The sequence below is a fragment of the Triturus cristatus genome, chromosome 9, assembly GCF_964204655.1.
Source record: "Triturus cristatus chromosome 9, aTriCri1.1, whole genome shotgun sequence".
Classification (NCBI taxonomy): Eukaryota; Metazoa; Chordata; class Amphibia; order Caudata; family Salamandridae; genus Triturus; species Triturus cristatus.
In genome coordinates this window covers 723,117,372-723,405,729 of record NC_140592.1, presented here as the reverse complement: position 1 = coordinate 723,405,729, position 288,358 = coordinate 723,117,372, and the positions used below count along the sequence as shown (strand labels likewise).

At 43.9% G+C, this 288,358-nt stretch overlaps 1 protein-coding gene across 2 annotated transcripts; it reads left to right on the top strand.

Annotated features, from left to right (window-relative positions):
* Positions 1 to 51,220: 51,220 nt before the first annotated feature.
* ATL3 (atlastin GTPase 3) lies at positions 51,221 to 281,624 on the top strand. Of its 2 annotated transcripts, none has more exons than XM_085625910.1 (13): positions 51,221 to 51,421; positions 97,999 to 98,216; positions 98,483 to 98,626; positions 133,753 to 133,857; positions 179,872 to 179,922; positions 189,536 to 189,592; positions 204,859 to 204,951; positions 213,243 to 213,381; positions 225,678 to 225,805; positions 232,875 to 232,931; positions 233,612 to 233,683; positions 267,114 to 267,545; positions 278,487 to 281,624. In XM_085625910.1, the coding sequence occupies exons 2-13, from the start codon at positions 98,010 to 98,012 to the stop codon at positions 278,577 to 278,579; spliced, it is 1,578 nt and encodes a 525-aa protein (XP_085482036.1). In that variant the 5' UTR covers positions 51,221 to 51,421; positions 97,999 to 98,009; the 3' UTR covers positions 278,580 to 281,624. The 2 variants fall into 2 exon arrangements, with proteins under 2 accessions (XP_085482036.1, XP_085482037.1); XM_085625911.1 differs by having other exon boundaries at positions 51,283 to 51,421; positions 98,002 to 98,216.
* Positions 281,625 to 288,358: the final 6,734 nt, after the last annotated feature.

Here is a 288,358-nt window from a genome sequence, read left to right as displayed (position 1 = left end):
CCTTAGGGTTCCAGCATGCTTCTTCCTGGCATTTTTGATACACTAGGGCATGTGGGTGCCATCGGTGAATAGGGTTAGTGCTCCTTTCTGTTGCCTCTATTCCACTCGAGGGGTGCTTTCATATTTAGCATTGGTGCTTTGGTGTTTGGATTCCCGTCTTTTCTTCCACTTGGTTTTTATATTAGATATTGTTCACCGGCTCTTTAGTGCTTTGATTGCACTGTGTAACAAGATGTATTTTTGGGCAGTCACCACCCCCTACCACCTTACTCTTGCGCTATGGATGGTCGGAGTAATGCCATTTTATCATCTTTTTTAGTATGTCAGCAGTTATGTGTTAACCCTGTCCTGAGGAGGCCGAAGAAGGAGTAAGGCCGAAACGCGATTGCGTAGACACTTCAAAAGGAGGAGTCGCGGAAATATAATATTGTGTTGATTTTGTTTAATGGTACACTAGGATGGTCTATACTAGTTAAGAGACCTCAGTGTATTATCTAGACTACCTCCTAGTGGCCCTCTCAGAAATTGTAAGGAGGACACTAGTAGAAAACAGTTGGTTTTAGGGTTAGTATTGATGTCTTACTGTATGTTTTGATTTATGTCATGTCATTGTGTATGTACATTTTTTTGTGTATACATGTTCTTCTTCATGAGCAGATGTCATTTTCTATGTAGTTTGAAAAATATTTTGATAGAATCTTTTTAGAGTAATTACCTAAGAGAGAGTAATTAAACGTGCTCTACTCAAAAATTTTCTCTGAGTATTAATTCCTTTAGACCATTTTGCTTTGTATGATATTACGTAACTTACCCAGGTTTATAAAGGGTCAATTGGGTATACCCCTGTTGTTTGCACTTATATAATGATTCATCAGCAACAGTTTAAGGCTTGGGGCATTGAATTACAAAGGATTGAGTCCCCACGTTACCCTGGTCCGCTTCTGCCAAAAAAGGAAAGAGAGGGATCCCTACTGAGAGGTGCTATCAGTGCTGCAATAAATCAGAACGCTTTTGAGAACCTAATAATCACAAGGCCTCTGACAATCGCCCCACTTGGAGAGAGCATAGAGGAATTTAACAGGACTAAATTGGTGTCTAAAGAAAATAGGACGGGGATTCACAACAACACGCCAACTCGCACTCCTGACGAGCCAAAGGCTCACAAGAAATTTAAAATTTTTCTAACATTTGCTCTTGGAACACTCACGGACTAGAAAATCTCATAGGAAACCCTGGTGTCTTGGAATTCTTGCAAGCTTATGACATCATCTTAGCCCAAGAAACTTGGAGCACAATGCCCAACCATATTATAGGCTTTACTGGTCATCACGAACCAGCAATAAAATCAGCAAAATTTGGTCACCCAAAGGGCGGTTTGTCCTCGGATTTTTCAACCAAACTAGATTGGTCAATAGAAAAACTCCCAATTGGGACGAATTGGGTTCTTGCATCCAAGTTGGAACAGCATAAGAATGATGGGACTTAAACAATACTAATACTACTCAATGTCTACATTCACCCAAGTGAGGAGACAAAAGACGAGCATATGAACATGTTGTTTGGAATAATAAAATCATTGCAAAGGCTTTATTGTCAGGCACAATTCATCATCTCAGGTGACTTCAACATTAATTTATGTACTATCCCTGGGAACCTGCACAAAAAGGGAAATAACTTCAGACGACAATTTGAAACACTAGGACTGATACATCTCAACTGAAACACAAAAGAGGATTCACCAGCAGCAATGACCTTTTTAAGCAGGACCAAAAGTTCAATCATCGACCATACCTTATTGAGTGAAACTGTAGCGCGTCAGATGCAAAAATTCCAAATCATGTCACGCATAGAGAGCGATCACATGCCTCAATCATTGCAATTGGAGCAAAATACAGCCAGGCGGCAGCAACTAAAGATCTAATCTCCGCGCCACGTGCTTATAATTTAAAAAGATTGAAATGGCGAGGAACAGGGATTGAGAAGGTAATGGCTAAAGTATATCTCCTAGCGGGACCGAGCGAAGGACGTTCAGATGAAACCGGAAGTTTAGAGTCACCTCAAGCCAGGAAGGGCGAGAGATTAAGAGCTTGGGAAAATCTAACAGAAGCCCTAATGGAAAGCTTCGCAGACAACAAGAGGCAATATCCTTCAATGTATTATAGGAAGCCGAACATGACAAGCAGTAACCATCCCTGGTTCAGTAATGACCTGCGCAAGCAGGAAAGCCTAATAGTGCTCAAAATAAGATCAGTCTCAAACCTATTACAAATGGGGGGAAAACCTGACAGAAGTGAGCTTAAAAAACTAAGAACTCAATATAAGAAAAACTGTCAAGCAGCCAAAACTAGACACCGTGTTACAATATGGAATAAACTTCTCCTGGCAAGTAAACAACGGAATGGAAAACATTTCTGGTATCACATAAATTCACTGACACTCGGGAATAAAAGACATCAAAACACAGGGATAAATGAGGATACATGGGTAGCTCACATAATGAGTATGTATAGTGGACCAAAGCTCAAATCAACATTAGTTAGTAAAATAGCAAAAAAGGACAGCAGGAGGAGCGCAGCACAAAAAATGCAGACTCCCTACGGGGTCATCAATTCGAATAACAAATATATCATCTCACAATGTAAAAACTCCGACAAATTAACGGAAGTAAATAAATTAACAAAGATTATAAAGAAACTAAACCCAGAGGTTGCACCAGGCCCAAACGGTATCCCCAATGCACTTTTCAAGGGAGAAGTTTCATATTGGGCCCATTATTTTACTCCACTTTTTAACGAGCTGTTCATGACAAACGGAATTCCAGAATCATGGAGGGAAAGCATCATCCAGCCAATTTTTAAAGGGGGAAATTCAATAAAGCCGAAAAACTAAAGATGAATCACCTTAATTGATGTTGAAGCTAAGCTATATGCGAGCTGTTTGCTAACCCAATTAAAAAATGGTCAGATGACTACAACTGCATCCCAAGGTCGCAAACAGGGTTCCGGGTCGAAGCAGGCACCTTAACAAACCTAACGGCATTAACATTGTTAGCCGAAAATGCCAAATTTCAGAACACCCGCTTGTTCGCCTGTTTTGTGGACCTCAAGCAAGCTTTTGATAGGGTGCCCCGTAAACGACTATGGGAAAAATTGGACAGCTGGGGCATCCCTACAAAGTTTTTAAATGCCATCAGGGAATTATACTTGTGCACATGGAGTCGAGTAAAATTAGGAGATGGACGGTGGATAACAAAGAAAATATACACCCAAAATGGTCTGAAACAGGGGTGCGTGCTACCTCCAACTCTTTTTAATCTGTATATATCTAACCTTGATGAGGCTCTCCTGGAAATCAACAGTCACCCCCCATCGATAGTTAATGAGGAAATCAGGTGCCTTCAGTACGCTGACGATCTAGTGCTACTAAGTCAAACTCCAATCGGCTTACAACGAGGAATGAGTGAATTAGCTAAATATTTGACAGGCCAAGGGCTAGAATTGAATTTATAAAAAACAAATGTTGTGCGGCTAGTGGATGCCAAATACAAGAAATACACATGGCATATTGAGGGAACAAAAGTCGAGGCAGTTGCATCATATAAATATCTTGGATTCAAGGTAGAACAAAAACTGAGCTATAAATCGCATCTCACCACAATGAGGCTAAAAGCCCAAAACCTTCTATACAGTTTTAACGTATTAAAAAATAAATTAAGCTGTCCATCATACGGTAACCTATTAACAGTCATGCAAGTTCAGTTAATGCCAACAGTAACCTATGGCACAGAAATAATGAAAGGTCGTGAAATCCCTGCCTTAAACAAAATACAAACAAAAGTCTATAAAAAAGTTTTCCACATCCAACAAAGCGCATCGCCAGCTCAGGTGCGGCTAGAGTTTGGCCTGCTAAATCAGGTGTTTCGGAGCAAAGGCACCTTCATTAAACTATGCTGGAGATTGCGTGCTTCTGAAAGCGGGACCATAGACCAACTATGCTGGAAAGAAATAGATAGACAAAAAGAAAAGAAAATGCAAGGATCCTGGGGTAGTTATTTAAACCAGGTGATAGAGGACCTGTCTGCCCAAGATATTTGGAACCTCAACATAGGGAAGAAGGCATTTAATAAACTAATCAACTCTACAATAAAACTTCTCTCTCACTCAACGGATGAGAACACCTTACTTCAAAGACAGCATGCCTGGACGGTGATCAGCTCATATGAGATAAGGAAGCCTCAGGAATATTTATCAGCTTATTTCTCACTTACCCTAAAACATTAATTTATGAGACTGCGTCTTGGCATGTGGGAAAGAAAAGACCTAATCCCCCCATGGAAGGATCAAAGGGAAAACCGAGACTGTAGATTATGTGGATACAAATATGAATCTATTCAACATATTTTTTGTGTGTGTCCAAAGTTATCAAAAGAACGGAATTCACTACTAAAAGCATTACTGAACAGTATGAACATAAGAATGTGTAGAGAAGCAGTAATCACCTGGCTCGGCGGGTCCTCAATCCCCCTAGTATGCAGGGGGTACAACTTTTAAATTTGTATTTAAAGGAAATTGGTTGAAACCAAAAATTATTGGACAACCAAACAAATCTCAGAAAAAGCTAAATGCTGTTCTATATATGGGCTGTTACAAAGACGTAGACTTCCCAAATCTCTATTTTAAATGAATTTTAAATAAATTGTTGTACAGAAGTAGTTTGTAGATAACAGGGCAAAAATTTCACTAATAATTGTATCTGTTTATACAAGTATGTAGTAGTACCATTTTAAAAATGTAATTTGATGTAATGGTTTTTGTTTTTAAAGACCGATCACTAAAATAAAATTGATTGATTGATTGATTGATTGATACACACGCCATGACATGAATTGGTTACACAGGCAAGTACACTTCGGGTTTAGAAAAGCAAAGGACTCCAACGATGGTACCTTAAGATTTTACTAAAGAGCCTCAACTCGAGCACTGTTCATAGGGTGGGAAAATGTTGGAAGCCTATACAAGATCACATATATACAGTACACATGGATATGGCACTAGATGAATCTGGCTGTGGGCGGCTTGGAGAAGCCTTTAAATACACAAAGTGCAAGCACTGGGACTAGCCTCACAATGACCCCGGCGCCTTATCTTATTTTCCGGCTCCTGAAACTACTGAGCTTAACCACAGATTTGCTTAAAACCGTGTCCCAATACTGCCCCACGCATTGGCTTGCAATGCCAAAGGAGTGTGTAGTAATTACAAGGAGACTGACCCAGAATCACCTAGCTTGTCATTGAGGTGCCTTACACAGTGTTTGGTTAAAGTTAGAACACCCTTTCATGCAATAATACAGTAAATTACCTTTGACACAATTCTGTCCCGAGTCACTATCAGGAAAGTGTATTTGTTGTGCTTTATCCCATTAAAATGGAAAAGGTTGAAAGATTGGCGGATTTCAGAAAGGAAAGAGTCTATTGTGATTTAATGTCGTTCTCTGCTCATATTTGTCTGTTTTGCTTAATTTTGATTCTTCTTGAATCTATACATTTGTGAGCGATAAAAGGTTAACACCTTTCAATTGCTGCCTAGTACCAGTGATCACTCATGTTCAAGTGTTAGTAGTCAAACAGTGGTTATTGAAGGTAGATGTGAAGACGTCTTTTTCAAAGAAAATCCTGCAACACCTTGTATTGCAAAGGAATCGGTCACTATTCCGTATGCTTGAAGTGTTATGTAGATGCCTTTTTTATTTTAGAACAATTTTATATGTAAAAAGGAAACATCATGAAATGCAATACAAGCATACAATAAAGTATACAAAGGCAACATACACTAAAATCAGATGTGAAATCACAAGTTCCTACAGTTTAAGGTGCAGTGCTAATCGGGATTAAAGACTATGTTAAGTAATTCACTGTTATATTGGTTATGGATCAAAATGTTGGTGGGAAGCAAAATATTGAGATGCATCAGACATAAGAATAGAAATGTCACACAAACACGAGGAAAATATAAAAATGTCACATAAGGAAAATGAAACTTGCCAGCTATCTTTTGATAGAAAGAAAGCGTCACTCATAGTTGTTGAAATGTCACTAATAATTACACTGAAATCATGAAAAGGTCACACAGAGCAATGTGAAACCTTGACAGCTATGCATGTAATTTCTATATACGTTTCCCTCCTCTTTATGGCTTGATTTTGCTGGCGAGAAAGTGTTACTCACAGCCCTGCCAAGGACCACACATCAGGTGTTAGACTAACGCATTTCAGTGTGGTGGTCTGCACTGAAATGCAAACTCTCGTACAATAGGCATAGCACCTGCCTTGGCTGTCAAGCCATAACTCTGCTATGCTGAAACTGGAGTGGCAGCAGGCCTGTGCGAGAGCGCTGCTCCTGGTAGGCTTTGCGGGCTGCTGGCTACAATGTATTAGTTAAAATAGGAAGTAATCCTCATGGCTGCGTGCAGCATTACGTGAATTTTAGTGTGTTGATTTTGCTTGTGAGAAAATGTCACTCATATTAAACTGAAACATATGAAAATGCCACACATGGCAATCTGAAACCCTGGCAGCTATGTACTCATGATCCTTAAAATGTCACTCATTTTACACTGAAACATATGAAAATGTCACACATGGCAATCTGAAACACTGGCAGCTATGTACTCATGATCCTTAAAATGTCACTCATTTTACACTGAAACATATGAAAATGTCCCACATGGCAATCTGAAACACTGGCAACTATGTACTCATAATCCTTAAAATGTCACTCATATTACACTGAAACATATGAAAATGTCCCACATGGCAATCTGAAACCTTGGCAGCTATGAAGCACACACGTCCTGCTTTACATTTGCTACATTTCTTTTGCTAATAGTGGGCAGCTGCAGGGCTGAATGTGGGCCTTTCAGATAGTATTCTTGTTAATTGCAGCGCCGGTGTGCACTGCAATTACCAAGAATACTATTTCAAAGGCCCACATTCAGCCACTCACTTTTAACAAAAGCAATACAGGGTCAAACACGACATGTGATTCTGATAGCACAAGTTGTGTTTGATTGACCCTGCATTCGTTTTGCTAATAGTGCGTGGCTGAATGTGGGCCTTTGAGATAGTATTCTTGTTAATTGCAGTGTACACCAGCGCTGCAATTAACAAGAATACTATCACAAAGACCCACATTCAGCCCCGCAGCTGCCCACTATTAGCTAAAGAACTGTAGGGTCAAATACAATGTTTGCTTTCAGATGATTCTGAAAGCACACGTTGTTTATGACTCTGCATTCCTTTTGCTGATAGTGCGGGGCTGAATGTGGGCCATTGAGATAGTATTCTTGTTAATTGCAGCGCCCATGTGCACTGCAATTAGCATGAAAACTATTTCAAAGGCCCACATTCAGCCCCGCAGATGCCCACTATAAGCAAAGGAATGTGGTAATCTAAAGCGAGAGATGTTCTTTCAGAATCATCTGAAAGAACACTTCGTGCTTTAGATTACCACATTCCTTTTCCTAATAGCGCACGGCTGCGAGGCAGTTTGTGGGACTTTGTAAAAGTATTCATGTTAATTGCAGCACATGACGGCGCTGCAATTAACATGAATACTTTCACAAAGGCCCACAAACTGCCCCGCTGGCGTGCACTATTAAGAAACAAAATACAGCAAGGTCAGGGCACACTTGTTCGTAAACCCGAAACCTCCCTAACCATACAGGACATAAGGGAGACGCTCGGCTGTGTCCTCTCCACCGTCGTCTCCAGGTCTGTCTCCTGCAAACAGGAAATTACCGTTTTAAAAGCGGCAGCGCGAATAGACTTACAGGCTGTGTTATGTGTGTGCGCGCTACAATTGGGACACTGGGCACTCGTGGAGACTTCAGTGCGCGCACCCGCGCACGTTCTAGGGACCAGTGCACCCGTCTCACTGGGGGCGAATTTGGCGAGGGCTACCTGCTAGGTGAATGCATGTCAAGCACTCCTACATACAGTTAAGGCCTGAGGTGAGAGGACAGTGAGTCACTGTATGTCTTTCATCCCACAGATGACAGTGCATATGCAGTGCGTGAATTCACCCTGACACCGTCCCTCAATCCAGCTAATCCAAGAGAGCAAAGGTACAATCACGCACATAAGTCCACGTGCTGTGTAATTGAGTGGACATTTAGGATCTTGAAGAGCAGGTTCCGCTGCCTGCATAAAAGTGGAGGAGCACTACAATATAGCCACGAAACCTGCTGCAAGATTGTGGCTACATGTACCATACTGCACAACATTGCTATGAAAAAAGGCATACCTGTGGAACTCAGCGATACAGATTCAGAAGAGGATGAGGTACCAGGTTCACGTCGCAGACCAGCAGGTGGTGTCGGGGCAGCTGCGGGCCGACTGAGACGTGATGAGATAACACAAAACTATTTCTAGGTGAGTAATGATGACACAATGCATAATATGAATTGTGAATGACTGTGTTTTATTTTTCCTTTAGCTTCAGGTAAATATCAGGCACACAGTCTACATACACATTTTATGTGTGGCACAAACGGTTGGACATGTCATGTCCACAGCGCATGGATGAAGGGTAAAAAAAGTCCATATGCTATGGGTTACTTCACCCATTGGCTTTGTGATGTGGTGACAGTTTATTTTTGCATTGACGTCCTGCTGTTGCACGCTCAGGGTGCTGACTGCTCTCCCTTGAGTCATCTGATGGTGTTCCCTGCCTCACACTACGCCGTCTGGGTTCGGCAATTGGTGGGGTAATGCTGCTTCGGCTTGAGAGCTCCTCACTGTCCCCTGAGCCCAGGAGACCTGTGCCACCTATGGTAGCTGTCTGCAGCTGGTCTACTGCATTCGTCACCTGCATCAACCTTTTGGCCACATCCTGGCTGCAGTGTGCCATTTCGACCTGCATGGTTACTGTGCTGCGTGATAGCACGGAAGTGGCATTGGACAAGCGGTTGACTGCCTTGCTATAAGTGTCCAGACGGGTGTAGAGACGTTGTTTCCCCCTGCATCTGGATGCCTGATCTCTTTTCATGGTGGCACAGAGTTCTTTTATTGCCCCCGTCATTTCCCTGATGCTGTCCGCACAGGCCTTATGTCCCTCATCTAATTTAACATTTAGCTCCCTGATGCCCTCCTTCATGTCAGTCAGGTTATGGTTCACAGACACCAGCTGTCTGTATATTGACTTCATGCTTCTTGTTTGCAGGCGCTGTACCTTCAACATGGTGCCTTCCAGGCTGGAAAACACCGTAGGATCCTCTACAGCGTCTGCGCTGGTGTGTGCCCTTGGCCTGCGTCTCCTGCAAGTTTCTTCCCTACGGTGCACAGGGGGCTGAACATGGACCTGTTGTGCACGCTGTTCCTGCTCTGGCTGGGCCTCTTTCCCTATGGACTCTGGTTCTCCCTCCAACAGTGGTAGTGGAGGCACAATCTGACGGTGTCTCCGTGGGACAGGTGTTGGCAGTGTCGTCTGCTCTGTATTCTCTTGCCCTGCCTGGTCCTCTGTGTGTGCTGCCTCCTCGACTTCAGTATTGTCAGCCTGTGCTTCAGGTTCAACTGTAAATGTAAAAGCACCTTTTGGTTCGTGTTCAGCTTCACATTGTTCACTGAATAAAGTTTTTTGAATTTGGGTTAGCTAAGTTCTGTTTAGCATTTTGTCCTGTACTGATTTGCTTTAACTGCTTATACATTGCTGTGTCTCATTGGTCCACTGTGTTATGTGTGTGACTACATCTGCACTCTGCACTTTAATTTGCTCGTGTTCTGTTTGCACTGCTGCTCCGGGGGGGAATTGGGCACCGCCATTTTGCCCGTTAACATTCTAGTTGTTTCCATTATCCAGCTTTCTCGCCCCATAAATCATCGCGCTTACGCGTCCGCGCAGCGCTACCGCCTGAGACAAAGCTGTGTTTAATGCTCGCCAGGCTGGTAACTTTTTTAACTTTTCTATCCTTTTTAATATTGTGATTTTATATGGTAAATTGGACTCTGACTCCTACCTGCTTACTGCACTGCACTCTGCACTTTAATTTGCTCGTGTTCTGTTTGCACTGCTGCTCCGGGGGGTAATTGGGCACCGCCATTTTGGCCGTTGACATTCTAGTTGTTTCCATTATCCAGCTTTCTCGCCCCATAAATTATCATGCTACCGCGACCGCGCAGCGCTACCGTCTGAGACGAAGCTGTGTGTAATGCTCGCCAGGCTGGTAACTTTTTAAACTTTTCTATCCTTTTTAATATTGTGATTTTATATTGTAAATTGGACTCTGACTCCTACCTGCTTACTGCACTGCACTCTGCACTTTAATTTGCTCGTGTTCTGTTTGCACTGCTGCTCCAGGGGGGAATTGGGCACCGCCATTTTGGCCGTTGACATTCTAGTTGTTTCCATTATCCAGCTTTCTCGCCCCATAAATTATCATGCTACCGCGACCGTGCAGCGGGCGCGTGCAGCGGGCGCGCCAAAGGCAAGCCCGTGTGCGCCCGTCCGCGCTCAGACCGTGCTTGGGGCAATACCCCCTGTTCCGTTTCCAAAACACCTGCGCTCCTACTCTAGGGAGCAGCTCTTGGGCTGGGATATTGGTCAACGGTCAACGGCCTGCTGCCCAAGGATTAGTTATAACCTTACTAATGACGCACAGGTTGTCCAATGTCCCAATTGCTCATTTTCACTGTTTAGCACCATGGGGCTTTGTAGTACTCATGATAGTCTTTCCCCTGATAAGCCCACTCAAGCCCCTCAGGCTCCCATTAAATGCCTCCTATTAAATGCCAGATCACTTATTAAACATAGTGTGGAATGTGCTCTTCTTATGGAAGACCATAACATTAAACTTGGTTTCATAACGGAATCTTGGTCTGATGAAGCCTCTGGGCCTGACCTGTTGAAGGCGACCCACCCCCTGGCTTCGTCTGCTATACTCAAGACAGACCTCTGAAGAGAGGTGGCGGGCTGGCAGTCATTTACCATGACTCCCTTAAGCCCTCCTTTACCAAAGCGTCTAATTCAACATGTGAAGCACTGTTAATCAGTACTCAAATATCAAATTATGATACTTTTAACAATGTTCTTCTGTATCGACCTCCTGGTCCCAGGGGCGCATTCTTAGACGCGCTGGGACCACTTTTAGAAGATGGAATGTGCAATAAGTATTTTACAATCATGGGTGATTTTAACTTTCATCTCGAAGACACCTGTGATGCGGATAATATAAAATTACAGGAATTGCTTGATGGGGGAGACATGAAGCAATTAATATTAGATCCAACCCATTCGCTGGTCACACACTGGACGGAATTTTTTTTAATAATCCTAATCTGGTTTACCTTCAAACCATCCCCCTTACTTGGACCGACCACAATGCAGTTTTATTCGAACTTAAACTAATCCCACGTAATCATCCCAAACCGACGGCAAGAGCAACTATAATCACTAGGTGCTGGAAAAAATTAGACAATGCAGCACTACGCAATCTTTTACAAAACTCAATGCTGGCCACGGTGATTGAGGTAAATGAAGCCACGGATAAATACACTGATTGGGTTGATCAAGCTTGTAAAATATTAGTGCCGGGTAAACGGTCCATTACCAAGCGGACACTACCAACTGCCCCTTGGTACTCCGAGACTTTAAAAAATCAAAAACTAGCGTGCAAAAAACTGGAAAGACTATGGAGGAGCAAATATAGTCACACCGATAGGGAGGCTTTTAAGAGAGGCCTGGCTAGCTATAAAAAACTGCTCACTGAAACAAAAAAGACTTTTTTTGGTGAACAAATCAGGAAAGCTGGCTCTTCTTCCAAAGAGCTATTCAAAACCATTAACCTGTTAACCTCCGCCACTAAGCCCCAGACTGAAAGTAATGCAGAACTCTGCGAATCACTGGCTGCTTTATTTCTGCAAAAGGTCGAAAATATTTTTTCTTCTTTTACTTTTTCGCCTAAGGCAACTAATGAGTCAGTGTTAACAGAGGGCCCAGTGTCCACTGGCCCCTCTTCCGTATTTGATCATTTTACATCTTTAGATCAGCCTAGCGTTATCAAGCTTCTCTCTGATATTCGTTCAGGCTCCCCGTTAGACCCATGTCAAGCTTCAGTATTAAAAACGGTTTGAGACATCATTGGGGAAGCCCTCACCCCTTTGTTCCATACCATCTTTAAGTCTGGTCAGTTTCCAGCTTCTTGGAAAATCGCCTCTATACTTCCATTGCTTAAAAAACCCAATTTAGATCCTAAACTTCCGAGCAATTATAGGCCTATTTCTCGTCTCCCTTTTCCGGGTAAGATGTTAGAAAGAGCCATGAACGGTCAACTTAGTCTCTTTCTGCAGTCTAACTCCTCCTTAGACACCACGCAGTTTGGATTTCGTGCTGAACACAGCACCGAATTGGCACTTATAAAATCTACTGATGAGATTAGGGAAGCTCTAGACCAAGGTGGCTCTGCTATATTGATCATGTTGGATCTCTCGGCCGCATTTGATACGGTTCATCACAAAGTATTGATGGACCGTTTATCAGCGATCGGGGTCAGAGGCAAGCCCTGGGCTCTCCTCAAATCGTTCTTAACCAACAGAACTCAAACAGTGGCCCTCGGTAGAGATAGCTCTAAACCCTTCTCTCTTCCGTGTGGAGTTCCTCAGGGGTCCTCGCTTAGCCCAACACTGTTTAACACATATGTCACCCCGTTGTCAACTCTGATCAAATCCTTTGGATTTGATTTTTCTTCTTACACTGACGACACACAAATTGTGTTGTCTGTTAAAAAGGGGTCAGAAGCCGAAACCGCCTCGATGTGTCACAATTGCATGCAAGCAATTGCCGCCTGGATGGCCTCAAATTGTCTTAAGCTCAATGCAGACAAAACTGAGGTTATCCTTTTTGGGAACACCGCCAATCTTTGGACACCAACTCCTCAAGGGGCGTGGCTTCGGTCTCAGTGAATGTCCCCCGTCAGTCTTCTTCGCCTCCGCAAGCCTGGTTGCCACCTTGTCCTTGGACCTGGAATGCATGTCATACCAACGCTTGCGTAGGTCACCAATGGAGCGCTGGGTCACACCGATGGCATTCATCTTTGCCTGTATGTCCAGCCATATTTTTCTTTTCTGAGATTCTGGGACGTGAAGGGATTTTTTCCCAAACAGCAACTCATGGCTTTGGACCATCTCTTCAATCAGTACCTCCTGCTCCCTCTCACTGAATTTGTACTTCCTTTTCCTCCCAGCCTCTTCCTTGTCTTTCTCCTGTGGCTCCATTTGGTTTTGGTGGGGTTGCAGTCCAAAGTGGTTTGCTCCTCCTCCTAGCCTCTCACACAGCCTCAGGCAAACAGGAACAGCATGGGCAGTCACACTTCCTGGGTGGGATGTCACCAAGCTGCACCTGAATTGCAGATTCGCAAAATCGCGATTTCTTATTTGTGAATTCGCAAATAAGGATTCGCTAATATGGAGTTCGCAATAGTATTCTGCGAATATTAAGGAATCGCTAATTTATTGCGAATATTTATTTACATCGCGGTTTGCGATTCTCAAATTTTTATTCGCTAAAAATTGCAATTTGGGAATCGCAAATAGCTTTTTTGATACATACGCCCCGTAGCTCCCAAATTCCCAGGACCATCATTTTTGGCTCTTCCAATTGCCCAGTTCTAAAGCTGTGTTCAGGCACTCCAGCATCCCATTTCAGATTCTCTCCAACCTGGGGTATTTACAAAACATATGATAGAAACTCCCCCTGACCACAACCTCTCAGACATTGATATGTGTCTACCTTTCCCAATTTGTACATCTAATCTTAGGTAGCAGTTTCTTTGTAATAGTGTAAGTTGTATAAACCTGAAGCCTACTCAGAATGCCATCTCTCATGGGTATTGTAAGGCTCCTCTCATTCCGAGTCTTCCAGTTCTCCCATATTAACCTCCTATCAGTAGTTCAATTTATTTTAAGAGCCCAGAGTATTATTGATCAGGGTTTGGTATATTAGAGACACTGTCTTTTTGGGGTAAGCATTCCACCAGCACTCTGTGCCCCAAAGGTGCCCAGTCTGGTACAGGGGTATCTTTAGAAATATGAACACACAGGGCATGTCTGAACTGCAGATATCTATAAGCCGCAGCGTGGGCTAGCTTATAATTATTATTATTATTATTATTATGTGTTCTTATATAGCGCTCAACTTACCCTTGGGCATCTTGGCACTTGCATTGGGAACCCGTCCTGTTTTTTTCCCTGTGAGATAACCCGTACTGGGCATCCCCAAGGTGAAAGCCAGGCATCCCGCCGCGGGGGGGCCGTTGTGGAGATTAAGCAAGCTTGTTGCCCAGAGCTGCATAGTGTGAACTCGTGCTTAGAGTGGGCACCGAAGCGAGAATTATCGAGTCCGTGGACAATTGGGCTCCGGACCCTGCCGCGTCGGGAATTGAACCCTGGTCCCGGGTCTGACCTCTGCTTCAGGGTATGCCTCCTCTAACCAGTGAGCTACACTAATCATCCTGTAATTTGACAAAGTTGTCAATCCTTGTTGTCTCCACAAAATCACTCGGCTGGAGATCTCTATTCTATTTCGTCTGCTGTAGCCTGGGAGCCTCAACTTCCGCAAGTTACAACTATTCCACAGGAGAGGTGAAATGAGTAAATCAGTTACTGCAGAAGTTAAGAAGGTATTTTTAGAGCATCCTCAAGAATTTAGAGTGCAAGACTCACAGCGTAAACGCTGTTGCATACATCATACAATGGTCAAAAGTAGTGAAAGAATGGAACTTTATCTAACACTGGACATGCCGGTGAACCATAGAAGACTTTTAACATCCTTTAGACTGAATATGTTTCTGCAGCTTGTGGTAGGATGGTGTAGGCAACAAGATCTTCCTGTATGTTCTTGTGATGAGTCTTCTGCACTAGACACTTTACACATTGTACTAATTTGCCCTAAATGGGCCAATTCGCGTCAAAAGTATATACTCCTTTTATTTGCACATTTTAATTTTAAACAAGCGAGACCTGCCCTTTTATATTTACAATTTTTAGAAAATTCTACTGCCTGCTGGTATGTGGCGAGATTTTTAATAGCAGTGTATTATGCTCATGCTTGACATTAAAATGGAGTGTATTTACTTAATGACATTATTTGCTGCTTTTACTATTTTTGTATGATTGTTTTATTGTACTTTTATAATTGTCAAATACAATCGAACAAAGTAATTATTGAATTGAGTCAAAGTATAATTCCCAACCTGAACTCTTGGTGGCAATGTTCCAGGCCTTAATCACTGTGTCTGTTTGGTAACCACCCTATGCATACACCATCCTATAATGCTGCTAGTAACTGACATCTACCAGTACATGCCTGTCCACGCTGATGGAAGGGTCCAGATGGGACGCAAATGCCCATTAATTTTAAACACTGCATGAGTCACCCAATAATATTTCCGCAGGTCAGGAAGTGCAATGGGCTAGCCATTTACTTCCTGGGTCGAAGTACCTAATACTCTCCGCAGGGGACCCCTATTCTACAGCAAGGTGTCCACCAAATGATTCACTCATAGAAATAAGAACTCTGACAAAAAATAAGCTGTGTTCTGAAAGAAATATAGAACCAATGAGAGAAAGATCATCTTATATAGTGCTGTTCTACTGAGCAGCAGGAGGAGCAGCCTTCTCCAGTGTTTTTTGTCATTCTGAAATTTATTCAGAATCCTGAACAAGTTAAAACTTTATTTACCATGTAAAGTATATGCTCAAGTATCTGAATCCCTGAGAGCTCACTTGAAAAGATGACTTGATAAACACATGGCTTGTGTCAGTCAATGGTGAACCAAGAGTATTTGCCTAAAGATGGAATATTTTCAAGACCCTTTGCATTGATGCCTCAGGATTTGTGACATTCAGTAAAATATCATCTGTGTAGAGTGATATCCATTTTTCCAGCTTAGGTTCCCAGTCCAGTCCCTTCAAAAAGGCATCATTCCAAATCCAGCAGTCCAGTGGCTCCAGAGCCAGGGTAAAAAGCATAATTGAGAGGGGGACAGCCCTGTTCCATGTATCTTCCCAACAGAAACATTCCCAACAGTACACGATTAACCCTCTTCCTGAGCACTGATTCCATATTTTGCAATTCTACTAAGTCAAGAACCTTGGCCACCTACAGATACAAGAGCATCGTCGACTCTGAAATCCTCAATGAGTACTCCAAGCAGATTTAAGGTTGTTTAAGATTGTGTCTATTATGCCTGCTCTGCATAAATTCATTCTGGTTTGGATGCAGCAACGTATCTATAATAGTACGTTCAGTACTGGCCATGAACTTGACAATATTAACTTCGGCATTTAATAGTGATATGGCTCTTTAAGAATCTTACTGGTGTTGGTATCCCTGCCAGACACAATAAAATGCAGTTTTCTCAGACACGGGTGGACTCAATGGGGAGGTGGGTGATCACTAAGTGTAACTTGGCAGGAACAAACATCTTTACTCTATGTTCGGTTTACGGGTCAATAGTGGATGAGCCTGGGGTTTTTAATTGGCTAACGAATGAGCTGGCACACTGGCCCCTACCTATAATCCTCTGTGGAGATTTTATTGTCAATCTACCGAATAACTATGAGTCCACTTTCAAGTACGCAGGGAGAAAACCCAGAGTGTTTCAAGGACTCTCCCTTTTATGTAGTACACATGGCTTGAGGGATGTCTGGGCAACTGGGAGGCCATTAGAAGATGGGTTTAGTTTTTTTTCTGCTCCCCATCACAAACATGCACGATCGGACTATTTTTTTGTATCTTCTGTGATTCAGTCAAAATGCAAGTTAGATAGATACCCCAGACCCTTATCTGATCATAATCCGCTCGCACTGGAACTGACAAGGATGGGGACAGGTTCAAGCCCCCCAACTTAGACCTTTGAGAGGGCATTGCTTCTTGATGAAAATTACAAGAAACACATGAGGGATTGGATTCCGGGATTCCTGAGGGTAAATTCAGGTACAGCCTCCCTAGTCAACGTCTAGGATTCTCTTAAAGCTGGCATTCGTGGGGAGACCGTCCAATTTTCTTTAAACAAAGGGAAAGACAATAAACGAAAGCTACAGGAAACTCCACCTAAGACTTGTTCAAACAGAATTAAAACTCGTAGCTGCTGTACAGATAGGGGATGGGGTATGGGAGGCCCAAATGGAGGTCGCGATAGCTAAAGCAGCGATTAGTGATGTCATCATGAAAAAATCAATTGATAGGGCCACACTTCATCAAGAAAGGGTTTATGAAAATAGTGAGAAGATAGGTCATCAATTGGCGGTACGAACCCGACAGGAGTATGTATGTAGGGAGATTACTAACATCAGGGATCCTGACGTCGGTATTGTCACTGACCCTAAAAAGATTCAAGCAGCCTTTCAGAAATATTACCAATATCTCTATACCGAGGAACCCAAGAGGCTGGACCCTCAGCAACTTGACTCAATTAATAACTATTTAAGTCTAATGCCCACAACTGTATTGACTGAGGAAGATAAAGATGACTTAGAAGAGCCTCTGGGTATGGGCGAGATACTTCTGGCACTCTCAAGCTTATCTGATGGGAAAGCAGCAGGGCCAGACCTAATACCCTCTGAGTTCTATAAGGTTTTTGCAGACCAGTTAAAAGATGTACTGATGGAACTCTTTACTCAAACTTTTGACAGGGCTATTCCACCACAGTCATGGGCAGAAGCTAAAATAGTTGTTTTTCCCAAGAAGAATAAACCTGTACAAGAGTTAGGCTCCTACCGCCCTATAACTTTGATTAACTGCGATGTAAAAGCTTATTCGAAAATACTGGCATCCCGTTTGTGCAGAGTAATCGACAAAATAGTGGTTAATTACCAACACAGATTTATTCCCGGAATGGGGACTATAGACCACATCAGAAGGATAATATCCTTATTTGACGTGGGACAGGTGACAGGAGACCCTATGGCAGCAATCTTGCTTTACGCAGAGAAAGCTTTCGATAGGGTCTCCTGGCACTTTTAATGGCTCACTATGCAGAGGAAGGGCATCGGCCCAAATTTCATCAGGGCAGTCAGGTCTTTGTATACAAATTCTGTAGCCAGAGTCAGTATAAACGGGGAATCATCTGGACTCCTGAGCATTACAAGAGGGATGCGGCATGGCTGCCCCTGCTCTCCACTGCTTTTAGCACTGTATATAGACCCCTTCCTACAAAAACTGGAAGATAACCCAAATATACCCCCCGTTGTAACACAGGGTCACAATACTTCTGTTCTGGCATATGCCGATGACGTGTCGGTAGTCATCCCGGCTCCTGATCTAGCCATAAAAACCATAGAGGAAGAAGCAGCAATCATTGGGGAACTGTTAGGGTACACACTGAACAGGGGGAAATCGCAGATAGTTATTAACGAACATATCTTAACAATGGACAGTAGGGTGGTCGAGAGGGCTAACTATCTGGGGTTAATAATTAAGACGGACTTTGACACTATCGTTGTTGAGAACTTAACACCTGTCGTGGCAAAAACTAAGCTTAATCTGAGGAAGCTGGATAACCTGCATTCAACGTTGGTAGGCAGGTGCAACTTAATTAAAATGGTTTATTTCCCCAAATTGCTGTATTTGATGAGAGCCATCCCCCTTCTACTTCCTAACCACTGGTTTAAATTTAAAAAAAATATATTCTCTCAATTTATATGGGCCTACTCGAGACTCAGAAGATCGGCCAAATGGTTGACACTCCCCATAGAACGCAGAGGGTTGGCTTTACCTAATCTAAAGCTATATTATTGGGCCACGGCGCTAGCACATTTTTTGATCTTGCTGAAAGATTCCCCCAGTGATGATTCACCACTGTATCCCTCACCGTATTAATTGTTGATCGGCGTTGAGGCTTGGGGATGCCTATGGCGTCAGCTAAGAATGGGATACTATAAAAGGGTTAGATTTAAGACCCTCATCACAGCCTACAAAATACGGGTACCAATTCGTCAACTTCTGGGACTAGGTAGACTCAATTTTTATACTCCCCTTCAGAATAACCCACACCTGCCAGTGATATTTTCAGATACATACATGGTTAGATGGTGGAGGTCTGGGATCACAAAAATAGGGTGCTTTTATTCAGTCTTAGGCTTTGTCGGGTACGATGAACTTAAGACAAAATTTAATCTCACACATGCAGAACTTTTTAAATTCCTCCAGATAAGGGATTTTTTACAGAAGAAAGGAGGTGGGACAGGGACAATGGTTAAAAAATAAATTGGTGGAGAAGTTAAGAAATAGAGCACCCCCTCGTATCGGGACCTTATACTGTCTATTAAATGAGATGATGAAGGACGACATAGAGAAATACTCAGAAAGGTGGCAAGCTAAACTAGGAATTACAGGTATTCTGTTCCATCAAGCTTTTTCCACCTCACAGATAGCATTGATGTCATCAAAATTACAGGTCCAATTTTATAAAAAAGCGATTCGTTCTTATACTATACTCCATACCGCATATCAAAGCTGGGTAGGGGGAAAGGAACTCATTGTCCACGTTGTGCCCTTCACAAAGCAGACATAGTTCATATGTTTGCAACCTGGGAGACTCTTTCAACGATTATTAATCAGATGGGGGAATTCTTTAGCGATAAACTAGGACTGAATGTAGTAATGACACCAAACTTAATCTTATTGGGCATCCAAGAGGAATGGAGTATTAATTAAGCCTGGGCAAAGCACTACGCTACGCTCGCGTAGTTCGCGCTACTTCGCGCTACGCGAATTGCACGTAGCACAGTGCGAACACGCGTAGCGTAGTGTTGCGTAGTGCTGCGGTCATTTTTTGCTTGCTCGCGGTCCTCAACGTCAAGTTGGCGACCGCGAGCAAGCAAAATGACATCCCGGCGAGACTTTTTCCTTGTTCGCGATCAGCAACATCAAGTTGGCGATCGCGAGCATGGAAAATAAACCTCCCGGCGAGATTCCCAACGCGAGGAGGTCAGGTTTCTCATTGCGACCGCTCGCGATGAGAAACTACCAGTTCGCGTTGAGAAAGCTGCCGCTCGAGTAAAAATCTACTCGAGCAGCAGAAAACTACAGCTCGCACTATGCAAGATGCCATTTTCAATGATTGCACAGTGCCGGCTGCTTGTCCACACTGTGCAATCATTGAAAACGACATCTGGCACAGTGCGAACATGGTACTACGCAGTTCGCGAAGTGCAACGCGTAGCTCGCGTAGTGCGAAGTGCACTTTGCGTAGCTTTGCGAAGTGCTACTTCGCAAACTACGCCCAGGGTTAGTATTAATGAGGGAAGAGAATTGTTATGTATTTCGATGGCTTATTTTTAGGCTTTGCGTTTCTACTGCTTACCTGGATCCAGATCCTCCTGTGTTTCAACAGTGGCTGGCCAGATTGCTGTCCATCTATAATCCGGAAAAATCCATCAATGCTCGGAAAGGTGTCGGGGCACGGAAAAAGGGCCTTAAAATATGGGAGCATTTGTCCAAATGGGTTGATTAAATAAGGGATAATTTCACAAGCACTTTATAGGATCGATCGCACATAATAAGCAATAACTTGGGATTTATTATCTTCCTCTTTTACGTCCTGTGGCTCACTCGACCATGCAGACGATTTCTGATGTTTTTTTTTTTCTTTTCAACTTGCACATGCACTTTATAGAATGCACTGAATCTGATATATTGTATGATATAAACAGGTATTTATTTCTTTTTGCGCTCTGTATATAACTGTGTCATAGACTGTGTCATTAGTGGAACCCGGGCTTTTCTTCTTTTTTTCATATGCATGTAACTGCACTGTGGGAGGATGGGAGGGGGGGGGGTTGGGGGGGGGGGGTTTAAAGGGACCAAAAATGTTTTTTAAAAAGGAATGTTCATCGAGAGATTTTTTGTATCTACAAGTTTATACGTGCAAATAAAGAAATATATATAAATAAAAGAATCTTACTCCACCCTAGGATTTTTTTCCTTGAGTAGCAAAGCTATAGTAGCCAGCAGTAAATTGTAGGGTAATCTCCACTCTCTCCTCACCCCTTCAACCATGAAGAGAAGGCAATGCACTATTCTTTCCAAGAGATGCTTAGTTAGGTCCATTGGGAAACCATTGAGTATTGGATCTCCCTGCTCTCTGTGTTATGGCCCCCATGCTCTCCTCCACTTTCAGATATGTGTTCAATACCTCCTTGTCTGACACAATGTTGGAGTTGGCAGGTTTCAAATGAACTCCATAATTTCAGTTCTTCCCAAATTCAGCTTGGAAGTATAGAAGCCTGTAAGATGAGCCACAAAGGCCCACGCTATCTCTGTATTGCACCTTTGGGCCAACCCCTTCTCATCGAAAACAATCCCCACCACTCTGTGAGACTCCGCTCTCTTGCAAAGCAATGCCAGCAGTTTTCTGACTTTGTTCCCAACTTCATATATTCTTTTGTGGGAACTTCATATAGTTTCTGGGCGAAATGTGTAGCTAATGATTGATAGCCCTGCTTTAGTTGTTTGATATGTATCTTTACAAAGAGGCTTTTTAGATCTACCAGGTCCTCTTCTATCGATTCTAAGATGATGTGCCCTCACACATTTTCTCTGTCACACTAGTAATTGCCTGGCCTCACAGCAATATCTTATTTGCTTCCCATAATAATATGTCAGTCCGCACTGATTCCACATTTTCTTAGAAATAATGGTCTATGGCGTCTCTAAGCTTTTCCAATAATTTCTTGTCCCTCAGTTTCCAAGCATATAGCATATTACTGTTACGGTGGGAGTTAACCCCTATACGTCCAATAACCCCACAACATTTGCAAAATGATTTAGTTGTGTGCCGCCTGAACTCAGTTATTTGCTCTTTGCTGTCCTGTCGGGGCCAGCACTACTCACATCACCATTAACGTCTCCAGCAATAACCACTGTTACTTTGGACATATGTAGCACACTTGAACTAAGTCAATCCAAAGTGATGTTCTGTAGCCAGGAGGGGAGATACATTGAAAATAGAGCCACTTGCTCTTTATCCAACTTCCTGCACACCACGGCTATGCATCCCTGTGTTTACCAGGGTGATTGCCATCAAAAACAAAATTACCTTTTTCAAAAACATGGTAACTCCTCTGGACCCAGTTGTATACCATGCATGCACAAGTTATGTGTACTAGCCCCTACTCAGAGAACACAGTTTGTGCCTCTCTGGTGTGTGTCTGAAGTACGCCACATCACAGCCGTGCCAATGAAACATCATGTGTTCTTCCTAGGATCAAGTTCATCAAGCTCTTGTGTGCTGTAGTCTTGAAAAGAACTCCATCCCATCACCCACCACTTTCACACATGCCCCATGGGCCTGGAACTACAGATTTACCCCAGTTTGTGGTGCAACTGTGGCCTAACATCATCTAACTTTTCAAGAAACAACACTCCTCACTGAAAGGAGAAGCAATGCCTAATGAGTTAGGCAGTAGATAAGCCTGGTCCCATTCTTGCTACAACCCTTTGCTTGTCTATCTCTAATCCTGATGGGTATTTCTCCCCCTCTGAAATTGAATCCGCCATAGCCACCCAGAAACTAGGGAAGGCCCTCGGGTTGGATCGAATCTCCGCAGACCTCTTTTTTCTGAACCAGACATCTGGGTACTGTATCTTACTCGCAATGCTAATGCCATCAGGGCAGGTGTGGATATACCTAAGTTATGGAAGGGGGCGGAGATTAACCCTATCTATTGGAAAGGATCTAAATTTGACTAGGCGAATTACCGGCCTATTAGCCTTATTGATTCCAGTCACAAAAACTTTTGTGAAGTAATATTAGACCGGTTGCTCTCCCGGATCGAAAAAAAGACAATCTTGACTCAATTTCTGGCCAGATTTCGCCCCAAGACCAATACGGTTGACCAGGTCCTTAGGTTTCAACTAGTAAGGTGGAAAGAGGTGGATTTGGGTAGGAGCAGTCTCTACGTTGCTTTTTTAGACCTCAAAACGACATTTGATCTGGTACCTAGAGATAGATTGTGTTGCATCCTTTGGGACATCGGGCTGTCTGACCCCCTTCTTACCAATATTACAGAGCTCCATGATGCTAATTTTGCCCAAGTCCGGTGGGGAATCAATGGGGAATCTACTGACCCCTTTGGGGTTGACGAGGGAGTACGGCAAGGTTGCGTACTTGCCCCTATGCTGTTCTTGTTGTTTATCAATGGGTGTATTGATTACCTGTAAACATGCGACAATAATTCCTCGGTTCTTGGGGAAACCAAAATACCAGCACTGCTGTTCGGAGATCATACGCTGCTAATAGCTAAGACGTCTAAAGGCCTTGAGAACCTCTTGAAAAAGTTATATCTTTTTTGTTTGGACCATGGTCTTAAAATATATGGAAGCAAAACCAAACTCATGGCTATCCATCCCCATAGAGGTTTTAGATGGCCCAAATCCTTTGAAGGAGAGCAACTAGAGAGAGTGCACAAATTCGATTATCTTGGTATTTGTTTGTCCAGTACCAATTCCTGGGCAAACCAAGTCACCAAAAGTACTCTCATTTTAAAACATAGAGAGGCAGCCCTACTAAAATTCGCAAACAAATCCTCCATTCACCAAGTTTCCCCTATTTTTGAAGTCTGGAGGGCCCAGGCTGTAGACGCTGTTACTTATGGTGCTGAATTGTGGGACCGCACCAAATTAGATGCTTTGGAAGTGACAGAAAACCACTTTTTAAGAATGGTGCTTAACATTCCCAAAGCTTCCCTCTAGTTTTTAAATATTACCTAGGAATTTGACCCATACTCCAATTAATTCGCCTGAGACCGATTTTATATTGGTTTCTAGTTTGGTCGGCTCCTGAGTTGGTCTATTATAGAGAGGGACTAAAGAACATTTTGGATAGGATGCAGGGTGCGGGGAGGTTTCTGTGGTTGGACTTTGTAAAATAGTCCTGCTATTCCCTAGGATTGCAAGAGTACTAGTTAGATCCAAAGACTCTTTCCTCATCTGCAATAAAAAGTCTAGATTGACTCATTAGGCAGTTTTAGGGAAGTTGACCAAATTATTTATTGTGTTTAAGCCAGTTCCTTTTTTTTTGGGAACTACATGGATGAAATAGATCCCCTGTTTACAAAAGCACTAAACATTAGGTTTAGGCTGGGTATTCTGCCTCAAGCTACAGTTATTTCTCAATGGAAAAACAATCATGGGGATAGCAAATCTAGTCCTGCATGCGGAAGGGCTGAGGAAATGATATATCATCTATTATGTTTTTTGCCTGAAATACCATAAATAACCAAGGCGTTCAATAGTCCCCATATGCCGTCCCCTAGGTGTACGATATTACAGGGTAGCATTATGAATTTGCACAGTCGATACGCCTCCCCTTATTGTCTTTTCAATTACGAAGTACTGAGAGAACATTTGGCCCATCAAGTGCAAAAGTTTATCTCTCTCAGCATCAAATTTGGCGTCAGCCAGCTCAGTGATTGTGGATACCTAACTTTGGGGTCGATTACGATGCCGGGCGGACAAAGTCCGCCTGCCATCGCATTGGCAAAAGGGACTGCCCACAATAGGTGCGGCGGTCCCGCAATACCAATTACGACGCGCCCACCACACTGGCGGGCGCATCCCATATTTTTACATTGCGGCGGGCGGTGCTGCAAGCAGCACCCGCCGCAATGTAAAAATACATGTTGTGCATTTGAATGTACAACGTGACAGGCACCCTGCGGTGCCTGCCACGTTGTACATGCAAATGCAGGGGGGTACCCCCACGTGCAGCCCCCCACCCTCACGGGGTCCGCAACGGGCCCCCGAAGGCATTCTCCGCTTGTCTTTTTGCAGCAGGATCTCCGCTGAAAAAGACAGGCATCGTAATGCCCGCGGCGGTGCCTGCACGGCACCGCTGTCATTGCCCCATTGTACCGTGTCCCGCAAGGCGGGCGGAAAAGGGCCGCCTTGCGGGACCACGGCGGACGGTCTTTCCGTCCGCCGCTGTACCATTCCCATTCCCACCGCCATCCTAATTTGGCGTTGGGAATATTCAGGTTGATGGCGGGCGGATCGCCACCGTCGGGCTGGCGGTCCTCACCGCCGGGCCGGCGGTGGCGATCCGCCCGCCATCGTAATCGGCCCCTTTGTTTTTTAGAACTTTAAATTGTATGATTTTATAGTTTTTAAATTAGTGCAAGTATTGTTTTGTTGTTAATTCTTTTACATTTTGATATGAAGTAATATATTTGTACTGAACTTTGATTCATCACTTTTATGGCCCTTGACTGAAATAAAGTGTACAAATTAATGAACGAAATGTGTTATGACTCGCAGCAAGTAGGTTCCAGGATTTGGCTTGTCTCACTTATTGGACTCCCCCTCTCATCTTGGCTTGGGGTCCCTGTTAATTTACTCTGCACTCCTTTGCAGTGTCACAACATATGCTGGACATATTACCTCTGTTCTACCCCCTCCCATTCAGAAGTATTTGGAAGCATAATGAAAAAATCAAACTAGCATAACTGCAGCTATCAACAGACATTCATCCGTGCGTGCGGCCACCAGCAATGTTCATCCTGGCAATGACCTGCTCTCCATCGCCAGGTCTCATCTGTCTTTATCTGATGTTTCCTTTGCTCCCGAAATCTCTGAAGCAGCAGTAGCACTGGCAGCTGAATGGGACCCAGCCCGTTATTTTTTCAGGTATCTTCAGCAGCTCTTCTATAACCAACTGAGCGTCACCCCTAAACCACTAACAGACTTCATCTTGGTGTTGAAGTTTTACATTATTCCTTCCGCCAGGATCTACAACTTGGCTGAGACCATTCATAATATATTTCAGTTTTTTTCTCAAATCCTTCTTTATGACAGAGGATGTCTTGCACGAAAGCTGCAACGCCTACCTGAAGTCTAGAAAAACAACACACGCATGTTCTCATCTTGTCGAGGGCCTTTGGGCCTTGTAGCTTGTACAATGGCATCCCTTTCTCTGTAGTTTAAGATGCAGGCTATAACTGCCCTAATTCTACCTCCTGATCTTCAGGCATATAGGCATAGAGTGCACTATATACTCACCCAACGGAGAATATCTTAAACAGTCCTATGAGTTGAGAAGTATTAAAAAAAGTGATTTGACAAATAGCTCAACTGATGATCCCTCATCTTAATCTAGTACTCTCCCCCAAAAATATTCTTTAAATGCAGCCCTCCAAATCCTTGCTCTCACCAAAAGCCACTGGACATCTCAGTTGCTTGACTTCTTCTTTTAAAACATTTATATCTGTAGAGTGTTCTGTTGTCTTCTCAACTGTGTCCACCCTCTTTGAGAAGTCTCTGAGGTCTGCCTCTGTCAGAGTGATATCTAAGGTCACGGTGTCTACCTTGTCTTCTAATATGGTCCTGCTCCTTGCAGACTGCTGTCAACACCTTTGCGAGCAATGGTTCAGTTTCATCCATCTGTTTGCTTTATCGCTTGTCCCTCTATGGAGGATTTATCTGTAGTTTCCTGGGTGGACTCTCTCAGGTAGGCTAGCTTTGAAAGTCTCTTCTGGGAACAGACCTCGTGGATCTGTCATGCACCATGTCCTGTCTAAATCTTCAGAGGAGCAGCAGCTTGTGTGGTCTAGTGCAGCATAGCACTGGGATAACAGATGATCACATCCGGTGCCCAGTGTCATGTTGGTGAACCTCTGCACCAATATTCAGGAACCTTCCGATTGGTTCCACCCTAGAATCCTTACCGGGGGTAATTGCCCATGCCGACTTTCTCTACTGAGCATCTTATTGTTCTGTTGTTTGTGTTGGTTGTACAAGCATACTGCCATCTGCTAAGGCACCGCTTTTGTCACTTAAGATACGACTTTGGCGTAGCTCTACAAAGTGTGCTTTCCCACCTAAGGGTGACACAGATAGACTAGGTTCAAAGCTCCACTGATGAATGTGAAAGACAGTTTATTGTTGCCCCATAGAACACTAATCAATGTGTTATTGAAACAGAGTTTTTGGCCTTTGGGTTGCTAATAATCCCTATGAAGGGATTACGGACACTGTGGTAACAGAAACAGACCAATTTCGTTACTCACAATTTCACGCACACTGCACTAAGAAGAATGAAAACTTTTAAGTACAAATATTTATACTACAGGAACAATCTGTTTCACAGTACATCTGAAAGAAATTTATAAAAATAGCATGAAGGTATGTTATAAATTTACGAGAATAAAATGAACATTTCTAGCGTGTTTCAAAGGTGTCCTAAAACCTAACACCGTAGTGCCTACTTCTATGCACTACACTAAGAGGGCATTGAAGGCAGAGCTCCTTGCAGTCTAGAGTTTCTTAGGGAGAAGAGGCTCACTACATACCTTGGGGACAGGAAAGGCTGTCTTTATCAGCGGAGGCGCAAAATACAGTGTTCCCCACAAAGGGCATAAAACACACTGATGTAGCAGTTGGTCTACCTCCAGGATTCAGCTTCTACAGCTTCAGGCGAGATGTAGCATCTACTAAGTGTGAAGTGTGCTGGAAGGAGGTGAGAGTCTCTAGCAGAATCTTGTGCAATAATCTGGGCGAAGGAACTCTCCTCACAAGCGGTCAAGTGGTAGTCCTTATATACTAAATCTTATCAGAAATTGGACTATCTGACATAAGTTTCGGAATGTCTGCCATAGATAATGTGTCATTATGGTGTGCGTCCCAGACGTTTCCTTACATACCTACAAGTTAAATGGATGTCAATTCAGACTACACTATTTTGGCTAAATGTCTGTATATTTTCTTATTGAACCTTGACCTGATGAAGAGTAGATAAATGGTTTGACACTTTCACAGAAAGATACAGTCTGGCGACATATGCGTCTAAGGGCAGACATGACAATGATTTTGCATAAATCAGGGAATATGGTAACTTCCATTGTCTAAGATAGGAAAGATGGTGATCTTCATTAACTAAGATGGAGCCTCGGCTTTCTTAAAATGGGGGCTTTACTTCACTTTGACCTCCCTTGTCCATTGTCCCATGGCGTGCCCTGTGGCCTGTGAACCACCCACATAGGCAAGCTCAATATCCCACCCTTGTATCAAATTAAAGTGAAGGAACCCCCTTCAGTGAGACTTCTCGAAATCAATCATATACTGTCCCTAGAGACCTGGAAGGTTTCACTGTTCAATGCTTCTTCAAATTGGCTGAAATTCTCAGGGTTTTGGGATTACGTCGTGCATGTGGGAGAAGAAGAGCCCCTGAACCCCACTGACCCCGTCACAATATACACAGCCAGAGTTAGCCTTCCAGATAGTGTGATAACCATGGGGTGCTACCGCCCTCACTATCCAGCAATCAAAGGCTGATCCAACCCTTCACTGACTTTTTTTGTCTAGCCTAGCCCTGCAATGAGTCACAGTTCTAGTGGAAGTCAGTCACCCAACACCACTCATCAGGCCACGCCCGGAGGGGGGGGGAGTGCTCCTATAATCTGGATTCCCTATCGGCTGACTGCTTCAATGCAACAACCAGGTGCCTTGCCTGGGATGATTGCTGGACTGTCTTCCACTTTCTAATTCCACCATTTACTGTAGGTAGTTGCATTTACAAGCAATTTTCCCAGGATTGAACCCAGACTGCCTGGAGCTCTGAATTAGTGGCCATTTTGTCCTAATAGCAAACCATGCTCCAGGTGTACTAAATGCAGTGGTTCAAATGGACGCTCTGAGCATGGTCATAGAGATGAAAAGTTGCACAACGATCTTGACAAAGGATCTTCCCCATTTGGCCAATCACTAAAGGGGGTACTACCTTTTTGGATTTCCATCCACTGGAGATGAGGAGATACAACCAACTGCCTACCCTCTAAGAATTGCAGTAAAAAGGAACCTTGCATGATGCAGGGTGTAGTCCTTTTGTCAAATAAAACCCTGAAAATTCTTCATATACCACCGATATGCATCATTAATGGACTCCCTCCTTAGTTGATGCAACAACTAGCCAAATTCCTGACAGGAGGTTGTTTGTCTATGTAATGCCTCTCAGTGCCCAACTTCTGTGGATACACAGGGAAGGATGAGAGGGAACTTCCAGAGCAGGTTCAAATCCCAACTTTCATCGAATGAGAAATCACTTGGATTCATCGTGGACAGCAACCTCACCCTCAAGGTTCACGTTGCAAAAAAACCCATAAAACAAACAAAGATGGGCTTGTACAAACTCTCTTTAAAAGAAAGTAAAACCGTTTCTTTCAGAAAGAAACTTCAGAACTGATGTTCAAGTGCTCGTACCGTAGCATATGGATGGTGGTAACGGCCTAGGCTATGGCCTCCTAGACTCCACACTGGCACCCCTTTAGGGCGTTCGACATGCTGCGACGTATTTCATCCAGGATCTGCTAAGATGCGATCACATCACCCCCAGCCTGTTATAACTCTATTGGCCCCTCTTGGTTTCCTGTACCATCTTTAAAACCAATTGTATTATTTTCAAAGTCATCACGACTAGCACCCCTGCATATCTTGCAGACTAGCTCACCATCTGTGGTGGTTCGCAACACACTCGCAGTTCGAGCACCATCATGCTTCAGACTAAAAAGTGTAAAAAAACAAGAGAGCAGGCCTTTTCGATCTATGCACCCATGGTCTGGAACAACATCCCCGTATGCACGAGGTCAGCTCCAACACTGCTTAAATTCAGGAATGAGTTGAAGTCTCACTTCTTTAAAGAACAATACTTCAGAATGAATTAACCATCCACAACCCAGCTTCCGCTCCTATTACTCGTTGACTTTATGTTCCTATTTTACCTCGTAAAAAGCTTTGTTTCCTTTTAGCTAGGCTCGTGTTATAGAAATATCAGGTACCTACATGAATACGTACAGGACTGGCGCAATAAGATGACCTCTGAATTCTCCTTTCTTTTCTTTAAAAGGACCAGGAACTTTTAAAGGCACCTAATCTTAAACTGGTCAGATGTCAGACCATTCACTCGAACTCTGGCCCTAGGGATAGTTGAAATCGGTTGTATTAAGTGAATGAAACACATTGAAAAGCACATGTGGCTTAGTACAGCAAAGAGATATCCCCACTCAAACTCTCAGGTGGCGTCTGATATTACCACCACAGCTACCTGCATTCGATCAATTTGGTAGAGTTGTGCAAATAGCATTCGTAGATTATGGAAAGTGGATTTTCCAGGTATAAATCCAGCCTGGTCCAGGAGGACCACTCCAGGCTGGTAGTAGGAGTAGGATTCTGTTAGCAAGGATTTGGGCAAAAATCTTAAAATCAGTAATAATAAGCGACAATGTATACTAGGAATTTGGGTATTGCTGGATGCTTTCCCGGTATTACCAACTTAATTAGGATAGCCTCCTGAAAGGAGGGGGAAATAACTACTTTTCCATGCATTTACAAATAGACGTTGGAGTCATGGTGCTAGAATATGCATGTAAAGTTTATAAAATTAAGCCGTAGACCTGTCACCTCTCAGCGACTTACCGGTGTGCAGGCCAGATGTGACTTCAGTAATTTTGTCTAGTGTAATTGACTCCTCTAAGAAAAGGTGGCGGGACCGCTTGCCAGGCCAATGCAACTCTATCAAAGTAGGCTATACAGTCTGCTGATATGGTAAAGTGATGTGACGCATATAAGTTGGAGTAGTGCTCTACAAATTTATGTAAAATTGCCTCTAATTCTTGCCTTATCCTTCAAGCATCGCCTTGTGATTGTGACACCATAGGGGATCCCCTGTTCTGCTGCACTAGTCTGTCATGGGTTCTGCCCGAACGGTCGGCCTCCCCATATGCTCAGGCAGTGGCAAATCGGAAAATATGTTTAACTTCCTGTTAGACTTGGCATCTTTTGGCGTGTTTCCCCTGAATTTTTGCTTTCTGACCTCCGGGTTTTGACTCTGTTTGTGCTGGCTTAGTGTTTCTGCGCACTTTTCTCACAGCTGAGAAGTGGTAAAGTGCAAGTGCTCCGTTGGTAAAATGTGTTATGGATTGGGGTTTCCATGATTGGCCTGTTTGATTTATGTGTCAGTCCCTAGTAAAGTGCACTGTGTGTGCCAGGGCCTGAAAATTCATATGCTGTTGGTGGGCTGCAGCACTGGATTGTGCCACCCACCCAAACAGGCCGTAAATGTAACTCCGGCTTGCCATTGCAGAGTCTGTGTGCAGTCTGGTACTGCCATGTCAACTTGGCAAGTGCACCCACTTGCCAGGCCCTAACCTTCCCTTTTCTTATATGTCAGTCACCCCTAAGGTAGGCCCAAGGTACCCCTGTGGGCAGGGTGCAGTGTATGTGAAAGGTAGGACATGCCCTATTGTGTGTGGCATGTCCTGATAGTGAATTAATGCCAATTTCGTTTTTCACTATTGCAAAGCTACCTGTTCCCCATAGAACAGAATGGGGAGTTTGTTTATAACATCTTATTAACATAACTTGCCCTGGGAACTAGGTAGGAAAATGAAGTTTAGTATGCCTGAACTCAGAATCTAAAGATGCATCTTTTAGTGATGCTGATTTTTAGGTCTCGCCTAGCAGCGCGCATGCGCTGCTCTGTGAGACTTATTGTAAGGGGGCTTCAAAAAGCTCACCACACGCTTGTGCGTGTGTTGTCTATTGCTTGCGGTTACCCACACAGACACCATCTGTTTTGAATCATCATGCCCAGACATGTGCGTGATAATTCAAAACAGATGACTCGCTGTGGCGCGCGCGCACCACTTGCATGCTTATTTTTTTGTATAGCGCTGCTGAGAAGGAGCTTCGGATGCTTCTGGGCAGGGGGTTGTATGACAAGCATTGTTAAGAACGTCCTACAAAGTGCTTCTCTGGACTTCTTGGCGCTGGACTCGGCGCCTGACTGAAACCTGCCGATCTGTCACCAGAGGAGTTACCTCAACATGGTTACCCCTGGGGTCCTGTTCGTCTACAGGTGTTTTCTTGTGGCGGCTTGTTGCATCCCTCAGACCCGCAGAGACCAGGTACCGTCCTCTCTGTTGTTTCTCTTTGGTGCTGTGTGGGGTCCAGTCCTTCATGACCCCTCGACCCTTCTGTCATAAACCCCAATCTTGGCTTACGGGCTCCTGGCCAAGGCCTCCTGTCATGTTTCGCTCTTGCTTTTTCTGCTGATTCGAGTTATGTTTGATTCCTTCTGACAGTTTTGCTTTCCTTTGTTCTGGCTCTTGGGGTGGTGTTATAGGTTCTGAGGCCCCGAGCTGCGTGACTGAGCCTGTCATGTGCCCCAGGGACTGTGGTCCGGGGCGAGCAGCCCCTCTTACCTGCACCCTCAAGGCCACGACCTCCCACATGTGCCGTGTACTAACAGGCCTCAAAGGCACTCATCCACCCCGCATAGCGCTTAGGCGCCCCCCCAGCAGCTTCCAGGCACTAGGAGGATACGTCCCTTCACCCAGCAGCTCTTGCAGTGTGTCTAACGATCACCCGTCTCTGCACTCGCTTGGAAATTGGGAAACAGGTCATATCTATGTGTAATCCTGGCACCTTCATTTAGCCTAAGTTCTGTGATCCTGGGCAAGTTACTTTCCAAGGCAGATTCTTCGTTCCTCAAGATGGTTTATAACATGCGGGGTTTTAAGTCCAGTATATCCGAGCCGTCTCTGCAGCCCATGAGTGAATCATGGACTGATCGCCCGTGGTGCTGCGCTCGCTCCACCTCCCTCACACACACTGAGTGACCATTTAAACGGCCCTGTGAGACGATCCCTTCCGGGGTGTGTGGGTACATACCACATCCATACAGATACATGTACCCCTCACCCCCCCTCTGCTCTCCCCTCGGTGGGGCAGAGGGTTTTTCATTGCTCTTTTCGAGTGGTCAGGAGACGGGCTTGGGGATTAGTGGGGGCTAAAGGCTTCGTTTCATTCCGGTCTATAACATCTGTGTCCCTGTGTGCTCACCAACCTCTCTAAACCCCTGCTGCAGACCACCAACAAACCTCTCTAAACCCCTGCTGAAGACCACCAACCAACCCCTGCCTTGGACCAAACAACAACCACTCTAAAACCATGCTGCAGACCACCCACCCACCCCTCAGCGCCTGCCACACACCAGCTATCAAGCCCTTTAAACCCCTGTCACAGACCGCCAGGCCTTCCCTGGCGCAGACCAAACATTAACCCCTCTAAACTCCTGCTGCAGACCACCAACCAACCCCTCGGCTCCTGCCACAGACCAAGCATCAACCTCAGTGAAGGGAGCGGAACGAGCTTCCTTGGCATCGCCTGGCAGCAGAGCCACAGTTAAAGGATAACTTAGAGGCCTGCAGGGGCAGAGTAGGCCACCCTACCTCGCCCCACACAGGGAGGCTACGGGCCAACCAGAGACAGATCTCCCGTGATCACCCCAAGCTCTCCAGGCACTCAAGAGGGGCGGGGTCAGGTCAGTGCAGCACAAAAACATAAATCGCTTTAATCTAGCAGTTTACAAACCGCGCCAAAAAAAAAAACGCAAACAGCTGATGCTGTGGGTTGAAACTGCACAGTATTGAATTGCCGTTTGTATAGCACCTTCTGCCCCAGGCAAAGCATAGAGGGGCTTACTGCTGAGTTGCACTCTACTCTGGCACCTGGCTTTGTTGGTTCATTCACTGGATATTGGTTTTAGACATGAGTTCTCCATGTGTGCAGGCCAAGCTCTTTGTACGGTGCATTGCATTTAAACATGGCTAATTAAAAAGGGATTTCTGAATTCATGCCATAGTTTTGATGGGGTATGGACAGTACACAGCCACGCATTATCCGGTTTTAGAGAGAAAATAGATGACAGATTATAGGTGAGCAAAGAAGGGGAGGATGCATTTAAGCTAGGGGTCACGCCTTTGAATAAGAGGAAAGCTCATTTGTGAGAAGATAAAAAACAAGCATTGACATAGCCAATAGGTCTCGCCTTTGGGAACTTATAAGTGTTTAGCCATGCAACAGTTGATGTTGTTGCACCAAGGATATTGTGCTGCATAACTAAATACTTATAAGGTCCCAAAAGCGAGACCTATTGGCTATGCCAATGTTTGTTACATTCTGTGTTTGAAAATACCCCTTTTAGAAAGTAGGTATTTTCTTGCCTAACTATCCAGTGTGCCTCTGCTGGATTTGTGGATTGACTGTCTGGGTTTTGGATGACAGGGGCTGGGGAGCAGGAGTGGCTCCGGATAGTCTAGGTGGGTCAGGAAAGGGCTGAATAGACCTGCGCTGTATTCATAGAAGGGGGAGGAGATTTCCTTGCACCTGAATGGGCCTGGTCTGCCTCTGACAATGCCGTCTCCACCTCCTGCCAGGAAGCCAAACCAGAGAAGGCAGAACTGGTTTTGACTGGGCACAGACAGTCTCTGCCTAAGAGATCAAAGGATTTTGCTGTGTGCTTTGCTGTGTTGGCCTGCAGTGGCTGCTTCTGTCTTGGGCAGTGAAAGGACTGGACTGAACTTTCTGCAATCTACTTTTGTGAGTTTCTCCAAGGGCTTGAGGTAGAGCTTGCCCCCCGTTCAAGAAGTCTCAGGAACAACAAAGACTTCAAGCTCTTCTGGCCTCAGCCCTGGAAACTGTGTGTTTTGTGCTGCAACAGAAGAAAAAGCAACCCGACGAGGTCTACGATGCCGCTGCTGACTTAGTGTCCTGAAGGCACTGCAGAGGACACTGCCACAACGCCGCACCGCGACCCTGGTCTCACCGACGCCACTTGCTGATGCCGCCACTGAGACGCTGCTTGCACCGCGACCTGTGAGCACCGCACTCCGCACCGCCTCGCTTCACCACGACACCTTGGTATTCCCGACGCTGCTCCACGACAAAATTTATGCTGCTGCTTGCACCGTGGTTCGAGGGCACCGCTCGTAAAGTTACGTGACGTACCGCCCTCATCCCGCACCGCAGCCTTGGCCTGCCGGCGCCATTGAATCCAGTTCGTCAACCGACGACAGTGCTTCAGCAACGACGCCGCCGCTACTTGCACCGCAACCTACCACCACTGCGACGAGCACCGCATTCACTTCGGGACCGCGACCCTGGTCTCACCGACGACACCGTCTGACGCCGCCACCAAGCCACTGCTCGCACCGTGACCTGAGGGCACTGCACGCCGCACGACTGCACTTCACACCGCAGCACCCGACGCCTCCCGAGACCAGCGCTCCTGACTTCAACAGAGAGGAGATCGATCTGCAACGCGTGTGACTTTGAGGGCCCAGACGGCTCCTGCACCGACCTCCGGAACTGATGTCTGTGGACGCCGTGCTTTCGGAAGCTCAACGAGAGGTCACCGACGCCCTGCATTTCTAAAAGGTACTGTTTGTGGGGCTTCCCGACACCGTAGCTGGCCGATGCCGCGGTGAGACAGAACTGTTTGGATTTGTTTGCTCACGACGCCATGATAGCCCCGGACGGAGCTATCACCATCAAGGAACTGTTTTTCAAGCCTATTTTGATAACTGAAGATTTTTAAGTACTGTATTGTGGATTTTTATCGCTTTTGGTTTTGTCTTAAGTATATAAAAATATTGGATATTTTTCTAAACTGGTGTGGTGTCCTTTTGTAGTGCTTACACTGTATTACTGTTGGTTATGTGCAAATGCTTTACACACTGACTCTAAGATAAGTCTGACTTCCCGTGCCAAGCTACCAAGGGGGTGAGCAGGGGTTATTTTAGGAATGTAACTCCCTTATCCTGACTAGGAAGAAGGGTCCCTATTTGGACAAAGGTACCTACCTCTGCCAACTAGAGACCCCCATTTCTAACACTTCCCTATCGCTTCTTCTCTGAATTCATCAACCTTGGCGCAGACGTCTACTAATTTATCTGTAGAGGAATTGTGACTATATTGATGCTCTAGGGTGCTTGATTCCTTTCCTAGAGCATTTAACCAGTTGTGGATAGCTATCCACTCTCCGTGTTGTTTTGAAACACAAATTCTCTTTATGTAGGCTTTAAATATTTCCCACAAAGGCCCAGCTGATGACCAGAGCCATTGTTAAGTGAGAAATACGCTAAGATCCCCTCTCTTATTTTCTCCACAAACGCTGTATCAGTTAATGCCAGTGGAGGAAGGCGCAGCATGAAGGAGCATTATCTGTAGTCCGGTATTGTTATGGTAAGTTTAACTGGTGAATGGTCGGAATATGTCCGTGGGAGATGTTTGATATGTGTGACTCACCCTCTAATATCATGGGTGCCCAGCCAATAGTCGATCCGAGTCCAGGAGCTATGCTCCGTCGAGACGTGTGTGCCCTCCCGCAGACCCAGGTGCATCATATGCCAGAGGTCTAGTATTGCTTTAGCTGCAGTATGATACATGCAGGTAAAAGTGTAGGAGCTATCTAGGTGTTTGTCCAGTGCTAGATTAAAATTCCCCCCCAGCACCGTCCCAGGTAACAGCATTTGGCAACGCTCCCATACCTGTAAAAAAAAAAACAGGGTCATCCGTATATGCCCCATACATGTTTACTATTGTTATATGTTGTGTAGCAATGCGGGCCTAGACAATATTATATCTGCCCTGCGGACCATTCTCTTCCGCAGTGATGGTGAAGGGCAGTCCTCTGTAGACCAAAATGGCTATTCCCCTTGCGTATGAGTGGCCATTCCCGTTGCATATGATTAGTATCAAACCAAATCAAATCAAAATAAGCTTTATTCGGAAAGTTCATTTCAATCCATAAAAGCATATACAATATTACAATTCATTTTATACAATTAAAAGTAAAGTTTTAAAATGTGTATAGAAAATGTGTAACAAGAGAATCTCATTTAGATAGTTCCAATTGATATATGTGCAAAAGTAGCAGAATGTGGGCGTGGAAAGACAGCATTTCATTTTAACAAATTCATAGATTTGGCGTACAACTTAAAAATTAAACGGTTAAAAATAATGTGTAGACGGTGCCAGTGCTACGGTTAGCAAGTATACTAGACGTTGATTCCAGGTTAGACTATCAAATTGTTAATGTGTCGAGAGTAATAAAATTAGATAACGTCTTTAGTGCAAGAAAGAAGGAATAATAGCCCCCTACTGCGTTATTAGGATGCATTGGAGGATAAATCCAAAACATCGTTTGGTATCTATTAATTACATTTCTTCATTTCAGTAGCTCTATATATATATTTTTTTTGTTTGTTTTTTTGCTCTATTCACAATGAACCTGGATCAATACTATTGCGGCATTTGATCAAATTTTTTAGAAAAGCAGCAACGTTATATTTTATACAGTCATTGTCAAGACATTGGAGAGCCAAGAATGCTGGGCGACATTGGCGAATGCCCCAAATTTTAAGAATTGGTAAGATCCATTTCCTTCTCAATTCTTTGTAAAATTTACAAAAAACTATAACGTGAATAGTTGATTGTTCGGAAACAGAATCACATGGGCAGTTTGGTAATTTGTTTGACCAATTGTTAACGGTTGGAAATGTCACCAGCCTATGGAAAATATTCAATCGAAAACGGGTGAGAACAAATCTGTCATATCTTTTGTCCGTTTTTTGTAGGTATGATTGCATGCCCAATGAAGTTAATATCATAAGGTTGTGACTCACGGACAGTTTGGTAGCTTCACTCGTAAATCTCAGTCTCTCCATACAGCGTTTCTTAAAGTCTTTTCTTGTGATGGCTGACATAGAAAAAGGGTTGTTAAAATATTCAGGATTACCAATGTCTATCATAAAGTCTCTCACATATTTGATCCATTTTATGTCAAGGCAATAGTCCAATTTGAGAGCGTCCTGAAGCACTAGCTGGTTAAAACGGTTTGTGTCTGACTTCCAAATACGATGCCATAATATTACGGGTTGAATTTTTATAAGATCCGTTATGTAGGGGACTCCCAACTCCGCATGGCAAACATATGTAGATGTAGAAGCCGGAACCGCCAATAGATATCTAAAAAAAGCATTTTCCACTTTCTGCAGTTCGGAAACATTACAATGTCCCCAAATCCCTGCCCCATAAGTTGCTACACTCATACATTTTGCATTATATATTTTGATCAGTTCCAAAGGGGGACTTTTTCCTAATTTTTGGGAGAAATTAACAAGAGCAGTGGTGCTCTTATAAAAAGGAGTTTTCTTGACGTGATTGCTTGGCCCCAAGAGCCCTTATCGTCTATAAGAATCCCCAAATATGAATAGGTAGGGGTGGTAGCCAATTTACTCCCATTTAAATAAATGTCCTTTCCCTTTTTGTTACCTTTACCACAATTCATCACAAAGGTTTTTGAGGTATTTATCCTCAAATCAATGCCTTGCATGTAGTTATTGTATATGATTAGTAGCAGGAGAAAGACCTACTGCAGCACCATCGCGGTGCAAATGTGTGGGGTTTCTGTGTCCCAAAATGAGTCTCCTGGAGGAGCACTTTGTTGACCCTGGGGTGGTTCAAATAATCCAGTATTGGTCTGACTTTGCGGGGCTTACCAATACCCCATATATTCCATGATATTTGGTTCATAGAGGTAATAGGCTTACGCATTGAAGCCATCCTCCTGGTGGTGGTCTATCTCTTTTGAGCATCTACCCTAACTGACCATTATCCTGAATAAAAAAGAGATGAAAACCATTATGCTGTAATTAGTATTTGCATTTGTCCACCCCCCACTTACACCAGCTACCCCAAACTGCCAGTAAAATATTTCCACCACAAACTTTCCTCATAACAACTTGTCCATAAAGCGCTGTACAGCCATGGATATCCATGGGATAAAGGTATCAGGTGGGTTCCCTGTGGAGGCAACCAGAGTAACGGCCATTAGCGCCTAATGGGAACAGGGGGCACTCGCCTGGCATACAGAGGGGCATCTAAGCCAGTTAAAGCCAGAAATTTCACCGGATGGCATTCACAAACTATATAAAGAAACAAAACCAACAGGGGATGTCGCATTTTAGCTTTGTTAAGTGTAATGCATGACACTGGTGGGGGAGCCTTGGCCAGAAGCAACGGGGGCCGCCTCGGCCATAGGGGTATATAGTATCATGGAGGTGTAGATGCCATATAAAGGTCATGTATTCAGGATGGTAGGGATTTGCAGCTCATGAGCACCTCCAGCTGCTACCTTCATTCCACATCTCTCAGTTCTGCAACCGAGGGGTCCATCAGACGGCTGGAAGGAGTGGGCCTCCCTTTTAATTTTACCCAAGAAACGCGAAGCAGGTTGTGGATGGGAGAAGATGTATGATTTGTTACCATAGGTGATCTTGAACCATGTCAGGTATAGCATTACATAAGGGATGCCTTTCTGACATAATTTATAATTGATCAGCAAGTAGACTAGTCTGGCTTCTTGTACTCTCTGGGGAAATCTGTATTGATGGATATTGTGATGCCCTAATGGATAGGGGGCTGTCTCACCCGGGCCAGGCGCAGGACCATATCGCAATTAAGGTAGTTGAACAGGCGGGCATAATATGTCTAGGGGGAGCACAAGAAGGTTGTCGAGGCCCCGGCGAGTGGTGAGCCCGATCCACAGCAAAGAGAGAGGAGAAAGCATCAGCACTGAATAGACATTTGAGGAGGTCTTCAATGAAGTCAGCCATGTTCCTGGTGTTCATATAATAAGGGAGTCCCACCAACTGCAGGTTATTACACCTGGATCGGCCCTTGAGATCTTCATTCTTTGCCTGGATAACATCAAGGATCTTTTGTATGTTCAGTAGTTCATCTGTGGCGCCATTTGTGTTATTCTCTATGGCAGAAATGCGTGTTTCGGGGACAGTGATGCATGTCTTGTTTCGCCAGTGCAGAGACCATTGTGTGGACTCTTTGTGTCAAGGTATCAATTTTGCTGTCTATGGAGGTCATGGTCTGCTGTATTTGGAGCAGGAGAGATTGGATGTCAGGCTTGACAATCTTGGGAGGTGCATCTGCCTGATCAGCACACATCGTCGTGTCCACTTTCTTAGCTTCATAGCTCAACTTTGCCTGCTTATGTTCAGTTCTCCTCATTGCAGGTGTCACGTTAGCGCAATTAAACTTTGCCATCAGAGAAAGAGCAGACCGTCCTGCCACTCGTCAATCATCAGTCTCCAGCAGGTGTCCCAAGGGCCAATTGGGGACTCACACTGAGCAGGCCAAGTGTTTCAGTGCTCACATGCTACAGGTTACCTTCCCTAGACCAGTCCATGCTAGAATTTACAGAGGAAGGAGTTTCATCACAGTCTCAATTGCATCCCCCAGTCACTCATAACCCCTGCCTCGCTCGGCCACTGATGGCACCGTCACCTAAGCCCACCAGGCAGGCCAATATGGCAATGTCACAGCCAAATTCAGGGACAGTCCTGCATCAATCCCAGACTCAAAGGCAGGGGCATCATTCCAAGCAAGGGGGGATAGCAGGAGTTAGCCCCTGGGTGTGCGCCTCCACCGGCCAGTGATCGTACCGAGCATTACGAGCAGGCCACAGCAAGCAATCCTACTGGGCCCTCCACAGCTCAGCATGGCCCGCAAATACCTGTCGGGCCACTGTGCCTTCTTCAGCTTTCTTCACCAGCCCAGCACGGTGCCGCCTCGGTATAGGCCAGCACCTACCTAATGCTTCACCATCTGGCTGGCCCAGTCCGGGCCCATCAGGCAATATTGAAACTTGACCAGAGGCAGCACAGCCACTCATGAAGCCCACAGAAAGGTCCAGCCCTTGTCAGATACTGTTTACCACTAGCACAGCTTATGGGTGTGGTTTTTTCGCCAAGATGCCATCTGCAGTTGGTAGATTTAGCAGGATTGTTGTGCCCAGTGCAAGGAGCCTCACATCAGTGCAGCCATTTTGTAGACAGGCACTTCAGTGCCCCCTGGCAAGCTCATACTTGCCTCATGGCTGACAAAGGGAAAGACATTTCATAGTGTGTTCCTGCAGGATAAAGTCCTATGCTCTGAAAAAGATACTTCTAAGACCTCCTTGAAGATGCACAGGCATCTACCAACCAGTATTCAGTACTAAGCTTTGCATAGTCAGGACCGCTGGTTCATGGTATGATGCACAAGAGATTGTCTCATTGATTCAAAAGGATGTGTAGTCTAAATGGTGTGTGATTTAAATTGTTGAAACCTAGAGTTTGAAGAACTTTCTCATAAAGGCTGGATTCCTAGCTAAGATTGTGCTTTGCATTGACCTTCAATGCCCACATACATGCTATCTTGGAAGAAGAAAGTAATGCCTTTAGACTTTTCTGAATTAGTCATATTATAGCTCCTTAAACATCTTGTGAACCATGATCTCCAAGTGGCTCGTAAATGGAACATATTCCAAGTGGCATACCAAAACAGCTTCAACTTTTTGAAGGGGATCTTCGCAGCTGCTGCCTTTTGAGTCACATTTTAATCCCAATATCTGCAGCCACCTACATCGTGGCTACAAAATACACTCCTGGGGTTTGACCTCTACGAGACAGGATGAGGGCCTTGGTGGCAACTCAAAAAGAATCCACCTGTACCATCTCAGGAAAAAATTATTCCACTGCAGAAATCGATATAACCTTGAAATAAACCTGAGAAAATAGACTATGTCCAGCTCCCTAAATTCCCTGTAAGTGCCTAAATTCTGTGCATACTAGCCATTCTAGAACATCATCTCAGAAGCAGTTTCCTGCAATGCTGCTCTAGTCTATGTGACAGTACAAAAGGGGGTGGTGATGGACGGAGCATCAGAACCAATCAAACACTCACACCCAGTCAACAGATCTGGGTTTGATCCATCACCGTTCTTTAGCCCACTCTGCCACCCCAGTTCAGACATGGCCATATGCAAATCAGTCTGACCCTGTGCCTCATGGGAACAGTCCAGCCCGAACTGCCAAGCCATGCCTTCCCTGGACCGGAAACAAGCTTCCTAGGACCGGTTTCTGGCATTTCAGCCGTCTTCAGCCAGGCTTGCTTGAATCCAGTGGCAAAGTGAGCAAGGGACTCACGTCTGAGCATACCCTGCCAACTTATGGCGAACAAAGCGGTACAAAAGGGGGTGGTGATGGACGCAGCTTCAGAACGAATCAAACACTCACACCCAGTCAACAGATCTGGGTTTGATCCATCACCGTTCTTTAGCCCACTCTGCCACCCCAGTTCAGACATGGCCATATGCAAATCAGTCTGACCCTGTGCCTCATGGGAACAGTCCAGCCCAAACTGCCAAGCCATGTGACATCACTGGCCCCCTGGTGTGCAGCCACCATGCTCTCAATCCCTGCACTCTGTTCATAAGTTCAGTTCAATCTCCTTCTGTCATCGTCCACCCCTGTTTCTTCTCTAGGCTTGGCCACAGACCACAACCATTTTTGTGCCTTGGCTTCAATGTGTTCTGTCACCAACCAATGAGATTGCCACCTTGCTCGTATTACCAGGCCCCCCTGTTTTCATACCTGGGGGTTTTAGTTGTGCGACCATGGAGGACCAAATTATGCAGAAGGTTTGACTAAATAATTAAGCAAGAAAAGGTCAATTATGAAGCACTTTATGGTGCGTTCTGTGGTGGTATTAGCTTGTTATTCAAAGAAACACACATGAGTACAAATGGGATCCCAGTGCCACTCACTGAGGAGCCCCCAGGGACCCCTGCCCGCCGCACATCTACCACAGATCCGCCACCACCATAGCACCCAAACTATGTCGCACCATCAACGCCTCCTTTGAATCCAGCATCTTTCCTGACAACTGGAAACGGGTTGTGGTCAAGCTAGAGCTCTCCGCAGCCTTCAACACTGTCTCCCACCGCCCTCTTGCAACCAGACTACACGACCCCGGCATCTATGGCACCACCCTCGACTGGATCCGCTCCTTTCTCGCCAGCAGATCCCAAAGGATCAGACTCCCACCCTTCCTCTCTGTACCTACAGAGATCAACTGTGGAGTACCCCAAGAATCATCCCTCAGTCCCACGCTCTTCAACATTTACATGGCCCCCCTTGCCGCCATCGTCAGACTACATGGGCTCAGTATAGTATCCTACACCGACGACACCCAGCTCACCCTCTCCCTCGCTAAGAACCCTGAAGATACCAGACTCAGCTTCCGGGAAGGAATGAAGGACGTCCGAGCATGGATGACCAGCAGCTGCGTAAAACTCAACTCAGAGAAGACAGAGGTCCTAGTCCTCTGACCCACCCATCCGCTTGGGACAACAATACCTGGTGGCCCTCTGCCCTTGGAAACCCACCCCGACTGACCACGCCTTGATCCTCGGCATCATCCTAGACTTCTCCCTCACCATGACCCACCAGATCAACGCCGTTGCCTCCACTTGCTTCAACTCCCTCCGCAAGACATTCAAGTGGATCCCCCTGAAGCCAGAAAAATCATCACCTATGCACTCATAACAACTTGTCCATAAAGCGCTGTACGGCGCCTTGGGACCCTCACGGGTGAGTAGCGCGCTTCATCAAACCTTGATTGATTGATGCAAAATAAAAAGGTTTCTAAGAAATAAAAAAAGCGTACATATTCCCTAGATCCTATTCGAAATATTATTAATCAACATATTTTTGTGCACAAAAACACCATCTTATTTACGTCTTCTATATAATGCCTAGAGTAAAATAGTTTGTGTAAAATATACAATGTTGCACACATCAGAGAATTAGACACCGTTGGTAGATCTCTTATTATAAAAAGTGTGCCGCTTTTATCCTCAGAATCCCAGTTACAGTGTATAGCTGATTTTCAGTTTTGCTTGACTGTGTCACAATATAGACCATTAGAAGCATTGATTTCCTTTCCAAAACTGCCCTGCAGAATAGTATTTCATATATGAGCAAATTACATTGGCCAGACTGAATTATAAGCCTGAGCGGAAAAAAGCAAGATCTAAGTGGGAGGAGAAATGTGAGGTGATTTGCTATCTGAGGTAAGAATAGGTGATAACAAATCCTTCTGAAGCATACTTGCCCTTGGAAGTCGATTTCCCGTTAGGTGGATTTCCATCTTCAGCCTCAGACACGGGTAAGCATTTTGAAGGGTTATACTCCGATTCATGAAATAACCTGAAGAGAGACTAAAGAGCTAGGTTTAGGTAGTCCTACCAAACTCCTACCCACCACTTTGGAAATGTCACTGAGAGATTCTACTAATGCCTTATCTGCTATTGATTCTGGGAAGGCTCTGGGACCGATAGAATTCAGTGCAACTAGTTTGCTGCTGAATCTGCGGTATGTGGCCCCTACCTGAATTTGCTCACTAATTCAATTCTGAGGAGTGGTGCTCTCCCTAATTCCTGGCACTTCGCAGGGATTTTCTCCATCTATAGGAAGGGTTGTCGAGATGATCCATGTAACTACAGCTCCATTAGTCTGGTTGACAGGCTACTAAAGCTGTTTTCCTGTGACTTTTGGGGAGACTCACAGATTGGTTTACAGGGAATAATATTTTATCTGACCTCCAAGCAGGCTTCCACAAGGAGATTAGTACAATAGATCACATCTTCCGCTTCTGTAGTATATACTGTAAAAACAGTGATTTTAGAGAATAGCCATTTATATGTGGTATTTGTAGATTTAAAATCTGCTTTTGATTTAATTCCTCAACAGAAACTTTGGGAAGTTTTAGAAAAAAATGGGTGTCCCGTACAATATACTATCAATTCTGATTAGACTATGTGAGTTTAACTATGCTTGTGTCAGGTGTGGGAAAAGATTTGAGTTGTCCAATTGTTCTAAGATTGAGAGGGGTGTTCGCCAGGTTTGTGTGTTGGTCCTTACTCTCTTTACAGTATAATATGGTAATGATGCACCAAAAGTAGGGGCTTTTAAAATGTCAACACTTGTTTGTGGGTGACACGTTTCTTATTTCTAAATCTCCTGCTAGTTTACAAGCCTTAGTGGATCATTTTTTACATTTTTGTACTGAGAGGGAGTTGGAATTGAATATTAAGAAGACAACATTTATGGGTTTTAATGTTTATAGATCTGTGAAGAGCTGCATCAGGGCACATGATGAAGTGCTCGAGCAAATCCAAGATTTTGATTACTTAGGTTAGAGTTGACTAACAAGTTAGTATGGTCCTTACAGAATAGCAAGAGTGCACTAAAGCTCCAGAAGGAATCTAGGGCCATTCTAAAGCTAGTAAAGAGTACTAAGTCAAGATCTCTCGCCCCTGCAATGGAAATTTATAATGTTAAAGGGTCTGCTCTCTATGGTTCAGAGCTTTGAGGCTACGCAAAGGACATGAGACTTGTAGTGGAAGAAAAAAATTTGTTAGGTCTACTAGATCTCCCACAGAGTGCCCCTCGCTTACCCCAATTAATTGATGCAGGTGTGTACCCGATTTCCTCAGTGTATAAACTCAGACCATTACTGTATTGGCACAGATTGTGGTCCAATGAGGAATTAGTCCCTTATAGGTTGTCCCTTAAGGAAATGATGCACTTTAATTGCTACTAGAAAATTCCCTGGTTAGTGTATGCCAAGGGATTGCTATTTAAGCTGGACCTTGCAGCTCTTTGGGAATCTCCTGCTGATGCTACCCTTGTATCAAGGTCAGTGATCAGAAAAAGAGCAAAGACTGCCTTATAGGATTAATTACGTAACTGCAAGCTGGGCAGGTTGATGACTAGTTTTTTAGATCATTAAGCTATTCCATCAATTGAACCCTTTCTTGATATTATTCTATGTCCCTGGGCTAAACAGCAGTATATAAAGTTCAGACATGGAATTTTAACGATTAACAGTTTCTGTATTTGCTGGGGTGATAAGTTCTGCACAAGCACTTTATGTCTGTCATGTCACCAGGAGTCTGAACCTTTGCACCCTTTTCTCTTCTTTTGTAAGGCTTACACAACACCTCGTCAGAGGTGGATTAAACCGTTTTGTCTTTCCTTGGGAATTAGACAGTATGAAATTGCATTCAGGATCCTGAGGACTGATACGAATGAAATTATTTTTATTTGTGTTGCTAAATATTTATGTGCTGCTTGGACCATATGTAACAAAAGTTTAGGATATAATGCTAGTCAGCTACCTGACACCTAGTTGTGTCTCTTAACTGCACCTTGCACTTTACTGTGAGTATTTTACAGCATTTTATTATTCATGTGCAATATTGTTGTTCCATGATGCTCTCCAAAGGACTGACATGTATCTGTTTCACTCAATTTTTATGTGAGGCTAAGATCGGTATTTACAAATATTTAGCAATATTACTGACTGGTTTGCTGATGTGTACTTCTGCGATTTACTGTGGTTTTTATGATCCACCAAGCTGTTTTTACTGATCGGATTATGTCGCTGAATTGTATATTTTATTCTCTTCTCTAATATTATGTACAGTGTTGATCATGATGATTTTCAACTATGCAAGTTTGTTTTATGGATCTGTGGTTCCAAAATAAACTAATTTGATGAAGAGTATTTTTATATTATTTTTGTATGATGTAAATTGCTCTTGAGAAGTACTGTAACATTCATGACAAACGTTAAAAAAAGTAAAAAATGTTTTTTTCTGTACTGAGTGACTTTTTAAAATAATTGTACTTTGAAGGCTGGGCCAACAGTGCTACATTCATATACATGAATAGTGAAATAAAACAATTTCTTGACAAAGGAGTCATAATTTCTACTCTGTTTTTAGATCAGGATTTCTTGTCATGCAGTTGACAAAGACCATCTTCCTGTCCATAAGTTTGGGGCAATATAACTTTCCGGTAAAAGTTTCACCTCATTGGTACTAATTTAACAGCTAAATATAGAAATCTACAACTGAAAGGTGATAAATCGAACTTTTTCAGTCACCTGCCACTATGCCGCAAACATGTGGCGAATATGTTTTAGTAACCTTTGATCTATTTGTGTAGAAACTTTTTTTGTGGGTGATACCTGAAAATTATGCACTAGATGATGGAATATGTTACAACTGTGGTAAATTAATCTTTATGCAGAAAGTGATGTGGCTTATAATGGCATCATTCCATGGGCTCTGGTCATAAATCATTGTTCTAAGTGGCATATGTCCAGTTGTTTTGCTGGAATTAAAGCAACACTACAGTACACAAAAGGCATAAGGTTGTCAAATTAAAGCTTGTAACTGGAAACATGGTGACAGCATGGAGTGCGATGGCAATCCTACCATTAGAAGACAGTCATTATATTGAAGTACGATTTTAACCCCCATATCCCTACCCCTGTACTCACTCTATTACTCTTTAATGCACCCTCAGTTGCAGGAGTTACAGAATACGTACCATAGCTGGCAGGTTTTACATATCCTATGGCAAAGATATTTCTGGTTTGATCACATTACAAATATCCCAGTGTTCAATGTATTTACTACTACATGCGTTTTTGAAAGACTTGTATTGGTAAATATTTTATAAGTGTTAATAAATCATCAGTTTCTCAAACTACCACATCTAAATATTTGTGGCTTGAGTAATGGATTTATTTGTTTTTGTGGCTTATACTGGTGTTAACAGGAGCTTGTATATTCTTTTTCTACCTGACTACTGGTCGCGTCTCACAGCATGGGGCGCACAACCTGTTCTGCACTGGGAAGGTGACGTTCACTCAGGTCAGGCGGACCCTGGACAGAAAGAGCAAGAACTGCTCGGAAGCAGGATGCAGCACTCCTGTGCTCCCCATTTGCTCTTACCAAACCAACATTGAGATATACTCAAATTACTCTATGTGGTACAACTTGTATTTGCAATGTAAGGTGAGTTGGAAAAAATGAGAATGAAAGGTGTCTGAAGATCATTGTCTCATGACTTGCCTGGTCAGTGAGCTGATGGGTGTTCACACTGTGGAGAGCAAGTCGACAACTCTACAGTCTGCAATGTACTTGCTTAGACTGTTGCTGCCAAAGACTTTATTGTAGCTGGAGGGCAGAGTCACCATACAAGAGTCTGGAGCCATTCAAATAGGAGGTAGGCTATTTATTTCATTGTATGTCCTTAGGTAGAGTTGCCACGTTTTCCAGAGAAAAATACTGGCCATGTGTTCACATTTTTAGTTTTTGCAAAGACATGGACAACATATTTGAATAGAACTTTAAATAAAATGGTCTTGCTTTTATTTTTAACATGGCCATCTGTCTGTGTGTCCTCTAATTATCTATCAGGGGGCATTAAAGCAGCTGTAGGACACGTTTTAAAGTTCTATCTCTTTTTTTGCAGTTTTTATATGGCTTGCACTTTACCCAAAGGTATTGGAGAGCTTTATGTGAGCACCAGTTACATTACACAAGATTACTACATTACATTACTTATAATCAGGGCCACTGCAATTAAGTGGCAGGGTTTACTAAATTACGCAGGAAGAAAAGGCAAATTATGCTGCATATTTTTTTTATAGTATTACTTCTTTATTTTGTAATTTTTTTCCGTTGGCAATAATGTTTGCTCAATTATTTCCTCTCATTAGTACTGATTAACAACCAAATACAGAAATAAGCAACTGAAAGATGACCAGTTAACCTTTAAGAAGGGCTTTCCACTGCACATGAACACATTGCCAAGTTTTTAGTAACTTTTGATCCGCTTAAGATACAAAAAAAAAAATTATGTTAAAATTTGCAGATTATGCAACGGATGATGAGCTATGGCAAAATCCATAATTATGAGTAAAAAGTTGCAGAATCGCATAAGTTCAGGAGGCCTGCTTTCAATTACTGTTTTAAATATATATTCATAAAGCTAAAACATATCGGCTTTAGGTGACTTTCACAATTTTTATAACAACTGGGACATGAAATTACTAGCACTGCTGGTAAAAATCCAGCCAGGTAGCACCCTATCCTTATGAGACAATTACAGCAGGTAGGTAGCTCCTTTATATTTCTCTCTCCTGGCTACCACTCCACACCACACATCAACAACTATTACAGAATTAACTCAGTCAGAACTGAATTCCAAACACCAGCTCAGACACACATCGACCACACAAGATATTAGAGAGTTGGATTATGTTTGTTTTGAAATAATAGTTTTAAAAAATCATCTCAAAAGCTGCAATCACAGTAAGAAGAAGTGGTAGCATGCTCAGCAGGTAATTGATCATTGGGGTGATCATCATCTTGATCGTTTCTATTCTGCCCCACTAGGTTATAAATTTGGGAGACCAGGACTCCAAGAGTTTCTTTGTTTTTTCTATCAATAGCTTCTCATTTTGGTCTAGTGTGGTCCTGAGGTCTTTACCGAAGTGGATCCCTAGGTATTTGATGAATCCTGTTTGCCAGGCCAGACCCGATCCCCCCAGAGTGTCCCTAGTGGTGTGGATGTTGAGGGGTTTGCATTCTGATTTGTCCCTATTGAGTTTATATCCTGAGTGTCCTGAGTTTGTCTCTATGGTTTCTATCAGGGCCTCAATAGAGGTCTTAGGTTGCTCAGTCACAATGAGAATGTCGTCTGCGTAGGCAGCTAGTTTTATTTCCACGTCGTTGATATTGATCCCCTTTACTTCCGCGTTAGTCTTGATGTCCCTGATCAGGGGTTCCAAGGCCAGCAGGAAGAGTGAGAGGGACAGAGGGCAGCCTTGTCTAGTTCCGCGTTATAATGTGAAAGGTTCGGAGAGTGATCCATTAATGACAATGCGTGCTCTTGGGTCCCCGTACAGTGCCAACACCTTCCGTATGTAAGCTTCCCCAAGGTTGAATGAGTGCATGCATTGCTCCAGGAAGGCCCATGAGACTCTGTCGAAGGCCTTCTCGGCATCTAGGGTGATAGCCACCGCTGGGTCTACCAATTTAGCGGTGTGTTCTAGAATGTGGCCTAGGGATCTGGTATTGTCGTTTGACACACGGGTCTTTAGGAAGCCTACCTGTGAATTGCTTATTAGACTGGGTAGGACGGGGTTTAGCCTTGCAGCCAGGATTTTTGCGTATATTTTGAAGACCACATTAATTAAGGATATGGGCCTGCAGTTCTTGGGTAGCAGTACATCCTTGCCTTCCTTTGGGATTACAATTATGTTGGCCTCAGACATGGATTGTGATAATAGCCCATTCTCCACACAGTGGTTCAACACCCTTTTCATGGTGGGTTTGAGGTGGTCAAGAAAGGATTTGTAAAAAGTGGCTGTGTACCCGTCTGGGCCTGGTGCTTTGTTGTCCTTCATAGACTTGAACGCCATTTCAATCTCGACCATACTGATTTCTTGCCCTAGTCTCTGTGCTTCTACATTCGATAGTTTGGGTAGGCCGAGTCTATCAAGGTATTTTGTACAGGCCTCCAGGTTTAAGGACTGTTCGTTTTTATGAAGTCTCATCTTCTACTGCCCAAAAATCAAAGCGTTCTGGGAAAAAATCTTTGATTTCCTTAAAAAGGCGCTGGGATGCACACTAAACCCAGAATTTTCTTCCCTCACCACCGCATTTATGACCATAGGACTTGCTTCACAGCATGACAGGGATCTGCTAGACCTTCTGCTGACTGCGGCAGTGAAACTGGTCCTGTCCAACTTGAAGGATACAGCTAAGACGTCATACAAAAGCTGGATCAACTGGTTAACGTACCTCAGAGGCGCAGATAGCACTGCACTGCAAAACTCACCCTGGAGGCCAGCGACTGGGGGATGTGAAAATCGCTCGACGCGTATCTGGATTCCTATGAACCCCCGTGAGACCACTTGGGGGAGTCGGCTTTTCACAAAACACTACAAACCCAGACTAGGCCCATTGCTATAGAACACTTCTTGTAACCTATCTCCACCCTTTCTTTCCTATTCTCTCTCTTTCTATCACCCTGACCTTAATCTCCTAGCAAGTCAATGTAAAGGGGTGCAGCTAAACACGTATACCAACTACCTGTAGCTACAGCAACACCAACCATGCTTGGCTGGTACCTCGTAACGGAAATGCTAATGTACTTGTCTGTAAAAATGAATAAAATACTTTGAAATAAAAGAATAAAAAAGCTGCAATCACACTAGCGTTAATCGGAAATATGTGTAAATTCGTGTAAAACGAGTCGCAACTCCAATGGATTCAATCTGTTATTTTTTCAAACTAGAAAAATATTCTATTGGTCTTTGCTAACCTAAGAGAGCAAAATATTAAGATTTGGATTTACCCTGCTTAGGTAGTTAGCAGCAAAAGAAACACCATTTATTCTCTAAATTCGGTCTGGGAAAAAACACATATAAGATTTACAGCTAGTTTCCTCGAGCCGTAGGTACCACGCTGAAGATGGAGCAAAGGCAACATTCTAGTGCTTTAATGAACTCTATGGTACTACCTGAAGTTCGTAACTACATTGGCGGTCGCTCGCTACAATTCTTCCGGGGTTGCGCAGACTGACACTTCCGTGGTGGCTGCGGAGCGTGTATTCTGACTGGGTACGTCACTCACTTTCATAACCAATTGAAAGCTCTATGGCGGCTCACACTCAACAGCTTCTCCAAGTACCGCCTCTTAGCCTGTCAGTTTGTGCAAAGTAGCTTTCCCATAGGATCGGCGTGCCTTCTCCTTTTGAAGTAGTTTTAAAGTCGAAGGCAAGGAAGAGGCAACCGTAACCGAAGTTTTCAGACCTTTCTTTTCAAGACAGGAGGTAAGTTCCGCGGTCGGTAACTCCACCTCGGACTGTAGAGGATTGGAGAGCACGCATGGTGTCGGAAGAAGACTTAATTTGGATCGGAACTGGAGTTTGCAATACTGGCAGAGAACCAAAATGGGCCCTGATTTTGGTCTCGGCTCGTCCGGTTTTGTTTCTTTGAAGATCACGGATAAAGATAAAATAGGTTTTTAGTGTTTTACGTTGTTATTAGCCCTGTTTACGCCTTTCCTTGCCTTCTGAGACTTGAAATTATGTAATGGTGCACGCAGACGACTGCAAGCCCCTGGAACCAAGGAAATACAATAAACAAAATAGTCCCTCTTTGACCTGGGAAGGATGGGAGCTCCGAGTTTGGGCAGTGAAACGGTGCATCATCAGTAAATGAAAAAACAGCCGCAGCTTCTCTTATCTATATATTCGAAGTACTATGTGAGCGGTGGCTTTTTTCAGTTTGACTAAAGGGCATTTTTAGTTTATGTATTTGGCAGTTAAAATGTCCTTACTGGGAGGATAGCTCACTGTTGTCAGCAGAGCTCTCAAATGTCACAGGTCCTTTCAAGAGTAGGTAATTCTGTCCTGTTTTTTGCATCCTTGCATCTGTATTCATAATTTATAAATGAATGTGCATCCCAGAACTACAAAACCTAGCATACAATGAAAACTGTACTGAGTTAGTAGTCACACATTCAACTGGTAAACTTAAGAGCTGTGTTGGTGTCTCCACTCCAGCAGGATTTTCGGATAGTGCACCTTACGAAATGCTCTAGCTTTGCGCTTTGAGAAAAGTAAAAACCAATCTCCTTTTTATAAAAAAAATAAGTAGCAATTTGTCAGAAGACATAGCCTGACATTTGAATTCTGTCTTTGAACACACTTAAACTGTGCCAGGACAAAAAACAAAATTACAGGAATCTTTATTGCTAATTCATCTTCTGAACTCAAGCATGGTTGTTATGGGTGCTACAGCACCCCCTACTTCCAGCGCGTCTGGTGAGCAAATCATCCCATATCATTCCGATATCGTTTCCAGCCCTGAACTTTTGTGTGATCACGTAATGCATTCTTAGTGCCATAGATCTACTGTGCTTTCATTGACAAATTAAATATCTGCCAAGTTTCAAGTTGCTTATGTGTGACATTACCATAGTTTAAATGCACTTATGTGTGACATTCCATGCTTTGTGTGGGCCACTATGTGTAAAACATATTTCTGATGAAAACCATGAAGGAAAATCCTGGTGAAGATAAATATTCATATTTTTTGTTTGATAAATAATAGTGTATATTTAATATAGAATGGTCCAGGTTTAGAATAGTCTCTTGAGAAACGTGGAAAATGAGCTGAAACTGAAATTATGCGAACACTCAAGTTATTTGAATAGTCTTAAATGGTTTGAGGTTCGTGCTTGAAAATCAACAGTTTTGTAAATTGTTCAGACTTGATACATTTTGTTAGAGTGTGTCTACAATCTTGTAGGTTAGTGGTGCACATTTTGCAAATCTATGTGAGGTAACTTTAATGTTGATTACAATTATATAGTTTTAGAGCCGTCCTAGCTAAACAATACGTCAGATGTCAAACCTCGGACTAAAGAGTATATTGAAGGACTTTATAAAACATGGTAAATGAATACAATGATAATTCCGAGTTACTTTTGAACGTAGGAGATCTGATTTTTTTTGGGGGGACTGATAAGAATTTAGTCACGGAATTGTTTACCCGTGTCAAGTTTTCGACAGCATATCGACTTTTCACAAAACAGCAGGACACATGAGATAATACTACTGGCCTGTCGTGCACAATAGGCAACTCAGTAGATGAGAAAGAGGTCCATATTGGAGGGCAATGTTTGCAACCCACCGGCTTTTTCACGGATGAATTCTCTCAACAATTCAAAGCAGTGTGTCCTTTCCCTCTGAAAAACGTGTCTCGGACAGACTCGGGAAGAGGGCAAGGACAGTATGAATGCCAATACAGAGGTTCTGATTTTTTTTAAATGCGGGTGAATCAAGATCTAATGTATTCACTGTAGGGGCCTGTGTTTGACCTCATGGTCACAGGTTCAAATCCTGGCGGGTTCTCTCACCAATCATCCTCCTAAGGTCAATAAAATTAGTAAAATTGAGTTGGGTAACAAGCATGTTATTCAGCGCCAAGATGCCTTTCGTGGTGAACATGCGCTTTTACAAATACACATGTTATGTTTTATATTATAATGACTCGAAGACAGCAACGGTATTCAGCATAAGCTACTGATGTTCTTGGGGGAGGAAGTGGCTGCACCAACACGTAGCATGGGATTAGACAGCACCAATCGCAGTGCTTTCAAGGAAGATAAAACACAGTAGAGATCAAATCAGGGCCTCGGGCACACTCGAAGGCTGTCCCATCACTACACTTCACCAGATGGAAAACAACAAGTGGAAGAGGCTGCAATCAAACAGTTAGAAAGTAAACACTTAGTCAGCTCGATCAGCTGATTTGCATTAGCATTCTGGAATCTTGCGGTAATGTGCTGAAATTCCCAGAATGCTTTAGTCTAACCCTTGATGAGTGGCACTTTGCATGGGTGTAGTTAGACTAACACATCTGAACAGTTCAGGTCTGGAGACAGTGCCTACAATGATCTGGAGTGAGGTGGTCGTCCTATACAGTTGTCATATTATTTTATTGTTGAGTCACCTTGCCATGCTGGACTGCCTGGAAAATAAATTCGCCTTTTTGGTACCAATTTAACAGCTGCATATAGCGATCATTAATTGAAAGGTGAACACAGATGTTCTGCCACTGCTCTGCACCCCATGTTGCACTTTCTGCAATTTATACATTAGATAGTGGAGAAAATGCCTTTGCAGCACAATTACATAATTCAAGTGGCCCTGCAGTTCCATCGCTGATACAGCATGCAGATAAGCATTTACAACTTCCTTCACCACATAAAAAGAACAGGTGCAGAAGCAGTTCAAATTTACCTTCGAGAAACAGGACCGTTATAGTACAGGCAGCAGCAGTGTGAACTTTACTTACTGTAGAAATATTTGACAACACAAATGGGCTATCTGGAGAGAAAAATTGTCTCAGCGGGTCTTGGAAAAAATCTGAAATTGTTTACCAGACCTGCATGTCTAGTAGCTTGAATAATTTATTCAGCCTAACTGTAATGCTCTCGTCCCATAAACTGGCTTCAAATTGTGTGATCCTGGGCAAATATATATTTCACCTACCTATCTTTTTCTTCATTATCCCATACAAAAAACTCTTGTTTAATTTAATAAACCAAACTTTTCTTCCATGTATAATAATCCATGCATAGAGTTTACATGACCCCTGACTTGCCTTTTAGTTCACTAACAGCATTGTTATTAGGGCAAGGTCAGAAAGGTTTCTTAGTTCATGTTTAAAAACTCTCACATATAATAAGTATATTATTAAGCCACAATGTGGTAGCGCACTGTCATTTACAGTATGCATAATTTCCATTGAAATCGCCACAAAATGTACCACTGACATGCAGTTTTACTGACAAAACAATGTAGCATACAAATAATGTTTACAAATTGGGTTTCTGCAAATATTTATCATCTGCACATCACCAAGTCAAGTGTTCTGATTTGTTTTGATCCTCTTAAAATCTCATTTGCATCACACTTCTGAGCTACAAAAAATGTGCTTTGCTGATATATTTTGAAACATTTGTACTGTTCATTCATAATCTGTATAATTTGTGTTAGAAAAAAAACAGACATCCTAAAATGGTTGGGTTCACACCTTCTGTACCTCAGCACAATTGCACTTTACAAAATCTTCTAACTTTGCAGTTATAGAAAGAAATCTCCAATCTTTAGGATAAAATAAACAGCATTTTGTAAGAAGGCATAAGCTGACATTTGACGTCTGTCTATGAACACACAGCAAATGTGACAAGATAAAAACAAGATTTAAAGGCATCTTTATTGCTCATTCACTTTCTGAATGAACAGAACACCTGTACTTTGCCAGCTCAAGCTCTCTTGCCAGAACGGGCCAGTTGGCCCTAAAAATAGCTTGCCCTAATGAAATTTGACTCCTTATAGCGATTGGTTGTGTATAGTTTTTGATGCCTGTCAGAGCAGAGGGAGAGATACATTGTGCTACCTGTGTACCGTATGGATATTTCCAGTCACTCCTTTTGAAACTCGTCTGAAATATTATGAATAGTTGTCAGTGCATCATTTTAGTAATGGGTGCTGTCAGCGTACACATTTTAAGCACTGTGTCCAGTTGTGGAGGCCACATTTGGAATGTTGTGTCAAGTTTTGGAAGGTTCTTTTTGGGAACTGTCACAAGTTATAAGCATCAACGTAAGTTAGATGTCCAATTTTCCATGCATGTTCTGGAAAATATCTACAGTTTTAAAGGCTACCTCCAACATTTTGTGTTCCAGTCTGGAGGTCCTCTTCTGGTGTGTTGTTTTCAGTATTGGAGCCCACATTTAGAATAATTTGTCAAGTTTTGGAGACCGCCTCTGAGGCAATATGTCCAGCTCTGTAGGTCCCATATGGAGTGCTCTCCTTTACTGGAGTCCCGCTACAGGATTTTTTTATCCAAGGTTGTAATCATATCTGGAGCGTTGTGAAGGCTACTTATAGAATGGTGTGGTTACACCTCTGCCGTACCGTGACCAGTTTCAGAACGCTCACATTTAGTGTTTTGTGCAATTCTGGAGAGACATGCTGCAGCCCAGGTATTCCTAAGTAAAAAGTGGGTCGGGCAAGGAGATGCTGACATGGAAAGGCAGGGATTGCAAACAATTGTTGTAGGTCTACAGCAACCGCAGTATAGCCATTTATTGAAAGCATTGATCTGCTGCTTTATTTTTTTTTTTCATTTCTTTCAACCTTCTCAGTGCAGCATCATACTCTCCAAATTACCAACAGTTTATTCTGCCTTTACAAGGTAAAATAACATTCTCTAACTGCAAATGTTGATCCTGATGCTGCAAGAAATCACAGCCTGTGAAGATGATGTTATGAAATGTTGCGATTAGCTCCTGGAGCTGCATAGAATATATTTAACATTAGAAAAGTGGAAGAGGCAGCAATGACCTTCTGACACACATGACCCTGAATCCATAAAGTTGAATAGTTTTGGACGCAGGTTGGTGAGAGAGAGTGTGAGTTTGCAGGTATAAGGAAAGGTGCGGATGAATATGATGAGCTTGCCATCGAAAAAGTGCAGCAATGGATGTGCTTTCTGAAGTAGTTAGCTGCTCCAGCAGTGGCGTCGCCCCACTGCTTTCAAGCAGTGTGAGATGCAAAAACATAAAATGATAATAACTTTCAGTTATTATCATTTTATAACTTTAGTGCAGCTTTGCTCGGGGCTGCTCTGTGAGCAGGGCAGTGGAGGAGCAGTTTGCCCACTCCTAAGAGCGCAATGACTGTTTGGTCGGCCCTCTCGGGCAGCCCAAATAAGTCATGCACACTTTCCCCTTCTCCATGCATTTTGCATTAAAGCCTGCATGGAGAACATGCCCACCCCTCCAGCCCCTGGCTGAGCACCGTGTCATGGCGCCCAGACCAATCACAAGCTGCAGCGTTGTGATTTGCTTACGGGAGGGAGCCTGGCTGCCTGTTTCCTGTGTCTGAAGCAGGAGACCAGGAGCAGAGATTAGATGCAGCAAGGTAAATTATTTTTTTTCTCCCTTCCCTCCACGATGGAGATTTCTCCCCCCCCCACCTCCCATCCCTTTGAGCCCCACCCGTTAACCATGCCGGCCGCGACTGTGCTCCAGTGGTATGCAGCCTAACCACTGACAATGTAAATCATGTTGTCCAGATAAAGGTCCAAGAGGAAATAGCTATTCAGATTTAATCTTTTATGTTACTGGTTAGCCATGAAAATAGTACTAGACCTGGACATATTTGAACTCCACTGATAGAAACTATTTCCATTTAGATTCATTGTTCATTGATGTTTCTTCTGTGGACACCATAAAAATCTGGCTTGCAACCCGTCCTTTTGGATATGTATTGAATACCCCAAGAATCCTGCTTCCTTGCATGATTTATCTCTGGTTATCAGAAGTACAGTTTACACTAGCACAGCATCCTCTACACCGTAGACATGAAGCTCAAAGCGGCGCCTCTGATTCTACACTGAGACACTCCCAGGCATGGAAGGGGACTGCAATGGGAATGCCTGCTTCACCTCTGGTTATCAGGGGGGGGGGGGGACTTTTATATAGCACTTCATATAGTACTTCTCACATCTAAAGCACTTTATAAAAAACATGTTGTTACTAATTTAATAGTTCCCCTAAAGATGGAGGGCTGAGTCAGCATTCCTGTGATTGAAAATCATCATATGCTTCATATCTCAGTGCCAGTGTTTTATTCATTGAGCTGTCGCACTGGAAATAGTGTGGTTCATGTTGCAAGAAAGGGAATCACTGATTTGCGGAAAACAACAATCACTGCGCCATTGCTGCACTAATGAATTTCAACAACCTGAAAAAACAGCGGATCCTGTCCTTAGCAGAGCAACAATCTTTTGCACTAGATCTGTTTCTATCTTGATTTCTTGTAGTACTGCTGCAACATAATAACATACATGCTCTGGCCCATTTCTCGAGTCAACTCGGAGATGGGCAGAGGTATTGAACCAGTATATTTTCTCAAGCTGTTTTAAAAATGCAACCTGTTTCTAAAAGAAAACGTAACAAAATGAAACAATTAGAAAGTTCTCCAAGATATGCTGTGTCTTGCCTTTAAGCCAGGCAAGAAAAATTGGATGAACGTGAGAATGGACATTATGTGTAAGATTGTGTTTAATTCTAGAGTTACGTTTAGATTAACAATTACCACTCTGTTCCGAACAGAACACTGTCTAAATTGTTTCTTGTGGTTTATTGATACATCTGTCTCAGAGCTCTGTGTAGCCCGCAGGTCCTAGCTTTCAAACCAAGAGATCTTTGTGGGTATGGGTTTTTGTTGGAGAGATCCTTGAATAGCCTGCAGTCCATATGTTCTAATCCTGATATACTAATTTAAGAGGTTATTTGCCCTTTACATGCACCTGCTTGTACCCTGCAAGGCATGGCTGAATCCCTGCAGGACTCCAAAAAGTTTCTATTTTGCTCAAGTCGTTAAAGGGAATATCTTTGATTTGGCTACTGGTTAATCATTTGTTTTCTTAAACACGCAAAATAATGCCCGAAATAATTGGAGCTCATTATTATTATTATTATTATTATTGCAATTAACAGAAATTAATACACTTTCCCATTTATATATACAAGACTTCTGGATTTCTCTGTCGGCAAGATGACTACAAAACAGCGTACGCCAAGCACAGTACAATAATATGTAAGCTACGATACCATCAAGGCTTCTATTTTGTTAATTAGTTTAATCTTTCTGTAAAGGAAAGATAAGAATACAAGCACAAAATGATGGTCCTCTTTGAAAGGTCCGTGTCCCTAGTTCTATTATTGGCATGCTCATACTGCACAACCTGCCATTAGTATGACACTGCAGTGCTTTCAGTAGCCCGAAGAAAAATGTCCATACTAGGCCACATATGTAAGTAAAGTTCCATGTTGTGCTTTGTGGGGAATCTCCATCAAAAGCCCCTCCACCTCCCCAATTACATTTTCTGCCCTACTTAAAGTACCGCGCAGAGGTAAAATGTACAATAAGTTTTGTTTTTCTTCTTCAAAATAAAAGGTAAACAGAAATACACATACAAAAATAATGTTTCTCCACCAGAAGTGAGCAATGTGATACATAATTTGACACAGGAATATTATTACATCTATTGAGTACGGGTGATGAACCCAGGGTGAACCACGCAAAAGAAATGGATAAAAATGATTCCGTACAAGCATATTCTCAACATGAGTGATCAGTCCAGCAACACCTTCCTCTCCCCCCCCCCACCTCGCTCACTCCCTGCAGGATCTCAGAGATTTGGTGGAACACCTGCTTCCACAAATTGGTTACCACAGGGCATTCCTACCACATATGGATATATGTGCCTCGAGCCCCACATCCCGCCAACAACTGTCACTCATCCCTCATCATGTGGGACAGGCGAGCCGAGGTAAGATACCAGCCCAAGAGCAATTTATAAGCGCTTTCTTTGTATGGTTACATATACGCTTATATTTTCAAGGATAATCGTTACAGCAGTTTGAAGAGATTAAACCTGGTGGACAGCAGTAAGATTTCCTAAAAAGCTAAATGAGATTGGAAAAACTAAAAATAATTTTTTGAGAAGGAAGTAGTGGAATTTTAAGAGACCCATTGAAGGTGTTCCTAAAACTTTACCAAATTGCCTGAAAATATGACACAAAGATTCTTGCAGAAAATAACATGCTGACATTTGGAGAGATGCACACAATGTGTACTTTTACTACAGAATGAATTTTGTGGGACAAATGTACATGTCTGTGTTTTGGGGATTCACATTTTGGCACACGGAATGAATTCCGGCTTTCAAAATAAATTTCTTTCGAAAATTGACATTTTAAAATAAGCCTATCTGAAATGTCACCGGTCTGTGATGACAAGTAAAAACATTGTACTGCTGAAAACCACGTGGTGCCATTCTGTTGACTGACCATGGGTTATGCAAAGGCATATTATCAACGGTTATCAGTGTCACTATATCGCAAACAAACCATTAAAATTGCTCAGTAAGTGGCCAATGTCTTTGCAGAACGTCGATTTGTGTTACCTTTACTGTGCAGCAACTTGTGGACATTTTGCTGGGTGCTGCTAAAAACTAAAATGTCAAACATGATGCAAAAAGAAGCAACTGTGTGGCGATTATGAGAAAGCGGTAGCCACTTTTTATAGTAGGAACTTCGAGATTTGAGTATGATTAATTTGATACAATTACATTAACTGTTTTCAATATCTATTTTCAACACTGCAAAACTAGCCATCGTTCAGTGGGAGAAAACCATCACAGGGTTTTGCTTGCCCATTCAACACAAACGTGGGCAAACAGTAAGGAAATAGTTCAAAAATTGAGTCGGGTGAAGCCAGCAGTGGCAAATAGTTATGTAAGAATATAAAAATAAAGTCTGGAGGGAAAACTAACTACCTGCACCCTCGGTTATAAATAAGGGAGGTGGGAAATAATATTCCAAAGTCTTCATATTGGGATAACCTGTGCAATGCATAAGGGGCTCCGTATCATTGTGAATTCTGAATTCAACCAAGGAATTGGTATAGGGTTTTTATTACTTTGTATATACTTATTTCCGCTTTCTTTTGCACTGAGCCTTCTGCACTATCATTGTATTTTTACACCTAGACCATGTAATTTGAAATACATAACTACAAATCGGAAACGGAGGGCTTGAGGAAAGTTCTTTCCTTGCATTGATCTTTAGACGAATCCTTAACACATTTGTGATTATTTGGATTACTACACGTATGTTTGTCCTACAAATCTGTGTAGACATGTAGAGCCTTGATACTCAAAGTACGACCCCGGGACAACATGCAGCCCTGATCTTTACCTGCGCGCCCCCCTCCCCTGGTCTCAATGACATAAAAAATATGCTAAATGAACAGAAAAGGGTATATTTAACGGCTAATTGAAGTTAAGGAAAGGAAAAAATTAGGGAGTCCTTCACCACTTAGCTTTAGAAACCCCTTCATTTTTAAAGACAACTTGCAGCAAAAGTGTAAAACCATAGTAAAGTCTGTTCAAAATTCAGAGTGTATTTTATTAACACTCAGAATCATTTCACCTTAGTACATTATATTATTGCAAAGCATAGAGAAGCATATTTTTAATAGTGATAGTTTTCAAACATGAATTCAGAAACCGTCATTCTTCCCTCCACCCTGACAACAATGCCAATGGTGAACTAAGAGGCAAGTCAGTTGTTATGTGCACTCTTTGGATGGCTAATGTTCCTATTGTATATGAACAGCGTTATCATTTATTAAATCAAACACAAGAGAAGGTTTTGTACAGCACACATCCTGAAGTCATGTATTTCAAGGTCCTCATATGCAACAGGAGGGAAAGTGAAATAAAATAATTGCCTAGGCTCGCAGTTTGGTTAAGTGGAGAAGCCAGGATTAAACCCAAGTTTTTGGTTTAACATTGTGCAATTCAGACAATAGGGGCCCTATTTTGAGGTCAGTCGGATGCTTTCCGACCGACATGTTTGATTTCACTTTCGACCGCTGCATTACAATGCCGGCGTCGAGGTTGGATTACTTAAACCTGCCGGCCAGTCGGAGGCCCCACCGTAATTCCTAAAGATGGTGTTTCCGCAATTGGGATTACGATGTCGTTTTCCGACAGGCTTTACATGTTGGGCTTTCCGACATGGAAAGCAGGGCCGTACTGAGAATGCAAACCGGCCCTAGCATTGAGTCGGACCGGATGTGGAAGGGGGAGGGGCTGCTGGGGGGGTAGTGGCGCTGCACGTGGAAAACACTGCTTTTGGTACAGGGGGCCATTATTACAGCACTGCTGCAAAACTGCCTCCCTGTATCTAAAACGGCCCCCATCCTTCAGGACCACTGGTAAAATGCCTGGTGCCCACTGTGGCCAGTCCGGCCCTGATGGAAAGCCTGTCGGAAAGCGTCTTTGAGGGCCTCTAGCAGGTCCACCGTTCCTCCAAGGCCTCCACCATAGGTTAATCCCTGCACCGTGTGGCACATGAGGTGACTGCCACACAGTACAGGGATTAAGAGAATCTACCATTCCTCCTTGGGAGCTTGTGCTATGACCGCTGGCATCAATGCAGGTCTCGGTCACATCCAGACCAAACTTTGTGGCCCCTGGGAAAATTACATTATTTACTTGTGGAATTTTAACAGCATTGTTTTCTCACACACATAGTGTTACTAGATTATCAGTCCAAATATTTCAAAGCTGCTTTGAGTTATTTTCCATTTAGACTTGTTTGCGTAGTTGTCTGTAGACTCACATTTTAATGGCCCTGTGCCCAATTTATGCAAATATTCCTATTAAAAAAAAAAATAGAAGTTTATTGCCTTATTTAGTGCACGATACAGGCCCACTGTTCTGCTGTTAATTGCCTCTCTTTTTCAGAGTTTTCATATAATGAGCACTAATGGAGAAACGACTCATGTAGCAGCTTTGTAAAGTTGGCATATGGATAATTACTGTTTTGGCATAGTGAACAATGGTTAGTGGATTCGTAATTCTCAGCAAGAGTTAAAGGCCGCTTGCCTTGCTGTATTTTCGATCCTAAGCAGTTTTCACATCGTTTCCCTCTGACCTGGATGGGCACCTTTTTTAAAGCAAAGTGGAAAGTGTTAACATGCTTCACAACATTTGAAATGTATGGAATTAAATGAAATATTTCTTATAGCAGCACAGGTGACATTCGTGTACCTATTAAAAGTAGGTACTATTACTCAAATCGGAAGAAATGGCTCCCTTCGACCATAATATGCTTCCTTAGTGACTGTCCGGGGCCAACCACTCATAAATTGTCCTATAGCTTCTACTATTTAGGTATCTAGCAGACGTACATTTTGATTGACAGTTCCTTAAGTTCGGCCAGTTTTTATTCTCATTTAAAAATATCTGCTATTTTGCGATTATTCACAGTTTTGCTCATCCAGTCTGTCTCTTAAAAGCCCTCCAGCACAATAGCCCCAAACCTTTATGTACCTTTTGTGCAGGGAGTTGTCCTCTTGCCATTAATTCATTCTTTGTTGACCTCCATCTTAGATTTCTCTTAGCTGTTGCAATATATCCCATAGTGCCTACGCATTCCCTCATTTGAACTTGTGTTGGTGGATGGGAGAAGCTCCTCATTTTCTTCCTTTACTCATACCACATATCTCTTTGCTAATTATTGTGTGCATGCAGTGTTCCTATGCAAGGTGGCTTACCAAGGGTTTCTTTGGCGAGTTTAGAGTTGCCACAAAGCCAAGTGACACCGAGTTCTAATGATTAACTAGCTTTACTATATTTTTCAAACTTATAATTTCTTAAAAATGTAACTTTTAATTGAATTTTTGATTTCATCATACTCCATTAAAAAAAACCTGACAAATTACACTTATGTAAATGTTTTCGTACTGTTTATTTTTTTTTAGTAATTTGGCCATTTATTTCATTGGACACTACGGTGCTGGTTGGCTGCTTTAGAGGCTGTAGCTTCGTTAGCACTAGTTGGCTGCTTTAGAAACGGTAAGCGTTTTTAATGTGACAAGACAGTTAACCTAAAGAACACTATCGTGCACATTTTTCTGATTCTTGCTATCATTCTTACATATTCTTATGGGCTCCGGTTCATAGTCTGGTCTATTCTCTTGAAATGATTGTTATCTTCAATCGGGTGGGTTTGGGAATGTCTCAACTTTGTGAGAAGGGTACCTTTTTCCTATCCAGGCAGCGACAATGGAAGCAATCGTTCTTGGGGAAATGTCCAATTATGTTGCTACTTAAATGGACCTGTTACTGAGGCAGTGCTAGTGGATGCTTTGGAGTTCTGTGTATCATTTTCTCTTTTTGTAATTGTGTTTAAAACGTGTCTTTTATGGTAAATAATACAGGCCAATATGCTACTTATCCAGTTGGCTGCTCGGATTTTCTGAAATGTGTGTTTATGTACTTTTGCATAGAGCTCTGATTTTTTTTTTAGCAATTTCATGTCTCCGTCACACTAAGATGCCTTATTGAATTGTGTTTGGCCATAATGAGTTTTTATCATTGTATAGAATATATTTTTCTGTAACATTAGCCTATTCTGGTTTCCTGTGGAATTTCAGGCCACAACCATGTGATTAAAACAGTTGATTCCATGACAACAGAGCTCAGGATCATACAAACCATAATATAGACCTAGTAATCGTCAAGTCAATCAATAAATGTGGGCATGACCACCATCTCATACATCACTTGTTCGTCTTTGCTTCGCTACAGTCATAAATACAACTACCACATGGTAGCCCCGGCACAACATGAGAATTTTTTTCATACAAGCATGACACTAAACTCTTTCTACATAGTCAATCTTAAACCTGCGGCGAAGATGTGAGGCGAAAGGCAGCTAGTGGCAGTATCTGCTGAGACCCGTTTGTGGCGGTAACGCGAATGCTTTGTAAGCGCTTAAAAAAAAAAAAATAATAATAACAATCTCTCTTTCACTGACTTTGCACTGATTTTTGATTTTAAGTGGTATTAAAGGTACAGCTTTTAAAAGTGTTCTAACTCACTGTTTTAGATCTCTGCTAATTGCCTGGTGCAGAGTATTCTTCCTGCCCCGGTCTGTCGCGGCTATTAGTGTCGATTGAACAGAGGGCATGGAAGGGGGGTGAAGCATTTCCGATTCCCGGTCCGAGCTGCAGTTAGCGGTCTAGCATGGAGACGGGAGACCCCTACTTAATGCGCATGCCTGAGCAGACGTGCGGCGGGCGCGCAGCTGGCGCGCCGAAGACAAGCCCATCTGCCCCCTTCCGGGGCCTGGGGCCAGAACCCCTGCCCATTTAGTAGCAACTCACAAATACACCTCGGAGCAGCTACATACGCTATGTCCCCCCTCATCCCAGAACAATGTAAGCACAGTATACCGATGGGATCCACACTTCAGAATTGCAGTCACTGCCCTTATACATTGGAGGCAAACTTGAAGCAGACCGGGATAGAGCAGAAGTTTAAGCTAATACTGGTCAATTGCAGATCCCTCAACAAGCACAAGTATGAAATCCACGACTATCTTGTTGACAGTCAGCCAGATGTCATGTTTCTCACCAAAACCTGACTGAACGAGGATTCTGCACCCGAGATCCTTGAGGCTCTCCCTCTGAACTATGGGATTGCCAGACTGGATCGTCAAAAAAACAGGGGGGGGTGGGATAGCCATTATTCATAAGCTATCGGTACATTGCACCTTCGAACTGGCGAACATCGATGCCAGCGAAGCAGGCTTTTTTATAATCACAGCTGCCGCAAATTATGTCATAAAAGGCCTTTTAATTTACAGACCACCAGGTCCCATCTCCCAGTTTGCATCTAGCCTAAGGGAACAGGTGATACAACCGGCACTTCGGTACACTAAAGTGCTTGTGTTGGGAGACATGAACCTACATTTTGATGATCAGGCTAATTCTGGAGCGCAAGAGCTCTGTCAGGAACTGGCCGCTTTACAGCTGGTATTGCAATCTTCTTTCCTGACTCACCATCTGGGCCACCTACTAGATCAAATTTTTGCCAATTGGGGGGGATCTAATAATTAAACACCCTAACGCAGTGATCACTATTTGGTCCCCTTTAGCGCCCTGATACCCCAATGCCTAAAATGCCAGGCGCAGGGAGACTGCATAGGAAATGGGCTAGGTTCTCAGCAGGCAACTTTATTCGCGCCCTTCAACAGGGCGGGCCACCGTGAGGCAATGATGTTGAGACATCCTGTAGCGCACTAGAGGAACAGATTACTGAGGCTCTAGACAGAGTAGCCCCATGGTCCTCTAGTGCGCCGAGGATACAGTTGCAATCTGTCCCATGGTTCAATGAAGAACTCAGGAGAGCTAAGACTTCCTGCAAACGTTTGGAACGAATATGGAGAAAAGATTTTTCAGAGCACAGGAAGGCAGATTACAAAACTAGTCTAAAACACTATCACTCACTCATAAGAAAAACTCGTGCCGCCTACTACAATGCAAGGATAGAGCAAGCTGAAAACTCTTCCAGAGAACTTTTTACAATTTTTAAGGGCATATCGTCACTAGCCAGAACTACGGCTTCCAACAGCAGCTCTGTGGATTCTTGCAATTTCATAGCAGACTTCTTCGCAGAGAAGGTAGCAAGGATTTATACTACCTTACCGGATGAGGCACGTAATGGGAGTTCGGAGAGGGAGGGGCGGATCAACGTGGAGGAGGCACACTGCCTCTCCAGATTTGACCTCCCCTCCTGTAACGACCTCAAAGCCATTGCCTTAAGCATTAAATCCGGCTCACCTAGGGACCCTACTATTCCTTAAGTTTTGAGGGAAGGCATGGAGATCCTAGTCCCCTATATTAGGCATCTCCTTAAATTCTCTTTTGAATCAGGTGTGGTCTCAAAAAGGTGGAAAGAAGCGGTTGTTGTTCCCATTAAGAAAAAGCCGTGTGTGTGTGCGAGTCAGTTGGAGAACCTTCGACCGGTCTCACTCCTGACATATTTTGCTAAAATAGCTGAAAAAGTGGTCAATTCTCAACTGACGGCCCACATTAACCATCACAGTTTATTGCACCCTACACAATCGGGTTTCCGAGCAACTTACTCTACTGAGTCAGCACTGCTTCTGTCAACAGAAACCATACGAAGACAAGTAGATGAAGGCCAGATGGTGGCTCTGGTCCTTCTGGACCTCCGTGCCGCATTCAACACCGTAGCCCACCCACTACTCCTACAGCGCCTCAGGAAAGGCGGGCTGGATAGACTGTCCCTGGAGTGGCTGGGATCCTTTTTACATGATCGAAGCTTTCAAGTGTCCCAACAACCTTCTAATTCTAAAAGTATTGCACCGGCTCAAGTGGTCCCCCAAGGCTCTATACTAAGCCCTACTCTTTTTAACCTATATATCGTCCCTCTGGCGGAGATTGTTGTAAAATATGGCATTAGTGTCATGTCATATACGGACGACACGCAATTGGTGTTTCCACTGTCACAATCTCATGAAGAGGCAGCCACCAATTTTTCCACTTGTCTACAGGAGTTGGCATCCTGGATGTCAAGTAACTGCTTAAAGCTAAATGGCAGCAAAACGGAGGTTCCAATCTTGGGTAAAGCTCCCTCGATGTGGTCCTCTTCTTGGTGGCCGCAGACCCTGGGCCCTACCCCCTCCCCCAGTAATCAGGTTAAGAACTTGGGGATGTGGCTGGACTCCAAGCTCTCCTTTGATAACCACACTAGAATTGTGGCCGGTAAGTGCTTTGGAATAATGAAAGGGCTTCGGAAGACCTTAGATATGCTTCCCGTGGTAGCCAGGAAAACCCTAGTCCATGCGCTGGTAACTTCCCGCCTGGACTACAGGAATGTTTTATATCTAGGAGCTAGTGGCAAGTGTCTGCAGAGACTTCAATGCATTCAGAACGCGGCGGCTCACCTTGTTATGATGCTTCCCAGGAGAGCTTCCTCTAGGAATGCCCTCGCTGCCCTACATTGGCTCCCGGTAAAGGAGAGAATACTTTTTAAAGCCTTGTGTGTCAGTCACCGCATTCTGCAGGGAAACGGGCCTAGCTATCTACACAGTCTGCTGTCCCCCTACACTCCAACCCAGGACTTGAGGTCTTTGGGGACTGGACATGTCAAGATTCCGATTATCAAAAGAGCGACAATGGGTGGTCGATCTTTCCGCTACTTGGCCGCTAAGCATTGGAATATCCTCTTTCTCACTCTCCGGAAAGAACCATCGGAAAGGCTCTTTCGGAAAAAATTAAAAACTTGCTCTTTCACATATAGGTTCATCTCTAAGCTATATCACGTTACTGCGCCAGACGAGTTTGTGGGCTGCAGCGCGGGGACACACAAGTGAGTGTAGCCAATGCGCTTTATAAGCTTGCTTATTATTATTATTATTATTAGTATTATTATTATTACCTCACCATCCATGCGCTACAGCCTTTCAGGTATGTGACTCATCTCCAACTCTTTGTGCCTTAATACTCACAAAAGGCATAGTGACCAATCGCGACAAGGGCACAGTTGTGGTCAACGCACAGTATCGTAACATTTGTGACATGGGTAGGATATCTGGATCTCTGTTTCAACTGAGAAAGACAGTTAGGTACCCACAGTTTAAACATTTTCCGATTCCGTTTAAATCTAAATGAACAGTTTTTTCCACATTCTAATGCCTGCTGTTACTGTGTTTTGCCACATGATGGAGTCAATGTGCAGGCAGCCACTTAAAAGTTGCACTTGTGACTCCTGTGACAATGTGTTTGTAAATAAAAGCTTTTTATATTTTTATGCAATTTTACATTTTAAGTAGGCCTTTGCTTTCCTTTTTTAGAGCTGCCTGGATAGAAAATGTCAGTGCTCCCTTGTTTAGAATGTAATATGTCCGCTCAGTCCCATTTAGAGATGAGGTTTCGAAAGCGCAATAAATATGCCTCAAGAACAGATACTTTTAAGGACCGCATAACTCCAGAGTACCCTGCCTGAGGGCAGTCACCTTGCTATGCTGTCAACAGCGTGCGTGGTGTATAACTGGGGAGGATTATGACCAGTGGGAGCTATGGTTAAGTGAGTGTCCAGTAAACAAAACGTGTGAATGTATGACTCAGTCTCCGACCATGCCTAAAAGGAAATTGAGAGGGCCAAGAAGGGTACCTCGTAGCCAAAGGGTAATTCTTTGCAGCCTCTCTGGCTCCAGTAACCGATTTTAGTGTGCGAGGGACAAGAACACTGTATCGGGTATGGGGCTGTTTATTGGTGTGAGGGGATGCTGTATCTCTTCTAGCTCAGGTGTCAAGACAGGAAGAATCCTTTCTGACTCCATTCTAAATCTCGGAGAGCTACGCTGAGTAGAAAGTACATTTATGGTGGGCAGTCCATTGTGTCTGGTTTTGTTTTCTGAAATTAACGTTGGTGTATTTTTTAAACTGGTCCAATTTGTTCTAGGAAAGGAAATGCATGATACAATTATGTACTTTTTTTGGCCTCCGAGCAAACCATTTTTGAGTCGAGGAGCGTCTAGAAACCTCCCTACTGTGTGTGTGTGTGTGTGTGTGTGTGTGTGTGTATGTATGTATTGTTTTTTTGTTGGATTTTTTTTGTTTCTTTCTGTCGACTGGTTAGCCAAAGGATCACCGGCAGAGCTCCCATCTATTACACACAAAAGACACCACAGAACTAGGGACTGGCAAATTGCTCAGATTTTCTCCATGTGGAGCTGCTCTCCAAAGGGACGTCGGATGGCCCTTATTATCCTTCACAGGCAGGACACCATTAAATGGCTTCCTTCATTGCCGCTGACAGAGAGGCGCAGCTGACACTAGAGGGAGGGCGGCGAACCACCCACCCCCCCTCTCCTTGGGCAGCAGACAAAGGGCACAGCAGCAACAGGGCACAAGAGTGCGCCTAGGAAAAGGCCAGTGCGTGAGCCAGGATGTTTGGGTTCAAATGGCCCAATCAAGATAGAGGGGCGTGGTCGCAAGCACGGCCTAAAAGGCGACCGAGATAAGCAGTCCCCAGCTTTGTCGCCGGAGGAAATTGATCAAACCCACCCACGCCAGAGAAGGCAGGCGTCGCAGCCGTAGTGTGACAAGGGGCGGGGATTCGCCAGGTTTAACAAGAAATAATCTTCACTTAAGGACGTAATAGGGCAATTGCCTGAACAAGGTCCTTGGGATGCCTTATGGCTGGGGCTCCTGAGACCAGTGCAATTGCCCGAACATGGTGCTTGGGATGCCTTGCAGCAGGGATACCGGAGTGCAGACAAAGGGGTGAGAAATGGTCAGTACTGGGCGGACACGGCACTTGCAGCCCAGGCATGGCCACGGGGCTATTAACGCCAGATATTCTGTAGCAAGTTGAAGCCATGACCCGCTGTACCCAGTAAGTGACAAAAGTTGAGTTGTCACGACAGCTTGAGAGCGATTTATGACAACCTTGAAGAGAACTTATGACTCGTATGAGGATGCATGGTAGGTTTAGGCAAGTTATGGTTATTAATATGCAATAAATTATAGGATGCACACCATATAACCCTTTATGAAAATACCTTATGTTGTAGTCTAAGATAAGCCAGAAATTAGCATATTGATGACCAATGCCATCATGACCAGTACACCAACCTATGATGTGAATAAACTGCTGCCTTTCTAACACCACAAAAAGGTCTTGGTGTACATAATTAATCGGGAAAGTAGGAATGGCTGGAGGGCCCATGAGTTTCATGCACAGCTGGGGGGTAGATGATCAGTATTCAGGTTATCCGCGGACAGGTATTTGAGGTTAAACAAAGCACACCGTCCAGCCATGCTACATTTGCACAACTGATAAGTGGAATAAAATCACATCTCAGTGGATGTATAATTGTAAGATGTATCATCTAAAAGTAAGCCTAAGTGTAGGTACTGCTGCATTTTCACATCATTAATGCCCCACGTCGCCTTTACTGGTCACAGTGCTACAAAAAAAGCCCTAATGATCCCTGGTGCCATGCGAGGGGCATATGGCCAGCAAAGCACCAGTGATTAATTATCTTTCTCTCGCTGAGGTGAGCATTTTTCAGATGCAGATTTGTATAATATATGTACAGCCAGAGTTAAGGCAATAAAATAGCAATATGCAGTCTAGAATATCTCTTCTGACTAAGTTTAAAATCACATGTTGCATGTTAGTTTCAAATCTGAATATCTTTCAGAGGCCGAGAAACATGACTGCTGGCCTGTTGAACTACAGTAGTAGAGTCAAGTAAAAATGTGACCCAATAGAGCATGTGTCTCCAAGTTTCAGAGTAAGCGCTTCACTAAACGAATACCAGGAGATACACCATTCTTAGCACAGGTGTATGTGAGAGCAGTCCTACTGTGCTGGTAAAACCGACAAACTATAAAAGAAAGGCATAGATCCACATATTCAGATTTCAAACTTTATGAAAATCAACAACATTTGCAGGAATATGCATGGAGAACTGTGCCAGACACAAGTTCCATGTATGCTGCTACGAAGATCGTCTCACGTTCCCATCTTGATGGTATTCCTACTGTGCAGAATTCGCCCTAGCAGAGAACTTCCCACAGGGTGAATAGGATCCCCTTTGCAAATGCACATCTTTTTTTCTACACAGTGAAAATAGTTTTCACTGTGAAGAAAGTACTCCCCCCCCCCCCCCCCCCCCCATGTCCCAGCAACTATTGGGTGAGCTGTTTGCCTTCCCACCATGGAAGAGCAGTTATGTCACCTGTGCCTAGAATCCATCCCAAGCGCTTTCCAGGGTGCAAAGGGGAAAGAGAGGAGTTTTCGAAGGTAGACAAAATCTTTTTTGAGAGCATTCATAAACTTCCAAGGCTAACTGCTTCTTGTATTACACCCTTGTCACCGCCTGAGTGAGCTTAACAGGCACTGAGAACACTTAAACGAGTGTACACCTTCCACAAATGCCTTTGTGAATTAATGGCAAGTGTAAGTAAGGTAAATTTGGTTTTAAACCCAGTTTACCACCAAATCTCCGCTTGTGAATCGGGCCCAATTTTTCAAATGGTTTTGCTGGAAATGCTGTTCTATAATAACAAGGCAACATATTCAAATCTAGTCCGAATAATGGTTGTGGATCGCTGGAGACTTCCTAACTGTAGAAACCTCCTTTGCCTTTCCTCTTTGCCCCCTTTTCTGAAACCGTTGCTTTGGCCATCACCCCTGTTCCCGAGAGAACTGTGTGTAACATCTGGGCTAAATCACTGAAAGAAGAGCTTCAGTAAAGAGGGTCTGTAGAAAAGGGACCTCATAGAGGGACTTATTCACAAAGGTAAACTTATACTGTTGGTGTGAGTTTACTATATTTTTGCTTTTCAGAAACTACAAGTGTAGTTTTACGTGTAGCATTTTTTACGAGCAGTGACTGTCCTGTCTGTTTTTTAATGTGCGGTGTTCTCCACAATCTTAAAGATTATACAGATAAAATCTACACTCGTAATTTGTGAATATCAGCACAAAAAAGTAACTTTGCACAAAACGTTTAAGTTTACCTTTGTGAATAAGGCCCAGGGAGACGGAAAGGAGCTCCGGTTGGGTGGATCTACAAGCCAAAAACTGTTTTGAAATGCAACATTTGTTTATAAACGCAGCAAAAACAGTGTCAAATTGTTGTGGTGCTGAAGTGTATAAACCCTGTTACCCACTGGTGTATTTATGTGTTTAGGATTTTGCAAAAACACTGATAAATGCCCACTGTAATTCTACAGATCTGAACCCTGAAAATGGTAAACCCAAGACCTAGGCCACAGCAGAAACCCACTTCAATGAAAGCACACTCATGAAATACAGTGTTACCTGTTTGCAAATGTACTTCAGAGTATTTGCAGTGGCATGAAGTGCTATATAACTACATTACAGTACAATACAATGAGAACAGTAGAAAGAGTCTGGGCGATTGAATAAACCAATCACTGGCCAGGAAATTAGAGTTGCGTAGCAAGGAGTAGAATTCTAACTTGACCTCAAGTCTCCTCTCCACTAAGGTGGTTAAAGCTTGGTGTAGCTGGTGGTGTTCCTTTCCTTGCTCCCACAAGAGAGTACTTATGACTGGGGCCTTCACACATTATGTAGGTAGATTGTCTTTCATAAGTTGTTTAGATGTCTTGGAAGTATCATTAGGGCAATCCTGCCCTTCACCTACTTGGGTAATTTTAGCTGGTACTTGATTGAGTTCCAGAAGGCTATCAATGTTTTAAGTTATTGTAACTTGGTCTCTGAAGTAATCCTCTATCTTTAAGTATTTAAACTTGTCTTTAACCTATATCAAAGGGGGGGGGGGGGGGACTTCTTCACATTTGCACTATTTATCATTGGGCAAGCAAGCAAGCATTATCACACGTAATCTTTAAATTGAAGATCACCTCAAGTCTTTCCTTCTATCTTGGGGTTCTCTCACGTACGGACGTATGCCATCTGCATGCTGCATGCAGTCTTTTTCAGTGGACTTGCCACTATTTGGACATGCTTTTGTTTTTTGTTGCTTTACTGATCAAGGATATTAACAAAAGGACGTGTCTTCTTTTGAAATCTGTTTGATGGAGCTTTACATCATTTGTGGTAGGGATTGGAGCTCATATTTTCAGAGGAAACACTTGTATGTTCCATACATCCCTTCTACACCATGAGAAAATGTGTTGAAGATGCACTGTGTAGAATTAATATAAAATTAAAGTCCATATAACAAATTCATATTTTGTTTTTAAATTGACTTTTCAAGGTTACAGGATCATCACAAATAGACCACATCAATTCAAGGTTTTAACTTATCGTAATGATACATTACATCATTGGCTCTATGGGTTAAGGTTTTGGAAAACAGGATGAAACGTATATTTTTCAGGTAAAAATGTGTTTTCTTTCTAATTGGTAGAAAACTTTCTCCCACGGTCTTTCAAGTTCACAGTCTGAGTACTTCCCAATTATTTTTTTTGCCGCAGGGCACGTGACACTATCATAGTTTGTTGTAGATTTCAACTGGTGAGGTAAGGTTTGCTAAGTTATTTTGATGTGAATCTATGACTGCTCAACCTTTTTTTCCATAACAAAAACTTGTCAACCTTATTTGCGTATAAACACCTAGTCATGTGGTACGCCTTATTGCCTTCCTCTCACATTTTGGTTGGCAGTTTTGGGCTTATTTGTTGTTTAATTAATTAAAACGCACTGAAAAAAAAATATGAAGTCAGTGTAAAGAAAAAAACACCACCTCTCCTGTGAAGTGCTTAATCGAAAGATCAACAACCAAGACCAGCAGTTCTTCAACTTTGTGCCAACATTGAGTCCAGCGCTCAGATCATTTTATATAAAAACCTTAGAATTTGGTGGCTGATACTGATTTCATGGTACAAGGACGGGCCTCCGCTTTTTCATCATCTGCAAATAAGTGGTCCTCGGCAGGTTTGTTTGACTACCAACAATACCTTACTAACAGACTATAGCTTTCTAGAGTGGAGGTGTGTCACCAGCCAGTTCCCCATTTCTCCAAAAGTGCCCTTATTCTTTTGGGGCTTAAGGAATCTACCAGATGTGACCCCCAATTGTACTGAGTTGAACACGTTACCGATCTTTCCTTGAACTGGTCCATCTGGTCTTACAGTTTATCTTGCTTGCTGTCAATATTGGGCTGGCTCTTTAGCATGTCCAGCTTTTACATCTGCCTAGTTGTCAGCTTTACCAGATCTTAATTTCAGCAAGTTAGTCTGCGTCCCCATCTGTTGACCTAGTCACTTTCCTTCACTTAAAAGATATCTTGGATTGCCGCTGATTTATTTCTCTTGATGCACAGTTCCTTATGTCGGAAATCTCCAAGCCGGATATTGTCGATCCATCCAACTCATTCATGCTTGTGATCTTCTCCGATTCCTTTGATAGCAAGGATATATGCACAATACGTGACATAACAAGCAGATGTTCACGTGTTGCACTTGCTGTTTTTTGGGACAGGAATGTCCTCTGCATAATGTACAGTCTTATCGCCTGCCCTCGTGCTCAAACTGCTTATACTTGTGATCCTGATTTTCGGTTATGCCACACACTAATCGTGTGTGTGTGTGTGTGTACATTGATCTAGGTTGGCCGTTGAGGATGTAGGTTCTGGATCTTGTCCTGAAGCAGGAGGGGCTCGTCAAGTGCACCCTTATAGAGACAGAGGACTACCATCCATGTTGCTGGTTTCATGAGTGGAATGCAGTGGAGGCAGCATACCACAGTAGGTGAATTATAGTGAGAGGACTTTTTTACCTATGAGATGTGTATGCTCACTTACAGACCCATTCATATAAAGTTCTGCTGCTCTTGATCAACCTGGAGTGGTGAACGCTGACATCCCATGCACTGTACATGTGCGTGCTAAGATTCATACTGCCAAGCACAGATGCTACAGGCCTGGGGGGTTCCATTTCTATACACCACAGAAAAAAATGTTTATTGCTGGAAACTTCTAGTGTGCAGGGATGGAACACTAGATGCTATAGTGAGGAAAGCAGCAGGCTTTTTTTTATATAGAAGTGCCAGGGCCCTTCCCGATACTCTGACTGCAGCTACTGTTGGGTAGATTGGAGGGGGTTCAAGGTGAGGCCTGCAGTACCTGTTAGGAAAAAGGAGTCCTTTGAAGGGTCACAGATACTAATCTCTCATCTTGATCTCTGTGAGGAGGGGCATACAAAGCTGGTTGGAGGCTGCTCAAATCTCTTTGTATTCCATGGTAGGCACTACACCAGGAGACTGTCCTGCTGGGCAGCGCATCATCACAGACAAAGGCCAGGTCTGAAAGGTGGCTTGGCCAGAATACATGAAAGGGAAGATACTGTGTGTTCTCCAAGGGGGGTGTAGGGTGGGGGGAATGGGAGCACATGGGATTAATTAATAACAAAAACACCTCATTCGTCATACTCGTTATATTTGTAATACCTATTATAGGTTTTGTTGACTAGAAAGTTTTAGCTACGCTAGGATTGTCTGATGAGAGGGCACCTATAAACCTTATTTCGAACTCTGAAACTGAGTATAGGGTAACCAAGAGAAGTGGGAGGACCCACAAAGGGACAGGTGGAAGGATATTTAGATTAGATGTCAGAGAAGGAGGACAATGAAAGTACAGAGACTCTCATCCGTGAATCGGGTATTCATGCATTACTGAATGTGTTGCGGAATTCTATGTTTCTGTGTAATAAAGTACTTATGTTTTCCCTGAAGAGAACTACTGGGCTAGACATTGATCTTACTGCACTGGTGGAGGGGTGGGGGATATTGATTCCTCAACCTTAGTACTCTTACAGTAACCTCCTTAAGAGGTCTTAGACTGCCTACCTCTACTACCACTCCGCCATCACAGAGAGTCAAGTGTGGAAGGCGTTGTGCTTCTCCTCATTTACAGAGAGAAACACCTAGCAAGATGGCCGACTGCTAAAGAGCTCCTGTTGGGAGCACCGGGCTCAGGATCGTCGTTTCGTCGTAAATCCCAGCAAAGCCCCTCCATCTAGCCACTGCAAATCGGGAATCGAGAGAAAAGATTGCTCGATCTCCCATAGTGGTCAATTGAGACCAGGGTGACACAACGAAGACCGCGCAACAACTAAGAAGGGAAACGCGGGAGACCACAATCTTGGGGGTGAAGCCCACTCCAGCAGGAGGGTGGTATGCTTTGTGACCATGCCCTGGTACGCCCGACGAGTGGTCCCTGGTCCGCTGATGTGCTCCGCCATGCCCAGTGACTGTTTTCGGGAGACTGCCGTGCACCATCTGTGTTGGGCTGTCCAGGTGGATGGCTGGGGTGTCAGGGGTTACGGGTTGATGCCGGAGAACACCATTTTGCCGACATGGCGTGCTCTCGGGTAAGGGGATTTGCACTCTGCGGCCTGACCCAGTCTCATCCGACATGTTGGTCCTGGGTCCGTTGTGGGTACTGCTCAGCTTTGCATAGCTGCCTAGTGTTTGGGAGACTGCCACTGATCTTCTGCCGTGTGGGCTCGGGTTAATTGCCGGTGCCCCACTGTGCCTAGCTGACTGGTAGCAGGGGGACTACTGCAACCGACAAGGAAGCACCAACTCTGTGCCAAGGGTGAGCCCACGTCCCCCCTCTGACTTGGACATCCTCGCGGATCGTCTCACTCAGCCCCCCTCCCCCCATCTCGATCCCCAGTCTGTGCACTGGGTTGAGCAACACAAAAGAGAACTCCTGTCCCCCCCATTGGCACCGTACAGCTCCTGGGGATCTCTGCTGCTGCCTTGGAGATGTTGAGGCAACCGGGACAACCAGTGTGGAAGACATCTAGCCATCACCAGCTTTTGGGATCCCTCCAGGCCCAAGATCATCGCCCGTCAGTGGTACAACACCTTGAAGGCCTAGCTAAACGAGCACCACAAGAACCACAGCAATGGCGAGAATATTATGCTTTGTAAATATGTAATCGCTTCAACTTTTCTTAAAATGTCATCTTGAGTGAATTTATTGTATAGCGCTCTGATACCTTCAGGCAAAGTTCACGCTATATAAAAACACATAAATAGTCTCCAGGTCTGAAGTGGCTAAAGTCCTCAACCTCCTTGATTGTGATCTGGTAGCCCCTGTCTGCTCATGGCCTCATGAACGGGGCCTCACACTAATACGTTCCCGGACCCGCAGGAGATTCGTACTGCCCCACTTCCTTCCCAGTGTACTGCTCAATTGTTTCAGCTGTCTCCTGCCCGGTTCCATAGAGTGGGTGTCTCATCACTGACTAAGCCCGTACGGGTATGTCTGGTCCCCCGCTCCCCTCCCCCCCCCTAATATTTAGTCTGTACATACAAGCTGCTCCATTTGCCAAATCGAGTCTGCAATCTATGGTACTCCAGAGGGCCCTTCTCTTATTAGCCCTTCAAAAGCCCCCTCCCTGTCTCTATATTACACCATGCTTTTGCTGGTCTCATCTGTCTGTCTTCAAGGGCTTCTGTGCCTCTGGATTGTCTGGTGGCTTCGCCTCCTCATCAAATTGTTCCCAACCACTTTTGTTTCGAGGTTCTTGGTCCATTATCTGTGCAGGACCTTCAGTCGCTGGTCTCCAGGAGTCCGGCTGCCAGGCATCCTCTATATTCCCTAGGCACTGCTTCTCATGGCAACATGCAACATTCTGCACCCTAGAATTATCAGGATGGACCGGTTTCAGTTCATTGCCCTCTGGTCCCACCTTCTCCTCATAGTATCAGCTCCAGACACAGCCCCTCGATGTGGGGGTAGCGACCCAAGTAGGTTCACCAGGGCCTTCCTTCCCCGACTCATTCAGTGACACCCCACTGGAGTCAAGATCCGGGACGGCGTATGGTGGGGTAGGTGCTAAAAAGCATCTGTTAACCGACAAAACCACCGTGAATCTATGGTGATACCTATGCCGCCACCCATGGAGAAATTCTCCAATCTACCTTGGGTCTTATTGGGGAGCAGATCAACTATCTGGTCAAAGCGGCACTGTAATTTGCACAGCACCGCGTGCTCCTCTAGCATTGGGGGTGAGTATACCCCCCTACACTTACACTCACTGCACTTTTACTTGTTTTCACTGGTCCTGATGAAGCGCGTTGGATCATTATGACCGCCCAAGCGCGAAACATGTTGACCTGACCACTCTTTCTGTTACCTAGGGTACATTACTACCCACGTTGTAACACACAACCTCTGTTTATTTTAGTATGACCAGGGTACCTATATACCACTATTAAATTATTTTTTCCTTGGTATCCCTTAGCCATTTTTAACTCACTTCCCACCTACGCACTCAGTATACAAAGAGGACCCTCTCCACATACCCGCACTCATCCGACGGCTGTTCTGTTAAAAGATCTCCGCCAAAGTGACCCTTCGGGGGACCCGTAGGGCATTGTAGAGCCGGACCAGCGAGGAGCAACCGCCCAATGATGAAGCATGACATCCCTTGGGGTGTGTGAGGGCAACAAGAGACAATAAGTGTCCTTCCCCTTCCCACACGTAGAGGATCCCAGACCTAGTCTAGTTATTCTTCCCCTATAGGATTTCGTATTCTACTCTCTCGCTCTCAACTGTGAGCGTGACTATTTAGCACACACACGGATGGAACAGTGACACCCCCTTTTGGTTATAACCCCACTGGAGTCGCCAACTGCCTCAGGAAATGTTTTATCCTCATTCAGCCACTAAGCCTATGTCGTGCCCTGCAGGTCGAAGACCAAGCCTTCCAGCACACAGCAGGCCAGGCCATGTTCTCACAAGCTCCACAGTTCTTCTGATCCAGTCTCCACCAGCATGTTGGTGCAAGTGATCAGGAGAGCTGTGATTAGAACCCTATTTGATTCATCTGGTGCTGCCCCCAAAAGTATCAGGGAAATCCACTTTAAAGTGGATTATTTATAATGGATTTTTGCTGGGCCGTCAGAAACCTTTCAAACTCACCCATCTTGCTTTCATTCTCTCTAGTGCCATCAGGTAACTGTTTTCTAAGAGCGAGAGCAGACTTTTAACTACAGTGCATATTTAGATTAAATTTAGATATTATGCTAGCAGAGCAAGTTTATCAAACAAGATATAGTATAGATGATGAGTGGCCTCATTTGATTTTAGAAAAGCTTCATTGTTCCCATCAACAACAAAAAAATGATTTTTTGGGGGGTTGTGAATTATATAAACTATTTCATCATTTGTGTATTTGTTTGATTAATGCTTTGTCTGTATTTTTTACAGATCAAATGATCTAAAATGCTTATGGTTCGGCTTTAGGTAATGACTTAGTGAAGGGTCCCCAGATTTAAAAAATGATTCAGTGGGGGTCCCTGGGTTCCAGTAATGGTTAAATGGGAGGTCCACAGAAGTCAAAAGTTTAAGCTCTAGTAGAACTCTTTGGAATTTGTACATTGTACTCTGGCAGTCTGGGCCTCTGTAAAGGTGCAGAACAGGATGCTGAACTTTATAGTCCGAGTAACTACAGACAGGGCCATCTATAGTCTTCCTTCTAATACAGCAGAGGAATTCCACCAGCTGATTACGAAGTTACACGATTGATTGCCTAATTGATGCAAAACATTGAATTTGTTTTTAGTAAATCACTTCCTACAAACTTCACAAAGATTCGTTCATGAAATTTATAACAAACGCAGACGCATTCCCCTCCCATTCCTTATTAAGACCGTGGCAGGACTGCGTTGTGGGTGATGTATTTATTACCCATTATACAGGCTTTTTCAAAACGGAGGTGGGTAGATTACTTGTATAATGTATCTGGAATTTCGGGGGGGGGGGGGGGGAGGATAGCATGAAAAACAAGCAAACCTTCTGACCTTCTGGAATCTGATTCAAATCCGTTGGCGACAAGGGGCTTTTTGTCAAGTCTGGTAATTCTGGCTCTCCGAGTTAAATTTTTTTTTTTTTAAGGCTGCTCTATAGCTCAGAAATGCATCGTGTATTGGGTGTGCCCGTTTCCAAGGAGCCGTACTCGGGCTCGGTAAACACACCCTGTGAACTTCTTGCTTCTTGGCGGGTCTCCTGGTGTTTTTGAGCTCTAGGATCTGCAGAGCGTTAAACGCAGATTCACGTTCACTGAAGACACAAAAAAATGTATCGAAGGTGGGCGGGAGGTTGCTGGAAAAGAGACGAAGAAACCAGTGCAGGCATACTTTAATTTAGCCCAGTGTCTCCTTGCGTAACACTGAAGTTTTATTGCTTCTATAGTGTCGGGATATTACACTAGCTACCGGCAAGTACTGTGGAATGTCAGTATCAAATAGTTTACAAATTCAGGTCTTCCAAAACAGGAATTCCTAATATGTCCCTGACCTGCATCGCACCACTCTGCTGGCGACCCATAGTCTCAAGTGTCGATGTGTAATGCGTGTTTCATTGTCAACCTGCCATCCATTGTATTCTATGTCCAGTGTCGGTGAATTTTATGCACTTATCAGTTCATTTTCTACCCAAGTTTGCACGTCTCCTTGGCCAATGTCGGTGTGTTTGCTGTCCCAGCAAAGGTGTTTCTTTTGTGCCAGCGTAAAGAGTCAGGTTATTGCTCAGCAGGCCAGATTGTTGAATTGTTTTTTTAAAATATATTTTCATAAAATATTTTAAAGAAATGTTGACATATGTGTTACATTCAAAACGTATAACTATTATTTCAATCACGGATGTATACACCATTTAACTACCCCCCCCCCCCCCATTTCACCGCCATCCCAGGCTCAGTAAACTAACGCTATGCAGATAACTCCAGAATACTTGTTATGAAGGGGAATACTCCAGTATCCACATTTGCCAGTCATGTGCCCACCTATGCGAATTCTGAACACGTGCTTTCTGTCCGCCCAGGTACTCTCGGTATGATGTAACCCTGCGGTTTGGCCCAGAGTTGTACCTGCCCCCCCCACACTGTATGGGGGCAACTCATCTGGTGGCGTTAGTAGCTCCGCAAGCATTGCTGCCCACGCTCTCAAGTCGTCACTCACTTTTTCGTCCCTACGGGTTGCCTTCATATGGCATTCTTCAGCACTTATCCATTCAGCCATGTCCTTCAGCAGATTGTTGAATTGTTGTTACGGTTATTGGCATTGGGTGCCATTTAGGACATTTATTGGTGTAATTGGAAAGGGAAACAATAACAATGTTTTCTGATATTTCAGCCAAATTAAAGGTTTCTTTTTTGTGGTTTGTCGGGAGCTTGAAAGTGGGATGGTGTCAGGTTTCGGTGGACAGATGATGGACTACATAGGGGTGCAGCAGTGCCCTAGGACCACTGGCGGCCCTCAACATTTCGAGCAGGTTCCGCACTGAGGCAGAGATTGCATAGAGTCTGATCTGTGCGCTTTGGAAATATTTCAAAGAGGTTGACACCTGTGTACCGGTCTGGAGCATAGTTACCTTGGCTGAGGTGAGATTTCTCCAAATAACAACGACCTACTGGGCTACTGCAATTTTTCAATACAGGAACACCAAAGAATCAACACAAACCGTAGATCTTTGAGTGACCGTAGCAAGATTTTCAGGGTCCTAACGTGGAATATCCTCTCAGTGAGTTAAGCACCGGGTTCAGAGACCTGTCTGTAACCTACATGCCCTTAACTGTTCATGTTCTGTGAACTATGAAATCTTTTACAACTGCCCTACTGGATCTATTCTGTAGGGAATGGAAGATCACACTTATTGCCTCCTGTGAGAGAGGAAAGCTTGATTTGCGGCTGACATGCGAGGAAATAAACCTTTCACTGCTGTTGTCAAATTATTAGTACCTGTCCTGTGATGGGAAAAGCTTGGACTGATGCTACCCTATTCTTGCATGTCCTCTGATGGAGTTAAACTTGTACTATTTCTGCAGAAGATGTAGCTGTTCTGTGAAGAGGGTGTTTTTGTTGCTGTTGCCCTATCTTATAAAAAACAAACGATATGTTGAATACACTTGCTTAACATGCCCAGGCCAATTAGAAGCTTTTGCTAGAATTAGGGCACGACTAATTGTGGGACTCTGACCCACAGATGACAGCTTTGAGCTTGACCACATTGTCTCCCTGCCTATTTTGCAGTGATAATCACATTTGGGACCACCGTGAAATAATTCAGTACTAGAAGTACACTGTACAAAACCATCTTTCATATGTGGTTTGATAGACCATAATGTTGATCCATCTATAACAGCAAAATAGTTGATGTGTAGTAGTCACAATACAACGGATTTGCCTCTTGGGTAACTAATAAATTTGTCATCCGGACAAAAGGGGAAGAGTGTGATACCTATCGCAGATCTAAATTGCACAATGTCTAATCTGGAAACCTGGTTTAACATTGTGACCCTAGACAACTAATGTTCTTTACTGTGCCTCCTTTTCCATGATTATCAAATTAGTGAGCACTTTGAAATAGCTCAGGTTACACACCGTAAAACAACCTTCCTTCCATATAGTTCAATAGATCTTAATCTTGCTCCAGCTATAAAAATAACTGCTTATATTAGTGAAGCAAGGCAACTGACTTGCCTCTTCTGTCATTCATGTAATTTTCACGATAGGGTGTGGTTCACAAAATGTAATAAAGTCCACTCACTGCAACAATATAATCTAAGATGCTAAAGTGAAACAATCCAAATAACACTTTTTCCATGCTATTATTATCGATTTCTCGATGTTCGCCATGGGTGGTCTACAGCACTGACCTTACGTTGGCTCTCAATCGGACCTCCGGTGTTCAATTGTAAGATTTTTGGGCACCTTCAGCAGCAGACCTTACATTGGCTCTCAATCGGACCTCCGGTGTATATTTGTAGGAGCTTGCGATTGTCGGTAGCTACAGTACTTGTGGTGTCGGCGCGTCTCTTCCAGGAGTTACCCAGGTGTGCCACCTCTGATGCGCTCCTCCTATCCACTCTCTTTAAACGTTCAGCAAGATCGTTAGACCCCGAGTTGTTTACCCGATATTCAAAACTAAGATGACGGCCCCCATCGATGGTTTCGTTTTAGTTATAGATGAGCGCGTATCCTCCTCACTAGAGTTTCATTGCAATTATCCTCGATGTCTCGATGTTCGCCATGAGTGGTCTACTGCACTGACCTTACGTTGGCTCTCAATCGGACCTCCGGTGGTCAGTTGTAGGTTTTTTGGGCACCTTCAGCAGCAGCAGATCACGCAACGGCGGAGGGTCTCCCTAGCGGGCACCATCTTGGTTTTCTGCCGCTAGCTCCGGGAGATCCTCTTCTCCGTAACTTTCTCGTTTTCGCAGTTGTGGCTGAAACTTGCAATTCGAGTCGTTTTCTCCTTTGGTAGTTCCGCTATCTTTTGGTGTGCTCCTTTCTTAACTCTAATTAGCTCTTGCATGTTCTTTTTGTTGCTCGCCTCCAGGTTCAGCGGAACGCCGGATTCAGGTGTCTAAACCCATTGCCGTCCAAGCCACGCCCCCCCCCAAATAACACTTTTTTTTATTGTAAAAGTCCGAACCTCCGCTATCATTAAAGTGACAGTTGACGATGGCTGAAGCAGTACAGGAGTCCAGGCTGAGCTAAGAGCTGTTCTCAGCCTCTGTGGTGCTGCTTTTCCAGACCGTATGCAGGAGGGGCCACAGATAATCATGGGACCCGGCCATCACCACCTCACTACCACTGCGGCTGGTAGAAAGGCAGGAGATGTTTCAATGTTGGGCGCATAGTTTTGTCTCAAGGAATATTCACTCCTGCTGCCAACACCCAGTCAGCTGAGAGTGGCTTGCCCTGTTGCATAGCACCTGCTACAATTACACTGGCTCACTCTGTGAATCATGCTGCATGTGCGAACAGCCTCGCCAATAGTAAGTTGTGAGATCTCTTCAAAGAGTGCTGCCTGAGGAAATTTTCCCATTCCCTCCCTCATTCCAAGGCCGATTAAAATGCTCTAGGAATCAGAGAGGGACTTTTTCACAACATTTGATTTGAGATACCTATAGTCTGTCGGAAGAGGTCTGATGCCATGGAGGTAATTGTCAAGCACCAAACACATTGATCGAAAAGCGAAGCAGGGTCCATTGCTTGACCCTGATATTTTTAATTTTGTGGGAGGAAGATACTTGTAAAAAGATTTTTAGCTTACCCACATGCAATTTTAATATAGGTCTGGCAGTTTAACATGCAAAGAATATAAATGTCGACATAAGCGATATAACATCACACAAAGTAGGGCGCTCGTAACTGGAGGACAGTACTACCAGGGAAGAATAGTGCTCTCGGATACTTTCCGTACTTGACGTAAAACCCACTGATTAAGTATTTCACGCTAGCTAGATGAGGGTTCATCTTCCTTTTGGGTACATGAATGCATGATGATTTCAAAAGCTTTGGCTGTTTCTTTCAGGAGTTTTGTACTTATTGTATGTTTGTCTGTTTATGAAGAGTGTAAAACAGTCCTTTAACGCTGCTCGCTCCCTCTTTAGTCTTTTTATCCATCTGTATGGTACCTGTTCTGTATGTGAGAGAGAATCATGTGGTATCCCTCCTGCTCCAGACATCTGTACTTTACGTATTCTTTGTATTAGGGGAAGTTGTGTTGCACCTGTTCATGTTGTACCTTTATTGTGTTGTGGAGCTCAATATAAAACATTTCACTGCGCATGTATGATTTGCATTGTCAATGCTTGTTTAAATGCATTATGTGAATGAAAGAGTAAACTCTCACAAGATATGTGAGCAGAGTTTACTTTTGGTCGTTCATCTGAAACAAGCAGTTTTTTAAATGTAGTTGGGAAATTTGTAAAATTTGAAAACCTAGCTTACAAGTGGTTTCATGTCACCTATAACAGATGGAGACAATTTAGAAATTTGAGCCATTAGCACTTTACATGTTTGAATTTTGTTTACAATATGAAAGTATTAAAAGCAAAACTACAAACCCCACAATGTAACAGATGGTTAGTTGGAAAAATAAAAATAGATGCTGTTATCCTATGTCATAGTGCCAAAGTGCAGACTTGTGAATTGGAAAATAAAACGTAGTTCCTGGCTTTCTGCCTTTTTTCTCGTTGGCAAAAACAGGTTAAACAGCCCAGTGGGTGAGAGGGCAAAGAATGCCTGCATCTCTCTCTGCAAAATGGGCAAATATTTACACTTTTTAAAAAACAGCAAAAGACTTCACCAGAACAATGCGAGCAGCAGCAGTTGAATGTGTCTAAGCTCAGAGAAAGAAACAATAATTGCCTGTGTCCTCCTCTTCTAGAGTCAATCCTCGGGGATTTGTGAGATTTAGGGTGCGCGCTGAAACCACCCCTGTGATTCGCCATATGTTGAACAAGTTCAGCATATGTGGCCCCGCGAGGGCCGCCAGTGCCTAGGAGTAGCCTGCATCAAACACTGTTTTAGTCCCCATTAGCCATCTTAATGTCATCCTTTCACATTTGCCACCATATCCTTGTTTGTTGTAGAATATGGATATTGTTGACATTGCAGTGTCCACAACTTCCTGTCCCATTGTTGGTCTTGCCAGTTCCAGTGTGTGACAGTGTATCCACTGTCAGCCGGCTCCATGTGATTGGTATGTGTTTTCCACGTCATGGTGTATGTGTAATCCCTTGTGTGACTTTCTGTCTTTAGGTCCCTTTTCCCTAACCACATGTAGTTGTCTCCTCCGACTGGCAATGTATTTCCCAACCCTGTGTATATGTACCTGTGTTGGTCACCCTCGACCAAGTGCAGTGGTTTACGTATCGTAGGGTAGTACATGTCCTAGTTTGTCTATGTTTCTGCTGTTGTAATGTAAATTAATTCCTGTTGGAGTGCAACTGAATCTTCTAGGCCCGTATCTCCTGTCTTAATCTAAGTTTCTATGTGCGGCTAATGTCAATTTATTTCCTCATCCTGTGTGCATGTCTTCCAGTCGCAGTGTATTTTCCTCTTGTCTCCTGTTCTTATGATGGCGATACCCTATACTAGTCTATCTTTGTGTCCATGTATTCTCTGCCCCTGTGTTAGTGTCTCAATGTTCATTCATTACCTGCCCCGGTGTATTTCCTCTTTCTATATTTCTCCTTTTATTCCCTGTGCCACCATATTTCCTGGCCCAGCGTTTACGGTTCCATGTCCAATGTATTGTGAGTGAGTCCAAGGAATAGTGATGTGTAGTAGGTGCTGCTCAGTGGTGACCAGTGGTGTGTCATGAGTGTTGTTGAAGTTAATTATTTAGTTCTTCTATTGTATTTATACTAATTGAGGTTAAGCAAACCCCAGTGTGGTTTGACTTTAAGGGCATTTATGTTCAAGTTGCGCAGTGTTTCATGGTAATCGAACACGCGGCTGGATAACTGGACAATAGTGCAAGTGTTCCCTCGTGTTCAGAGTCCGGTGACTGCTCAGCAGGCCAACTTGTTAAATTGTTGTTACAGTTGTTGGAATGGGCTGTCATTGAGTATATGTGTTGGCATCACTGTAAAGGGAAACAGTAGCAGTGTTTTTTGATATTTGAGACACAGTAATGCTTCCCTTTTCTGGTTTGTGGGAGCTTCAGCTTGGAACAGTGTGCAGGTTTCAGGGGCAGGTGATAGACTAGATGGGGTGCTGCAGGGCCCTAATTGAATCAAACACTGTCGCAGTCACTGTTAGGTTGGTTGGCTCTTTGCTTGAACGCACTGCAAAAAGGGTTGAATGGAGGGCGAGGGAGGTGGAATAAGGTTTCATGGGAAACCCCAGGGCTTTTTGAAGCAAGGAGGAAAAGGCAGAGTTAAGGGCAGTGCTCCATCAAGATGGGCTTGGGCCCATTTTGTTAGGAATCTCTCAGTATGCAGATGTTTGTATTTAGTTGGAGGTGATTTTTATAAGGTTGTGTGAGGAACATTGGTAGATCAGAATAGGTTAGCACAGTTGCTGAATGACCGCATTGGGTTAGCAGTGATTCTGCGACTGTGTAGAGTTGGACAGATTTTGTTATAAACAAAAATTTGTAAACATTGGACGCATCTGATAACCTTGTTTTCCCAAATGCAATTTGCTGACATCCTAATGCATGCGTGTTTAATATGCAATGGGTATATAGTGTTTGGTATTATGATCTTGTCTAGCTCACACATGTGTGATTATGAATAAGCAGGTAGGGCTCGGAGGGTTCAAGGCAGGCTCCTGGCAGCAAAGCAGTCCTTCCAGGTGCACCAAAGCAGTCTTGTGGAGTACACAGCAGCAAGCAGTCATTCAGTTCACTTTCAGGGATAGCGGAAGAGTAGCTCTGAGGGCCCTGTTTTTATACCTGGTGTGCCATCTTTGAAGTAGGAGAAGATTCCAGAGGTTTCTCTTTGAAGTGCTTGGAATTTTCTGACTCTCCTACCTTGGCTCAAAACTGGCTGCAGGAACAATATAGTGGTGAAACCCCCCCCCCCCCCCCCCCCCACACACAAACAACTTGCCAGCAGATTGCCCCTTCAGACACAGTTAATCCCTCTATTGTGAGACTGTCTGGGAGGAATTAACATAGCCTAACTGCCAGCTACACCTAGTAACGTGAGCTAGGACAGACTGCAGGTATAAATTGGCAGAGGGCATAAAAATGCCAACCTTCTAAAAGTGGCATTTTCAAAATTGTAATTTGAAATCCGACTTCAATTAAAGAGGATTTTTAATTACAATTTCATAGATACCAAACATGAAATAATTATCTTTCCTAATTAAAAGCTAGCACTTATTAAATTTAATAAGGCATCCTGATGGGACAGGTAGGACTCACAACAGTGAAAAACAAATTTGAGTTTTTCACTATCAGGACATGTGAACTTAAAAAAGTACATGTCCAAACTTTTAATTACCATGCACCCTGCCCTATGGGCTACCTAGAGCCTACATTAGGGGTTATTTATGTGCAATAAAAGGAGACCTAGCAAGGTGGTTATATTGCCAAGTCGAATTAGCAGTTTAAAACTGCATTCAAGCTGCAATGGAAGGCCTGGGACAAGTTTTTAGGGGCTACTTAAATGAGTGGCACAATAGATGCTGCTGACCCACTAGTAGCATTTAATTTACATGCCTTTGGTATATGGTATACCAGTCTACAAGGGACTGAAAAGTACATTTATATGCCAGTTAGGTGTAAATCAATCTTACCATGTTTAGGGTAGTTAGCACAACCAGTGTAGCACTAGTTAGCAGTGGTAACGTCCTCGGAGTCCTAAGGCCAACAAAAACGAATTTCAGCAAACAAATAAAGGGAAAAAGGCAACAAGTTTGCTGATGACCCTGCAGAGAGGGCCATGTCCAACTGCATGCTGTCTTCAATCAGCCAAGGTAATCTCCTGTCTCCTATTTTAGAGTTTATCTACATTTGCTCCTCAATGAGATGTTTTTCAAGATACTGTACATCGTTCTTACTCATGCTAAGAACTACTCTTTAAACTGATAATTCATCTCTTTAACTAAGGAATATCAGCGAGGTCGATCTTTCTCAGTATTGGATGCATAGCTGTTCAACGGTCTCTCCAACTCACTCACACGTTTCCTAAACGGCTTGAACTTCAGAAAATCTATGGCGACAACTCTTTTCTTAACTGCAGTTGCATCTACAGGACATGAGATATTTATCCATTAACGCAAGGACGCTCTTTGGTGTAACAGTTGTGCATCAGTAATTCATTATTGTAACATAACCTTTAGGATTTTCTACCCCACATTTCATCCATGAGAACCACTACACCTAGAGTCAAGCCCGAAAGGGTATACTTGGTCCTCAAGTCCCCGGTTTGCAGAACCAGAGTAGGTTAGACTCATCGACAACAGTATTAAATTGCTCCAACCAGCAGTGGTGACTCAGAAACCCTTGCAAATCCTGGGTCCCCTCCACCGCAAAAATGGTTGTGGCATAGCTGATCAGTTGGATCCAGAGTGAATCAGTTTACAGATGAAGATCTCAAGGGCATGGATATTGCCTCTAGGCCTGACGAACCCTAAGGGTCCCAAACAGGAAAAGGTGACACTGGAAGACAATCTTAAACTCTCAGCCGTTTACTAGAATGCCCTATAAGCAGGATTTAAGAAGGGTCAGTTCACCAGTAAAGTCTAGTGACTGACCCAAGATGGCACCCGCGAAGGGAAGAGACAAAGGGAATCTTTTGTTGTTGTTGCAGATTTATATAGTGCAAACTCGACCCGTAGGTATTGGAGCGCTTTACATGAGCACCAGTTACGTTACACAAGGACACATTCATTTTTAGTAGGCACGTCGAGATGAAGTGATTTGCCCAGAATCACAGGATGTTGAGCCGACGCGGAGGCTCGAAACCTGGTTCTCCAGCTCCAAAGTCGGTAGTTCTCGCCGTAAGGCCACATCCTCTCACCAGATCGAAGGGGCATGGGCAGGAAGGAAGGCTTACAGTGACAGATAGCACATGTACAGATAGCACATTTGTCATGTGAGCAATGGCTCACATGACAAAGGCCAGACCGGCACCTATCAGGTGTTGGGCTGATGTAGGCCTGATGTCCATCTAAAGCCCCTCAGCTGAGGATATTAAGTTTGAGATAGAGTGGATGGGTGTGTTAACTCTCATTCAATCACTGCCCTCTTTGGAACAATTACCTGGCAATTGACTGCACTCTATGCCCATTCCATAGTCGGAACTGTTCAGTATTTTATTGTATTTATGAATGTATGCTGTACATAGAAGCACAGTTGTACATTTGGTCACTTGTGGAAGAATTGTTAACAAGAATTGACAAAGCCAATAGGGCTCGCCTTTGGTATTTATCGGCGTTGTCAATAGATTTGAGAGATATTGTACTTCACCCCCAGTGCTGTGTAATGAGGCTTAAGGGGAATTTTTAAGAACAAGCCTATGATGTTCTATAAGCCCACTGTAAGAAAACAATTGGTATTTTTGCAAACCAGGCTGCTTGAGATGTCTGCTAGGTGGGACATAAAAAGACCATGAAAGAGGAGAACGGAAAAAGACCAGGAAAGATGCCGTGGTCAATCAGGAGGCACTAAAGAAGAACGACAATGGAGCCAACGCGTGGGAAGCAAAGAAGGGCTCCAAGCCCTTTATTGTAAACAATATCCCTCACAAGCCTAGTGCATGCGCTGTATAAACAAGACCTAAAAAGCTTGGGTGGAATCAAACCTAGACAGCTGTTGCATACGGCAACCCGGGCATTCCACAGTACTGGCAGTGGGCTCCTATGACCAACTTTGGGCCCCTGCACTATTCTTTAAACAAATAAAGCCCTGAGTAAACATAAAGTTGAGCTCTTTTCAGTAGAGCATCCTAGGACTACATGAAGTTCTGAAATCTGCAGAAACAAATGAGTCCTATATTCTAATGGAATGAAATGACGCTCTGTTACAATATAACTCTCGCAAACCCAGACACAACAATCACCTACCTGATAATTCAATATAAACGTTCAATAAAGTGTTTATTTCGTGACGATTTGGGTGCAGAGGAGAGTTCACAACGTCACCTTTGTCTCCGGCTCTTTAACTCTCTGAAATGTCGTTTAAATGTACATGCCGGGTATGTAACTCCCATCAGCCACCCCGGCCCTCAGTATGACCGTTGCATTATTGATAACCCCATAATTATTTACTGGTCTATTTATTTATTTATTTTTAAGGATTTATATAGCACTGGCTGGACCCGGAGGTATCAGAGCGCTTTACAAATTGAGTGAAGTACATGTAAAACACAGTAGTACAAAAATGTGGATTTGAAGCAGGTTGAGTTACAAGTTACAGTTAATATGATACAATTAACAAGAGTGTAGTCGGTGAGAAATAGTAACAAAAAATACAATGAATGCAAGTAGTCAGGATTATATACAGTAACATGTAGATGGAGGGGGGATAAGTGGTAAGGGGTGGCAGGCGGAGTAAGTGGTAAAGGGTGGCAGGCGGGGAGGTGTGGGTAGGGTGAGTGAAAGTAGGCAAAGGGAGGGAGTTAAAGACTGAGAGGAGGGAATATGCATAGGGGTAAGAAAGGCGGAGGAGGTGAGCAAGGCGAAGTTAGGGAGAGGAAAACATTAAGGACCCCAGTATATGTTAAGCGGGTGCAGTTTGAGGGCTTTTTTGAAGCTGATGTATGAGGGGTTGCAGCGCAGGTCTTTAAGGAGGGCGTTCCAGATGGTGGGGGCATTTCCGGAGAAGGAGCAGGATTGCGTAGTTTTCTTTTTGGTCAGGGGTGGGATATGGAGGAGAGAGTTTGTGCTTCTCAATGATCGAGAGCAGCCCGCTTTGTTGAGTTTACAAGTGAGGTACAGCAGAGTCTCTTGATGAAGGGCTTTGTGCGTAATGCGTGCAATCTTGTAGGTAGATCGGCCTTCTATGTGTAGCCATTTAAGGATCTTAAGGGCAGGGGAGATGTGATCGAAGCGTTTGCAGTCTGTGATTAGTCTGGCTGCTAGGTTGAGCACCGAGGGTTCCGGAGAGGATAGCGCTACCATGTCCAATCCCTAGTCCTTTCAAGAATTGACTAACCTATTTGAAGTCTTCGGCTGGAATGAAGGGTTTAATTTTCTTGAGGTGACAGAGCGTGAAGAGCGCTCCTTTCGCCACATTTTTTATGTGGGTCTGAAGGGTTAGGTTGTTGTCAATTGAGATACCGAGGGATTTTACTGAGTTAGTTAAGGAGAGCGGACAGTTGAGTGCATTTAGGTCGGAGATCCAAGTTTGGATAGGCAGAGGGTTGTTTTTAGGAGAGAATAGAATGATTTACGTTTTTTGGGGTTAAGTTTGAGATGATTGGTGTGGAACCAGGATTGGATTTTCGGCAGGGTGTTGTTGAGGTGCAGAATATCAGAGTGGGATTTAATCTTATAGTAGAGTTGGGTGTCATCGACATAGAGGTGGTAGTTGATTCCAGCTTGGTTTAGGATGAGGATAAGGGGTTCCATAAAGAGGTTAAAGAGAGCGAGGGAGAGAATAGATCCCTGAGGGACACCCAAGGAGACAGGTGTAGGGTTTGTAAGGCAGTTAAGGATTTTGATTAGTTGTGTTCTGTGTTGGAGGTAGGCGGAGAACCATTTGAGAACAGGACCATTAGTGCCAAAATGAACTTTGAGCACGTTGAGTAAGGCAGGGTGGTTAACTGTATCAAACGCGGAAGAGAGGTCAAGGAGAATAAGTAGGCAAGTCTCACCATTGTCAAGGGAGTGATGGATGTCATCCACAATTTTAAGCATGGCCGTTTCAGTACTGCAGCCTTTTCGGAAGCCAGATTGTAAGGGATCCAGTAGGTTAAAAGTGTCTATGTGTTTATCTAGTTGGAGCAGGGCACACTTTTCCAGGGCTTTAGAGAGTTGGGGGAGGTTGGAGAGTGGGCGGAGATTGTTAGGGTCGTTAGGGTCGGCATTGGGGTTTTTGAGAATAGGATTGATTTGTCCAAGTTGGAGGGAGGCAGGGATACAACCCGTGGAAAGGGAAGAGTTGATGATAGTAGCCCAAAAAGGCGTGATGATGTGCTTAAGTTCGAGGACAAGGTTAGAAGGAAGAGGGTCATTAGTGTGTGAGGACGGTTTGAGATTAGAAATGATGTTCTAGACCTCAAGCTCCGTTACGGGGTGTAAGTTATGTCAGGAGGCATTGTTTTTAAGTTGTAGATAGGGCAGGCAGTTATCAGGGGGTAAAGTGGGATGAAGGTGGGAGGGGAATGGGGGGGGGGGGGGAGTTGACGAGGAGGGAGAGTTGGTAGTGGAGTCAGCGTTAAGCAAGGGGTTGGGAGGGATTTGAAATGCTGGGAAGGATTGATCTAATTTGGCGTTTTTTCTTTTTTCTTATTTTTTTCAGAGAAAAAGTTTGCACTTTCTTCACATCTGACGGTAGTGGCTGTTTACATGGGTGGGGCAGAGGATGTTTGGGTTCGAACAATGTTGAATAGCTCTCTGGGTCTATTTTTGGCCCGATCAAGTTGAGTACGGAAGAAGGAGGCCTTTTCAGTGAAAATGTGTTTTTTGTATGTTGATCTAGCAGATCTGAGGAGGGCAAGATGGGCAGGTGTTGTGAGTTGTCTCCATGTTCTTTCCGCAAATCTAAGTGCACGTCTTTCGTTATTGAGATTGGAATTGTACCAATATTTGGATGGCATGTTTCTTATGGTTTTTAGTTTGGATGGATCAATTTTGTCTAAGATATCAGTGACTGATGTATTATAATATTCGGTAAGTTCATTGGTATTTTGTGGGAGAGGGGAGTGAAGAAGTTTTGCTTGGAGTTTAGACTCCAGTTCACCAGGAAGGATACAGTTGAGATTTCTAGTCCATTTCTTACTTTTGGTGATTTTGGTGAGGGAGAGAGGAGCTGAGATGGTGATTGAGAACAGAATGGGGTGGTGGTTGGACTAGTCAATGGGGATGATGTTAGAAAGGAATGCCAAGTCATTGTTAGCAATGATGACATCGAGTGGGCCCCCTTAGTGTGGGGTTGGAGAGTGGCAAAGTTGTTGGAGGTCACTGATCTCAAGGAGATTGGTGAGTAGGTTGATTGTGGGGTCATTGGGCTCATTCCAGTGAAGGTTAAAATCACAGAAGAAGAGATTTTTTGAGTTGGAAAGTGAGGAGGTGGTAAGAAGTTCAGATAGTTCCTCAGTGAAGGAAAGGGGATCGCCAGGAAAATGGTAGATATTATGAAGTCGAATTACTGGGGACCCCTGAAGCTTAAGTTCAGCTTCAAGGTATTCAAAGGTAGCACGGTCAGAGTACTTGACAAGGGAGAGTTGGGGTTCATTTTTAAAGATTATAGCTCGTCCACCCTCTATTCTCTTAGATCTGTCTTTTCTGATGATCGAGTAACCGGGGGAGCGAGTAAGTCTAGGCTGGCGGTTGAGTGGTCATTGAGCCAGGTTTCTGTGAGGAAGGCTATGTCAATGGCTTCACTAAGGATAGTCTCCGAAATTTTGATCACATGTCGGACAACCGAGCGGCAGTTCACTAGCATGCAGGAGAGCGGTTTTGAGTTGTTTTTTGGGGCCGAGCACAAACGGATGGTGGTAAGGTGGCGTGGGGGTCTAGGTGATGTGGGACAGGTGGGGATTCTGCAAGTCAACACGATAACTGGAATGTTGTGATAGGAGGAGGGAGGATCGTTAATCAATGAGTTAGGAAGGTAGGTGTTGCAAAGGTCGAGGAGGTCGGAGGATGAGAGATTGTTCGAAGCGTGGAGGGGTCTGTGGGTACGACAGTCGAGGGGCGTAGTGCTCCCCAGTTGAGGATTAGAGATGTGTTGCGTGCCATGGGCGCGGTGGTTGGCACGGTTAATGAGGAGTCGGGAGTTAAAGTCTTCTCAGTGGTGTGAGTTCAGTCGTCCGTGTTGAGAGATTGCTCTCAATGTTGGACAGAGTCTGGATACAGAGAGTGAGGGGTGATGCGGTGGAGAGAGGGGTGGGAGATAGGATATGTTCAGTGTTGGATGGGGGAGGAGAGCTGATGTGGGGAGGGGGGGGGGGGGAGTGGCCGGGGGGAATATAGGGGGTGTATGGGCTGTGGGATGGAGGGTGGACCGGGGACAGGAACTTCCTAGAGTTAGAACATGAGGCTTGGGATGGTAGGAGGGCGTGAGTGGAGTGGGGAAAGACGACAGCGGCTTGCGGGAGGTGAGTGCCCTTCAGGGGGGTGGGGGAGATATTTAGGCCAGGAGGGGAGTATTAACAGGTTCCAGGGGGCGAGGCCAGGCATTAGGAGTGTGGCAAGGGGTGCAAGGGGGAGGCGGTCATTGGAGGGTTTGGGTTTGATGGACGGAATGTGTCATTGAGATGTCAGGAGGAGGGAGGAGCGTGGGAGAGAGGGGTTGGTTGGAGGTCAGGATATGGGAGATAGCATTAGCAGTTGGGACGTCTCCGGGGTGGAGGAAAGGAGGGGAGGGAGAGAGCAGTTGGGTGTCGAGAGGTTGGGAAGATGGGGAATGATTTGATAGTAGGAAGGACAGGGATATATATGCGCAAACCATACAGCTACTTAACTTAACCTAAGAGCATTCATTACAGACACCACTAAATCTAGTGATGCCTGTATATAATGTTAAAATGTTCTCTTAGATGTGTACTTCTGACTACGTCACAGTACGGTCCTGCTATCAAATAGTGTATATACAGCCAGGAATGCATGTATGTCAATGCCAACTATATGGTCGATATTAATTTACACTATATATATGCTAAAATGGACAAAGGTCTCCTTAGAGAATTTTCACAATTACAATTTGGTGATATTCTGTAATACAGCATTATGTTGTAGGTACATTTTGGGTTTATGTGATAAATATATTTTATCAGCACCTCTGCTTAACTTACCAACTGGCTATATTTACAATCTGGATAAAATAGCCCGATGTACAGCATTTGCGTTAATAGTTTACAATATGTTGGAAAGTATACCTGTCTCATCAAAGTGTCTTGTGTAAAAACACGTCACGCCTGCTTTTGAGACCTGGGACTATTCAGAAAGACACCCGGAGGCTTGTTTACTGAAGTGCTGTGCCTGCCTCATCACGTTAAAGGGAACTTGAGGGTTATGTAAATGTTTGTGTATTACTGCTGTTGTTTTACATAGTGGTTTATGCCACCAGTGCCACTTCAAGGTACTTTCTTGTATTGTGTCAACACTCACTTGTGTAGATACCATAAATCACATTGGCTTTGTCTTTGTATCAACCACCAAACAATTGTGTTGTCAGTAGATGGCGCCAGAGACTGTTTCATATATATTCACTTTTCAATGAGAGCCAGATTTTATATTTCCATTCCGAAGATTAACAAAAGAGCTCACCTGTAGGCAGGAACACTGGAATTATACTATTTTGTGGCCACCGTGTTTTCCACTTAATTATGGATTTGCAGAATTTGCCAACCAATTCATCTGCTTCATGATCTGAAGATAATGCCGTGTGTGTTTCTAACTAAAAATGCCAACACCTGTGCGCAAATGCTGTGTGTGTTTGGAAACTGAAAGTACTTTCATCTGATCGCGTTTTTTATGAAAGACAATCAAAAGAACATTCTGAAAACATGAGCCGTGGTAATCAAATGCCGTTTGTGCTTTTGAACTAAAAATGGCAACATCTGTGTGCGAATGCCATGTGTGTTTCGAAACTGAAAGTACCTTCATTTAAGCGCATTTTTTGAGAATAGCCAAAAAAAACAATTTTCCAAACACAAGCTGTGGAAATGGACATAAATAGTGCGCCGCAAATAACATAAATGCAGAGAATGGGACGAAGACATGTAATGGGGCCAGGCTCCATGGGAGGGAGCAAACCACCACAAGGAGGGACAAATACAACCGATTCACCTATGAACAGAATGATTTTACGAGCAGCACAAAAAAGGAACAAATAAAAAGCATTGGGCTTGCTCGAGATCCACAGAGTAGATACAGCATGTCTGGAAGAGACAGCTCATGTGCTGCCTAGGCAAGACCTAAAAAGAGAAGGGATGTTCAACTCCGGAGAGTTATCCAATTGTGCACCTAGATTCAGTGGGAACTTTGTTGCTAGATGCCTCTTTTCACGGCTACGGGGACTGGGTTGATCAGCACAACTTTATTACCATGCAACAAAAGGGATTTTTATTTAAGTAGTCTACAGCCTGCTCCTTCTTCAGCATCTGATTAAAATGCATACTGTCCTAAGAAAATACAATTCTGTACTAGGCTCGTTGATCATGCATTTGACATACTGCACTGTGGTTAAAATGAACATGAGGTCATTTAACTTTCTACATTCTAATATTTGGATGCAGGACCAAGTCGATTTGGGGTTCGTTTCGACCAAAACTGTATTGAAACAAGGCTGTATTTTAGCATCTTTAGTATTTTCTATCTAATTTGATCACTTTCCAGGGTGTTGTGGAACGTAAATTCGTTTCTGCCACGGCTTGGATCTTTATGACGAATTAGTACTTTTGAATTTTGCCCAGCAATCTTACAAAGTGTATTAGATGTATTGCATTGCATTGTTGCAGTAACCATATAAAATGAATTTTGAATACAAGTGATAGATTACTGCAGAATATTCCTCTAATTATTGTTTTGTTGTGGGAGGCTAAACCAGAGATGGGAGTTGTAAGTGGCCCTTTGCTCTGCTTAACAATGTCAACAACACTAAAGTCCTTATTCTCTTTTCCCTGTGACTCTGCTTTGCCATTGCAATCTTAATCCCTATAAGGAAGTACATTACAATGTTGCTCCATTGGCCACAACAAAATCCTGTGCCGGCCTCTGTGCTGAGGGGTCCAAGAGCAAAGTAGTACAGATCCCTAATTAGACTAAAGTAAATTGGTTTTCTGGGCTGCCTGACCTGTGGTGCAGCAGATGGGGTTGGTTTGCATTGACATCGTACATCCAGATTATTCAGACCTTGCAAGCTCTCCTGACTGCTGGTAAGGAAGGGCAACTTGTAAGTGACTTGCATACACTTCATGGCTTGAGAGAGTACTCTTTTTCTCTACTATTACTTCTGTCTCTCCTTCTTTTAATTTGCTTCCCTTTTCTCTCTTTAATTTATTTCTCTCCTTCGTACCCTCTGAAGACATACCCCTTCAAAGTATACTATGTTCTGCCCGAAGTAATAGTCCAGTCCTGCGCTCATAATTCAGCTTTTCCTCCATTCACTCCTTGACCGTACCTTCGCCCCTGTACAGTGATGCCTTTTGTCAAGGTTCATGGTATACATAAACCACATGCATATATCTGTTTATCTTTTCTTGGGTCTAAGAATGACTGCAACATGACATCTCATAACTAGAATGCTTCATTAAACTACCCAGGGACCTCCAAGGAGCCTGAAGATGGTCTCTGATCACAGTATTAAGATGCTGTTTTTACCTTGGAGCACCCTGAACCCTAGGTACTGTTAAAATGATGCCACCCTCACAAGCAGGTCCCAGTGGTGAGGCTTTTATGGCTGCATTCCCAGTATGAGAATGTCTTTACCCTAAATTTAGTAACATGGCAATCTCTAACCCACTGTGCCTGTGTTTTTGTGTCTTGCATACAGCAGGTGCTGACATGGAGAGCACAAAGCCAGGGCCTGTGCAGATTGTTCAGGTCCACAAGGAGGAACATTCATTCGAGCTGGATGAGAAGGCGCTGGAGAGTGTGCTGCTGCAGGACCATGTACGGGATTTGGACGTTGTGGTAGTATCTGTTGCCGGAGCATTCAGGAAGGGCAAATCCTTCCTCTTGGACTTCATGCTGCGTTACGTCTACAGCCAGGTAACACAGGTTAATTTTTAAAGTGGTGAGGAAGAGGGGGCAGTGTGTCTGCACATTCCAAGGATTTTTTCCTCTACCCTCAGCAGTAAACTAGACATTTCCTGAAAGGTACTGCTTGAGGCAAAGAGGTCATAAGAACTTAACACATATGATTGTTCTGCATTATGAGAAGACTGAAAAGAGGGGTGCCTTTTTTATGAAACCTCTTGACCGACAAGTTTTTGTTTGTGTTCCATGATCCGTCTCTTCTGTTTTCTGCCCTGCAGAAGGATGGCGGACAGTCCAACTGGATGGGTGAAAAGGATGAACCGTTGACTGGTTTCTCTTGGCGAGGAGGTTCTGACCCAGAAACCACTGGCATCCAGATCTGGAGTGAAGTGTTCACTGTCGAAAAGCCAAATGGAAAGAAGGTAAATTGGGCCGATGACATATGTTTCCCATTTCTGGTATTTTGGCCAACAGGATTTGCATGCTGGGATTGAATCATAGGCTGATACATAAAATGTTTAAATAGAAAACTATCATTCTCTGAAAACACTGCCGTTTTCAGTCACAGCGAGGGGGCCCTTTCTAAAATGGCATTAGGAGGCAGAAGATGGAGTTGAAGGTGTATTACTAAAGGGTGTGAACCCTAAGGGAAACAGGAGCATGACATGGCTGAGGAGTTAGGCAAAAGAAAAATGGAAATTGAAGAAAAAGATTTAGGTAAGTTACTTCTTCCTCCCCTAAGATGTTGAGTAAGGTCCTAACTGTGTTAGTAGGTGGAAATAAAGAGATTGTGTGGAGACACTTAGCCTATGAGGAGGGAAGATGTGGATTTTCAGGTATAAAAGGCATAGACTGTCTTGGGCTGGTTGCCTGAAGTGAGACACAAAAGAGTGGGAGGTAAAGTGGCACAATTTTCTTTTATGCTAAATGCTGAGCACTGTGCTGTTTATAGGTGTCTCAAAGGGAGCAGATGGAGCTTCATGAGAAGTGGAAAACAGCAGTAGGTCTGGTGTTAAGGTGGTAGAATTAGTTAGAGACACAGGCAAAATAAAATGGTATGGTGTAGATGAAGAGTTACAAAATGATTCGAGTTGGTTGTGTTAAGTGTAGGGATCCAGAACTTGAGAGGAAGGGAGGCAGCCGGACGGGTGAGGTAGGGTTTGTGGAAAGATGAGACACTGGGGGCTAAGATGCAGGACAGATGCAGGATAGAGGGATTCAGGAGAAGATAAACACCATTACAGGATAATAGAAGGGGAGGTAGAGCGGATGTTAAAGGCTGAGAGGTCCAAGATAATGCTAGGGGAAAGGGGAGGGATTTTTTTTTTTTGTTGAAACATTTTATTATCAGTAACAAAAATAAAATAATACAAAAGAAATAGCTTGGTACATTAGGCATTGCCTACGTCATGAGTCCAGTGCGGGTCAGTTACACAGGTATAATAATATCACAAAGTGTTGTAAGTTACATACTAAGATGTAGCAAAAGAAAACTTTCAGAGCGCCGATCCCGGCCATTGCTTCGCCTCCTTGTTGGACTCCTTGGGTTAAAAGCTCAGTTCAAGGTCCGAGTCTGGTGTTGGAGGGGCACAAATGTTACCACGGAATGAGTTCCATCTACCCCATACCCGTGCCACTTTTGGGGACACCCTCTGAGGGGAGGGATTTTTGAGCACGAGACGTGGGCAGGGGTCCGGTGACGAGGGACAGGGAGAGGAGGGACAGGGAGAGGAGGGAGTGTGTTAGAAGATGAACATTTAGAAGGAGGCAAACAAAGAGGGGTAGCGAGGAGACTTGGATTGTTAGAGGCTGAGAGGTGGAGGAAGGATTGGACAGTTAGGTGGAAAGGGGGTGCAGAGCTGCCGAGAAGTTGCGGAGAGGTGAGGGTGAGGAGTAGAGGAAGGGCGTTAGTGGACGAACGTCCAGTAGGGTAGAGATGAAAGCAGAGTTAGAGGTTGGGAGAAAGGCAGAGAGAAGATCTTGCTTCAGCTTTTGTGCTGAGTTGGTCTTGGACAGCAAATCATCTAGATTTGTGTAAAGACATATTTTTGACAGAGTGCACCTGTTACCATCAAATGTGCTTGGAAAGAATTCAGGAAGCAGGCTTCAGTCTAAATGGGAGAATTTTGTATTGCTAATGAAAGCTCCCTTTTTAGAGTCTCCAGAATTTTCTATACATATAAGGATGTTAAAGCATGCCCTATGTGGCTTTATGCCTCCACCCAATGTCTCGGCTAAGGATGTAAGAATATCTGAAGAAAGGTTACCATGCTGAACTTTTCTGATCGCTCAATTTCTAGCTGACGCAACACATTCAACGGTGAGTTCCTTTTCAACTAAGAAATAGTAGGAATAGTCGTGTATGGCTCTTCATGTTTTAGAGGCAATTATACCACGTTATTTTGTAAAAGATTAATCCTCTTGCTCAGCTGGTTCTAGAAAATAGGTCTTGATATGTTTGGTAGAATGATTGGAAGGGAAGCAGCTTTAAAATCTGTTGCTTACACTATCAAGCTCTCGGTCATCTTTACTCATCTTCTGTCAGGAGGGACAATGGTTGGAAATGTTCTCCTACCTTTTTCCCTACTGTTTTGCATTTCCCTCCTCCACCTGAGAAATCGTTCTAAATGGGAGAGCTAGGGATTTATTTCCTTGAAATTAGAGCTTTCCGTGGATGCAGACTGCTACTAGAAATCAAAACTAAAAGGTTTTGCCTTTCATCAAAGGGTCTCTTGTGTGGCTGTAACAGAGAAGCATGCGTCTCATCTGAAAATTTGCTTTTATGCGTCGTCCGGGGTATGAAGGGCTACATAAATGCAATTACAAATACAGTCAACCCTCACAGTACTGCATATGTGGCTCCATAACAACTTCTCTAATTATCTCTTCAGCCTCTTGAACTAACCCAATACTCCTGGGCAACACTGAGTGCAGGAATTGCAAAAAAGATTTTTTGAGAGGAGAGACTGACGTCTATGTCTTGAATCTTCATTTTATCCCATACCAAGATGGACATGCGATCACCTTCGAAATTGCCTTGAAGATCATTGTTCATAAAAGATGAGGGGAAAAAAGGTCTCGTGACTATCAACTACCTTCATTTCAGGGCATTATAGTGCAAGAAGTAGAACCTGCTTCAGGGAGTTCCTTTTGGAAAGCCTCCTTTAACACAAACCATTATGATGAATGCATTACTGGAAACACAAAACCCATATGGGCAACCTTTCTGATGAGAGGAAATGTCACTTTTCAAATAGTAATTCCACAGCACGGTGCAGTAGCTAATGGCTTCCCACCTATTCCTCAAATCATTTGTCCATCAGTCTCTAACATCTATCCATCTTCTGATAGCTACAGAACCACAAAGCATGACTTAAACTAGCAAGAAGGAACCAGATCCAGACTCCTTACAATGAAAGCACAATCGATTTGCCTTTGGTCTCTGGCAAGGGACATCCCCTTCATAGTGGTGCTTATGGTATCCCATCAAAACTGGGGGACAAATGAACGCAGTATGCATCTCACGTTAGAACGTAAATGGATGGTGAATGAAAATGTTCTGTCAGATGCCTTCAAAACCTGGGAAACAAAAAATCATAATACACTATTAACAATCAAACATGTCATTACATAGTAAGCCTAAGGCAAAGCTGCTTTTAATGTTCTCATGAGTAATGCCCATATTCTAGACATTTGTAGGGCATTTATTTGGATGTCTGTTCATAGCTTTCCTAAACTCTATTGCATTCATTCTCACTTGAAGGCGGTATCCTAGAAGGTCAAGCCTAAATTCTTAACCATTTTAAATTAGCTTGTCCCCTTTTTCATTCTGTGTTTTTTGGGTCGCCCATCAGAAAAACTGTTCATTTTCAACTTGCTGCTCCATTCTACGGCTTATAGATATCTGAAAGAGACCATGAAGGAGAAAGAAAGTTTCTTAACCTGTAATTCTAGTTCTCACTCATTTGTATTTTTTATGAAACCATGAGCATTCCACCTGCTTTCCTGTGAACCACCTACTGCTTTATCTTAAAAAATGAAGTGCCTGACTGGCACTGCGAACAAGATGGGAGGTGCATCTCCTGGATTTCTTCAAGGCAGCATCAATTTATATTCAGTTTAAAGCTTTTATTACGGATCGCACATTGGCATTTGTTTTATTCAGTTTTAGAAAAGTATATATCAACATCATAGTGTCATGTGAATTGGCTGGTTCGGCTACTGGGCAAAAAGGTAATGCTATTTTCCCTTTTAGATGCCTATTTTGTTTTTTAATGCATTTTCGAAACCTAAAAATAAATGTAGATTGCATACAAAAAGTAGCTTATACTACTACTACTACTACTACAAAAAAAAAAGTGTTCCGGTGATCCTGCACGTGTCCTGAAGTATTAAACTGTAAACGATTTATGGATTTGGTGAGAGTACTCATTGTAGAGAACACACATTACAGGGAATTAACTTTTCCTTATTTAGTTAATGAACTAGAAGATTTGGCGAGAGTACTCATTGTAGAGAACACACATTACAGGGAATTAACTTTTCCTTATTTAGTTAATGAACTAGAATATTTTCTTTATCCTTCTTAGCCCAACTTGCATGCCCACTGCAGCATCATGCGTAAACAGCTCCCAGAACAATACATGAGAGGCAGCAATGCAAATTGTACTGTAATTAAAGGTTGAAATTGAGTAATTGCTTCAGGAAACCTAAGACGTCTCCTCCAGCTTGGATGAATGTCAATTTATGCCACAGCAAATGGGCATTGTGATGCATGGGGTAGAATTAGGAAGGCAAGGAACTGAGATGGGCACTGAAGTGCCAGGGTACGCATAGAATACATGCGGGGGAACTACAGATTAGGTTTCTCACATATCAAGAAGCTTTAGCTAGCTCCTTGACAGCGACTTCAAGTTATAAGAGCCTCAGCTGGACACTGCTCTCAGAATGACCTGCCCTCCATCAGAGAGAGAAGCAGCAGTGAAACAAATGATTGCCTGCTTTGAACTGAGACATCCAAAAAGGGTATTGGAGTTTCATAGACTCGCCTGTTGCACCTGTATATTTCTATTGCCAGTGTGAAATTGAAAGCCTAACAATGCCATTTGTATCCTCATTGGCACCGACTGTAATTGCTACAGTCAAAGAAAATACTGATTTCAGAGGAAATTCTGGAATATTTATTTCATCCTTCATTAATCCAACCTCAAGGGTCAATCCTTTCAGCTACCAGTTTTCACGATGATCATTGCCTCTTAGTACAGCTAGTGAGACACAATGCCAAGATTTTCACACTCTAAAATTATGGTCAGCAGAAGAAAGGATGCTTCTCACAAAGAATATTAGGTTAAAAGTAGTTTTCTTGGGATTGGCGTCTTGAGTGAACATGATGCATATCCTTCAGACAAATTAACGGATATGCTTTGTGTGAAGGAATACAGAGTGGTTTGATCTTACTCTTTGTAGCAGTTAGCTGTACAGTGTGTTTCAAAACGTGCCCCTGTGCTTTCCAGCTGGAGGGTGAGTAGAATGTTGGTTAATTTGATCTGAGACGGTTGTACCGTAAGTGGCACAAATGGCAGATGAACCTCACTGTGTTGCTTTCATTCATAGGACTGTCAAAGTAAAAAATTACAACAACCCGGGAAACTGCCGATATCCCCATTTAAATAGAGACTGCTTTATTTTATTTTACTTGGTTTTGCTCTCTGGCAACCTCTTCATGGATCTTCTGTAGGTTTCCGGTCTCCTGATTCAGTTGTAAAGATCGAATCTTCTTTACTCTTTGTTGAGCTGGACAACATGGTTCCTGGAAACTAGCACACCTGGTTTTCTCAGACTCGTACAATTTCTTCATGTGTGTTGTCTGGAAAGACTCCATTAGGCATAATAATGTGAATAAATGGCTTTTCGTATTTCCTCTGGTCTTTTGAAAATCACTTTAAATCTTTATATGCCTTTTTAGATGATTTCTGAACTTTCCTAAACAACCTAAAGGGCAACCCATCATATTCTAGTGGTGAGGTAATCTGGGTAAATTATAAAGAAGAAGAATATTCCTTCTGAAATTAATCGGCAATCAACTGGAATTGTTTTAAATGGGAAACGCCCCATTAAGCATGTTTTTAGAAGCATGCTTCTAAATGGTCACAGTGCCTTGTACATAAAGCTTCCCACCTCTACTAATTCCAATTTGATAATCTGCTGCAATTTACCGGGCTTGTTTCTTGCTTACTCTTTAGGGACTGCTTGCCGTAGTTGTTTTGACTTACCCAGTCCTTTGCAGCCTGATCTTGGTGCTCAACCTAATTTTCCTGGACAGCCAGCTTTTCATCAGGAATCTATTTTCTTCCTTAACGAAACGACGGCCTCCTCTCAGTCTCTAGAGGTGTTCTTATTGTGAACCTTTTCACACCTGATGTCCCATTGTGAGACTTTATCTAGTATTACGTGACTCCTCTTGTGCCCATGCACGTACCACTTCACTAATTTCAAATGCTGTTTACAGCATCTCACGGATCCCCATCATATTTCTAGACTCAAACTCTGCAACCCACATGTCCTGCAACCTCTGGTCCTATAGTCTTTCCCAAACCGATATTGCAGACAGCACAGTATTGCTGGAGTAGGGGATGCTGGTTTGATAACTGCTCTGTTGCATGCAGTCAGTCTCATTGTAGGTTTTTGTTTTTGAGAATATATTTTGACTTTTACTGACTGTATTGAAGTGCCTGGAAACCTTTCACTATCAAACACTTGGGTAGGAGAACTTTTAATGCCCTTCTCTATTTACATTTCTGATACCTGCCTCTTTAAAAGGGCTGTACCCTGAATTTGTTGCAATATGTCTCAAAGCCCAAGCTGGCATTATCAAACAAAATGAAGTGAATACACACAAGGATTCCAATGGGAGAGAGAAAAGCCAGCCCAAAATGTACTACTACCTAGCCTTACAAAAACACACACAAAGTACGCCTGGTCTCTTCATAAACGCAAAGAAAGGAAGCAGGAGCTTTGTGTCTGAAGGAGAATGCCTCTTTAAGGACAAGAACCCTCACTCACCCAAGGGTGACCTGCTTCATCATAGGGATCTCTCCTCACACCAGGGCTGCAAGGTACCAGGTGTGGGCTACAACTCCCCAATGGAGAGGAGCAGAGATGTTTTTCAAAAAGATGAGCAAAAGATGGTTCTGAGTGAGGGACAGAGTAAAACTATCTCCTGATGGGCTGAATTGACTTTATTCTGGTGCCCTCACAGGATAGGATTAAAAACAAGAGACGCCAGGGGGTTTGGAAAAGATACCCCCTCTATATAGTCAATTTGTTTCTGCCTACAACTGACCCGGTAAAGGGTTCAAAGGCATTCGTCAGGACCCAGAAGAGGAAGTCTCTCTGCAAATACAATAAAAACACTAGCCTCACAAAGGTAATCCAAATGGATACGGTATGGCTCAACACATCACAGGGTCCACCGACATTCCATAGCATAGAGGTACACTGCACTCTCAAAGCTCAAAAGGCTGCCTTTGCCGCAGAGCCTCAAAGTCCCTGTGGATAACTTCCAATGACGCACCCGGCAACAGTCCAGGTTGCTTATTGTTGGTGAATATTAGTGATGCAGGACTAGTTAAAAAGAACAGTTCTTTTCTCTTCATTGGATGGCCACTTTAATGCTTGAACATTTGTGATTCTCTGACATTGTCAGACAGAAACCTCTTAATTGCTCTTTCCTCAGCAAGAAAGTGTCTGGATTCATAGGTCTGAAGACGATCTGCCCCACCCCCCTGAATGTAGCTCCACCCGTGCGTGAGCAAGCTCAAACAGCAGAACTAAACCCTGGAGTGAAAGAGGAATGTCAGTGAGCGAGAGAGAGGAGACAGCTGGAATGGTGCAGTCTCCTCAACCACACATCCTTTTTAATGTGGGGAATTCACTGTAGCATTTTGAAAGGTGAATGCCAAACGTATACTGAAGGTGAATAAAACAAAAGGTTGCTCTATGTTGCATAAACATTGAAATTCTCTGAGGAAGAGAGCTATTGGCGAACATGCTCACAAGCTTTATAATAGTGTACAGGGGGAACCAAAGCCATAAACGAAGAAAGCTGAAAACCGCAATGGTGGAATTCCCAGGTAAATAGTAAAATTGGTATTCGAGGAGCTAGAGGGAGAGCTAGCACAGCAACCAATGAGTAATCCAGAGGCAAGACTGAGTTCAGGCAACTGGTTAGCAAACACATCCAAATCGTTATAAAGAGAGCTGGTTAGTATTCAGACCAGAAGGTGGGGGAAACTGGGGTAATGGAGGTGAGAAAAAAACATAAATGGGGGGATACAACCGCAGTGAACGAACTGAACTAAAGTGAAGGAGCCAAACAACAAAAATAAGTTGCCAGGCGCCTTCCCAAGGGTAGTGAGCTGGTCATAATGTTCTGCTACCACTCAACCTGTAAGTCCGTCGACTTGACTTGCAACAGTAAGGATCCTTATACCTCCGCTGCCATTGACCAATCATCCGCAACCTTCCTGGCTTTCTCCATCATATTTTATTGCAATGGCAGCAAACCAGTCCCAGAAGCAAATCCCTGAGTGAACTTCACTCCCTTATTCGTGACCTGAAAGATCAGTGAGCTTCATACATGTTTTGCCACGATCCAGATTCAGTTTTCATAATGACTGTATTTTGACACAATGTCATTTTAAATGGAAAATAATTATACTGGTTGTTAAACAAACCGTTACAAATTTTAGAGACTCTGACAATGTTATCAATCTTTAGTTTTAAAAGGCTCTTAGGTTCTACTTTGAAAGATTGCACTCCTTTGATTCGATCATCCTTTTTCGGCGTACAGTAGGCTCACACCAGGTAATAGGGGGCTGCTCTTGGCAAGTGGACATTCTTGTGCATATCCAACGCCTGTGGCATGAACTCCTGCATACATGGTACTCCTCTCGGGCAAATATGGTATTGATGCCTTTTAAAAAGCATTTTGCATGTTGCTAATAATTTTATCCTACTCTCAAGCCTTTTCATAAGCACCCTCCTTCAAAGCTGGAGCCTTTGACAGGAAATTGTGTATAATCTAATCTAGTTTCTTTAGTCCTGGTCTGACGCATGAGATTGGCCAAGCCATAGTATTTTTGGAGCAGTGGAATCATGGCCCTAAGTAGTTGGGGAAAACGCCCTTAAAATTACCATCCTGAAGATTCTGGTGGTACCGTCCTGAAGATTCTGGTGTAGTAATTATTACTCGCCTTCGTTCGTAACTTCCCACCATGTCATTCCCTCATCAAGCATATGCAATGCTCCTTCTTTGTATCACAAAAAGAAGCCACAGGGAACTTGGCGGTGACTGTAGGTAACTTGTGAGTGGGGTTGGTTTGCCACATGAGATGGCAATGCTTGTTTTGGGTCGCCACGTAAAAGGAGTGAAGTGAATTGGATTTTTATGGCACTCAAGATTAGTGTTAATGAGCAGTACCACAAGCCACAGAAGTATCATCTCATTGGTGCTACAAATATTTCTTACCTAAAAAGGCATTGACATCAAAATAGTTGCAGACAAATTGTGGGTGTGGAAAACGTTTGTGTTTTTGATAGGATATCTGTCCTTTTGTTTACAGCCTCCCCACAATTCTGAATTCTCTTCTCACTTCCTTTCCCCATTTTGTTGTACTGCACCAACCACCACCCCTCCTGCAGGTCTTCTCTTCAAATGACAATACCACAGATTCGCCTTTGCTCACCCCCAATTTTTTGTACTAAATGTCCCTCCCTCCCTACCCTCCTCCTCCTTCGCTGGTAAGACTTGACTTCATATATCTCGGTAACCTTTCCTTATTGCTTATTCTTAATTCATCTCTCAGTGCCTTGGTGTAAGAGATCTGCAGATGCTTCCGCTTAGGATATGATTGGATCTACTGTAAATTTCTCATGATCTCCTGGTTTCTTCACTTGTTGGTGTTTCATACAGTCATTACTGAGAACTGATAGGCATATAGGCTGGATCCATTCTTGAAGTGCAGTGTTTTCAAAGCTGGGCCAAGCATTTTTATGTGTGCTGTCTGTGATTGTTGGGGAGGAACCTTTTTCTCGTTGTTTTGTAGTCCTTTGAATGTAAATTTGGAAAGAAGCTTAATGATTACTTTACACATCCATTTGAGTTATCACTTGGGAAATAGCTGCTGATGTTAAGTTTGAGAATTATTCGTTTGCAAGGATAACTGATAGTGTGGTTGTGGAATTATTTGTTTGCAAGGGAGAACTGATAGTATGGTTGTGGGACATTAGGATGTGTGTTGAGGAATGCAGATGTAGTTGGTTTGTGTGCTCCTGTTTTTTCATGGAATGTGTTGTGAGTGGATGTTTGAATGTTAGGAATGACAGTCGCTGGATGGCTGAGCGAACAACACGCCCTTAGCACTCCTTTACTCCATCTGATAAGTTATGGAATAAATCTTTTCTGTTTACCACCTGCCGGCTAATTGTGGTCCTATTTGTCGCAATGCACTGGCGATGAGTTGTGGAGGCCTCAGAGGCATCATTCGAACTTGGAATGTAGCAGTATTGTTGAGACTCCCAAACTGACCGGAAGGGCATTGGATTTGCAGCCTGTGTAATAGTGTGTCTCTACATATCCGCCAACAAACCTAGTAGAATATCAAAATCTTTGTCTCAATCAATCCCTTAATTGTATTGGGGACCTGGTACAACATCATCGGCATTCATCCGGTAGTTCCCATTGCCTGTAGACATACGTGTGCAACCTCACCACACAACAGTAGGACATTGGTGGCCATTTTGGAAAGCCATGCCCCACCTGACTGCTTGTATCCAGCACTATACTGCTTCAATAACAGGCACACTAGGTTTAACCGTGAACCCATCTTTTTAACCTATACAAGCCTTTCAGGGTATTGGTGATGGGTACAACAGTTGCAGTGTAAGATTTGCAGCTTATTCCTTTAATTCTACTGTCTGTTGCACTATTGGTGACACACACACCATTGACATTATGTGGTAGGTTCTGCCAGTGTTTTACTACCTGCGATAGTGTGCATGTCATCGCATGACTCCTCTTTCAGATCTGAAGTACATTTTTACTGTGTCTTCTTGCTTGAACATGTGCTTTACTTTCAGGACAGTTGCACTTTAGAATTATGTTTAGGAACAATATTTTCTTTGTAATTGTATTTGTGATATGAGTGGCAAGTGCATTGGTTTAACTCTATTTTAATAAAGGCTCTGTACTCCTCCTCCTCTAACTCTGTGTAGTATAGTCCCACTACTGTCTTTTTCCAAGTACCAAGCCAGCCACCCATTGTTTGGGACATGTGATTACATGTGTTTGCTAGCAAATGTTGAAGTGTTGGAAGGAGAACAAAATATTCCTGGGTGGACATTGCCCTTATTGAAACGCTGTCTGTGGGACATGGTGTGAAATTATTGAAGACTACCCTTATTAGTTAATCCAGGGAATATGGTTGTTTTCACTTATGCTGGTAAACAAATTGAAATTGTGTATGGGAAGTAAGTGAATACGGAGATGAAGAGGTTTGAATTTTAGTCCAGAAATCAGGGTGAGCGTGAAAGTAACAAAGATTTTATTGCTTCACTCAGATTCCTAGCAGCGATCATATTCTCATGCATTGCAATATTAACAAAGCTCAGGAGCGGTTGTGGGTATGTCATAACATTAAACGTTGCTATTGAGATAGACATAGGATTTGAACAGTCTTTAGTGTTTTGCTCAGTCGCTTAGAGGTTATGGAAATTTTTGTGCGAATTATGTCAATAAGCAACTTGAGAGTGACAAAAAATAAAAATGGCCTGATGGTATGGATGTCAAGGAAATAATCAAAAAGAAATCAGCTGTGTTGTGTTTTCTGATAGACATCTAGCTGTAGTATCCTCACCTTTTGAATTTCATTACAAGACCGGAGACTACATTATGCATTTTCCTTTAATGCAGTCCAAGCAGCCGCATACATCATAATAGTAAAATTCCAAAGAAGAATAAAGGCAACACATAAATGCCATGAGACACTAACAATCAGCCTCTTTTAAATGCGGCTCCAAGCAGATAAGTCGACCTTACTTCTTACTTATTCTATTGTATTTAACTTGTCTTAAGCTTTATTTTCAGGGTGTGCCTCTGGCGTGGCTTTCCCCCACCCTTCCCACACCCTCCTCCCTACCAATCTCCAATTTATGGAGATTTCTGAAATTTCTTTCCCTTTCCCGAGCACAAGTTTTTTTTTTTTTGTATACTCATCATACTTTAAGAGATTTGTGGTATTTTGGTTCTTTGTCTTATATTATTAATTAATCCTTCCTTTACAGTGTTTTAACCTTGAAATAACTAAAAAAATATTTCCACTGACCTCTTTTCCCCACACCGTTCCTTCGAACTTATCCTCACTCCCACCGCACCTTCGAGCGTATATCCCCGCATCTGCTCGCCGTCTCAATCTACGGCCTGATTCCTTCGTCTTCATTACGGAGAACAGGGGAAGCGAGGAAGGTACCTTGGCAACGGGAGCGCTTCGTCCTCCAGTTGCCTAGAGTAATTCCTCTTCCCCTCCGGCCTCCAGCTAATCGCAAAGCTGATCGAGCTCGAGGCCGGGGGGTTCCCATGGCAACACAGCGCTCAAGTGCATTTTTATCGTTTTCAAGAGCCGTTTTCTCCGCAAGATAACCGCAAGTCTCATTTAACCTCATTAAAAAAAAAAAAAAAAAAGGGGGGGGGGCCTAACTCGGTGACATTGCTTATATTAAGACTTGGCATTTGTTTATTACTCTTCAACCCTGTTGAGTGTTTACCACCCTTATTTATTAAAAAAAAAAACATTTTTATTGATTTTATTAAGAAACATTGCTGATTTCATCAGACATTTACAAATCTTGTTTTGTACATTCATCAGGCAGCGCACTAAGCAATACATAGTACAAATTTGGTACATTGTCTCACCACCCACATCTCTGATAGCTCAGTTTCTTCCCCCTGGGCGTCTCCACGGTCTCGTGTGGGCTGTTGTGGATTAGTCACTCAGATCTGTGTCGGAGTCTTTCGGTGGGGGGGGGGGAGCAAATACTGCCTCAAAGCTTTCCATCTGCCCCACACCTGTGTCCACTTTCAAGGGCAACCTCTGTGGATAAATACTTCCCTCTCCGCCACCATGGCCTTATCTAATTCGTGGCACCAGTGCTGGTGCAGGGGGGCCGCAAGCGCTCCCCAGCGCTGTGCAATGTTGCGTTTAGCAAGTGTAATCACCAGTGTCTGCCAAGCCCGTGCCGCATGATTAAGGTCTGTAGGCTCCCATATGTTAAGAAGGCAGCACCGGGGCTCCCTGGGGACCTCTACTCTACTGATTCGGGTGATAGTAGCCATGACTGCCTCCCAGAATTGTGCTATAATGGGAACGTCCCATATTGTGTGTAGAAACGTGCCTGGTTGTCCACATCCCCGTAAGCCGAGAGGCGTCTCTGCCCTCCCAATCCTGTGAAGCATTGTTCTTGTATAGTACGTTCAATGCAGTATTTTTTATTGCACAAGCTGGAGACGGGACGGGATTGCCACGTTTACCTCCCTTATTAAGGATATTATCCTTATTATTATATTGAACAAGTATTTACCTTGATATATTTTTATAATCCAATTTAATATACTTATAAATCTTTACTTTGTTCACTTTCTAATTTAACTCTTCATCTGAGTTTTTTCATACCTGACATATCATTATTATGTCTGATTCAGAATCAGATGGGGCTTCCGCCCCCTTCCCCTCCCCCCCCAATCTGGACAATGAAGCATTTAAGACAATGCTCCACATGGAAGTAAAATCCTGCATGATGGAAAGCTTGTCCCAAATAATGGCATCTAAATGTTCATTTCCACTAGAAGACGTCACTGAGTCTACAGTAACCCATTTTCAGATTGACCCAGAATCAAGGGCCAAGAGACTAAGAAAGAACAAAAACCTTGAAAGGAGCAATCTGGGAGGTCTTGACACCTCAACGAACAATGGAGGTCTTGGCACCTCAACGAACAATGGAGGTCTTGGCACCTCAACGAACAATGGAGGTCTTGGCACCTCAACGAACAATGGAGGTCTTGGCACCTCAACGAACAATGGAGGTCTTGGCACCTCAACGAACAATGGAGGTCTTGGCACCTCAACGAACAATGGAGGTCTTGGCACCTCAACGAACAATGGAGGTCTTGGCACCTCAACGAACAATGGAGGTCTTGGCACCTCAACGAACAATGGAGGTCTTGGCACCTCAACGAACAATGGAGGTCTTGGCACCTCAACGAACAATGGAGGTCTTCGCACCTTAAATCCCCAAGGTGTCCCTGGTGGCACAAAAATTCAGGTGCCCATGGCGGCACAAAGTTTCAAAGAGCTCCTTACAACATGGGAGATCGACGATTCAAATAATTCCTCTGAATTCATGGGCGAATACGTCCTCGATCTTAACGATGATGAAGAGGGATTCGATGAACTGACAGAAGATCTCCCTTCTTCCTCTAAGAGTACCATCCTTAACCCACTAGGAGAAGAAATGTTCTCTCCATTGAATTTAAAACACCCTAGAAGCTCTGAATGGCTCCCGCAAGAGCATGTTACCAAGTTTATTAATAAGTGGATTAGATACCTCTTAGAGAGAGAAACTCAGAACGTGCTTAGAGCGGAGTGCTCAAGATCTTCCTGTGAAGATAAAACATGTTATACCCCCAACCTGGACCCAGAACTTATCAAATTTCTCTTTAAACTTGGGCGCGAACCAAGAAAGGGAATGGAAAAGTCACTCAAAGGTTGTCAGGATCGTCTCCTGGATGTTCTGGGCCCGCTAGCCAGAATTCTAGATTCGGCAAAAGAGTGCCAAATTAACGATACTCAGCTGGATAATGAGATGATTAGAGGCTGGAGCCAGAGAGCTATTATCCTCCTGGGTAATGCTAATGCCAGCATAAATTCTGAAAGACGTAGGATAGTCCTTATGAGGGTATGATGCAGATTGGGGTGTACAAAATCTCCCTACTTCCACGGATAGAGTAATTTCACAGTTATACGCACATACACTCACCATACACTAGGGCTCATTTCACTTACATACACTCAAATACTCTACCAGCATTGAACCTGTGGAAAGAAACCTTCTAAAACTCCTAAACCCCACATCTACACCGAGGTCGATAAGACCTAGCTATTGCAATTGTCATAATCTAAACAATCTATACATCAATAATCAAATAGAGTACTCAATAATTGACAAGAAATAATCACCAACACCGTATTTAAAATTATGATTCTTTATCTAAAATTAGTCAAAAGAAATTAATCTGAATAAATCATTTTCTCATAATTACCTATTCTAGCTAAATGTCAGAATGGGTCATCAGGCCAAGTCTCTCAGTAGAAATCTCCCAAGTCACCGTCCTCACAGCATCGATCCTCACCAACGCAGGTTTGGGAAGAAAATGGCAAAGTGGCAAAAACCCTCTCTAGGCTAACAATTTTTATAATATTTTAGACAAAAGAAAGCAACAAAAAAAGTATGACACAATGCTCAGAGTTCTTTCTTAACAGTTCCTTTGTCCTCCAAGGCTGTCCAATACAGCTGGAAACCTGCCCAGAACTGCTGCTGTCCTCACGGAAAGTTTTAACCAGGCAAGGACTGTGATCAAATGTGTTCAGCAAGGCCTTCTCATCACAAATTCTCACTCGAGGCCAGGCTGCAAACGGCGGACATTTTTGGTTAGGCCAAAATGGACCATCTTAATTAAAAGAGACAAAAACAACGTTACCACAGCATAGTGATTGAACAGTGTTAACCCCACTAATACCCTTATGTGTATGTAATTATCTAGCTTTAGCAACACAGAAAAGCATTAATTCAAAAGCGTTTCGTGCTAAAATAAACAGCACTCAGCAACGTTTATTTAATAAAACATGCACATTGTTAAATAGCAATACAAAAGCGTTCCCACGTGTCGGTTTTCTTCTCATTAGTATGTTGGTAAGTTTAAACACCCACTTACACAAAACAAATAATTATTAATTAATGATTATTAATTTTAATCATGACAAATAGACAAACCAGAGCTTCAAAACCCTATAGATTTTCATTAGAAAATCCTGCTCCAGCAATCCCCCCTTTGGTGATTTTATCACCAAATAACCCAAAAAAAAAAAATTAGTGAAATTTAGTCCCATTTTAGGAGAAATTTGAAATGTCTTTTTCCTCCTTACACAACACTACACACCAGACACTCTTTCATCATCCCTCTTTGTTTCCAAGTAGACACTCTCCCTTAATTCTTCTAATTCAATTTCTTGTGATTCTCTTTTCAACCTTTTATTTCTCTTTTCATTATTTCTTTTAATTAATTTCTTTTTCCCTCCCCTGTTTTTACAACACAAACACACCAATCTCAATATCAATAAAGCAACAATTATACAAGTTAAAGGAAACAATATCTTACCTATAATAGTACTACCTATTTTTGCAATAAAACTCTTAACAGCTATCACCTTATTAGCTATTTTAGTCCAGATACTTTCAGCTTCAAGTGGTACTAATTCTTCATGCAAATCAGTAATATTTTTGATATAGACCTTCAGGTCTTTGCTTTCATCTGGAATGTAAGTGCAACAATGTTGAACTTTCAGCATTCCACAAACTCCACCCTCCTTAGCCAATAGAATATCAAGAGCAAGTCTATTTTGCATAGACATAGCACGTACGGCAATTAGTTCCGTATTCACCAAAAGAAACCCTCCAGCGGTATTTGTCGATAAGCGATCCACCACTGTTGACAGTTTCCGAATCCCATTAGCATTTAAAGAAATTCCCACTGCTGGAATTAAAGCTCCAAAAATGTCACCCACAATTTCAGACCAAGTTTCCCTCTTGAAGCGCATTAGTAAATTAATATGTTCTACATCTTCTATTCTATCTATATGAAAAATCTTTGGAAAAACCAGGCCCACATAACACGTGCCATACCAATGGTCAGGCAACTTGTAATAAGCCTTGTTCCCACAAACATAATACACTCCTGGAAAAATTGTATCTTCTCCACCTCTGAAACCCCATCCTGTTGCAATGAAGTATGTATCATGACATTCACTAGTCCCAACAAAATATGTATCATATTGGGATTTCCCTCTTGTAATGCACAGCTTACCCTTCTGTGGTGCATCTAAAGCTAAAGTTGGACTAGCTCCATTTCTCAATTCTTTTCCCATCTCAATGTCCCAAATTGTCTCACTCACTTTATATTTCCCTGCCTTTTCATGCAAACTCAATCTCCTTTCCTCCACCATGTTCAGGAAAGCTTTCTCCTCTTCTTCCAAACTACAAGTTAAATTATTCTTAAAAATGTAATCTAATGTTAATTCTTCTTTCTCAATAAAAAGTTCACCAAAAATGTTAGCTTCTTTAGCTGGATTCAGCTCTTTGTTCATTGGCAAGTGCCCAAAAATACTATCTTTGTTAGACATCTTATAATCTATTTTCCCTAACAAATAAACACTACTTAATACACTACAAGAAATTCCATACGTAGCTGGTAGATGGTGATAAGTAACACCCTCTGAAACGGATGCAGGTAATTGCATACAAACGTAGCAATCCCTTACTTCCATTGTTTTCACATATTCGTATAACAACTTTGAAAAAACATTACTAGAAAAATCATTAATTGACCTATCTTTATGCATGTAAGTATTACTAATTCTAGTTGGAACTACGTTTTGCAAATTCTTCTCTACATTAGTCTCATTCTCAGTATGTATTTCAAATGTACCTATTGAAACTCTAAATGTAACTAATAAAGCTAAAATACCCCATAGTAGCATTAATAATCCAGTACAGCAGCAGCACATTCTACACCATCTTCTTAAGAAGGCACATCTACTTTGATTATTCTCTATGTTAGCCATTTTACTACTTTGACCTTGTCTTTTGACTTAGCCTCTACTACTCCACTACTGTAATTTCTCAAACTTTGGATTACTTCAGACAGCTGAGTTTCAGACTTTCTCCTTTTCACTTTTTCCAAGTGATTTCTTCAGTTCACTCAATTTGGATATTCATCACTTTTCACTCCTTCTTCTTCAGCAACATCAAATTGTATCAGATCATCAACAACATCCTGTGCATCTGACTCTTCTCCAATGTCAGTCAGAATAACTTTTAAGATTCCAACAGATTCTTCCTTTTCCTCAACCACTTTTCTCAAGATCCCCTCCGGATTATCTCGAATCACTGTTTCTTCTTCTCCTTCTTCAGACAGTGCCACATAAGACCATTCCGGTGATCTGTACTTTTGGTTGGGTCTTCTAATTCTCTTTATTTCCTCAGGTTCTCTTGACTCCTTTTGCTCCTTCCTTTTTACTTCGTTTTGACTCGATACTTCATTCACTTGTTCAGCTTTCGATGTATTTCCTCTTATCAGTCTGTATTTCAGCCTCTTTACTCTGTTGTTAGGCCAAAAATCTCCTCTTACGAACTTTTTCGGTCTTATTTCTGTATTATTCCTTTCTCCAATCCAAGTTCTCTTTCTCAGAACTCGACCCTCTGATTTTCCACTTTCACTTTCACTTTCATCCGATTCTGTTTCAAATGCCTCTTGTTCTTCAGCAGTTTTCTTTCGCTCTTGTTCTTCAGCAGTTTTCTTTCGCTCCACAGTCTTTTTCACCACTATTTGAGACTTCCCTACTTCTCTCCCTCCTCGGGTCTCCGACACGCAATCTTCTTGCTGTCTTCTTGTCCCTTCACCTAGCTTATTAGAAGTGTTCCCTACACCTCCTCGGGGGTCTTCCGCAATCTGTCCCTCTCTATCTTCTTCTGACCCTACTTCTTCAGATATAATCTCAAGTGGTTCTTCAATCTCCTCCTCTTCTGATTCAGGAGTAATTTCTGTGGAACTGTTTTTTTCTTTTCTTTTTCCTCCACTGCTTTTTGGAACTTCAGGCTCTCTCTCTCAGAATCAGATCTCCTTTCTGAAATTCTCAATGGTTCTCTTGAACTTGAAGCCTTTTCTGCTTCTTTTCCTGAATTTTGATTCTTTCTCACTGGTTCTGGGTCTTCATCATCACTGGAATCTGACTCTTCAAAATACTCTCTACCAGTCCTAACCTTTGGGTTTGGAACTCTCAGAGTATGACTCGCATGCACCCAGTTTTTCACACCAGCACACTTCACTGCAGTCGTCGTAGTTAGAATTACTTGTCTTGGTCTTCCCCACCTTGGAACCAAGCAATTTCTTCTTCTGTGAACTTTAATCCTCACCCAGTCTCCTGGACTCAGATCATGAGCTTGCTTCTTCTCAAGTGTAGTAGCTTCTTCTCCAATCTGGTGAAACACAGAATGAACTGCGTCAGCCAGGCCTTTACAGTAATCCAAAATCATGTCATCAGTTATTGTCATCAACTTATTGACAGGTACATATGCATGTCGCATTGCACGTCCCATTATGATTTCGTGCGGACTTAAACCAGTAGTTCTATCTGGAGTAGATCTAATAGTCATTAGCACTAGAGGCAAGACATCTGGCCATTTCATGCCAGTGGCTAAGCACATCTTACCAATCCTGTTCTTGATTGTGCCATTTATCTGCTCAACCACACCAGAAGCCTCTGGTCTGTATGCACAATGTAGCTTCTGCTGTATGCTTAATGCTTCACAAATCAAACTCATGAGTTCATTATAGAAGTGTCCACCTCTATCAGACTCAATCGTTACCGGAAATCCGTACCTAGGAATCAACTCTCTTAACAGTAACTTTGCCACTGTTACTCCATCATTTCTCCTAGTCGGATAGGCCTCAACCCATCTTGAAAACAAACAGACTACCACTAGTACATATCTCAGTCTGTTCACTTGGGGCATTTCAATGAAATCAATCTGCATTCTTGTAAAAGGACCTCCTTCTCTGCCTATTGTTCCCAGACTCACCACTGTCTTCTTCCCAGTGTTAACCCCTTCAGTGCCCATGACGAGCTGGACTCGTCATGGGCCGCGGTGGCGCTGTGCCCATGACGAGTCCAGCTCGTCATAGACCCCGCCCGCTAATGCAACGGCCGGCACTGGGCGGGGAAAGGGGCGGGCACTGAAGGGGTTAAATTGCTGGCAAATCAAACATCTTTGACAGATACTTTCTGCAATTGTCCTGAACTTTGCATTGTACCAGGTCTGCTTAAAAGACCTAATCATTGAATCCCTTCCCAAATGTCCCTGGCCATGATACATCCTTGCCATTGCTGACAGCATGGAGTTCGGCATTACTGGTCTGCCATCTCTATAGACCCAAACATGGTCTGTCTCTCTCGGGGCACAACCTGCCTTAATCCAATCTTTCTTTTCTTCCTCCTCTGCCTCATCCTGCAACTGTTTCACTTCATCCCATGTCTCTAAGACATTAGTAAACATCACGGAACAAAAAGACATTTCACCCTCTCGTTCCCGATTAATAGACTGGTTATTCTTTGCACAATATTGAGCAATGTCGTTAGCATATCTATTGCCAACTGTCACAAAATCATCTCCTTGTCCATGAGCAGCACATTTCACAACTGCTAATTCTTTAGGCAGCTGTATCGCCTCAAGCAATTTCCCAATCACTTCAGCATTCTTTATTGGAGTCCCACTCGACGTCAAGAAACCTCTTTGTAGCCAAAGTTGGCCAAAATCATGCACAACTCCAAATCCATACTGACTATCAGTCATCACAGTCGTTCTCAAATCTTTCCCAATTTCACAAGCTTTTGTCAATGCAATTAATTCAGCAACTTGCGCAGATTTCACTCCTTTCAATGATGATGCTTCCATTACTTCTGAAACCTTACACACTGCATATGCTGCACATAGCACACCCTCATCATTCCTCAGGCATGATCCACCCACAAACAACACATGATCACTCTCATGCAAGGGAAGATCCCTTATGTCTGGTCTCGGTTTTGTACAGTAATCAAGCACATCCAAACAATTGTGATCATCTTCTGTTTTCACACCTACATTTTCAATATCCGGCAACAATGTCGCTGGATTCACATTCACACATCTCTCAAGAGTCACATTTGATGCTCCCAGAATGACTTTTTCATATTTAGTCAACCGACTATGTGACATGTACTGAGTTCTGCTTCTCGTCAAAAGAATTGCCACATTATGAGGTACGAATACCCTTACAGGATATCCCATTATGATTCCCTCACTCTGTTCTAGGCTTCTGCATGTTGCAGCCACAGATTTCAGACAACCTGGTAAACCTACAGCTACAGGGTCAAGTGTCGATGAGAAGTACGCAATAGGCCTTCTCAGTAATCCATGCTTCTGAATTAACACTGAAAGTGCACATCCATTTTTCTCACTGCAGTACAATTCAAATTCTTTTTCATAATCTGGCATACCCAAAGCAGGGGCTTCACACATTCTGCTTTTCAGCTCTTCAAATGCTGCCATTTGTTCCCCATCTAGTTCCAATGGGTCTGTCATCTCACTTTTAGTCAGCTTAATCAGTGGCTTTGCTATCAGCGAAAAATTAATTATCCACTGACGACAACAACCCACCATTCCCAGGAACATTCTCACTTCCCTCTGGGTCTTTGGGGCTTTCATTTCCCTGATAATTTTGATCCTGTCATCAGTCACTTTTCTCAGACCTTTCTCAATATTGTGTCCAAGATAATGCACCTCTTTCTTGCAGAATTGCAATTTAGCTGGAGATACTTTTAACCCTCCATCTGCCAGATGATTCAGTAAAGCTATAGTATCTACTTCACAAGCTTCACGTGTCTTTGATGCCACAAGTAGGTCATCAATATACTGCACTAATACTGAGTTTTCAGGCATGATCAAACTCTCCAATGACTTTTTCAATAACTGATTGAATATTGAAGGACTCTCTGTATACCCCTGTGGGATACGACACCATGCTAAAATACGCTGGCCAAATCTAAATGCAAAAATCGGCTGGCTGTCATGATGCAATGGAATTGAAAAGAAAGCATGACACAAATCAATCACTGTATACCACTCAGCATCATGTGGAATCTGATACAAAATCACTGATGGATTTGGCACAATAGGACAACATGCCACCACAATTTGATTAACTTTTCTCAAATCCTGTACGATCCTGAATTTCCCATTAGGCTTCTTTAGCCCCATTATCGGTGAATTACACGGACTACTCAGTAGTTCTCTCAGAACTCCCTGCTGAATCATTTTCTCAATTATAGGAGTTATTCCCTCAATTATTTCTGGTGTCATTTTGTACTGAGGAATGTTAGGATAAGTAATTCCCTCTTTCACTGAAATTTTCACAGGATCTACATTATTCATCAATCCCACATCCTCTCCAGTAAAATCCCAAACTGTCCTTTTCACTGTGTCTCTCAGCTCTTGAGGCAAATCCTCCGGATCAAACACAGCATATGCACCAATTAACTCACTTTCTCTATTTTCTAGAGTCACTCGGTACAAAACATCCTCATCTGGTGTTTCAAAAGCTATTCCATCTGGTGTACAAAAAATTGTACAATTCATTTTACATAACAAATCCCTACCTAACAGGTTCACTGGACTTGTGTCACAGGCGATAAATCTGTGCATGTCTGAAAATTTCCCTATTTGTACTCTTACTGGTTCAGTAAGACGTGTTCTGATTTGTGTATTGGCTACACCAACTACTTGGATTGCTTCATCCGAGAGAGGAAGATTTCTAATATCTGTTGACCTGACAGTTGATCTTGTCGCACCTGTGTCTACCAAAAAAGTAACACCTTCTTCATTTATTTTTCCATCCACAAATGGTCCTGCCTGGTCTATTTCTAGAGTTGCACCAAGTATGCACTCTTCCTCCTCTCTTCGGCACCGTCAATAATCACCCTCAGACTCACTCCCTTCATTCTTTAACAAGTACTGTTGTACCTGGTTAGAACGCCTTGGTTTGTTTACCTGCTCATCATTGTAGAATCCCGAATCCGGATTATACTTTTGTGCTCCTCTATTCTGCGGCAAGGGCGGTTTTGGCTCTTGACTCTGCTGTCTCACAACTTTCTGCTGTTGCTGCTGTTGATCATTCCCCTCGTTCTGCACCTGTTGATTTAAGGATTTTCCCTCATTATTCACTAATGGTGGATTGGTACATTCTGATCTCCAATGTCCCAATTGGCCACAGTTGTGACATGGGAACTTTTTCTTAGCTTCCTCAAGATTCCCCTTTCCTTTCCCTGCATACCTAGGTCTATTCCCTGCATTATTTCCTGCATTATTCGCCTGTTCCACCAACTGTGCTTCCTGTCTTTCCGCAACTTTCACTTGTGCCCACATTGCTTTCTCTTTCAGCTTTCTCTGTTTTGCTTCAATCTCATCACTGAAGTATTTTGCATGTCTCAGAATCTCATCTATTTTCTTACTCTGCCAATCCACAGTATGCTCACGAATTCTTTCACTAATCTCAGGTCTCAGGCCATATACAAATCTGTATACAAAATGACTCAAATCCTTGTCACCCAGGTGTTCATCTCCACTGAATTGTTTAAATGCCAGTATCAGCCTCTCGTAAAAAGCATGAACTGATTATTTTGCTTCCTGATGTGTTCGATCTATTTTAACCCAGTCTGTTTCTTTTGGAGGTACTTTATTTTTCAGGTATACAATCACCTGCTCATATTTTCTCATTACTTCTGGATCTGGTGCTCCTGTTCTCTGATCTCTTGGATATTCCTCAGTAGGCCAACTCACAACTATTTTACACTCAGCCCACAAGTCTGCTGGAACAATTATATCAAACAGACTATTCAGGTCAATCCACAGCACTTTTGACAATTTCACAAACCTGTCTACCTGCCTATACCACTCGACGGGCTTTTCTCTCAATCGAGGGAAATCATTCGTAAATGATAAAATATCCTGTCTGGTCCATGGAACATGTACATATCCTCCTCCAGGTATTTCTCTCATAGGATAAGTATCCACTGGTTTTTCTTTTTCTCTCACAGGAAATGCTGAATAAGTCCTATCCCCTGATTCTTCTCTCTTTTTGTACCATCTATCCTTCCACTTTTCAACATCACCCCATTTTCGCAATAAAGCGATCATCTCTTTAATCTGTCCTGTTCTACCAGTACCATTCAAATTCTCTATGTCTTTGTCTGTGAAATCCATCCTGTAAGACTTTTGCAAAACTTTCACTTTATCAATGTCAACTCCATAGTCATTTGCTATTGCTCTTAATCTGTCATGTGTATTTCTCGCTCTCCAGGTGATATTCTTACACATAAACAATAATTCACCATCATGATGATTTTTTAGACTTTCTGTTGGAACTGTCCCTGCAACAAGCTCTTCTAATTCTACACGTAACCTAGCAACATCAATTGCTTGTGAATCTTTATCCCTCTTTTGAAGAACTTTCATCCATTCATTCAAATCTTCAGCTGTTATTTCAGTAGATTTTCTCACTGGAACCACTTTCTTCTGCGGTTCTAAAATCGGCATCCCTGAACAACTAGCTTCACCAGCATCCAGTCCTGAATTAGACTCCTCTAATCCTTCACTACATGTGTCATGTCTAAATTTTCCTGCCCTTTTTCCTGAATCTCCTAAAGGACCAGCCAAACTTGTCAATCTATTCCCAACATATGGAATCACCAAACCATTCTCACCCTTCCTCTGCTTATCAAAAACAGGCATAACCGGACCTATGGTTACGGGTACCGTAACAGCATCTAGATTTTTTGTCAGCTCCTTGATCCGTTCAGTCAGCTCCGATGTAGTTCTGGCTAATTCTCTCGTATTTTCGCCACTGCTTCTATTCTCTCTCTCCCTGAAAGGATTACCATTTCTTAACTCTGGTGTCACATTTTCTGTCTCAATGATACGCACTGTATCTCGTATCGGAGAAACAACTGGTGTACTCTCTTCTGGTTCCGGTCTATATGGAGGTGGTCTTTTGTAAATCATGTCATTTAAAACCTCATCCTCATATTCATTAACTCCATATCTTCTCACTTCTGCCTCAGGAACCCTTTCTGCTCCCTCTTCAACTGTTCTCACAGGATATAATCCCTCTGACATACTAGCATCTCGCCATCTCGTCATTCGATCATGATGAGTTTCACGACCATGTCTCCTCCCGAACATATACCTATAGTTGCCTCCAGACCTCTGTTTCTCTCGCTCATGTACTTCCTCTTCCCATTCCACTAAAGCCTCGAACTGCGTCGGCCTTGGTCTTGGGTCAAGACATAACCTCTTTTCCCGTAAATTTTTCAACACGGCCAGATTAAATGAACCATGTTCTGGAAATGCTAAAACTCCATCTTCTTTGGTATACCTAACCCAATTCTCCAACCATATACAGGTATGATACCCATATCTCGCAGCCATGAAGGATGCAGTCGTTTTCGATGGAGGTAACAATTCACCCTCTCTCGTTTTAACATCTTTATCCTTGTCGAACCAATTTTTAATCTTTCTGAGCAAAGATTTTTTCTTTTTCTCCTCTTGGTAATACATTTTAACGCTTACCAAAACTTTCGAATCCCTTCCGTAATACAACTACACAATATGATTTTTCAACCAATAACAGCGCGACTCACACTAACGCACCAATCCTGGAACGTTACGTCACTAGAATAGCTCCACCAATCCTTGCGCGGCTCACACCAACGCACCAATCTCAGCGCGAGCACTATTCTGATCTAATATCCAATCAGAGCGCGGTCTGTTTGACGTCAGCAGTCGCTGCAGTCACTTCTGTCTCCTGTCTCTTGTCACTCGTCTACCCCTCCTTTACAAAATTTCTCAGTAGACTCTGTGTCAAATTTCTACAAAATCTATTAGTTACAACATATAAACATCTCCATTGTCTGCTTCGCTAACCAAAGAATAGTAAAGAAAATCTATTTCACAAGAAACCTCTCATTGACACAGTAGCACATCCCTCTACTCTGCCCTTCTAACATACATTCATTAACTGTTTCCTCTAGGACTTGTCCAAAGAGTCTTACAATCAACTAAATATACGAACATTCACGCACATTCATACAAGAAAATATAATACATACACACAGAATCCTGCTTTTCCCGAGAACAGCGAACAATCTGCTCCACTACAGAATTATAACACACATCAACCAAGCAGCTTACTTCTACTCAGTTTCTCAAACAAGCTCAGAGAATACCTATTACTTCTCCCGCGATAAGCTTTAACGGCGAACCTTACGGATCCCTGGGACTTAAAACCAGAGTTTCACAGATAACCTTCACTACCATACGCACTCCTTATATACCAGAAATATCTCTAATCGTAACATATAACAATGTCACTGATTCCGAATCCAGACAATGTGAATTTTCCTGCATATGTACAGGACCAACAATCCCGTCTTTCCCGAGAGCAGCATATACTTCCCTCTGCCCTACTACGGAACTGCTACTAGCTCCCAAGTTCCAGAAGCACTACATATAACTCAACATGACGACTCCAACATATAGTATTAGTACATATACCAACATCACCAATAATCAATAATCAATAAGCTAATGTACAAGCAATCTAATCAGATCAAGACAATCATCAATAACCATCATCACTCTGCTACCAGGAACTTGATGCAGATTGGGGTGTACAAAATCTCCCTACTTCCACGGATAGAGTAATTTCACAGTTATACGCACATACACTCACCATACACTAGGGCCCATTTCACTTACATACACTCAAATACTCTACCAGCATTGAACCTGTGGAAAGAAACCTTCTAAAACTCCTAAACCCCACATCTACACCGAGGTCGATAAGACCTAGCTATTGCAATTGTCATAATCTAAACAATCTATACATCAATAATCAAATAGAGTACTCAATAATTGACAAGAAATAATCACCAACACCGTATTTAAAATTATGATTCTTTATCTAAAATTAGTCAAAAGAAATTAATCAGAATAAATCATTTTCTCATAATTACCTATTCTAGCTAAATGTCAGAATGGGTCATCAGGACAAGTCTCTCAGTAGAAATCTCCCAAGTCACCGTCCTCACAGCATCGATCCTCACCAACGCAGGTTTGGGAAGAAAATGGCAAAGTGGCAAAAACCCTCTCTAGGCTAACAATTTTTATAATATTTTAGACAAAAGAAAGCAACAAAAAAAGTATGACACAATGCTCAGAGTTCTTTCTTAACAGTTCCTTTGTCCTCCAAGGCTGTCCAATACAGCTGGAAACCTGCCCAGAACTGCTGCTGTCCTCACGGAAAGTTTTAACCAGGCAAGGACTGTGATCAAATGTGTTCAGCAAGGCCTTCTCATCACAAATTCTCACTCGAGGCCAGGCTGCAAACGGCGGACATTTTTGGTTAGGCCAAAATGGACCATCTTAATTAAAAGAGACAAAAACAACGTTACCACAGCATAGTGATTGAACAGTGTTAACCCCACTAATACCCTTATGTGTATGTAATTATCTAGCTTTAGCAACACAGAAAAGCATTAATTCAAAAGCGTTTCGTGCTAAAATAAACCGCACTCAGCAACGTTTATTTAATAAAACATGCACATTGTTAAATAACAATACAAAAGCGTTCCCACTTGTCGGTTTTCTTCTCATTAGTATGTTGGTAAGTTTAAACACACACTTACACAAAACAAATAATTATTAATTAATGATTATTAATTTTAATCATGACAAATAGACAAACCAGAGCTTCAAAACCCTATAGATTTTCATTAGAAAATCCTGCTCCAGCAGGTAAACCCCAAATTAAGTGATCTAGCCGACTAAGAACCCTCACAGAGCCCTAAAGGGCTGCACTTTTGAGAGGACCTCATCAAGTCACTGGGGAAATATGTTTCCACCTTCACTGCCCTTGATAAAGTGCAACAGAATATGCTAAAAGTGTTTAATAACAACCTTTTTGGACGGGCCGGAAGACAGGGCCTCTCTTCCGGCCGCTTCAATCAAAGGCCCTATTCAAGAGGCCGTGGCTACGGCAGAGGATACCAACAACAATTCAATACTCCTCAGTTCTACCCTCAAAGGGGTAGAGGCCGACGAGGCAGAGGATTCAGATCTCGTGGAACAAATAATTGCAATACATCCTCAGGTGAGTGTTCTACCTTCTCCTTCTTCCCCCTTAAAGGTGGGCGGCAGACTCGGACATTTTTTAAACAATTGGAAGTTGATTACTCAAGATTCTTGGGTCCTAAATACTGTAAAAGGTTTTATGATAGATTTCTCACATACACCTATTCAGACATCTTTCCCGAAGGAAACTCCCTTGACTCCGGACCAACAAAACATTATAGAGGAGGTGATTTCCTCCATGATTCAAAAGGGTGCAATATTAGAAGTCCCAATCGAACAACTAGGCTTCATAAGCAACCTTTTTTTGGTAGAAAAAAAGGACAAAGGTTGGAGACCCACCATAAACCTGAGAGATCTGAACAAGTTTCTGACGTACAGACATTTCAAGATGGAGGGCATTCATCTTCTCAGAGATTTACTTCTAGAGAAACACTGGCTAGTCAAACTAGATCTGAAAGATGCCTACTTCACTATTCCTATGGCAAAGATTTATCAACCCCTTCTCCAATTTTTACGGAAAAATCGCCTATACCAATTTCAAGCACTCCTCTTCGGACTCTCTTCCGCCCCTTGGTGCTTCACCAAAGTTATGAGAGCCGTCGTATCTTATCTAAGATCAAGAGGCGTTCGTCTAATCATTTATCTGGATGACATCCTTATTATGTCCCAAGATGCCTCTCAACTAGTCCAGGATCTGAACTTCGCGATTAATCTCCTAGATAGTCTAGGATTCATCATAAACAAAGAAAAATCATGTCTGACTCCCTCCAGGTCCATGGAATTTCTGGGATTCACGGTAGATACAATATGTTGCCATCTTCTACTTCCCCAAAGAAATCTCAGAAAAGAAATAAGGTATGTTTTGAAACGTCAAGACCTATCCCTGAGAGAACTTGCCAGACTCCTAGGCCTTCTCTTGTCTTCCATCCAAGCCATTTTTCCAGGACCCCTCAATAATTGGGCCCTTCAGAGGATCAAAGCAAGAGTCCTAAGATCTGGACTATGGTACGGAGATCGGATTTGCTTAGACCAAGAAGCACATTCAGAATTAACTTTGTGGCTGAACAACCTAGATGCGTGGAATGGGAAGGCAATCTTTGCTTCAAAACCAGAATTCATTTTGGAATCAGATGCGAGCCTTCATGGCTGGGGAGCCTGCCTACTCAATTGAAACGCTGGTGGCCTGTGTTCTCGAGAGGAATCTCTTCACCACATAAACTACCTGGAATTGACTGCTGGTCTCTACGCCCATATGAGTTTCAAACATTCTCTTCAGGGGAGGTCCGTCATTCTAAAGATGGACAACATGTCAGCTGTAGCTTATATCAATCACTTGGGCGGCACGAAATCTGCGGACCTGTCCAATCTAGCCAAGAAACTTTGGATGTTTTGTTTGGAACACAAAATCTCTGTCAAAGCGGAATACCTTCCGGGAAAAGCGAACTTGTCTGCAGATTGGAACTCAAGGTTCCTCATAGATGACAGCGATTGGAAACTGAATATTTCCGTTTTCAATACCCTGAACAAGATCTGGGGCCCCTTAGAGATAGACTTGTTCGCAAGCAGACTGGCATTTCATCTCGAGAATTACTTCAGCTGGATGCCCGACCCAGGTGCTCTGGCAGCAAACCCCTTCCTTCAATCTTGGAAGGAAATACAAGGGTATGCATTCCCTCCTTTCACCATGCTTCAGTGAGTCTTACAGAAAGTGAGACCAGAACAGTGTTACCTTCTCTTGATAACCCCTTTCTGGCCTTCTCAAGCTTGGTTCCCGACCATTCTAGAACTGACCTGCAATCTTCCATTTTTAATTCCTTCCCTAGAAAATCTTTTTACAGACGTAGATGGTCGAGTTCATCCCCCCAATTCAGAACGGGAGTTTATCCCTTCTTGCCTGAAAAGTGTCAGGAGATCCAATGAAATCTCAGGCCTTTCGGAGATGGCTGCAGCTCTCCTCTGAGAATCTTGGGCACCAGGCACACATTACAGATATAACAATATCTGGAAATTATGGGTACGTTGGTGCTTGGAAAGGAACCTGGACCCCTTGGAGGCCCCTAATGTTGACATAGTCAACTTCCTTGTTGAACAATTCGAAAGAGGGCTCAGTTACAGATCTATCAATTGTTATAGATCTGCTATTTCCCCTGGTCATGCCCTCATCAACGGCAAGACTATCGGTAAAAATGTCATTATCTGTAGAATTATGAAAAGTATTTGCTTAAGGAGACCTCCTAAAGCCAGATATGAAACACTGTGGGACGTTAAACTGATTCTCGATCTCTTCAATAATTGGCCTTCCAATTCTCTTAACAGAAAAAACATTTCTATTAAATTAGCTACACTTTAATGCTTAATCTCTTGTAGAAGAGCTTCAGATATTAGAGCTCTGGAAATTACTAACCGTTCTTATAATATGTTTGGTGTCAAATTCGACATTCATAAGAGAACTAAAATGAGAACTATCCTCGTTTTGAGCTTTGTCCCAACCTCTGTGTCGTGGAATGCATGAAAGAATACGATCGCAGAATGCTTCAGCTTCGTCCACAAGGCGTTAATCAGTTACTTATTTCCTTTGTTAAACCCCACAAAGGGATAAGCTCTCCTTCTATTGATAGATGTGTTAAATCTGCTATGAGTCTTAGCTGGTATTGACCTAAACAAATTTCAAGTTCATTCCCTCAGAGGTGCTATGGCAAGTAAATCCCTTTGGTCTGGAGGTAAGTTGGATGACATCCTTAAAGCTGCTGTCTGGTCTAATGCCAGTACCTTTGCACGTCCCTATTATAAACCTATTGAACATATGTCGAATGTTGTCTTAGAAAGCTACCAACATGCATAATGTAGCCTCTGGTCTTGTAATGAAATTGTGATTCTCATATTAACGTGACTAGAGAATATGGACTTCATTAAAGACACGGAGGCTGACATTATCCCTCCCTTCCCACCCTTTGGTGGTATTTCATTAATATTATTCTTTGTCACATTTTATTGAAATGCTTGTTATTTTTATGTTGTCCGTTTGACTATGTTGATTTTACTACTTTCATTTCTCTTGTACTGACTGCTTTCTCCTTACAGGTACTCCTTGATTACTGATTTTACCACCTTGTTATCGATGGAGCCTTCTATTTCGTCTTTCCTTTTCATCTATGGATTCCTCCTTCCTTCGTTCTACTAGATCTTCTGAAGATTATCCTGATGTTCAACGCCTCAAGTTTTATGGACTTTCTTACTTATCTTTCATTTAAAAGAGGCTGATTGTTAGTGTCTCATGGCATTTATGTGTTGCCTTTATTCTTCTTTGGAATTTTACTATTATGATGTATGCGGCTGCTTGGACTGCATTAAAGGAAAATGCATAATGTCAGCCTCTGTGTCTTTAATGAAATCCAGATTCTCTAGTCATGTTAATATGAGAATCGCAATTTTTACAAGGCATTAGACTGGATCTGAAAATATTTCAGCAGTACGTCTGTGCACTGGTAGGTGGCGCTGTTCAGCTCCACACCAACGCCATTCTGCTACAGAAAGGGCATATGGAGTCTATATATGCATCACTCCAATGTGCAGATGTCAGTTCCTTGTTTTCTGATACTCTAAATGTAGATCCGGAGCTTCTCCTCGTCTCTCACAGACACTTTATCTTACAGCTCAGAGGCAAGTTATTTTGGATTAGGTGTCACAAGCCCCACTAATTCAAGGGTTCAAATCCCACCACTGACAGCACCATGTTGTAAGGTCATCTTTCTGGACCATGAGGTCGCTCATCCCTCTCAAGATGACAATTGGTTTGACGAAGAGCAAGAGGATAGTGGCCTCAGTACTTCCCTGAATGTGAAATTTCCTCACCCGCTGGACCAAAGGAGTCTGTGTCTTTGCCATGGTAATGCCTAGGGCGGCTAAAGTGTTTGAAATACTGCAGAAGCAGATGCAAGACCAAATGGCATTCTTTAAACGTCATATAGCTCATCAAAACTAATAAATGGGGTGTGGAGATGCAGAATGCTGTTTGGTTTTGATGGTACGCATTCGAGAGATCTAGCATTGTCCCATCTCCAATCATGGCCAGCATCTCATTGATGTTTGCTAATGGAAGTTGATCCACCTATTCCACTCTATTCAAGTCATGGAGAGCCAAACACATACGAATTCTCCCATCAGGTTTCCTTGCCAAAATAGTGGAACTCACCCATTCAGCTTTCTCAGTCGGTTCAGTGATCCCTCAATCGCACAATTAGTTTAATTCCGACCAAAGAGCAGCCCTCGTAGCCAGTGGCACGTTCCTGACCTTTACACACTTGACTATATCCCTTCCCTGACTACATTATTATTGTAAAACCCTTGTAAAAAGCAAGTTTGTCTGAAAATATGTTAGTAAAACTCCTCCTTCCATACAGAGCTTGAATACCTGTATCTGTCCTCTCTTTTGTTTTTTAGGGTGCATGTGCAGCATTTCACATTCAAGCTGGACAATTACCAGTTATGACAACATGCCTGGTGCTTCCATAACATTAGCATTTTAGTCTTTTTTTCCTGTTTCATCTGTTTTTGTCGTTAAATGCTTGAATTCAACTTTAAAATTTTAGACTACGTACTCTTTTCATTCACCTTATTCTTTGTACTGTGAACCACATTGATCGTATTTCTGTTCCCTTTATTCCTTTTTTCGGAAATGTTCACATTTTGAAGTGTCTTTTCTTTTGCTACTTGAATCCCACTGTGTATAATTGGCTCGTTCACAATCTGCAATTTTTTAAAAATCTTCATGTCAATTGATCTATTCATTAACTGATCACATAATTCTTTCCTTATGCAGTTCTTTAAAATTGCACGAGGAAGCCAACATCCGTAATACATTTGAATATGGTTATATTGTTTCCCCAGGTTGTGGTTATCGTGAAAAGAATTAGTGCCATTATAATTCTCATCTAAAGCCCTGATTGCTGCAGTAAAATCCTCCTCCAAAAGTCCATATCACCATCTCCTTCATTTTATCTTTCTAGAACGCTAGTTGCTTTAAGACTTCACACCATCTGCACCTAAATGATGCTGCTAGTGCCTCCAAATATGTTTTGAAAGCACCCCTCCAGGCTTCTCAGCACATTGTATTTTCACCCGGTGCTGGAAGAAAAGCTTTAGGAGGAGGTGTCACTGATTTCCGATTTTTACTAGATACAAAAGTATGCAATATAGTATTCAATTGATATACACACTTATTATAAATGTAAAATAGGAAACTATCATAAATAATTTGGTCACCATTCTCATACGCGATGCCTCTGTTTTATTTGCTACTGGTTCAATTAAAATTCTCTGCTGTGCTGCGCAATGGTGTTTCAGATAACACCCAACTGTCAAATGCTGGGACGCATTCACAATGGTCTATTGTACTGCAGCTCCGAAGGCATTCTAAACTAGGGGTGGGTGGAATTTGCGTAGGTGCGCTACACAAAGCTCCGCAAAGTGGTAAAAAAATCTCCGCGAGCACGCAGAAATTCCGCGAACACGCGTTATTGCTTGTTCCGCCAGTTCGCGATGCTTTTTTCATGTTCACGAACGATGTTTGCGTGCTCAGGTGGAAATATCTAATGAACACGCAATTTGAAATCGCGAACAAATTAATTCTGCGAAGCCGCGGATCTCAGAATGTTTGGCAATTCCGCGTTCTCCGCGGAACACGAAATTACCCAAATTCCGCGAGTGGAACGGAATTCACCGCCCAGGCCTATTCTAAACCTCCTTTTATCAGCGTCCACAGTGGTGTTCCATGACTCCTTGTTCTGAACACACCTGCTGTAGGAATGCACAGATGTGCTCACAATGGCGCTTATTTCTGCTACATCAGTGGCGTTCCAAGCTTCTCTTTTCCAAAGATGCCGGTCGTCAACATGCTGCAGACGCATGACCTCACAGTGGTGCGTTCCACTGAGGTGCTGGTGTTCTTGCAAGCCTCTTTTCTATTACACTTTTCTGTGAAAGTTTCTAGTAGTTGTTAGACGCACCCTCATGTTTTGCCGACACAGTGGCCTGGACGCTGCTCAAGTTTGTGATGAAAATCACGCAAAGACCCAGTGCCTCCAATGCTTCTGCTTCACCTCTTGCCGCTAAGTTACTTAGTGCTTGGCGGTAGTTTAGATACCTCATGTGAAAGATCATTTCCTTACTCATTCTTCTTCTTTACTTCATGACTTAAGATAGTGGGTGCTATTAGATGAAATATCCCTTTTCGTTTATGCTCCTGGGGCAGATGATGTAAACATATTGCCAATAATAAGTCTGCTGCACAGACTTTATATGGGACAGAAGACAAGTTTGGTTCGGGTGTGAAGTACTGTTAATTGTTCACAAACTCTTTCTTTGTAACTATAGTTTTTCATTGATCCTATACTGCAGTCAATAACGATATTACAAGGCTAACCACAATGTGATATTCAATCCAATCGAAATGTGGTATCCATTGCTTTGTTATACATTTGTACAGTTTACTGGCATAATCTAACTTCGGCTGTACACCATAGTTTTCTAACGTTCATAAAATGCAATAAAATTTGTTTTTAAAAAAAAAAAAAGGTGTGTGTGTGTGTGTGTGTGTGTGTAGCATGGTTGTGGGATATTAGTGGGGATGGGTGAAGACTTCGGCTCCACCTGCGGAGTTTTGCCCGCTCCGTGTGGCGTTCAGAAAGACTCCGAGAAGTGACGCGGAGTGGAGTGTTTTTTCTCTCGAGAGGCTCCCCAACAGTAAGTTTGGGAGCACTCGCGGGAAAAAATCATGCACTGGACCACCTCCCAGCGAGATTTCTCATCGCGGGCAGTTGCAGCAGATCACGACCGTTTGCGTTGAGAAATCTCCTATTCATGTTGAGAAAGCTGCTGCTCGAATAGAATATCTACTCGAGTGGTAGAAAGAAGCAGCGCCCTCTGGCGCGACGTGTAGTGAAGTTCGTGCTGATTTTACAGTGTGGGGCAAACTCCCAGCGCTAGAAATTAGTGCGAGCATTGTGACATTACAGACAGCGCAGTGGAGTTTTTTTGGCACTTCTCAGAGTAAAACTCTGCCAACTCCGCCCAGGCTTAAATATTAGGATGTTTGTGGATGAATGTAGAATGTGGTGTGTTTGCATATGTTGGTCATGGGAAGTGGCATTTCTTTTTTGTGAGAACGTTAAGATTGACAGTTGATGGCCGCCGTGGCTGCTCGCCATATAAATTCATTTACTGCACCTTATTAAAATGGAATACATTTTCTGCTCACCTTCTTCTGTCTGTTTGGGCTTCATTGCCACCCCACAATAACTTGTCCCTGCATTAATATTCATGCTGCTCCTTTTGAGCAAACCGAAAATTTGTGAAAGATTTGTCACAGCTTTTATGTAGGTTTAGATCGAAGCTAAACATTCTTTTAAATGTGTCTACCGTTCTCTTTCTTCTATAGGTTGCAGTGGTTCTGATGGACACCCAGGGAGCTTTTGACAGCCAATCAACAGTAAAAGACTGTGCTACCATCTTCGCTCTCAGCACAATGACCAGCTCCATCCAAGTGAGTAATAGAAATAGTTGGTGCTTAGTCTGTATAGCCCACACTCAAGTTTAAGTTAGGTTTTTCAGAATCCACACAATTTAGTAATTAGCAGATAACCCTGAAAGTTCATTTAAAAAATGCCATCTCTAACAATCTTTTGTGGCTCTTATTGAGGTGAAAAAGTTGACAAAAATGTTCTAGATTCTATCGAGAATGGAGTATACTTATTAATTTATTGCTTTTGTACAGAAATAAAGTGCGAAGTACATTTCTATGTATTTTAATGAGCAGGTATTTAGCAAAAGCTTTCCTTTGTGTACACGTGGACACGCACACAATTTTTTCCAAATATCTCTTGGATCAAAGCTTTTCAGATGCAAAGATAAGGTAATTGGCTATTTAATTTTTCTTAAAATTATCCACGTTAAAGTTTCCAATAATTAGTTATTGTTGAACCCAAACAAAAGAGGTACCACACATAAGTAAACATCAGTTGTTTCATGATGTTGAAGTTTCTTCTAATAGTGAATAATACTCCTCGGCATGGCCTATTCGGAAATGTGTTTAATTTTTTATATTCCTATACCTGCTGTTCTTTTTTTTCAAGCATTCTTTAAAGATTTAAACAATTCAGTTTGTGTAAACCTAAAGGGAAGAAAAAGTCCCATCACTGAAAATCAGGGTCAGATATGGTGGTGATAATCCACCTACCTAAGAATGTAGTTCAAATTAATTTATTGTATTCTATAGTTTTATTTCTCCATGGTGATGTCCATTTTTTTTTTATTTTTTTTAAACCGTTTATTACAAAATTAAAAAAATATACAAAGATGGGCCTACAACCTTCAGGCCAGCCGCTAGCAGGCAAGAGGAGTACGTGATACAAACAATAGCGTGCATGCCGCGGCAAAGGGAAATGCACAGGAGTTAGAAGCGGTGGTAGCCACACCCTCCGGACCCCACATAACGGTTTCATTTTAATATAAATAACAACAAAAAACAAATCCACAAGGCAACCCACAATCGGAAACAGCAGCATGTGCTCCCCTAGAGGGGGGACCCTACCAATCCATAGGAGTATCAAGGGGGGGAAAAGGTCAGAACGGGGACTAGGGGGACTCAGTGCCCGGCACCGGGTAGATAAACTGGTTAAGGGGACGAGGCCGGTGACGGATCGGGCAATAACGGCGGGGTACAGATTCCCCCGCGGTAGGCGTTCCAGGGGCCCCATACTTTCACCCATGCCCCAGGCTTACCTCTTGCAACATACACTACCTTTTCCCGAAACATGCACCAATCCATGTTATCCTTCCATGCCGAGACAGTCGGCGACCTCTGGGAGCCCCACAGTCACAGTTGAGCGATGTCGCGTTTGGCCACCATATATCCCAGAGTCACCCACCACGTCTGCGGCACCGAGTAGTCGGTTGGCTCCCACACATTCAGAAGGCATCTCCTCGCTTCGGGCAGCAGCGACACACGCGTAACCACCCGCAGGACCTCATGCACACCACGCCAGAATCGCTCCACCTCCGGGCATTCCCACAAAATATGGAGAAAGGTCCCCAAAGAACCACACCCACGTTTGCACAACCCGTCCACAGCATAGCCCATACGCAGTAACCTTGGCCCCGTAACATAGACCCTATGGAGTATCTTGAGCTGGACGAAACGAAGGCGGGCCGGTATGGCCACCTCTTTCGGGGAGGCCACCGCAGATACCCAGTCCTCGTCATCCAGCTCCAATCCATCGGCAACCCATGCCTCACGAAGGTTAGTCAGCAGTTCTGAGCGGTCATTGATAAGTTTTTTGTAGATTAATGAAATCGTGCTGTCCGGTACATGTCCATCTAGTACTCTATCCTCCAGAGGGGAATACTCCGGGATGGAGGCAACGTCCGGGAATACGGAGCATAGCGCATGACGGATCTGCATATACCGAAAGTACTCCCTGTCCTGCAATTGGAATTCTGTCTGCAGCATCTCGAACGTTTTAAATCCCCCCCTCGTCCAGAGATCACCCACCCTGCTGATGCCTATCATGTCCCACTTCTCAAAGCCCTTCGAGGTCCACAAGGAGCCCAACTGCTCCGATGCGTATAGTGGCGACGCCCGGGTCAAACGATCTTTCCACCCCATCGCCACGTTAGCCGCGTGCCACACTCGTACCATGACACGCGTGGGGCCCGTCAGACGTGCGTCAAGCGAGCTGGAGTTAAGCGCTCGGTTATAATTGCCACCCGGCAGTAACATCTTATCCATTTCAAAGGCCGGGTTGAGAGCGGGCCCGTACAGGCCGTGATTAATCGCAGCCAGCTGGGAGGCCCAATAATACCGTTTGATATCCGGGAGGGCAATCCCCCCCGTCCTACCACGGGAGCGTCAGCTTCGTCAGGGCGATACGCGGTCTACCTTCCCAGAACAGTCGGCGCTGCAAACTCTCCACCTCGCGAAAGTAGCGCGCCGGGACGACGTCCATTGTGTTCTGCAGAGCATACAGGAAACGCGGCAGCGACATCATCTTAAACAATGCCGCCCGGCCGAGCGGCGAGAGCGGCAAGCGCCTCCAACGCGCGACATCCTCCTTCAGGCGCTGGAGGGGGGGAAGCAAGTTCTGACTATATCGGGCCTCCGCGTCCAGGGTAATGAAGACACCCAGGTACCTAAATCCCCGCGGGGCGATCTGGATAGGACAGCCCCGCGGAAGGATAGGATCCTCCCCAGAGAGAACATAGACGCACGATTTAGCCCAGTTGATGACAAGGCCGGAGTTAAGGCCAAATGAATGCAATACGTCGACCAGTACTATCAGTGATGTACGTGGGGAAGCCAGGTACAGGAGAATATCATCAGCGTATAGAGATACGCAGTCCTCATACTCGGGGGACCAGCGGAGACCACGAATAGAAGGTTCCCACCGCAGCCACTCCGCCAGGGGCTCCAGGGCAAGCGCGAAGAGGAGCGGTGATAATGGGCAGCCCTGTCGCGTGCCCCTGCCCAGCCCAAACGGAGCCGACACTCTACCGTTCACAACCACCTGCGCCAGCGGGCCAGAGTACAACAATTTTACCCAACCGATGAATCCGGGGCCAAACCCAAACTTCGCGAGCGTCGCCCAAATATATGGCCATTCAAGTGTGTCAAACGCCATAGTGGCGTCCAAGGACGCCAAAATGGCCGGCTCCCGTATAAACGGGACACGTGCGAGCACCCCATGCAAACGCCGCAGGTTAAGCGCTGTGTTGCGATGAGGGATAAAGCCGGACTGATCCTGGTGAATCAAGTCACACACTACGCCGACCAGCCGATTGGCCAACACTTTGGCGAGAATTTTGGGCTCCGCATTCAATAGCGAAATAGGCCGATAGGATGTGACCCGGTCCCGTGGCCTCCCCTCCTTATGGATAACCACGATAGTAGCTAGACGCTGGTCTAGTGGGAGGGAACCCGCCGAGTGGGCCGCGAGGAACATAGCACGGAGATGCGGCGCCAGCGTATCCGGTCGCAGTTTATACAACTCGATGGGAAGGCCATTAGGACCTATGGCCTTGCCGGAAGCGACCGAGCGTATGGCGAGGGCAATTTCTTCGGAAGTTGGAGCGGCGTCCAACGACACTCTGTCCTCCTCCGAAAGGGAAGGCAGCGCGATATCCCTGAGCAGGGCATGGGAATCCTCTTCAGAGCGGGAGGACACCGGGGAATACACCCCACGGAAATAATCTGCAAAGCAGGAGACAATTTCTTCTGGTTCAGTGACACACACACCATTCTGTTTCTCAATCAACGGGACAACTCGACTCGCTCTCTCCTTTTTGTCCAGCCACGCAATCAATTTACCAGCCTTATCACCCACATCATACAGTCTCCCCTGTTGCTCTCTACGGAGGCCCCTGGCCGCCTCCGTAACGAGGGCCTTATAGGCCGCTTGCTTGAGTCGGAGAACATGTAATTTGTCATCCGTCACCCCACATTCTAGATCACCCTCCAACTCGGTTATCTCAGCTTCAACACGGGTCACCTCCTCCCGCTCGCGCCTCCGGGAGTGGGAAATAAGGGACAGGGCCTCTCCCCGGAGTACCGTTTTAAACGCCTCCCACAGTGAGACCGCCGATGACACAGACCCCACATTCTCGTCAAAGTAGCGCTTAAGGGATTTAACCAGCTCTGCGCGAATGGTGGGGTCACGCAGGTACCAGGGATTAATCGGGACCACTCTACCCTCTCCCCTCGGAAGAATATCAAAGTGCAACAAGAGCGGGGAGTGGTCCGAAATACCCCGTGCCAAATGACGCACCTCCCCTATCCTCCCCACATGCGCCGCCGGAACCAGGACATAAGAGACTACCATGAGCCCCTGAATGGAAGGTGTACTGTAACTGCGCGGGATGTTTCAGACGCCAACAATCCACCTGCCCCAAGGTATCCAAGAGGCCAGACAACCACGCCTGGGCACGGGGGAGATCCCTAGGGGGGGTAACGATCCACAGTTCCGGAAACCACAGCATTAAAATCACCCCCCACCACTAGAATCCCCTCCGGAAGGCCAAGGAGGAGGCGCCCCAGATCCGCAAAGGTGGTCGTCTGCAGCCCCGGCGGGACATAGACACGAAAACGACCACTCTGCCCTCCATTCTACCCACCAAAACCGTGTAACGTCCCCTGTCGTCATGGAGCACCTCATCAATCTCCAACGGGAGCGAGTTCCTAACCATAATGCCCACACCCCTTGAACCAGACGTGAAGCCCGAATGGGCCACAAGGCGGTAGCCCCGTCGATTCATAGCACAAAAGGAGTTGCCAATGAGGTGTGTCTCCTGCAGAAAAACTATATCGGGCGAAATTCGCTTCAAGAACTGCAGGACCACACCTCGTTTTATCCTGTCCCCCAATCCATTGACATTCCAGGACAACAGACTCAGTCCTCTACCCCCCATCAGAAACAGAAGCCATCACTCGTCCCCCAGAGAGCACTTTAGAAATAACACAACGATACTTTTGCCTTGTGGTGTAAACGAACAACACCCCACCCCAACCCACCCGCCCCAACAAAACTCCCCCCTCCCTGCACCCCTGCATGAGCCCAGACAGCCCCCCCCAACTTGCAGTGTGCCTGTCGCCCCTATATAATGAAACTAGCTAGACCCCCTAGAGGAGGAAAGAGTACCCCTTCTAGACCCCACACAACCTCCAAGGGAGAGGAAAGAACAAAGACAGAAGCTTGGTCGAAAGTGGCATCATAGATGTCCAGAGTGAGGCCCAACTTCAACCCCTCAGCCCCGATCCAGTGGGCCGTCTCCTCCCGCCGCCCCCCCCCACCATCTCAATCACTACCCCCAGACAGAGTGTCCAGCCAGTCCCCGGCTGCTTCGGGACGATCAAAAAAGTGCGTGCGACCATCCACCTCTACCCGCAGCTTAGCCGGGAAGAGCATGGCGTATTTTAAGTTCATGTCCCGGAGCCGGCGCTTGACGCCCAGGAAACTCAGTCTCTGCTTCTGGACCGCTTGGGTAAAATCAGGAAAAAAGTTCACCTCCATATTTTCCAGCTTAATCGGCCCTTGCAGTCTGGAGGCTTGCAGGATCGCGTCCCTGTCCCGAAAGTTAAAAATCCGGGCAATGAGAGGCCGCGGAGGGGCTCCGACCTTCGGCCTTCCCCCGGGAACTCTGTGGGCCCTCTCCACGGCAAAGAATTTACTCAGTCCCCGAGGCTGGAGATGGGTAGCGATCAGGTCCTCTACAAAAAGATCCGCCGCCGCCTCCTCCCGTCCCTCGGGTACTCCGATGATGCGGATGTTATTCCTCCGGGCCCGACTCTCGGAATCCTCCAGGCGCCGATCCATAAGCGCACTCGCCTGACGAAGTCGGTGCACCTCCGTTTGGAGGGCCGCCACCTCAGTCGTGAGGCCCGACGCGGTTTGGGCCAAAGAATCAACCCGGTCGTTGGTCTTGGAGAGATCAGCCCTCACCAGGCCGGCATCCACGAGGACCGCGTCGATCTTATGCGCCAAGGTGTCGAACCGCTGGCCCACCGAGGCCTTCATCTCAGCAATGGCGCCCATGACGTCTTGCAGAGTCAGATCCGTGGGCAAATCCGGGGCATCAGGGGGGCCCTCAGAGGACTTGTGCGGTCCGCCGGGAGATCCCTTCTGGAGGGTATAGCGGTCCATGATGTTGGCCTGATGTACGGCGCCACGCCGGGTCGACTTGGTCTTCGACCGATCTCCATCTTGTTTCGCGGCCATCGCCACGGGTCTCACACCCGCACCAGCTACGCCGTCGAGGGCAAGCAATCAAGGCCACGAGCTCCGGGGGGCCACCCAGGTCGACGGGGTGGGTCACAGCCGGCAGGCAGGCCGGGTCTCCCAGCGAGGCCACACCAACACAAAGAGCTCCGCGATCTCACTTGCAGAGACGGCAAGGGGGTGCGAAAGTGAAAGCGAAAGTGCGGGGTACGCGACTCGCCAGGCCCAGCCCGCCGCTGTTGTTCACTTTGCCACTGGGTCACCCCCCAGCGCAAATCCGGGGTCCGGCGAGAAGTAGGCCGCAAACTTCAATCGGTGCTCACTCCGGTACCCGAAGTCCGATTCGAGAACGGGAAACGGGTACCTCCTCAGTTCAGGCTCACCGACACAGTCCCCTCAACCGAGGCAGGATGAAGATAGGATAAACGTAGGAGGTTGCGGAGGTCCTCGGGAGCCTCGCACCTCCGATGTCCATTTTTTTTAATCATGTTTAAAAATCACTTCATTGCATAATTTTTAGTAATCAGACAAACGTTAAATGGAGTTTGTCTCTTAATGTTTAGAATTGATCACATTAACAAGTAAAGTTCAAGAAACATTTTAAAATTGTTTTTATTTTAACCTGTTCTCACCTTGGCCAAAATATACCTTAGCCCTATTACATTAACTATATCTGTCACCTTCACCCAAAAAACCCAAAAGGTAAGTCTGTTCAACACGTTTGTTAGTGTGTTCAAGTTCATTGTGCTTTTAATTTAGCCAATTGTCAAGATAAGTACAGAAAATCACATCTGAAACATTAGTTTTCAGAGTGAAACCTTGTTGTGGCTTTTCTTGATTACTAAAATGCTATTCTGTGCTTCAGACTAGATAAAGTATTGATAACCCAAACATGATTTTGAAATAATTAAAGAAAATAATGAATTCACATATCATTATGAACGGGAAATTGAAATGTACCAACTGCAGACTTGTCATTCCGTCCAAGGGAGCATTCTAAATTTTTACGGTCTCAAACACTCCAGTTTGGAGTTTGCGATCACGAAAAAATCTTTTTTTAATTTATTTATATGTTAATCACTTTTTAGGAGTTGGTAAGCCTTTCCCAACTCTGAAAATGGGATTGCAATTCATACAGATTCGGTATTTGTGAGGGGTAAGTATGCGTCCCTTCCAAATTCCGAATTGGAATGACATGTCTGTGTTTTGCTACTGAAATCCAGTGGCAAAACATTGAAAAATTACCAACTCCCGAGTTGGGGTGGTAAGGCATTGGCAAAAGGGAAGGTGTCCACTTGGGACCTCTTTACCTTTGTCAATGTAAAAATAAATGTTGGGGGAGTGGGTCGGGGACCACGGACCCCTCTCAAACTTTATTATTATTTTTTTTAACATAGCACCGTTTCTTTAAGGGAAAGCACGCTGCTTGTTTTTTAAAATCTACTTTAACCCCTTCCCCGCTCATGACGGAACCGCTCCGTCATGAGCCACGGTTGCCGTGTGCTCATGACGGAGCGGTTCCGTCATGCCACGACCGTTGGCGGCCGCTCCGCCCACGCGGCGCTGTTTCCCCGCCTGTGCAGGGGGACAACGCAACTGGGCGGAGTCATGACGGAACCACTCCGTCATGAGCACAGCTCAACCGTGGCTCATGATGGAGTGGCTCCGTCATGAGCACAGCGCCACCGCGCTGCCCCCCCCCCGCACCCCCCAGCGCTGCGGCGGAATTCCCGCTGCAGCGAAGGGGTTAATGAAAGGTAATCACAGACATGGTAGTCTGCTGACCCTAGCACAACACCATCCATGTGACACCATCCATGTGAAACCATCCATGTGATGGCCACCAATCAGAGTGAGTCTCAATTTGCAACCTAACTCCAGAGGAGCTCTTGATACTGAAGTCCTGCTGCGCAACATGGAGGCAGCTCATCACATCGGCCAAAGCAAAGTACTATGTGATCATCATAGATGAAGTCACCAACGGAAGTGAAATGCAGTTTCAAGACAGTAAAGAACTGCATCAACCTGCTGCTAGGCCAACCCATTTCTCATTCCACAGAAAAGTGCAATGTCATCAACCTCTCCTTCTGTGGAAAAATACAGAAGGTGCAACAGCACATTGACAACACCAATCCTGCTTCAATTCTTATACCCACCCCATCCCATATGATCTGCAATGGTATGCCTTCGAAGCTCTATCCCTCCCACATCTCACTGATGTATTGAACTCCCTCAAAGCCATTTCTTATAAAGATAGTGTCTTACCATCATCTTTCATCTCTTTAGGGGCACTTTCTATCCCTACTTACCATTATCAATGCCTCGCTCAATCAAAGCATCTTCTCCGAAGCATCTCATGAGTGGCCAGATCCTACCCTAGACCCTCTAGGGGGTCACTCGCCTACCATTCATCAGTAAGATAATTGAAAAAGCAGACTACATTCAACTCCAAGATCACATCACTGATCACCATCTCCTGCACGACTACCAATCTAGCTTCAGATCACACTGCAGCACCTTCATTGCTACCTTGCACATTGGAGACAATGCCTTCTTGACCACAGATGAAGATGACCCCTGCCTCCTGATATTGCTAGACCACTCCACTGCCTTCAGCAGAGTCGACTATATGCACCCTGAAGTTTGGAATGGGATTTACTGGCAATGTCTTCACTGATTCTCCTCCTACCTTTGCAACCACCACCAGTTTGTTTTCCCCTTTGGCTCCCCTGGTTAACAAAGATTCATATCGCCTGTGGAGTCCTCCAGGGTTCTCTTCCTGGGGATCCTCATCAATAGTCATAAGCACTAGAATATTCCAGCCTTTGCGCGGGACCCCGGAAACACAATCATATATGTGATAAACCTATATGCATCTCTATATATATCCCAACGTAACACTCGGCATTTACCCAGGCCTCTTAAACGTCGGGCAACACGGCCGGAACGCCACTCCCAACATATCCAACACAATCCAGTGTTCCGTTCGTGAAAGAAAACTCACTGGTGCCGTGGCCTCTGTACAAAGACGTATTTTATTAATCGGAAGTCCCTACGCGTTTCGGAGTTTTAATCACTCCTTGTTCATGGGCAGGGATTCAAAGTGCAATTGATTCTTTTAAAGTTACAGCGTCCATTTCCTGTTAACTTTAATAAACATACTAAACATACTATCAACCTCATTGTTGCAACATAAAGTTTTTGTTCAAAATTATACAAGCAAAGCAGATATTATTTTTCAATTCAAGTATTTGTTTCAAACATTGTACATATTTTATCAACATGTCTGATTCATTATAAAAAAACGAAACCATTTACCGACGGTGTTGTATTTTTGAATAATTTTACCCCAGTGGGTATTAATCATTCTAATCTAGTATCGTTTCGACTTTCAAAACATACAATATATTCAACTCATGTGAGCATATGATTCTCATAGTGCAATGTCTTCTTCTTCTATACTTTTTAAACATAATACATCTGCTTGTCTGTAATCAGCTTCAATCCTGCAACAAACCAAAATATTCATGTTAACTAGACGAACTGCTGCGTGAAAAATAATAAATAAAACCTTAAAAACACTTTAAAAACAACTGCAGTTGTGGACAATTTTTTTTATCTTAGATGTACAGACATTTCCTCATCCTGGTTCAAACCTATCGGGCACATGGTGTTATACTTAATAATCATTTTTGATTCCATCTTCCTCAATTCTAATGTTCGATTGCCCCCCCCTTTCCCTTTGGGGGACACAATCCAACACACAGAACTTGAAAAGGTTTGCATTTTGATTGTGTTTAGAACTGAAATTATTTGTCATTTTTATTTATAGCTCCCAAATGTTCTAAGATCCTCTTTTTTGCTTTATGGATGGTACTTCCAATATAAAATTGGTTACATGGACATTTAAGTGCATTAATTGCATATTCTGTATCACAAGTCAAATGCTTCAAGATTTTATATGCCGGTTTTTCATTACATAATTTCACAGATTTACAACTTTGGCTGAATTTACACGCTTTGCATTTGTTACAAGTAAAGAAACCTTGTATAGCATTAGGTTTCTTGGCTTCTTTTATCGTACTTGTCATTGGTACATCTTTAAGAGATTTGGGTTTCCTAAAGGTAATTGAAGGATAGTTACCTATGTTTTGTTTAAGATCATAATCAGTCCTTAATATTTCCCAAAATGTATTAAGGCTTTTTCTTACATCCCATGCTTGATTGCGATATGTTGTGATAAACCGTATCTGATCATTGGTTTGTACCCTTTCCTTTCTAAGAAACATGTCTTCTCTTTCAATTTTAGCTACTTTTTCAATAGCTGAATTAATTGTAGCTTTGCTATAGCCCTGTTCTAAAAATCTCTGACTCATGATCTTTTCTTCAAGAAAATAATTCTCTTCTGTACTACAATTTCATTTGGCACGTAATAGCTCACCAAATGGAATGCTGTGTATCAAATGTTTTGGATGGCAACTCTGGGCATGCAACAGACTGTTGCCAGCTGTAGTTTTTCTGAATAATTTACTACATATCTTATTATTGTGAATTTCCAATCGTAAATCCAAAAACTCAAAGGAGCTACTGTTGGTTTCACTAGTAAATTGTAAATTAAATGTATTTTTATTCAGATCAGAAACAAAAATCTCGTGCCTGAGTTTCAGTGCCCTTCCAAATGCAAATGATATCGTCAATGTATCTTGCCCAGAGGACGACGTGGTCATTGTATTGTCTGGTGTTTCTGACAATCTGCTCCTCCCACCAGCCGAGGTAGAGACCTGCAAAGCTGGGGGCGAAACAGCTTCCCATCGCCGTCCCCTGGGTCTGTCTGTACATCAGTTTATTAAACAAGAAAAAATTGTTTTTAAGACAGATTTGAAATCATTTCTATAATCATTTCTGTATGCAACAAAAATGACAAAGATCTTCCCTTAAGGAAGTGTCTACATGCATCAATTCCTTTGTTTTGGGGAATACTCGTGTATAAACTACATACCTCCATGCTCATTAATAGGTATCCATCCTCCCAGGTGATATCTTTAATGATTTAAAAAAAATCCCCTGTATGGTTAATGTAAGATGGTAAACCTTGCACAAGAGGCTGCAGAAAATGGTCAACATATTTTGATATGTTCTCAATGGAACTTCCTCTTGAGGACACAATCGGTCTCCCTGGCGGAATAATGGCATTTTTATGTATTTTAGGTTATAAGTATAATACTGGGATTTTAGGATCTTTACATAACAAAAACAAGTATTCGTTCCATTCAAGTATGCCTTGATCACGCCAGTCAATTAATTTATCAATCCCCTCTTTGTTTGCGTTTTCATAAACACTTTTAGATGTGAGACAATATTTTTCTTTATCTGCCAATTGTGTTTGACCTTCCTCTAAATACATCTGGAGAGGCCAGATGACCACATTTCCTCCCTTATCGGATTTTTTTAATACAAGGTCTCTCCTATCTTCTAAACTCTGTAGAGCATCCCTGTGTTTTTTTTCATATTTTGTACACTATTCAAATCTTTCTTTTCAATTTTCTTCAATTAATTTATCATCCCTTTCTCAAAGCAATTGATTGCATCATTATTGATATAGGGGATAAAGACAGATTTTGGTTTGAAGTGAGTCCCACCACTCATCCCAATGTCAATGTCAGTATTGATTAAGTTTAAAAATGGATCATTAATAAAAGATTCTACATTTCCAAGCTCATGAACCGTATGTAATGTATCAATATCATTTGTTGTCAGCATTGTGGGATCAACCCTACCACTCGCCACACTTGATACTTTACTGTTTGCAAACCATTTCTTCAATTTCAACTTCCTTATGAAATTGAATAAGTCTATTCGTGTTTCCGTATAATTGAACTTAGATGATGAACAAAAGGACAACCCCATTGATAATACTTCAAGTTCAGTTTTAGTAAAAATATAATTAGAAAGATTTACCACAGTCATTTTCTTTCATTTCTTGGCCTTTCTTCCCCTTGTTAGCATTCCCACAGGGTTGTCTTGCAAGCTGTTGTTGACAAGCCTTACTGTATTTCCTCCTCTTCCTCCGCACCCACGACCTCTGCCCGGGCTTTCGTTGTTGGCTTGTATATTTTGTGCTCTTCCTTTTGCCATTAACGTGAATTCCATTAAAATTCGATCTTTTGCCACATTTAATTCAGGAGGGTCACTGTCATCACTGTCTGTAGTAACAGGGATATTTGTCTCTTTTTCTATCACCATTGCAGTTGTTGTTTTAGAGGTAGATGCCTGTTGTTGGTCTATTATTTCCGTAGTTTCTTTTCTTAAATGATCAAATTTCTTACTGAACGTCAGAATTTGTCCTTTATTATAGTCCATTTCATCTCTTTCAAACTTAATCAATTTCTTCGTTTTTCTCTCTTCCTCTATTTTCTCAAGCCTTTTGTTCATTTTTGCCATTTCTTGTTCAAATTCCTCTGAATTATACAATTCTTTTAACTTGTTCATAATCTCTTCACTTTCATCATTTAATCGAATGCATGCCTTTTCAGCATATTTAATCAGTATCTTTAGCATATTTGACGAGCATTCATGATTATTATTCATCCATTCATTAATCATTTCAGGATCAGGATTTTGAAAAGTTGGAATAATGTAAATGCGGAGCCCACGAGGTATTCTTCCCACATCTACATATTGTTGTAAAGCCGTGGCTTCCCACCATTTAGACTGTTCCTTTTTTTTTTTTTTAACACCTTCCATAACGTGTCCCATAATCTTCGCTTATCACCACTCTTTGCGGCAGGTTGAACACTTGGAATATTTGTCCCTGAAGTTGTCGCTTTAGTAAACCACTTATTTGCTGCTTCACGTCTTTTAATGTTCCTTTCCGTTGCCATAATGTGTATTCAAATTAATTGTAGCGATCTTTTTTCTTGCTACCGTCTGTATTGTGCTCAGCGACTACAAAATCCTAGTGACGCTGTGCTCCGTATCACTCCCTTGCTTTTAATAACTGACCTATGCGGGAAAAGGCTTCAAAATCTGCTCACCTTTACAGCGAAAAAATATATATATATATATATATATATATATATATATATATATATATACATATATATATATATATATATATATATATATATATATATATATATATATATATATATATATATACATATATATATATATATATATACATATATACATATATACATATATACATATATATATATATATATATATATATATATATATATATATATATATATATATATATATATATATATATATACCGCACTCCTCTCGTAACAAAAGGACACGACGCTGTGTCTTTGACAATTCCAACCAGGGTTTATTCAGTGGCTCTGTCGGACGCGTTTCGCCTGAACCAGCAGGCTTGTTCACCAACAAAGTTTTGCCAAACAACTTCCACCATTTATGCTGTGCACGTGATACGATCATGTGAGGACTACAAATTGAGTGTAACAGAAAAAAGACTCGTAGTTTTTACCTATTACAATTGATAAAGCGATAACAGGATGCAACTTTAAGTAAAGTATAACGCATTCACAATTGGTCCACGTTAACAGATCTTAATTTCCAAATATATTATAACATATTTATACACTTTTTTATAAACCACGGTCCATTTTCTAAAAAAGCGCCCTGCAATCAGTGGCAATTGCCGTGAAGAGACCATTCACCCATGTGGGTTTGCCCCATTATTTTGACGCTTTACTACAAATCAGCCCCAGTGGGCATACCTGATTTTTCTGGCTTATCTTGTCTAATTCAGCCCCAGTGGGCATACCTGATTTTTCTGGCTTATCTGGTTCCTAGAAACCTCACATGAATCAAAATTAAAGTGATGTAACACAATTCATTAATTCCTACTTAACAAAACTAATAATTCATACATTTATAAATACTCCAATGTGCTATTCATAAATAAATAAAAACGGAAAATCCAGAAAGGGTATAGCAAGCTCTACAAAGGCCCTATAAATGTGTATACAAATCTTCTTCAATGTTCAGGCCCATTGGTGCTTTACTATTCAGTTCCACAATATAACGTGATTCTAATTTTCTTAAAGCTCTCTGTCTGTCACCACCTCTCACATTGGGTGGGATCGCATCAATGACAAAGTACGATAAGCCTGTCACATTGCTATCATGGTAAATCGCGAAGTGGCGTGCTACCGGATATGTTTTATCCACGTTTTTGATGGCCCTTAGATGCTGCAATATTCTTTTGTGAACAGGGAGAATTGTGCTGCCCACGTACCAAAGATGGCATGGGCCACTCAGTACGTAGACAGCAAACTCCGTTTTACAATCGAACTGCCCTCTGATGTTTTTTTCAATTTGTGAGCAGCCTGTTGTGAACTTCTTGGTGTTCACACCATGCTGGCATGCCTTGCACTTCACGCATCTCAGGAAACCATCTTGTCGTTTTAACCATGAAGTTTTGAGGGGTTGTTTGCAAGATTTTGGTGCCATATTGCTGACCAGCAATTGTTTAAATGTTTTGGCTCTTCTAAACGTTATGAGGGGTTTGTTTGACACAATTTTTCCTAAAATGGGGTCATTGCGTATCAGATGCCAATGTTTCGACAGAATGTTACGTACTTGCCCATGTTGCTTGTTATATGAAGTCACCAATCTACATTCATTAGAATCTAGTGATTGTTTCTGTTTGCGTTTATTTGTTTCAGAGGGCTCAAATAAAACTTCTTCTCTTGTTTTGCATTTGACCTTATGGATTGCACTCTGAATGCATTCAGTTCCATACCCTCTAGATTTAAAACGGGAACGTAAGGTCTGAAGTTCTTTTTCCCTCGTGTCCACTTCACTACAATTACGCATTGTTCTTAGACACTCCCCGTAGGGGATACTCTTAATAAGATTCCTGGGGTGGAAACTTGTTGCATGTAGCAACGTGTTTCCTGCCGTTGGTTTCCGAAATATTCGTGTCTGTAAATGGCCATTCTTCACATAGACTGTGAGGTCTAGAAAATTCACTTCATTTTTACTTATGGTGCTGGTAAACTTTAGATTAAGATTGTTTGTCTGAAGTTTCTTAACAAAATCATTGGCTGATGTTTCTGTTCCCCTCCAAATAATAAACAAATCATCAATAAAACGACTCCAATGGAGAATATTATTGTCCCATTCAACATGACACTGCTGACGGACCACCTGCTCCTCCCACCAGCCCATGTGTAGATTGGCATAACTGGGGGCGAAGCAGGTGCCCATCGCAGTGCCACAGAGTTGATGGAACAGATCCCCATTGAAGAGGAAGAAATTGTTCTTCAGACAATATTCTACCATAGAGCATAACATTTGACTATGAGCCCATAGTGAAATAGGTCTTGTTCCTAGATAGTATTTTATGGCATTTAAGCCATCTTGATGTTTTATACTCGTATAGAGTGTGGTGACATCAATCGTCATTAGCAACATGTAATTTTCCCATGGTACATCATAAATGCTTTTTAGGAAATCACCTGTGTCTTGAATAAATGACGGGAGTAGTTTCACCATGGGACATAAAAATGAATCAACAAATCTAGACGTGTTCTCCAAACTACTGCCAATGGCCGAAATAATCGGTCTTCCTGGGGGATTATTGAGATCTTTATGTACTTTTGGTATGAGATAAAAGACTGGGGTCACTGGATTTTTAATCTCTAAATATCGGAATTCATCATGTGACAACAGACCTTGATCATACCATTGCTGTAATTTGGTATTAAACACTGAATTGCTATTCTGCATCATATTCGGTGAAATTCTTGCATAGTTATTTCTATTGTTTAGTTGTTTATACGCTTCATCAAGGTATTTCTGCCTACCCCACAAGACTACATTGCCGCCCTTATAAGATCCATGCAATTTTTTTGTTGCTGTGACCATTTTTTGTGCACGGAACCTGTACATTTCTCCAAATTCTTTAAATCATTAGTCACCAATTAAAGGATTTAAAGAATTTGGAGAAATGTACAGGTTCCGTGCACAAAAAATGGTCACAGCAACAAAAAAATTGCATGGATCTTATTAAGAAACTATCTTTAAATAACGATTGTATTGTTCAGAATGCTGATAAGGGCGGCAATGTAGTCTTGTGGGGTAGGCAGAAATACCTTGATGAAGCGTATAAACAACTAAACAATAGAAATAACTATGCAAGAATTTCACCTAATATGATGCAGAATAGCAATTCAGTGTTTAATACCAAATTACAGCAATGGTATGATCAAGGTCTGTTGTCACATGACGAATTCCGATATTTAGAGATTAAAAATCCAGTGACCCCAGTCTTTTATCTCATACCAAAAGTACATAAAGATCTCAATAATCCCCCAGGAAGACCGATTATTTCGGCCATTGGCAGTAGTTTGGAGAACACGTCTAGATTTGTTGATTCATTTTTATGTCCCATGGTGAAACTACTCCCGTCATTTATTCAAGACACAGGTGATTTCCTAAAAAGCATTTATGATGTACCATGGGAAAATGACATGTTGCTAATGACGATTGATGTCACCACACTCTATACGAGTATAAAACATCAAGATGGCTTAAATGCCATAAAATACTATCTAGGAACAAGACCTATTTCACTATGGGCTCATAGTCAAATGTTATGCTCTATGGTAGAATATTGCCTGAAGAACAATTTCTTCCTCTTCAATGGGGATCTGTTCCATCAACTCTGTGGCACTGCGATGGGCACCTGCTTCGCCCCCAGTTATGCCAATCTACACATGGGCTGGTGGGAGGAGCAGGTGGTCCGTCAGCAGTGTCATGTTGAATGGGACAATAATATTCTCCATTGGAGTCGTTTTATTGATGATTTGTTTATTATTTGGAGGGGAACAGAAACATCAGCCAATGATTTTGTTAAGAAACTTCAGACAAACAATCTTAATCTAAAGTTTACCAGCACCATAAGTAAAAATGAAGTGAATTTTCTAGACCTCACAGTCTATGTGAAGAATGGCCATTTACAGACACGAATATTTCGGAAACCAACGGCAGGAAACACGTTGCTACATGCAACAAGTTTCCACCCCAGGAATCTTATTAAGAGTATCCCCTACGGGGAGTGTCTAAGAACAATGCGTAATTGTAGTGAAGTGGACACGAGGGAAAAAGAACTTCAGACCTTACGTTCCCGTTTTAAATCTAGAGGGTATGGAACTGAATGCATTCAGAGTGCAATCCATAAGGTCAAATGCAAAACAAGAGAAGAAGTTTTATTTGAGCCCTCTGAAACAAATAAACGCAAACAGAAACAATCACTAGATTCTAATGAATGTAGATTGGTGACTTCATATAACAAGCAACATGGGCAAGTACGTAACATTCTGTCGAAACATTGGCATCTGATACGCAATGACCCCATTTTAGGAAAAATTGTGTCAAACAAACCCCTCATAACGTTTAGAAGAGCCAAATCATTTAAACAATTGCTGGTCAGCAATATGGCACCAAAATCTTGCAAACAACCCCTCAAAACTTCATGGTTAAAACGACAAGATGGTTTCCTGAGATGCGTGAAGTGCAAGGCATGCCAGCATGGTGTGAACACCAAGAAGTTCACAACAGGCTGCTCACAAATTGAAAAAAACATCAGAGGGCAGTTCGATTGTAAAACGGAGTTTGCTGTCTACGTACTGAGTTGCCCATGCCATCTTTGGTACGTGGGCAGCACAATTCTCCCTGTTCACAAAAGAATATTGCAGCATCTAAGGGCCATCAAAAACGTGGATAAAACATATCCGGTAGCACGCCACTTCGCGATTTACCATGATAGCAATGTGACAGGCTTATCGTACTTTGTCATTGATGCGATCCCACCCAATGTGAGAGGTGGTGACAGACAGAGAGCTTTAAGAAAATTAGAATCACGTTATATTGTGGAACTGAATAGTAAAGCACCAATGGGCCTGAACATTGAAGAAGATTTGTATACACATTTATAGGGCCTTTGTAGAGCTTGCTATACACTTTCTGGATTTTCCGTTTTTATTTATTTATGAATAGCACATTGGAGTATTTATAAATGTATGAATTATTAGTTTTGTTAAGTAGGAATTAATGAATTGTGTTACATCACTTTAATTTTGATTCATGTGAGGTTTCTAGGAACCAGATAAGCCAGAAAAATCAGGTATGCCCACTGGGGCTGAATTAGACAAGATAAGCCAGAAAAATCAGGTATGCCCACTGGGGCTGATTTGTAGTAAAGCGTCAAAATAATGGGGCAAACCCACATGGGTGAATGGTCTCTTCACGGCAATTGCCACTGATTGCAGGGCGCTTTTTTAGAAAATGGACCGTGGTTTATAAAAAAGTGTATAAATATGTTATAATATATTTGGAAATTAAGATCTGTTAACGTGGACCAATTGTGAATGCGTTATACTTTACTTAAAGTTGCATCCTGTTATCGCTTTATCAATTGTAATAGGTAAAAACTACGAGTCTTTTTTCTGTTACACTCAATTTGTAGTCCTCACATGATCGTATCACGTGCACAGCATAAATGGTGGAAGTTGTTTGGCAAAACTTTGTTGGTGAACAAGCCTGCTGGTTCAGGCGAAACGCGTCCGACAGAGCCACTGAATAAACCCTGGTTGGAATTGTCAAAGACACAGCGTCGTGTCCTTTTGTTACGAGAGGAGTGCGGTTTATATTTAGCGGACCGAGCTTGGAGGTCCGCCTGACGACGCACCCGCTGATTTGGAGTTTGCGGCGGCTGTTCTAAGCAGCGTGGCAAAGGATATGGATATATATATATATATAATCAATATCAAGACCAGGCTCCCTTTGCACAAAGAAGCTCGAGCACACACGGGTCACCAAGAAAGAATGCTCCTTTATTTTGGCACACGGCATGACGCGTTTCGTCATGAAACTGACTTCCTCAGATGCCGCCAAACTAGTCAGTACTTTCCAAGCCCACATTTAAAACACCATGCCCCGCTGCGATTGGTTGGGACATGATGACAGGCTAGCGAGGGGAGTGTCCCGAACTCGGAACTCCGAGTCCGTGTGGAGCAGAGGCATCGGCGTCAGTGCTTCCCCAGTGGGCGGTCTCTGCTCCTTCTCCACGTTTTGCCTGGATCTCTTTGCGGGTGGCGAAAAGCTCCCCGGGACCCTCACCCCACCGCTTGCACCCCACTTCTGGCTTAGGGATCCCGCCTCAGTAAGTGGATTCCCTTTGTACAATAACAGTGCTGGTTTGCGGGATACAGTGGTGGTTCGGCGTTTCCAAAAAGTTTTTAGATTCCCAAAAAGTTTGCCACTAGTACGCCGAACAGCTTCTGGGGTGGGCGCTCAATGGTGCTCGTGGCTGCACCAAAATACCAAGACCAGGCTCTCTTTGCACAAAGAAGCTCGAGCACACATGGGTCACCAAGAAAGAATGCTCCTTTATTTTGGCACACGGCATGACGCGTTTCGTCATGAAACTGACTTCCTCAGATGCCGCCAAACTAGTCAGTACTTTTCAAGCCCACATTTAAAACACCATGCCCCGCTGCGATTGGTTGGGACATGATGACAGGCTAGCGAGGGGAGTGTCCCGAATTCGGAACTCCGAGTCCGTGTGGAGCAGAGGCATCGGCGTCAGTGCTTCCCCAGTGGGCGGTCTCTGCTCCTTCTCCACGTTTTGCCTGGATCTCTTTGCGGGTGGCGAACAGCTCCCCGGGACCCTCACCCCACCGCTTGCACCCCACTTCTGGCTCAGGGATCCCGCCTCAGTAAGTGGATTCCCTTTGTACAATAACAGTGCTGGTTTGCGGGATACAGTGGTGGTTCGGCGTTTCCAAAAAGTTTTTATATATATATGCAACCAGTCCTGCTGTCAAGGTTCAAAAACAGGCGTAGACTCCGTGAGAAATTAAGCATGAAGGAATTTTATTTTCGTTACGAAGACCAAGACGCGTTTCGACGGCAAGCCGCCTTTGTCAAAAAAAAAAAAAAAAAATATATATATATATATATATATATATATATATATATATATATATATATATATATATATATATATATATATATATATTAAAAAAGCAAATGCAGCCTTTCATAAGTAGAGCTGAATAATGCTGTAAGCACTCCCCTGTATATAATCAATAATATACCCCATATAAATAATATATCATCAAAAAACAGGGAAGAAACAAAAGCAAATCATGTTTGAACACTGTTTTAATGCTTTCCATTAGCACAAGCACCTCAGATAGGACTGAAAGCATTGTCAGCTCACAGGCTGCATTGCAGAAAACCACAGCCTAGAAAGCTAACTCATAGCAACATAGGAAAACTGGCACTGTGCCTTTTAAGGCAGCCATGACCCCTAGCTTCCCATCATGCCTCAGGGGTGACAGTTAGGTCAGTTGTTCTTTCCGGCTCCTTCAGTCAGGACCCTGTTTACACAGATCCACTCTTTTCTGGTTTTATTCAGAAAAATGTTATCTCAAGTAAGGTGTTTGCTTTTTCTGACTAAATTTGGCATGTTTTACCTCTCAAAATGCCATCCCTTTTTGATCCCTGCCCTTCTTGTGGAAAAAAGAAGGCCAGGTCAGGCTCTCACTCGGTCTGTAGTCTTTGCCTGCCTAAAGATCATGTCCCCAAGACTTGCCCTCATTGCCAGTCTCTCTCTAAAAGAACTTTAAAGGACAGAGAGAGGATACGTCTTTATGGTTTGGCAGAAAAGGCTTCCAGAGCTAGGTCTCCAGTAAGAAAAGGCTCCAGGAGGCCCAGATCCTCTTCTAGACCCTCGGTGTCGGGCTCGGCGCTGAGAAAACAGCCACCAGAGGGGCATACATCGAAGAAAAGACCGTTGACGGCGGGCTCGCCGTCGAGAGAATGCAGGCATGAAGGTAAGTCATCGACGTCGAGGAGTTCCAGTCCACCGCCCACATCAAGGCGTCGATTAGCTTCGAAGAGCCAAAGCCCTCTGCCGTCGTCGACGATCGGCGTAGAGAGCCAGCAGACCTCCGTCGACGTCACATAGACTACGTTCGACGTCGAGGGGAGTGAATTCTCCGCTGTCGCAGACCAGGCGGCGATCGGCGTCGAACGAGAAGTCCTCCGCCGTCATCCCGGTGACGTTCGACGTCGAAGACCAGAAGTCCTCCGCCGAAGTCTTTTCAACGTCGCTCGGCGTCGAGAGCTAGCAGCCCTCCGCCGTCGTCATCCCACTGACGATCGGCGTCGAGGAGAGGAAGTCCTTCGTCGCCGTCGAGTCCACATCGCTCGACGTCGAGACGAGGAAGTATTCTACCGTCATCAAGGCGCCATTCGCCGTTGACACATTCGACGCCGAAGAAACTACAGTCAACGCCGAGACCACTCCCAGAACCTGGTAGAGCCTCGACGGCTAGAAGAAGATCTCGATCGACGTCGAGGAGGGCTCCGTCGCAGCAGGATATACGCTCGAAGGTTCAGTAGTCTTAGTGATGGAATCAGCATCGAGACACTCTTCTTCTCACTCCTCGACACGCCCACATTCTCCATCTGCGTCTCCAGAACATCAGAGGAGATCGCGACAGAGATCCCTGTCGCATCAGAGGCCCTCTTCTTCTATACATCTGTCTCCAAGATGGCATTTACCAGTACATCACTGGAGTAAGACTCCGGCGGGAGCATCGAGAAGGGAGGAGGAATACACGAGCCCTGTCCACAGATCCCCTCTCCAAAGGTTAGTACAGGTGGTGGATAGCTCGCCTTCGCCGGTACGCCACCACCGTGCAGGAAGATCTAAGGAACGCAGGCCTTCTACGTCACATCTCCACAGAAGGAGGTCTCCCTCATGGTCATATTCCTCCACCCACTCTTCTAAGAGGGATTATTCGCCTACTCTATCGGACAGCCCTCAGTCGAGAGTGTCCCCGATAGATGACATTAACACCTATCATGATGTGCTGCAGAGAGGGGCTCAGAAGCTGAACATCGCTATGTCCACCCCCCAGGTCGCAACAACAGTGATCTTCGAGACGCTGCACCAAAGATCTGCTTCGTGTCCATTGCTGCCTCTGGTTCCTGGACTTCTGGAATCAGTAATGGACATTTTTCTCACCCCCTCAATGATTAAAGCTACACCAGCCAGAATTCAGAAAAAGTACAAGCCTGCTGATGTAGACCCGGTGTTTTTGAAAACTGATCTACCTGCGGATTCTGTCATAGTCGCAGCGGCACGTAAGACTCACGCAGTCTCTGCTCATGCGTTGGTCCCTCCGGACAAGGACAGTAAGTCCCAGGATTCTTGGGGGCGAAATGTCTCAGCAGCTTTTTTACTCAAAGTTCCTAGTGCAGCAGCCTTATTAGGTCGGTACGACCGATCCTTATGGGAATCTTTGGATCGGTTCAAAGAGAAGTTACCAAAGGAGGATCAGAAAGACTTTGAAGAAATTATTACGGAGGGTTCCTTGGTAGCTAATCAAGTGAATAGCACTGTAGCGGATGGTGCCATACTATCTGCACATTCATATGCGCATGGAATTTGCGCAAGAAGATCTGCCTGGCTAAGGCTTACAGCTCTTAAACCGGATGATCAGCAGAGGATCCTTAACCTACCTTTTTCGCTTATATCATTGTTTGGCTCCCACACATATGAAGAGATGGCTCGAATGAAAGCCGAGTTGGACACTTTGAAGGCGGTGGGGCCAGAAAAGAAAAAGTAGGTCCGACAAAGGTACAGGCCCAACCAGCGCAATGGATACCAAAAGAGGGTTCAAACCCCTCAGTGGTCCCAAAGCAAGAACCAAGGGCGATCGCAATTTCAGGGTCGAAAGTCCACCAGAGGTAGAGGGGGTAACCAACAACAATCCTCCTCGACCAACAGGAAAACAATGAGCCGAAGCTTCCTCTGATGCCGTTGCCCACTCCAGTGGGAGGAAGTATTTCACAACATCTGAGAGAGTGGTGCAACATAACAAAGGATCGTTGGGTGCTCAGTATACTGTGCAATGGATACGCACTACGTTTCCGTGTGTCTCCAAAGGACATTCCTCCGAAAAGATCTCGTCCTCACCAGCTAAAATTACTACGTCAGGAAGTGGTGGCGCTGCTACAAAAAAAGGCCATAGAGAAGGTTCCCATCTCGCAGCGAGAAAAGGGAGTGTACTCCAGGTACTTCCTTGTGCCAAAAAGAGATCAGGAGCTCACGTTCAGACCAATCCTGGACCTGTGGTCGCTGAACAAGCTAATCTTGAAAGAAAAATTTCGCATGCTGGTGCTTCATCAAATATGTCCACATCTGCAAGCAGAAGACTGGATGTGTTCAGTCGATCTCCAGGATGCGTATTTCCACATTCCTGTAACTCCCCGTCAATGCAAATTCCTGCGATTCGTGGTCGGCAACAGTCGCTACCAGTTCAGGGTGTTGCCCTTTGGACTAAAATCTGCCCTAAGAGTCTTTACCAAGTGCATGGCGGTGGTAGCGGCGGCTCTACACAGAAGAGGACTGTTTGTATATCCATACTTGGACGATTGGCTCTTGAAAGGGCCATCTCCTCAGGAGGTAATGATCGACTTCCAAGTGTGCCTAGCTCTACTCCGCAGGCTAGGCCTGCATGTGAATATGGAAAAGTCAGTTCGCCAGCCTACACAGGTGATCCATTACCTAGGCTCCGTCCTAGATACAAACCTAGGAAAAACGTTTCCTTCGGAGCAGAGACTTTTATCAATTCAGCAGAAGTGCGAAGTTCTTCTCCAGACCAATCGCACGACGGTTCGGCAAGTAGCGTCCCTATTGGGATCAATGGCATCTTGCATATTCCTCATTCCCAACGCCAGGCTGAGGATGGGACCTCTGCAGCAGGATCTGGAGGACAAGTGGGACCAGGCAACTGGTGTCTGGGAAGACCGGATTGTACTTTCACAAGCAGCAAAAGCGTCTGTTCTGTGGTGGACTCGTCCACGGAACCTCCTACTGGGAGTCCCCTTCCATCAACCTGTTCCCACCCAGTCCTTGGTAACGGATGCATTGCTTCAAGGATGGGGGGCGCACATGGATTGCCTACAAATGCAGGGGCGGTGGTCCGTCAAGGAGCAATACTACCACATAAACATGTTAGAGCTGCGGGCAGTCCATCTAGCCCTGAAAGCTTTTCGGCCTTCGATCATGTCCAATTCAGTCCGCATTCAAACAGACAACACGACCACCATGTATTACCTCAACAAACAGGGTGGTACGCGTTCTCGCCCTCTCTCCCTGGAAGCTCAGAGGATATGGCATTGGCTTCTAGCCCGAGGCCTCTCCGTCACCGCTGTGCACCTTCCAGGAGAGCGAAATGTGCGAGCTGACGCACTCAGCCGGCACTTCGAAGATCAGCCAGACTGGGTGCTAAACGACGAAGTAGTGGCAGAAATTTTCCATCAGTGGGGTCAGCCTTCCATAGATCTGTTCGCGGACGATCTAAACAAAAAATGCCACGCCTTCACCTCCAGGTTCCACCGTCCAGGGACGAAGGGGAATGCTCTTTTGATGGATTGGTCCGGAATATTTGCATACGCCTTTCCTCCCCTGCCTCTGATTCCGAAGGTGGTGTCCAAGCTCATCCGGTCCAATATGTCAATGATCCTGATAGCCCCGGACTGGCCTCGACAATGGTGGTACCCGGACCTGTTAAAGCTGTCGGTGCACCCCCACAAGAGGCTCCCTTGCAGGTCGGATCTACTAACCAAGATGGACGGGAAGATCCTACATCCCAACCTTCCCTCACTGAATTTGGCACCATGGCACCTGAGGTCCTGCAATATGGACATTTGAACTTGCCGCAGGACTGTATGCATATTCTAAAGGAAGCAAAGAGACCTTCCACAAGGGCTTCGTATTCCTTTAAGTGGAAGCGGTTCTACCTGTGGTGCTCTCGTAATAACTTTAATCCAACCACAGGTCCGGAGGAGGTTATTCTTCCTTACCTCCTGTACTTGGCTAAATCAGGGTTGAAGTATTCATCGATCAGAGTGCATTTAGCGGCTATTCCGGCCTATAGAAAGTCTCCAAGCCAGCCTTCCTTTTTTCAGCTGCAGGTGGTCAAGGATTTCCTACAGGGGTTGAAGAAAGTGTATCCCCCTGTTCGGCCTCCTTCTCCTCCTTGGGAGTTGAATCTGGTCCTCTCTAAGTTGATGGGTCTTCCTTTTGAGCCCATCCATAAAGCCACGCTGCAGCATTTGACATGGAAGACCGCTTTCTTAGTTGCGATTACCTCAGCGCGAAGAGTAAGCGAGATCCAAGCATTTTCTTCTAAAGAGCCATATACTATCTTTCACCACAACAGAGTAGTATTAAGGACTCACCCTGCTTTTCTGCCGAAAGTTGTATCTGATTTTCACATTAATCAGACAATTTCTTTGCCGTCCTTTTTTCCCAATCCCGCAACTCCTGCGGAAAGGCCACTCCATTACTTAGACCTTAAGAGAGTGCTTAAATTCTACCTAGAGGGAACTAAGGTCATCAGAAAATCAGACCAATTGTTTTTAAATTATGGTTCCATGAGGACAGGTTTTCCAGCTACCAAGAGATCCTTTTCCAGAGGGATAGTGTCTTGTATAAAATTGGCCTACCAGCTGGCAAATAAGCCCCTATTGTTGTCGCCTAAAGCACACTCCACTAGGGGAAAAGCAGCTACAGTAGCTTTCTTACATGATGATCCGATGGCAGAAATTTGCAAGGCAGCAACCTGGAGATCTGTGCGTACGTTCACAAGGCATTATTGTCTTGAATCTGACTCCAGGGCGGATACTCAAGTAGGCCAGGCCTCCTTGAGAAATCTGTTCAGATAAGAGAAATGTCTGAATTGTCAAGTTTAGTTGTCTAGCTTGATTGTTATTTATTATTTTTCCTTTGCCCGCAGCGGATGAGGTGAGGCTCGCTATTCTATTCTAGTGCTTATGACTATTGATGAGGATTCCCTGGAAGAGAAGGATTAGTTACTTACCTGTAATCCTAGTTCTCTTCCAGGGGAATCCTCATCAAAGTCATAAGCAACCCTCCTGCCTCCCCGGGCAAAGGATCCTTATTTTTAAAGGAATTGTCAACTCTTTGTGTTATGGCTTTGTGTCACCGCAAAGAACAACTGACCTAACTGTCACCCCTGAGGCATGATGGGAAGCTAGGGGTCATGGCTGCCTTAAAGGCACGGTGCCAGTTTTTCTATGTTGCTATGAGTTAGCTTTCTAGCCTTTCTAGGCCGTGGTTTTCTGCGATGCAGCCTGTGAGCTGACAATGCTTTCAGTCCTATCTGAGGTGTTTGTGCTAATGCAAAGCATTAAAACAGTGTTCAAACATGATTTGCTTTTGTTTCTTCCCTGTTTTTTGATGATATATTATGTATATGGGTTATATTATTGATTATATACAGGGGAGTCCTTGCAGCATTATTCAGCTCTACTTATGAAAGGCTGCATTTGCTTTTTATTATATATATATATATATATATATATATATATATATATATATATATATATATATATATATATATATATATATTATCCCAAAAAGCCTCTCTTTGAAGAAAGGAGTGAGCCGCACACTTACGGTGATTAATTTGACTTTATTTTGCAGCGCTGGCGATCCTTATGCATTTTGGTCTACCTAGACCTTTCTCAAAGGGCTGCCATGGCATCTGGAGGTTGGAACACAGACCAACAAACAATTGCTCTATTTCAAATGTTTTCGCACCCTGGTGGGCGCCCTGATGGGTTGACTTCTCACGCATGCTGGTACTTGTGGTGTGCTTTCAAACCCATAATTACTTCCCTTCAATGGGTGATGCCGAATGTTTTTGCTGTTTGGAAAAGTTCATCGGAACTCCTTTGCATGCCACTTTTAAGCTGCTGCAGACCAAACCAAAGCACAATCCTTGGCGGCTACCTACTGCCCATGATTGCTTTCGCATACAACAAACAAGGTCCGATTTCGGGCAGTCTTGGTGCCCTTCTTGCGGCGGTGCGTAGCTCGACGGCAGGACCAAGCCGGATAATTATCCCAAAAAGCCTCTCTGTGGATATATATGGAGATGCATATATGTTTATCACATATATGATTGTGTTCCCGGGGTCCCGCGCAAAGACGGGAATAGTCTAGTGCTTATGACTTTGATGAGGATACCCCTGGAAGAGAACTAGGATTACAGGTAAGTAACTAATCCTTCCATACTGTCACCTTCACATGGAGCGGCTTGGTGCTCTGCTCACAGATTGCAGCATCAAGGCTTCCCAATATGCAGATGAGACACAACTCAAATTGAAAAGTCTCCTGTGCTTTAGACCTCCAATGCATCAAACACTGCTTACACATAATCCAGTCATGGATGTCCAATGACTACCTGATGCTCAACCAAACCTAGACAGAATTCCTGTTTCTTGCCATGAACAGCAAACAAGATACAGTGCAGAACTGGTTCAAAGTTCTGAACCTTGCTGACTTTGAACCCCAACTTTCACTGAATGCAAGTCACTTACATTCACCCTGGACGTCAACCTTGCCCTCAAGGAACACATTGCCAAAAAACACAAAGACGGGCTGCTACAAGCTCTCTCTTCTAAAGATTGTCTTTCAGAAAGCAGCTTAAGAACTGCTGTTCAAGCATTCATACTTGTGCATCTGGTTGGTGGTAGTGCCCTACTCAGTGGCCTCCCAGACTCCCCTACATGTGCAGCTAGTCTTATCCATGGTCTGAAGAAACATGATCACATCACCCCCATCCTGATGAAACTTCATTGGCTTCCCTTTCTGGCCTGCACCATCTTCAAAACGGACTAAGTGTAAAAGAAAAACCAAACAGAATAAAAAAAAGACAGCAATCCCTATCCATGTATGCACGCAGGACTTGGAGCAACATCCCTGTATTCACCAGGACTGCCCAACTCTGCCCCACTGTAGAAAAAGCTCAAGTCTCACCTCTTTAAAGAACACTAGATCACAAAGCATTAACTGCCTACTAACCAGCTTCCTTTCCTATTACTTGTTGACTTTATGGTTGTGTTTGACCATGTACAGCGCTCCACTGAATTTTGTATAGGTTTGTGCTGTAGAAATACCATTTACGTGCATGCATACATTAATATTCATGAGCTAGGTCGGATCAGGGCCTACCTTCGAATCGAAATTTTCTAAACAAACCTATCACTACATAGATACATTTCTAAAATTAAATACAGGTTGCAAAAATACTGGTCTCAAATGGCGACCATATTTTAGCCATCAGTATGTAGTATATCTGGCTGCTAGTCCTTTTTGAATGTATGTGTAGGTAATCTTCATTTCTCGTTCTTGTTAAACAAAACATATCATGCAAAATAATATAAAAAAAACTAAACAAGCTTTCCAAAAAGTCGAATTACTAAAGGAGGCTCAACTAGTTGGCTCCTGCTTAGACAATTTTAGAAATCTCTATTTCTCTATACACCAAATATCAACCCTAAGTAAAGGACATAAAACGATTTGAAACGTTCGTATTTATAAAGGCAAAAGAGGTAATTTGCCGCTTAATAATAGACTATACCCACATCCATTTGTAAAACACAAAAATAAATTGTATTTTTTTTTTTTTGATACAGGGAATTGCAGCACTGTACAAGGAGGTGGTAGTAATGGAAAAATAGAACATTAACTGTACGTTTATTATTAAATATTAGTCCCCAAAATTTAAAAACGTAGGGGCTGATTTAGATCTTGGCGAGGCTACCGCCGTCCCGTGGATCCAAGTACTCTGTCAAGCTGACGGTGGTCCATCCGCTGTATTTAGATGTTGCGGCACTAGACAGTTGACCGCAGCGGTCTTCTCTGCTGACTAACATTACTCCGTGACCATCATGCCGGCGGGTTTGCGTCTGTTTTGATGTTCCCGTGGTGCTAGCGAAGTTTTGGCAGCCGAGTCCTGACGGAGTGAGGCCATGGTGGTGTGGAGACAGGCAAGTAATACTCATCATTATCTTACTACACATATATGTTGTGAATGTGTCCTAATGTATATGTAGGTATTGTGTAATGCCCTTTTATCACATATAGCATTGCACTACAACAACGTACACTGAATGTTCACCCACATGCACCACAACAACAATATTTTTTTAAGTATCAATACAGGTGTGTTCATTTTACCGTGATAAGTTGTAAAATGAACTCTTTTGCATTGCACATGAGAATAATGCGATTATCTTCACAGACGCTTAAGGCTGCTCCCGAGCGGTCGCTCCTTTTTTAAATCTTAAAACTTTTAAACATTTCAATATTACTACTGCTATATAGATTTTCCCTTTGTGTCCGTCCCCCCCCCCCCTCGAGCCAGATTAGCACCCCTTTTGGGCTGATATTATTTAAAAGTTACACTAGCACCTTTATTATTCCTCCTCGCTTCCCAGGGGTGCTTGGCCGTCCTCTAGGCTAAGCTTACCGGGTCCCGGGTTGCTGCAGTTGGCGGCCATCTTGGGTTGGGCGCGATTGGACGAGCGCTCTAGTCGCTCTACTTAAGGAGGGGCTATTTTTCATAGCAGGCGATTATCTTCACAGACGCTTAAGGCTGCTCCCGAGCGGTCGCTCCTTTTTTAAATCTTAAAACTTTTAAACATTTCAATATTACTACTGCTATATAGATTTTCCCTTTGTGTCCGTCCCCCCCCCCCCCTCGAGCCAGATTAGCACCCCTTTTGGGCTGATATTATTTAAAAGTTACACTAGCACCTTTATTATTCCTCCTCGCTTCCCAGGGGTGCTTGGCCGTCCTCGAGGCTAAGCTTACCGGGTCCCGGGTTGCTGCAGTTGGCGGCCATCTTGGGTTGGGCGCGATTGGACGAGCGCTCTAGTCGCTCTACTTAAACGGTTAGGCATGCTTCCGCGCAGCGGACGCGGGCAGCGGACGCGCCGGACCTGCGCCGGAGTCGCGCCTGAGTCCAGCCCGTCTGCGCCCGTCCGCGCTCAGCCGGGCTCAGGGCGTGGTAATCTGCTCATTCCTGTACAACGCACGGGTCCTAGGATCAGGTACACGAGGAATGATCTGATGTCACTACATGCCCCTAGATGTTTGGGTTGTAGCTATCGATGGGTAGAGGGTACCCCCTATTTGAACTGTGCCCTCTGTGGTGCGGCCCGTGTAACCAGGGACCAAACACTGTTATCCATGGCGCTGCTTAACTGTAGGTCCATACCCTGTCATGCCACTGAAATCCACTCTTTGATCATTGACCATAAGCTGGATGTGTTGTTTCTTACTGAAACTTGGTTAACCTCTAGCTCTGGTCCGGATATTGTAAAAGCCCTTCCATCAGGATACCTCATATTTCATCAGGACAGGCCTGATGGAAGGGGAGGAGGGGTAGCCATCCTATACAGAGACAATTTCATGTGCAAGGCTGTGGATTGCGGCATTAATAATTCAGAAAGCTGCCAATTCGTGTTGCGACTATCCCCCACTTTCTCTATATCAGGCCTCCTTCTTTACCGGCCCCCTGATACTATGGGTAACTTTGTAGACTCTTTTATTGAAGCAGTCATACCTTTAGCCGCGGCATCATCCAATTTTTTAGTTATCGGAGACCTGAACGTGCATTTTGATGACCCTCATGATAGATGGGCGAGAGACTTACAAGGCATGCTGGGTGCACTGGACCTTCACCTTGTTAACGTCGGCGCCACCCATGAGAGAGGCCATCAGCTAGATGTTATTTTTGCGAATTCAATAAATCTGCTTGCCCTACATCCCTTGGCTCTTCCCTGGACTGACCACCATATGGTTCCCTTTAATTGGCAGTGAGTGAAAGGGAGAGACCCGGTACCTCAACGGCATACTGTGGAACGTATCTGGTCGAGGCTGCCTGTGGGAAGATGGGCAGCCGAGTTAGCAAGAACTTGTCCTCCCCCTGCTACCGACCCCACTATGGCGGACCAGCAGGTGGGTAATTGGATCACTAACACCTTGGACTCCTTGATCCCGAAAAAGAGGAGGCCTCTCAGAGAAAGAAGAGTTGGCTCTGCCCCTTGGTATACGCCCGAACTTAGGGTTCTCAGAACTTCATGCAAAAGATTAGAACGCGCTTGGAGAAGAGAGCGGACCGACGAAAATCGGAATGATTACAAGGTAGGGATGAGGAAGTACAAGGTGGCTTTGAAGGAGGCTAAAAAGAACTTTTTTAGTGTTCGGATCGAGAAGGCTAGCAATTCCCCAGGGGAATCTTTCAAGATCTTTAAAGAGCTGCTGAAGGCCCCGGCTCCCCCAGTTGTCTATGACGACCCGCAGGAGAAATGTGAGGAGCTCGCCAAGTTTTTTCACTTGAAAATCGAAAAGATTCTGTCCTCACTGCCAGCGATGGTGCAGAGCGTGGAAATGGACATCAGTTCAACAATAAGTCCCGCTGAGCTGCTATCGTTCGGCCCCTTCTCAGAGGAGGAGGTCGAAAAGGTCCTGAACAAGATGAAGAGTGGGTCTCCAAGTGACCCGGCGCCTATGAAATCCCTTAAACAGGTGGCAAATGTTCTTTCCACTCCGCTTGCGGATCTTATTAATCTTTCGCTTGCACAAGGAATAGTGCCTCAAAGGTGGAAAGCCGCTGTTGTCAAAGCACTTTTGAAGAAACCGGGACTAGATCCGTCTAATCTGGCCAATTTTAGGCCCATTTCACTCTTGCCCGGTTTTTCTAAAGTTGCAGAAAAGCTGGTCAATTACCAACTTTCTTGCCATCTTGAAGACCACCATTTGCTCGGGGATTCCCAGACGGGTTTTCGCCCTGGTCAGGGGACAGATACAGCCTTACTGGCAGTGGTGGAGGAAGCAAGGAGCATTCTCGACTCAGGGGGGTCAGTGGCAGTGATCCTCCTGGACTTGAGCGCGGCCTTTGACACCGTTAACCATCAGGTGCTCCTCCAACGGCTGGCAGAGGTGGGTGTTAAAGGGATGGCCCTTGAATGGTTGAAATCCTTCCTCTCAGACCGGTCCTATCAAGTCTGGGAAGGGGGAGAACAGTCCACCTTGTTCCCTCTTCAATGTGGAGTCCCGCAGGGCTCATCTTTGAGCCCTACCTTATTTAACACCTATATGGCTCCCCTTGAAAGAGTGGTCTCCCCCTCAGGAGTGAAGATCATCAGCTATGCTGATGATACGCAGCTGGTTGTGGGCCTCACCCAGCTGGAAGAACATCCCGAAGTCCTTCATGACTGTCTCTCCAATGTCCATCGCTGGATGTCTCAGTCCGCGTTGAAGCTCAACGGTGACAAGACTGAGCTGATGGTGCTGGGCAAGGCCTGTCCCTCTCTCATTACCAGTTGCTGGCCGCGGTCCCTGGGTGATCCTCCATCCCCCAAGAAGGAAATCAAGAGCTTGGGGGTTTGGTTGGAGGAAGATCTATCCTTCAGGACCCATGCTAGGAAAACCGCGGGGGTATGCTTTGGCTTGCTGCGTTCTGCTCGCAAAGTGCTACCTCTGCTCCCTAACTCTTCCAGGAAGCTTTTGATTCGCGGCCTAATCTTGTCGCGGCTTGACTTCGGGAACGCACTATTTTTGGGCGCCCCAGAAGCAACTTTCAAAACCCTTCAGCAGGTGCAGAATGCAGCAGCGAGGGTGTTAATGGAAGTGCCACGTAGACAATCAGCTGCCCCCGCCCTGAAAGCGCTCCACTGGCTCCCTGTTAAGGAGCGGGTGAAATTCAAGGCGCTATGTACGGCCCATAAAATCTTGTACGGCAGGGGCCCTTCTATTCTGTCTTCTATGGCACGCCCCTACAAGTCCACACGCCCACTGCGCTCGGATCAAAGACATCTGATGCAGACTACAAGAGTAAAAAGAGCTCGCACCGGGGGCCGACGCTTCTCGGTTCAAGTAGCGTCACACTGGAATTCCTTGCCCCTTAAGATTCGCGCTGAGCCCAATATCCTGCACTTCAGGAAACTACTTAAAACACACTTATTCCCAGTGTAGGACTGAGTAAGAGCCTTTCGCGTCTGTGTTCACAGCGCCGGGATGCCCCTGGGTAACTGCGCGCGTTACAAATTTTATATAATAATAATAATAAATTGCATGTAAGAGTAATGCAAAAATACACAAGGCCACAGCAATTCACAACACATTCATACGATTCATAGTAATACAATTGCAAGAGTAGCTTACCTTGGATCCCGGTGACAACTGAGTCGTTTGCCATTGTGGTGCAGTCGAAGCAGCAAAGGGGGGACCTGTACGATGGGGTTCAAGACAGAAACGGATGTGGAAAACTGTAAAATGGTAAGTTCCTACCTCATTTCCTTCGATTCTGCCAACTCAAAGTAGAATATATTCCTGCCACAGTTGCTTCGATGGAAATGCACATCGTAATCGGGACAGCGGGAATCTTGGCTGGGCTCCCTCCAATAGCCGCTTTTGCCTCTGTCGCCGTCGACGCTGGAGGAAGATTCCAGCAGAGACAACCGGACTTCGCTCCATAGACCCACCAACATCTAAATACTGCAGTGGACCACCAAGTTGGCGGGCGGGAATACCGTCAAAGAAGCGATGGCGGGACCTGATCCACCAGCATCTATATCAGGCGCCTAATGTTTAAATGGGTATGGCGAATGGAAGGACTGCGTTTAATCTAGACAACATAAACAATTTAATGCAAATCAGAAACTCAGGACTCCTACAAGAGGAACTGTTCAGAAGGCTTACGAGAAGTGCCTAATGAATATTATTATTATTATTCTTTATTTTTTACTACGCAAAGTTACTGAAAACCATTGCACTGTTGTAAACCATCAAGATAAAAAAATCATTGTTATTCACCAGTACAACCATTGATATACTTGATAAAAATGCGGTGCGGTGCTTACATAGTAATATAAAAGAAACTGATAAAATCATTCAATATGTACCATTGATATATGACAGTAACATGAATATAGGCATTTACATCACATGCGTTAACGCGGTCGTTACAATGACCGCGTTGTTACATCGCAGTGCCATTACAACGTAAGTCGTTACAATGACTTGCTCTAGGGGGCGCGCTGGACTTAGGAATAATATAATTTACTATTCCAACTCCACAGTGTGCAACAGTAGGGAAGGTGTTGGAATAGTAAATTAAACTATTCCTTCGTTTAGAGCGCCCCCTACAGCAAGTCGTTGTAACGACTTGCGTTGTAATGGTACTGCGATGTAACAACGCAGTCGTTGTAACAACCGCGTTGTAACGCATGCAATGTGATGGCTGTTTCCCCAGTAACATCAAGAGACCTAAAACTGTGCAATACAGTACTATGTGGCTATAATTATATTAGTTAATGTGGCCTACAGTGTACATCATTTGTAAATGCCAATAGAGCCAGGCAACCACATGGGAAAGTGCAAAAGGTACATAAATATCAGGAGGAGGCTCCTAATGGATATAAGGCAAAGTAGGAATTTTCCCATCTTAGGGGGCTCTTTTTTATGTTATAGCAATTACATTTAAAGAGATAGCATCCGGTTGGGATGTCAAGTTCTTCTTTAGCCGCCTATTGCTAGAGTTGTTAATGCACTCTTATGGTTTTTGTTAATTTTTTGTTCCGCCAGTGTGAAGAATTTGACCACTCTGAAATTCAGTTGTATGGCCCCTGGACCAAAACATGCAAGCACTGCTTGCCTCCTAGTGCGGGTTCCTATCTGCTTGAGGGGCGTCTTTAGCAGCTGTTTCCTCTCTTGCTGCAGCGCCATGCATGTACAAATTAGATGTAAAATGTCTCCTGGGCCCGTGTCACACAAACTACAAATGCTTAGTGAAGATGCCCTCTGCCAAGGTGGAAGGTTCTTGGCACACGGAAGAATGCCCAGATGGTGCTTTACAAACTTGAATTTGAGAGTTTTAGGGTAACCCTGATTGAAATATTTTTGAGGTGCAGATGATTTGTAAGAATTGAGGGTCATCCAGGCATGGGATCTAGCCGAAAACAGAGCCTTGTCCTCCAGCAACGAGATTTGTTTTACAGACTTCCAGACCAGTTTTTTAAAGGTTTTATGTTTGAGCTGAGTATTCTAGAGATTGGTGAACTTTGTGATTTCAAGAGATTGTTGTAGGTAGTGTCTGCCAAGAGAGGTTTCCCTATGCTGGAGTTCTTGCCATAGCAGCTGATTTAGAGTGTTTGGGGCAGAGGATCTGATCTTATTCCAGCAGATGATATAAGTGCCATGCCTAGCCAAAGATTGTTTCAATAAGCCAAACTCCAGCCTTATTTGAGCTGGTGAAGTGTAGTTCGGGAGGCTGAACATGGTTCTATACGCCATAATCGGGGAGCTGTCTAGTTGTTTAGCATCTCTCCCCCGCAATACTTCGCTGCCATAGGTTATCGTGTGTAGTAGCTTGGCCTGTGCTAACTTCAGGAGAGGGCATAATGAAGGCCCCATCAGTTTTGATGCCAGGGTTTTTCAGCGTTATTGCTACTACCAAGCCTCTCCTTCTGATTTCTTTTTTCTGGCCAGCGAAGGACCCTTCATTGTCGATGATTACACCTAGATAATTGTAATCAGTATTGGATTTGAATTGGATACCTCCCAGCTGCCACATCTTCTGCCGTCTTCTTTTGTTATTCACCGTCATAGTCTGAGGTTTTTTTTAGTTGATTTTTTTAGTTATTTTCTACGGCATATTTCTGCATTTCGTTGATTAGATGTTGAAGTCTGATGTATGTGTGGCTAAGCAGCACCTCGTCGTCCGCATACAGAAGGTTGGTCAGTGATTTGTCTCCAAGCCTGGGAGCATGTGCGTTACTGAAGTTGAGAGCTTGAGGGAGGTCGGCCATATAGAGATTAAACAGGGTGGGTGCCAGCACACAAACTTGCTTCAGGCCTTTGGTTGTGGGGACTTTACTAGAGAGGTGGGTTCCCCCTCCCGGTTTCACCTGGACCCACGTATTGGTGTGCAGGAGTGACAAGATGTTCAAGATGTGCTGAGGAATTCCCCAGCGTGCCAGCTTCCCCCAGATTTTCCCCCTCTCAACATTATCGAATGCCGCACTACTGAATATTGTTTTTCCATCTATGATGGGCTACCTGTTGGGATGTGTTCACTCTACACTAATATATTTCTAGTCTTTCTTTCCATACCTGTTCTGATGAAATTCGTTAGAAATAGAACTGACTCGCACACACATCATTCCATGTCTGGAAAACTAAGCCAGGTGATTAATTATTTGGTTATGGTTTCACGCTTTCAGATACTTGTTTAGTGGAATTCTGCACTCATGAAAACTTGTTTGAAAGTCTGCAAAAGTTCATGGATCCTAGAGATTGTTGTGCAATTCTATGTTCTTAACCACAGCTGTATCACGTCTTTGGAGTTCCGAGAGTTGCAGTACTTGACTAGGGCAAAACTGCACATAGATCACATGTTTTTTTATTGTTTTTAATGAAATTTCCACTTAAACTCCTGAAGTGGTAAGCTTATAGATTTATGCACCAGGCAACTATGTGCCATGAACAAATAGTTACACTAGACATTTCTAAAAAAAAAAAAATAATTAAACTATTAATCATGGGCGTCAAACATATCGTTATTACAAGGTGTGTATACTGATAGTGTATATAAACTGCAATCTGTTGTGGTCACATTTTCCATCGTGTTTAGTTTCTCTTTTGTCCCTGATATATATACCATGTAATACCTTCCTATAATGCAGCATGCATCTTGTTCATACAAATTTCTGATGGATACTTCTTCTTGCAGATTCCTCACGTCTTGAATCTCCTGCAGGTGTCCGCCTGAATCTGGAATGTTGTAATAGCACTTCTGCACCAACAGGTGGCACCTCAGCTCCAGGATCCACCCTGGATAGGAATTCACAGAATTCTATTAGATGCCACCGTGGCACACTGACCTCCATTCCTCATTTCCACGCCGTTCCGGAGTTGCTTTCTTCTGAATATTTTAAGAACAAAATCTTTCTCTGCAGGAAAGTCTCATTCAAAACCTTCAGGCTTTAAATGATACCATTCCTGCAAAAGGCAGATTTTGATCTCGAAATCAAACATCTCTGGTGCCTGGACTAAAACACAACTCGAAGTTGTGTGAGATGTGCAGTCTTATACATGCCAGAACCATCAAGGAGCAGGACGCCAAACTCTTCATAGTGCAGGTTTAAATGAGCGCAGAAGAAGCATTGTCGAGCCAAGTCCTGCTCTGTCCCTCCTTCACTCGGTTAGTCCTTGAAGTGGTCCTCCTCGAACAGAACATAGAAACCCTCCAAGAAGAAGCACAAGAAATCTCACAGGAGGAATTCTTTGGCTTCTAGACCTCACATCCACTCTAGAGGTATGTTTTTCAGTTGGCAGCCAAGTTCCTTGACCCTAGCCTCGAAGTTGACTTCAGATTTGCATTTAGTGGAGATAGATTTAGGACCAGATGCGGCCTGATGTCCTCTCCAGACCCGAAGCGTCCTACTCTACGTATTGAATTCCTGGCCCTTGGTGCTGACCTTGCTCACATTGCTACTTTACCCTGCAATACTGGCCTGGCTGTTTGGCTCAGATTCAGACACTGTTCAGGTGCCTAAGCAAAAACCAAAGGAAATGATGGACGGAGTGTTGAACATTGCAAGCACTCACCCCCAGTCAACTGATCTGGGTTTAATCCATCACCATTCTTTAGCCCACTCTGCCACCCCAGTTCAGACATGGCCATATGCAAATCAGTCTGACCCTGTGCCTCATGGGAACAGTCCAGCCCGAACTGCCAAGCCATGTCTTCCCTGGACCGGAAACAAGCTTCCTAGGACCGGTTTCTGGCATTTCAGCCGTCTTCAGCCAGGCTTGCTTGAATCCAGTGGCAAAGTGAGCAAGGGACTCACGTCTGAGCATACCCTGCCAACTTATGGCGAACAAAGCAAAAACCAAAGGAAATGATGGACGGAGTGTTGAACATTGCAAGCACTCACCCCCAGTCAACTGATCTGGGTTTAATCCATCACCATTCTTTAGCCCACTCTGCCACCCCTGTTCAGGTGCCTCACATCAGGCATCATAACAATGTCTATAGCAGTGAAATGGGCAGTCTCCTGCACCCCACTGGTATGGATAGTAGCAACTGTCTTGCCCTGCAGTACACCAGAGCCCTGAATACCACATTAGCGGTGGGTCTGGAGTGACATTTAGGGCCTTCCACAGAACACGTAGCCTAATTTTAAGCTGGTCTTGTTCAAGGCTGCAGACATATTTGAACTGTCATTGACTGTGGAGAAGAACCTTCCTAACATTCTCAGTGATTTTTCAGTATGCTTCTTCAGACATGAAACCATTGATCTTTCAAGTTAGGCTATTTTTACTCCAGTGAGCCCTTCTGCTATTTCTTACTATGCAGGGACCAAATTTTCATGATGACTCTTCCCTCCCCTGGGCACTTATGGTTCAGGCTTCCTCTTCTTCAAGCATAACCCTGACTATTTCCCTTGTACTCTTCCAGATAGTGAGTTAAAAAGACTGTGGGAATTAAGTCTTCTCTTTAGGGAGCTTCCCCTTAGCTCCATGAACACAGCTTGTTTTCTGATCTGTTATTACCACTCATTGAGGGAGATGGTGAAAATGGTCATTCTGAACAATCCTGACCACTTTTGTGACTGGTTTTGGAAGTTGTGTGCAGCACAGGAAGCTGTGAAACAAATCTTCCACTTTGGTGTGGACACAATAGACTCTGGCTCAGTGCGTGGACTCGCCTGTACATCTCCCGCTATTCTTGCATATGCCCCATTCGGTTTTCGGACTGTGTTCAAGAGAATCTTATGGACATGCACTTTGACCGTTTTTCTTTTCATCAAGACAACCAGTTCATCTCCGCAGTACGGACCAAGGGATGATGTTGGGATTGCCTTCTCCTGCACACTATTACTACCAACATAGCCACAATTTCAGCAGAGGCTAAACACATTTAGCCTGTATTGGACAGGGAGGGAGGTGTTCGACCTTTTGAGACACTAGTAGTTCATCACAAAATACAGTTAGGTTCTTCAGATTGTGAGGCAAGGCTATGTTCTCCCATCCAGGACTTGCCCCCTCTGATTCCCCCCCCCCCCCGCATTCCATCTATCACCTCAAATTACCATGTTCGCATTTTGCAGCAGGAGGATATAACTCTATTTAGCAAAGGTGCCATGATGTTGGTTCCAGAAATCGAAATAGGGCAGGGATGCTATTATTATTTTGTTATTCCCAAGAAAGGTAGTGATCTCTTACCATTTATATTAACGTCTGCGCCTTAAGTCATCAGAAAAGGTAATGGTGTGGTTGTGGCAAATCTTTGTAGATTGGAGAGCTCTGTACTCTCATAAGTCGATGACTGGCTGCTGAAGACTGGCTTGTCTAAGCTAGTGTTGGGCCACCTGCAGTCCATGAGCTTCTTATCCCTTGACGTTGGGTTTTCCGCCAACCTCATAGAGTCTCGCCTCAGCCTTTCCAGCATCACCTCGCCAGCGAGTTTTGGACATTTTGTCTGTGATCCTGATATTTTGGGGGAGAGCTCTTATTCGGTCACTGATGGCTGTGCATCTTGTGGGCCTGTTCCCCTCCTGCATCTTGTTGGTGCCTCGCGCTCAGTTGCACTTGCATACACTAGTGGTTCTTGTGCCTGGGAGAGCTCCTGGACAACATTTGGAAAACCAAGGGGACCTTAAGACATGCATTTGTGGCTGTTGATGGATCACTTAAGATGCAGGAGACCTTGCTGTTCTCCACCGGTGTTGGCCATGGTGGTGCCTGATGCATCCTTCCTTGGTTAGCATGGTCACCTCAGTGTGCTGCAGAGCGAGACCTCTGGTTTTCCACAGAACAGCAAGCTTCTTTTAATGGACTCCAGGTTCAAACGATCCACCTTGTCCTCAAATAGTTCCTACCTTCCATCAGTTGGTGGTGATCCTGATAGGCAACACGATTGCAAACAGGGTGGTGTGGGCTCCCGCTGTATCTGGAGGCACTGAGGCTATCGACTTGGGCTCAGACTTACGATCTCTCTGGTAGTGAACCATCTGGCAGTCTCTGAATATGCGGGCTGATTATCTTAGTCATGGTAATCTTGCTGATCATAAGTGGTGGTTTCATCTGGAGTTAATTGAATATGTCTTTGTCCTCTTAAACAGTCATCTGGTGAACCTTCTAAACTGTCAAGACAACAGGGGCTGCCTGCAGTTTCTGTTGCAGAGATCCCTGGGAGATGCATTCTTCTTGAGATGAGACTTCATCATTGTTACATGTGTCTTCCCACCACTCTGATTGCTCTGGTTCTCAGGAAGTTTGGTTAAGACCAGGCGTAGGTGATCTTGATCGTGCTGGACTGGCAGCAGAAGGTGTTTTGTTCAGATCTGCTTCACCTGTCAGTGTGTCTCCTTTTGCACTACTGCTCACAGTGGATCTCCTCTCGCAATGGGTTCTGCATCTGAACCGTCAGAGACTCCACCTTCATACCTGGAGAATGATCTACTTGCCGAGGTGGTCAGCATTGTTTTTTCAGTTTGTCACCTTTCTAATAAGTCTGTTTGTTTTGGACACTGGTCCATTATCGTTACTTTGTGCTTTGAGGAGGAAGTTGATCTCCTAAAGGTGCAGTTTTCTGATGTATTACTATTTTCTCTATTTCTTGCCTGCAAAGCTTTGCTTTGGGTGCCGTTAAAGATGATCAGCTCTTTCAGGATTTCTTTGTTTGCCTGATCAGCCATCGCTGTATAATTTCCTTGTAGGTGTTTACTTTCTGAAGGGATTGATCCTTTTGTTTTTTGTTGTGTCTCAGTGGGACATTAATTTGGTGTTTTCCTTCCAGATGTGTTCATCCTTTGAACCCATGCGCAATTGTCGATTGCAGTTTCTGACTCTAAGAATATTTTAGCAAGCTGCATGTATTTGCTATTCAGCCTCCCTTCGGTGTATTTTTTTCAGAACAGCAGACCCTTGCAACCTAGTCTTCCTTCCTAAAGTGGTCACTTCATTTCACGTGGCCAATTGATCACCTTGCCAAAATCCTACTCTCCATCTGATCCGACCAAGGAGAAGGAGAGGCTGCATCATGTGAACCCTCATAGGGCTTAGAACTTTTATATTGACTGGACCCCTGAGTTTCAAGACGAAGAGCAACTTTTCCTGGGTTACACTGGCTTTAAGAAGGGTAAGGCGATTCAGAAGCAGGCAGTTTCCCACTGTCTTGTCCTTTGTATCAGGACCTGCTATGCCTTTGCCAAGGAGGAGGCCTTGAAGGCACCAGGGCAAAGGCCACTTCATCACTGTTCTGTGTCATTCCTGTCTTAGATATTTGGTGTGCTGTGACAGGGGCTTTGGTCCACACTCAGCAGGCATTACTATCTCAACTGTTGTTGGACATGGCTCCCTTAGGGGGATTTCCCCAAAACTTTTTTTGCCTTTATCCTCCTAGTTTTTGACACACTCTTCTCTCTTTTCCCTGACCATAGAACTCTGGGCTCTTTCCCACTGTACTACAGTGGGAAAGTGTGCACGCTCGTCCTACACATGCCAGGACAGGGTACTGATTGGTTTAGGTGTCGTACCTGTAAGGGCCCGGTGAAAGGGTACACCACATACCCCAGGAGGGGGCGACACGGGCTAATGGGGGGACGCAGCACTGATGGTGCCGCCCCCCCCAAAAGAGCCTATCAAAAATGTCTCATGCACAGGTTGGCATAGATCTCTCTGTGGCCAACCCTTAGGATGCTGTTCCCTACCACCACACCGGGGAAGGTGAGGGGCAGGGTAGGCACATCTGCATGTGCATTGCCCGAGTTGGGACAAACCCCCTTGTGGGTTGTCCCTAACTAGGGGGTTGGCTCTTTCCATGGGGAAAACCTCCAGGCTGCAGCCTCATTATGGCTGTAGGACCTTTCCCACTGTCAAGGCAGCATGAAAGTGCATGTGCCCTTCCTACACATGTTAGGAAGGGTGCGTATCCCAGGCTTCTAAACATAGGTCAGGTCTGCCAGTGTGTCTGTGTGCACGCACTCGCTCCTAGGGTGGTGGTAACCCGGTGCCCAATAAGCCATTGCGGGCCGATGTGTGCACTGTCACATGTGATGTTGTAGAACCTGTGTCCAGCCTGTCATTGCAGACTGGAGGGGCTGTATTTGCACTGATGGTGCCCCGGTTTTGTGGGCAGCCTGCCATTGCAGGCTGGGGTGCACGGTGGCACCAATGGTATGCCAAACATATGTGCAGCTTATGTGCCCATTGGTACCGATGGTGCTTTCTACATGCGTGGCCAGCCTGCCATTGCAGGCTGGTGTGCGTTTAGCCCCGTATTTCTTAACGGGGAGAGGATGTAGCCTTACGGCTAGAGCGATCGACGTCGAAGCTGGGGATCCGGGTTCGAGTCTCGCCAACGACGCTCAACATCCTGTGATTCTGGGTCAATCACTTAATCTCCCCATGCCTAACAAAAATGAATGTGTCCTCATGTAATTAAACTGGTGCTATGTAAAGCGCTCTGATACCCGATATCTTCGGGTCTAGTTCCTGCTATATAAAAAAAGAAAACATGGGTCAAGCCTGCCATTGCAGGCTGGGGTTTGCTTTGCACCGCTGGTGCCTCTGCGTATGTGATTAGTCTGCCATTGCAGACATGTGTGCGTGTTGCACCACTGGTATTTCCGAATACATGTCAACCTCCCATTGCAGACTGGAATGTGTGTTGCACTGCTGGCTGCGATAGCAGACGTGGGTGTGTATTGCACCGCTAGTATTTCTAACTATGCGGCCAGCCTGCCAGTGCAGACTGGTATGCATGCTGCCCCAATTGTGTTCCTAAACCGGTTACCAACTTGCCATTGTGGACTGGTTGGTGCACTGGCACCAATGGTGTCTCCGAATAGGTGTCCAGCCTGCCACTGCAGACTGGTACATTGGTCTGCAACAATGGATTGCTGTGGCACAGCTTTATCATGTTTCCTATTATTTGATTTGCTGTGATAACCCCTTTCCAGTAGTGAAGGTGGCTTTGTCATGATTCGTGCAGAAATGCCACTACTAGAACATAGCGGTACAAAAGGGGGTGGTGATGGACGGAGCATCAGAACCAATCAAACACTCACACCCAGTCAACAGATCTGGGTTTGATCCATCACCGTTATTTAGCCCACTCTGCCACCCCAGTTCAGACATGGCCATATGCAAATCAGTCTGACCCTGTGCCTCATGGGAACAGTCCAGCCCGAACTGCCAAGCCATGCCTTCCCCGGACCGCAAACAAGCTTCCTGGGACCGGTTTCTGGCATTTCAGCCGTCTTCAGCCAGGCTTGCTTGAATCCAGTGGCAAAGTGAGCAAGGGACTCACGTCTGAGCATACCCTGCCAACTTATGGCGAACAAAGCGGTACAAAAGGGGGTGGTGATGGACGGAGCATCAGAACCAATCAAACACTCACCCCGTCCATCACCACCCCCTTTTGTACCACTACTAGAACATGGGCATTTCTCTGCTCTAACACTCTTTTGTGTGCCTTTGTGCCAGCTCCAGTTCACACTGCAGGTTAGGGGTTATAGCATTCCCCAGCGACAGCTATAAAACACTGGGCATGCAACTGGAACAACAGACCTCTGCCATTTGCAGGCCTAGATGGAGAGATTGGAGAAAAAGGTTTTGACTCTTGGCGTCTTGAGCCAGATCATGGCCCCACTAAACATTAGGATCTGCATTCCACGGCCTCATGACAGACAGGACTGAAATTTAGGGGAGACAGCTGTGGTTCAAAGGGAGACCCTTTGATCCAGCCCGTCTTCAAAGGCACACTCTAGTATAACTACTGGTGCCACACTTGACCAAAGGGTGAGATACGCTTGTGGGGACCTGACTACGCTGTGCACATTGCCAGAGGACTGTTGTCCACAAGGAGGATTACTGCCATTGAAAGGGACCGCGTACCCTTCCTGATGGTGGCTTGCCTGGGCCAACTACCTGCTGCTGTGTGGCACCCTGAAGTGTGCTCACCAAGGGCCTGTTGCGCTTGCCCCCTATTCTTTTGGCGATCTCCGGGACATCAAAGATCTCCTACAAGGGACCCACACCATATACCGGTGACACCTGGCGAGCTGTGCCCTTTCAAGTGCCCACATCGTCTGCTGGATTCCAACTGGTAAAACCAAAGCGGATGATGGACGGAGTGTTGAACATTGCAAGCACTCACCCCCAGTTAACTGATCCGGGTTTAATCCATCATCATTCTTTAGCTCACTCCGCCACCCCAGTTCAGACATGGACATATGCAAATCAGTCTGACTCTGTGCCTCATGGGAGCAGTCCAGCCCGAACTGCAAAGCCATGTCTTCCCTGGACCGGAAACAAGCATCCTGGAACCGGATTCTGGCTAATCGGCCGTCATCAGCCAGGCTAGCTTGAATCCAGTGGCAAAGTGAGCAAGGGACCCACGTCTGGGCATACCCTGCCAACTTAGGGCGAACAAAGCAAAATCAAAGGGGATGATGGACGGAGTGTTGAACATTGCAAGCATCACCCCCAGTCAACTGATCTGGGTTTAATCCATCATCCTTCTTTAGGTCACTCCGCCACCCCAGTTCAGACATGGCCATATGCAAATCAGTCTGACCCTGTGCCTCATGGGAACAGGGTCAAGAGTGATTTGCATATGGCTGTTTCCAAACTGGAATGGCATGGTGAGCAAAGAAACGATGGATTTAGGCCCAGATCTTTGTACTGGGGTGAATGTATGACATTGTTCTGCATTCTGTCCATAAATTGTTCTTTTTGCATTTGTCACCCTGAGTGGGACGGGTATGCCCAGACGTGGGTCCCGTGCTCTCCATGCCACTGGAGTCCATCTATCCTGGCTGATGAGGGCTGAAAGCCCAAAATCGCTCCTAGGATGCTTGTTTCCAGTCCAGGGAGGACCTGGCCTGGCAGTTCGGGCTGGACTGTTCCCATTGGGCGCAGGGTCAAGACTGAGTTGCATATGGCTGGGTCCAAACTGGAATGGCATGGTGAGCAAAAAAACGATGGATATAGGCCCAGATCTCTGTACTGGGGTGAATGTATGACATTGTTCTGCATTCTGGCCATCAATTGTTCTTTTTGCATTTGGATTCCAACTGGTAGCACAGTGTGAGCTTGGAACTAAGTATTGTGTCTGGAGATTAAAGAGCTGAGGAATCTGCAGGTAGCTAGAGTATCCACCAAAAACATTGTTACTAAAGGTAAGTAACATTATTTCCTTGTATGGGTTAAAATAAAGAAGTTAGATACGCACACGAGAAAAGTTCAAGCAATCATTTGTGGCTTGTTTTCACCTTAGGTGAAAAATGTCAGGCTTGTTTCTCTGTACCTGCTTACGACGAGGGTACATATACTTTTTTGTGACGTGAACAGCCTAAGGAATTGTGTGGGGTAATTGCACATGAAAGACAGTCATTCCTTAATGTAGATTAATTTTACTTGAAAGTGTTATGCAGAGTCTTTTACGCCCATCTGCCAATAGAACTTTGGGGATGGGGAAAACATGCTTTTGGTGTATACTCAATATCTTCCTTTTCAAATGATAGCACCTATGTGACAGTTTGTCCATTAAAACCTGGAATTATATGTTGGGTAATAATAAGATACATCCAGAATGGATAAACTCTTTTTAGCTTGATGCACAATCCTTTTTGTGTGCCCTTTTTGTGGTCTCTGAACTCCTGCAAGGCAGTTGTTTTTTGTTTTGTTTTCCTCTTCATTGACTCAAGTGCTTTAGATCCTATATGTTCTATTCAGTGTTGTCTGCATCTGCATGGAGTGGAGAGAGTGGATTGCTGTGTAGATTCATATAATTATTGATATGATTGAGGTTTAAATTATTTTTTTTAATTGGTTTAGATCTATAACTTGTCCCAGAATATTCAAGAGGATGATCTGCAGCAGCTACAGGTAAGGAGCCTCAGGAACCTGTTCCCAGTATCTCTAAGAACTGTGCACTTCTTGTGAATCTGCTTCTCTCGGCTCCTTGTCCTTGTTCCTTACCCATATGATGTTATGACTGTGCACTTACGCCTTTTATGGTCTGTAGCTTTCGACAATTTTTTTTTCCTCAGCACAGTGTATGTTCATACTAACCTGTGTGCCACTACCTAGCTCATCTTTGGGTTTTTTTTTCTTTTTTTTTTTTTTTTTACTGCGTTCTGTACCCTACATTGCTTTTCTTCAGTCTCCTGTTCTACTATACCTCCTGGCTTGTATTCCTTAATTTCCTCCCAGTTTTCAAATCTTTTGTTCTGTTCTATGTTCCAGTCTTGCACAGTATGTATTTTTTGTCATCTTTCACGTTGTCTTTCAGTTGGATTTTTACCCTATTTGCCCCAAAGTGCCCGCATCTCTCTTGTTTTGTACCCTTGCTTCAACTGATATTTCTGGTTGCAGATTCCTCATCTTGTGAATCCCCTCACTCTCCAGCCTGGATATGGAAACTGTTGCTGTAGTTCTTACATGTCGGCAGGTAGTACCATCGGCCTCCATCACTGCTCCATCCTGCCTTCGGACATGACAACATAGAGATTCCTAAAGATATATTCCTTTGCCCTCACGTCAATCTTTTCCCATACCGGAACACATAAATCCAGAGTCCTGCTGTTATCGATTTAATTTTTTCACCAAATTCTCAAATTCGTAAACTTTGGCAGTGCAGGGATGTCGCCCCCAAAGATGACCGATTTCAAGCCATGGATTTCCTCTTGGAATCCGATTTTGGCGGCGGACCCACATAATAACTAATTATGGTGCCTCTACCCCAAACGCGACTCCACGGCATGTTAGAAGTGTATCTTGATGCACGCAAAGGCCATCAGGGACAGAGGGGCCAAGCTATATGTCGTGGAACACAAGAAACAAGCCTAGCTTTATTTTCTCTGCTTATCCAGTTTTTCTAAAGTGAAACTGAAAGGCAAGGACAAGTTGGGGAAGAAACACATGAAGTGTTACTAGACCTCATCAAAGCTAAGTTGCTCGTGGGATGGGGGAGATCACACAGTGGCTAGTCATGTCACCCTACTCTTTCAATGTCTGACTGAACCAATGCTGAATTTGTAGCTGATGCACCCAGAGTTCCATTGGCCATTATCGACCTAGCATCAAGTTACCGCCTTGAATTATGCCAAGCTGCAGATTTTCAAGTATATTCCTTCTGTTACTGCTGTACTTCCTGGCCAAATGAATCTGTCCCTGCCTACAGTCAGGCTTGTGTTGGCTGGACCTTCCCTGGTACAGTCTGCCCCTTGATGAAGCAAGCCCACCTCTTTTAAATTGCCAATTCGTGCCTCCACCAGTCTGCCACAGGCCTCTCCACCTGGGCCTACATCTACACCTGCTATGATTCTAATTACTTTGAATCTGTCACTGGTTCTGGCCTTGGATACGCAGCCATCTTCAGCCAAAGCCTGACCTGTTTAGATACACAATTACCAAAAGAAATGCTCTAACTGAAGAGGACTCTCCTCTAATTTGGCTGCATTACTTTAGGAAGTTGCAGGATAATTTTGGGTTGAATTCAGATGCGGTTCGAGGCCTCCAACATGTCCTACAAGAATACGCAAATGCCTGTGGCTTGGTTTCCTCTCAGAATCCACCCTGGATTTGTTTATATGGTCTTTTACAGAGAGGAGTGCCTCCTTTGTTGTGGTTGTTTGCTAGACGTTGGATGTCTTGAACTAACATGAACTTTCTATCAATGTCAATTGATCTGATTACTGAATCTAAGAAGAATAAATTTAGAAAGCTGCTAAAAACTGGGCTATTTCCCAGCCAAGTCAGTCCAGTATAGTTGAGACATCCAAGGTGCAGGTCACTACTCGTTCAGCGCTGGGAAGTCTTAGGGTAGCTATGCGCATTATACACCAACATAACATGACTACTGCTCAAGGAAGAGACTAAGGCTAACCTCCTCACAGCAATTTTTGAACCTGGGCTGTCAACTTCTGAGCTCTTGTTGCTTTTGAGCAGTGCCCTGACTGACTCCTTTCTGGCAGCTTGGCCATTCAAGTTTCAGCTCTGCCTCTGTGCTGCCCCATTGCAATTCCTCCAAGGCCAACTCTTAATGATACAAAATGTTTGACACAACATCCAACTTCAGAAAGACTTGTAGTGCATGCTTCTGCGAGTAAAATTGTTTTGCTTCCACTCCTTCTGACAGGGAGTGATAACTAATTGAGGCTAATTGACAAAGGTTTTTTTCTGCCAGTTTGGCATTTGGCTCTCTGAATGCAGTTTGCCTTCTGGGCCTTTATACTCCCTTTGGGACATGGCTTGCGCGGACATTTCTAAAGCCAACACTTAGACAATGGTCTGGATGCCTCAAAGTATGGTTTACTCTCTAGACAGGACACTATGGATTTTATTACCCGTGGTGTAGGCGTCCTCAATAGATGGTATGCCTAGATGCGGTCCCCTGGATTCTAAAGGGGCATTCAGGCCTCCTTGATGGACCTGCCCTTTGATGGATCTCTGCTCTTTTGTGAGATGGTTGATGCAGCCTTAGTAAAAATGTAAGGGGAGCAAGGCTATGGCTGCATATTGGAGTTACTTTCCCCTGCTTAGCAGCTCCATCAGCAGTACAAGAAGCTCAGAGGATACTCAAAGGGTCTCTTAAATCACCAGTGACTACCCTTGCAAGCCACAGAGCAATCCATGCAGATTTTTAGTGGTGGCAGGGGTAGGGGCAATGCCAAAGGTTGTGGTCAGCATAAGTAGCAGCACTCTTTGTCCTCTTTTTCACTCGGCACTGCTCCTCGAGATCGATAATTTACCTTCGGACCTCCTCTTGAGATCAGTGGATTCAGACTATAGGATTGCCTGCTTATTGATATTCCAAGGTGTTCTCTAAATTATCCATGTTGGTTATGCCCTTCCTTTTCTGGTTGGTCCTCTTCACTTCCTTCCTGTTTCATCTATGATTTTGGCAGATTACACCAGTATCTTGTCAAAAGAGGCGATTATACTCGCCAAAAGGGTAATAGAATTGGTAGTGGAGTTTGAGAGAGAAGTAGGATGTTACACTTTCTCCTTCCTGATCCCCCAAAAGGACTGCGGCCGTAGACCAATTTAAGGTCTCCTCAGAAAACAGAAGTTACAAATGTTGGCACTTGCTCAGGTTGGGCTGGTCTTGGACTCCAGGCACTGGATTGTGTGCCAGAACCTCCAGGGTACTTACTTGCATGCGCTGGCCCTGCAGTCCCTCTTGTGGCATCTCTGCTCTGTAGTGGGGTCGGGCCACTACCAAATTACCATCCTGCTCTCTGATATTGGGAAGCCATCTGGACGAGATGAAGGAAAGAGGTCCCTGCTGTCAAATGGAGCCTTACTGTCATATAAATATTCTGAATTTGTAAGCCATTTGGCTCACCTTAAAGGCCTTTATACCTTATTTCAAGGGCAAGATGGTTGAAGTGCTGACAGACAACATGGAAAAAGCAGCGTAGAGTGGTGAATCTTTTCCTCTGTTTGGATGCTTACAGTCTTTGGCGATGGCTAGCACTTAATGAGATTTCTGTCGATCACCTGGCAGCATCACTCAAAATTTGGGCCAGACAAACTTGACGGTATTATACTGCTGACCACCAGTGGAATCTATTTCTGGAGAGCACACTCAGCATGCTTGTCCTGTAAATCTGTTTGCAAAAGTATATAAAAAAGTGATGGATTACATGCTTGAATTGTTTTCAACCACTGGAAATTACTTGGGCCGCATCCCAGCCCATTGTTATTTTGCACACCATGCCACTTAAGGGTGGACCCAGCTATATGCAAATCAGTCTTGACTCTGCTCTATTGGGAACAGTCTAGCCTAGTTAGGGCTCCTCAAGCAGGTATAGCTTGGTCTCAGTGGCACAATGTGCACGGGACCCACGTCTGGGCATACCTGTTCCATTTAGGGTGACACACTGGGTTGCTTGTGTTTCGGTTTAGAGAGGACCTGGCTTGGTAGTCCAGGCTGGATTGGTCCCTTTTGCGCTGGGTCAAAGCTGATTTGCATATGACTGGGTCTAATCTGAGGTGGCATGGTGAGCAAAAGAACGATGGGTTGGAATGCTATCCCCAGAGACTGCCAATGATTAGACTTTGTGCAAGCATCCTCCCATCACCTTTTATGTGTTTTGGAAATCTGTTTGCTACCTCTGAAAAACACTCAGTCTGGTCTTCAACGCTCAGTGTTTTTTCTTTGAGGGTACCTAAGAAACATGTTCTACCCTTGATGTGTCTCCAGGCTCCTGTAAAAGTTTCCACCTCTGCCAGTGACTTGTGGGTCCTAACGGATGAAGGGTGGCACTCGAGAACAGCCCCAGGCAGAGCTTGGAGGGTTTGATACTCGGAACTCCTACCACTGAACGTATGACCTGCACTTGGACTGCGTCTTCAGGAGGGTCTGCTACCCCAGCAGTTGTACAGAGTTACACTCAAATTTCCAGGGTCTACACCTCCAATCGCAGAGTCTGAGCAGAAGTACCTGAGAGGTTTCGATCTTCGACTGGAAATGTAATTTTGACTGCTAACCCGCTCCTCCAACAAGTCCGTATATTCCGGCTGATGATCTCAGTTTGTCACCTCATAAGCAGAGAAACAAGTCCACCCTGTACAAACAGAACTATGTGTTGTTTCTCTTGCTTTTGGCTTTCATGGCTTGTCTCTGAACACAGTTTAGGGTTTTTTATCAGTCCTATGAGCCTTTCTTTGTTTGCCTGATCAGCCTTATTCTAGTCACCTTTTATATGCATATGTTCAATCAATCAATCATGGCATTAGTAAAGAGGGTCTCAAGGCGCATTGGGGGGGGGGGGGGGGGGGGGGGGGAGCTGCTACTGTTCGAAGAGCCAGGTCTTGAGAAGTCTTCTGAAGGTCAGAAGGTCTTTGGTCTGCCGCAGGCGGATGGGGAAGAGTGTTCCATGTCTTGGCGGCGAAGTGGGAGAATGATCTTCCGCCGGCGGTCACTCTTCGGATGCGGGGGACGGTGGCGAGGGCGCGGTCTGCAGAGCGAAGCTGGCGGGTGGGGGTGTAGAGGCTGAGTCGGCTGTTGAGGTACGTTGGTCTGGTGTTGTAGATTGCCTTGTGTGCGTGGGTGAGGAGTTTGAAGGTTATCCTCTTGTTGACAGGCAGCCAGTGCAGGTCTCTCAGGTGGGGTGTGATGTGGCTGCGGCGAGGGACGTTGAGGATCAGGCGTGCGAAGGCGTTCTGGATGCGTTGAAGCTGTTTCAGGAGTTTGGCCGGGGCTCCTGTGTAGAGTGCGTTTCCGTAGTCCAGTCTACTGCTGACGAGGGCCTGGGTGACCGTCCTTCTTGTTTCGGTGGGGATCCACTTGAAGATCCTGCGAAGCATGCGGAGGGTGTTGAAGCAGGAGGAGGAGACGGCGTTGACCTGCTTCGTCATAGAGAGGGTAGAGTCGAGGATGACCCCTAGGTTGCGTGCGTGGGCCGCGGGTGTTGGGGGTGTTCCTAGTGCAGTCGGCCATGAGGAGTTATCCCAGGCCGAGGGGGTGGATCCGAGAATGAGGACCTCCGTCTTGTCCGAGTTCAGCTTCAGTTGGCTGTTCCTCATCCAGTCGGCGACAGCCTTCATTCCTTCGTGGAGGTTGGTTTTGGCAGTGTGGGGGTCCTTGGTGAGGGAGAGGATCAGCTGGGTGTCTTTGGCGTAGGAGATGATGTTGAGGTCGTGCCATCGTGCGATGTGGGCGAGTGGTGCCATGTAGACGTTGAACAACGTTGGGCTGAGGGATGAGCCTTGGGGTACGCCGCAGATGATCTTGGTGGCTTTGGAGCGGAAGGGGGGCAGGCGGACGCTCTGTGTTCTGCCGGAGAGGAAGGAGGAGGTCCAGTCCAGGGCCTTCTCTTGGATTCCGGCGTCGTAGAGGCGTGTCCGTAGTGTGCGGTGGCAGACCATGCCGAAGGCGGCTGACAGGTCCAGGACGATGAGGGCCGCGGTTTCTCCGTTATCTAGCAGGGTCCTGATGTCATCAGTGGCGGCGATGAGGGCAGTTTCGGTGCTGTGGTTGCTGCGGAACCTGGACTGGGACGGGTCCAGGATGCTCTTCTCCTCGAGGAAGCTGGTCAGTTGTTTGTTGACTGCCTTTTCGATGATCTTCACCGGTAACGGGAGCAGGGAGATGGGTCGGAGGTTCTTGAGGTCCTTGGGGTCCGCCTTGGGTTTCTTGAGTAAGGCGTTGATCTTTGCGTGCTTCCAGCTCTCCGGGAAGGTCGCTGTCTCGAAGGAGATGTTGATGGTTTTCCGAAGATGGAGTGCAATGGTGCTGCTGACTTTGTTGAAGATGTGGTGTGGGCAGGGGGTCTTCCGGAGAGGACGGTGTCATAATCTTGATGGTGTCGTTGATGTTGGTCCAGGCGATCAGGCGTTTGGTGCGGGTGGTGGTCGTGGGAGCAGGGGTCTCAGTGGTTGCCGGGTTGGTGACGGCGTTGAAGCTGTTGTGGATGTCTTGCGATGGAAGAAGGTGGCAAGCGAGTCGCACAGGTCTTGCGAAGGTGAGAAGTCGTTGGTGTTGGAGCTGGGGTTGGAGAGTTCCTTCACGATGTTGAAGAGCTCTTTGCTGTTGTGTTCGTTGTTGTCTAGGCGGTCTTTGAAGGAGGTCCTTTTGGTGCATCTAGTGAGGTGTTGGTGTCTGCGGGTGGCGTTCTTGTGGGCTGTGTAGCTTTCCGGTGTTCGTTCACGGATCCAGTTTTTTTTTCGAGTTTTTGGCAGTTTTGCTTGGAGGCCTGGAGGTCCTCGGTGAACCAGCTAGCTTTCTTGCTAGTGTAGGTGTTGGAGGGCTTCTTGAGTGAGGGCGTGTGTGCTGACGAGGTCGGTGATGGAGTTGCTGAACTGTGCTCATGGTCCGGGGGGGTCTGTAGATGAGGGTTCCTCTGAGGGTGGTGTTGGGATCGGTGTGGATCTGGAAGTGCAGGTGTTTGGCGGTGCTGAGAGTGTTGTCGGTGTTGGTTGAGACTTTGAGAGTGTTCCTGTGGACGATGGCGATTCCTCCTCCTCCTGCTCCATTGGTGCAGTCCCTGTGGGTGATCTTATAGCCTTCCGGAATGGCTATGGCAATGTCGGGTGCCGAGGAGGGGTTCAGCCAGGTCTCCGTCAGGAAGGCGACGTCTGGGGTGTTGGAGTCCAGTAGGTCCCAGAGTTCCACGGCGTGTTTGCGTGCGGAGTGGGTGTTGAGAAGAATGCATCTGAGGTGGTTGGGTTCTTTGGTAGGTGGGCCGGATGCTGGTGAAGCTGCAGTCCTGTCAGGAGAAGGGTCCTTGGGTGCGCTTCTGGGCGGCCAGGCAGCAGGTGCGTGATCGTCCGGCATTAAGTGCGTGGAGGGTGCTGGAGTCGTAGCAGAGGCGGGCGTTGTGGCGTTCGCTGGGCCAGGGATTGGTCCAGGCGCGGACGGGCTTGTCTTAGGCGCGCCACAGCGGCCGCCATATATGGGGAGGTGGGAGGGAGGAGCAGCTGGGAGGTGGGAGGTAGGGGCAGCGAATGGGCAGTCAGGGGGGCGGGCCACAGGGGACGCAGCGGCAGGAACGGGAGCGGTGAACGGCACGGAAGGCAAGGGCACATAATCACGTGGGGCACAGAAGGAAAACCGGGCACAGAATCACAGGGGTCACAGAAGGAAAAACGGGCACAGAATCACAAGGGCACAGAAGGAAAAATGGGCACATATCACGGGGGCAAAGAAGGAAAACGGGGCACAGAAGGAAAAATGGGCACAGAATCATGGGGGCACAGAAGGAAAAACGGGCACAGAATCACGGGGTAACGATGGGAACAGAAGGAGAGAAGTGTACAGGGGAAAATACAGGCACAGGGGGAAGACAGACAACAGCAGTCACAGACAGCAAAAAAGAAAACGATACGGGCAGTACAATGAACAATAGTACAGACCTAAGGCCTACAACTGGCCGCCAGGGATGAGGCGCAGGTGATAGCCTGCGGGTGGAGGAGGGCCTCAACTTTCCTCAGCAGCGGCAGCTGGGGCACGGACAGGACGCACAGGCGGTGCTGTGTAGAGGGGAAGCGACCTACCTAACAAGGTCGAGGTCAATATGTTCCTCTGGCCCCCTTCATTATGCCGCACTATAACCTTAGTTTGGTCCTAACCAGTCTGGTATGTGCTTCTTTTGAGTGTCTTGACAGCTGTGATCTGAGCATCTTGACATTTGAAACGGTTTCTCATTGCTATTACTTCGGCATACGGTGCAGGCGAGATGAAGGCCTTGTCAGTTGAGCCTTGGTAGCCTGTCTTATATTCCTGACAACTTAGTATTTAGGACTTGGGCATGCTTTCTCCTAAAGGAGTGCCACCTTCCCATGTGGGGTGGTCCATGTTCTGAGATTCCCTTTTTCTGCTGCAGCCATCTAAAGAGGAAGAGGCCCCATCGGTTGGACTGTCGATGTGTTTCAAGTTTCTACACTGATTGAACTAACAACTACCAGGCGGAGCATCAGCTGTTAGTTGGATTCACTTGTGCAAAGAATGGAAAGGTAGTTCATAAACAGAACCTACCCCTATGTTGACCTGTGTCTCAAACTATGGTGTGCCTTGGCAAGAAGAGAAACCTCCTGAAAGCTTTATGGCCCATTCCATCAGAGAAAACTCTGCGTCTACTTCTGGGTAAGTGCGTTCAGTTTTTAAACATATGGTAGGCATCTGTTAATCATTTCACCAGCCATTACCGCGTTGATTTACATGTCTGCAGAGAGGGCCACCTGTTCATGTCTATGAACTTCATGGTCTAGAGGCTGCTTCTCAGTCCTACCTCCTTGGAGTGGTCATTGCTACGATATCGAATTCCAAGGTGAGGAATCTGTGTTAGAAATATTCATGATAAGAATATGTTCATTACCTTTGGTACCGCTCTTTCTGGTGAATACTGCATCCATCCGCAGATGCCTCACAGACTGACCATCTCCGCGTTTTGTGGCATTTTCTGGAAATAATATAGTTTCAAGCTAGCTTCTGCAACCTGCCAGTGAAATTCAGTATCACCTATGCTTCATGTCCTTGGGCGTGAAACAGCCTGTTGATTTCACTGATGTCCATGCTCACGGGTGGAGCCTTTGGGCAGCTTTCTGTCCTCATGTCTGTAGACGTGATGGAGGCCACAGGCACTACCTGTTATAATCTTGGAGCTATTGTAAGAGCTTCCAGATGCAGTCTGGCATCTGGGCAAATTCACAAGGTGAGGAATCCTTGGTTAGAATCCGTATCCACTGAAAGAATGTTACCAAAGTTAAGTAACTTATCCGTTTTACCTTTCAATAGCTGTGAAACATTCCAGTAATCAAATAGTGATTAAATATATTGAGTGTTGCTTCTTTTGCACAATGTTTACCAACATGCTGTAAATCTTGAACATTGTCGTTCGCGCTCTACTCTGGCTTCCCTTGTCCCTTCTGTATTTGGCTATTGGGTCAGTGCTACACTGCCTGGTACAGGCTGTATTTCTAAATGTATTGCTTAGAGCTTGGTCTTTTTATCTAATATGATTTGTTGGTTTTCTGGATTTCTCTTTTTCAGCTCTTTACAGAATATGGGCGTTTGGCCATGGATGAGATTTTCCTGAAGCCTTTCCAGGTATAAGCTGTGTAATATTGATCGTAGTACATTGTCTGTTTCTGCTGCTTTCACTGTCCACATTCTATCTAGTTTTGTGTCTGCTCTCCTTTCTGAGCATTAGCATCTGGGCCCTTGTGAACGGCTTCTTGGTGTTGATGTTTGCTGTCTAACCTCGGATGAATTAACATCTAAGGCCATATATAACTGCATTCTCTAGGAAACATTAGCAACTGTGCTCCATCAGCGTTCTCCCTCTCTGAGATTACACAATAATGAGGCCCAGTGTATTTGTGTTCCCTTTTCTTTCAAACCATTATTACCTGAGCACTTCTGTAGCACCTTTACCCTTGGGCCGCTAAAATCTGGACCCTTTGTGACCCATCTCTTCACGGAACATTAGAGCTGGGTGTCTGTAAGCGTCCACTCGTCTATTCCATAAGGAACACAACTGTGTTCTTCGGCATCATGCAAAATTCTTTGGATTTTTATCCTAAGGCAGCCTACGCCTACAATTGTGGAGGATTCAGCATTATCTTTAGCATTTTAATAGATTCCTTATCACACTCATTCTGAAGGACTGAAACTACCAGATTCCATTGTGGTCACACAGTTGCCTAAAAGGCATTCAGTAGTACCCTCATCTTCATTAATCCTTCAGAGAAAAAGGCTGAATCTACCCTTAATGCCTTCAGTAAAAAAGGTCTGCCAGATGTCTGCTACATCTGTGACGGCAGCAAGCTCTTCTGGTATCATAGGAAGATCAGAAGGTTCTCTATTGAAAACCACCAGTATATAGAGCTTTCACGAAGGTGGTCAGTAAAAGGCTTTTATTCTCTAACCAAATGGTAAGTTTGACTTAAGATTTGTAAATTCTCGCTGCACGTGGATTTTGTCACGTGGTATCAATAAGAAAATTATCATCAATGAAACTGACATGTTTGAGGCAGGAAGCATAGTAAAAGCTTCAGAATGTTTTGTTTTCTATTTTTTTTTTTTACTGGCGATAATTTTATTTGGGCCGCAGGCAGACAAAAAATGTAGTTGTATGACATCCAATAAGCAAGCACTCAATGCAAAGCGATTCAGAGTAAAGGGGGTGGCTTATAAACTGCATGCTGATTTACCTGTTACTCCATTGCTTACTAGGTGTCCAGATTCATTACGCTAACAGCTAAGGTGTCAACAGGATCTCAGAACTTCTCAAGGGAAAGCTGCATAGTGAAGTCTGTAGTGCAGCTTTCAGTGGGCCTGGCACCCTACCAGCCAAATAATGCCCCAGGCTTCACCAATGGACTCTGAAATACAGCATTGCCTTAACCCTTTTGTTGCTAGGCCTTTTCCCACCCAGCGCTGAGCCCATTTTTGCTATTTGGGATAGTTCATGCTTAGGCCTCCATAACTCCACATAAGATATCCATACCAAATTTGTGTCCTGTTTTCCAGCTTCCTGGAGATTCCAAAGATATCCAGTGTTTGTGTATTCCCCTGGAGGAGACTATGAAACTGGCTCAAATATAGCTACATTTTGAGTTTTTGTGGGAAAATAGGAAGAAAGTGCTCTGTATAAAAGTGTCTGGTTATTTTTCATAAAAATGACATCCACGAATGGTTTGATGTGCTAAAGTCCGCATCTTTCCAGCTTTCAGGTAAATGCAGAGCTGGATCAAAAAACACTACCACTGTTGGCTCATTCTTCAAAAAGAGAGCCCATTTTTCCAATTTTGTGCTTTCAACCTACTTCCCGTTAATGGTGGAAAGCAGTGTGAAACCCATGGGTGATCCAGGACAGCTATATATTTCTGCAAAGTAGGCAACATTCCAAATTCAGAAAGAGGTCATATGTGTAGATACCTCATAGTCTTCTCAATGAAACTAACAGTTGAAATAAAGAAATATTGAATATGAGTAGGAGAAAACAGCCATGTGTGACAATGTTTTCATCTGTACCTTTTTGTAACTATGGCTGATTTACAAAAACAGTGTACCATTACATTCATTAGACCCTTTTGATTGTAAAGATATATAGGGTTTGTAGGTTCTCCAAGAACCTGCGGTACCTAGAACCAACAACTGATCTGCACTGTACAATGGTTTTTAATAGTGTAGCAAGTATAGACATGTTCATATGGTGAAATATGTAAAGTGAAAACTAGGTATCAAGGTAATCTGTGTTTCTGAAATGTGCACAAGATATGGAGTTTAGGACCAGTGGTTATTTGTATGTCTTGATTTTTTTGGGCACCCGTAAAAGCATATGATTGAGGGTATTTTTCAAAATTTCCTTTTCTTACACACTGGCATACATGTGGAAGGCACAAATGCAACAAAATATTATTGGTAATAGATATCCTGCTATTCTATGCTTCAAAATGTTACTTCACTTGTGCGGGTAGACCTAGTGCCTGCAACAGGAAACGGCCTAAAATTCAACATGGATACATCACATTTTTCCACTCAAAACTGAACTTATTTTTTTGCAAAGATGGGAGTAGCTGTGTATTTTGGGCCATAGCTCACCCAGCAACTAGGGAAACTTAGCAAACCTGTACATGTCTGAAAACTAGACACCTAGGGGAATCCAGGATGGGGTGACTTGTGTGACTCTCACCATGTTGTTTCACCCAGAATCCCTTTCTAACCTCAAACTTTGGCTGAAAAAACACTTTATCCTCCAATTTCTGTGATGGAAAGTTCTGGAATCTGTGGGGAGCCACAAACTTCCTTGCACCCAGCATTCCCCTAGGTCTTCTGATAAAAATGGTACATTACTTGCGTGGATAGGTCTAGTACCTACAACAGGAAAGTCCCCAAAATACAATGTGGCGACTTCGACATTTCCGGTCAGAAAAGTAATCTGATTTGGTAACGGCGTGTTTTTTGGCTTGGAATAGATAGCCACCCAGGGAAACCTGCCAAACCCAGAAATTTCTGAAAACTAGACACCCAGGGGAGTCTAGGGTAGTATGCCTTGCATAGATCCCACAAAGATTTCTTACCCACAATGCCCACAAACCTCAAACTTTGCATACTGTTGCACATTGTTCTTGCATTTCTGAGACTTAAACTTCCAGAACCAGCAGGAATCCACAACATTCCTACCATCCAGCGTTTTCCCACTTGTCCTTATAAAAATGCTACCTTACTTGTGTGGGTGGGCCTAGCGCATGTGACAAGCAAGCATCAAACCAAGGCCAATGGGAAACTCGCTCAGTGATTTTCATTGACCTTGGTTTGATTTGTGCTAGTGGGGGGGCACTAGGCCAAGTAACATTATAAAATTGTATTTATCCGTTACACTTACACATTAGAAGAAATAAAATTACCATTATCACTTACATGGTGGCATGGTACAAAATACGGAGTTCTCCTCAATTCCAACCATCCGTTCTCTCGTCATCATAATGCAAGTTCTCGTCTGTGCACACTATTTTCGTTCGTATTTCCTCTGCAGTGGCTCATTCCATAATATCTTTATCCCAAACTATTGTCTCTGGCCCCTGTGACCTGAGCTATCGGATGACTATTCTTCTCTGTGCCAGTACCAATCCCAATAAAACAAATTTGTATTGTATTTCATCCTATTTGGTGGTTTCGCTTCATTGTGCAAATCTTGTCGGACAGACTCGGCAATAGGCAAACTAGTACCTTTGCGTAATTCATTAACAGTCTGCCAGTAACTATGTAGCTCTTCACAGATCCACTTCCTGTTCATAAAATGGGCCCGTTCCTGCTCATACCAGGGGTAGTCAGATGCTCTGATTGGAAAAATTCTGACTTATTTTAAGGAAGTGTAATAAGTTTAGTGCAAGAAGTTAAAATTTGTGAACTGAAACGTAACATGGACAGACATATTTTATGATTATAATCTGAAATGACTATGTGGAGTGCTGGATCACAGTGATGTGTTTACAATTTGTAGGATCTCTGATCCTAAGGGGGGTTTAGGGGTATTTAACCTTCTGATCCTTGGCACCCAAAAAAGGTATATTTTTGACCTGATTTGATGATAAGTGCAATCATTCTCTGCCTTTTACCCCGTTTCTCTTGTGTATTGTTATTGAAACGTATCATTACTTGAGATTGTTTGTACGTGCTCACATGCCTGCTTCCACTTTGTGTCTGTTAGCGGTAGGGTAACATTACCATCCCATTTTTGATGGCCTGATTACTCTGGTTTCTGCCATTCAGCCTTCAGTGCCCTAGAAACAGAACCACTAGAATTATGCGATTGTGCATCCACAGCATTTTTCGCATTATTATACATTTTCTGTATTTGCCACGTTGTCCATAAACTGCAGATTTTAACAACAAAAAAATGTTTCTTGCTCAAACAGTTCAAAAGTTACTAAGAATGTAGCAACACGTGGTGTTGCACTGTGGAAAGCTCTTTGCAAAGATTGACTGGTCACCTTTCCTTACCTTATTACTATATTTGGGCGTTAAACGGGTACTAATGAGGTGCAAACTATTCCCAAACAGTGCTAACAAGAGTGAAACTTGAAAAATATTATCGGAAATTGTGCCGGGTTATGCCACGTGGTTTGCCTTTTTTGCCACATAGTTAAGTCAACCCTGCTGCATAATTTAGCTCTTGTGATTATGCAAAGCTCATTCAGGAGATGATAAAGGCAACATGGTAATAACACCATCTTTGCCAATGCAACACCGCCGACTATTGACAATGGGAGTTTGTTCCAAAACTGACTTGGCATAACTACTGCTCAGCACTGTTGTATTACAACCTCTCTAATTCAGCCATCAGCAAGGGCTTCAACGAGTGTGTTTTCCATAAATAAATCCGCATATCATCTGCGTACATAGAAACGACATGCGCTGCATGTTCAGTTTCTGTTCCCCAGCTGTACAATACTCTCCACTGTATTATTGCCAGCCGTTCTAGAGCTAGTGTGAACATGGGCAACAGGGGGCATTCGTGCCTGGTCCCTTATTCTACATTCCAGGCTGCTGACACCATGCCTCCCAATCTCATCCTGCCCGTAGGCAATGTGTACAACAAGCACACCCATTTTCTAGAAGTTGATCCAAGGCACATGTTTGACAACACCTTAAACGTGATCCTACTCCACAGTATCGAACGCCTTTTCTATGTCTAGGGCCACTTAGGTACCATTCAAAATCTATAGTTGCCATAGAATGGAGTGCATATATTAGCCTACGACTATTATGCACAGTACTCCTCTCAGAATTAAAGCCACACTAATCCTCATGTACTAGTGTGCCAACGACTTGCCAAAGTCTGTCAGACAGAACCTTAGCTAATAATTTGTCATTGATATTGATCATGGAGAATGGTCTATATATTCCCATTTGAGTGATGTCTCTATCTGGTTTAGGGACCATCACTATGAATGTTTCCCTCATCATTGCTGGCAGTTTATCCCCCTTTTGGCTTCTAGATACACTTCTATCATTTTTCGATTACCAGGTGTGCATAGCTTTTGTAGAATTCAGGGGATAGACCATTGAGGCCTGGTGTCTTATGTGGCATCTCCTTGAGTGACTTTGGTTGCTCCTCTTTTGTAAGCTGTCTATCCAAGCTCTCCCATTGTTCTTCAGAAGGCTGGGGGAGTGGGCATCCAGTCAGATACTCCTCCGTACCGTGATCCTATCCCCGTGGGTTCTTGTGTGTGTGCAAGATATTGGCTCCGGTAACCGTGTGCTGTCACGCTTTGTAAGGGAGAGTATCTGTGAGTCCCACCACCTTACGAATGCATTCACCCCTGACATCACATTTTAGTGCTTACCATTTAATGGTTCCAGTGTCAGATGCGCCCCAGTTCATTTCAAAATAACCTTTTAGGGCCCCCCTCCAATTCTTCCTGCAACACAGCGTTCTGTAGCGTCTCCGGTCATAGCCTCCATACTGGCACTGGTTGGAGTCTGCTTGGCGCACCCAAGTAATCAATGATCAGGGAGGAGTGGTCAGACCAAAACCTATAGTGGTACTGTGCTCCATCTATCCTGTGTTCTCTCACAGGATAGATGGAGTTTCTTTTGTTATCAGGAAGCGGTCTAGTCTACTACACGTGTTATGAGATTAGGAGTGCCATGAGTATTCTCCAAGTGGAGCTAACACCATACATCAACAGTCGAGTCCGTCCATCATCTCAATTAGACTTTGTGTCATGTTGCATTATTCATGAAACTGAGAGGGGGTGCTGATCTGTATCTCCATTCAACACGCAGTTAAAGTCCCCAACCCATATTATTGGTATTGTTACATATGGTACAAGTGGCTCCATAAGGCTCATGAAGGACTGTCTGTCATCTATGTTTAGAGCATACACATTAACAAAGCAGATCTCCTTTCAATCAAATAATATAGCAAAAGATTTACAAGGATCCCTTCGACATACGGATACCTTACAGGGAGATCACTCGTGGAGACAGCCCGTCTCCGCCAAATACCGCTGGCATCAGATGCGGTGGCCGACATTGGCCTGAAACACTCTGACGAAACGCTTAGGAATTTTGGAATTGACAGTTCTCAACCTGTTGGGAAGAGTAAGGAGTTTTTATCCTTTTACACACCAGAGACGATACTTCACATTTAGAAAATCTTTACATGATCAAGCCCTGAAGAGGTCTCGAGACGGGACGAAACGTGTTGGCTACGTCTTGAAGATTTAAAAAGAATAAAGGATTTGAAAATTTAAATATGTCTCCATTAAACTATTTGTGGCGAATTTTAATACTCAACTCGAATTTCTGGCTTTAGTGTGTGCTGATCATCCTGTTGTGAATGCATATACTAATATAGATCTAGCCTGTATTCCTGCCTCCATGCCTAAGTGCTGAAGGGGGGCCACAGGGGCTATCCAGTGGGGCAATCAGGTAGAGGAGTACATATGACCCCTCAATTTCCTGTGAAGCTTATCCGCCTCTGTGCCTATTAGGCGTGTTCCTGTAGAAATGCCAATTTATTTGTCTGCCTCCTAAAGTATGTAATCACTTTATATCACTTAACATGTTCATTGAAGCATCGCACATTGTAGGAGGTCATTAAAAAAGCCTCCCGTTAGTGCTTGCCATTAGACCATGTACATTGGAGGAAGAGAGGCCTCTGATCGACTATGCGATCAACGGCAAAAGCTAGCATCAACTATCTGCAGCAGTAGATTTATAGACAATTCAGTTAAAACGTATGTTGCAGCGAATATAGTTTGTTAATAACACCTATTTGACCCCTTCAGGAGTCCAGTAGAGAACAGAAATCCTCATGGGGACCTCATCTCTGTCATGGCGTTCTCAGATTTCTAAGTGCGATCCTCCTCACCATTGTTCACCAATAGCACTTCAGCGCTAAGTGTCTCAGTCACCAGGGTATCTTCCTCACCCACCGTAATCTGTGTGCGCTGGGTGGGCACATTCAGGTTCCCCGGCTCTATATTGGCGGCTATGCCTGTCAAATACCCCTGTCGCTCCGCAGCAGTTGTAGCATCCAGTCCTCCCTTTGTTCTGTCTCAGAGCTCCAGCCACTCCCATACATTCTCTGGTGTTGTGAAAAAGTAGTTTGATTGTAAACATCAGCATGTACTTCATCCCCATCGTTCCAAGATTTAGCTTGACAGAATCAAAGGATTTGTGCTGTTTCTGCACTCCGATGTAATCTAGGAAAATGCCAACTGGACGACCCTCACCTTGTTTGTCTCTAGTTTTTTGTGCATGTTGCAATATGACTTCTCTGTCTTTGTAATTTACAATTCTGGCTATAATTACTCTTATTTGGGGGCTGGGAAGGGGCGCCGAGGCCAGTGTTCTGTGTGTACGTTCCACAATAAACACCTCAAATAATCCTAAAGGGCATAGTGTGTCTGTGATCCAGCGTTCTGTGTATCCTTCTGGCATATTGCCTTCCACTCTCTCTGGGAAGCCAACAAAACCGAGGTTGTTTGTGCAAGATCTTTCCTCATTTTTAGGTCTCGCCTACGCAGTGCACATGCACCGCATCGGAGACCTTTAGCCGTCGTGCAGCTCTTTTTCCAAGCACATACTCGTGCTTGTGGCCGCATACAGCTTGCGGGAGTGTGCAGCGGTGCGCCACAAGCACAAGTGAGTACTTTGAAAAAGGGCAAACTGCTGCTTAGCGCGAGCAATCCCCCCCACCCCTTCCACTTGAGCGTGCACACATGCACCTTTGCCATGCTTTTTTAAAAAAAAATTCCTTTTAGAGCGCGCACCACTGTTCTGTTTGTAGATGCACTGTGTTTTCACAAATGCAGATCGTTGCCTTTCTCAATACCCGCCTCTCTTTGTCTTCCTTTTCCACTTCAAAGCTTCACAATCTCCCTTGGTGCCCGTCACCCCATAATTCCTTTATACCTCTGCCGCCAGATCTTCAGAGAAGGCAGCGCATAACCTGCTTCACTCCGATCCTTGTGATTTAACGGTTAAGTAGGGGTCAACCCATCCCCAATTTCATTAATTTAAATCTGCATGCATTGTTTATTAAAATCATTGCAATTTTATTTGTTCCAATCAATATTTTTAGTTCACACGTTAAAGACTCAGCAAGACTCGAACCCGATCCTTTCCCTCTTCTACTCCGCATCGTAAACATGAGGGTTGAGACACTCTGTTTCTTTTGGGGCTTCTAAAGTAATGCGAGCTCTGGGTCACCCCATAATCCCTTTATACCTCTGCGGCCAGATCTTCGGAGGAGGCAGCACATAACCTGCTTCACGCCGATCCTTGTGATTTCACAGTTTAGTAGGGGTCAGCCCCTCCCCATCACACTAGTGCATTACCGACAGCTGACACGGAGAGACAGCCACTCGCTCACATTTTCAAGAAAAAAAAAGTTACGTGATAATTCGAGCACACAAGCCGGCATTGTTCTTAAACCATCCCATGTTCGTTAGACGGCTGCATGGCAGTTAAGCAGAGGCTCAATTGCATTATGCGAACAAAATTGCAAACTGAACTATATATACTGAAAACCACATGCACCACTCCACCTTCAAAATAAGATCGACCTAAAAGCGTCTGCCGTGAAACCACCAGTACTCCAGGCGCTGTGACGACACACTCCAAACATGCAGCGCTGGTCTTATTGTGGCTTTTATGACCAGAGAGTGGGAGATTTTTCAGTGGAGTTGATGTGTTATCAGGCACACCTGACTCACATGAGTTCATTAGATTGTGCCCTTAAACTTTGCAGTGAGCATCGGGCCTTGTTATTTGTTTCATCTTTGATTCTTTAGTATTCCACCCCTATTCCGAAATTCACCACACGCCACTCAGCCATATCAGCAGAAACTATGTGTTCCTTCATTCTCTACCAATGTGTCTTTAGGGTGGGTCCACCCAAGCCCTGCCAGGCTTGAGAGGGAGGATCGTGTGACTAGCACTGGCACTTTGTAAAACATTCGATGGGTGCTGCGTTGTGACCTAGAAATGATGGGAACATGTCCTTCTGAAACAACACACTATCACTCTTCTAGGGCCCTTTAACACACCACTCCCTCTCCCATCCATGCCCTTTGCGCGCGCACACAATCATTGGCATAGCCAATAGGTCTTGCCTTTGGGACCTTATACGTGTTCAGCCAGGCAACAGTTGATATTGTTGCACAAAAGATATTCTGCTGCATAACTAAATGCTTATATGGTCCCAAAAGCGAGACCTATTGGCTATGCCAATTCTTGTTTCAATTGCTGCTAAAATCTTGGCACCGTAGATGCCTAAGGGGAACTTTGCTGCCTATCTCTCTCTCTATAGGTGTCTGTGTGTCTCTAGTATAGTCAATATATCTGTCCATCATGGCTTGTTAAGAGGATTACAGGGCCCTTGCCTGGCCCATCATGGAGATGTATGGTAGTTTGGCCCCAAGGCAGGACTGTATTTGTAACACTAGTGAGAGATATACCACTTCGCTGCGCTCCTCTCACCATCTGCACCCTCTTAGTATTACTGTTTCCAAGTGTTGTCCGAGGCAAGACTGGGTGCATCACCCCAGTGAGAGGTATGCTGCTCCCTTGGTGCTTACTACACTGTCTCAGCCCTGAGTATTGCTGGTTCTAGGTCTTAGCATCCAGTGGACTGGCGGAGTTCAGGCCCCTGGGGCATTGTTCACCCCTACACACATCACCGCTGTCCAGTCTAGCGTCACGGTGTACACGATGGGACCGGCTGCGTCCCTTTGTACTGTCACCCGCCTCTTCATCTGGAGGTTCAGACTGTACCCTTGTGTGTCAGCCGCTCAGTTCTCTTCCTTCACTTCCAAGGTCCATCTGCTGTGCTTCCAGGTGGTCCTCTGTAGTTTAGGGTGCCCACTCGACCTCCGACAGGGAGTGGGGAGGCCAGGCCGCTGGAGGTAGCGAACCAGCTCCTCCTCTCCTGCCCAGCCCCAGCAACCACGGCACTCTTATATCTAAGTTACTGCTCCCTCTCCTGTCCCAACAGTACCACAGCAGGAAAAAGGTAGTCAGCTCCCGCCTCCAGGGGCTCCACAGTCTCCTTGCATCCCTCAGCACACTCTCCACAGACTGCAGACCACCACGTTCCTGTACAACACAGCTCACCTATCGCAGGATAACAGTCTTTGGAGACAAATGACCATGTTAAAAGCAGTAATCAGTAGCAGCCATCGGTCTCCCAGTTAATATAGCTGTGTACAAGCGTCTTTGATGTTTGTCACAGGATGTTGAAGGATTTTCATTAATGTTTCATGGAGTTTGCTCTTAATGAATGCTGTCGGCCATCTTGCCAGTCCACTCCCCATTGCTGGAATGAGCATGACCAGTTGTTTGCCAGCATATATATATATATGTGTGTGTGTGTGTGTGTGTGTGTGTATATGTATATGTGTATGTATATATCTATACATTTATTTTATGAATTTGTGGTATGCATATATTCCTAAACATATTTGTAATGCCGGTACAAAAGAGAAGATACATTATCTTGAAGATATTTTCAATACTGGATCTTCATGACAACCTACTGAATTACAAAGTCAAATGGACTTCAATACTGCAGTTGTTAAGGTGCTTCTTGCTGTACCCCTGACATGAAACATTCATAAGTTAAACACGCACAAGTGTTGCCTCAAATGGAAAAAAAAAAAGGTCCAGTTTCACAGACTTGACTAGATAAATGACAGTTTCAAGAATTTTATTCTGAGAAGGAAAAAAAAAAAGATAATCTGATGTGTAAGATAATACCTAGGGCATGTGGGAATAACTTTTTGAAAAAGCGGTGGGTATTCATTTTAATTCTTTCTTGTATGCCTATTTCCTTAGCTAGACTGAAGCAGTAGTCTTCAGTTGGATCTCAGCGGAAATGAACATTTTTGTTTTCATTCCCTTTGACTCTTTACAGACATGCCAGGAATATGATAATGGATAAACATCAATGGATGTGAAACAAAGTTTTTCGGATTTTGCAGTACCATTCTCAACACATCGTCTTCCTGTGCCAGATGAAAACACATTTTAAGGCCTAGGAATATTATGAGTGATATTCCAGCCTTAGAATGTCACCATACTTTTCTTATAGTGTTGCTAGTACTAAGGGCCCAATTAAGAGTTTGGCCCCACTCCAAGACCCCCTAACCCGTAGTCTTCGTGCCTGCTGTATTCCGATTGACGTACAGATAGGGCGGTTCTGCAGCAGCGGTCCCATGGTGTTGCCTTTCAAAGACTCATATCTGAGCCTTGGAAAGGCACCGCAATGGGAGCGCCACAGCACATTTCTGCACAGCATATACTGGTAATTCCATGCCGTGCAGGAACTGGGGGTCCAAGTTATTTCCATCCCTCCTACATGCATTCCCTGGCCCTGAGGCAATGCGGATCCCTGGCGGTAGCAGTGGTCCTATGACGTTCAGACCGCCCAACTCTTAATATGGCAGTCAGAGCACCGTCACACTGCCACTGAAGGTCTAGCGGACCGCCAAGCTCGTAATCGGCCCCTCAGTGCTTACTTCTTTGCCAGTAGTGAAAGATGTAGATACTCAGTTACAAAAGGTTTTTAAAATGGGAGTCCTCCCTGTGGAAAAGTAATGATTCTTTTTAGAAAACAGAGGGGAAAAAAAGGTGAATCAATGGCTATAGCTTTGGTTACAAAGCAATACTCCTGTCCCAGAGTCTATCAAAGTTTTTTTTCCTCTCTTGTCAGACAACTATTTTGCTCCAAAAACGTAATTTCTTGCAAAAAAAAGGGAACAGTGGCTTTTAATGCTAATCCTCTTGACCTACATGATGCAGCAGCTTATTTTATGATTAGCCATGTCTGAGTGAGTGCTGGTATTTCACAATAAGGCGGACTGTGTACATGGTAACATTGAATCTAATTATTATAATGAAGGGTACAGAGTACAGCATAATATGGTAGTAAATACACAAACTAAAATTTCCTACAAACTACATCACGCATTATGAACAATAGTTTGCTTTAACTACAGTGCAGGGTTTCTGCTAAGCGGCCTTGACATTGTTTCTTTAAGCCATCCTTTACCCTTCCTTCCAGAAGTGAGATTTAAGCACAAAATCCATTGCTGTGGCTTTATTAAACTTTGACTTTTTTGAAAGTGAGAAAGTCTTATGCATATAGAAATCTTGTATATAATATATAAACAAACACTTTTTTTTTCAGTAAATTTGAATAGACTGCTGCCTAGTCATTCTAACTAAGGCACTTGAATTAATTAATTATTATTTTCGAATGAATTAAAACTCTTTCACAGTGACATTTGCCATTCAGGCTGTTCAGCATTTAATGAGGTTGAAAATAAACCATGTTTTGAATAGTCCATGCTCTACAATTTTTCATGTCCCTTTTTTTTTTTTTTTTTTGCATGAGATGAAAATGCACATATAAATCCATGTTCTTGTTCATAACTTGTATTTTTTTCTAGCCTTTATTTACGGATTGGTCTTCAGTACCTTTGAACAATAGACTAAGCTTCCTTACTGGAAAGCTTGTCTTTTGTTGGCTCTGATTACTGTATTAAAGGCTTCCCACCTCTGCAGTGGGGAATGCTTGCTATTCTCTTCAGTGTGTATGACTATCAAAGGAGATACTATAAAGTAAAACTTACTTGCCTCTTATCAATCAAGCAGGGTTTTTTAAAGGTGCGCTACTCACCCTTGAGGGTCTCAAGACACGGGGGGGGGGGGGGGTGCAGCTCCGGATCAGTTGAAGAGCCAGGTCTTGAGGCTCTTCCTGAAGGTGTGCAGTGGGGGGGGGGAGCATCTGGTGTTGACTGGGAGCTTGTTCCAGGCCTTTGCTGCGATGTAGGAGAAGGCTCTTCCACCTGCTCTGGTTCTGCGGATGCGTGGGGTCTCTGCCATGGCGAGGTCGGCGGAGCGGAGGTTACTTTTGGGTACTTGGAAGGAGACTCTTTCGTTGAGGTATTTGGGTCCGATGCTGTGGAGGGATTTGTAGGCGTGGGTGAGTAGGTTGAAGGTTACTCTCTTCTCAATGGGGAGCCAGTGGAGGTCCCGTAGGTGCTGGGTCATGTGCTCATGTCGTTGGATTCCGAGGACGAGTCTGGCTGCGGTGTTCTGGATGGCTTGGAGCTTGTGTAGCAGGGTTTTATTGATTCCGGTGTAGAGGGCGTTACTGTAGTCCAGTCTGCTGGTTATGAGTGCGTGGGTGATGGTCTTTCTGCGTTTGGGGGGGATCCACTTGAAGGTCTTGTGGTAGCTTGTTTAAATTCATCAAAACCACTTCTTTCACTAGAGGTGGGATCAGAATTTGAGGCCAGTCCTTTCTCTTTCAACTGTCAATGACCAAACCTCTGGTCATCTCTTAATGTAATTCTGCTATGATGGAGGCTCCCGTTGAGGTACTTTGAGAGTGAAGTACAAATTTAATTTTGGCATGGAAATGTGTTGCTTGATCGGCCCATATTCTTACTTCAGTTTCTTCCTTTTTCTATATGCTAGAGAATAAAAATCAAAATCTCTTGTAGTTTGCTGTTATCCAGACAAAAAGAGCAATGACGGGTGTTTAAGGGGGCAGTTGGATAGACATTTTGAAGAAGATGTATATCTCTTACAAAAGTGATTTCAGGATCCCATCAAGGGGCCTCAATATTCAGTATCTATGAATTTAAGGAAGATAGCCATGGCAGTGCATTTGGATTGCAATTACATAACATTTACTTCACTTTATTTATTTATTTTTTCACTTGTATAAAAGTGTAAATATCATGCAGGCCTATCTATCTTCAACAAACCGACAAAAAAAAGAAAAATACAATTATATACAAAATGTATTAGCAGTTGTGCTATAATCCAATGTTTGTAAAAATACAGACTAACCATTGTCTTGGAGATAAATTATAAGAGAACTCCAGACCTGTTGTAATCTATGATGAGGTGAAATCGGGCCCAGAGAACCTTTTTCAATATAGTAATTATTCAATAGAATGACATAACACTGTGAGATCGATGTGAGAATTTAAGCATGTTACAATAAACAATCAGAATATTGGCAAATGATCCCTCTTTTCATGAGCTGGATTTTTTCAGGTAGATTATCATAATTATCATAATTATTGTGCACAGTTAGGCAGAACTATGGACTTGATCACAAATCTAAGATAGTCAGTATTAGTAACAAATACCGGTAGTCTGATCCCAATTCCAGGGTGTCCTAAATCTGCACAAAAGCCTCATTGAAACAGCGCTTTGACATTGGTCTGTAGACAGGCCGAAAGAGGGCGCAAGGCAAATCTGAGATACTAAACAGTATCCTTTACGCTCCCATGCATAGAAATAAACAAAACCTACTTCCAAGAATAAGTATCTATCATGGGTTTCTTCCTGAGTATATTTTCTCCAGTGTCTTGGATACATAGTCCAAAACTTGAATAAAATATTTACGCTCAAAATTTGCAGGTCATGCCATTCTTATGTTAGACATTTTAAAACAAAAGTAGTGAACATTTGAGTGATTACAGATCCATCTTCTCCCATTATTGCTCTTACCTGCCCCAGATAAGTCTGACAATCTGTTATAATCATCTTAGAAAGATGCACATGCGGAAGATTTTGTTACAGGTAACTTGAACATTAGTGTTTCATTTTTCTAGGAGAACAAATAACTTAATCCATGATTGCTTTCTGTCTGTTGGCTGTACCAACAGATGTGGTCCATGATCCTTTTCTCACTGGAAGGCCTGCAGCTTTCAGGGCTCTATTTTCTCGTACTCATCCAATATATCTCACACTTCAGGGTCCCCTTGAACTGCCATCCTTATTAATTTTTCTTCATCTTTCACATATGTTTGTGTTTTTGTTTTCCACTGCAGACCCTGATGTTCCTGGTTCGAGATTGGAGCTTTCCATATGAATATGGCTACGGATTGTCCGGAGGACAGCCCTTCTTGGAAAAGAGACTACGGGTAAAGTTCAGACTGTCTCTGCATCAAACCTAAGAAATTAAGATGCACTCAGTTTTTGTAGAATTTGTGCCCCTTTCTTTTAAATTCTGTTCTCGGAGAAGTTGATATGACAAGCCTTCTCTTGCTCTGCTACTAGGATCTAGATTGTTAGTCCAAATCCACCAGGTGTATTTATTTATACAGTTTTATGTAATGCGAACATTACCCAGAGGCGCTAGAAGTGCTTTATACTGACAAAGTTAAGAGGTCACAAATAAAATGTGAAAAGTTACCAAAAAAGAAAACAATAACATTCTGGTTGATCAACAAAGCAATCAATTGAGTGCCAATATGGAATAATTTCTACAGTTATAGGGGGAGAAGCAGATAACTGACAAAGGGCGATAAGGGTCATTTGGGAACACAACAACCAGACAGAGGGATAGGGAGAAATGAGTGAGAGGCATTACCAAATTCCAGTAAATTAAAAGTATCTTTGAAGGAGTAGAAGGTTCAGGTCTTTCAGGTAGCAAAAGGGGTGGATGTGAGTAAAATGATGGGCGAGGTTAGCTGGGGGAGGTCAGAGAATTCCTGACACTAGTCGCAGTCTCCGAGAAAGAGTGCCATTGGTGGTTCTTGCGTGAAAGTCAGTTACTCCAGAAAGGAGAGGGATCTGAGACCACCTAAACTTTTCTGCTTGAATTTCAAGTATTTGGAGATGTAGACATGAAGTATATTGGGAACAGTGCATGCAGCCTTGTTAATTGCTCTAGCATCAGTGGAAAGCCAGCATAGCACTTGAGTAGTACAGTAGGATTTTTTGTTCTGTAGCAAATCCGGTATATGCTTTCAGGGGAACAAGGTCTACTATAGCAAGAAAGGTCAGAAGGGGGTTACTATAGCGTGGTCTGGAGAGCACCAAGATTGAATTGGCGTCTTAAGATATTGTCCTGGTATGTATTGACAAACCCCCATAATAGCCCCATTAAAATAATCAATCTGTTTTTGGTCACAAATCCAGACTACTATTCAGTAACTTGTTACCCAATCACAATGTGTGGTTTTCTACACAGCTGCAGGCCTTTTTGGCAGTTGTGAATTGCCTCCTTCTGCAAATCGGGTGGTTCATAACAGAAAAAATATTTTGTAAAGCTGGTGCTAAGGACTGTAAAACAGGCCTGGCTTGAAATCTAATACTCCACGTGAGTCAATACATGTTTGGACTCCAAGCGTTGATTGTGATGAGGAAAAAGGGAGAAATGTAGTCTATGGAGGCTGGAGTTTCAGATGGTATAAAGTCATCTAGTTTTGACCGTTTGCATGGCTCTCCCAAGCAGTGAAGTCTGTAAGGCTGAAAATCATAAAATAAATTGCAGTATCATCAGCATATTGATGATCTAAGATTCTAGAGTTCTTCAGCAGGGTGCTGGTGTGTCTAGTAGAAAGGTTGAAGAGCTATTAGGCTGCAATTGAGCTTTTTTAGACCCCCTTGTAGAAGCAATGTTTAATTTTCATCTGCTGGGCCCAGTTGGGCAGCTAAAAGATGACCATCTTATAACTAGGGTATTGAATCCCATCCACACTTGAAGGATAAAAATGAGCATAGTATCGTTCACCATGTTGAATGCAGCAGTTATGTTAAGAAAACAAGTCTCCAGAGTGCATTGTTGATTGCTTTTAGTAAGGTTGTTTCTGTGCTACTTCCTTTACTGAAACCTGACTACCATTCGTCCAAGAAGAATATCGGTGATATGTTGCGTGACTTTGGGCAGAAAAGGAAGCCTGATGTATGGCTAAAGTTGCTTAAATCCTCTTGGTCAGTTGAGGGTTTCTTCAAAAGACGAGTGACATGGCTTATTTTGAGGAAGTCCGGGAACACGCCTTGTGCAAGAGTGAATTTCCTAAAGTCTGTTCAATAAGGTAAAAAGTGCTAAGACAAATATTTGGCAATGGCCCTTGGAATAAGGTCGAGGAAATGGTTAGACGGTTTATTTTTTTTCATGATGGTTCTTGGTCACTTTTAGAGTGTGTGAAAAGTCATCCATTTATTCTAAGATATGCTGATTAGAGCCAAGGTGTGTGGCAGTGAAGCACAGTGGAATAAAATCTATCTCCATAATTGGACACTGGAAGGGTAGATAAGAGTCGGGAATAATGCGTCTGCATGAAATGAAATTCTTGTAAATGACTGCGATGCCTTCACAGTACTTGTAAGTAGTGACTCCGCTCCCGTCGCATTGCTCGGGCTTCCAATATCCTCCGACTCGCCAAATATCTGTTTAGCTGCTTTCAGCCGGGCACTATCACAGACTGCCACCTCTGCTGAGACTTTCAGCAATCGTTCTGAATCCTCTCTTTATGGACATGCTGTGTGGCAATACACATGGGTCCAAGCACTGCCGGTGATCCGTTTAATATACTTTCCTACTAAAGGGAGACAGTTGGAGTTGACCGGTCATGTGTAACTGATCCTCTTCAGTTCTCAACGCCACAATATCCTAATGAGCCATGTTAAGCAGAGGTGGTGGAGACCATGTATCATAAGCTGCTGCCTGGTTGGGATGTTTTTGTTTTCTGTGAGAAATGGTTTTCAACTAAAAGGTGTTTTGATGCATTTCCGAAGACAATATAAACGAGATGGAGCCCATTCTCTGAGCTTATAAGGAGACGCAGGGACAAATCTAGCTTCCGTGCCATATGGCAGCATTAGGCGTTTGACTGAAACTTGCTTATTAGGCTATAGTACACTTTCTATATTCTATAGGGCGGACTGGGGTGGAGCAGGCTGGATTTTGTAGAGCAAGTTTCTCCTCTCCGAAAATCCTATTTAACATCCGGAATTAATAACCGCATCAGCGCTGATTTCCAAAAGTGAAAGTCATATGGATTGGATCTTTTTGATTAGGTCAGGGCAGTTGTTCTAGGCTCCTTGGGAGTTTGAAGAGTAACCAAGCTAGGAGCTGGAGAGAAAGATTTCCTTCCTCGAGTGGTGGATGTTGTAGGAGGCGTTTTATTCATTGTATAGAAAAGTGGTGGATTATGCCTTAGAGGAAGTGGTGGGCCCAGGGAGAGAAGGTATAGGAAGTGGGGAGTTCTACAACTTCTTTTGGGGGAATGCTTGGAAGAATTCTGGGGGCAAGATAAGAGCAGCTAAGTTAGAGAAAGGGGGGAGGTCAAATGGTATTGAGGAAAGAGCACTATACTAGTGATGTAAGTTTAATTACTAGTGGGAGTATTATAGCAAGGTTTTTGGAGAAGGATGAGTTGGGAATTGGGATTGAGAAGTCAAATTAGTTTGCCCGTATGTATTGATAGTTGAAGAGTATGAGGTGGTGGAATGTGATTATATTTTACTTTTGAAGGAGTAAGGGGTAGTGAAGGTCAGTGAGAGAAAGACATTTGTAAGAGGACTGGATCATAATATTTCCATCGTTGTAAGTGGAGATAGGTAGAACTCCACTAAAACATGGAGAGGGAGATACAGTGTACGCCCATAGAGAAACTCTAGTCGTATGAAACATTGACCTGATTACTAAACATTTCAAGCCACAAATCTATGTTGTGTGAGAAGAAAACGAGGTTCATCTTGAGTTTATCCTTGCAACCATGTGGTTTTGACCTGCAAACAGTGTTTCCAGATATTCTTTTAAACTGCTCCTGTTTAAAGATTTTTATTGCAGATTTAGGGCCACATATGCAAACTTTAGGAATTTGCGATTTCCTTATTGCGAACTCAATTAAGAAATTGCAGTTCCTAATGTAATGAAACATACAAGTTTTCAATAGCGATTCCATTTGGGTCGCAAATCGACCTACCTCAGAAATATTAAGGAGGTAGGTCGCAATTTGTGACCCATTAGGACTAATAGCCATCAGAGGGATGGTGACCTGCTGGGGTCAGCAGACCACCGTGTCTGTGATTTTCTTTTTAATAAAGGAAAACGGGTTGCATTTAAAAAGGAAAAATGAAACTTTGAAGTTTTTTTTTTTTTTACATTCTCAAAGGAGAAGGGCTCCCTTTGCAAATGGTTACCAATATCTTTTAGTAGTTGGTAAAAAATTAATGTTTTGCAACGGCAATTCGGTTGCAAAACATTCATACATAGCACTCATAGCACATTCATACATAGCACTGCAATTCAGTAATTGGGAGGGACAACCTAAACATGCCCCTTCCCAATACTAAATCGCTAAACCAAATTGCGATTGGATAACAAGTTACAGAATCATAATTTGGCATTTGTACATGTATAAGGGCATTTTTGCGGTCCGAAATGGCCTGATTGAGCCATTTCCATCCGCAAAAAAGGTTTGTTAATATTGCCATTATGAGGTTAACTTGATAGAGAATTCTGAAGAAGTTTCAGCCAGATTGAGTCAGGCATTTAGAAAGAGTTGAGGGGTGTGGAGTAACACTGGGAGTACAAGACAAGGAAGTATAATGGGGCACAAGTTGTGGGATTGCACAGGGAAGTTAATAGCTAAAAGAGCAAGAAGGTCAAGATAGTCATTGGATTGCCAATATAGGACAGGAACATGGAAAAATGTTAAAACGTTTGACAAACTTGCCAGGTTTCTGTAGGATGCTGATACCCAATCATTTCAAGCGCTACCTTTTTAGAAGCTCACAAAATAGCAGCAAATAACAATCACAGGAGTTTCCCACCAGTAAGGTTTGCATTCAATAAGGCCTCATCACAGTTCTTTTAATTTTCAGTCTATGTTTACAGTAAGATATAGACAAGTTTTCATTCACATAATCTTCCATTAAAATTGATAAATATTCACTGCATTACTTTCTTTACATCATGATATTTCGATGCCACTCAAGCACTTTAGAGGAACTCAACCTTGTTAAGTGGTGCAGACTTTCTGTGCTGTAGAACAGCTCAAATGGTAATAATACCCTGCTATTTCTTCCAGTAAGGTAGCAACCACTCAAACACCATTGCCTCAGAAACTGCACGTTCAAAAACAAAGGTTGTGGTAGTGCTGTTGTGGTAGTGCTCAAATGGAGCAGCACAAAACATTTCACAGGTGCTTGCCTTAAGTAAGGCTGATTTCAAGAAGGCTTCATAGCATTATCGTAGAAGCAGTCCTTCCATCTTTCATTTTCATTTCCCTTTCAATTTTCATTGATCAGATTGACCAGTTTTTGGTGAGGTAATCTTTTGTAACCGAGGTTCTTTCCCCGATTATGTTTTTTATTTCCCATTACCTCTTTTCAAATGAACATTGTTAGGGCTGGCTGACGCTGTTGTACACACAGTTATGTGTCTTGTATGTATGGGGCGGATGGGTCAGGATTTGGGATGTGAGAAGTATACCAGGTTGGTTTTTGTAACCTTCCACCCTTATCTGTGTGATAGGGATACAGTTGATATTTCTCTATGGGGTAATCAAGATACCTTTCAGAAGGTATAGTGTGATGTTTCGTTGAACAGTGCACCAGTCTGTTGGTTGCACCCACGATTTAGTTCTGGGACCGTGGGTCTGCCAGTGGATTGCTCTGTGCACCTGATGCATGGTCTAATATGTTTAGTTTCCAGCACTGTGGTCTAGGCTTTTTGACATAGTGACTGGAAATTACCATCCTGCTGCCTTAGCAGAGCACTCAACCCACTTATTCCCAGTTCCCAAGTTTCTTTTCCTAGTGTTATTTGTGTCTCCTCCAGGTCCCAGTTTCAGATATCTATTTCTTCAGCTCTGGTTGGTCCTGTGAGGTTTTTGTTTGGGTTCCTTTCCTCAGCACTTAATGTATCTAATGTCAATCTTGCTTCTTTTTTTTAAGCTTTTTGAGCTAGCTCCACAAGCTGTTCTAGGAGATGTGTAAATACTTTATAGAGTTAATGGTGTGGAGTGTAGTTGGATTTCTGGTGCTTTCTATTTAGATGTACTGGTGCATGTGTGTGGTGATAATCTTTTGGAAGAAAGGAGGTGGTGTATACTGTGTGGTTTGAGTTGATGGGACTGGTGTGCTGATGTATGCAGGAGAGTATTATTGCAGTGGGCAGACTGGTTTGGTGTACCCTCTTTTTCAGAGGTGTGAACTGTAGTTTTTGGCAGATTGGTCTGATGTGGTCATTAGGTTCTGCTTTATGTTCATTTACATGTGTTATAATGGTTATATTCGGGTGATGCATGTATCGTTTTTGCAGTGCAGGAGAGGTGTGGTCTTGTCCTGTGTGTGTGGGCGAGTTGAAGTTTGATTAGTGTCTGCATTGGATGGTGGTAAATCAGTTTTATAGTGACATTTGTTGCAGTGTTTTCTTGGTACAAACCATTTGAATGAAGTTTGATGTTTAGACCTGGGGTGTGTTGTGGGGTGCAGTACTGGGTAACAGAGTTGTTGGTTTGTTTGGAATGTGTTGTCTGGGCAGTTAGAGGAGACTTTTAAAGGAATGTGGGTGTTTGTGTTGAATAGGATGTGTACAAGCTGTGGAGAGATGGGTAAGAAACCGTTGTGATGGATGTGCTCCAAGTTACTTGCATTAGTGTGAAAGCATTGTTGTATAGGGATGGTAAGGGGAATAGGTGGCAAGCTTAGGCCTTTGGATTGATTATTGTATGGTGTTTTGTGTTCTTTTGTGTGGTTCATTTCAAGAAGACACCCTATTGTGATTCAGGGCATTGGGTTTACTACGGGGTTGGGTTTTTCAGTTCAGGTTTCGTTGTATGACTTCTTTTGTCAGAGCATGAACCAAAGGTTAGAAGTTTTATCTTTAAGTCTACCCGCAACTTACTGCTTATTGATAGACCTCCATCTTACAACCCTTAACTTGCAATCTCTTTGTCTTGTTCATCAAGTTGAGCAGCACCTGCGTGCTCTTCACATTGGTGTGGAATGGAACTCACATGCACATTACCAATTGGAGTGGATGCCCTTAGACTTTCAGGAAAAATGTTGATAAACACAATCTTTGGGGGAACCCAACATTTCTTTTCATTTAATAGGTTGAAATCCAGATTGATGAAGTAAAGCGGAAGTTCCTGTATAGTTGATACCGTTGCTAGCGTTTGTCTTGCATTTTAACTGTATTAGAATGTTGTCTGTCTGCCGGTCTGCATAGTTTGTGAAATTCTTAGGAGTCAGTGAGACTTCTTTTATCAGGGGAGACACCCCGGCTATTAAGAGTTTCTGGAATAATTTCCAAACTAAACATTCTGTTGAAAAAACCCATAATAATAGTGATCTGTTCCTAAAGGACTTTAATCATGATGGATAGGCAGGTTAGACAAGTGTCATCTTTGTAGTTTTATAAAATTCCCAGAATTTTCTCCCGAGTTACGGCTTTGAAGCTGAATATGAAGTTGTCAGAAACCTCATGTAAAGAAAAAGGGTCCAGTGAATCTTCTGTTAAACTTTTGATTCTAATATATTTTTCTAGCATCTGTGCTGGTTTTCTTGGAAAAGAATGCACACCAAAGATAATGGTGCATTAGTCTGTAGGGTTTTCAGTACAATTACTGTTCTGAATTGTTTCAGCGTCCTGAATTTGTTGCTCAAAAAAGACAAGCAGAGTGGAAGTTGATCAGTATAAAATCAGTAAATATCTGTGTCCAATTCGAATCTTCTAAAACACCTCCTCCACATGTTTTTAAACTAGTAACTGGGTCAACTGTCTGCACTCAGCATATCTTGGTTCCTCCTTCAACAGCCTCTATTATTTATCTGACTTTCAAATATATAGCAATGAAGTGGTCAGGTTTAATGACCAACAAGAAGGTCTTACTCGGGCGTTTGAACCCCACTCAAAAACTGCACATGATAGATTTCAACCCCAATCCATAAAAATACAATCGATTCCAAGTGAGACATTGTGATCAAGGTTTTAGTACTACATCCAGCTGTGCCCAAAGAATGATTTAGGGCGCCTCTGGAATGAGCATAAAAACCCTCCTCCATTTGATTTCATCAAGACCTTTTGTTTGTTCAAGGATTATGTTTTGTGCTAACGAGAGCCTGTGACTGAGTGGTGAGAATGCTTTGGTCTACTATGGGGCCCCACGTCTGCAGTTAAACCCTGGCAAGAGCTGGGGAGCTAAATCACTATACAAGAACAACTTGAAGTGCTCATCTGTAGCTCCTCTGTATGCGGTACTGAACGATCAACTGACTTAAATTCATTCAGGAATTTCATATTATCCATCATTGACACCGGTCTGTTGTAGTGGCTGAGAACCCGTCACATGGAAAGGTTGCTCTTTTTCACGTCTTTCCATTTTAGGCTGGTGGGGGTGGGGGGTGTTGATGGGTGACACAGAGGAAAACATGCTTTTCTAAGTTTTAAAGATTTGGTCCCTGTTTGCAGGTCAGCGAACATCAACATGAGGAAATACAGAATGTCCGCAAGCACATCCACTCCTGTTTCACAAACGTCAACTGCTTTCTCTTGCCGCATCCTGGCCTCAAAGTGGCTACCAGTCCCAATTTCGATGGGAGACTGAAAGGTAGGTGTGCCTGTCCTTGTAGTGATCCTGTTCTTTGTTTAGTTGCTTTTTAATTTTGTTCACTGATGCATTAATGCTGTGAGTCAGTGGTGATCACCATTGTAGCTTGATTATAGATTGTAGCTGTGTAGAAGATGGTATTGATTTGGTGGGACTCAGGGGTAGGATGTGCTGTACAAGCGTACATGCACTGGGGCACAAATGCTTGGATTGCAGTACAATTATGTCAGTCTTAGGCTAAAAATATACAGAGGTTGGGAGGGGATAACCAGTTATCAAGATCTTGTTTAGAAGAGATAACGTTGCTGGTGTTTGCTAAAATACGGGATGCCTACTTATATGTGTACAGCGATAGGTGCTGTATTTACTCCACACTGATATAATGTTCAATATCTGTTAGTAGCTGTAGGGTGACTTGCTAAATCGTTGGCCATTGCGTCTTTGTAAAACTACCTCAGTAAAGACCTGGGGCACTTCTCTTCATTTCCAGTACTAGGCCCTTCATGTAAATCTGCAAAACGTCCTACTGTTTTCCTTTTTATGTAGTTTTGCCTCATTGTGCCAACAACATTTTGAATACCTAATTTGTAACAAAAAAACAGAATAACAATCTAATTGAAGAAGCATATCTGAGTTGTGAAAAGTGATATAGTGCGATTCTTCAGCAAATGTATACGAGCACAGTAGGATATGAAATATGAATAAGAATATGAAAGAAAAAGAAAATAAGTCATCTAGATCTTAGTGCAGGAGGGGGCAGTGGTGAAGGGTGAGGGAAGAAAGTGAAATCTGACAGTTACACTCCTTATAGTCTTTGGGGAACAATGTGGAACTTCACCCTGGGAACCCTATATAGGGCAAGAGGATCTGGAAGGTCACTCGCTACCCATTTCACACTCGAGAAACTCAGGGAGTACCTGTTGCTTATCTGCATTCTTGGACTGGCCTAAATATTGATAGTTGTTCATCTATTACCTGCTCATGGTGCCCACCCAGCGTAAAGTGATTACTAGTCATGGAGAACGGACACAGTAGATGCAGTGAAGACGACCCCTTCTCTGAATTATTTACTCCAGACGAGTAGGAAATCCTATGGAACCCACCTCTCCTAATCAATTCAAGCATATGTCTGGCCATCCTCCATACACTTCAATAGGCCCTTCACATAGGATTTAAAACGTTTCCATATGTCCTCAAATAAGTGCATCTTGTCTGCAAGGTTTACCACCAGGTTTTCCATTGTGTATATGTGCCAAATATTTGGCCAGCCCAGCCCCGGGGGAGTGGGAGGTTCTTATTTCCAAAATGCGTAAGTGATACCTTTCCTGCCAACAAAATGTGTGATATTCATATGTTCATGATGTACACAGGGGATATACTCTATTGTTGATCTCCTCCTTGTTGATATACTCTATATGTGATCTAGAAGAAAGCAAATGAGGTATTATTATTCTGTTCTTTATTGAAATCCTGAATACATGATAGTAGGTGCTGTGGAAGGAACCAACATACAACCCCTTTCACACTGTCTGTTTCAATCTCCCTTAATTCTTTCCAACTCACCCACACATTCAGGATTCTACTTTTTATCCTGTGGCTTCCAATTGCACTGTAACCATCTATCTCTCTATGCCACACGAATACATATAATCAAGACACCATTTAATGTTCCCTCATACAAATAATACGCAACAGGACGTTAGCAATTGCAACTAGTAGCATTCAGAGTACTAACCTGCTACAAACTGATGCTCTTTTAACTGCAAACTATGACACACATCAATCCCTGACTCAGTCTCTCCCACAACACTTGACATTGCCTGTGGATTACCAATTGGCATTTTTCTATCCACTATGCCACCTTTCTCAATGCCGCATTCCCCAAGCCACCACCCTCTTTTTCAATGCTCCTACCAACTCACTCGCTACAGAAGGGATCACTACTCTCCTCCTAATCACTATCCTCTGTTGCGGCACACCACTGCACTATGTAGATTTCACACTTTTCTATTGTCCGTTTTAACAGGACCTTACAACAGCACCTTGATTTGTTTTGTGGATCAGACCATCAAGGCATTATTACCTTCACCACACCAGCATTTCTAACCCTACCATACTGCTCCACTTAAACAGCTGAAGATTGTGAGATTCCATAACCACTTTATTCTTCCTCATTTGGCTTGACATACCTCAGCTTTCCTACTCATCTCAGCATCCTCAATGGCTCCAAATGTCTCTTTATGTCTATTAACCAACCATCACAGTACGAACATTGTAGTAAGCTTCCTTCCTCTAAATAATTCTACCTGCATTTTTCCTATTGCATAATTTGGGGTAATATGTGCGATAACAACTTGGCTTGCAACAACTTTTTTCCAAGAAATACCTGATGTAAGAGCCACAACCATAAATAAATAAATGTTCCACATGGCCATTTGCTTAACGTCATGATGAGGCAGCGCCACCTTCATGAGTCTAAGACCCAAAGTCTTCAAAATCTTTTGCATTTTCTCAGATGTCAACTGCACCTCGATACCAGGTACTAATACCTCTGGAAGCTTCTCTAGAAGTCAGTCTAGAAAAAGGGCCCATAAAATTGGTGCCCACTTTGCACCATGGCCTGTTCGGTAAGTCCACTGTCTCCCAACAGTACCCTGCACAGCTTAGCCGTCTTACCTTTTGGCAACATATACTGCACTTTTTCACCCGCTAGCCGATCCTACATAAAATACCAGGCCACCAAATGTCCTTGGCCTTTCTGTTGGTACTGGAGGTACCTCCATGACTCATGACACTAATATTCTATCTAATGTTGTCCCATTTTACGTTTATCACTTTTAACTGTCAGGCCCTTTTCTCTCAAAGCTAATAGAGCATTCTTCAAACTTTTATCATGTCAATTTTGTCCTTCCTGAATACTAAAATGTCATCTTCGAATTCTCTTGCTCCTCGTAGCCCATCCAATGGTGTCGTTATTGTTTGAAAAATGGCAGAAGCATTTACAAAGCAAAAGGCATCCTCTATATTGGAAGACTCCTTCAGGTGTTATAAACAGAGTTAAAACCATCCTCCTACTCTGTTTGATGGTGCATGCTCCTAAGATCGATTGTTGTAAATGCTTAAGATCCAGATGCTGAAGACAGTAACTCTTGCGGATTTAGTAAAGGAATGGTATCCGCCCAAATCGAGTTGTTCGAACTTCATAAGTCAATGCCCAGTCCAAGGTCACATTTGCGTTTTACAGAAATTACAACCGGAGACAACCAATCAGAACTCTGAGTTGGTTCAATAATATCATTGTTGCATAAGTCCATCAGAATTCCCTTCAATGGAATTTTTGTAACTCATGCCTTCATTCTGCGTCGCCTCATAAAGGAGCAGCGTTGTCCTTTAACCTAATTTTATGTTTGAATCCACTCAGTTTCCCAAAGTCTGAACTAATTACGCTAGAAAATTAATCCTCACACTCCTCATAATCATCACTTCCACATCCACTAGTACCTCAAGGACCACGTCCACAGGTGGATAAGTTCTGGGGTCCCACGGCATTCCCAACTCCTCTAGATGTGGCCAACATAGGATCATTACACCATTTGCTGCCACATACAACTTGCCAGGTGTCCTGTGCCCCTTAAATTCCAGATCCACCCTCACAAGTCCTTCCATGGGCATTCTGTTACAAGTATAACTCCCTGGACATTTGTCCAATTGTAACAATTTTCTATTTGTCAACAGGTTATCAAACAACTCCTTGTTCAAAATAATATACTATGCATAAGCGTCTACCATTGCTACTACTTTCTTACAGTCTGTCAAAATTTCATATCATGGCAATCCTTTCTGCTTCTCTAGTTTTACATCAATCGGCACTCACACTAAGAGCTATGCCTTCCACAACCAGCACTTCACATTCATCACCTTCTGAAACATAGTACATCCTCCTACCCACATTCCTGCACACACAACTAAAATGACCCCCTTTTTTGTTTTTACAACCACTTGACCACATCTGGAGCAATTGCCATACCTTCTATATGCACCACTGTTTAGGTCTCGCCTGACCCAGCGCATGCGCTGGTCTGGCAAGACTTATTGAGAGGGCTCCAAAAAGTGCTACCAGGCCAGCCTAGAGCTACAGTGCATGTGCGCGGGCGTGCGCGCCTCACTTTCGCGGCCGCACGGCCTTGATGTTTGATCGTGATGACGATCACTTTCACTTTCTTCACGGCCCGCTTGGCATAGCCAATAGGTCTCGCTTTTGGGACCTTATAAGTATTTAGTTATGCAACTGTTGCATGGCTAAACACTTATAAGGTCCCAAAGGCGAGACCTATTGGCTATGCCAATGCTTGTTTTAAATGCAATCCATCTAACTTTCTACTTATTTTCCTTCAGATTTTGAAACTACACTTAGAGCAGCATACATTCCGCTATGCTTCCTCACACTTTTTAAATGGTTTTATTTTCCTTTCTGCCTCTAGTGCTGCCTTAAGATTAGTTTAAACACTAGACCATAATCTCTCTTGAATTTCTTTTGACTTAATTCTCATTAAGATTTAGTCCCATAAAACCTGGTCATTTGAGTTGTGCTCGCAATCACAAGTGACTGCCAGTGGCCTTAAGGCAGCTACACACTGATTGTTTCGCCTTCTTTATGACTTCTTGAGTAAAATGCACATCTTTACAGTGCTGCTTTAATTTTTCTACCTTACTTCTCTTGCAGTTGCTTTGCCGCAACTTGATAAATATCTGCATCCTCCTAGTTTTCAAATGTTGGATCGTTTTTTTAATTCTTTGAACCCTACATCCCCCAAGTGATACTTCAACAATGATAGTTGTCTTTGTGGGGTACTACCAAACTCCTCAAAAACATCTACATAAGCCTGGAATAAATGTAGCCAGGAGGATCCTCTGGCTCAGCTAAAAAAAATAGGGGAGGCTGATTAATAAAATAAAGAAAATCGTCACCTTTGTCACTGTGAAAGTTACTTAGAATATTCAGGACCCAGTACCTTCAGGACCCAGTACCTCCTAGTACAGACAGTACTTCTCTGAAGAAATTCTTCCCATCTAAAGCACAATTCATACAAATGAGTGCAATCAAGAGCTTGCTGAACATAGTCACCAAGAATAGATTGACCTGTTAGGTGCTCCTTAAATATTTCTGTATGGTGTGCGTATCACCGCGTGACGCACTGGATATTGCATGAAATAAAGTAGAATAGCAATATGATGCTGCACCCAGTGCATCACATCCATTAAACTGGCATAGATTTAAGCTTCAACCTCGCTAATGTAGTGTAGCGTGTGGCATGAACTAGAGGTGACACCTCACAAAGTACATCACATTGTAGCGTAGTCACAGCTGAAACTAAGACAGGCGCATGGACAGTACGTTCAACAAACAAGTACATTGAACAAGTTTAGCAATTCAGACTTCAGAAACATGTACAACCTGCACGCAGAAATACAAGATCTGGACAAACAAGGTCAATCTATAATCCAGGACACCTGCTGCGAAATTCAAGGACTACTGAAATCACACATGCTGCTCCATCAAAAGACGTTTGCTTGTCACCAATGTTGAGATGTGTTCAAGATGATCGAAGATGATGTAATCTTGTGCTTGTTCTTTATTGAGATCCAGAATACACAACAGCAGGAGAGGCACAAGGAACCACCCTACAGGTCTTCTACCACTGACTTTTGCCCATCTCCCTCACCACGGCCAACTCACTTCACACATTCTGCATTATAAATTCTACATTGGACACCCTGACTCTGGGTTTCACTGTGACCTGCAATCACTTACTGCTACACTAACGCACATACACCAGACATCATGACTCTAGGGGAGGGGTAAATTAATGTTTATAAAAATGTTCAAGCGTTACCCTTCTGCCAACAAAGTGTTGTATTAATATGCCCATACATGGGGTGCACACTATCCTCTCCTGGATGGCCCGGGAGAATAACTGCCATGTTTAGTGGTAGTATCACACATGTCACAGATTTTGAGAGTCTTTAGTTCTGCCTTGTATGGTCTGACCTGTGGGCATGTGTACTAGACATGAAGCAACGTACCCCACCCCCTATCTGGGGACTCCATCAGCACAAGAGCGAGCACCCCAACATCTCCCTCGACTGAACAGGGTTAGTCATCAACAGGTCAAGATCTTGTATGCATTTTCTTTTTGTTGGGTTTAAATCTAGACATTTGTAGCACTTGCCCCAGTGTCCCATTACCCCTCTTTTAATAAAGTGTGTTCTATGTCCTCCTCCAATTGGTGCATATAATTATTCCAGACCTTTGTGTGATTTAAGCCATGGGTCGAGTATTGTGTAAAATGCCTTTTCTAGGGGAAGCCGTTAGACCTATGTTCTCGGTTTTGAGTCGATTCCCGGCACACTTTGTGCATCTTGCACATGTTCCTGCCCAGGGTAGTGCCTGTGTCTGAAGTAGTATCTGTATTGGAGGCAGTAAAGGTCTGTACATTCAACACTTGTCGGGTGTTCCAGTTTGTTAAAAAAAAGTCCCTCGACCTTTGAGGACTTTGTCGCTTCTATTCAGGAACTGAGGGTCGTTCAAACTTGCTGGTAATCTGTGTTACAGCTGAGGGGAAGTCAGTGGGGACAGGGGTGTAGTTGCCTAGTTCTGTTTGACCAGACCATCCCTAGTGTGTTGAAAGAGGTCTCGTACAGTACAGGAGGGTATCCAGTTTAGTTCTGTAAAGCGAAGGCTGCCATTGAATACATTGAAACAGAACTGAGGTGTGAGCCTCTTTCACCCCCAACCATAGCTTTAGCCTCGAGAGTCTCATCCATTCCAATTCCGGATGGATTTGTGCTGACAAAATATAATGTGACGCTTCTGGGGAATTCTAGGCCACCCTCCGGTGTTTTTTTCCAAAACTTCTTTTTAATGTGAGCTTAGCTGTCTTTGGTTCTTTGTTACCCCCATGTAAACTTCAGCAGGCGGGACTGGATGTATTTGAGTATAGCCTTGGTAAATCATAGCACAAGTGTCTGAACCAGATAAAGGAAACTGAGGAAGAAATTTATTTTGACACTATTGATATAGCTCAATCAAGATAGGTCAGTCTTTCCCAGTGGTATCGTTCCTAAAGTAGTGTTGAATTGTATCCAGTAAGGGTAGGACATTACAGGTATAGAGAGCAGAACAATCCCCCGGAATTCTAAGTCTCAGGTATTGAAGGAGGCTCTCCGAAAACTCCAAGCAACCACGCAGGTGGTGCATTTGCCATGTGTGACCATGATTTGACACCCCCTTTACCAGTGATTCGGAGTTGTTGATTTTGAAACAGGACTCTTCAGAAAAGAACTCTGTCTCCACAACCAAAGCTAGTATTACTTGTTCCATTAAGAAACGCACACTATCATATGCATTTGCAATATGCAATTTGTGGTAAATCTTTTCATAGCCTGGTTCCCATTGATTCTATGATTCACTGGCTTCATTTCTAACGGCACAGATCAGGAGTGACATATGGACACTGCTGTCTTGTGCCCCTCGCCTATGGAATCTGTTGCGTAAAGTTGCCATTCATGCTCTGGGACTGTCCAAGCTTGACATCCTATTGGGCCCGGATATTGAGCGAGGTTGATACACATTTCGACACACAGATTTCACGATTCTCAGCATATGTGGTTTTGGGACACCCTAACCCCTTAACCTATCTCCTCAAATCCCGCAAAGGGAGACAAATGGGACTAGCACTTGGTCCTGTGCTCAAGAATATTCTCGCCCACTGGGCGAGAATATTACACCACCAATACAACACCCACACACCTAGGTTGGCTCCACAGATTATGGTTTATTCCAGGGATGGAACGGTTGACTGCCACCCTCACAACCACTAAGTCCACTTTTAGGGAAATTTGGAGTCCATTCCTTTCTCTCTTGTCCACGGTATTTAGGAAAATCACTTGTCCTAAGTGCCTCCGCATCCTTCGTTTAATCGAAGTGGAGTAGATTCCACTGCAGATAGAAGACACGTAGAGCAGACTCGCTTCTAAACAGCTGGCATGCACGAGGTCTGTTGAAGGAGTACAGGGGGGAGGGAGGGGGGTTGGGAGTGTTCTTAACTATTTCATTTTGTTCTGTATATTAAAATCATGTGATGAGTGCTGTGACGCTCACTGTTGAGATCTATGGCATATAAGAAGCGGTGAGTAAGCCGCATACAGTATGTACTTCTATGCTCTTGAGACATGTGAATAATAAAAATATTTGAACCATAAAGTTGCCATTCATCTTATTTCGTGCAGTTGGCTACTTAAGACAAAAGATGTCTCTAACAAACCTAAAGACATTTTGGACAAGGTTTTGGTGAGGAAGCGGCAGTCTGCTCTACCAAAGGCCTTTTCCGCATCAAGATTTACATGGCGCTTTGCTGCAAAGCGAATAAAGTTGAGGCCTTAGGCTTTACCATCAGAGTCACCAAGTTACACCTGATCCCTCTCCAAATACAGTTCTTCTTAGGGTCAGCCCTGAACTCAGTAACAGGCAAAGCCTACCTCAGCCATCAGTGTGCCATGGCTGAGGAACCGGTCCTAGGAAGCTTGTTTCCGGTCCAGGGAAGGCATGGCTTGGCAGTTCGGGCTGGACTGTTCCCAAGAGGCACAGGGTCAGACTGATTTGCATATGGCTATGTCAGAACTGGGGTGGCAGAGTGGGCTAAAGAATGGTGATGGATCAAACCCAGATCTGTTGACTGGGTGTGAGTGTTTGATTGGTTCTGATGCTCCGTCCATCACCACCCCCTTTTGTACCGCTTTGTTCGCCATAAGTTGGCAGGGTATGCTCAGACGTGAGTCCCTTGCTCACTTTGCCACTGGATTCAAGCAAGCCTGTCTGAAGACGGCTGAAATGCCAGAAACCGGTCCTAGGAAGCTTGTTTCCGGTCCAGGGAAGGCATGGCTTGGCAGTTCGGGCTGGACTGTTCCCAAGAGGCACAGGGTCAGACTGATTTGCATATGGCTATGTCAGAACTGGGGTGGCAGAGTGGGCTAAAGAATGGTGATGGATCAAACCCAGATCTGTTGACTGGGTGTGAGTGTTTGATTGGTTCTGATGCTCCGTCCATCACCACCCCCTTTTGTACCGCTTTGTTCGCCATAAGTTGGCAGGGTATGCTCCGACGTGAGTCCCTTGCTCACTTTGCCACTGGATTCAAGCAAGCCTGGCTGAAGACGGCTGAAATGCCAGAAACCGGTCCTAGGAAGCTTGTTTCCGGTCCAGGGAAGGCATGGCTTGGCAGTTCGGGCTGGACTGTTCCCAAGAGGCACAGGGTCAGACTGATTTGCATATGGCTATGTCAGAACTGGGGTGGCAGAGTGGGCTAAAGAATGGTGATGGATCAAACCCAGATCTGTTGACTGGGTGTGAGTGTTTGATTGGTTCTGATGCTCCGTCCATCACCACCCCCTTTTGTATGGCTTTCCAACAGCTTGTCCCTCTGTTTTTATTTGTGCCGAATTGTCACCTGCTCAGAACAGTGAGGCACCTTCTCTGCATGAAGGCCTCCTGCGTCACCATAGTGCCCCATGCCAGACTGCATAAACGCCTGCTGAAACAGTGCCTTGCAGCACAACGGTTCCAAGTGTAGGGTCACATAAAGGATCTAGTGTTGATAAAGTCCAGTCTTCATTGCTCTCTGTATTGGTGAAACAGCAGCAAAAAAACCAGCCTTTCAAAGACCCTTTACCGCAGGTCACCATCACCATGGATGCATCACAAGCAAGATGAGGAGACATCTCATCCTCACAGTAGTACAAGTGTCGTGGACCCTGCATCAGCAGAGTTACCACATCAAATACCCATAACTAGTCATCCAGTAATCCAACTAGTCTTCAGAGCCTTTTCTCCATAGAAAAAGAGACAAGGCAGTTTTAGTCTGACTGGATATCGTAACACCGATGTACTGTCTGCAGAAGCAAGACCGCACCCACTCTCAACACCTCTCCCTTTTAGCCCAAACAATTTGGCCTTGAGCCCTGCGCCATCTGAAGCCACATGATGGCAAAGTACTTCCTGGGGATGGACAACGTCCTAGCAGACCTGCTCTGCTAGTCCCACCAACAAGTTCACACATGTACACTCAATCATTTAGTTCTGAACAGCTACTTTAAAATCTAGGGAACCCTACAGCTAGACCTGTTTGCCACCCCAGAGAACACCTAAATGCCCAGGTTTTGCCTTCAGGCTCCCACAGTCAATGGGAAACACACTGTGGATGAATTGGTCAGGGGTATATGTTTATACTTTCCCACCTCTCCCTCCGCTAATGGTGTGTAAGATGGGGCAAAGATCCCAGATAACCATCCTCAGCCCCCACGAGAAGCTCCTCACTAGACTAGATCATCTCATCATGAACCAGGGTCAGATCAGACGTCCAGACCTCAAACAGCTTAGCCAAGCAATTTGGCACCTGAAATCCAACAGTTCAGCTATTTACGTCTCCCACATAAGTTCATGGACAGCTTCGTGGAAGCACGCAGTCCGACTGCTTGAACTTGCTATGTGGCAAAATGGAAGAGGTTGGTGCAATACTGTATCCCGATGTGCATAGATCCAATAAAACCTGCTATGCAGGACATTAAATGCTGTCTCCTTCATCTGTAACAGTCTGGGTAAGCATATATTTCCTTAGAATTCATTTAGCAGCCATACTGCTTACATGCAGAATAGGAAACACTCTAGCCTATTCCTTATACCAATCATCAAGGCTTTCATGGAGAGTCTTGAAAGGGTAATTCCCACAAGCTTGCCTCCAGCCCTTCAATGGAATATCAATATATTCCTCACTAAACTCTTGGGTCCCATTTGAGCCAATGCATTCCTGCACCTCCCATTACTTCTCCTAGAAAGTTGCAATCCTAGTGGCTAAAACTTCACCCGAGCTTATTGGTGAATTGCAATCACTTAAAATGCAGGAACCCCCTTATCCAGGTCCACTACCACAGGACAGTCCTACTGACCAACCCAAAATGTATGTCTAAGATTATTCCAGCTTTTCATCTCTACAAACCATAGAACTCTGTTCAACAGCCAGAATCAGTGAGGAGAGAGCCGTTCACACTTCAGACATCGACCGGATGCTCATGTACTACAATGATAGGACCAAGTCCTTTCATAAGGCAGACCAGCTGTTTGTGGCATTTAGTAATCCCCAGAAAGGTTAGGATATTTCAAAAGCAGCCATTGCCAGATGACTAATCTGGTGTATCCAGAAGTGTCACCTTAAAGACAAGAGAATGTCCCGTGTACACCCCTGGGCAACCTCTACACAAAAGAAGGATGCCATGATGGCCTTCCTTTGAAACAATTCACTAGCTCACATCTGTAAGGCATCTACTTGGTCAACCCCACACACGTTTACAAAGCACTAGTCTGTACATGGTCTTGCTAGACTGCAAGCTCTAGTTGGCCAGACTGCCCTAAGGATCTTTCTTCAAACATCTAATCCGTCCACCCACTACCCACCGTATATACAGAGGGTCTGCTTCACAGTCTAGGCAGAGTATGTGTATCTGTAGCAGCACGTGCTGCGAACAGAAAATGTTGTGTACTCTATAAGCATCTGTTCTTTGCATGTACTGTGTAGATTAACATGCATCAAACTCTCCTCCCCGGAAATGTGTGGCTTTAGTGCAGATCTTTCTCCTTTTCTTTTCCTTTAAATGCCTAGTTCTCTAGCAATATACCTGTGCACACCTTGTTCCTACTACTTCATATTGCTTTCATCCGCTGAGCAAAAAACTGTCTAACATGGAGTCGGTGCTCATGTAAATGACAGCATAAGAAGGAGTCACTATGTACCTTGTGACTCAAAACACTTATTCAAAGAAGAGCAAGCTACAAATGTCCAAGCCCAAAACAAGTTGGCAGTATCAGGCAGAGCATGTGAATTCACAGCACCATACGCTACGAACAGATGCTTAGAGGGTAAGTAACATTTTTCTTTACGTAAAGAAAGGCTTTCACCAGATTGGTTTCAATAGTCTGGTGAAAGCCTTTCAAAGTGGAAGAAATGTCAGAACCAGTGTGTCAAACGAAAATTGTCAGAACTGATTTCTTCAAGTTGGGGTTTCACCAAATACATATGGAACCTTCTATGCAAGTATTTGACCTAATACACAACTCTTCTAATGCACCATTGCAGGCCCAATGTTATCCCGGCACTGGTACACACAAATGCTCATGTGCATCCAGCCATTTTCTGTTGTAGTAAAGGGTCTGGTGTCATTCTGTCTCGTGTCTTTCTTGTGTGCAGACATTGCAGACGAATTTAAGGAACAACTCGAGCAGCTCATCCCATTTGTGCTCGACTCTAGCAGCTTGATGGAGAAGGAGATCAATGGGTCGAAGGTAACCTGCAGAGGACTGCTGGAGTACTTTAAGGTGTGTGGTGTTCCTTTTTTTTTTTTTTTTTTTTTTTGAGTCTTCGAAAGTTTTATGAGTCAGTGTTATTTTTGGGAAAACCTGAGCGATGAGATGATGAGTTATAAGGTTGTGTTAAAATTCCATGCATTGTCGTCTCTTCATTAACCTCCCTTTATTTAATGTCGCGATGCAATACTGTAAAATTAATGAAAATCACAGTTACATAATGCACTCTTCAATATAAGTTGCATGGTGGCACCATTAACTGCTGTTGGTGATATTTGTTTTGTTGATCTTGGAAGTTTGAGATTTTGAAATGACCTACCAAGTTAGACCTGTGTTTATCTCTGTTTCATGGAAGATCTCACAATAGCGCATTCAAGCATGCCGCATAACGTTGACTTTCCTTCTGTACAAATCTGAATTGATTTGAAATTGAAATACTAAGCAGAATGGTTTTGTTGCTGGACCGTATGACTTGCTTGTAGTCAGACTTGTTACCCAAACAACATCATATACATCTCTCTGACAACTATATTGGCATCCCATGCAGTCGGGAATGTTGCTCCTCATCCACATCTTGTTAAGGGCTCTTAAAATGGGTGCAGACTGCCATTGCCCACAGTGCTTATATTTTTAAGAAAAAGTGATAACAGGATTTTGCAGCATTTCAGTATGGAATTTAGTTTTGTGTGCGTAACCAATATTTATGTAGTACTGGCTTATCCATATAGGCGTTGCACAGGACCCCTACTTTTGTGGCGTAGTTAGAAAATCAAAAAATACTCCTGCCTTGTGAATTAAGAACAGTCTACCTGAATATATCATAAAATATCTCTGAACCTTCTGTTCTCCCAGATTATCTTTGTTACAGGGAAGAGGCTTCCAAAATCTTGTAGTGAAATAGAAGGTGTAAAGACATTTGTGAAACCGCTTCATGGACACGTCATTTTTGAAGGCTCTTGTAGAATATCGCTGTAATCTCTTATTTAGTATAGTTTTAAGCCACTATTGATTGGTGCCTCCTGAAGCTCTGATGTAGCGTTTGCAGTGTTGCTCTCTTTTAATAGAAGTGATATTCTGGAATTCATGTTTATATTTGTGTACTCGTAATCGGGAGCACACAAAGTGGATGGTTTGCGGACAGGTGGCGAAGCACTAGGGTGTTTGCTCTGCTCTTTTTTATCAGATAGAGCTTTTTAGCCACAGATTCCTTACCTTAGAATATTCCCCAGGCATCAGACTGGATATGGAAATTTTCAGGCAGTACCCCTGTATACTGATTAGTGGCGTTGTTCGTTTCCTCGTTGGTGTCATCTTCACCATAAATGACATGTGCAGTGCCTATATAAGTGCCACTGCAGCACGCTGACATCCATTGTTTTCTTTCTGCTCCAGTCAGCACAAATTCGGAGAGAGCTACCCCCAGTCTTTTTTGCTCAGTTGTTTCTCAACTTTTTTGCTAGGCTTTGTTTTTCAAGATTGTATCTCCTGGTGTGCTAGGGATGTCTTCTGAGAAGCCTACAGACTTCAAACTATGTGGTGCCTGTAACAGACAGATGTCTGTGAGATACCCTTATCTGTTTTTTTCTCAGGTGCTTGGAATGGGAACATGACTCTAAGACCTACAAAGACTGCTGCGCCATGAATCCTAAGGCACTGAGGGGAAGGTCTCTCAAGCTCCTCGCCGTCTGATGACGCTCTTAATCGCAATTGCGGAGAAGGTCCCGAAACCACTTGCGGAGTCGCTCCTCCCGGCCGTCGTCTCGATCAAGATTGGGAGTTAAATCCCATAAGAAAAGGAAGTCCAAGACGTCAAAGTGCTCTTTGACTTCTTCACATGGACCTAGTCATCGGACTTGGTGCAGGAGCATCGGCACTTCTGGCCTCGCCCCGGAGTCTGTGCCAGGGTCCACTACACAACTCCCAGAGTTTCCCGGAGTTAAACCCGCTCAACTCAAAGTGATTTTTGAGGCTATGCCCCTCCTATTTGGGCAGTGTGACGTCTTTGGAGAGCCTTCAAGCCCCCCGGATGCGTAGGGGCCCCTACTGGTTCTCTGCCTGTGGGTTCACCCTTGGTGCCTGTCGGGTCCCTTGGATTCAATGATGGATCTGGAGCGGTGCCGGCCAAAAGACCGCAACCTTCCTAGCGCCCGCTCCAGTGCCACGGCTTCATCACCGGCCCCTTCATTATGCCTTCTCAACACGGACCGGTATGGGTGTTGCCTGACACCGACCTGTACCATGCCGTTTGAGTCTGAGCGGGTGCCTTTTTCGTTTGACAGTCCTGGAGAGGGTGATGATTGAAAGGGACGCTTATGGTTACCAGGATCCCCTTGAAGAGGCACAGGACAACGATGAGGATCTGGCAGTTTGCAGTGATTTGGATAGCTCACCAGACACTGGCCTGATCTCTCCGCAAACATGGCTATGGAGGCAGGTGCCTCATTCGCAGTGGTGGTGCGGAGGGCGGCTGATGTCCTGGACCTTTCGCTGCCCACAGTGGGAATCAAGGCAAACATCTTGACAGAGTTGCTTCAACCTGGAGTTTGCTCTTCTGAAACTTTACTCCCATTTAGTGAAGCCCTTACTGATGTCCTTCTTGGGGCCTGGTCCAAACCCTACACAGGGATTCCTGTGCACAGGACAATTGCCCGCCGCCATCGCCCTGCTTTGGGGGACACCAGTTTCCTCACCCAGCACCCTTCCCGCAGAGCTTGGTGGTCCAAGACCCCACTTTTGGGATCAATTTTGGCGCATTCCCTACCTCTCCCCTGGCTAGGAAATCCAAAAGGATGGGTACTTTTGGAAAGTGAATGTTCTCTTCTGCCAGCCTTGCACACCATATTCCCATACGATCTGGGATTCAGTTGGCAAGTGTTACCCATGACCTTGGAGGAGACCCGAACCATACTCTCCCAAGCTATTGCGGACAGTAGAGCCGCAGTAAGGTTCACCATGCGTTGTGGACTCGTCACAGTCGACTCGCTAGGTAAAGCAATTTCATCCTTGGTGGGCCTGCGGCACCACACCTGGCTGAGAATTCCTGTTTTTTCAAGAGATGCCCGAGCCACACTTATGTACATGTCCTTTGGTGGCTCTTGCCTTTTTGGAGAAAAGCCGTACTCATCGCTGACGCACTTAAAGGAAAGCAGAGCTAGGGCCAATTTCTTGGGCTTGCCTATGGCTCCTCGTTTCCCCCTGTCCGCCTTCCGCCTCTTTCGTGGCCGCGGAAGGGTTCTCTAATCGCGTCCATACTCTCCCAACCTCTAAGGTCAACAGGCTTCTCAGCCTTTTCGTGGCCAAGGGCGCAAGCCCCATAAACCACATGGGACAGGCGCCAGAGATCGGAGTAGTGAACCCTCCCACTTCCCCCAGCAGCTGAAGCCACCAAACCTCTTGGGTTTGCCCTCCTACCATCATGGACATCCATTGGGAGGTAGGATACGCCTGCAACACTGGCGGTCAATAACATCGGAACATTGGGTTTTGCAAATAGTCCATAGGGACTACCCCCTCCCCTTTGTGACTACCCCTCTCCCACGTACGACCAGCTGATGGAGGACCACCTCTCCCTGCTCCATCAAGAAGTGCTGGTTCTCTTGGCCCAGAGAGCCATCGAGTAGGTTCTGTCATCGGAGGTTGTGGTTGCTATTCCTTCTACTGGTGCCTAAGCAGGACCGAGGCTTTTGCTATCCTAGACCTGCGCCATCTCAATTTCCTCCTGAAAAAGGAGTAATTCAAGATGTTTGCGCAAGTCCTGTCTGACCTGGACCCAGGAGCGTTGGATTTGCAGGACGCATCACATCCTCGTGCCTGCTCACAGACATTACCTGTGATTCACGGTGAGCTAAGAATACTTTGTTTGCCAGGCTATCCTTTCGCCTTTCCAGTGCCCATCTGGTGTTCACAAAAGCAATTGTGGTGGTTGCATTTCATCTGTGGAGTTTGTGGGCTCCAGTCTTTCCCTACCTCCATGATTGGCTGTTGAGGGCTGACTTACCACAGTCAGTCGTCTCCCAACTCTAGACCATGGCAAACCTTCTGCACTTACTGGGGTTCACTATAAACATGCCAAAATAGCACCTGACCCGCTCTCAGATGCTCCCTTTTATCAAAACTGTTCTGGACAAGGTGAAGTTTCAGGCCTATCCTTCCGACCGGTGATTCCAGGTTATTCAGTCTATGATACTCATGTTTCAGCCTCTATCTTGAATTTCGATGAGAAACACTCTGAGGTTTTTGGGCCTCATGGCCTCCTGCATCCTGCTTGTGATTTATGCTTATTGACATATGCAGGCTCTGCAGTGGGACGTGAAGTCTCAGTGGGCACAACATCAACGGAATCTCTCTGACATAGTCCAGATCTCAGAGGGAACTGGGAAAGCTCTGCTGTGGTGGCTGACGAACCACATTTAGGTCACAAACAAAACCCTCTCTCTTCTCCATACTGAGTTGACTGTTGTGACAGATGTGTCACTTCTGGTTTGGGGCAGCCATCTGGAGAAGTGGAGATCAGAGGCCTCTGGTCTCCGGCGGAGTCTGAGCTCCATATCAACCTGTTGGAGCTTCGGACGATTCACGTGGCATTAACGGGCTTTCTTCCCTTAATCAAAGTCTGGTGCAGTACCACCACCATGTGGTACTGCAACAAAGATGGTGAGTAGGGTCATGGACCATTTTGCCATGAAGCTCTGCGTTGCTGGAAATGGCAGGAGTGCCAGTGCATTTACCTGGTGGTTCATCTGACGCACCCTCTAAATGGAAGAACTCAGCAGAGGATTCATTGCTGATCACCAATGGCGTCTCCATCTGCAGGTGGTGCAAGGAGTCTTTCAGTAGTGGGGAGAGTCTTGGTTAGATCTGACCGCCACTGCCGAGAATGCACAATGTCAGCAGTTTTGCACGCTGGAGTTTCCAAGGCGACTCACTCAGAGACTCTTAGTCTCGAGTGGAGCTCCGTCAGTCATCCTTCCACCAAGTCTGTCTACCTTCCGTTGGGTTAAGTTTGTGACATGGTGTGATTCCTACGACATCGACCCCCTTTCTGCACCTCTCACCCAGGTTCTTCTATGTGTTCTCTTTGGTCCATCAGGGCTCTGCTCTGTGCACAGTTAAAGGTTATCTTACAGCCATTTTGACATTTTGGCGGTAGCCTGACCAACCTTCGTTATTTAAGTGACCTGTTGTGGCTAGGTTTCTTAAAGGCTTGCAGCACCTGTTTCTTCCTCCCCCCCCCCCCCCCCCGGGACATTCATTATTCCCCAGTGCCATATGAATCTGGTTCTCACCTTCTTGATGTGTGCATCATTTGAGCCTCTGTACAGTTGCCCTCTTAGGCTCTTGACCATCAAAACTGTCTTTCTAGTTGCAGTAAAATCGCCCAGAAGGGTCAGCGAATTACAGGTGCTCTCGACACTCCTTCCATACACCACCTTCTACCCAGACAAGTTTGTGCTCCGGACATGTGTGTCCTTTCTTCGGAAGTTGTTACTCCCTTCCATGTAGTCCAAAAATCATCCTGCCTACCTTCTTTGCTCTGCCTCATCCTTCTAAAGAAGACGAGAGATTTCACTGTCTGTAATCAAAAAGAGCATTGTCGCTCTAACTAGACCATATAAAAGACATCTGGATTGATGATCAAATCTTTGTGGGGTACGTAAGGGCTAAGGGAGGTGAAGGCTGTGTTGAAACTGACCATCTCAAGATGGGTTGGGGGCTCTGCATCAAGATCTGCTTACACATTGCCCAAGAAGCAACTCCCTGAAGGTTTGTGTGCTCATTCCATGAGAGCTAAGGCGGCCATCACTGCATTAGCCCACAGAGTTTCTGTCCTGGATATGCCAGGCACAACCCTGTTGTAACCCTGGTCATTGGTGCATAATGGTCAGGGTGGTGGGCTGATTTGAAGAATAAAACAGCACCACGTAAACCTTTTTGAGTTATGAAAGATCAGATTGACCTTACAGCCTTTTTTCTTCTTCTTTTTTTTTTTTACAATTGGTTTCTGAGTGAAAATTGCACGTTCATGGATATCAAAGCCGTGGTTTTCAGTAGCTGGAGGCAAGTATTGACTGGAACTGCAAACATTCAAGAAGAGGCACCGAGATTATAGGGGTGAAACTCTAAAACTGCACTTTCCTCCTAGTAGAAGGCTGAAGGCAGTAAAGATTTTTAACATGCCATAAGTAGGAAGTGGAATCACTGCAGACTGCTAAAGAGTCACATCAGGATAAAATTGATAAAACACAACTCTGAGATTTGATTTCTATTCCCTGATTTGGGACATTTCTAAACAGCAGACATTTTTTAACATAGCTGAGTTATTATAGAGAATATATTTAACGTATTCATTCCTACCATACTCTTAGCAACTGCGTGTGGGAATATTCCCTCAAAACATTGGGTAGCTGGATGAAGTCTCACACACAATTTAGTTAAACATGCCTCAGCCTGTCCAAATTAAGGAAGTGCTAGCCCTTCAGCATAATGTCTGCAGAAAGTGTGGAGTGACTTGGGTCATACTAAGTAGATGTCCTAAATGGTTGTATGCCCCTAAACAGACATGTTGTTTTAGGCTAGCAGTGCGTGACGGTGAGTACCTTCAGAAATCGAATTATTCTTGAGCGACTCGTTTCTGAAATACAGGACTCTATCCACAAAACTACAGCAACATATGCTGCCTATTTACACTATTACTGGCTATAGCAGATGGGCAGGGTTGGGATGTATATTGGTTGTCTTGCTCCATAAAAGACCCAAGTAGTCCAGCTGAGGTTCAGAGGGCCAGATAGACTCTACGTTTTCAGAATGATCCCAATATAGAAGAGTTACGTTTGGGTTAATTGTATGAAAATGTATCTTCTGTTAATATTCCGAGAGCCATCTTTCTGGACCAATGTAGAACACCCACTTAGACTAGAAATGTAATGTGCTCGATCAGGTTTACTCTAAGAACCTCTTGGAGGGAAATATGCAGTCCTCAGAAAAGTTAATGATGTAACTTCCAGACTGACATTTTCTCTGTCGTTAGCAACCAGTATAGCATAACATACTACTTTGAGTAAAAATAATCTATTTTTTTTAGGCGTATATTAAAATTTACCAAGGAGAAGATTTGCCACACCCTAAATCAATGCTCCAGGTAAGCTGTGTGTATCATATACTGATGTAATAGCTTTGATGCAATATGTATACTTGAAATGGTATTGGGGGTATATAAAATTATAAACAATTGCAAAATGTTGTGAAACATGCTTGCATGCATCTCGCATGACATTTGAAATTGAAAGCATACCTTTCATTTAAGATTCACCTGAGGTATCAGCAACAGCCTGATTCGAAGCATTGGTATCTTGTGGCTGTAATTTACCTGTTTCCACAAGACATTTTCCACTTGAATCAGTGGCCTGCTGGAGAAAATTATGCAAACTTTTGCACCAGCGAAATCTCGCAAACTGCTTTCCCCTATTGATAGGTCCCCAACCTTGCAAAGACTAGCCACGTCTCTCAGTGACCTCAATTCCCACGTGTATTGTTTTTTTCTGAACCTTTCTTCCTGTTTGTTTGCCTATGTAATTTTAATGCGAATGTCTGCAGCAGTGATGTGTAGTCTTTTGGTTTGTGAAGTTGACTCCTAGTGCTTAAGAAAAGGCTCCCCTGATTTCTTTACAAGGGGTGTCTGCATGTAGGCCTCTTCCTCCGAATGTTACTTTTCTCCGAAGTCTCACAGAGTAGCCCCATACTCCTTTTTGGTCTACAAATGATTTGCAGCTTTGTAGTAGACATGTTTGCCCTTAATATGCTGTTATATTTTATGTACAGGCAACAGCTGAGGCCAATAATCTTGCTGCAGTAGCTGCTGCCAGAGACTTGTACTATAACGGAATGGAACAGGTGGGTACAGAGATTGTACATGGTTATTGTCTAAATATTAAAGATTTACAGTAACAGTTGAATCCTTTCGAACGTACTGTTTTATTTAAGGGCTCTTGTGGAATTCTTGGCAACCGGCCCAGTACCGTTTAGGTGTTTTCATTCTATTTAAAAAGCAATGTAGAGCACACTGTGAAATCAGACTGTTACCCGCTGAGCGGCTTACATAGGTTTAAGGTATGATTGTTGTCTGCCTTGCACCTCTGTTAATGTTTAAAAAATGTTATGAACGGTCTTTACTAATGTTTGGCTTATTCTTATTCGCCGTGCTCGTAAACCTGTTGATCACCTCTGGTGCAGTTGATCACTCCATCAGACTCAACAGTTTTGCTTTAGAGTATTTGCTAACACCGCTGTCAGATGGTTCTTCTTCCAACTTCAATCCTTCCTTGTCTTGTAATAGTTGGCACAGTCCTTGCTCACCCTTTTCTAGTAGGTTTCTCATATGACAGTCTTACGTTTCTTCTCTTGTTGTACAACTCCAGCTTTTCTAGACTCCTCCTTACCGAATCTGCCCTGAGCCGATTGTCCTTCCCTTCTGGTACACTTCAAAGCCGTACTAAAATCACAAACTGTTGCACCTCAGTCAGGCAATGGATTGCTATATGACTTCTCATTGACAATTCACTGAAAACCTCAGACCCATATTTTCTGGTCTCCAAACTCCACAAATATTTGTAACTACCTAATTCCATTCCTGCTCATTTTACCACATGTAGCGAAGAGCAAAAATGGAGAAAACATGCAAGCCACGCCACACCCTCGCCTTGGTCATGAAGGAGACTTATTCACTAAAAGCTAGCCAGTCTAAAAGCATTCAAAAGTCCATGGATTATTAAATGTAAAACCTTAATAATAACGCAAGTACAATTAAAAGCCTTTAAAAATGGTAATTAAAATTTCATGCAAACTACTAAAATAAAAATCAATAAAACCTATTCAAAGGCCCAATGAAAAGGTGTCTTTTGAGATATCCATGCTACAGGGCGGTAGCCCAGAAAGGTCCATCATGCCCAGAAAGTCATTTGGGTCCTGGTAGGTACCCACACCTGCAGACGAGAGATCCACTTTAGCCTGAAAAGTAAGTTCCAACTTGGTCAGTGCCTTCAGCAAAGACCGAAGGCGAGGGTGCCAGAAGGGTAGTCTCAGCCGTGGAGCCAGATGCTATAGATCCTGGAGCTGAAGCATCCATTCAGTCTATTGCAGGCACCGCAACTATACCAACATAGGACGGCACAGGCAGACGTGTGTCCATTCCATTACCATTTGCGCTTGTTGTGGAACATCCATTGCAGAGCAACAAACATAGGACCAAAATAGCAATCAAAAGGAATTGTACCAACTGAATGCCTCCGAAAACGCTTGAAAAGCGTGAGTGTATAAAGGGCGGAATCCATTCCAAGTACAGTTTGAAATGCCAAAACAAATCTGATCCAATTTTTTACAAAAAGTGTACAATGCCAGCAGAGTTTGTAGTGATAAAAATGTGGTGTACAAGTTCTCCAAAATGTAGCTTCAAATTAGTGCGCAACAACGATTGTATTTCTGAGGAAGACCTTGCTACTTGGAGATCAATAGCTTCTCAGTCAGATATTAGTGCTGTGTCCTTTTGAAATAATAAGACTTTGAGTCGGCTTAACCAATCCAAGTTCATATCGGAAATAGGGACTGTTGGCCACAAAACAAGTTCCCCAGCCATGTTTGTGGGTGGATAGAGCACATTAAAACAGCAATTCACAACCTTGGAAACTGATACAATGTAAGGGACACCTGGCTTCATTCTACAACAACCTTGGTCGGTCAGAATCTAAATAACTTCCATTAGAAAGTGACGAGAAAACTGGCTTGATAACGGGAACCCTCTTCAAATAAAGCGCCAAATTGGCCATGGATACATTGTATGCTGCATGCAGTGTTCTCTTTAGAAATAATGAATGGGTCAAGGAAACTCTGCATTCGTTCCCACTGACAAAAACCTCTCTGTCATCAGTCTCTCCTTTGAAATCGAAAGGAAGAAACCATGCAGAAAGTTACTGCCCATCTGTTCATATCTACCTACTTGAAAGTGTTCCAGACAAAACAAGAAATGAAAGGTAGAGATTCGCAAAGAAATTAAACCATGCACTTGTTAAGCATTGTATAAGCTGGGCCTTTCTCTGCCATGACCCATTGCATGTGTGACAAAGTATAAGGCAAAAACAATTCTGTTTAATTTAGATATTTCAATGGCACACAGTTTGATTGTAAAACCTGCAATGTCCAAGTCCATTGCAAAATTGATCTTAATTGACTTTGCCTATGTAAAAGAGCAGACATGTCATTTTGTATAATATCAAATGCAGATAAGATAATATTCAATGAATAAATACAAGTAGACAATGTGGCCATGCCATTATCGACAACAGGTAATGCTTTTTCTAAATTTTCTTGATCGGTTTGTTGCAAAAGATTGGCAGTTTTTTGTTGTGCAATCTTCCAAAACCCATTATATGTAGCATATATGAAACATTTAGAACAGGGAGGTCTAGGACGTGATAAAACAAATCTTGCAAGTCCATGTTGTCTGAAAGAAGGGATAGATGTTGCTTAACAGCAGACAATGTGGAGTGTTCTTGCAATTACTGGTATAACTTGCCTACTCTATAGGTACTTTCTACACCCAACTGTATCTGGGATCTGGTCTGCTAGCTTTAAAATTGTTAGAGTTTAAAAAATGTGCACTACCAGCCATTAGTGTCAAGGGGCCACACTTGCCATCCATCTGAACCGTAAAGTGAAGAGTTTATGTAACATTCTGCACCATCTCTTTAAGTGTTCTTTGTTCTTCTGTAATATTAACATATTGTTGCCAGTTATCAAAATTTGACACCTGGGGAATGCTGTATGTGTTTAAATACTTAGCACTTGCTAGTCCAAGACATGTAGTCTGTTGTACTCTTTGTTTAAAAATATTATCTGTCGTGGAATCAAACAAGCCCTAAATAAGGCATCAATGTCCTGGATCTGCCAGCGTCTTGTACCCTAAATTGATTTTAAATCAATATTGTTTTTCCAATAATCATAACCTTGGACAGTCAATTTGGAAATGAAAGTCTGAATAAATCCATTTCGCTTTTGTCAGCATGTTTATCATTACTTGAGAAGGGGTAAGTTTAAAATAAAACTGGGTCTTTGAAGACATGACTAGTAAAATAAAGAATCTTTTTTTAAATACTGTTGGTTACTCCCTACAGGCGTTTTTAGATAGTTTTCCCATTGTTTACAGTTAACAACTGCATGTTGTGAACTAGCTCTGTGTAAGTAGTGATGAGGGTAATGATGGTATCAAAATATTTCACCATAGTTTTGAATACTGAATAGGATTCTAATTCAGATAACATGTTTGATACAGTCACAACATCCCATTCATCAGAGATTGAGCCTGTGGTTATTATATCGTCCATAGCAATTTTAAAAACCTATAGAATTGGTGAAGTTTTTATGGGACCAAAAATGTGATCTGGGACCTTCTCCCAAACTATACCATCACGGACGAGAAATGCAGTAATGTTCACAAGGTAGAAGTCTCTTCGGACCTTATATGAAAAAGATCGGGGTGTTAGTACTTCAGCTACTCGGTTCTGGGGAAGAACATTCTGGGAGATAGTGTCCATTTAACAGTAGAACACATACTGTAACAAATCCAATCCAGATTACAAGGAAAACCAAGAAAATGAAAATAAATGGATAGTACCATAGAGAATAGTGCACGTGCACCATGCAAAGAAGAGACTGAAGAAAAAAATAGGACTCTTAGGGCATGTGGAGGGATCTCTTACAGGGTAAGGACAGGACATAAGGAACTACCCAGATACCCTTGTAACCAACTGTTTGACTGGCCACATGATGGAGCTTAATTAAGGCAATGGAAACTTGTTGTTTCTATTTGCAACCAGCAAGCTGTGGCAAAATCACAGTTCGAGTACCTTGAACAGCAAGAACATGCACTAGGGTATGGTGTGATGTTCCGAATTCCCCTTTTCTGTAATCCTCTTCCGTAGTAGATCTCCAACTTTAGGAATCCAGCCAGAAGTCGCTGGTTGCTCCTTCACTTCATCAGTGGCAGTACGTTTAGTTTTCACATTCAAACGCTCATCTTGGAAGTCTTCTAATTCCTGTAAGACAGCAGAACATTCATTGATGTCAAAGTGTGCATCAGCTGCGACTGTGCCAGGGTCAAGATCTGGTCCCCGAATGGGACCTCATAGGGGGTCCGACCACCCAAAGATCTTTAGGCAGATTATTTAAAGCTCTCTGGACTCCATACAGGTGATGGAGCCAACTACACCTGAACCTAATACTCTAGCTGTAAAATTTGCCTCCGGGTGATCGGGAGAGGAATAATGCACAGCAACACACAGGGTATCCCATTAACCATCAAGGCAAAAGCCGATCCCTTGTCCGAGTGAAATGCTGCCACTGCATATGTTTTGATAAAGACTTGCAAGTCTTTAATAACCATTTGAGCATTACCCAATCGCTGTGGCAATACCCATAGAAATCGAGAACCTGAATCGACAACCAATAAAATACATTTAAACAGTGGTCCGCAATGATCCAAATGCACACAATTTAGTTATCCATTAGAAACTCAAAGGGGTGTCTGCAGTGGGCGGGCCACAGTGGAAGTTTTAATTTGTTGGCAAATGGCAAATTAAATGACATATTGTTTAGTCTGTTTATAAAGACCTTGTCACAAGTAGTGTTTCTGTGTGCAGCAATAATTAGCTGTAACCTGCGGTCCTGGTTGGGTATCACTTGATCACCCACCCCAGGAATGCGGGCAAATGGAATGTTTTGGGCACTCAACAGATAGGAGTATTTGTTAGGAAAATGTATAGGAAGGGGTGTGCCACTAGTTGAAACAGTGATTGAAGCCTTAACATCATCTATTCTGGTATGTGAATGAGTAATCGCAGCACTAAAACTCTCTGAACTACCGCTTTGGCTGCTTCGTCAGCCAATTAATTATCTACAATATGTACACCAAGATATTGATGACCCAATATGTGAATAACATGAGGCTGTGGCAAAGCATCTTTAAGAGCTGCCACCTTTCCCCAACACAACTTATGCCTGATAGTGTTACCTTTAGAGTCTCTGAATCCATTCAAGTGCCAATAGTGTATGTTATCATTATAGGACTGAGCGCAGTAATAGGAATCACACACTTTAAGTGTCGAGAATTCAGGATCTGTATTCTACAGTGCCAGAACTAAAGCTTTCAGTTCAGCCAATTGACGGACACAGTCACCTAAAGTTTCAGAAAGTTTTTTGTGCCTGAAAATCCCCATCATTCATGACACTCTTCATGACAGCGCATGCTGCTGAGTCTTTGTTTAGTACCAACCGTGGGCTGCGCTGAATCCTCCTTATAGATTGTAAAATCATACTGATCTAGAGGCAAAATTTCATTTGACATGGGTTATTCTTGTCCATTCTGGAGAAAGTCCTGTGTTCTTAATGTAGGGTCAAAGACCTAATCTACATCAGTAGCTGTCAAGGAAGTGTCTTACCGGATCCATCTTGGAATGCTGGCTTATGTGACAGCCAGTAAGACTGGAATGGAAGAAACCACAATTATACGTTTCCCCTGAGCCAGTGGATGCTCTTTAAGGACATCTCTTTAAATTGCAGTCGGAATGTTTTCAATGGATCTAAAACGCATTTCTGCATTAGAATATCAATGCGATTAATATGCAATCAGTACTGTTTCACCTTCATTAAAGGTGACGTATTGATAGCCAGTAGTACCCGCAATGATAGAGCTGACTAAATTAGTTTTGTTTAGACGAGTGTGCAAGTTTTTGGATGCATGCATGTCCGTCAGCAATAATCTCAAAACAGTAGTATGTTCTAAAGTGGCATTTCTGTCTCAAAAATCAGGTCAAATTAAATCGTACAATGGTTTAACTCTGTGTGCATAGCCTGGTATGTATGTTCTTCCAAAGTTTAGAAAACCTAAAAGTGATTGTAGCTTTTTTAATGTGTTAGATGTTTGGAGAAGAGCACACTTTTCTGAGAAGTGTGGGGCAAGGCTCCTGCCTTCATTTTATAATTCATATTTTAAAAATTGGATACAAAAAAAAAAGCAGTTTTAGATTTTTTTTTTAAATTGAATTTATAGCAATGCTCAGCAAATTCAAAAACTGAGATCTACTCTGGCCAAGTGTGAGTTTAAATAATCATCCGTGAGGTAAATGTCATCAAAGTATGACTCCGCTTCCGGGTCAATTTCTTGTAAAATTGATGTTACACAGGCAGCAAACAGACCTGGACTGTTCTTATACCCTTGTGGGAGCCTACAAAAGTTCTTTGGGCGCCTGAAGTGGTAAACACCATCAAACCTATGTATTCGAGGCATATGAGCTGCAGAATTCATACTTTGTATAGATCGCCATCTGGTGTTGGGCTCGAATGATTGCACCTTGTTGTTATCTTGGAGGAAGTCTTTTGTAGTCACAAGATAGTTGACTCCTTCCTTGGATGATAGTGGGCATGGGCATTGACTCCATCCTCAGATTGTTTTTTTCCGCCATCGGGTTTGGATGTAACTTCAGCGCTCTGGTTCGGTACCGTGTTTTCCAAACCTTTTCGATGCGCAAACCATTGCAAACTCAACGGTATTGTTCTCGTTTGCGTGCCTTTCGACGCACTAACTCAAATATTCTATTCCGGTCGTAGGCGCGGGACGCTGGGCCTATCTACGCCATTCGGACCTACGGCTAATGGAAAGGACTCCATTCAAAAAATGCCCCCAGTGTGGAGCTAAATTCCCACACAGCGACCAACACAAGGTCTGCAACCTTTGTCTCTCGCCCGAGCACGAAGAGAAAAATTGCTAAGCTTGCGCCTCCTTCCGGTCCAAGAAGAGTATCCGTGATCGCCGGGCTCGACGACCCGTTATGGCGCAACAGGCTGCTCCGGTGCCAGAAGACATCTTCGAGGAAAGCCCCGACGTTCCAGAGGCAGAGGATTCGGAAGATCTCAACACCGCATCCGAAGCAGATGACTCTGACGACCACATCACTCCAGGTCAACGAGTGCGTACAACTGCCCCTGCCCCAACCCCACCAGAAAAAAAGAAGGCTCCAGTCAAGACTTCGCCTGAAGGCCTTAGTCGCGACCGAAAGAAAACTTCAGACGCCCTGCCCCCGGCGCCGAAGACAAAGGAGAAGCCGGGACCGAGCAAGCCGCACGTCGGTGCCCCAACAACACCGTCGGTGCCGAAAGCGGGAACACATTATACTCCCGCTGTCTCCAAAAAGGCCTCGGCACTGAGCACTTCAGCACCCAAAGAACAAAAGGCCTCGGATCCGAAGACCCCTCGAAAACCTTCGGATCCGAAAAAGATTTCGAACTAGACGCCGAAGAACCCAAAAACACCTTCTAAGGCGCCAGAACAGAAATCTAAATGGCGTTTGGAACTGAAAAAATCGGTGCCGAAAGCAGACTCCAACGAGGAAGAATTGTTTCGACCAGATCCCATCGATCCGAAACAGAAAACACTGCATGTGGACCCTAAGACAGGCCACATTGTCAGTATCCCGAAGAGCAAGAGGAAATTGGACACCCCACACACTCCTGAGGTGCCTGTGAAGGAAAGAGACTGTGCAACATCACCTTTAAGACCCTCTTCTCCTGTTCTTCAATCAGTCAATCAATCAATCATTTGTAAAGCGCACCTCATAACCGCAAGGGTCTCAAGGCGCTGGGAGGGTGGCGCTACTGATCGAACAGCCAGGTCTTGAGTATCCTCCTGAAGGTCAGCAGGTCTTGGGTCTGTCGTAGGCTCAGTGGGAGGGTGTTCCATGTCTTGACGGCGAGGTGGGAGAAGGATCTCCCGCCGGTGGTTGTACTTCGGATGTGCGGGACGGTGGTGAGTGAGAGGTCGGCGGAGCGTAGCTGGCGGTTGGGGATGTAGGAGGAGAGCCGTCTGTTGAGGTAGGCTGGGCCGGTCTTGTGGAGTGCTTTGTGTGCGTGGATGAGGAGCTTGAAGGATATCCTCTTGTTGACGCGGAGCCAGTGCAGGTTTCTTAAGTGGGGGGGTGATGTGGCCGTGTCGTGGTACGTCGAGGATCAGTCGTGCCGAGGCGTTTTGGATGCGTTGTAGTCGTTTGATGAGCTTGGTCGGGGCTCCCGCGTAGAGGGCGTTTCCATAGCCGAGTCTGCTGCTGACGAGGGCCTGGGTGACTGTCTTTCTTGTATCTATCGGGATCCATCTGTAGATCTTGCGGAGCATGCGAAGGGTGTTTAAGCAGGAGGAGACGGCGTTGACTTTCTTGGTCATTGAGAGCTTTGAGTCGAGGATGATTCCAAGGTTGCGTGCGTGGTCGGTGGGTGTCTGGGCTGCCCCCAGTGCCGTCGGCCACCAGGAGTCGTCCCAGGCTGAAGGGTTGGAGCCGAGGATGAGGACCTCCGTCTTGTCCGAGTTCAGCTGCAGACGGCTGATCTTCAGCCAGTCGGCGACGGCCTTCATTCCTTTGTGGAGGTTGGCTTTGGCGGTGATGGGGTCCTTGGTGAGGGAGAGGATCAGTTGAGTGTCGTCGGCGTAGGAGTTTATGTTGAGGTCGTGCTGTCTGGCGACGTGTGCGAGCGGGGCCATGTAAATAATGAACAGTGTCGGGCTGAGGGAGGATCCCTGGGGTACGCCGCAGATTATCTCGGAGGCTTTGGAACGGAATGGGGGGAGGCGGACGCTCTGGGTTCTGCTGGAGTGGAAGGAGGTGGTCCATTCCAGAGCCTTGTCTTGGATCCCTGAGGCGTGGAGGCGTGCGCGTAGTGTGCGGTGGCAGACTGTGTCGAAGGCGGCGTAGAGGTCTAGGAGGAGGAGTGCTGCGGTCTCACCGTTGTCTAGCAGGGTCCTGTTGTCGTCGGTGGCAGCGATGAGGGCAGTCTCGGTGCTGTGGTTGCTGCGGAACCCTGACTGGGAAGGGTCCAGGATTCTGTTTTCTTCGAGGTATCGGGTTAGCTGTCTGTTGACGATTTTCTTGATGACCTTGGCCGGGAAGGGGAGCAGAGAAATGTGCCGGAAGTTCTTGAGGTCTCTTGGGTCTGCCTTAGGTTTTTTGAGTAGGGTGTTTATCTCGGCTTGTTTCCAGGTCGCTGTCTCGAGGGAGAGCTTGATGACGTTGCGCAGGTGGGGTGCGATGGAGCTGCTTGCTTTGTTGAAGACGTGGTGCGGGAATGGGTCTGACGGAGAGCCGGAGTGGATTGTGCTCATGGTCTTGATGGTGTCATCGACGCTCACGCTGGCCCAGGCTAGCAGGGGGTCATGGTCGATGGTGTGCAGAGGGTCTGTTGTGTTGCTGTCTGTTGGGGCTCTCTGGGTGTTGAAGCTGTCGTGGATGTCTGCTATCTTGCAGTGGAAGAAGGTGGCGAGGGAGTCGCACAGGGCTTGCGACGGGATGTCGTTGGTGTTGGAGCTGGGGTTGGAGAGTTCCTTCACGATGTTGAAGAGCTCCTTGCTATTGTGTGCGCTGTTGTTGAGGCGGTCTTTGAAGGAGGTCCTCTTGGCCGCCATGATGAGGTGGTGGTGGTGGTTGCGAATGGCGTCCTTGTGTGCTGCGTGGCTGTCCGGAGTTTGTTCGGACTCCTAGGAGGACTTTTCTATTCGTGACCAAAGAGCCGCTAGTATTTCCATCTACTATTCGAGCAGTCTAAGAGCCTTGAGAAAGTCACGGTGGTGACGAAACGCGCGTTGGCTGTGATCGGTGTTCTTCACAACGAAGACTGGACCACTGTGCATTTAACGCCAACATCTGTTGTACAAATAAAGTGACAAATTGTAATGTGCCATTATTGTCTTGTTATTCTTAATAAATTTACCAAGACTACTCCAATTGGACAGTTTTCGTGGTTTCCTGAAAAAGGAGGGATCTCTCCTCATCTTTTGGGTTTTTGGTGAGACAAATAATGTATCATAATTGAATTGATGTAAAATATTACGAGTGCCGGGGTTTCCTGTGTGCTGATCACGCTAGACAAGTTACTCTTGAATCTTGTGTTATTTGATACCCTGGGTAGTGGGGTATTTTACCCTGAGAGGCACCAAATGTACTTATTGTTACAAAGCTAAATTGTTCACACTAGCCCGTTTATCTGAGTGGTTTTGAAGCGTGACCGTATATCCACCACTACCTCGCTTTGTGTTTTGTACTACAGACAGGTGGGTAAGACAAATTATCCAGTATGGTTACTGCCTGGAACTTAGTGCAACTCCACAACATACCGCCCAAACAGCGTTCCCTGTCCATGGAACATCTAACGCTCCTCAAACAGGAAGTTCTCTCACTGCTTCAAAAGCATGCAATAGAACTAGTTCCCCTAGAGCATCAAGGGACAGGGGTTTACTCCCTGTAATTTCTAATCCCCAAAAAGGATGGTACTCTCAGACGAATACTGGAGCTCAGACCTCTCAATTTCTACATACAGTCAGATCACTTTCACATGATCACTCTTCAACAAGTCCTTCCACTGCTTCAACAAGGCGACTTCCTTGCCACATTAGATCGCAAGGAAGCCAACTTCCATATTCCTATACACCCTGCTCACAGAAAATACCTAAGGTTTACAGTGGACGGCCTACACTATCAGTTCAAAGTTCTCCCATTCGGAGTAACCACAACACCCATGGTCTTCACAAAGTGTCTTGCGGTAGTAGCCACACACTTGGGAAGACAGCAGATTCATGTTTTTCCATACCTGGACGACTGGCTGATAAAAGCCAAGTCATACAACCAGTGTGTTCACCACACTTACCAAACAATTCAGCTGCTACACGACCTGGGGTTCACAATAAACCACACTTAAGTCGCATCTACAGCCCTCCTACCTACATCAGTATCTAGGGGCCACAATAGACCCTTCCAAAGCTCTAGCATACCCCAATCCAGCCAGGATAGCCAGTATGCAAACCCTAATCAAAAACTTTCAACCCCGACACTCCCTCCCAGTTCGAGTGTTTATGCAGCTCATAGGAATGATGGCCTCTTGCATTTTCATTGTACCGGACGCAAGACTTCAGAGGCGCCCTTTACAGGAATGCTTAGCACGTCAGTGGAACCAGGTTCAAGGTCAACTTACAGATCTGGTGTTGGTGGACAGTCGCACACATCGCTCTCTGCAGTGGTGGAACACACCAAGCCTTTCCAGAGGGCCGCCGTTCCTAAAGCCAGTTCCACAGATAGTGCTAACAGCAGATGCCCATCTCCTAAACCACACAATTCAGGGCAGGTGGAACACTCAACAGAAAGTGCTCCACATCAATAACCTAGAATTACTAGCAATATTTCTAGCCTTAGTCTTTCCAGGGACATCTCCTCAACAAGACTGTCCTGGTCCGGATGGACAATATGACAGCAATGTATTACATACAGAAACAAGGAGGAACACATTCTTTGCAGCTGTCTCATCTAGCGCAAAGCATATGGAGATGGACCATCCCGCAAAATATATATCTTCTGGCAGAACATCTCCCAGGAGTGCACAATCAGATTGCGGATCTGCTAAGTCGTCAGACACAGCAGATACACGAATGTGAACTTCATCCTCAAGTTCTCCAACCATTTTTCCAGATGTGGGGCCACCCAGACATAGATCTGTTCGCCGCAAACACAAAATGCCTAAACTTTTCTGCCAGGTTTCCACACTCGTTGTCCAAGGGCAATGCGATATGTATGAGCTGGTCAGGCAGATTTGCGTACGCTTTTCCGCCGCTCCCACTCATTCCCTTAGTAGTACGCAAGCTCAAGCAACAGTCTCTGAAGATGATCCTAGTTGCTCCCACATGGGCACAGCAACCATGGTTCACAACACTCCCCGAACTATCAGTTGTTCCACACCAAAAACTACATCTCTACCCAAAGCTGCTGACGCAGAACCATGGAGAGCTAAGGCACCCAGACCCAGCACAACTGAATCTAGCAATCTGGCTCCTGAAGTCCTAGAGTTTGGTTACCTTAACCTCCCACCGGACTGTATGAACATTATCAAAGAAGCCAGACGTCCTACTACTAGAGCTTGCTACGCAGCCAAATGGAAACGATTCGTCTTGTACTGCAATAACAACTAAATTGACCCGCTAGATGCTTCCATTCAGAACATCATTTGCTATTTGCTACATCTACAAAGATGTAATCTAGCATACCTATCCTTAAGATTACATCTGGCTGCCCTTGCCGCCTACCTTCAAAACAGACCGCATTTGTCATTGTTCAGAGTACCAGCTATCAAAGCCTTTATGGAAGGTCTTAAAAGGATAATTCCTCCCACACTGCCACCCTCTCCGGTGTGGAATCTAAACATTGTCCTTACTAGGCTCATGGGTCCACCATTTGAACCTCTACACAAAGGCAAACTACAGTTCCTTACTTGGAAAGTAGCTTTTCTTTTCGCAATCACCTCTCTCAGGAGAGTAAGTGAGATCCAGGCTTTAACCATACAAGAAGCATTCTTACAAATACATCGTAACAAGGTGGTTCTTAGGACAAATCCAAAATTCCTTCCTAAAGTAATCTCTGCTTTTCATCTCAATCAATCTGTAGAGTTACCAGTCTTTTTCCAAAACCCATATTCCATAGCAGAGAGAGCTCTTCACGCACTTGATGTCAAAAGGGCTATACTTTATTACATTGACAGGATTAAACATTGCAGAAAAACAAACCAACTGTTTGTAGCTTTCTCTCCACCTCATAAAGGAAACCTCATCTCCACAGCTGGAATTGCCAGGTGGATAGTCAAATGCATTCAAATATGCTACCAGAAGGCAAAACGCATATTAACAATTCCCCCTAGAGTGCACTGAACACACAAACTAGTGGCTTCCATGGCATTCTTAGGGAACATTCCCCAAGAAGACATTTGTAAAGCAGCGACATGGTCTACTACACACACCTTCACCAAACACTATTGTGTAGACGTTCAGGCGATGCAACAAGCTTCTGTAGACCAGGCTGTTCTTAAGACACTTTTCCAAACCACTGCAACAGATACGGGTGACCACTACTAGGGGAGACACTGCTGTACAGTCTATGCAAAAGTGTGAATTCTGCACCTCATATGCCTCGAACGGAAAATGCTACTTACCAGTATGCATCTGTTCTTGGCATGTAGAGCTGCAGAATATACTCCCGCCCGCCTCCCTGGATCCTGTATCTGTTCCAGTGTTATCCTGCTTAGATACATTCACATGGACATCTTATCTGTTTCTTACACACTCCTTCATTTCCCGTCATGGCGAAAAACAATCTGAGGATGGAGTCGATGCCCATGCGCATTATAATCCAAGGGAGGAGTCCCCTCTCGAGTGACTACAAAAGACTTCTTCCAAGACCACAACAAGGTGCAATCATCCGAGCTCAACACCAGATAGCGATCTATGCAAAAGTATGATATACTGAATCTCTACATGCCAAGAATAGATGCATACTGTTAAGTAGCATTTTCCTTTCAGGCACTGTTGGACCTAACGTCCTAGAGGTAGTTTGGCTCAGGCCAACAGGCTTTTATCCCAACATAGCATCTCGTGCTTGCATCACACCCAGCTCACAACTCAACGCAACACCACTTAAAAAGGACACTACACCGATTAAAGTTAAAGTTTACTAAAAGTCTTTATCTTGTCTTCTCAAACGGTGTTATTCAGGATCACATTTCAGGGTAAGAACATTTCATTATATTTAAATAGACAATACTATTCCTTACTTTACTTACGCACAACAATAATATTTTACACCATTTCAAGAAATCATTTAGTCTACACAGTGTTCGTCTGACAGTTGGATTCTCTAACGGCAACACGCTCTGACTCCTATCTTGTCCCTAACAATGAACTTATTACTCTCAGATACTAGCGAGACAATGACCAGGAGGCTGGCCGTTGCTTAGTGACATCTAGAAGTTTCGTTGTAGGTTCTTTATCACCAAGATTATTCCCCTCCAGATAGGCAGCACACATAAACTCTCACTGTTACCAAGACTCGAGCTGCTGTCTTGCACACTATGCGTATAATTACAGAGCCCACACCACCGCAAAAGCCTCCCTCTCAATCGCACTCCACCTCTGTTCCCGGGGGAGTAGTCTCCTAGACAGGAAAACCACCGGTTGGTCCAGACCCTCTTCGTTGAGCTGCGACAGCACTGCCCCGATGCCATGCTCCGACGCATCCGTTTGGACGATGAACTCCTTGGAGAAATCAGGGGCCCTGAGGACAGGTGCCGCACACATTGCCTTTTTCAAGGTGTCAAAGGCTTGTTGACACCCCTCGGTCCAGACTACCCGTCGAGGGTGCTTTTTAGAAGTGAGCTCAGTCAAGGGAGCCACGATAGTACCGTATCCCTTGACGAAGCATTGGTAGTAGCCAGTGAGGCCCAGAAAGGCTCGGACCTCCGTCTGAGTCTTGGGGGGTTCCCAGGCCATGATGGTTTCAATCTTGGCCTGGAGGGGTTGCACCTTGCCCCGACCCACCAAGTGACCGAGGTACACTACCGACCCCTGCCCGATCTGGCACTTACTGGCCTTGATCGTCAGACCCGCCTGCTGCAAAGCCTGAAGGACAGCCTGAAGGTGACACAAATGGTCCTCCCAGCTGCTGCTGAAGACAGCGATGTCATCCAGGTATGCAACCGAAAAGGCCTCCATCCCGCAGAGGACCTGGTTCACCAGCCGCTGGAAAGTGGCAGGGGCGTTCTTGAGCCCAAAGGGCATCACACAGAACTGGTAGTGACCCTCAGGTGTGGAGAAGGCTGACCTTTCCTTTGCTCCATCTGTCAGGGAGATCTGCCAGTGCCCGGATGTAAGGTCAAAGGTACTCCGATATTGGGCAGCTCCCAACCGGTCAATGAGCTCATCCGCCCTCGGGATAGGATGAGCATCGGTCTTTGTCACAGAGTTCAGTCCCCTGTAATCCACACAGAACCGGAGTTCTGCGGTAGTGCCCGGCGGGGCAGCTTTGGGTACCAGTACCACCGGACTGGACCAGGGACTACTGGAAGGTTCAATCACTCCCAGCTCTAACATCTTGGTTACTTCTCCATGGATGCTAGCCTTCACCTTATCCGATAACCGGTAGGACTTGGACTTCACAGGTGGGCTCTCCCCTGTGTCCACGTCATGGGTACACAGATGAGTCCTTCCTGGGATAAGTGAGAACAAGGAAGCAAACTGCTCCAAAACTTGGCGGCAGTTTCTCCGCTGTTCGGGAGTTAGGGATGGTGAGAGGATCACTCCCTCCACCGACCCATCCTTCTCTTGGGACGCAGGATCAGGAAGAGGTTCACTTTCCTCTTCCTCTGACCCATCAGTCACCATCATTAAAGTGACCTCGGGTCTCTCTTGGTGAGGCTTGAGGCGGTTGACATGGAGCACCCGATGGGGCTGCCTAGGGGTCTTAAGATCCACCACATAGGTGACCTTGCCCTTCTTCTCAATCACCTCAAAGGGGCCTGACCAGCGATCCTGGAAGGCGCTAAGCTCTCCAGGTTCCATCACCCACACCTTCTGGCCAGGCTCCAGCTCCACCAGGTGAGCATTTTGGTCATACCATTCCTTCATGACCGTCTGGCTGGCTTCTAGATTCTCGGAAACCTGTTTCCACAACCGAGCCATTTGGCTACAAAAGGCCAGCATATAGCTCACCACATCTTGGGGAAGTTTTCTGGGAGTCCTTTCCCATCCATCCTTCACCAGGCTGAGGGGTCCACGAACAGGGTGTCCGTACAACAGCTCGAAGGGGCTGAAGCCCACTCCCTTCTGTGGTACCTCCCTGTAGGAAAATAGCAAACAAGGTAGGAGGTCGTCCCATTTTCTCCGCAGGCTCTCGGGCAGACTCCTGATCATGCCCTTTAAGGTTTTGTTAAACCTTTCCACCAGACCATTGGTCTGGCGGTGATAAGGGGTGGAGAACCGGTAAGTGACTCCACACTCTTTCCACATAGCCCGCATGTATGCCGACATGAAGTTGGTACCTCTGTCAGACACAACTTCCTTGGGGAACCCCATCCGGGTGAAAATCCCCATCAGAGCCCGTGCCACCGCAGGTGCAGTGATGGTCCTCAGAGGGATAGCCTCTGGGTACCGGGTGGCATGATCCACCAGAACCAGGATAAACCTGTGACCGGCAGACGTTGGTGGATCCAATGGCCCAACAATGTCGATGCCCACCCTTTCAAAGGGGATGCCAATGACAGGCAGTGGTTCCAGGGGAGCCTTCAGCTTCACCCCTGTTTTCCCACTAGCTTGGCAGGTTACACACGTCCTACAGAAAGTGTCGGACGTAATCCTCATCTGAGGCCAGTAGAAATGAGGGACAAGCCGAGCAAAGGTCTTGTCCTGTCCCAAGTGTCCTGCCAAGGGTATGTCGTGAGCCAATCCCAAAAGGAAGGCTCGGTAACGCTGGGGAACTACCAAGGCCCGGGATGATCCATGCACCGGAGCCTTGGGTTCGCTATAAAGGAGACCATCTTCCCAGTATATGTGGAAGTTCCCCGAATCGTTACCCGCTGCCTGGGCTTCGGCCTGTCGCCGCAAACCCTCAAGGGTAGGGCACTCCTTCTGGGCCCGACAAAGCTCCTCCCTAGTAGGTCCTCCCTCCACCTGCCATTCTGCATGGGTCGGTAAGCCCTCCAGGGAAGTCACATCCCCCTCCGTAGACTCCGGGACCACTTCAGTCGCCCCATCCACCTTCTGAGGTTCAGATGCCGGGGCAGGCTTCCCCTGTCCCCGTTTACCCTTTCTGGCAGCTGGTTGGGCCTTTGTCCCAGGCTCCAACCTCTGTGAGCTCCCTCTTCGGGCAGTCACGGACCGTGTGCTGGCACACGTCCACTCAGGTGTCCCCAACATCTCCATGTGGGCCCTCAACTCGACCTCCTTCCACGCCAAATGTTCAAGGTCATTTCCCAACAGACAGTCGACCGGCATGGCAGGGCTTATCGCAACTCATAGAGGACCCGCAACCCCTCCCCACTCAAAGGGAATCTGGGCCACCGGATAGTGACCCTCTCGGTTGTCAGCCATCACAACCGGGTGGACTACATTGGGAACCACCTGCTCTGGGGACACCAGCTGACTCCTTACCATAGTCATGCTGGCCCCTGTGTCCCTCAGAGCTTCCACCCTCTGGGCATTGATGGTGACCCATTGCCTGTACTTAGTAGTATTCGAGGGCACCTGGGTCTTAGGAACCATCTCGCAATCCCCTAAGGACACTAAGGTTAGCCCTGCCCACTCACCTCCCTTATCTAGGGGCAACTCCTCCCCGAGCACTACGCTCGCAACCCCAGGGGTCTTTCCTCCAATGGGAGGGTGTGGTCTCTTGGCACACTTGGCATCCCCTTTGTAGTGCCCAATCTCACCACACTCATAACAACGGACAACCCTAGGCTGCTGACCACGGTCAGGATAAGGGGGTTTGTGGGGGCCAACCTTGGGAGGGAATCCTAATCCCTTTCCTTGCGAACTCTTTTGGGGGCCTTTAGAGAACTCCTTCTTTTTGTCTCCCCCCTCTTTCTTCTGGGGGGCGCCCTGACCAGCCCCTTGGAAATTCCCTCCAGTCCCTTTTGAGGATACCCGGGTACTTGCCCAGATATCCGCCTCCTCTGCAAGCTTCCTAGGATTAGTTAGCTTGCTGTCCACCAGGTGTTGACGCAGCTCCGGAAAACTTTTCTCGAGGAGATGCTCCCTTAAAATCAGGTTATACAATCTCTCGTAGTCTTTCACCTCACTGCCCTGTACCCAGCCCTCCAAGGCCTTCTTGGCGTAGTCCAGGAAGTCTACCCAATTTTGGGTGGCCAGCTTTTGACTACCCCGGAACCTCTGCCTGTATTTCTCAGGGGTCAACCCAAACTTCCTAACTAGGGCGACCTTCATGGTGGGGTAATTGGTCTGTTCTCGCTGTTCCAAAGCTAACAGGGCATCCCTCCCTACCGGAGGCATATACCTGTATAGACCACCCCCCCACTGAGCTTCGGGGATCCCATGGGCTCGTAAGGAGACCTCATAGGCAGCCAACCATTTAGCAATGTCATCCCCGACACCATAGCTGGCGACTACATCTTTTGGCAGGTAGGGCCTGGGCTCCCTGGGGATCTCTCTAGGTACGCTGCCACCAACGGGACTGCTGGGGGTTCCAAACTGTAGGGCCTTGAGTTCCAATTCCTTTAAATGGAGCTCATGGAGGAACCTCCTCTCCTCCCTTTCTTTCTCCAAGCGGGCTAGATCCATTTTGAACTGCCTCTCCTCCCTCCTGTCAACTAAATCAGTTGAGGACAGGCTCCCCCCCGAAGCGCTACTACCCGCTCTTGAAGGGGCACTAGGTCCTACGTCCATGTTGCCGCCCCCAGGGGGAAAAAGTAATTCTGACTCTTCCGTAATGTCCGGTCCTGGTCCCTCCTCCTGTTTCCCGCTAGGGTGGGCCATAACCCAGGCTCTCAAGCTGGTTTGGAGTTCTATTTTCTTCGCCCCCTGCTTGAAAAATACCTCCCTCTCCTGGCAGAATTCCTTCAGTTGGGTCACAGTATATTCTTCCAGCTTACCCAACTCAAACTCCATCCTACCAGGTGGGACCCAACACTGCAGAAAAGAACTTCACAATAGGAGACCTTTCCTTTAAGAGGAAGTACACCACAGGACAAGACAATTTTGAAAAACTCCAATCAGGGAGACAACTTGGAGAAAACTCCAGTAAAAACAATCAGATGTAGGGTGTGGCGCGCGCCAAACTGCTAATGAGTGGATGCAAGCACAGACTCCGGATCCCACCGCTGAACACCAACTTGTTGGACCTAACGTCCTAGAGGTAGCTTGGCTCAGGCCAACAGGCTTTTATCCCAACATAGCATCTCGTGCTTGCATCACACCCAGCTCACAACTCAACGCAACACCACTTAAAAAGGACACTACACCGATTAAAGTTTACTAAAAGTCTTTATCTTGTCTTCTCAAACGGGGTTATTCAGGATCACATTTCAGGGTAAGAACATTTCATTATATTTAAATAGACAATACTATTCCTTGCCTTACTTACGCACAACAATAATATTTTACACCATTTCAAGAAATCATTTAGTCTACACAGTGTTCGTCCGACAGTTGGATTCTCTAACGGCAACACGCTCTGACTCCTATCTTGTCCCTAACAATTAACTTATTACTCTCAGATACTAGCGAGACAATGACCAGGCTGCTGGCCGTTGCTTAGTGACATCTAGACAGTTTCGTTTTAGGTTCTTTATCACCAAGATTATTCCCCTCCAGATAGGCAGCACACAAACTCTCACTGTGCGTATAATTACTACTTCTTTGACTTCAGTCACACGTGGTATTAGGACCATGAATAGTTATTTATAACCTGGGCCCTGGTTTCCCCAAAGTCCAATAATCTGGGCTACACGGACATCTTCTGCCTGAAAATGCGGGCTCTCGTGGGCTCTGTTGTGCTCTTTTGGCTCTTTCCCCCCACTTTGTCTATACCCAGCTTACTGTTACTTTGGTGTCCTCCTCACACGAAGTTCCTTCGACACGGGAGACGAGTGTCCACCTCTTCGGGGTAGACGGAGCTCGCTGCGCTGATAAGAGACCCTCAAAGGGGGAAGGTGAAGAACAGAGCACCACCGCCAACCGCCTCCCCCAAGAGCTACCCTGCGAGTGGGGCTCCTCTCCTGGTGGGAGCCTCGCTGGTGGGGGGCCTCGCTCCCACAGCCCACTGGATTCGCTCCTTAGCGGTTTCCTCAGATCAGGGGTTGGCCCAAGTCGCTTCCGCGTCCTCAGTTCCGGGCTTCCGCAGCCGCCAGTAGCAGCGCGGCTTGCGGGGGCGCGGCCTCCTCACACAATTGGCAGCAGCGGGGCGGCGCTACGGCGTCTGCCCCGCTCACGTGACTCTAGGCGGCGACCTCAAGGCCAGACCCGCCCGCACTTCTTTGATGCGAGACTCTCCTCAGCGGGCTTACGCGATGCCTGCCAGCTATCTTCGAGAGATTCCGTCTCTTCCCCCAGATCTCCTGATGACCACAAGTCACTCCCTGATCCTCAGGCAGTCTATCGACCCCGGGGGTGCAGCGGTGAGTACTCCAGGCAAGGAATCGGGACGGGGGCTGAAATTAAGGGTGTAGGTCCCACCTCAAAGCTGATGAGTAAGCCGGCCAAACTCCGTACTAGGGCCCTGGCACCTCCCCAATAACCAGGGACAGTGGACAGTCGCTAGGGCCAGATTGACTAGAGATCCCAGGCAACGATAGGGATGAGGGACAGGTAGTTCCTGATGGCGATTCCCTCCTGGGTCCCAATCTTCCGGGATTCTGACTGCTTGGAGGCTCCCAGGGAAACGATGACCCCCAAAGTCTTTGGTTGTGTTCAGGGACCGGTCAGAAGGTTGGGGGTGGTATCAGCTGATTATGGAAGACGCGCAGACCCGAAGACCTCTCACTTCCCTATCCAGCGCAGCCACCTCCCCACTCAGGTGCCTTACTCCTGACTGCCTCACAGCTCTTCTCACTCCTAAAATGGCCGCCCTGCCCCCACCTCTATTTATCACCTGGGGCCTGACTGGCCAGAGTGGCCCAGAAGGTTCCGGAACCTCTCATGGCAGCCTATTGCCCAGGTGCTGAGGTGACAGTTGGAGCCACCATTTTGTGAGTCTAACCTCCTTCTCCCTGTTTCTTCAGTGAAGCACCTTGCGCCTCTCCCTCAGGTAGTAAGGATGAGGCGCCCAGAGCCTCTACATCAACACCCAAAAAGTAGTTAGTGGACAGGAAAAAAAATGAGAAGGGAAAGGGAAAAAGGATAAAAAGAGGAGGGACCAGCCAAAAGGGCTGACAGGTCTAACAGGCACTATATCTTGACAGAAAAAAACCCATTGGAAATGTCCAATGTAGTTTTGTATTTCTTATGCACAATGTTGTTCATCAAAGCTGTGCTGTGTGAATCTTGTATTGCAAAAGTGTGTGGGACTTTGAATGTCTAGATATTAAGACTATACAGTAGGAATGATCAGGTTTGGATACAGGAAATAGAGTATTATTCAAAGGAGAGATGCAATAAGCAATTATGTGTTGATATTCTAATTGTGATAGAATTTTCCTTATTGGTTCTCTAGCTTCATGTTTAATAGGGTATTGTGGTTGCACTTGTGGCTGGGCCTTATTGGTATAATATGATAAGGTGAGTCTTTATCCCAGGCTGCTTAATTAAGTTATAGCGCAAGAGCCTATTCTGTTGCATACGCTTCTTTAACTGCCTTGAGAACAAAAACAGAAAAGGATGGTACGGTTACCTTTTTCCCCTGTGGGAAATGCAGGTGGGCAATCTACCTCAGCCAAGAGAATGTCATAAGCATTTGCCAAATTCTGCCAGAATATTGCTTTAATAGTGCATGGTATGTCACCCTCAATTTGGATATCCAAATCATAAAGTCTGTCTGGTGAGCTCAGCCACTGGTCTGGCTCTTGAACTTGAATATAGTAATTATTTCATCTCACCACCCGAAACTCTTGAAGAGTCTAACGAACTATTGTGACATATGCTGCACTGTCAAGCAGGGTTTTCGCCCACATCTTGTTCTGGAGAAGCATCCTGAGAATTTTTGGCATATTAGCGGAAATCCCTGCTACCTTCTTTTTCAAGTGTGGTTTTTGATGTGGAAGTTTCTCTTCTTTTTTTTATGATGACATCAGAGGAGAGGTGTGAATCCTTTTTCTGTTTCACGTACTCCTCCGGTCTTTGTTCGCCGCATCCCCCTCTCTGTGTCTGTCTGTCGGAAGAGTCCTGAAAGCAACGAGAGGGATGTGTATCAGAATACTGATACCTATCAGGCTGTTCAATTGTATTTAGGTTGCATAAATTAGAGCGTTTTTCAGCTGACTCCTGTTGTGGATATCCACTCTGTTTTCTGTTTTTCTTTTTTTTCCTCTTTTTTTATCCCAGCGTATTTTGTTTGAAGACTCGGTTGTCTGCTTGGTGGTATCAGAGTCAAATTTAGTTTTAAGTTGTGGCTTACCATGCCTGTTTGCCAAGTTATCACAACCTATAGAAGCATAGGACTCAAACAATTTTTAGTAACTCGCGTTCCTAATTTCCAGCAGATCTCGTCGTGAGCTGTAGGCGTATCACCAACACTGCTGTTTTCCCTTTAATGTTACTTAAAATCATTGAGTATACTTTAGCAACGTTGCCAAATAATTTCATCCACAAGTCCAGGGCAGGGGCTGCCCCATATTCATTTTGAATTTGCTTTAGCACTTTAGGCAAAACAGCAATTGATGGGGTGCTGTGTGTTGTGGTATATATAGCAGCAAAAACAGAACCCCCATGTTGTGCAGTCTTCAATTGGTGCAACCATACCAAGTGGAAGACACATAGTGAGAATTCCAAATTTGTCTTGGGGTCCCATATGGGGAAACACTGCTTCAAGCTGGTTTATTTTATGTGCAATTCAAAATTCCTCCCGGTTGGTGGGAACCATACCCAATATGGCATTTATAGTAACTGGACTAATGGCAGGCACAGCCACCTGTGGCCGCCCAGTTTGAACAGCCCTTGCTGGAGCAGTTGTTAATGTATGTGTAATTGATTTTAGTACGCGCACAACCAAAGTATCATTTGATAATTAAAGGAATGTTCAATGTTTCGGATGTGCTCCTGGGGTAATGTGCTCCGGTCCAGTACGGTGTATCATACGTATTAGCTGCGTATCCTGAAATGGGATGCGTCCCCCTGGGCACTAATGAGCCCTGTGATTTGTTACTTAGTGAATGTGATCTTTTTAATATCCATTGTAGTAAGGACGAGTAGTCATTCCAAATGCTTTGTAATCATTCTGAGGTTTTTAATCCATAATACACGTATTTTTTAATCCACACATAATCTTAGTATTTGAATTATTACACGACTGCCCCATTGGTGTTCCAATGCATTTCGGGTGATATACCCTTCATCGGGAAACAAAGCTAAAATACTATGAGGAGACTTCTCTAAATCAAAATCTAGGATGATCTGTACATTGCTTCATGTGCAGTTCATGCTAACATGAACATGGAATTGTGCTCGTGTTAAATGGTAATGTCGTGTAGTTAACACTAGAGTACTGATGAAATCATGCTCTGTTAAAAAAAAATGAGCTTGTGTTATATAATGGACCCGTGATATTAATAGTTATATTCGGTCGTGTTGAAAACTAAATTGCAGGTGATAATATAAGTTTAGCGCATAACGGCCGATGATGCCAAAGTTTTTATACTGTCGTGCCTAAAAGAACTGTATCAATACAAGGTGAGCTGTTAGCCTTGAACTAGACCAGCGCAACGTGATGCACTAACCGTTGATAAACAAGATTGCAGGTGATATTATAAATTTAGTGCCAGTGCATAACGGCAGATGATGTCTTGGTTTAGATAATATCATGCTTACCAGAACTGTATCATTCAATGGTGTGTTATTAGCCATAAACTAGACCAGCGCATCGTGATGCGTTAATCGTTAATACGAACGCCCTCACGTGCAATTCAAAATGTCTAGCTGCTAGGTTGCCAGAGTAATAGCATGCACGGACAGATAATGGCCAAACATGCGCGGTTCACTTACGAGTGCAGTAGCTCTATACGATTTTACCAGGTCCAGTGGTGTAAGACGCCGGCAGTGTGTGTGTAGGTTAAATCGCTGTGCGAAGGTAACTGACATAAGAGTAGGACTGCTTTCTTATGAAAGAATATGGCGGCCATATTATAAAGGGGATTGAGCCTACAGTACCATGTTAAACGAGTGGCATGAATATAAAAAAAAAACTACCTAACTTGGACTGTGAATTACTAAGGGGCAAAAAATACAGTATTCCTGAAGTGAGTGAAAAGAACATGGTATCAAGTGAGGTAATACAAGAGCGTACAAAGAGTAAACAAAAGCAAATAAGTTTGCAGTCTTCAGAGTTCTTAGGTCAATAGGCTGCTGTGAATCGAAAGTTCAGTCAGTCTAAGATTAAAGATAACCTAGATATTCCATCCGTTCATTCATTCCGAATGGTTTCAGAGTTTCCAATTGCTTAATCCAAGCATTTTCTCTTTGTAATAAGTATTTGTTGTTATCGCGACCCTCCGCCTTTGTGATGACTTCCAGGATTAGGAATTTCAGTTGACTAGTATTGTGGTGATGTTCAAGGGAATGGCTTGCCACAACTGATTTCATGTTCTTGGTGCGTATATTGGATTTGTGTTAATTAATTCAGTTTTTTATTTTTCGTTCAGTCTTTCCGACATATGCTTGTCCACATGGACATTTTAGAAGGTAAATGACGTTCATAGTGTCACATGTGGCTGTGACTCGCAACTTGATGTTTTTACCTTTTCGTGGATGTGTAATGATTGGTCCAGGGATAATGTTATTACAATTGTTGCAATTATGACACAGGACTGTACCTTTATAAATAGTTTGGTCATCTTTGTTGGGTTGTTTTAATATTTCTCCCAGGTTTTTACTTCTTTTATAAGCAAATATCGGAGGTTACTTAAATTGTTGAACTCAAGTTCTTGTGTTAAGATTCGCCAATGTTTAATGATACGTTGATACGCTTTACTCATCGTGGAAAATTTAGAGACTATAACTATTCTGTTACTTTCTTCTCAATTGGTTTTCAACAGTAATTAATTTCGGGTTTTTTGGTGACGCCGAAGCTTAGCTTGTTCCAATACTGGTGTAAGGTAACCTCTTGATGCAAATCTTTGTTCCATTTCTTCAATACGTTGAGTGATTGTTGTTAGGTTAGATACTATTCTCTTCACTCTGAGCATTTGAGAATATGGTAAGTGTCTTTTTAATGTTTCTTGGTGAAACCTGCTGTAATGCAATGTGTTATTTCGATCTGTGGTCTTCCTGTAAATATCTGTCTCAAATCCATGTTCAGTCTTGGTGATTTGTACATCCAAAAACGTAATGCGTTGCTCTTGTACTTCAAAAGTAAATTGGAATTATCTCATTGATAATGTTGAGGTGGTTAAGTGCTTTCAGAAAATCTGTTTTCGAGCCATTCCACAAAAATAAAAATGTCATCAATGTATCTCAGAAATAATTTGCTGTGTACATTCCATGGGAATTTGGTTAAGATATTTTCTTCTTCAAATCTTTCCATAAAAAGATTGGCGTACGCCGATGCGGCGCAATTGCCCATGGAAGTCCCCGATAATTGGAGAAACCATTGTTCTTTCCATTTAAAATAGCTTTGGAAAAGGGTGAAATGTAGTAACTCCATCAGGAATATCTGCATGTCACGATCGAGATCAGTGTGTAATAGTGTGTTCTATGGCTTCAATCCCCATATGATGTGGTATAGAAGTATAAAATGCTTTTACGTCCATGGTGCACAATAGAATGGGTTCATCTGTGTTAAACGTAATTTGCTGTAATGTCATCAAGAAACCAGAAATGCATTGGAACACCAATGGGACAGTCGTGTAATAATCAAATACCAAGATTATGTGTGGATTAAAAAATGTGTATTATGGATTAAAAAACTCAGAATGATTACAAAGCATTTGAAATTACTACTCGTCCTTACTACATTGGATATTAAAAAGTTCACATTCACTAAGTAACCCGTCACAGGGTTAATGTATGTGTAACATGTAACACTAGACGTCAATATAGTCTTACTAAGTGATTATATAAAGCCGGTACTTCGCCATACTCAGTGCTGCTGTATTTGAAAATGGTGTGTAGCCGGCTAAGACTGGCCAGGTTGCCCCGTCATTACTGAGAGGACCTAGTCTTACATTTTGTGGTATGTGTGGGAGGGCACATTGGAACCAATTTTGATGTTCTTATTATGTTAGTGATATTTCTAGATATCCCTACGGTCTATATGAAGCCAGAGATGATGCTTCAGTGTATATATGAAATGGGCGTATGTTAGCATCGACTACAGGGAAGTTTACCCAGGAATAATGTACTTCACATTTGTAAGCTTTGTGTGCCTCAAACATGAAGGCAACATCTCCACCCGTATTAACGAGCCTGTGTAAAGTTAAATGTACCGTTACTGCCTGTCTACAATTTACAGGAATGTTGACGGCTAGCACCATTTTTAATTATTGGAATTTAGAGAGTTGACACTACAGTGGGGAGATCATTCTAAAGGTTTAATCTTGTACAGCCTACAGACATAAATAGGTGCTTATTATTAAGCTGAGAGGGATAGATTTCTTTCATCATGGCTGTCTGAGTAGAGTTGAAAAGGAGGCTTGGGCTTATGTAAGAAAACTACTCATTAGACCCATTAAATACGTACCTTACCAAAAATGTTGGTGGCGCCAGGTTATATGGTACCTACACACATAGCAGGACTGTGTATTAGATCAACATGAACTTCAGAATATAGGACTCAGTACACATATATCAGTAGTGGGTGTATTTCGGCTGGCTGACAGTACCACCGCCCTAAACCAACATGTTTAACAGATGATGTTGGCAACCTAAAACATAACACTCTGATTTCCAAGGAATCCATGGAAACAGATCTAACCCTTTAGTTTGTCACCATTGCATGCCCCAAGTAAACACAAGAAAGATACGACCATGCATTTTCAAACATGTATTGAAATGATCGTATTCTTGTATAAAAGCATGAGCTGTGATAATTAGAACGATGAGATTTTACTGTAATCAGCATTGTTAGAATAGTAAACAGTATGAACAAATCAACCATGTTAATTGTTTCTTATGTTTGTCTACTCCTATCTGTACCTACACTATACTAAGAGGGCATAGTGATACCATTATTTTGCCAGATCAATTGGTATAGCCTAACCCCATACCTTGGTCTTGGGTGTCAGGAACCCCTTGGCAGTGCACAAGTTATCTTCCTTAGCTGGATAGAGGTCAGAGTCTGCAGCGCTGCATCTCGGTCACAGTCTGCAGCTGTTCTGTGATAATTCCCAGCATGTGAATGCTACTCTCAAAGAGGCTTGGCACAGCAGCTATTTGCATATTAAAATGCTGTTTTTATCAAATGTGCAGAGCAGCTCATTTGGTTTAGTCTAGCTGAAATGAAGTTTCTCCTAGCAAGCACAGAATGAAAGTAAAAAGTGGCATTGTGTTTTTCATGTACGACCCTAGAACCAACTGTACAGACTACAGGGTGTCGGTGCCTATCGCAAATACACATACAGCACATTCACACTTTAGGAGACGCGTAGAGAATTGTGGCAAAGGGCACCACAAGAAAAATGGCAGCTTAAGGAGTTGAATCTAAAATGGAGAATACATGCAAGTCGGACCACATCCTGTCCCTATTTCAAACCTGTAATGGGAATCAGAAGTAGCTATAGTTGCCCCCCCCCCCCCCCCCACTACTTTCACACAGATGTCTTTCAAATGTGCCTCTTTCCCATCAGCCCAAGAGGTAACCATTCCCATTGTGGAGCTTCCTTCCATCTGACAAGGTACTTAACATGTATGGTAGAGGCCAAAGAGTTAAGTTAGATCATCGGTCCTCCTTAGCCATGCAGAGATTAAGTGTATTCATCCCAGCCCATATGATAAACTGTCATAAAAGTGCAGATTAGTTGTCCAGGTAGTGAAGCAGTCTCCCCTTCTGACAGTTGTAGTGGGATTAGGTGATACAAATAATAAATATCTCTTACTCTAACTATTTTGGAAATAAATCCTGGACCTGTTCTAAGAACCGGCCTATTGGAAAAAGATTTTGGCAATGGTGTCTAGGTAAGACAGAAACTAGCTGTGTAGCCATCAGTATGCCAACAAGGAAAATATCCTTTAATTGCAAGCACATCACTGCCACCTGGAAGAGACTCGAACAGCATCCATAAATGCTGCCGGGACTAGATAAGAATCTAGTGTGGTTAAGATTTTGTTTGCGACCCACGGAGCCAGTAAGAAGCTCTGCAGTGATCTCCAAAGAAGGGCCTGCATTGAAACCAAGCTTCCTGTGGTTCCTCAAACCTCCTTATGGATGACAACTGCACGTGTAGAGTGGCAGCCACCTACTCCAGGTACTGGTCGTAGGGCATACTGTAGGTGTCCTTTAGGATAAAAGGGACTTAGTCAAGGCAAACCGCACCAAGGTCAAGCCAAAGATTGCTTCTTGTGACTGGTTTAGGTCGAGACAACTTGAAGCCTGTGATTCACTTGAATAACCATTTTGAACCCATGGTCTGTTTATATGTGAAAGAAACCATCCCATCACTAGCAAAACCCTGAACGATCCCCAACTGGTTTACTTCTTAATCTGAAAGAATGGCACTTCTTAATCTGAATGAATGTTAAGAAGAACATCGTCCAGCCCTTGAGGCCTGCTCCACTGTAAACTGTGCTGTACAGGTCTGTTTTGAGTCCCAGGCCTCCTCCAATTTTCAGCAAAGGTCTCCTTCCAAATAGAAGCGTCTTACAGACAAGGGTAAGCTACAACAGAATGGTGCATAAATTGCCCACAACAGAGAAATGCTGATTTCATTTGAAACAGTAAGTCTACCATTTGTATAAAAGTTCTCCCCTATTATTCTCGCCCATAAACATTTTCTTTTTAACATATTTTTAATTTATTTCCTTATCCATTGCATTGCACAGTTGTTTAATATCCAATCTGCTCAACTTTCTTCTATATTTGGCTTTAAACCAGGCATTCTGTTTTGTCCAGAGCGCCTTGTGTGGCATTTGGGCTGTTAGTTTTTTAATTCTCATCGGGTGGCGTTGAGTATGTGTTGTTACTTTTACTGACCCCTCACCCCTGCATCTGTGCGGATGCAGCATAGCTTACAATGGCAAAGTTTGGTGTTGCACATGAAGTTTTGAGCAGTGCTTTAAACAGTGTGTATTGATGCTGCTCCAAGGCATGCAGATGCTTGCAAGAGTGCGAGGAAAGGAGGCGCATTGATACCTTGCTTTATCCACAGCATTGTTATTGATCTCCTTTTGGCCAAATGTTTGTTGCTTTTGGCAGTGTGTACTAGAAGATCCTTACTTTCCACAGTGCTTAATTTGAGCTGGTGGTTACTGGTGCGGCCATCCAGCACTTTTTTTTTGGTGGGAGGGGGATGAACTTGGTTTTAATCATCAACATTTGTCCCACAACAAGACAAAGAAAAGCAACAATTCGGGAAAGTAGCGGGCAGATGGAAAAACAATGACAGGGAGAAAGTAGGGATGACTAGCAAGCTACTAGAGTGAAGCACAGGTACAGTATATCCGTGGATGAAAGAGGTATGAGGTGAAATTAAGATCAGACAGCCTTTTTATTCTGATGCCCTGAGTGGAGTGGTGAAAAAAGTTGGGCCATGGCACTCTTTCTTTTACCAATTACGCACCATTCCACATTCTCCAGCTATTTCTGTATTACTTTCTGCTCATACAGATAGGCAAACCAGCATGTTATTTATTTTTAAAGCGTTTGCTGTAGTAGTTTTTGTGTTACGGATGCTGTCCAAAGTTTGTAATCAACAATGTAGACGTCAATGCCTGTTAACAAATATCGACTCTAAAGTGCCTTTGACGTCTGTTCAGTGACAGTATATTTCAGTGCCAAAGCAACCTACATTGATAACGGTGGAGTATATACTTAGTCTTTTTCAGTCGCAGCCTACCATACAGCGCAGCTGTGTGGTATGCGAAAGGCATCTTGAGGAGCTTCAGAAAGTTGACCTGAGAATGCATTCTGCCCATCGCTTGGCATTGGCTTTGTAGTTTGTAACTCACGTTTTCTTGCTTCCCATTTGCTTGTTTTATTTGCTGTTGTGCAGCTTCAGTTCGTCCTGCCAGATGAGAAAGCCATGTTCACTGTATTCTTCCACGAATTCGTTTTCCGTCAACAGGCCTTTAAATCTTGTTCTTCTCTTGTTATGTTTGCTGGGCAGTCAAAGACCGAGGTCAAATGTCAAGCTGTGTTTTCGTGGGAACCTGTTTATTTTGCTTTTGGCTGACTTCAAAGTGAGAGCATTTATAGGAAAGAGGAATGCAGCATGTTTTCACCATGGAGCCTACATGAACCATTTTTTAAAATTTGATTTAGACAGCATCTCAAAAGGAATCTAGTTCTTCGTCTGGACAAAACATTTGCAAGTTTTTTGCTAAAGTCCTCTTCTTTGGAGATTCCATTTAATTTGTGATACTGTCTTTTTAGGAACAAAGTAAAAAAAAAAAAAGGCATTTTAGTCTGTGTCAGCCTAACAAATGGTGATCTTGGTGATTTACACAGTTTATGGCCCATTCACTGTCAAGCACAGGATAAGATCTTTTCACAGGAAAGAGCCAGCCACATTGTAACACAATTTAACAATGCTTGGTTTTCAGTTTGATGTGTTAAGCATATGCTTTATTTATGAAATCTGTGGCAACTCGTTTTGAAAAGCTGGATACGTTTGAAGGCACTTTTTATGAAAGCTTTTGTATTTAGGTTTACCTACACAATAATTATGTATTACATCGGCAACTGCGTCTTTTTCGGAACACATACATTACTGGTTATAAACAATGTCCTCATTTGTTCTTGGACCTAGAGTCATGATTTTAATGGTGCAGCAGGAGCAGTGGCAAACGGGCCAAAAGCTCTAGGAAACCCACTAAACACTGATAACTGCTATATGTTACTACTAAGCAAGCAGTCACAAGTGCAGTTACTGTGCAGGCACGAAGGGCCATAACATAACATGTGTATTTGTAAAGCGCACTCATCACCCGTGGGTCTTAAGGCGCTAAATAACAGATGTTTATTGTTACCCAACTCAATGGTAATCATTTGATCGACCTCTGATGGATGAAAGGCTGAGTGGAGCCGCCAGGATTTGTACCTGTGACCATGGGGTCGAACACTGGCCCCTGGAGTCGAACACAGGCCTCTGGAGTGGAGGCCTTAGTCCACTAAGCCACCAGACCTGGCTACCGTCTACTGCTATATGTTACTACTAAACAAGCAGTCACAAGTGTAGTTACCTTGTATGAAATGGGGCCATGATTTGAATGCTGCAGTAGATGTAGTGGCACAGGGGCCAAAAGCTCTAGGAAACCCACTGAACACTGATTAGTGCTATATGTTACTACTAAACAAGCAGTCAGAAGTGCAGTTAACTTGCAGGCACTAGCACCATACTTTGAATGGTGCTGCTGGTGCACTGGCACAGGTGCCAAAAGCTCTAGGAAAACCACCGAACACAGATTATTGCTATATTTGACTACTAAGCAAGCAGTCACAAGTACAGTTATCTTGCCGGCACTGGGGCCATGATTTGAATGGTGCAGCGGCACAGGGGCCAAAAGCTCCAGGAAACCCACGGAACACCAGTTATTGCTATATGTTACTACTAAACAATCAGTCGGAAGTGCAGTTACCTTGCAGGCACTAGGGCCATGATTTGGATGGTGCAGCAGGTGCAGTGGCACAGCACCCAAAAGCTGTAGTAGGACACTCACTGAACACTGATTATTGTCATATATTGCTACTAAACAAGCAGTCACAAGTGCAGTTACCAAGTAGGCACTATGGCTATGATTTAGATGCTGCAGCAGGTGCAGTGATCGAAAGCTCTAGGAAACCCACTGAGCACCGATTGTTGCTATATGTTAGTACTAAACAAGCAGTCATAAGTGCAGTTAGCTTGCAGGCACTAGGGCCATGATTTGGATGGTTCAATGGCACAGGGGCCGAAAGCTCTAGGAAAACCACTGAACACCGATTATTGCTATATGTTACAACTAAACAAACAGTCACAAGTGCAGTTACCTTGCAGGCTCTAGGGCCATGATTTGGACGGTGCAGCAGGTGCAGTAGCACTGGGGCCGAAAGCTCTAGACAACTCACTGAATACAGATTATTGCTCAATGTTACTACTAAACAAGCAATCAGGAGTGCTTTTTTGGTTCTTTTGTAACCACTGCACTCAGTCTCAAAGTAACATAACTTTAAGCATCACTGCAATAAAAGCTGCAACCTATTGGTCTTTTCTGTCTACCTACAAATTGTTACATTCTGCGCATCTATATGGCACATTTTCACTGTTTTTGTATGGTCCTAAAGTGCTTCTGAATCTGGACACACTAACACCTCAGCAAGGGCATTCTCCGTTCTATAACATTAGCACTTCAGTTGTTGTAAACACTGTGTGAATACTTATAACTTACCATATGACATTCCATACAAAGCTGGGGCAAAACCGATACGTCTCGCCAATGCGGGGCTTTGTCAATGTTTTTTTAGCCATATTATACACCAACGCTAGCTTTAGTGCAGCATAACTGGGAATAAATCAAAAACACCATAACCCGGACTATGTGTGTCGTACAGCCTTTTTACTTTACTTTCAACCATTTGCAAATTGGCTAAAAAAAAAAACATTATCAAAGACAATAAATATCATCACCTAGGCTTTGCCTGTGGCTGTTTTATGTGGGCATTGCATTATGGGCATGGATACTTTTCCGTCCATGGCATTATATGCTGGAGAATACATTTTTCTGTACCTTTTCCTTATGCCCGAGTTTTACCACCAGAGCCTTTGTGGAACAGCTGGTTGTAGTGTTTCCTAATCTCCTTTTCTTAGTTTATTTGTGTGATAGAGGAAATTACTTTGGTGCAGGGATTTTTTTTATTTCCTCTGTTCTTTATTTCTGGTGTACAGACCTCTTTGGCGGTTTTGCTAGCCTGAAGCAAACCAAAGAAAAATCGTCAACACAAAAGAACACAGAAGGGCTTTGGGTCAGCCCTGTTCCTCCATTGGGTTGTTCAATCTTAATTGTGCTTTTGCTTACGCTTGTCACAGCACATAGTATGCGGCCGTGGAGCTGCTCGCTTCAGCCAATAGTATTCTTGCTCTGAGATTAGTGGCATTTTGTGTAATCGCTTGTGCACATCTGCCTGAAAAGAAATGAACTTCGTTCCCATGGCTGATGAGCCAATACGTCACTTTGCCGAGGTTTTTTCTATATCTTTTTTTGTCCTTTTGTGTTTAACCTAAGCTTTCAGTTTACAGTCATTTAAAACCAAAAGTACATTTCCTTTATGCCAGTAAGAATCCACTTTTAATGCGATGGGTATTAAAACTAAAAAAGGTTTATATAATTGTTCCTAGTATACCGATCTTGTAGAAAGCAACCTTACTGTACTATTAATTATATTTGTTAATTTATTTTCTTTATTTAAAATTTGTATTGCATGTGGCCATCACGTTTAGGGGATGGCATTTAGTTTTTGCGATATGATTGCAGGAATGAATTGATAATGTAACCATCACTCCAGCTTGCCAAGGCAAGAACTATTAGCTTTGCCCTTGTTTGTTTATCCTAAATTTATGTTTATTACTTGCAACTGAAGGCACATTGTGAAAGGTCTGTCATCTCTGTTCTTTTCCCTTCTGTGTGATCTACATATAGACCTGTGGCGGTGACAAGCCCTACATGTCTCCTGATAAACTAGAGGAGAAGCACAACGAGCTCCGCGACGATGCCATCGAACACTTCCAGAAGATCAAGAAAATGGGTGGCAAGGACTTCAGCCAGCGCTACCAGGACGAGCTGGAACAGGAGATTGACGAGCAGTATGCCAACTTGAGCAAGCACAACGAGAGCAAGAATATCTTCAGCACCTTTCGCACCCCAGCCGTGCTCTTCGCAGTCATCGCCGTCCTCTACATCTTGTCTGGCATCATGGGTTTCGTGGGCCTGGGCATTGGGGCACAGCTCTGCAACTGTGCTGTGGGACTCCTGCTTATTGCCCTCCTGACCTGGGGCTATATTAAGTACTCTGGGCAGTACCGGGATCTGGGAAGCGCCATCGACACCGGTGCTGGATATGTCCTGGACCAGGTGAGAGTCTCCCTTTTCTTTACAGTTTTACCATGTGGATGCATGGTCTTCTGTCCTTTTTGTTTATCATTTGAGCGTGCAAACTCTTTTACATATGTTTTAGTCATTGTCTGAACAATGGCCACTTGAGGACAATTGATGCTTTAATTTATTCTTAAAGAATTGACTTTACTAACGCACATTGACTCCTGTTTTCGTTTGAATGTTTGTGTTCTTTTTTTTATATAGTAAATTGCTCCTTCTTACCATGTACTCTGAAGCTGTCATCTCCTGCAGTGCTATTCCAAGGGACTGATGGGTTCACTCAAAAATACAAGCTGTGCATCCCTTATCGCCTCATCCCTTATCACCTTTACCTATTTTTCTACCAGTATGCAGCTTAACAAAAAATCTCCTGCTGTGTATCAGCTCTCAGTAGAGTAGTCCCTTAGAGTAATACCGGTGACATTTTCACACCGAAAAGCCTGCATTACCTACGTGAGCACTGTACCATAGGGTTTAACAGCTAAGACATGTTTCATACAGTAACCTGAAGAAATGCACCCACCAATGTTGATGTTTTTGATGTATTAAAATCCTTCTAACGTTTCGCTATATTCAAGTGGTGTTAAGTCTACAAACAGTCTCACTGTACATCTGCTGAGAAATACAGTCCAAGTTCATGTCCAAGTCCAAGCAGGAAATTGTTCTCCGTATTTATTATTGATCATAAATTCACATACTTTTTAAATTCCCTGTCATTGAATTGATATTTCTTTGTGACTTAAAAAGAGTTTATTTTTGTATCCCATCCTCTTTTTTTTATGGGTGTTTTATTTTAGTCACCGGTGATGGGAGTTTAAGCCTTGACTGCATCAGTCACATTAGTGAAACTGTTGCTTCTTCATTTTCTGCTAGGTCTGTAGGGATGTCCAGTACTTACAGGCATTAAAGGTTTACTCAGTGGACATGTACTTCCATCAGTGCTAGTTAGAAACCTCCATTGAACATTTTACAAGTCGGAAATGATACACATTCACAGCTGTCTATGGAGGATAGATGCCCAGTGCAAGGATTGTTCATAAAAAGACCGTGGTGTGCTCAGTCCTCCCTTACTTTCTGAACTGTGAATGACCGTGTGAGATATGGGCATCTGGGGCTTTTCCCAGTATGAATCAAATTGGGTCCTCTTTTGAAAGTCCGTTTAATCCTGTTAACTAAGCCCTCTGCTCTTGGGACAAGTTTTAAAGAAAGTACAAGGAAATCCATTCCCAACAGCAGGTTTGGGGTCAAATGCAGGGTTAATGCCCTCTGATTTGCCTGTGGCGTATTAACAGTTGGCTAGTCTTTTGGATTTGGACCCCCCATTCTTTTCATTTTTGTGTTGTCAACATTCTCCCCCTCCCCAACTCTACCGCCTCCATCTTTCACCTCCCTGGGCTTGGCAGAGATCTCTCTCGTTACTGAGTAGCTCTTCTTCTTAGTCAGTTTGGTGATAGACCACCATAGCATGTTTCATGTCTTTGTCTATTTCGTCCTTCATAGTAGGCTTGTTGTCATCAAATGAATAAAAGCAGAAATGTGGAGACTTAAGGGAAAAAAGCCACCTCTAATACTCCTCTAACAAAAATGCATTGGAAGGAGAAATAACTAGGAAAAAGCCACTGACTATAAACACAGTACACCAAAGAAAATGTCACTACTTTATGTGGAAGATATTTCCTAAGAACGTTTGGAGTCTCTAAAAGAAGTATTACTGTAGTCCCTGCCTCCAGACCCACCTCCTCAACCCGCACTATACCCCCTGGCACCAGATTTCTTTAAAAGTGAGGACAAATATTACAATTATGGATAATCTAATAATGAATACAAAGCAAGAAGAGAAGGCAATGATGCCTCTGAAGACTTTGCTATTGGTGAAAGAGAAGCATAGTCTGCGGATGCTTCTTCAGATAAGTGACCAGTATTTGTGGCATTGAGGGTTAAAGCTGTTGTTGTCCCATCTCTAGACCATCATTTTGAGCTATCCTGTGCTTTTCGTACTGATAACAATTCTCTCAGAATTAGGCACAAGTGTCGGAAGTAGCTCCCCTTTGTTTCAGACTGCATCCTAAACAGCATCTATCCTAAAGATTGTGGCCAGGAGAACTAACAATACAATGTGCTGTCATTGTTTCCATCACATAAGGATTAATGGGTTGAGGAAGAAAATGTTAACATTGGTCTTCTCCAGCTTGATAGCTGCAAATTCAACATGCTTTCTTCTATATGTCAGGAGTTGTGGGAGAACATGCAACATTTCAATTCCCTCTTTGACTTGCTTGTCCTGTAATCACTCTTTAGAAGCATCCGTGTACCTGGCAGATGTTACTTTTTAGTTTTGACTCAGGGGACCAATCCTACGTGGTTGAGGTTGATTAGGTTCAGAGTCCAGATTCGCGGGTTATATTGGACGTGCCTTAAGTAGGGCAGAGTTTCTTAGAATTCAGCTTAATGAAGCAATACCTTAAATAGTATTCCGCTATAGTAAGAGTGCACTGTCCTAGAGAAGATGCTTTGATGTACACACTGAGCACAAGACATTGTGCGCTAATTTCCAATTGACTTGCAATCATTCTTATACTTACAAGTAGGTAAAGAGGCACATTCTGCTGTAGAGCTCACAAGGAATAAGGAGTGCGAGAAATTAGCTGACCTTCACTTGCCTTTTCTTAGGTAAACTAGTGGCAGGAAAGATTAGTCAGTTCCCAGAGCTATGGCAAAGACTGACTTTTGGAAAAAAGGGTAATAATGATGGTTTCACTAGGGCATTATCCGGGGGGCATGTAGCTAAAGCACAAAGGGACACGGTGAATGCAGCAAATGTGAAGAGAGTACCAACAGCATAGCTGCAGGTAAACAGACTTAATGTCATAATCTTTTTTCTTGTGATGTAGTCTCCGGCTTGATGTTCTAAAAATGCACTTGCTGCGATTCATACAACTAACTATGAGCAACATAGGGCATTATTTGAGAGTATTTGCACCCTGTGCTTTGCCAGATAAATTTGGGCTGATAACTAAAAAGGATGTGCCTGCTACTTGATAAGCTGCTTAGTATGCTCGCTGCTTCTTGTTTTGAAGGATGCCACATTGAGTGTATTTGCATGGTTTTCTCGTTTAACAAATTTGCTCTGTATGTGTGTGCAGTTGGTATGAAAGGTAAATCTGCTTTTAGTAATTTTTGGCATCTCTCTACTCATATGTCTGGTTCTCTTTTTCTCCTGAGACATGGGAGGACCTGGCTAAAGACTAACCTACTAAAGCATTCATAGCACAGGAAAATAAAAATGTCTTTAAATGGATACTAGGCACAGGCCCACAGGTCGCGCTGCCTGGTATCTATCTATATGTGCCCTTAAGTTTTCTGCACCACAGCCCTTCTCTTTAGCTGCTCAAAATTGAAAATTCTTTCCATAGATGTTATTTTTCACGTTGGTTTGGCTTTCAGTTTTTGTGTTGACCAGGATTTCCATGCTCTATTCCTGTCCTCCACCTATGTCATTAGATATGTGATTAAATACTGATTTCAGACAGTAGTGGTTGTAGCTTTCTGAAGCTAAATGGCCAGATTGTCTGGAGTGTCTGTTGCCATACCATTTCCTAGTTTGACTGTGTTCTCTATGGTTTGCTTGTCAAATTTTCCCTTTAAATACTGCTTCACTGGTGCTCCATCTTTGGATTTGCTGTCCCTCAGTTATCCGGAATTGTTGCTCGGAATGGGAAAAAGAGCAGAAACATTAGATGAATTAAATTGAATGAAAAAAACTTTAATTGTGCGCGTAGCTACCCTAAGGCATCCCAGCGCTATCAGCGGTAGCGGACCAAGAAGACCGCATTACTAGGCAGTGATTTGGAAAAGCCAGGTTTTAATGAGTTTGCGGAAAGGCAAATGGTTGGACTCCTGGCGTATGTGGGGTGGGAGGGCATTCCATAGACTAGCAGCGTTGTGAGAAACAGCATCCGCCGCTTCTTTATTTTTTAGACTACGGTGAGCAAGAGGTTGGCCGAACGGAGGCTTCTGTTAGGACAGTAAGGGGTAGCAAACGATCAATTAATTAGAGTTCCTTTTCCCCAGAATGACTTATGGATGTTTCAGAGAGCCTTGAATTTAATTCTCTTCACTATAGGCAACCAATCAAGAGCCTTCAGTGCAGGCTTGGCAGATTGACGATAAGGGATCTTAAGGAGCAGACGGTCTGCACAATTGTGAATGACCTGTAGCTTAGATGTGGTGGCTTGGGGGGACTCCCAGATAGAGCGCATTTGTGTAGTCCAGGCGTGAGAGGATCAAAGCCTGGACCATTATCCTTCTTGCGGGGAATGGGAGAAGGGGAAGGATTTTCCGGAGCATCCTCAAAATGCTGTAGCATGTGGATGAAAGTTTCACCGCCTGATAGTCAAATGACAGGGAGCGTTCAAACCATATGCCCAGATTTTTGATCTGGTTCTTCGTTGCGGGAACATGGCCAAGACAATTTGGCCATTGTAGCCCAATATTGAGGATTGGAGAGTTGCCTAGGAGCATAAACTCCGTCTTATATACGTTCAATTTCATACAGGAGAGCTCCATCCATTTAGCTACCTTCTCCAGACAGGGGTCTAAGCTGGAGGGTGAGTTTTCTGGGTTGTTTAGGGCATAGGATGTATGCCTATGTTTTGGTTCGCTTGACAGTGTCATTTGTTCTTTCAAGACACTTTGTTCTAGCAACTGGAGAGGAGCTCTGGGATCTGCAATCTGCTTTGTAGAATATTTTCTTCATCCACTTACTCCTGGACAGCCCTTAGGTAAACCCTGCCTCCAGTCTTTAGTCTACACAGTTCATTCTTGGTACAGGTTCAACCCACTCGTCTTTCTACATCTACTAGTTTCATGCCAACGTGTTGTCCCATGTTCAATGACACCATCACAGCTGGGTTCTTACTCTTCATATATTATGACAAGATGGTCTTGATGAGCTGGAGGATCTCAGCTTCTTCTCCTTCCTGCTGCAACTATGGTTCTGGTGCCAGAATCACAATATTTAACTTCTAAAAGAACACGTATTCTATTGATGTTCGTTGTCAGTAAGCGATGGTCGTGAAAACGGAGTTATTTTTCTCTACCTTTTGTTTGTTGAAATATTGACCGCAAATCTAAATTGCTATTTGACTGCTTTAATACCGTTTGGATTCCACACGGTCAGTAGTGGCATCAGCAGCTCATACAAGAATAGGTGTCTTGTGACGCTTCTCCTTGGACAAGGCAATTAATTCTTGGGTCCATGTGGCAAACAAAAATGATTCTCTGCCCCATTACCGAATTGTGCCCCTGCTTGATGCATGAATTTGGAAGTGAATGTTTGCTGACAAGTCTTCTATCCTCTCCATATTCCTTAGTGGGCTTCTTTGTAATTATATGAAAGCCTCTGTATCTCCCTTTTGTAACCGCCTTTCAATGTCCTTTTATGGAAACAAGTGCCTAACGGCAGGCAGACCAGAAAGGTATGAGCCCTTCAAAGAATGTACTGTCTTCTGTAGCTTCTGAACAGCAATGGTAGCAGGTCTGACTACTCTTCCTTGGTAGTCCAGGATATGTCCTTCAGATAGTGGCTTTGGATAGTTGTGTGGCCGAGAGCATTACCACCCCAATCTCATCCATCCATTTCAGAATGAAAACTATTGACCTCTAGTTGTAGCGTACTTTGTGGATCTCAAGAAAAGGTAGAAAGCACCATGGAATGCTGCTATACAATGCAGTGCTATCACCTGCTACCCTATGACTGATGAGAGATCTGCCTTCAGGCTTCCCTTTCCTTCTCCCTTCCCTTCGTTATACTCCTGTTGGTTCTCCTGATATGATATGAAGGGTATTTGTAGAGTGCAGCAAATGCCTGAAGGGGTCATGGCGCTAATGTCTCAGTAGTAAACGTACACCCCACAGTAGCGAACACACTGTCCATAGCAAAATTATTTATTTATTTTGACCTATTATTATTTATTATACATATTTATTTGTAGAGATCGAAGAGCTGCTGAAGCCGAGATCCAGTTTCTTGGGCAATGTAAATTCAGGTTCTTATTTCAGTTTCTTTGCATGACGAATATAGGGTTGTGCATAACCGAGACCTAAATAATAAAGCCACTTATAAGATGCATGTCTGTTTCTAATGAAGTGTCCCAGCACAAGGATGTTAGTTGCAGCTACCAGAATTGCATATAGAGAAGGTTCTTACTGGATCCAAACAACCAGGTTTTCTATTTTTTCCTAAAGATCCCCTAAGAGGGGACAAGCTGGAGTTCTAACAGTAGTGAGTTCCAGATTTTAGGGGCCAAATAACTGAAACAACTTAAATCTTGGAACCATGGCCTATTTGGCAGCGACCGACCTAAGATTTCACTTTGGACTGTAGGAGGTAATCATAGCCTGTAAATAGGACGGGCCGTGACTGGACAATGCCTTATAGCAATAACAGAGTGCCTTGAAAGTTATTCTCTGTTTCACCGGCAGCCAGTGAAGCTTCTTTAGTGCAGTGCTAATAGAATAGAGTTTTGGAAGGCCAATCATTGCCCGAGCAGCTGCATTCTGCACCCGTTGAAGGCTAATAAATCACGTTAGGGTGACACCAAAGTAAAGAATATTGCAGTAGTACGAACAGGATATAACCAGAGCCTGGATTACAGTTTTCTGGGCAGACTCTGGGTGACGATGGAGAACTTTTTTCAAGGATCTCAAAATCACGAAGCACTTTACTGCAAGGGCAGTAATTTGGAACTCGAAAGAGAGGTCCTCATCAAACCAGAAGCCCAGGTTCTGCCCCATGGGCTTGGCAGATGGTAAATGGCCAAAATGATCTAGCCACCAGGCATAGGACCATACGTTGAGGTGCTTCCCTAATACAGAACCTCGGTTTTTCCAATATTCATCTTTAGACAACTATGGTCCATCCACGAAGCAAGGTTTGATTGACACGCATGTAGTGAGGAAGCCACCTGTTCACTGCTGTGAGATACGGTGATGACAAGCTGAGTGTCATCAGCATATGAAATGATGCTAAAACCATGCTGCTTAATGACCTCGGCCAGAGAGCTGATGTAAACATTAAAAACGGGAGACTCCCTGATGTTCCCTGAAGTACTCCTTGCTGCAATGAGCTAATCGATGACTGAAATGGCTTTTGTGTCACGTGAAAAGTACGTTCCTACGGAAAGGAGATCGGACACAGCAGTGCATTGCCACTAATGCCACTGCTTCATAAACACTTAATTAAAATATTATGGAATATAGAGTAAAATGTGGCACTGAGTTTGAGCATATGAATAGCTGCTGTATTACACCAATCTATAATCTGTCGTCTTCATTTGGGGCTTTGTATAACCTTTTTACACCTGTCACAAAATAGTGTAACTTTGCTTATGCAATTTGCATTTCTTACTTAAAATAAACTCAATTCGGATGAACTGATTGCAACAACTTAATACTGGTTGTTACTTAATAGTTCTTCAGATTAAAATCTCAACAGTTATTTTCGGTCATATTATATTTTCTTTGTGTATGAGTCCTATGTGAATGCCTGTTTAAAGTTGGTGTTAGATAGCCATGTTCACATGGACATTTGGGTCCTCTTGTTTCAGAAAAATACGTCATAGTACAAAGCAGGTTTGCATTTGCTGATTTTTTTTTTCCACCTCTCTATTTAGTCAACTTAAACAGTGGGAAAAGACTATATTGCAGCACCTAGCTTAAAACGGTAAAATCTTAGCTTTGGGAACTTTAAACCTTTTTATTACACGAGGGAAAAGTTAAAGAAAGGGTTCCTCCTAGGCGTAGACTTCATTAGGGCAAAATAGATGCACTGCTCCTTTAAGCGAGGCAGCAGCTGTAATATATCCCAGCATGCACTGTAGTGGCAGTTTGCCTGACAGCTTCAATTCTTTTGGAGGGCTATGTATGCATTCGTAACGGGCCATTACTGATAGGATTATAGACAACCGGGGAGATGAAAGGATTGTTTGACTTCAGTGAGGATTCCTATGATGCAGAACAAGAGTGGAATTTCATTCTACATCATAGGATCCTCACTGATAGTCATAAACTTAGGATGGAATAGCACTCTTATCCCTTGAAGTGGATGTCAGTAATCACAAGCAAATCTTAAAGAAACATCATGTGAATGCCAAAGCATGGTCAAGCAAACACATTATTCAGCGCTGCTTCTTCCACTACAGTGTTGCCCTGGCATACTCATTCGAACAGCAATGTTAAGTGAATGTATGAGCAGATTTCTACGAGGTTGCTTTACAAATATCCACCAGAGGGACATTTCTCAACCAAGCATCAATAGCTATCTTTCCTTGTGTGAACTTTGTCTTCATCTACCAGGTAGTAGCTTGTTTGTGTGTTGGTAAAATAGTATTTTCATGAGCCTGCCCATCTAACTATGGTGTGCTTAATGGTAGTCAACCCAATATGGAGCAGTCTGTAGTTGACAAAGAAGATAAGTCTTCGTACATAATTTGTTCTGTCTAAATAAAATTTCAAAACTCTTCAAACATCCAGTGATTGAAGAGATTTGTCTGCATGGAGGTTTCTTCCCCATCTAGAGAGTGGATAAACTACTTAATTGAAATTCTGAATAAACTTTGAGTAGGCGAGGGCTAAAAATGATCTGACCTGTTATTTGTCTTTGGGAATAGGTGCTTCCACCTTGATTTGACTAAGTTCAACTTAGGCTGAAAACACTCACCTGAAATGGTATGGCAATAGCAAACTGTTCCCACTTTGAGCTAGCACATATTCTTGCTGATTGTCAACCCAGAATTGAACAACCTGCTCAAAACCATCAAGGATACCTTGTTGTGATCTTTTCTGTTCTTCTTGTGCACCAAAATATTGTCCAGGGAGAATATAACCTGTTCCACAACTTATTGCACCTTCTCCATGACCCCTTCACGGACCAAAGCTGCACCAAAAGACAATCTCCTAAATTGTAATTCCCCAAAAGAAGCTACAAATATTCAAATGCCTGAAGTAGTCTTATAAAAACGGACGATAAAGCCATAACACTAAACAAATTGCTCCTCTCCCAAAACTGGCAAAGCCTTTAAAGTGTTGGGAAGTGGTTCTTTATCAGTCCTTATGTTCCTCTGGAGGAGTAGGACGTCAACACACAGCCTTAAACTTTCCCAGCTTTAGCTATCATGACCACTGTCACAAGCCATTTTGAAGCCTCCATGTCCTCAATGAACCCCCTCTTGCTTTAGTTACAGGTTTTTTTTTTAATTGGTCATGCATAAGATTGGTATCTTTCCATACTTTTGCGCTTTTTGTCTGTGTAATCTTGTGCTCAAAACCTTTTAGTAGGCTGAATCTATCCTTGAAGTCACTGGGAAGCTTTTCAGTTATATCTTCATCTTACTTAGTGTGAGACTAGCATCGCCTATTTGGGAGAATTTGGATCAAGATTTATTTTTGTTGCCATCAGGTTAACAAATTATCCCTTCTTTTTACCACTTAAATCTTACCTATAGTTTCCCTTCACTTGAAATTTTTCTTCTTAAGAGTTAATCAAAGAAAATCTGTCATGAATTTCCCACAGCCTCTCTGATTGATATCTGGTTTCTCAAAGGTTATTTCTTCACCGTCAAATACAATTTTCGATGCTCCACCAATCAAGATGTATGGTGATCTAAAATCCACCAGCTCAATCACTTTCTTCCCATTTAGCCCAATCTGACATAACTGCTTTCTCATGCATGCCTTTTTCATTTACTTCCAATATTTTGTTCTTCACACTTGTTTCAACATTATCAAGATAGTGAATTTTCTCCCCTTTGCACACTGGGGCAAAGTAGTCCCATTTCCCCACAACTCATACGGGAAATATTCTTTGCATAACATAATACGCTATAAAACGAGTGACCTTTTTTTTGCCACAGTGAAAACCTTTCAACTTAACTTGAACCACTACTATTACTCTCTTTATTGTGTTCTGCATTTCTTCCTTGTTGCTTCTATAATCTTCCTTCTTGTCACCACACTTTTTACTTCATTCACAGTCCCTTCATCAATATACCTCATTGCATTATTCTAACCTGAATCATGCTCAGTCCTTTCCACTATAACCCTTCCTTCAAATTATTAATGTTTTAAAGGTTTTCTTAACCTGAGGGATGATGTGTACATCTCAGCAAATGGTCATTTATGATTTAAATTCTTCCCTTGAGTATGGAGGAAGTAGGCTGGGCTTATGAGTACTAGATTCTCCCTATGGTTAATTTTGTACTGGTTGCCATAGTCCACTTGCTATAGTATAGATGATCTCACCTGCGATCCAACTGTCCATTTTTGTTGTATGGAAAAACAAGCATGGTGAGCTGTGGGGACAATAGGGGCGGAACCTGCAGACATGGTATATTGCCCACACTTTTCTTTAGCTGTTTATAGAATGTTCAATCAGCAGTGTTGCACCCAGGGCATATTGGGGCCCTTTTGGAAGAGGATCTGACTCAACCAGCGTAAAAGTATTATGGTGAGTAATGTATGCTTTATTTTTATAATGCGGAGGTTTAGAGAGCTGGTTTGGGTCCATGGAAATTGTATGCATCACAGTACTCGGTAAATAAACCAGGAGACTTCACCTGAAGGGATGAAGTCTTTATTTCGTTTCAGCTGCAGTCTCTGTTCATAAGTCTCTGTTGAGAGCTCTCAACGCTCTAAACCATCAACTTCAAGGAATGCACAGTTGCATTTCATGGATGGGGTGTTGGTAAGATACCAAGTGGGGCTGATGATGAGAACTACGTATCAGACAGTATTGATCCAATCATGTGAGATATATATATATATATATATAGTAGTATAATAGTATGATTACTCTAACAATGGTTGCCCTCATTCGCACCAAGTGACCACATTTATTTCTCTGTTCCTTGAATGTTACAGGCTCAAACCCGCTTTAATAACTCTACCCGAGGACCAAGAGCAGGTGACAACACAGCTATGGGAGCAGCATCTGAGGGCAAGAAGCACAAGTGAGAAGTCAGTGGAATGGAAGGGCAAGTCCAGAAGAGTACTGATCCGAACCTACAACACAGCCTGTGGATACTGCTTTGGAATCACGAGATGCCGCTCACTTCTTATCCACATAGCATTCGGTGACATTCCTCATAGTGCTAGTTTTCGTTGGTGCTTGTGCCTGCTTCGCCCAATTTAGTCCACTTCAGCCTTTCTTCTCTTGCACTTTAAACCCTATAAAAAGAAAAAAGGTATCTGCATATAAAAGAAAAAATATTACCTGTTATAATCTTGTACACTACCAGAAGGTGCCTTTTACAAGAACTGCTGCAGTTTATGGAAATAAGATTTATTCTTCGAGATGTCTCACGTTGCTGGTTTACACAAGACTTTGAGTGGAGTGAGGTGTGCAGAGGGAATACAGTGACCTTAATTGACGTTTAGCCCTGTTGGCATTTCCACACCACCTTTGACTCTGCCTCTGCTATTGCATGGCCTGTCCCAGTGCAATCACTGTGTGGGAAAAACCAAAAGTGCCTACTATAGCATGTGGTACAGGCGAAATGTAGGTAATTATTACCACCAGGGGTTGCCCCTACTCAACCATACCTCCCCACTAAGAACCTCCTCTTTTCCTGATGGCATAAGCGGTCTCTGGTAAATGTGGGAGCCTTGTCATTTTTGCGTGTGCAGTGAGTGGACCAAATAAGGACTTACTGGGGACTATCTGTAATTTGTGTATTGGAGGGTGAGGGGGGGTCTAAGGAGAAGGTAACTTGCCAAGTGCTTCTAACATTCCTGCATTGTCAGAAGGGTCACATTTGCTTTTTGGCACATGCAGCTCCTTTTTATGACACCAACGTTACCTACTTATGTGTGTGACGTAGAGAAGAGGATGGGGCCTGAACGCCATTCTCTATAATCTAGGCACGTAGTTCTGCCTTTTGTAAGGTGATGAGTCAATGCTTTTGAATACATGTACCCCGCCTCTTGACACCGCCTCTCAACGGTTTGATGTCTGCGTCATTTTCATATTGAGGTACATTGAGGCAATGTGTGAGGCTTCTAAAGTGTCATTTCCACTGCCTTCCATGTTGTCTTGAACTTTAGAGCTCTAAATTGGCCTTGGAGTCTCTTATTCACCAAATGGTGCCTGCCTGTCATTATTGATGACACACTGTCTCTTCAGATTTATATGACGCCTGTTTTTAAAGTGAGATCACTGTACGACCCCTCACAGGGACTGCCTAACCTGAAAAAAACATTCTCAATTTCTAGGTCATTTTTTTAATAAGGATATTGTATGTTTGCTGTTTTAATAGCTGCGATTTGGCCTGGTGAAACATGAACTATTTGTCTTAAGCGATATTCCGTGCCGCATATTAGTACAGCTTTGTTTCCACAAATCCTATTTGCCTCCTGCAGAAGGTATCTGTTGGCCCAGCTCTGGGAGCAACAGAGGATCTTCACCCTCTACATCCATTCCTTTGTTTGCCCCTCTTTGAAGAACTTCCCTTCTAGTGTAGATAGAAGTCCATTTCCAAACCATTCTCTTGAAGAATTTTCAGGACCTCAGCGTGGTGTGCAAGCTCCTCGCCAAGCCAATTTGTAGGCTCTGACGGCTAACGTCTGAAAGGGAGTTAGACCTTGTTGCCATTCAGACCTGGCTTTGTTTCAGTAAGGCCTTATTTAGGAATGAGGAACTAGTTTGGTATCTGCATTCCTTTACTTCTCCTGTGAAGCCTTTACATAGGTAAGAGGAGAGTATATTCTACATTCTGTGATAGACCTTGGCATCTGTCAGGAGATGAGAGAGTTCATTGTTGGATCGTACACAGTCATTTACTCGTTGCCACAATTTTAATAGTTTCATTTTACAAACCTCCAACTTGCAAACATTAGATGTTTGGCTGCCAGAGAATTGTTTTTGTCTAGAACCACCAAGACTCGAGTAGCTCTAAAGTCCTGGTAACCAAGTCCTTAAACCACAATGGATGTCTGTACTCCAAGGTCAAAGTCTGTTACACTTGAGACTACTATGTTTAGAATACATCTTCTTTCAGGGATGCACCTGTAAAAACTGTGTCATGAGGGCTAGCTGTCCTTTCAGGCCTGGATCGTAAGTGTTGTGCAGCCTGTTGATTGCTCTGCTTTGAGGCCTGTGCCTGTAAGCTGTGTGTGGTCTGATGGATGACTCTACTTGGATATCAGAACCCTCAGGGTGTGTGCTCTGTGCAATGGCTTTGCTTTGAAGCATAACCCTGTAAGCTGTCTGTGGACTGAGCGATAGCTCTGCTTTGACATCTGAGCCTGTAAGCATTCTGTGGTCTGATGGATGGCTTTGCCTTTAGATTGAGCCTGTAAAGCTATGTGTGGTCTTAGGGATAGTTTGCATGTCTTAGAGCGGAGCTTGTAAGTTTCTGTCCCTGAGGAAGGGCACTGTTGTTGAGTCTGTATAGTGGTACCTGTGTCTGAGAGCAGACCTTGTCCGATGTGTACTTAGAAAGATGCATCGGTTGTCTGAAGTGGACCAAACTTGCATGTGTACTCGTGAGGGCCAAACACTGAAGTCTGTAGGTATCTTGCTGACCATCATTTGGTTAGGTCTAACACTTGAAAATTCTGTCATCCTTCGGACTAAGGAAATACAAAGACCATTGCAATCCGCTTCTTGCGATTATGAGCTGCGTGTAGTAATCGCATTGAAAATCATGTTACCATGCAAGAGTCAGGACTTATTATTGGGAACAACGTTATTTTTTTGCTGCTGTATCACCCTAAGTGCAATGCTTTGTTCACTGTGTGTTTTATACTTCTAACTGACCTTTACAGAACAAGAACAGTCTACTATATGTTCCTCTGCTCTGCAAAATCTTTGCTTGAACGGATATTTTAAATGAACTATACTCCACTTTCCAAAATACTCCCTGACTCTTGGAAACCACGTGCTAGGGTCAAGCTGTTAAGCATTTTTAAACCATTATTGTGTTAGGGAAGATTTGTACAAAAACGACATGTTTTTCAAAACCAAATGTCTTGATTGAATAAAGCGCTCTTTGTTACCCAGTTCTCGATGTCATTTAGTCTCAACATTAAGTGAATATTTTCTACGTATTTTTCTTCGTTTTTTCCAATGCAAATCGCTAAGAGTATTTCTGCATCTATATATACTCCGTGCTGTCACATAAGGTAAACAAATTGAAATTGTTCGACAGCAGCTAAAAACCACTGTCTTTTCTAATGTGCCTGTTTCCATATGTTCTCCAACGCTGTAGGTCACACTTATGGCAAAATTCCAAGTGGGGTGCCAAATTTGAATTTGTCACAAACCCTTGCTTCCGCAAGGATTGGAATTGTGAGGTTTGGGGTAAAGCCGCACCCCTGCAGTTTTCCCCTTGTGAAGTTGTCATGTTAAATCTGGCAAAATGTACTAAAAATATGTGCCGTAATGAGTCGGCACATGTGGAATATGACGCAGATAACACAAAATTCTCATTTACAGAGTAAAATTCTGAATAGTACTTGAGGTATTTGCTGCACCGAGGAAATATATCACTGCCGTAGGTGTAATTACTTTTTTGCAGTAAAAACCTCACCCTTTCCTGGCCCACTTGAAATCAGTACCATTGCCAAAAGTCTTTGCCTCTGGCTTTCACACAGCATTGTTTCCCATGCTTTTAAAGATAATCTATTTATTTTCACACCAAGCCATACATAGACATTGGAATGTAACGAAGCTCAGTATATAGCAGAAAAGACTAAACGGCGGCTTGGTGTGCCATAATTAGGGCTCCCGGTTTTATGGTATTTATTTTTTTCACATTTCCATCTGTATTTATCCATATTTATTTTTTGGTCATTTTATCTGTATTTATCCACATTTATTTTTGACGCAAGAAAAAAAACGCTAGATCTAGTATTTTTCCACATTTATTTAAGTTGGCATGCACACTTGCACTAGGTTGTTATAGCTGTTTTTTTTAAATGGAGCCTATGCTAAGTGCACTTTACATATTGGGAGCAAATTTCTTCCCTGTCCTCTAAGAAAAGCTGTGTGAATTAGTGATTGTGAGTAGGTCTCATTTGCGCAGCTGTCTTGCAAAATGTCAACGCATTACTACCTCTTTTACTCACATTTAATCAGCCATCACTGAGAGTGTCTGCTCGAAGAATATCAGATCATTCTTAGTGTGCATTAGAGGACGACCTACCCCACAAGGTATTGTAAATCGCCCAAATATCTAAAGAATCCTGCATCTTCATCTGTACAGAATAGTGCTTTGATATGGACACTATGGAGAAAATGTAGAGCATAGGTGGTGCAACAGTCATTTCTGTTCTTGTTTTAATTTTTATTTAAGTAGCACTTAAATAAACATTAAATGGAAAAATGAAGTCATGCTAACTGACTTTCTCACCACTCACTCAGCCTCATTGCCCAATAGCGTGCATAGTCACTGAGAGATGCAGCTAATAGTTGTTGGAGGCATTTCTGCCCCTGTGCCCTGCCACATCAACCTCCTTCACCCTCCCATACAACAACAAGCATTTACAATGCAATAGGTCTCGCAATGACATTGTTTTGAGCTATTGGCATTGTAAATGTCATTGGTTTTTTTCCCTTCGTGAAGCATTAATCAAATGGTGTAATGCAAAATGGCAATAGCTCACTTTGTTGTAATTGTGAAATCTATTGCATTTGTACTAGTGTGAGTTTGTATTGTAAATGGTACTATCTTTTATTAATGTTTTTTACACCACCAACACCCCCCATACATCACACTAGACTGCCTCACTGTGGCTAATAGCCGGACACAAGGGAGCATTCACAGTGGAAGTAAAGACACATCCACTTTTGATGCCACTACTGTAAAACAGTATTCACTGAGCGGTCACCAAAGGCAGCCCATTCTGTTTTTTACAGTGCTTTAAATGGGCCGGTACTGTCCGGTACCTGCACTTCAAAAAAAAAAAAAGTAATACTTATAATTGAAGAGTACCAGCACTTCTCAGAAACAAGCAGGTACTCTGTTGCAGAGTACCTGCACTTCCATTTTTCCATTTCAAACACTGCGTATGCTCCACTCCGTGCAGATGTCTTTTTCAAAGCATATTCGACCTGTTACAACTTCCTTTTGCAGTTCCAATTTTATATCGGGCAATTCTCTTCCTCTGTGTACATAATACAACAAAACTGTTTCCCAAGATACATTAACACTGCACCTGTAACGAGGCACATCAGCCATGCACCTCTCTTAAGGATCACCAGCCATTTAGCTATCTTTCCAGGCACAGATCTGATTCACAACATTTTCTAAGGGCATCACTCATTTTCTGCAGGCGTCTCTCTTAAGCCACATCCCACTACTTTTGGGTATCTATCTAGGGTATGTCACAGCCTACAGATATGATTCTCCCACTAAGGATGCATCTCCAGGCTCAGAGTTTTCTTAGAGAGCACCAACCCCTGCAGCTCTCTCTCCCAGGTCACGCCTTGCCTCCTGCGTCTTTCTTTTCTAGCGCACGCGCAGCTCGCACCATTCAGATCTCGCTCCCAGGTTGTCTCACCCCTGGAGCTCTCACGCAAAGCACATCAACCTTGCAGAATTGTATCTCATGGATGCGTCCACATCTCTTCGGGCCTCTCTCTCTCTCCATTGCACCGCACTTCCTCTGCAGCTGTTTCACTTTTGGAACAACACTCCCTGAAGCTTTCTCTCCCATTGCACTACACCCACTGCACCTCTCTCTCCCAAAACACATCATTGCTTGCAACAAACCCAGCCTCCGGGGACATTCTAGCCAGCAGATGTCTCTACCAAGTCACCTCATACTTGCAGTTCTCTATCTCTGCCCAAATACCAGCAAGCATGTCTCACTCCTCCACTGAGCACAACACCGCCTGCAGCTTTCTCCCATACCAGCCCCTCCACCCTCCCTCAAGGAGCAAATTGCTGTCTCTGAACGACCCCCTCAAACCTATCACTGCTGTTAGCGCTCGCTCTCGTGTCATATTCACCTTGTACAACTCTCTCCAACTATTTAGCACAACAGTGCATATTTCCCAAGACATGTTTTGCAAATTGCTCCCAGTGCACATCGCAGTTCCTAAGAATCTCTTTCCTACGGCATATGTAAACCCCTGTGGATTTTTCTCCCTTGGCACATCACCCCTTGCAGCTCTAGCTCCCAATCTCTGCGTCAAACGGCGATGACCTAACTTTGCTCTTCCCTGCCTCTAGTTCCTATGTGCCGCGACACTTCACTAATGTCCCCAGGCCTCCGTTTACACGTGAGCCTCCTTTCTTATGTTTAAATGCAGTGCCCCTCCCTAGCTACAGTTTAGATCACATCGACTACACCCACGGCCACCTCTTTCAAAAAACGTCTTGCCTTTCATTAAGCAACCCACCCCTCTCACCGGCCCACTCCGATTTGTGGCAAAATACTCCCAATTCCAGTTGTGCCCTATATCCCCCACACGTGAGACCTAAAAAACAAAAGGTTGCTGGAGCTGCAGCCGATGTCCTGGGGTGTTTTCACACCTCTTAATGGACATCTGCTGCTGCCACTGCTCCAACAATTATCTTGCGTGAACTACCGCTTTGAGGGGGTGCTGGAGTGTCTCTGCAGACACGGAGCTCCCAGTCCCCCCCACCCCATCTCTGGAGCAGTTTCAGGGCAGCAGTTTCCCCTTTCTTTTGGACGCCCCTGTGCACCTCTTACTCGGATTTTACAGAGGAGCACAGAGGCAGGAGGAGCATTGGTTTTGTTAGTATTTTCCCATGTTTATATAAATACAGACAAAAGCTAAAAAGCTTTCCGTCTGTATTTATATGTAAAAATCCGTTTAAACGGAAAACCGGGAGCCTTAGCCATAATACAGGACAGAGTATGCAACTTCCACATCAGACTTTTTAAATCCCCTCTATACAATAAAAAGACAACTAAATTGTTTGCTGCGCACCTCTTAGGCTCAAAACAAAATATTTCAAAAGTAGTCACTCCTTAATGTGTTCCTTTTGCTGGCACTCCCTTCTGCCCTCCATGCTCAGTTGTGCTGCAACTTCCCCTCCTGCCTACCCCGCATGGACTGTTGTGAAGCCCCTTCCTCTGCCTTCTCTTGGCTGTGTCCAGCCCCTACCCATCCTTTCAGTCCTCCATGATCCTTTGTGCATAAACCTGCCCCCTTCTTCCTGCCCACCGTGGCCATTGTGCTGCCACTAACTCTCCCGCTTGCCATGCAAGGCCTTCTGTGCTTCCACAGCCACTCCCACCTGCCCTGTGTGGTAAGCTTGCTGCTCCTGACCCCCTTTCCACCCTTCTACCTTCACTCTGTTGTTTGTGTGTGTATGCCATTATAGTCTCACTGTTGCCCCCCATGATGTTTTGTGCTTCCAGTACCCATCCCACCTGCCCTCCATGGTCAGCTTGATACTCCAGCCCTACCTCCTTGCCCCCTTCCCTCCGTTTTCCATGTTCAGCCCCTAGCCCCTCCCTCCTGCCTTGTCTAGTCCTTTGACTTGCCCTGTCCTTCATGGTCCGTAATGCTATAACTGCCCCTCGTGTCTGTCCGGCATGGTCTGATTGCTTCCCTTGCCTCTCTCCCCTCTGCCATCTGTTGTTTGTGCATGGTCCTGTCCCCTCCCTATTTGTTTCCGTGGTTTGTTGTGGTGCACTGCCGCCCTGCCTTCCCTGTGTGGTATATTGTGCTGCTGCAAACCCTGACACCTGCCCTGTAAGGTCAGTTTGGTGCCCCTGCCCATCTTCCTCCTACCCTCTGTTATCCGAGTCCATGTCCCTACCCCATTCCTCCTGCCCTCAGCAATCCAGTGCACCATACTAGCCAACATTTTGAACTCCGTACAAGAGAGATTTTGAAAAAAACCTTGGGGAATTGATTTTCCCCATTGGCTTACATTGAAAAAGAGAAGATTTTAGGCAGAAGACCGATACAATAAATCCCTTTTGGGCTTAAAAACATCTGAATCAGGTCTGTTGACGTGTGGTCGTTTTGCCACTGCCTCTTCCTTCTGCCCTCAATGGTCTGTTATATTCTCACAGTCTCTCTTTCTTGTCCTGTATGGTTGTTATGTTGCCCCTTCCCCCGAGGCTGATGATGCGATAACAGTGTCCTTAGAAAATGGATGTGGGGCAATGAAACTCTGCTCCTCTACTGAAACAGTTATGGACAGGAAAGCTGCCCCCGTTTGATTCAATCAAGATGGTTTCAGGTGTGTCACACCTTTGTCTTAAGTAAGACTGTCAGTGCTGTAGATGTTCTTTAGAACACTCTGGGAGGCTGTAGTAGAACACAGGGGTATCAACCGATGGGCTGCTCCTGTTGGAAGTACATGTATTACTGAGAATGTCAGACTTCATTCGCATATGACTGAGAAACATAGTGTGAATTTACAGAATATATGCTCTCATTTTAGCTTCTGGAGCACCTTTTATAACCACCATAGGAAAATCATGAGAAAGATGTTTCTCTCAAACATTATTCTTGAAACCTCAGCAGAAGGCTTTTTCACAGGGTAAAATCACCTCTTCAACAAATGATTTATATTGTAACTAAAATCTGCTATCACTCTTTATATGTTCTCCTTTTTGTGAGCCTCAAAATGTGCCGTTCATTAAAACACCTTTCAGTGGGGTACTATCACGTATGTTGGTCCCAAGGTGACTGCTATCACTTTCAGGTTGAAGTGCTGACTCAATCAGATCTCCCCATGAGATCTGTGCTTAGGCTCCACCCAGATATACAAATTTGGATTGACTTTAATCTGTCAAAGTATTGAACTGATTTACACCAAATAACAAAAAGCATGATCTGCAGAACAAAATCTAACTTTCTGCCATATTTGGTGTACTTTCATCCATCAGTTTGGACTGCACCCATGTCTAAAGACTATGTGAAATAACATGGGAAACACACTTTTTGGCCACTGCTTGACAATCACCCCAAAACCTTACCGGTGCACTTTTTTGGGGGAAGGTTTTGGTGAAGATTCCTCAAATGGCACCAAAGGTATAGGCAAGTCAAAAAACACTTTTTCTATGGAAACATTTTCCTAACTATAACTACCTACAAGCGGGACCACACACCCGTACATCACATTAGTCATAGCAGGACCTCCACATTGTGCCTCCCTACTTGCTCTCTCTCTCTTCTGTAAGCAAGCAGTGACCACCTCCTGTGCTGCCTGGCAAAAACAGATAACTTACTTAAATTTTTTCAGAATTCAGAGACGCCTTGTGACACGAGAGCATACCTTTCAGTTCTGCTTTGCAGGCTGGCCTAACTGTGGTGACACTGTGGCAGTCCACTGAAAACCGGGACTGTCCGGGGAAAATCCGGTACTTCTGATCACCCTATCTTAGTGGTATGATGTGCCACATAATCGCGATTGCAATATAGTTAAATTTTCTTTTGATGCCTAGTAGCCTTTTGCCACTAGCGAGATAGTCTCTACCAAGAAGAGTGCAACCGAAGGTAGGTAACTTGTTCTCACTAATTACCAAAACCACTGAAATTGTTATTCTGTGGCTTCTGCGTTTTCTGCATGATTATAAATAATTTGCTGCGTTTGCCACATAATTCATAATCTGCTGCATAATCTTCATATTTTAACATAAGAATGTGTTTCTAGTTTAAACAGATGAAAAGTTACTAAAAACATGGTGACACACATTCCCATGCAATGAAGGCCCATCACAAAGGTTGACTGGTATTCTTTAATTTTCTTATTGCTGTATTTAGGTGTTCAACTGATGCTAATAAGGTTAAATTTTTGCAC

Coding starts and splice junctions, on each gene's coding strand:
- ATL3 (XM_085625910.1), top strand. CDS start 98,010: ATGGAGAGCACAAAGCCAGGGCCTGTGCAGATTGTTCAGGTCCACAAG. Junction 189,593..204,858: donor TTTTCCTGAAGCCTTTCCAG/GTATAAGCTGTG, acceptor TTTCCACTGCAG/ACCCTGATGTTCCTGGTTCG. Junction 233,684..267,113: donor ACTATAACGGAATGGAACAG/GTGGGTACAGAG, acceptor ATCTACATATAG/ACCTGTGGCGGTGACAAGCC.